Genomic DNA, 225,874 nt, shown 5'->3' on the forward strand with positions numbered 1-225,874 from the left:
GCGGAGGACCGGGTTCGAACCTGCAATAAACGACCCTTGCTGCTTGGCTTTGACTCTGGGCTCTGGTGGTTTGTTTTCGGGGGGTCTCTTGAATCGGAGCATATCATCTGGCACACAGTGTGTTCATAAATATTACACAAATACAATGAGCAAGACAAATCAGGGCCAGAGGTGGGATTCCACTTTGAGACCAAGATATTTCTATTATTCCCTATGTAGTCTTAAAGGTTAAAAGGTTTACCAGCTGGCCCACTCCATTGACTCAGACAGTTTGGGATCCGGTGCCTGATTCACTCCCAGCCTGTTGACAATATCCAGCCATCTTTGATGTCGCCTCCCTTATCCATTTTTCTGGTGTCCTTCCTCATTTTCCTGTCTTTGGATTCCAATTTCTTCCATCTCTGTTCTCTGGTATGGGTCTGACTTTCTTATTTAAAGGACTGTGGATACTATTTTTTCTTGGTTTGTTTTCTTCCTATACTATAGGCTGTGGTATTCTTGTATTTAAGGCCACCAATGTTGGATTGTCTTTTTGCATATTTTGTGAGCCCTTAGCAAGTTCCTACAGGAGTCCTTCTGCCAATCTGGCCTCCCTGAAAGGCCAGATGCTATGGCCTGGATGTCTCTGCAGAATTCATTTGACTCATTTTTGTGATTAATCCAGAGGGACTTTTATGCAACATTTATTTACATAATGATACAGAAAATTTAAGACTTCCTCCTTCTCCAAAATTGACAGTAATTTTTGAGGGAGGTGCTCTTTTACAACAGAATGGAGGAGAGAGAATTGGGACAATATCTAAGACAAAGATATCAAGAGGGGCAAAGTTAAATATCATTGGCTAGTTAAGAGGCATAGGCTGGCCATTTAATGAGCCACAGCTTCCAAATCTCTAAAATAAAGGAATTAGATAGTTTCTCAAGTCCTTTCCATTATGATTGTCTAGTATTTTGAATTTTAGAAAAAAGTCCTTTATAGAAATATTATTTTAAGAATAATTGCTAACTGTCACAGTTTGAACAATATCAGAACTTTGTGTTAATTTTTTCATAGTCCAAGTTGGATTTACATTTGTGCCTTTGACAAAATAAGTATTGGCTTTTTAGATTTTTTTAATTACCATGGGACTAGCATATTGACATGGTTCTCAGAGCAATCTTAGAGCACAGGGAACTGCTTGTAATTCTAGTAATCCCGCAGTAGGTTACTCACACTTTGGTATTTGGTTTGACATTTACTTTTCTTTTTCACTCAAATTGATTTAAATATCATTAGCCTCCCAAAATGCACCAAAGGGTAATTGCATTGACTATTTTGGCTCTGCCCAGCTATTACTTTGCAATTCATCTTTTACGGCAAAACTTCCCTTGTGAGCAGGCCAAGGAGGGCTGAGCTTGAAACTTGGTCACACCTTCTGAACAAGCGTAGAGTCTATTTTAAATGTAACTGAAGCAAATCAAAGGACAGGACAAAACACTTGCTAAATGGCAAATGGCTGTTAAAGGGCGGGCCTACACCGGCCGACTCCATCTTGTTCTGTGTTCTCCACCTTGAGTGACTATGTCCCCGACATGACCCCTTTTCCGGAAAATCACAGAAACCTCAGACCTCGCCTCCTCCCCTTGAGTAACCTCCCGCTCACCCGTTCAAACTTTCTGATCAAAACATGCCCAGCGACCTGCCTAACAGGACTCCGACCCTTCCCCAGCCAATCGGCTGAGGCCACGACCCTTCCCCAGCCAATCGGCTGAGGCCACAGCCATTACCTCACCAACTGCCCCTAGACCCCTATAAAACCTTTGTGCTTTTGAAACTCGCTCTCTCTCCCTGGTATCTCACCGCTGCGTCGGTGCAGGTAGGGGATTGAGCTCGAGCTAGCTCGAATAAAGGTTCTTTTGCTTTTGCATCGGACTCGGCTCCCTAGTGGTCTTTGGGGATCACGAATTCTGGGCATAACAGGCTGATTTGGAACTGCGTATGTGAGAGTGTATGTTAGGCGAGGTCTGAATGGAACTGTTGAATTGTGCTGTATTACAAAGGAAAAAAGGATAAACCAATTCCCATGAAGGCATCTTCGCTGAAAAATCTCCCTGATTGATTACACATCTCACAACATGGGTTAATTTGAAGATTCAAGTAACCCAAAGGCTTCTAAGAACCCATCAAAGAAGAGAGCAAGGACCTTTGGGACTGTGGGACTAACAGTCTCCAAATAAGATACTTTTCTTCCCAGGGGGTCAGAGCCTAGAAAAAAAGAAGAGAATAAGGCAGTCTCTGTCACCTAGGAATGTAAATATTTTGGGAAACCGGTTTTTTGAAATCTCCTTTTTCTAACTGAGATTCCAAATCTTGGGGAAGTTGGGTTTATATGGGAGGAATCTGACACCGTCATCTTATCCTTCTAAATATCTGTCATGATATTAACGTGGGTTCTGTTGAAACTGAAAAGGAGCACTACTACGGTGGTTCTAACCCTAAACTGAAGCAGTTTTCCTCGTGATTCTTCTGCTGAATTTGTGTTATGGATCTTACTTTGCTAATAAAGCAGCCAGTGCCCTGCCTTTAGGACAAAGGAAGAGTCAGCCAAGATGGGGCACGAGCAGACAAAAGAATAATAACAAGGCAACAAGGGGCGCCTGGGTGGCTCAGTCAGTTAAGCATCTGACTTTGCCTCCGGTCACGATCTCACTGCTTGTGAGTTCCAACTCTGTGTCGGGCTCCGTGCTGACAGCTCGGAGCCTGGAGCCTGCTTCGGATTCTGTCTCCATCTCTCTGCCCCTCCCCTGCTCGCTCTCTTTCTCTCTCTCAAATGTAAAAAAAAATAATGACAAAAATTTTAAAAACATCAAAAAAATTTTGAAAACTAAAATTAAAAAAGAAACACAAGGCAACCAAAGCAAAAATAAACAAGTGGGACTATATCAAAAACCCTGTACAACAAAGGAAACCAACAAAAACGAAAAGGCAACCTACCGAATGGGAGAAACTATTTGCATATCTGGTAAGGGGTTAATATCCAAAATATGTAAGGAACTCATGCAACTCACTGGGGGAAGAAAGCAATCTGATTTAAAAATAGGCAGAAAAACTGCATGTACATTTTCCCAAGGAAGACATACAAGTGGCCAACAGGCACATGAAGAGGTGCTCAGCATTACAAAACACCAGGGAAATGCAAGCCAAAACCATAAGGAGATACTACCTTACAGCTGTTAGAATGACTATTATCAAAAAGACAAAAAAATAACAAGTGTTGGCAAGGCTGTGGAGAAAAGGAAACCCTTTTATACTGTGGGTCATAATGTAAGTTGGTATAACCACGCAGAAGCAGCAGGAGGGATGCTCAAAAAATTAAAAATGGGGTGCCTGGGTGGCTCAGTCTGTTGAGTGTCCGAATCTTGATTTGGGCCCAGGTCATGATCCCAGGGTCATGACAAGGCCCCCTCCACCCACCCCCATCTGACTCCATGCTGAGTGTGGAGCCTGCTTGGAATTCTCTCCCCCTCTCTCTCCCTCCCTCCTTCTCTCTCTCTCTCTCTCTCCCCCTCTCGCCTGCTCATGCTCTCCTTTCTCTCTAAATAAATAAATAAATAAATAAATAAATAAATAAATAAATAAATAGAAATAGAACTCCCACACCATCCCACAGCCCCACTTCTGGATATTTATCTGAAAGAAACAAAAACATTACTTCAAAAAGATACCTCTGTGTTGATTGCAGCATTATTTACAATAGTCAAGATGTGGAAACAATCTAAGTGTGCCCTGACAGATTAATGGAATGGATTATTCAGCCAAGGAAAGGTAGGAAATCCTGCAACATAGATAGACCTTGAGGGCACTATGCTAAGTGAAATTGGTCAGAGGAAGACAAATACTATGTGATCTCCTTTTACCTGGAATATTTTGAAAAATGAACTGAAAGATACAGAGAATAAATTGGTAGTTGCCCAGAGGCCGGTGGGAAGGTGGGTGAAATGGGTGAAACTGATCAGAAGGTACAAACTTCCCCACAGAAGATAAACAAGTTCTAGGGATGTAATGTACAGCATAATGACTATATTAGCAACATTGTATATTTGAGAGTTGCTATGAGAGGAGATCTTGAAAGATCTCATAACACACAATAATTATGTGTGTAACACGATGGATGTTAATTAGACTTACTGTGCTGATCATTTCACAATATATACATATATCAAATCCTTATGTTGCACGTCTAAAACCAGTACAATGTTATAAGTCAACTGTATCTCAATTAAAAAAAAAAATTTTAGGGGTGCCTGGGTGGCTTAATTGGTCCTTACCAGTTTGGCTCAGATCATGATCTTGCAGTTCACGAGCCTGAGCCCTGTGTCAGGCTCGGAGCCTGGAGCCTGCTTCAGATTCTGTGTCTCCTCTCTCTCCGCCCCTCTCTTACTCATGCTCTCTCCTCTCTCTCTCTCTCTCTCTCTCCCTCTTTCTCTCTCTCAAAAATAAATAAATACGTTTTTTAATGTAAAAATATTTTTAGAGAATAAAAACTCAAATTCCTGTAGAGATCCCATTTTGTGAGGAGTTCATGTACTTTCCCTGTGTATTCCCCTCCCTTCTCAATCTTCCCTCTCTCCCTCCTCTAGAATTTCTTCCTTTTCTATAGGTCACTCTTTTCTTACCCAAGTCTTGAAACTTGACAACTCCAACCCTGGATTGGCAACACCGAGTATCTCAAGAAATGTTGGAGTATTCTCCCAGGAATACTGCTCTATTCAAATTAAAGTTTAAAAAGTGTATTTTCTCTCTTAAAAATCGGAAGCAGTCTCTCTCTGGTTTCCAGGTCTGTTTGTAAGGAACTTGGGAGTTTCCACCCCACTCTACCAACTGGAAAGCTGAGCAGACTGAAAAATTAACAACTCTTATTGGATCTGCTAGAGATGGAAGGACACAGGGCAAACCACCGCCCCCCAAGATTGGGGAGACAGACAGGAGAATACAGGGGGTCATGGTTTTCGGGAGCAGAAACTTGCCAGCGGAAAGTGCCCTGGGGACCAGTACCAGGGTAGGAAAACCTGAACTGAAATGGAGGAGTTGCTGGAGACTCAGTGCAGACAACACAGGAAAGTTAAAAACTCCAGGGGACCGAATCATAGGGGAGCCTCACAAAATATGAGATTTAACTCAAGCAGCGCGGTCGGGTTCCCATAGTAAATATCAGGGGAAAATCCCCTTGTGCTTCTTGCAAGGTGGAAAGGGAACAAAACCATTCTCAAATATGCAAGAGCACTCTGTTCTCCTTAACAAGACCTGCCCTGAGGGGGAAACTAGTTAACCAAAGCCTAACTTACTGGGATATCATCAGAGCTGAACACCCATGAGGGAAAGAAAATACCCAACTGCAGTCCACTCCAGACAATTCCCCCTAAGGGATAGGGGAATGAGGAGAAAAAAATCCAAAAACACTTGCAAAGTTTGAATTTAGCACAGGCTCAGTAAAAGACTGAGACCTAGGGGTGCCTGGGTGGCTCAGTCGGCTGAGCGTCCGACTTCGGCTCAAGTCATGATCTCGCGGTCCGTGAGTTCGAGCCCCACATGGGGCTCACTGCTGTCAGTGTAGAGCCTACTTCAGATCTTCTGTTCCCCTGTCTCTGCCCCTGCCCCACTCCTGCTCCCCTTCTCTCAAAAATAAACATTAAAAAAAAAGAAGAAATGACAAGCCAATTGAGACAGAACAAGCATCAGAACCAGACATGGCAGGGATGTTGGAAATATCAGATGGATAATTTAAAACAATGTGATTAGTATGCTAAGAGCTTTAATGGATAGAGTAGATGGCATGCGAGAACACGTGGGCAACATAAGCAGAGATGGAAATCCTAAAAAAGAAGTATTCCTAACTCATTCTAGGAGGCCAGCTATCAGGCCATGAAAAAATATGGTAGAATCTTCAGTGGATATGACTAAGGGAAAGAAGACAATCTGAAAAGGCCGTATGATGCTGGCTGCGTGATGCTCTGTAAAGGGCAAAACGATGGAGACAGGAGAAAGGTCAGTGGTTGACAGGGGTGAAGGAGGTGGGGAGGGAAGGGATGAGTAGGTAGAGCACACAAGGCTTCTGAGCAGTGAAAATTACCTTGAAACACACCATCATGATGGATATATGTCATTATACATTTGTCCAAATCTATAGAATGCTAAACACCAGCAGTTAACCCTCAGGTAAACTATCGACTGTGGGTAATTATGTGTCAATGTAAGTTCATCAGTTGTAAAACATATAACACTCTTGGGGCACCTGGGTGGCTCAGTCAGTTGAGCATCCGACTGGTTCACATCATGATCTCATGGCTCATGGGTTCAAGCCCCACATCAGGCTTTGATGGCAGCACAGAGCCTGCTCTGGATATTCTGTCTCCCTCTCTCTCTGACCCGCCCCCACACGCATGCGGGCACACTCTCTTTCTCTCAAAAAAAAAATAAACATTAAAAAAACTTTTTAAATATATCACTCTGGTGAAGGGTATTGGTAATAGAGGAGGGTGGGGGTGATGCAAGGTGATATGAGAAATCTCTACCTTTCCCACAATTTTGCCATGACCTAAAACTGCTCTAAAAACAAAAGTCTAAATCATTTTTTTTAAGCTTGACCATAAAATACTTTTTTAATGTTTTCAAACGGGGCATAGTGAGGGATTTGAGAAAGAAAATATAAGGAAGTTTCAGAAAACTAAACAAAGTTAATACACAACCACCATAAACGGATAGGAAATGGTTGAAATCTACAAACATATTGTAGAGTTGAGAGAAAAGGAACCACCAGATCAACATGCAGGTGAAGCAGAATGGGATGGTTGTTCACCAGAATCCACTCCCGCTTGTTTTCACAGGGATGAGTGGAGGCTGGTGTGCAGCCCAGGGAGCCACTGCATCTTGTGTGGCCCCTTGGAGGGGAGGGTGGTCATGTGACCACATTCTGGCCAATAGAAGGAAGTGTGCCGTTTCCAGACAAGCCTGTAACATCTGGCAAGCACACCTCTCCACATTCTTCCCACTTCCTGCTGGCTGCAATCTGAACTTGGAACACATAGAGACAAGGGAAATGGTTTAGATGATGGAGAGTAAGACAGAAGCAACCTGGGTCCCTGAGCCACCACATGGACAAAGATTCTTGCTGACCTAGAGCACCCATCCTGGACTGTGAGGTGAAAAAAGAAACTGACTTCTATCTTAACTGAGCCATTATATTTTGGGTCTCCTTGTTAAAACGACTTATTCTGATGCTAATAATTTAGGTGCTAGTCTTTAGAAGTTAAATCCAAAGCTGATCAACAATGGGACTTTTTGTCAACAACCTTATCTTGTTTTCTTAGTGGGGGGGCTCTATCTCCGTGTCACTGTTCCTGACTGTGGGCCCTCTGAAGACTGGAATCACGCCTCCCCTCTACTTAACCGTTGGCACAGAAGCACTGAGCACGCACCTCAACAGCAGTCATGTCAGGTAATGCTCCATAGTGATGACGGGGTGACAACTCTCATGAACCCTTGTGAAATAAGTCTACATGTCTTTGTCTCCCTGTCCATTTGCAAAACTGGCTGAAGTCAGCAGGAAGGGAACCTAGCGTCAAGGTCACTCGTTCTCTGTGCCCGCTGATAACCACGTATAACCGACACCCATGGTGCCCTTATTTTCCCTTCTTCCAGGATGCAGCAGCTGTCCTGTGGGATGCCACCTGACCAGTGGCAACTTCTTTCACCAAACCATTGTCCGTACTAACGTTCTATCATCCTGAAGCTCCCTTGTGTCTATGATGATCGGCTTACCACAGCGTCTCTTGGGTCTCACTCCTTCTGTGCTGCTAGAATCTTCTTTAGTGCTTTTATAAAAGGCCTTGGATGCTCAGCCATCAACCTCACTTCCACTGCCTGACCACAGCCCATCTCTCCCTAAGAGTAACTTCGAGGTAAGTGGTTACCTTAGGATGGATCAATTCTTATCATTTTTGCAGAATATTGTAGATAAGGTAATTAACTATAGGAAATGCTAGAGGTCCAAGTAGCAGACATACAATGCCAACTGTCTGTTCAAATCTATTTCTTAGTTGGCATGTGGCATGGAAGACAGCGCTGTTACAGTAAAGGATCAATCTTATTTCCTTGTGGTGTATTGGATTCAAACCATAGTAATAGTTCACATGTCCAGAAATTAGCCACCTGACAATCTCACTCATCTTGATCACAGCTCAAAGTCAGAATGTAAGGAAAGGGGCTTCTGGGTGACTACCATAGAGGAGGAGATGGGGGTTGAATGGAAAACAGAGATGACTCACAACCTGGGCACTGAAGGGCACGTGTTTTGCTCAGAGAAGAGCTCCCAAGCCCCTCCATCAATGCCTGTGTTCTTTTTAAATAATAGTTAAGATAACTGATTTCATTTGGATTCCCAGTCCACAAGTAACCAGAAACAAAAGCTGATCACAACAAATGATACCTCAGAGGCCGATAATGATGACAGAGACAAAAAAAAAAAAAAAAAAAAAAGCTATTAAAATGAGTACAACTAAGAAACCCATAGAGCCCAGGGGGCATTTAGTAAGTAGCTCACTCACCAACTAGCCTTTATCCCCTGAGGACAGCTCTGTATTTTTATAATTCAGTTCCACAAGTGATGCACCCAGTAGGTTTTTAAGCTTTGGTTTTAAAAACAACAGACTCTAGTTATCTGTAAATTTTAATGATGCTGAATTTCTCGCTACCAAGAAATGCCTTTAAATGAGATATTCTTAACTCATTAATAGAGATAAAGTCTCAGGATTAATTGGCCTGTGTTGTATATACTGCTTATCTAAATTAGACCGCCCATATCCTAAAATACACTCACTCCAGAGGAGGCCAGCACTGGGGAAGCATGAGTGTTCTCCTTGGTGACAAAAGAAGTAGTTACACGGGACGCCTGGGTTAAGCTCAGTGAGTTAAGCGTCCAGCTTCAGCTCAGGCCATCATCTCATGGTTTGTGAGTTCGAGCCCCGTGTCGGGCTCTGTGCTGACAGCTCAGAGCCTGAGCCTGTTTCAGATTTCGGGTCTCCCTGTCTCTCTGCCCCTCCCCTGCTTGCACTCTGTCTCTCTCTCTCAAAAATAAATAAACATTAAAAAAAAATTTTTTAAAGAAGCGGTTACATAACTTGCCCAGCCTGGAGGTGACCAGGACACTTGTAAGGCGCGTGCGCACTTTCTTGAGGATGGCCAGATGGCAACAAGCCCAAGATATGGCTGGGATACGAATCAGAGCCACCCTCGTGGCTTTTGCACTCACAAAGCTGAGTGTCTTCTTTGCAAAGTTACTGAAGGAGATAGTCCCCACCTAAAACACCCTTCCACTTCTACCCTTATCTATCACCTTCCTCTTCTCTTAAGGTCAAGTTCAAGGCCTACTCTTGCCCACAGTGCCCTCCCTTACCACATACGCCCTTCCTGGTCTCCTCTCTCTCCTCTGCAGTCTGCTCATATTACTATCCGAAACATTCGTTTGGTGCTTGCCGTAACTGTTTTATACCGTCAGCTCTCATTTCCTTGCAAACTGGTGAGTGAGGTCCTGGAGGCCACAGACTGTCTTAGAGGCCTTTGAATCTTCCATTGAAAAGAGCATGGGGCCTTGAACATGGCATACCTTCAATAAACACAGGAGTGTTCTGTTCCCTGAGCAAATGTTTATTGACTGCCTGCTATATGTCAGCTACACAAAATCCCTGTCCTTGTGGAGTTTGTAGTCTAGCGGGTAAAGACAGACAGTAAAACACGCTTAAAATGGACCGGATGCTAGTATTAACTGCTAACGAGAAATAACTATAACATGAAATCTGGGCGGTGGGGGAAGCTTTCAAATTTTAGATTGCGTGATCAGGGAGAAAGTAATCTTTGAATGAAGACCTGAAGAAGTTGGAGAGTGAGCCATGGAGACACCTGGGGGAAACACGTTTCAGACGGGCATCGGCAGACACTACTGTTGAACCTCTCAGTTTTCAAGTTGGGATATTTATTTTTTAAATAAATAAATGTACATTGATATCAACTTTAAAAATGTCCTGCCTATTATATGTAATATAGATTTTATATTGTATATAATAAGGGTAGAATTAACATACTATTATTAACTTTTCAAGTATATGCATTAAGATATACATGTACATATATATATATATATATATATACACACACACACACACACACACACACACGTATACATATAGTGATTTAATAAGACTGGTGTTAACAGCAACTCCTGTCGAATCCCCAGGAGCAGGACATTTTAAGCTGTAAGAACACGAGCCACATTAAACAAATCACTACTCATACCTTAGAGGATTAGACTGAGAGTCTTAAAATTTTTGTGCCCTTGGCCATATTGGCAGGTGATATCACTCCTTAGATTATCAGCCCCAGGCAGTTAGTTTACTTTGCCACAGAAGAAGCAAGATTGGCCCTAACGGATGGAAGAGCAGTCTCACTTGGGGCACGTTATCAGTGACGCTGTTAGCAAGCACTTCCATTATTAGCTCCTGCCAGAAATTGTAGTCAGGATACCTCCTTAGCTGCAAGATACACTGACAGCGTGAATTTTGCCCATCGTGAGGTTTGGTTTCCGGCTAGTCTGGAGTTGCCCAGAGGGGCTCAATCTGATTGGCTAAGCAGGTTATTGCCTAGCCAATCAAAATACAGTTAGGTAGTTTCCCCTTATCCATGGGAGATATATTACAGGACCCCCAGTGGATGCCTGACAGCATACATAGTACCAAACCATATATATATATACTGTGTTTTTTTCATATATATATATATATATATATATATATACATATATATACACACATATATATATATACATATATATACATATATATATGTGTGTGTGTGTCTGTGTATATATATATATACATATATATATATATATATATATATATATATGATAAAATTTAACTTAAAAATCAGGCACCGTAAGAGATTCACAACAATAAGAATAGGACATCTATAACAATATACTATAATAAACGTTACTCTGTCTCTCTCAAAATATTTTATTGTACTGCACTCACCCTTCTCTTGTGATGATGCGAGCTGATTAAATGTCTACTCAACGAAAGGAAGTGATGTAGGCATTGTGTTGTAGCGTTGGGTGACTATTGACCTTCTGACGCTATGTCCCGGGGAGGATCGTCTGCCTCCGGATATTGGTTAACGGCAGTAACTGAAACCACAGAAAGTGAAACCACAACCACAGATAAGGGGGGACTGCTACAGTCTAGACACCAGTTGAAGAAACTTTTCCCAGCCCGGCACTACAGCGGCCTCTGGCAAAATGAAGTGTGAACGTACTGTCCTGTTGTAACTTCTCTTTCCTTCTCCAATGGGCCAAACTATTCTCTTGCTTACTTTCCTTAAAGACCAGAGGTAGTAACCTCAAAGCTATTGTCAACACAGGATAGCATCAAGATTTTTGTCCTTTGGGAACAGCTGCATAAGATCACGTCTCCTCTCCATGTCCCTTCCCACCCAGAGCCCCTGAGCGGCCATAACGCTCAGCCTTGAGGGAAGGTCTTGCCTCTCCCTCCACCATCCTCTTTCACCGCTCCCCCCATCCCGCCCTTCTCTTCTGAAACTCCACAGCTGACTTTCGAGAGTTACTTTCTGCCAAGACTTTTTTTTTTTTTTTAAACATCTGGTGTCTGTGCCACTGCCAAGCTGGGATTGACTTACCGAACACAAGGACATTCGAAATCCACAGAGTCAGATCAATCTTTAATGAAAAACCAACAAACATTCAAAAGCTGCCACTAAGCAGCTACGGGTTGAAGGCAACTCCAGCTTAATTGGCATCCATAGCACCTTCACCTGCTGCCAAGTTCCAGAGAACTGGCTCCTAGAACTGCTCCGCCAAATTAGGCCAGTTCTCCATCGGGCTCGTGTTGCTATGTTGCTAATTAGGGCGATGCAGAGCATGCCTGTCCAAATGGGGTTTCATCTAGGCATAGATGCTCCCTGAAACTGGAAGGTTTCTAAATGCTCCCTAAAACTCACTGCCATTTTGTAACTTGCATTGATCAGTGGTGAGGAAATCACTAAACAGTCTCTGTTCTCACCAAATGGTGTAATATCAACTCCCTGATGGTTGGGCGACTCGATGAGTGGAGACATCTTTGGACTAAGAAGTATAATTTATATTGGTGGGGTAATATAAAAGGATTTATGAAATCTAAATCTTTTCAAAGATAGAAATATAAGGATTCTCTTTGTTAACCTTTCAACTCTCAGGATTTTTCTAATCAGCTGATTTTTGAAAGCAATTTTTCTCACCCCCAGCTATGCATTAGGTTGGGCATAGGGTGCTGGCACTCAACACAGATCAATCATTCAGAACCTCTGGAGATGGGGCCGACATTGGTCGTTGGCCTCCAAATCCCTTGATTGTAAACAGGAAGCTGGGCTGGAGAACTGCTGCTCCACAGGAATCGAGTTTGTTGTCTGAAACATTTATTTTAAACGAAGAATGGAGACAAAAAGTGTTGTGTGGGACTTCGAAAAGTCTGATGGTTATAATCCCTGCTTACCCCGTGGCTTTGGGTATATTCTCTCGTGGGGTACTTTTTACCTGCACGAGGAGTATTTTTCTCAGAGATGTCGAGAAAATGTGTAGGGGTGCTGTATTAGTTTTCTCAGGCTGCCACAACAAAGTACCATGGACTGGGTGCCTTAAAGAACCAGAAATCGATTTTCTTAACGTTCCGGAGGCTGGAAGTCCAAGATCAAGATCAACAGCGTTCTGTCTTCTAATGCCTCTCTCCTTAGCTTATTGATGGCCATCTTCTCTCTGTGTCTTCACATGGTCTTCCTGCTGTACATCGCTGTGTCCCAATGTCCTCTTCTCATAAAGGCACCAGTCATGTTGATTAGGGTCCACCCAACAACATAACCTCATCTTACCTTAACTACTCCTTTAAAAACCCTATTTCCAAATACAGTGAGCTTCTGAGACTAGAAGTTAGGACTTCGACGTATGAATTGGGGGAAGAAGTGACACAATTTAGCCCATAATAGGCACTTTTAAATAATAGTGGATTGTGAGGGGGGAGGTGAAAATTCCTTTTAACAAGTTTATTTTTAGGGGCACCTGGGTAGCTCAGTCAACCGCGTCAGGCTTCGGCTCAGGTGGTGATCTCTCGGTTTGTGAGTTCAAGCCCCCATCAGGCTCTGTGCGGACAGCTCGAAGCCTGGAGCCTGCTTCGAATTCTGTGTCTCCTCTCTCTCTGCCCCTCCCCCATTCGCACTCTGTCTCTCTCTCAAAGACAAAATAAAAACATTAAAAAAATTTTTTTAATTAAAGAAAACAAATTTATAAGTTTATTTTTAAAAAATCGAGAAAAAACTCAAAAGTTGCCTGGGCATGTGTAGTGTAAAGATCTTGAACCATGGCCCATCATGATGGGAAGATCATGCCAGAGGAAGGAAGTCTCAGGACCCACTGAAATCCCAGTGCTGGGGTATTGCAGGAGATGCCTTGTAAAGATGTAAAAGATCACCTACTCAATCTGAATTCTTCAATTGCCTCCATTGTTCAGAGTGCCCCAGACAGCCTTGGGTGCTGTATCTGCATGATGTAATAGACTTTCCCTTCCCAAGAGGTCTCTCGTTTCTTGGCCCTTCAAGTTGCTCATAAAATTTATGTTAGTATAAAAGGTATACGATGCATAAATCTTTGGTAGTCTTGAATTACAGATAACTTTTAGAAATAGTAAAAACTATTTTTTTAATAATCTGCTCCCTACATTTGTGGTTCCTGGGAAATACCACCTCGGTGGGTTTGACCTTAGACACTGAGTTTAACTTTTGTAAAATTCAATATTTCTAGAGAAGGGAAGACAAGGAAGAATATAGAAGCGAAACAGAGAGGTACGTGGCGTGTGTGTGTGTGTGTGTGTGTGTGTGTGTGTGTGTGGTGTGGGGGTGTGGGGGTGGGGTGGGGAGGTGCATAGATAAGGCAACACAGAACCAGAAAAAGCCAAATGTAGGCTATGGCACTCTTGTGGAGGATACCATCTACCAGGGTTGTGGACGTAGAAGACCCTCACTAGGCAGGAGATACTCTGATTCTGAGTTACTGTTTGAATAAATCTCTCTGTCCCTTTACTTCAACAAGGGCAAATGTAATCATCATTTGGGGCAGATTCAGTGCTCCAAATCAGTCATTGTACCAGTCCCTCAAGAAATTGTTTCTGAGAAACTAATCTGTGCAGAGTACTGTCCAGAGAGCTGTGGCCAACACACAAAGGTACAGCCTATACCCACTAATCTCAATGAGCTTAGAGTCTAGCTGAGCACACAATACAAACACAGGTTCAAAGGTAAGCAACAGCATGAAACTTAGAGAACAAGGCAAAGGCTATCGTAAGATGATGGTCTATAATTGCCCGCGTAAGGCTCTAAAGGAAAATTTCAATCATTTCAGATTGGAGGCTGCAGTAAGAGATGTGAATTCAGAACCATCCTCATAGGCTGGGCTCAGGGCAAAAGAGCCCAGAGAAATGGACAAGAGAAACTTCGAGAATGAAAGGCAAGGACAAAATGGACTAGCCATCATTGTTTGTTCCTCACTGGTTTGTTTTAGGATGCACTTATTAGATTTGGGTTTCAGTAGAAAAGCGCTGAACACATTTATAAAAAAAAAATGCAAGTCAATTTTCAGTCAATTTCTCAGTTTCTATCAGGTCTTTCAGCCTCGTCCCCACTCCAAACAACTAGGCAAATAAACACATGACCTGATGGGCCAGCTCACACTATGACCACTGTCAGTGGGAAACTAGATCTTGGCTACGGGCACGGTCATTTAAAAGGGGTCGGTTTGGTCCTCAATATAAACTGGTCATTACAGAACATGTGAGACCTGACCCTTCTTCAGGAACTTGCCCAGTGTGGCTAAAATTGGCCTCCCGATTTAGACATTGCTAAGGAGAGAAAACACACCGCGGGCTGAGAGACTTTCAAAAGTCTTTTCTTTCTCTAAAAGGAAACGAGGCCAAAATCAGCAACCAGAGTAGACTCAAGTTTATGAAAGCTATCTAGCTTCCACCTCAGGAATGTGAAGGGAACTCGGGTCTTTCTTAAGCAATGTCTTTTATCCAATTTGCTTTTAAAAAAACTTTTTTTTCAAAGCTGCTGCTGCGTTCAAATTACCATTCCTTTTCTGCTATTTTGTTTTTAAATTCTGTTGCTTTAAAATAAAAGCCAAGTATGTGGAATACCATAGGAGATGATTGTTTTCAACCAGGAAGATTTTTCTCACTTCTCTGTCCCAGGCTTCAACACAGGAGCACGGTACTGACCTGCTCTTTGGACCTTGGAATGTGTGAGCAATGGGGGGCATGATCTGCCTGCCCTTTGCCACTCAGAGAGCAGGGCACCCCTCCATTCAGTGGCTGGGCCAGCAAGCCATTGTGCAACCTATTCTCCCCCACCCGGATCCCATGCTATTGCTACACTGTCTTTTCCTTTGATGCGTAGGGAAGGTACCTCCTTCTAAATGGTAAATCCACTCTTGTAAGTAAACTGAAACATTTGCATTGGTTCTTGATTAGTGACCAACTAGGTTTCCTTGTTCTTAGCTCTGCTGGGTAGGCAGCAGAGGCGAATTATAGATGAACTTGAATTTGAGTAAGAATCCTCCCTCCCCAAATCTATACTTTGCCCTCCTCCTCTTCTTCCCTACCTCTTAGAAACACACATCCAGTTAGGGGCTAAGACCCTATTCTCTCCTTTCTAGAACCTCCACCTTCACCTAACTCTTATACCTCTCTGGCATTAAAGCCATCTTGAAAAAACCTGTGTCACACCACGTTCTTGATGGCAAACTCCTTTTGGCTTGCCAATCAGGAAGACCTAATGTGAGTGAATACAGATAACTCTGTGAACCAGCTAGACAACTCCAATATGTGGATTTGGTGGCATTTTTGCATATGCCCAGGGATCTTGGCACAGGCTGGTGTAATGGGGTTATTGTTATTCTACTCCAGCTCTTTGTTACCCTGTGGGAATACTGACCCAGTGTTATTGTAGGAGTTTTCAAGGGAAGCTCGAAGTCAGAGGAGTTGTATGTAAGATGTTCTAATTTTCCAAGGTTGGCTGAATTTTTTAAAGCATTGTGAAAGCCAAACAAAATATGTCTGAGGGTCATGTTCAACCTCTGGCTGCCAGTGTGAAATCTCTGCCATACTCATGGCTACCATCTTGAAAGGGATCAATACCTCCTGTTTGCATGAGAATTGACAGTTAATGGAAACATGGGGAACGTTCACTCCAAGGTCTACCTGGTTGCCTTCATACTTTAAAAATTCAAGACAGAGGTATGAGTGCTAGTGGTTAGCTAACTTAACTGTAGCTTGGTTTTGACTTTGCACTCAAAGTCCCTGTATGGCAGACAGCATGCTAACCACACACTGGGCACCAAATGGTGAATGTCATCTCTGCCTGGGTAGGGAGGAGGGGCTCAACGGGGCACGAGCCTCCAATTCCTTTCTTCTACCTCGGCTGCCAAAGCATGGGTGAGCTTAATAAAGGAGGTACCAGGCTAGACTAAAGCAGCCTAGACTTTTCTGATTGGGTGGATTTGGGGGAAAGTTCTGGGTGAGCTACATGGATTAACTCTCTTTCAGTCCAAACATTAGCGGGGATAATATACTGCAGGGAAATTATAGCAAATTGCTGTAGGCTCTCCTTGCCTTTCTAGACACTCTCATCTCTGGCCCTTCTCAGGTTTCTATATGCGCCCTATGCACACACGTGTGCTCTCTGGCTGTCCAATGCTACCTCTTGTCTCCCCCTTTATTCACACACCAACACACCAGGCCTTGTCTCAAAATGTCCACTGCTTCCTGCCCAACCCACTTTGCTCTAGTGATCCAGTTACAACAGAGGGAAGCTAGAAGCCATCTCAACCTGTAGAGCAACACTGTCTCATACAAATGTCACATGAGCCACAAATGTGAGCCTCAGATGTAATTTTACTGTTTTCTACTAGCCACATTTTAATAGGTAAAAAGAAACAGGCAAAAATAATTTTAATATATTTTATTTAATCCAGTATACCCCAAATATGATTTCAACATTTCATCAATATTTTTACAGTTGTTAATGAGAGATTTGATATTCTTTTTCTTTTTTTTTTTTAGACACAGGCTTTGAAATCTAGTGTGTATTTTATACTTACAGCACAATCTTAATGTGAACTGGCCACACTTCAAGTGTTTACCATCCATATGAGGATAGTGACTACAGTTTAGATAGCGCAGCTCTATATTTTGAAGGAAGAAATTTCCCTAATACGGTGATCAAATTTCCACCTCCAAGTCTTTGTCAATGGGACAAACAATGCAATTGCTTAAAATATCCTATACTGATGTGTCTGAATAAAAATTCAACATGTTTTGGGGTACCTGGGTGGTTCAGTTGGTTAAGCGTCCAACTCTTGATTTTTGGCTGCAGTCATGATCTCATGATTTGTGAGTTCAAGCCCCGAGGTGGACTCTGTGCTACAGCTTGCTTGGGATCCTCTCTCTCCCCCTCTCTCTCTGCCCCTCCCCTGCTCTCATGCACACGCACATGCACTCTCTCTCTCTTTCAAAATAAGTAAATGAACATTAAAAAAAAATTAAAAATGCTTTTAACAAACTAAAATGAGTAACTGACTCTTACAAAATAAAAGGCAATTAGGCTAAATGCAAAATTCTGTATTCAGACCCATAAAAGTAAAACATAAATATAAAATGAGGGAGATCAGCTTGGCAATTCATGTAAAACAAAAACAAAAACAAAAACGCTTGTTTTTAAGTTAATCACAGTCTCCTAAGAGCCATACCATGACAGGATTTTTTTTTTTTCATTGACACAATCAACATAGTAGCCTGGAACGCAGAAAATAATTGGTCAGATCTAAAGCTGGATTAAAAAGTGCATCAGCCATGCCAGTGTCCAGGGCTCCAAACTACATGCTCAATATCATAGAACATGTAAAAAGATGGAGAAAATGTCAGTTACCAGAATAATTCGTTGAACTTGATGCTTTCCAATCAGCTCATTGGCAGGAGCGCTAAGCTTTCTGAAAACATGTTTGAGTTACAAGTGAGGCTCGCTAACTAATGTTTAACGAGGTGGGTGCTATTAGCTACAGGACTTGTGTCCACTGGGTAGGGTGCTCATGATTGCACAAGAACTGAGCCCATGAGGGCAACAAAAAGGACCAAAGCTGCTGCTGCCCAACCTTCCCAGCCTTACTCCAAGTAACAGGCAAATATTCAAGGCACGTCCATTTGAAGGAGCATAAAACTATTAACCTGTCTAGAGTAGGTATAGTGTCCTTTTTAGGCCACATCTAGAGAAGTATGCTAAATTATAAAGACAACATTTTAGGATGAACTTTGACAAATTAGAGCTTCTGATGAGTGGTGAGGAAAGATAATATGGATGATAAGCAGTTGGTCAATTATCTCATGAGAATTTGAAGAACTAAAGATGTCTGACCTGTTCAAAGGATTCTCATAGGAAAGATGGAGTAGATTCATCCTATTTTCTAATTCCCTGGATACCAAGTGGGAGTCCAACAATTCACTTGATTTCTGACACTAACTACCACGAGTTAGCATCCAATCCCCCAAGACTGCCCTCAATTCAGATGCCAGTACAGGGTCCCTAGGTTACCCACATTTCTCCCTGCCTTGGCTAAAAATTCAAAAGCTCCCACAACGACTCCCCTCAGCTTTGATAATTAGCTAGAATAATTCATAGAACTTAGGAAAATGCTATACTTACTATTACCACCTCATTATAAAGGATAGAAATGAATAGCCAGATGAAAAGGTCCATAGGGCAAGCCTCTGAGAAGCCTCTGTCTCCCTGGATTTGGGGTGTGCCACCCTCCTAGCACATGGATGTGTTTGTCAACTTGGAATCTCAACAAACCCTGTCATTTATGAGTGTTTATAGAGGTTTCATTACATGGGCATGATTAATCATTGGCCATTGGTTATTGAACTCAATCTGCACCTCTCCCTCCCCTCCCCAGGGGTCAGGGTGGTGGAGCTAAATGCTCTAACCCGCTAATGATGGCTTGGCCTTTGGACCCCCATCCTGCAGCTAGCTAGAGTTCCCACCTAAGTCACCTTATTAACACAAACTCAGGTGTGATATAAAGAGGCTCATTATGAATAACAAAAACACTCCTATCACTCAGGAAATTCCAAGGGTTTTAGGAGCTCTGTGACAGGAGCCATGGATAAAAGTGAAATATATTTCTTACTATGCCACGCTGTGATGGTTAATTTTATACGTCAACTTGGCTGGGCCCAGATAGCTGGTTAAACATTATTGCTGGGGGTGTATGTGTGAGGGTATTTCAGGAGGAGATTAGCATTTGAATCAGTAGACTGAGTAAAAAAGAACCTCCGTCACCAATGTGCTCTGGCATTGGCCAATCCATTGAGGACCTCAATAGAACAAGAAGACAGAGGGAGGGCAAATTCTCACTCCCTCTTCTTGAGCTGAATGTTGCCTCCCTCCCTTGGGCATCAGAGCTCCTAGTTCTCGGGCCTTTGGACTCAGACTGTATCATAGCACTGGCTTTCCCCATTCTCCAGTTTGCAGACAGCAGCAGATTGTGGGATTTCTTGGCCTCCATAACTGCATGAGCAAATTCCTATAATAAATCTCTTAAACATGCATTGTTTCTGTTTCTAGAGAACACTGCCTAATATGCATACATAGCATCCCCAGCACGGATAACTTAATGGAAGTTGGAAGACAAGTTTTAATTAAATATCAGAAAGGACCTCCTTAAAATTAGAATTCTGTTAGTCAAAAGCTGGGTACTTTTGTCCCTTGGGTACTGAGACACTGAGCTCCCTCATCTTCAGACATACGTGGAGGTAGGCTAAATTTGTCAGTGTTGTAGAGATTTTTCTGTGTTTGATAGTTGAACCCAAACACCTTTAAGATATCCTTACCATCCCTGATAGTCTGAACTATTTTTTGAAAAATCAGAGGGTTCGGATTTACATTTTGAAGGAACAGTTCTTTTAAAATGTCAGAGTAGGTGTAAACCACATGGGGAAATTTCAGGTTTTTCAGGTACCTTGCCAAATGTCAAAATGATGCTGGTGTTTGTCCTCAACCCCAAGCAGGAAATTCATAGAGTCAGCATTTGAGCTCCACACCATTTTGCTATTGCTTCACTAGGCACAATCCCCACCCCCAACTTGGTAAACTCATGCACAGATTTCTCTCAAACAAGCAAAGAGTTAGGTCTGGGGGAAGGGTGAGGGACAGCCCAAGAAAATCTGACTAATAGGAAGAAGTGTTAAGAATCTTCCAGGAAATGCAAACCAATTGGCCAATGTTTTCTTTTGCCTTTGAAAAATCTCAAACTAATTTGGTCAGAAGGCATAATAGATGCTGTTTGTTTAGTCAACGACTCCTCTCCAAGAATGCACATAATTATGACCAGACAAACCAAAATTCAGGTTATCTTTGTTAAAAGGGAGGAGATTGTCTGATTGGCTACAGTTTAAGTGTTTGCCTTATTTGGGAAGACCCAGTTGGTTGTTTGTGATTGGTTACCCTTAGGTTTCAATTTCTTAACCCTGAGGCTTTTATAGGTTTAAGTTTTGGTTTGCTTAGTAAGCTGCTAAGGTATGAGAACAACCTCAGTCGCATGGTCCCCTTGTTTAATCAATTTAATACTTTCTACATTTATAACCAAATACCTTTGATTATTGGACCCGCAAGCTGCTCCAGGGCATCACTTTCCTTTAATCGGCTCTGTCTTCCGAATACAGTAGTGAAATTGCTTTCCAGGGGGCCAGCTAACAACAGCATTGCTACTCTGTGCTTCTAGCACCCGAAAGTACACATTAATATGTCAGCTTAGAAGCATGGCTTCTTGATGAAACAGAAGACCTCCATATTTCCAAACCCCATGGTCACTTCTGTGACTTCATCTCGCTCAACTTCTCAATAGCGTTTGACCTACCTCGTCACTCACTCCCTGTTGCCTGAGTTACTTTGTTTTCTAGGCTTCCTTAACAAAGGAGTGTGGCCCTCTTGCAGTAAATGTATTGTTGTCCCAACTCTTCACTGTTAATCTCCATGAAAGAATTACAGCTTTCTGCCCTAGTCACAATGAGCTTGAGCCTGGAAAGTAAGTGAACGAGAGAGGTGCCACATCCCGCCCCCTTGTTTAATGTGTGGGGTTCAGGAATTCCTAAATCACCTCCTCAATCTACAGCTGATATCTGAAATTAATTTTGGGGATTCCTTCCTTTGGGATTTCTATTAGGTCACAATTCTCTTGGGTGATGAAACCCTTAGAGACAACTGTAAGGATGAGGAAGTTAACATTTATTGAACACCTAATATGTGACAAGCCCTGTATTAGAAGTTGTATTGCTCTGTCATCACAATCCTAACATCATTCCCATTTTATAGATAGAAAAATGAAAGCTCCTGGAAGTTAGGTAAACTTATCTCTTAATCAATGGTCAAACATAAAAATTGGTTGCCGTGATTTGAACTGAGTCTGTATGTGCCCTAAGCCATAGTTCTTACCACTCTATTATGTTAGCTCCCTGTTTTGTCATAGACATTGAGTGAGAATGAAGAGGGGAGAGGGGCAAGAAAATAGCAGATGCCTTCATGGATGAACCCAGTGGACCCAGGATGTGGAAGGAAGCTGGTCACATTGCCTTAGAATCCTAGATGATTAGAACTGGAAAGGACTTGGGGCACCTGCGTGGCTCAGTCGGTTAAGCATCCGACTTCAGCTCAGGTCATGATCTTATAGTCCATGAGTTCAAGTCCCGCATCGGGCTCTGTGCTGACAGCTCAGAGCCTGGAGCCTGCTTCAGATTCTGTGTCTCCCTCTCTCTCTCTCTCTCTGCCCCTCCCCTGCTCATGCTCTGTCTCTCTCTGTCTCAAAAATAAATAAAAACATTAACAAAAAATTAAGAAAAAAAGAACTAGAAAGGACTTAAGATAGCATGTGAGCCAATCGGTCAATTTCACACGTAATGCAATAGAGGCTTAGAAAAAAAGATGTACCCTTTTCCAATGTGGAAGGATAATTATTTACATATTTCACTAGTAAGCTTTGGCTAGATTATACTATGATTACAAACAACTCTAGCCCCCAGATCTTAGTGGCTTACAATAAAGATTTATTTTGACCTCATGTTGCACATCAGCTGTGGGTTGGCTCTAGCCCACAGCTCTGCATCAGCTGCAAGTTGTCTGAGGGTCTTTTTAATAAGAATCAAGGCTGAAGGAGCAGGCTCTCTTTGGAACATACTATTCTCATGGCACCGGGAAAAAGTAAGGGGAGCTAATGGAAACATAGGGTTATCATACCATGTCTGCTCATCTTCTATTGACCAAATCAGGTCTCAGGCTAAGCCTGACATCAGTGGGACAGAATATATATATATATATATATATATATATATATATATATATATTTCACAAGGGAGAATGGCAAACCACAGCAATGTGTGCAGATGTCTAACACTTTTGTAGAGAGAATGAATAACCGGAAACAGTAACACAATCTACCACACATATTAATCTGAGTTTCATTCATACTGGATTTTGCCTTTCCTAGTGAAGATGGGAGCCCAGCTGTTGCATTTGCTTGTCTCAGAAGGGTTCGCGTTGCCAAGGTAAAGCGTAGCTTGCTGGTTTTGATTTTAGAAAACCTAAGCTACTTGAGATGTCTCAGGGTAGGGGAAGGTGAGGAGGCGAGGGCCTTGGAGAGAAAAGAGAGAAGCTGTAAGAACAAGGGAGAGATTTTATTCTTGAAGCTTGAAAAGGGAAGAGCATTTGGTGGCAGGGGGTCAGAAGAGGTGAATACCTGGTCTCAAAAGTTGTAAGAATCTTCTCTCTGTCTCTCCCTCTCTGTCTGCCGCTCCCCCACTCGAACTGTCTCTGTCTCTCTCAAATAAATAAACTTGAAAAATTATTTTAAAAAAATCTGTGAGAATCACTTGAACTCTGCTACATCATGCGGGCTGGGGATAAGAAGACCTCACAGGAACGCGTTTCTGAGGTGTTCTTGGGGACGCCGAGGATACGAGCCTCAGTGAGAAGCCCGGCTTGGTTCAGGCTCTGTTCTCCATGTGCTCAAAGAACAAAAGGCTTCTCCAAAGGTTCTGGATGGTATGGGACCTCAAGGACCTGCACAGCTCCCCAGGACGTAAGGTAGAGGGGAAGCATCAGGCCATCAAAGTGACTATCAACCTAGTGGGATGGGGAGCAGAATACATGTGATTTAAAGAAATACAATAAGTAAGACATTTCTTCCATCTCATAGTGTGGATAGAAGTCATTCATCAAGATCTCACAGCTCGTAAGGGGCCAAACAATACTTGGTACTTTCATTTAAACAAACGGCCATCACTCTCTGTGCCAGGCAGAGAGTACTGGTTTGTTGGGCCTGCCATAACAAAGTACCACAAACTGTGTGGTTTAAACAACAGAAATTTATGGTCCCTTAGTTTTGAAGTCCGCAAGTCCAAGATCAAAGCAGGGCCATGCTCCCTCTGAAGGCACTGGGGAAGGATCTATTCCAGGCCTCTCTCCTAGTTACTGGTAATTCCTTGGCTTGTGACAGCATAACTCCAATCTTCACGTGGATATTCTCTGTTTGTGGATCTGTGTCCAAATTTCCCCTTTTTATAAGGACGCCAATCATACTGGATTAGGGGCGCACTCTTGCCCTTAATGACCTCATTGTAACCAATCACATCTGCAAGGACCCAATTTCCAAATAAGGCCACATTCACAGGGGTCAGGACTTCAACATATAAATTTGAGAGAAACACAATTAAAACTGTAATAATTTCTGAGAGGCGCTGGGGTATAATGCCACTGACCCAGTCACAGACCCCGATCTCATGGGGTCAACCGTTCAAGAGAGGGCAGATGCTGAGCCTGTCAGTGTGAGTAGGAGGCAGATTCCAGTTCTTTCCATTTCAACTTCCTGCCGTTCAGTCATTTGTGGGCTAGTTTCTAATTAAATAAACATCAACAACACTCTTAAGAGCCTTTACCGACACCTGGCAGCCTCTGGTACTATACACACCCACATCATCCTCTCCCCTGAGGAAAAACTCAACAGCTTTCCTCCTGTGATGTGGCTTTGGCCAAGGAACACATCCCATAGGAACCCTCTCAGAACAATGAAGTTAACGTATTCCTTGTTTCCTCAAGCTAATTGAGCGGCTGGTGTCGTATTTCTAAAAGCAGAAGAAAGCCAGCAAACTCAGGTGCCCTAATTCCCCCAGAAGCCACCCTGGAAGTGGTCAAGGTGGCCAGAGAACTGGGGATTATGTCTTCACAACTTTTGGGAAGTCTGTCTTTTTTTTTTTTTTTTTTTTTTTTTTTTTTTTTTTTTTTAATTTTTTTTTCAACGTTTTTTATTTATTTTTGGGACAGAGAGAGACAGAGCATGAACGGGGGAGGGGCAGAGAGAGAGGGAGACACAGAATCGGAAACAGGCTCCAGGCTCCGAGCCATCAGCCCAGAGCCTGACGCGGGGCTCCAACTCACAGACCGCGAGATCATGACCTGGCTGAAGTCGGACGCTTAACCGACTGCGCCACCCAGGCGCCCCTTGGGAAGTCTGTCTTGATGTGAGGTATCACTTCTCGCACTCAAGCTCATCCCGTACCAAGCATATACACACACGAGGCTCCCCTGAATTACCCCCTCCAACTCTGTTTCATTGCCTTTCTCACCCATGTAAAGAGAGAAGCAACTTCCTTGTGCAGATCGAGCCACGTGTGGGACTTAAGAGTAAGTTTTTGAGAGCCTGAAATTGAGAACGTGCAGTTTGGACTACCTGGCGAAGGATGATCCCAATACATTTCATGAATGTTCTCCCACTTTGCATCTTTCCTGCACCAAATGATAATTTTTCTCATGCAATGAAAAGCTCCTGAGATCAGCTGATTTATGTAGAATCTGGAATTAGACGGCTGTCAAATGCCTTCAAACATGTTAAAGACCATGACCTTGTCTTCCATGTCAGCACTTTCTTTAAAAAAAAAAAAAAAAAAAAAAAAATTAAGGTGAAATGAGATGGGATGGTCATCCCATAGCTACAGCTCTGGCTGGACATCTCAAACACCCCCACCCTGTCTGTTGCCTCCTTTTCTCCATGGTAGATCTCTCTTCAGGGTTCTAGAGTCAGGAAAACTGTCTGGTTCACCAGAAAGTGCCCTTGGCCAAAGGCCTTCTGCATCGTGAATCCGGTAAGGTTGCCCTGCCGCTCTGGCCCAGACACTGGCACCGTCCCTGGGCTATGAGGCCTGGCCTCGGACAAAGGATGGGTCATCAGCATGGCTATTCCTTCCCCTCTACCTCCTTCCCATCAGGGATAGCAACAACTGTTCTCTATAGCCATGTGTCCTGCCTTTTCCATAGCCTGGCGATCTAATTAAATAATCACGGGATCTACCTTTCAAGGTTCTGACTCAATTTGGGAATGCTCAAGTTCAAAGAAAGGCGTATCAGAGAGGCATCACAGCATGGACTGAGATCTTAGGCGTGGAACTAGACGACCTAGGTCTGAATTCTTTCTCGGCCACTTGCTACCTACATTAAGTCAAGTGATCTTGACCTGTCCTCTTGATCTGTCCTCTTACTCCTATGAATATTTTATAATACTAATAATATTAATATTAATTAATAATCAGAAATATTACTAATAATACCACATATGACTTCAACTTGGCCTAAGTGGGTTTGGGACTGTGGGTTTCTTTCTTTTTTTTTTTTTAAGTTGGAGTTTTTGTGACTATTTTTCCATGTTTGGGTGAGTTTCAGAGGAAAGGGAAAGAGAAAAATGTGTTTATTCCTCCATCCAATAACTGGCAGATTTTCTGATGACAATCTTCAAATTATCCCAAAGTTCTAGTAGAGAAGCTATATTTCAACTTCTCCAGTCAGTAACATTCTGTCCCTTGAACTTACCCCTCTTCTCCATAAAGGAGCCAACATTTTAAGCCACTGAGAGCATTTGGACCTGAGCATGACACTCTACCTGGAGGCTGCAGGGCCGATGGGCCCTGTGTGGGGAGAGAAGAGGTTGATATGACCGCATGGTTCAGAGAAATGGACTGAAGGAATAAACATTAAAATGACAATAATAATGACAGTGGCCATTAATTGAGCACCTAGTACGCACCAGACTCCATACTAGGGACTTCAAATGTATTGCCTCATTTAACTCTCCCCATTTTACAGGTGACAATATTGAGGCCCAGAGAAGTTAATAAACTTATCTAACCAAGCAATGAAATGGCAGAGTTGGGATTAGAACCTATAAGGCCTCTACCTCTTGCTCATAGATTTTCTATTTCCCAGCTCCCCTGTGAGCAGGAGTGAAAGAATCTGTCTCATTTGACCCTCAGGGATCAAGACTGCAGCTTGGCTCCCTGCCTTGGAAAAGTAAGCCTCTCTCACTGTCCCTCTTCATGAAAGCTGGTCAATTATGTGTATTCTCAAGCAGGTTTCTAGAAGAGAAATAAGCATTTGCCATATTTTGACTGCCCAGCATCTGAACACCTACCTCGAGTTCTACATTCGTGTGAGCCTACATGGAAAGCAGCCAGGATATGGGCTTACAATGAAACTGCAGCCATGGTTCACCTTTGCCTAAGATTTTGAGTCTAGAGCAGTGATTCCTAGGATAATTTATAACCCATCCTGGGGGCACCACTGGCAGCATTCATGGTCCAGTGGCACTCATACAACCGTAGTTGTGACAGCAGCTCCCTACCCCGCCTGTACCCGATGTGTGGTGGTCTAGCCTGGGCGACCATCCACTTCCCTTGGTGCTTGCCAGACCCTCCCTATTAATTCTGTTAGCCACCCCATATTCTACCTATAAGTTCCTCTTCTGCTTCTAATAGCTAGAGTTTGTTGCTCACAAGTACGGCAGAGGCTTGAACAATTGCAGACACCCAATGAATAGGGCCGGCTTCATCCAGCTTAGGAGGAGATAAACCTTGCTCTGAGATTCCTCAGCTGTGATGCATCTCCCCTGGCCTCATCAAAAAACAAAAAAGGGGGCGGCCTGGGTGGCTCAGTCAGTTAAGCATCTGACTTCGGCTCAGGTCATGATCTCGCGGTCGGTGATTTCGAGCCCCGCGTCAGGCTCTGTGCTGATGGCTCAGAGCCTGGAGCCTGTTTTGGATTTGGTGTCTCCCTCTTTCTCTCTCCTCCCCCGCTTGTGCTCTGTCTCTCTTCTCAAAAATAAATAAATGTTTTAAAAAAATTTTTTTAATTGTCATCCTTTACACATTCTAAATTGCTTACCCTTTCACTGTGCTGAGCTGTTCTTTAGAAGAACTGCAATGAAGTAAGAATAGATTTTGAGCAAGAAGTCAAGGACATATAGGTGGGCCAAAGCCAGACCATCTCGCTCATTGTAGACTAAGAATCCTCTCTATTAGCATTTTGATTTTAATTTGTTGATATAATGTTTCTTTAGGTTATTTGCCACAGCTGCATCTTGGAACACGTTTAAGCAAAGTCCAGTTAGCCATGGCCACATGAGGAAGTTTGGAAGGAGCCACAACCTTCCTGGACCTGACCCCTGGGGAAGGAGTTGGGGAAATGGCCTGATGTGGTAGAGAAAACCTGATAAACCAGGACGAGGCCCAATACAGGCAAACAGCGTGTTTAGTGTTGGGACTGGCTATGACTGACACGAGGTATGGTTATCCTTTCCTCAGTCATGGGGGATTCCTGATTCCCAGCAGGCAGCTATTAGATAAGCAATGCAGCAGGAAGCATAGAACCAACCCTTGAGTGGAGAAGAGGGTGAAGTTCAGGACTCATGTGAAGAACAATACAGGGTCTAGCTTCTAAAGAGACTACAGAACCCCAGGTTTTACAAAAGAGTGATACAGAGAAAGAGAAAACAGGGCAAATACCAGTCGTCAGACCTGGGCACAAAGGAAAGCAGAGTCACCAGCAAAAATGGATTTGCAGCCCATGGCTAAGGTCATTACCAGGAGAAGGAAAGCTGTAGGGCCAGGCCCACAAATGGAAGCCTCATGTTCAAACAGAAAAAAGGACATTGCAAAGACTAAACAATCAACTTGTAATACATCTTGCCTCATTCAGTCTTTTCCTACAAAATTTTATCGTATTAGACATCTGGAAAAAGCCTACAGGATGAGTTGGTCTTCATCCCATCTAAAGACCAGTAAGAAAAGCAGAAGCACTCCAAAAGCGCCATTTTCTTCAATTTGTTTTAGGAAAAGTTTCCAAAATTTCCTTTTGTATCTGACTCTACTCTTTATTTTCTACTTTTGTTTTATGTCTGACTCAGAACCCTCAACTTTGATTAAAATTTGTTCAAGTATACTTATGTTATGTGTATACTTATCAGTAGCCTCAAAGATATTCCTTATTTGCTTCAAGTTCAAAATGATGTCACTTTATTCAACAGTGTAGAGTTTACATATTGTATTTTAGGTTTTGGGGATTCGAAAATAAGTAAAATACAGCCCCACCTTTGGGAAACTTACTGTATTGTATACAGCTGCCTTTTTTCAAGACAAATCAATCCCAATTCCTACAAACTTATTCGAAAATTTTAAAAGGAGAGGAAATTGGCATAGGATAATGGAAAGATAAGGGGAAATGATAAAAGAGATAAGAAAACATGCAGGGATGAGCCCCATCACTCCTATTTCTGGGATTGGCTACCTCCCGGCACGAAAGACAAGGGCTACCATGGTGGGACACCTACTGGTCCACAGCACTCATTTCACACACACAAGGAAAGCCAGTGTGATCTACTCCTTGACTGAGTGACACAGTTTGTGTGTAATAAACTATTGCCCATATGACTTTTGCCTCACTTAATGACAATAAGAGCACCAAAAATACACATACACACATGGAAAACTTCTCACTACACACACACATAGATATGGAAAGATTTATAAATATAAAATCAAAGGCAAAAAATTATGTATTCCTCTTCTATGTATCAAAAAGTATTCAGAAACAAAAGTTCAAGGCAAATGATCACCAGCAACATAATAAGAGCTCTTATACATAGAAGGGCTCTGATAATTTGGGAATAAAAAAAAAAACTAACACAATAGCTAAATTGACACAAAAGATTACTAGAAATTCACAAAAGAAAAAACACAAATAGTAAACACGTATGGGAAAAAAGTTCAACCTCTTTAGTAAATAAATTAATTAACATCATAACAAAATTATTCAAATGAGATGCCAACTTGCCTTTTTTAGGCTAATATTTATACAAATCTCAACATAAGCCAGAGTGTGGTGATGTGGACATTCTCAGATACTACTGTAAAAGAGCATATTGGTATAGCCTGATTGGAGTTCCACTTTCTCAGGCAAGTCATAACCACTCTGGATCCCAATTTCCTTGTCTGTGTAATGAAGGAGAAGATCTCAAAGAACTATTTACACTGAAATGGTTGGGATTTATTACACCAGTTCTTAAGCTCCAAGTCAACAGAACGTTCCAGGGTGTTCTGTGACTGAAATCTAGCAACAGCTGTCTTCAGTCAAGCTAGTGGAGAGAATGTCCAAAATGATACATTTTCCTCCAACATTTCTTTTATGAGACCCTGGGCCCTTGCCAGAGTAAAAGTAGAACAAAACCAAACAACAAGAGGCAAGCAAACATGAACATGAACCCCTTGAAACAGTCCATCTTACTTAGTTCGACAGTTTTATGGGTGTTGTTTTTGTTGATGATGTTGCTTATGGACATATGTGTTTATAATTTGGTGTTAAAAGATCATATGGCTATACTTTCTGCTGATAAGCTGTTCCTACTTGATATGATGGGATTAAACATAAATATTTTATGCCATTCCACAGGAGTGTCATGATTTCTTCAGGTCTTTTCACTTCAAGCACTCATTCCTGCCTTCAGTAGGTATTTATTACATGCGACTCATTGTTCTGAGCTGGGGACACAATCATGAGCAAAACAAAGTCCCCATTCTCACAGAGCTTACATTCTTGTGGGAGAAAACAGACCATAAACAATAGAAGATAAATATCTAACATGATAGATGGTGATAAATAAAACAGAAGAGAAATTCAGCAGGGTAAGTAGAATGTGGAAATGAGATTGCTGTCATCTACAGGATGGTCAAGGAGGGTCTCACTAATAAGGGGATATTTGAGCAGAGTCCCAGAAGACAAAGGATAAGACATGCACTTATTTAAGGGAAGAATATTCTAATTAGAGGAAAGAGCAAGGGCAAAGGCCCCTAAGGTGGGAGCATGCTTAGCATGTTCAAAGAACAGCAAGGAGGCCTGTTTGAGCAGAAGAGAGAGAGTAAGGATGATGCTACTGTGTGATGAGGGCTGACAGGTAGTAGGGAGTGGCTTTATAGGTAGGGTGACCATACATCTTACCTGCCTAAGACAGTCTTGTTTATGTCCATTTTGGGGGATGATTCATAGTAACTCTCCTTTTTACTCTCAAACTGTCCCTGTTTGTAGGACAAGTTGTACAGTCACTCTACTTATGGACCGTTGTAGGGGTTTGGGCTTTTGTTCTAAGCAAAGGGAGAGACCATTGGAGGGTTTAAAGCGAAGAAGCAGCATGTTCTGACTTTTATTTAAAAGGAACAGGGCTTTGGTAGAAAGAGAGAGATCAGCTAGAGACGCCTGCAGTTTAAGCCAGGCAAGAAATAATGGCAGCTTAGGCTGGGATGTTAGTAGTGATGAAATGGTGGAACTCTGAATATGTTTTAGAGCCTACAAAAGATTTCACTGGAGAGTGAGAGAAAGAACAGAGTCGTGATGACTCCAGAGGAATGTGTTTGGAACCCCTAATTTATTATATGTTTGGTTTCCACAGAACCTTCACACATCATGGGTTTCGACTGCTTGGAGTTTAGATCTTGGCACACTCACCGTTGACGTGAACAAAACATTTGTCACCAAAAATAGAAAATCTGGTAAATAGAGATTATGGTCTGGGAACCCAAAGACCTACCAAATGAGGAATAATATACTTCTGGCATCTTTCTAGAGTCTGGAATCATAACTGGTACAGGCCCTACAGACAGTTCAAGGCTGTCCCAAGCCGTTGCTGATTCATATGGGTGCTATGGCTCAATGGACAGGTGCTTTGTAAGCTCTCTGATTCCAGAGCAAACCACTCTTCAGCTGTGAGAGAAAATGCTGTTTGCTGAATCTGGTTAATTCCTTTTGACTGCATCTGTAATTCTACACAGCCATTCTCCAGCAAAAGAAAATACATAGAGTAGATGATTTCTGCTTTGTGCTGGGATCTCAGTGATGATGAGTCTGCCCTGCCATTTAGGGCTGAGGGAAGATCACTGAAGACTTGGTTAGGTATGATATATACCTGATCTAAATCCCAAAACTATGAAAAGTATTGAATAGTGCTGAATAATTCAGAAACTTACTTAATCTGGAACTTGGATGCCGCATTGATGGTATTTTCTGAGCACTTTCTATAGAACCCTGTAGTGCTATTATTTGATTTTCCATTTAGCCAATAAGATACATGGTAAACACAGTCCTACCAGAGTAGCCTAAGTTATTGACCACTGCTGCTTCTCTCTCCATTTATTTCTTTGTGTTATTTCCATGAGAGATGTTTTATAGATTTCTTCAAAAAGATTTTTCACATTTTAAAAAATTTATTTATTTATTTATTTATTTATTTATTTATTTATTTATTTATAAGAGTGAGACTGGGGGAGGGGCAGAGAGAGAGGGAGAGAGAATCTCATGCAGGCTCAGAACTCACAGCACAGAGCCTGATGTGGGGCTTGAACTCACGAACCACAAGATAGTGACCTGAACTGAAATCAAGGGTCAGACACTTAATAGGCTAAGCCACCCAGGCACCCCTTCACATTCCTTTTTAAGTATATTGTGAGTATTTTATGGTTTTATTGCTATTGTGAATGGATCTGTTTCCCATTAATTTTTTTAACAGATGATTGATGCGTGAAGAAAAGCAACTGAGTTTTGTACTTATTTTTTCTCTACATTTTACTGACCATAGTTACACGTTTCCTTTTTTTTTTTTCAGCTGATCTTCTTGGATTTTTTCTGAATGAAAATATGTCATTGGAAAATAATCATGTTTATGTCTTCCTTTCCAACTTATTATATGTATTCCATTTTCTCCCATATTTCTTTGACTATAGTCTCCATAACAAGGTTAGATGCTACAGTAATGGGGGTGCACATTCCTGCCTTGTTTCATTTATAGAATTTCTTTATTAATTCACTATTTAATACAATGGTTACTATTGGTTTCTGCTATATACTCATTGGCATATCAAAAAAGCTTCTTTCTATTTCTAGTATAGTAAGAATTTATTAGCATTAACTGTTTTTTCTTTAATTTTTTAATGTTTATTTATTTTTGAGAGAGCAGGGGAGGGGCAGAGAGAGAGGCAGAAGCAGGCTCCAGGCTCTGAGCTGTCAGCACAGAGCCCGACGCGAGGCTCAAATCCACAAACTGTAAGATCATGACCTGAGCTGAAGTTGAACGTTTAACCGACTGAGCCACCCAGGTGCCCCAGGGTTTTAGAGCACCAACGGATATCACTCCACCTGTTCTCCACCTTGAGTCTAGAACCAGTTCTGAACACAAGAATCAGACTGATGCAGATTAAAACACCAGCTTAACTGGCAAGATTAATCAGAGAATGTGGCATAGATATGTGGACTCAGGTGGCTCCCTAATTGTTCACCTAGAAATAAATTCACCCAGGCAAATGTGGGTGATGGTAAGCCTCCTCCACAGAAGCACAGCTGCCCTGGTAAATATAATACCACATGGAGGAAAGCATTGCAGAAAGGAACCTCTCTGGCAAGTAAGCCCATCTAAAACAGAAAGATCTGAAGGGGCAGAGGCAAGAGATCTGTCTTTTCTTCAACATTCACCAGACATCCCCATGGGAGGAAAATACAGAGAGAGGACAGACACAATGCTATTAGAAATTCCTTTATGGACAGATGAGGTCCACTGAATAGAGGTCTCCCTCGCAAAGATGGCTAGTCAATTTTGCCCAAAGATCATTAGGCATCAGTATTAGTTATCTACTGCAGCGTAACAAATTACCACCAAGTTAGCCACTTAACACAAGATACATTTACTGTCTCACAGTTTCTGTGAATCAGGAAATCTAGGCATGGCTTAGCTGAGTCCTCTATTAAGGGTCTATTACACATTCAAGGCGTTGGTCAGGGCTAGGGTCTCATGTGAAGCCTTAACTGAGGGAAAGATTTGCTTCCAAGCTCACTTACATGGCTGTTGGCAGGAATTGGGTCATTTGGGGACTGTTGAACTGTGACTGTTGAACAATTCCTAGCTGGCTCTTGGCCAGAGTTCCTTGCCACGTGGGCCTCCCCAACATGGCAACTTGCTTTATCAAAGCCAGCAAGGGAGTGAGTCTACTACTAAGGGGGAAGTCAGAATCTTATAATTTAGTCAAATAAATGACATCCCCCTCAATGCTGCTAAAGGGTTGTTAGAAGCAAGTCATTCAAGGGGAGGGGACACCAAGTGAACACCAGAAGGCAGGGATCAGTGGGGGGAGTCTGGGATGTTGCCTAGCAGAGGCACCTATGAATTAAGACACAACTAATATATTTCTTAATTTTGAACTGTCCTCAAATTCCTGAAAGGAAAGTTGCTTGAATCATGACACGTTATTCCTTTGACTTCTAGATTAGATTGCCAGTATTGTAGATAAGATATTTACATGTATATTTGTGATGTATTTGGTCTACAACTTTTGCCAATTTAGTGGGTTTGGAATCTGGATTTCTCATCCTTAACATTGTATATATACGTCTTCTGAAGTGTTTTCCTGGCCACATTTACCAGAAGTTTGTCTCTTTTGACATTTAAAAAAACCTGTCTGTATGGTTTTATCAATCTTAAATGTTTTTGTTGTCTAATTCTTTATTGGTTTATTTTTCTAACTTTATTTTGGTCATTTTTTATAACTTTTTGAGTTAAGTGTGCTAATTTTCCATTTTTCTTGTTTGATCACAAGATAATTTAAAGCTGTGAATTTTTCGTGAGTATGGCTTTGGATGTAGCAATACCTACAGATTCCGATGAGTGCTATTTCACTTTTATAATTTCTGAGTAGTCTGGATTTTAGATTTGATTTCCTTATTTACTCAAGAGGTATGATAAAAATAGTTTTGCTTCAATTTTTAAGTCACTAGACCGTCTTTGTTATCTTCTAATAGGCAATTGCCAGTTTATTATATTATAATCAAATAATATATCCTGGAATAGTACTAATTTTTGCATTTTATTTAGATTCTCTTTGTGGCTTAGTACGTGATCAACTTTTGCAAATATTCATTTGGAGATTTGGAAAAACTGTAAAGACCAAAATTTTATATGTCTACAATTAAGTTTATTATATATTCAAAACATTTATGGTCTTATTTCTTTTTAAACTACTTAATCTGTTTAACACTGGAAGAGTAATTTTAAAATCTACCACTAATTCTGAAATCTATTAAATTCTCATAAGCTTTCTAATAGTGTCATTGCATAAAATTAATATACGTTATATACAAATATACAAAAATATACATTTTTGCTATGTTAGTGTAAAAAGCTTTATGATTATGATGGGTTTTGTGTGTTTGTATCTTTTGTTATTTATAATTATCATATAGTCCCGTTTAGATCCTTTTGTTGTTAGTTTTACCTTGTGTGATAATCTTACCATTCTGCTGTATTTTTTATCATTCTAGTATACCTTTGCCCATCCCTTTATTTTAAACCTTCGTATGACTTACTTTTTAAGTCAATCTTATAACAGATATGCAGCTAAATCGTTTCTGAAACAATCTAAGAGTCTTTGTCTTGACAGATTTTAACCTATTCATGTTGACTGAGTGTACTTACTTAACGTTGCTAGAAATGTAGTACACATGTCTTGGACACACGAGGGTGGTGGGCTCGTATATTCCATAAGGGTTTTCTCCCTTGTTCCTATTATCTAGAGCTGATCCTGCAGAAAATGATCAGCTTTGTGCTGAATAAACATAGGACCTTGGTGAACTTCTTGGGGCAACAAAACTGGGTTGTTAACTGCCTCAACTTAGGTCGATTACTGGCATCGTATACTTAAATGAAATGGAGGCAAACAGTAGAGGTCTGAGAGCTGTTCTCTGCATTGCAAAAACTACATTGACAATATTTCGGTACTTTCAGCTCTTCTGCGGTGACGACGAACGTGGCAGCAATGTTGTCCCTCTAGCAATGCCCGTCCTATAGCAACGCGGTCCAGTACCTGTAGGGTACTGGAGTACAAAGGAATACTGAGAAAGCTGCATTTGTCAATTCTGTCTTTCCTTTAACATGGAGATAGCATCCTTGCTCAAGGGATAGTATCCTTGAAGTTAATCTCAACAAATCCCCAGGTCTCCAGAAAACTTTTGCATTCTTCATCACCCGAACTTCTTTAGTAATTGGACAGAAGTCCATGCTGTGCACTTTGGAAGCTCTGGTGTTTCCCTATGCTGTTAATATAAGAATTTAAACTAGAAGAAAGACAAGGTGACTGTATTGAAAGGAAATAGATGGATTGGATAACAGTCCTCTTTCGGTCTGCCTGGGGTATGCTAAATAAAATCAGAGAAAGAAAAAAATGGCATGGTGTTATCCCATGCCCAACTCTGCCCCTGTAAAAACTACTTGAAAGAAGCTTCTACAAATGTGGAATCCTAAGTAAGAAATGAGACAGCCTTGCAGTGTCTTTGGAAGAATAAAAGGTAAAGTTTGCTTTACTGTACAGTTACTAAGGGTGATAATGTAGGAAGGAAAGATGAGGAGTTTTAAAATGATATTTTTAAGTTCATACATAATTTCTCACTTTTGTAACTACATCCAGGCACTTAAGCAGGTGAGGTGTTAAACGATTTTATGTATATTCTACGACTGGACAAGTATATAAATACATGAGGACAGGATTCTCACTGTCAGAGGAAAAGGTTACAAATGAGAAAGGAGGGGTTTGGACTGGAACTAGAGGTAATATATACTTATGGTTTTTAATATGTGCACAGATAGGTAGAAATGGAAACAGAGGGGCACCTGGGTGGCTCATTCAGTTAAGCGTCCAACACTTGATTTCAGCTCAGGTCATGATCTCACGGTCCATGAGATCGAGCCCTGGGTCGGGCTCTGTGCTGAACATGGAGACTGTGTGGGATTCTCTCCCTCCTTCTCTATCTGCCCCTTTCCCACTTGTGTGTGTGCACATGCACTTTCTCTCTGTCTCTCCCTAAATAAATAAATATTAAAACAAAACAAAACATAAACAGATGTGTGTCCAAAATACATATATTTCTTATCTCTGCCCACCGTGAGAGCCCAAATGGAATGACACCCCAAAAGCAATGAGAACAATTAGCTACAAGATCTTAGATTCAAAAATAGATTCAAAATACCATTCTCCAAGGAAAGGAACAGACTTCCTTGAGTAACTGGCTAATTCCAGGGCTGGGGCAGCAGAAGGACAAAATGAGCCATATGTCAGAAAGTAAGAAAGTGCCCAAAGAATGGTAGGAACATGTCAAAAGGACACAGGAACCTCTTTGAAGGGGCACCCAATGGCCAAATCTGGGGGTAACTTGAACAAGAAAATAAACCACAATGGTGATGGATTATATAAATCATAGAAGAAAATAAGAATCATGAACCTATGCTGATATAAATAAACAATTTTACAATAAATAAATAAGGGAGAAGAGGAAGCTCTTCCTTATTGTGTAATTTCAAGTAATAAACAGAGAAGGAATGATAAAATTAAACACATCCTGGGACGCCTGTGTGGCTCAGTTGGTTAAGCGGCCGACTTCAGCTCAGGTCATGATCTCTCAGTTCATGGGTTGGAGCCCTGCGTTGGGCTCTGTGCTGACAGCTCAGAGCCTGGAGCCTGCTTCCAATTCTGTGTTTCCCTCTCTCTGCCCCCACCCCCACTCACACTCTGTCTCTCTCTGTCTCAAAAATAAATAAAAAAAATTAAAAAAAATTAAAAGCATCCCTGTGATAATAGCTTCAGGTAAGCATCATAAGGATGCTGAAAGTAGTGAGTATCAAGGTATCTCCTCATAAGATGGAAAAAATAGGGGAAAAGGAACCACACTGAAGGAGTCTGGCAGACATCCTCTTAACCAAGTAATCAAAGTGGACCTTACCAGTAATGGGACATATCAACATCCTGATATATGCATGAAAACGCACAACCTGAATCTAATCATGAGGGACCATCAGACTAACCCAAACTGAGGGATATTCTGCAAAATAACTAGCCTATCATCTTCAAAAGTGTCAAGGTCATGAAAGACAAAACAGAAAAAGTTGAGGAACCACTTCAGATTAAAGGAAACCAAGGAGAGGAAAACTAAATGCCAGGTGAGCTTCTTGATTGGATCCTGGACCAGGGAAAAGAACATGAATGGGACAACTGGCAAAATGGGAATGTCTGAAGATTAGGTAATGACATTGTGTCAGTGTTAATTGCCTGATCTTGATCACTGTGGCCATGTAAGATGTTGAATTTGGGGGGCTTTGGGTAAGGGATATATAGTACTTCGAAATAATTTCATTTCAAAATGAAAGTTAAAAAAAGAGAAAAAAGTCCTCCAGGCAATACTTTCCTGTAGACAATGTGTTCTTGCGACCTTGCCCTCTCCTTGTGGTTTTGAGCCCGGGAGTTTGTTGGGCTGTGATCCCCCCATACCTGATAGCACATATGACCGTAGTTGAGGCTTCCAGAAGCCGAGAGTCTAGACAAGGTGATACTACACCACAGACACGGTCACGGTCATAGCCATGGGGCAATTAAATGAACTCAGAAGTTCCTGTACTGGTGAAGCCACGGAGAAAAGGAAAGTTAGAAGCCTATAGAAAGGGACAAACAAAAGTCTTATCTTTTTTCCTCAGTGTATTTTCTTTTTGCTTTCTGGCCGCATTGAACTAAACCTAGGCGAGGTCCAGTCTCTTCAAAATACGGGCTGACATAAGAAGACGTGTTTCTCATACTAGATTCAGGCCTCTAGTGAAAGCTTCTGAGAATGGTGAGGGACAGGGGGTTGGGGAGGGACAGGCTATGGCTTACAGGCTCTCCTCCCCAACTTGGGGAAACTCTGCTGGCCAAAACCTGTAGCTGGACAGACAAACGCTCAAGTGCTCTCTGAAAGGAGCCCAAGAATCCAGCCTTCAGTAAGGAATGAAACTGACTCTGGTTCGCAGGCATCCTCAGGGAGCCTCCAAAGACCAGAAGGAGTCCTGACAGGGAGAGCCCAAGAGCCAAGCGTGGACCTCCTCTCTCCCCAGGCATCTTGCTGCCCGTGTCCACTTCTCCTGCAAGACTGCTTCTCTGCTGCAATTTAGAGGTTCCAGAAGTTTATTCTTTGTATTCGCATTCCTTGAACGCCTGGTCAACCCAGTTCATCTAAATGAAAATTATTTTAATTTAGACCCAATACTTGACATTTCTTTACAAAGGTTGTTTTGGCTGTGGGTTCAATTCACACTAACTCTGTTAGATTTATTCTAATCTCCTTGGCTACATGGAAAAATCCAGGGTGCACCAATTCCCCTCCGAATCATTGAGAGACTATAGGTACGATAATTCATGGTAGCTACTCTATAGGTAACACTAGGAATAGTTATGTTTTATCAGTGTGAAATAAGCAGCCACGGGTCCCCTTACACATTTCTTGCATTTTTAATATAACTAACGCTGCAAAGTGGGTCTGGTGGAAGGAATCCCTGCTGTATTCGTTTTCTGCTACAGATATGGAAAATCATTAGATTTGTGCGGGGGCAGGACATCCTCTCTTTCTGTTTAGCCCTTCAGACACTGTGTGTGCCTGGAATCTCAAACAGATGAGATGCCTCCCTAATGATCCAGGTGCTCCGACTGGAGGCTTCATACAACCTCTGAAGGAAAATATGCACGACTCCTGAGTGGTGCTAAGGGGATGCCATTTGCACCGACTTCTAAATTTTCCTGCAGGTGGGGAGTCAAAATGGCAATCGGTAAATTTAAATTTTAATTCGAACCCCTCTTCTACCCACTCTAAACTTCCTCTCGAGACAAGCCGCTTGGTCATCTGCATGCGTGACAAGTTCCCCACTCCTGCTGCCAGATGCTGCTTTGCTACTGAGTGAAAAATGTGTTTAAAATTAAACCTTTTTTTTTTCCTTAAAAAAAAAAATCCAAGACACTAAGATAGGGTACTTTTTCCCAAAAGGACTGGCACAAATGGAGAGTTTTTAATGAATACTGATAAGTCTGAGTGCGAAATGAAACATTAACAGCCATGTAAGCCAGTGACAGATGTTGCAACCCAATATAATGCAGCCTCAAATGCCACGGGCATCCCTCCCAATAGAATTAGAGAGCAGAGCTGCTCGTTAACATAGAAAACATCTCCCCTCTTTCTTCCACTTGGAAGGAGCCACTCGGTTTCTTCCATACCAGACTGGTTGTTTTAAACACTAGTTACAATGTATTGTCTTGGCATGGGCTCTCGGGGCAGGGGGAGCCTTACCGTTGAATTTTATTCATATAAATCTCATTACTGTTTAATTATTTTGCAGCAAAACCCAAATTTGAAGACAGCACTAAAATACACAAGCAATTCTAATTTATATTCTAAGATACAGCAAAATGACAGAAAGCCAGAGAAATAGCATTTTTAAAGTCTCGACCACCTAAACCAGGCAGCATTCATAGAAATGAGGCGAATGAGAGCTAAGAAGACACTGTAGGTAAATGCTTTGCTTGGTGTTCACCAATCCGTAGAAAGGTAAATACTTTTCTCGGTAGTCACCAATTGGTGGCAAAACCCGCCTTAGAACTGGAAGTTCTGGGAGCATCTGGGTGGCTCAGTGGGTTAAGCGTCCCACTCTCGATTTTGGCTCAGGTCATGATCTCATTGTTCATAAGTAGCTCTGCACTGACAATGTGGAGCCTGCTTGGGATTCTCTCTCTCTCTCTCTCTCTCTCTCTCTCTCTCTCTCTCTCTTTCTCTCTCTCTCTCTCTCTCCCTTTCTCTCTGCTCCCTCCCACTCGCTTCGCTCAAAATAAATATTTTGAGCACTTTCGCTCAAAATAAATAAATAAACTTAAAAAGAGGGAAAAAAAGAACTGGAAGTTCTGGAAAACTTGGCCAGAACAGAGAACAGAAGGGTAGGGGGCAGTGGAACAAGATGTTCTTTGCCATGGTGAGATCATAAAGTCCTCTGATAGTCCATAGTTTAGATGGGTTGATTCTATTTCTCATCTCTCCTGGCAATGTTACTTTAGAGAACTAACATTGTGAATCTGAATGTAACGATGTCAGATGTAAACCTCCTTTTTCACTGGAGCCATAATTTACACATATATCAAAAATATAAATAAAAAAATAAGGATCCTATGATTTAAAAAAAAAATACGACCTACTTTGGAGAATCTCAAAATGCAAGGACAGTACAAGTTAGGACAGGTTAGTGAGGAGGCCTATTTATCTGCAATCACAAAAGGAACTCTCTTAGACATTTTCTTGGTTGTTTTCTTACAATTGGCTATTTGAACTTGACTTGGGGAACCGTGGGTCTGGAGGCACAACGGGAAAGAGCACTGGAAAACCAGAGCATTCCAAAACACTGGAAAAGCAAAAGGGTAGACAAATTTGTATTTCAATGATTTCTAACTTGACTTTTAATATTATGCCATGCTATGTGTTTTCTTCATGGCATTTATCACAATCTGTAACCATTCAATTCATTTATTAGTCAGCTTATTACCCTCCTCTCAGATGCAAGCCTTGTTCAGTGCTCTAAAACCAGAGCTTCACCCAGAACCTGAGGTGTGGCACACAGGCACTCAGAGATGCCTTGTAACAAATAAATAAGTATGTGAACGAAGGAAATTCATAATCAATAAACCAGTACAGAATCAATAAGGAATCACTGAGTAAGTACATCAATAGAAAATAAGATTTGATTTTTAAAATTTAATGTTCTTTTATTGCAGGCATTCCTACCATATAAAGGCCAAGTGGCCTCTAATGTTCTGTAACTAAGTGACACCATCTTGAATGTCTCCCATAGATCATGGGACCTATGACATGGGTACACCCATCACCAACACAAGTCTTTAAGGACTGTTGGTTCTGTTTTCAGTCTTGTCTACTCTGGAATGATCCATAGGCTTCATAGGCTATTTTTTTTTTTCTGAAGCTTCTGTCAGAATGATAAAGGCTCCTAAGTTAACATTTTGGACTGAGTCACTGAGATACAAGCAAGAACATTTTATATACCTTCTTATTCTCAATTAGCTGAGGAAGCACTTCTTAAAAGTCTGTGGGGGAGAAATTACTCCTCAGAAGCCAGCTGGAAGTGAAGAGAAAGTTGTCTAAGAAAAGTATGGGTTGTCAGCAAAAGACAGAAGTTATATGACGGAAGTTTAAGTTTTTATGCTATTATTGTAACCTCTTTTTACAAGTAGGAACTTGAAAGGGATTTGAGTGAAGACATTGGGGCAGCTTGTGTAATGAGGGTGCCTGAGACACCAGTCACTCTGAGGCAAGTCCCAGACTATCCCCAGTTCTGATTTGGTCACTCTGAGCCACTTCCTAAAAGGCATCTGTAGCCTCCGCCGCCATCGAGAAGGCTACAGTCCTCTTGGCCCCGAAAAGCTGGAAGGTGCCAGAGTGTGTTCAGGCCCCTGGAAGGAGAGGCCACAGGAGGGTCTGTGTCAACACTGCAGGGAGCATTAGGGCTCTAAAGAAAAGAGAAGCATTCCGGGGGCTGATGCATTTGGGAATAAAGAGGAAAATTAGTGCAATGCCGGACCGTTCAGGCTAGAAAAGACTTTCATTTAATAAAAGAGTAGCTGGGACGCAGAGAAGTAAAGTGGCTTGTATAAGATGAAATCATGGTAGAAAAATAGTTGGCAGGCGGGATATAGATCTTAAGAGGATAGAAACATGGGCCGCCTGGTGGCTCAGTCAGTTAAGCATCTGACTTCAGCTCAGGTCATGATCTTGTGGTTCGTGGGTTCAAGCCCCCTGTGGGGTTCTGCACTGACAGCTCGGAGCCTGGAACCTGCTTCCGGATTCTCTGTCTCCCAGTCTCTCTCCACCCCTCCCCCACTTGTGCACACACACTCTTTCTCTCTCTCTCTCTCTCTCTCTCTCTCTGTCTTGAAAATAAATAAATAAACATTTAAAAAAATAATAGGATACAAACAGAAGGTCATGTTTGATTGTGAAACAGACTTGTCAAATCCTCCTGTCCAGTTGAGATTGTTCAGGAAGCCCTTAGCCTAAAAACTGTTCTCTTTCTGGAACAGACTATCCCTGTGCCGCTACAGCACAAACAGAAAGGAGACAAAAAGAAAATAACACTGCAGCAAGTACACAGGAGAAGTTCTGGCATGTGCACCGATCGGAGGGGGAGTAAATTATAGAAAGCTGTCTCTAGAGTATTCGAAATATAGTTAATGAACCCAAGGACATTCCATTCTAAACTTGATTCAACTGTGCTCAGATGCAGGGGAGTTTTTGCAGTTAGTAGGAACGCTCTGGTAATGTCAGTGAGAGCATTCTGACTCCAACCTGCGTGGAACAGAGAGGAGGTGTAGCAGTGACAGAAAACTGTGACAATCAAGAGGAAGGTCCAGATGGACGTGACATTGCCTTCAGCCACTGCAGGCTAAGGGTTTCACAGCAGTGCCCAGCGCCTAGGTCTGTCACCTGCACAGCCGTGGATCCCAGGGTGCTTTGATGAGCATTGGTTATGCACATATAGTGGCGAAGGGCGCTGCTAAATTGTGTAGACATCATTCCCTACCAGGCTTCTGTTGTTCTCAACTAATCCATTTAGAGGGTCCCTGATGTCTGAAAATTTTTGGTAAAGGTAAGAATTAAATTTTCTGGGTTTGTCAACATTAAATCTTACCAACTCACAAGACTGGGGGACCCAGGTGGGATATCCCAATGGAGAAGCACACCTCACAGGGATGTGTCTGAGGAAGGGCGATCCACCCTGAGCGTACTGCACATGACTCATGCTTCTCTGAGGCTCTAGAAAGAGTCAGAGAGGGGCCTCTGGGTGGCTCAGTTGGTTAAGCGTCTGACTCTTGATTTCGGCTAAGGTCATGATCTCATAGTTGGTGAGGCCAAGCCCTGAGTCGGGCTCAGTCTGACAGTGCAGAGCCTGCTTGGGATTCTCTCTCTCCCCCTCTCTGCCCCTCCCCTGCTTGTGTTCTTCTCTCTCTCTCTCTCTCTCTCTCTCTCTCTCTCACTCTCAAAAAATAAATACAATTTTTTAAAAAAAGGAGTCAGAGAAACCTGTCAGGGCAGAAATTTACATCCAGAAAAAGCACGAGTGTGGGGATTGGGCAGACTTGGGTCAGAACCCTAAGTTCTACAAAGAAGTGACTGTCCTGGCCTTTAAGTTCAATGACCTTCTCTTTCCTTATCTGTGTAATAGGAACAAGAAAGAGCCTAAATGTCCATCGACTGATGAATGGATAAAGAAGCTGTGGTTTATATATACAATGGAATACTACTTGGCAATGAGAAAGAATGAAATCTGGCCATTTGCAGCAATGTGGGTGGAACTGGAAGGTATTATGCTGAATGAAATAAGTCAGTCACAGAAGGACAGATATCATATGTTTTCACTCATATGTAGATCTTGAGAAACTTAACAGAAGACCATGGGGGAAGGGAAGGGGAAAAATAGATACAAACAGAGAGGGAGGGAGACAAAACACAAGAGACTCTTAATACAGAGAAGAACAAACAGAAGGTGGACGGAGGGGGGGTAGTTTGGAAATAGGAAAAATGGGTGATGGGCATTGAGGAGGTCACTTTTTGGGATGAGGACTGGGTATTGTATGTAAGCCAATTTGACAATAAATTATATTTAAAAAAAAGTAAAATTAGTCTTAGCATAGCACCTGGCCACATGGTAGGTAAAATTTACCATCCCAACCCTTAAAAAAAATTTTTTTTAACATTTATTCATTTTTGAGAGACACAGAAAGGCAGTGTGAGTGGGGGAGGGGCAGAGAGAGGGAGACACAGAATCCGAAGCAGGCTCCAGGCTCCAAACTGTCAGCACAGAGCCCGACACAGGGCTGGAACCCAGATCATGACCTGAGCTGAAGTCCGATGTTTAACCGCCTGAGCCACCCAGTCCACCCACTCCAAAACTCTTTCCATCTTGAAAAAGTGAACTTCTATACCCATAAATACATCCCCATTTCCCCCTTCCCCCAAACGTTTTAACTGAAAAAGGACAAATCAAAAAGTAAGAACTTCAACCACGACACTGAACAAGTACTAAGAATCAAGTTTATCTAATGAACTCAACTCCAGATTTAAAAAATATAGACATCAGAAGTTGTTCAACAATTAGCAGTTCGTGAAGGAACACGCGGTAAGTTAAAGTGTATGGGAAGATTGAGCTGGTAAAAGTCCATTTTAAAAACATTACAAGGGTCGGGGCGTCTGGGTGTTTCAGTAAGTTATGCGTCAGACTCTTGATTTCGGCTCAGGTCATGATCTCACGGTGGTGAGGTCGAGCCCTCAGTGGGCTCTGTGCTAAGTATGGAGCCTGCTTGGGATTCTCTCTCTCTCTCTCTCTCTCTCTCTCTCTCTCTCCCCCTCTCCTTCCCTCCCTCTGTCCCTCCCCTGCTTGCACACGTGCTCTTTCTCTCTCAAAATAAAGGAATAAACATTTTTTAAAACCCAAACATGACAAAAGTTTAAAAATCGCCATATTCTATTCAAACTGCCAATAGAAACGTATACCTTCATCACAAAGACAGTGTCCTTGCGGGGCAAACATGTCACAGGCTTATGTGACTGGGGTGAAAAAGAAAAGAGGAAAGTTGAGTACACAATAAAGCTGTGTTTTCCAGGCTTCTCTGTCGATAAGAATCATCCAAGATACTTGTTAAAACTACAAATTCTTGGGCTCCCTCCCAGACCCACTGAATCAGAATCTCCAAGTTGGATTCCAGATATAAAGTTTTAAAACAACAAACTTCTAGAGGGTAAGAGATCCATATCCAAGTACACATCCATCTTTGGCAAAAGCTGCCTGGTAACACTGATTACAATATAAAACAAGTAATCCAGTATGGTAGTTCCAATCTGTTCAACTCTGAAAGGTGAGCTCAAATGTTTATTCCAAGCACAGATGCTCAATTAGTTGCAAATGAGGCTAATTGCTAGGGGACACTGTTAGGGGCACTTGGACCAGAATCAGAGACATGGTGCCTGTAGGATTGGGGTAGAACTGAACTAAGGGCACAGGTCATAAATATAACACGGGAGAGCGGGAAGGGCTTATTCATACCCATGTCACAGGGCCTCTTCCAACTTCTAAAAGAAAAAGGTATAACTTTTCACAACATCATAGAACAGAGAACCAGTTTTTTTCTTTAAGTTTATTTATTTATTTTGAGAGAGAGAGCGTATAAGCACGAGCAGGGGAGGGGCAGAGAGAGAGAGGGAGAAAGAGGATCCCAAGCAGACTCCGCACTGTTGGCGTGGAGCCCAACACGGGGCTCGATCCCATGAACTTCGAGCTATGACCTGAGCCGAAATCAAGAGTCAGACGCTTAACGACTGAGCCACCCAGATGCCCTGAACATGGAACCAGGCTAATACACATGGCTCTATTTGTTCTTTGACAATGAAAACTTCACTAATTTTTCATCACAGTGGAAACTGAAAGCAAAGAAGAGCTATGTACTACCTTTTAGAGAGATCTGTCTATACCACCTGGAGCTTCTAGTCCCAAGAGCAGGACCTACTGCCAGCAACGAGGGTGATAATGTCTTAAATATCTCTATTTCAATTTACATCAGAGAAGAAAACTAAGAAATGCTTCTGTGCAAAGTCACTCAACGTTCTCAATTCGTTGAAAAGCGAGCTTTTCTTACATCTGCACATGTCCTCCACCTCTAATAGTTTAAGCATTGATTCATATGCAATTCACTTGGCCAGATTTTCCATTGCTTTTCCTTCCGTTGTTGAAGGATTAATAGATTGTGTCTAACCAAAGTCATTTAGAAGGCCATGGTGTGGGTGGAGGAGAATGTGGGGGCTGTATCAAAGCCATGCACTCCATGTTTAAAGAAATTCCATTACATCTAAATTCTGGACTAAAGCATGTGGCCTCAGATAAATCAGTGTGTTTCAATCCCCACTTCCTTCGGATCCGCATTACTGAAGCGTAGCACATCATTGTGAATGAATGTTATTCAAGTCACTGATGAAAAAGCACAAACAATTGTAAATCCCTTTTGCTATTGCAATGTTTCACAGATCTGCTGCTGTTGCTGCTGGATCGTGGTTCAACAGTAAAGGAAGAACTACTCAAGGTCAGAGGACGGTGGGTGAGGCAGGAAGAAAGGACTGGAAATACGGGAAGAATGGAATATGTCTATGAGGGTCCATAAGTTTTTAATAAGATTCAGTTCTCAAAACTGCCCAAACTTAACACACGTTTGCAATTCCTTAAAATACATATACTCGAATAAAAACTCTGCCAAATTTTTTTCAGCAAATACGTATTCTACAGAAAAAGTAGATTTTTAGAATGCTTCATCTATCCGATAGGGCGATCTTAGAAATTACTTCTGCTATAACTAAAGAATTAGAAGCACACATTTAAAGGCTACATTAACCTTTCAAACCTCCTGAAAGTGAGATTTGTACCCAGGGGAAAGAGAGAGGATAAGGGTATATATAACTCCACCTTAGTGCCAAAGAGAAATGCAATGACCGAAATAATTTTAAGCAGCAGGAAGTACATTATTTTCCCAAGCTTCCCAGTAGTCCTGATTATCCACTGGTCATTGTGTCAAAATAATAGAGACGGAAAGCCGTATTATTCACAGAGATAAAGCTACATATACCAATATTTTATCTGGATTCCACACAGCAAATGCCTAGGTATAGCAACATGCAGGAAAGTACTAGGGAGAAATGAACCTAAAGCAGTAACCCTAGAAATAAGGAGAAAAACTAAGCCAGTGCAAACAACGGCTCACAAATTAATCCCACGGCAATTGCTTAGAAAGCCTGCATTATAGAGACTTGCAGCTCCTCAGAGAGAGCCCCGGTGATTGGGAAAGGTGGCGAGGAGTCCAGTGACTCACAGGGTCCCTGAGGCTCAGAAGATAATATAATATATAACATATAATTAATATAATAATGATGATAATTCAGTGATGAATGTTTATCAAGCATTTACTACCTCCCTATTCTATGCTAAGGGCACGAAATACATCCCCTCGTATAATCCACACAATATCCAGTGAGGTACTTGCCATTATTATCCTCACTTTACAGACTAAGAAACTAGGTCTTGCGAGGTAAAGAAAGTTGCTCAAGGTCACACAGCTGGTTGGTAGCACTAATGTTCATGGTAGAACTTTCTGGAACTTCCTAACATTACAGAGTATCGGAGCTCTACCATTTTAAACTTTATGTTCCAGTCAAGCAGGAGTGTTGCCTCCCTGCTCAGAAAAGCTTGGTCCCATCTACCTATGCTGGCTGACTTCTACTCACCTCTCAATTTCAGGTCAAATGCATCCTCTTTGGGGAAGCTTCTGTTCCCTGGTATTCTCACGCTCCCTGACACTTCCCTGTTACAGAACTTAACTCTCGGTACCGTGAGTTCCTGATGACTTACGATTTCCCCCCTGGAAGACTACCCTCTTTGAAGGCATAAGTCTCATCTCTGCTACTCACTGTTGTACCACGGTGCTGAACGCAGTGTCTGATACACAGCAGCTGCTCAAAAACAGTTCTGGAATGGACAGGTCCTCTAAGTGTTCCATTTACTGCTGAGGAAATGAAAAGTCAGAAAGGTTATGTAGCAGGGGCGCCTGGGTGGCTCAGTCGGCTAAGAGTCTGACTCTTAATCTCGGCTCAGTCACGATCTCATGGTTCGTGAGTTTGAGCTCCGTGTCGGGCTCCGTGCTCAGTGCAAAGCCTGCTCGGAATTCTCTCTCCTTCTCTCTCTGCCTTTATCCCACTCGTGCTCTCTCTCTCTCTCAAAATAATTGAATAAATGAAGTTAAAAAACTTAAAAAATAAAAAAAAAAAATAAGAAAGGTTATGTAGCTCGCCCTGTGCCCCACAGGACACTGGAGCACACACAGAAAAGCCGGGTCCCTGGACTCCTGGGGTGGGGGGGGGGGTGGCTCTTTCCACTTTGCTGTTGCCATTTTCTTACCTAGAATGTCCCAGTGCTGCTTGTCACTATCTAAATCCTCCCGCCCCTCCTCAGGGGCCCTGCTCCTATCCCCTCCTTGCTCACACTGACTCAGAGGGTCTATCAAGGTCTAAAGCATTCACCAACCACCTTGTGCTAGAAATCCCACTGTGGTCTCCACTTGCTTTTGAAAGCTCTCCTACCCATAGCTAATACTCTTCGGGCCCCCCAGCTGCACCCCCACTTTGCTTGCAGCCTGCAATAGGGGTGCCAGCCAGTATTAATTTGATTTTCTTGCACCAGGCAACGTGCAGACAACCCTTCCTCTTTCCAAGGGGAGTGACAGCAAAACAACGAACTGAGCGTTCCCTACCCCAAGGTTGCTGGAGAAGGCAAAGTGGATTCCCCTTCCACATTCTTGCTGCAGAGCTAAAAGTGCTCATACATAATACCCAGTGATTCCAGTCCTAGTGGCCCAGTGTTTTCTGATACCTGTCTCCTCCCTGACCATATGTATTGGTTTAATGAGAGGCATCAACCAGCCCCGTTAGGAGCTATTCAAACCAGTTCATAGGATTACCTCCAGAAACACTGCAGGCTGGTCAAGGGATGAGAACAAATAATGCCGAGGTTTCAAAGCCACTACCGCATAGAATGCTGAGGGCCGGAAATCAAACACAAAGGAGAGAGAGGACGAGATTCAAGGAAGCCACCAAGCTGTCGCCCTGACCCTCAGGCAAGAGAAGTAAGGGGAAACCACAGACCGTTCCATATACACTGTCCCCAAGAGAAGAAAATATTAAAATATATTATCGAAGTGTAAAAAAATCTGGTTGCAGGAGGAAAATCTTGGCCCATTTTATTGCTCTGTTACACAGTAAATACATTCATTCATCATTTAGCCAGTGTATCTCTTTGAAATTCTATAAAATGCTGTCTACTTCATCTTGAAATATCTGTGCTTGGAGAAGAATGTGCAGTTTAAGCACAAAAGCTTTAAAATGCCACAGGAGTAATATCAAAAATCAGCTTAAGAACTTAATGCAACAAGACAAAAGACCAATAAATCCCAAGTATGAGTGCGCGTGTGCATTTTAATAAGAGAATTCTTGAGTACGGTATTATAGTTTTGCTTGCCAAACATAAGATACTTTCCAGTGTCCTATGTTCTAAATTGTAATAAAAGGTCTTGTTGTAAATTCTACAGTCAGGGGCAGGGGGGCATTTTAGATTAAAGAGTTTTATTAAGGAGGCTGATTTAGGATTGCTGGGAAAAGTTAACACTGATTTTCCAGCTCAAATGTAGGATTTGAAACAAGGCAGTTGAATCTTGCCTTTTACATTTTTTTTCCCCACAGCTTTTAGTTTTAGTTAAAAATGGTTATTACATGGGAAGCTCCCACAACTTTTATTTTTTACTTGATCAGAGACACAGTATTTATACTAGTATCCATCCACACGTTTTCCTTGAAGCGCCTAGGAATATTCACATGTATTTTTTTTTGGTGTTAGGAAAAACACCAACTTCTCTTCCAAACCTTCACTTCAAAAACACGAGTTCCCATTCAACATTTCAGCAGGTGACGAGAAAAGAGTGCGGTGTCTCCGCTTCTAGAGGCATCAGAGGGAGACTGTCATCAGACTTGCACGGTCAGGAGGCAGGCTGAAAGCAGGGCATTGGGCCAGGTGGCTCTTCAGGGATATGAGTTTGTTCTCCTGCATCCCCGCGTGGATGGGACAGAGTTAGAACAAAAACAGCTCTCTAGACAGCATGGCAGCTGCAACGTCCTAACAGATGGTAACGTTGTCCATGGACAGAGGAGAAAAATAGACAAAGGATTTTCTGCTTTCTGAAATCATGAGTAAACCATCTTCACTTTAGGATGAGATCAAGGTGAATTATTTACTCTCTACTTACTGTTATTGGAAACGCACACACACACACACACACACACACACACACACACACACAATTGAATTATGCTTACGATGCCTGCCTTCCATCCCTAGAAAAGTCAGGCAGGGGCAACTCAGCCACTGTAGGTACCCAGGACAAAATACTGGAAAGGTCACACTATTGAAGTTTTGCAGAGGCCCCTGAGGTATCAGTAAAGACAAAATGTTTGAAAGAGAATTTAAGTGTTACTCAGGAAAAAAGAGTAAGAGTAAGGTACAGCACCTCATGAGGTCACTCTGCAACTCCTTTCTTGAGTCTCAAAGTGTATCACCACTCTGTGTGTGTGTGTGTGTGTGTGTGTGTGTGTGTGTGTGTGTTTTGACAGAGAGCACGTTACTTTCTATCAATCCCCTTTGGGCTCATAAGCAAGCGTCTGTTTGCAGGAAAAGGAAAAGTGGCTCTTTAGCACCTTATATTGACAAAACAAGCCATTCAAAGCGTATCATTGATCAACTTCCTGATGGCTCAATATCAGAAGGTCAAAATCAGAGAAGGGAAGAAAACTGACTGGGGAAAAGCCAGCAATTGGCCAAAGTGCTAAGCGCTAAGTCATTATCTCTTCTGATCCCCAAAGGTGTGGAAGCAGGATCCCATTTGTTACCTCCTGGCATTTACTTTGAGACTCATTTAAATTTATCTCCAAAAGCACCTTGAACAGTCTCCAGTCCCTCTCCCTAATTTTATTACTGAGAAAGCTGAGCCCTAAGTAGGTTTGGGGTTTCCATGACTTTCTTACAGTCTTAATAGGAGATAACTAAGTAACAGAGCTCTCGGTTTGCGCAGGGTGGGGGCAAGAACCTATCTCCAGCCCTGTCCTGTGGTGGTGACGTCCATGTGCTCCTGTCCCTGTGCTAATGGTGATCAACACCGCCTTAGGAGTATGACATGTTGATCCTCCTAACAACCTGCATCCCTCTTCTACAGATCAGAAACTGAGGATCCGAGAGCTGAGGCCACTTACCAAAGTTACCTGGCTCATACGTGACTCTAAATTTTACTCCACTGCTTCTCTCTCTGCTATGTCCAATTTTTCAAACAGCTCCTACAGACATGCAAATCTTACAGAGAGAAAGAAAGAAAGAAAGAAAGAAAGAAAGAAAGAAAGAGAGAGAGAAAGAAAGAAAGAAAGAAAGAAAGAAAGAAAGAAAGAGGAAAGCTTCACATACCTACTCCTGACAAGTTACAATGAGGCTGACCCATCACGTGCACGCGCCCGCACGTGCGCACGCACACACACACACACGCACACACACACACACTTAACTGTGAAAACAATTGAACGGTACTTCGAATGCTTGTCTTAGATCAGTTTTCTGCATGAAGGCCAACATTTATTATTACAGTGCAAACTGAATTGAAATTGAAGTGAGATCCTTCAGAGAACTACATGATCCCACCCTGACTCGTGGACTATTGTTACTGCCATGTTGTTTCTTTAACTTTTCGGAATGTCTAAAACTCACACTCCTTAGTGGAAAAATGAGAGAAAGTTGCTATTGTTATTGCAGACTGCGGGCAAGTGTTCATCCTTGAACATTTCTATTAAGTCACGTTCATCTCTATGTCCCCAGGACTCCATGGTGGAAAATGGAAAATCTGATATATTGTACACCTCAAACTAATGTAACACTACATGGTAACTACACTGCAATTTAAAAAAAAGAAAGAAAGAAAATGAAAATCTGACCCCACACAAGCACCAAGCACTGGTCTTCACATTTGGAGCCTCTCTGTCCAACGCAGAGGATTAAAACAGCCAGGTGCAGTCCCTTTGAGACCTGCCCCCAGATGCTGTTTGGAGAGCAGCAGTAATTCCAAACCAGGGGATCTGGTCTCTGAGCTGTGCTCCAAGCAGATTTCTATCATGTAAATGGATGTTCACAGAAACAGATTGGTACATTAGCCAAAACTCAGGGGCATGCAAAATGTATTAGGTAATTTGTAGTCCAACAAGTTTCCTGTGGCAAAGGCAGAGAAACATTTCCAAAATAAATGCCATTTTAATTCTTAACCTAAAAAGAATCAGCATAACCCCTACTAGTTTTCCCCTTTGTAATTCTGCATGATCACTTCTAATGGAGCAGGACAATATAAAACTGTGACAACCTTCTGTCCCTGCCGATACCGGTTTAGCAAATGTGCAGCACTTCTTGGCATTACCATCGTGTCTCCCAAATGCACAAAAGTCCTTTGGATTCCCTGAAATTACATAAACCTAAAAATGTGGCATATTGTGTAGGCTCTGTTAGTATACTAGGGCTATGATATTAGTATACTAACCTATGATAACTATGTTAGTATCAGTAATAACTGCCATTGCTAAAAATGATCTTTTGTGGTTGTATGTATTTACTGCATTTAAAATACTCATGACAGGGGCGCCTGGGTGGCTCAGTCGGTTAAGCGTCCGACTGCAGCTCAGGTCATGATCTCACAGTCCGTGAGTTTGAGCCCCGCGTCGGGCTCTGGGCTGATGGCTCAGAGCCTGGAGCCTGCTTCCGATTCTGTGTCTCCCTCTCTCTGCCCCTCCCCCGTTCATGCTCTGTCTCTCTCTGTCTCAAAAATAAATAAATGTTAAAAAAAATAAATAAATAAAAATAAAATAAAATACTCATGACATTGCATTGTGGAAATAAAAGGGAAATGGAAAAAACTCTCATTACCTGCAGATATGATTGTGAGTAACTATAACTCTGGTTTTTTTTAATGGTGCAGTAAAATCAGTAGCATAATAAATAAATAAATAAATAAATAAATGACTAAAATCAGACAAAGACACCACCAAAAAACAAAATTACAAGGCAATATCCCTGATGCACATAGATGAAAAAATCCTCAATGAAATATTAGGAAGCCAAATTCAACAATATGTGAAAAGGATCATACAGGATGATCGAGTAGGCTTTATTCTAGAAATTCAAGGATGAATCAATATCTGCAAATAATCAACATGAAACACCACATTATCAAAACAAAGGATAAAAATCATGTAATTATCTCAATGGATACAGAAAGACTCCAGATAGCCAAAGCAATGCTAAGAAAAAAGAACACAACTGGAGGTATCATCTGTCTGATTTCAAACTATAATACAAAGCTATAGTAATCAAAACAGTGTGGTACTGTCGTAAAAACCGAAAGACATTTAGATCAATGGAACAAAACATAGGGCCCAGAAATCAACCCACGTGTATATTGTCAATTAATCTATGACGAAGGAGGCAAAAACAGTGGGAATAATGGATGGCCACACACAAAAGAATGAAACTGGACCATTACCTTACACCATATGCAAAATTAATTTCAAAATGGATCAAAGACTTGAATGTAAGAGCTGAAACCATAAAACTCCTGGAAGGAAACATAGGCAGTAAGCTCTTAGCAGTATTTTCATGGACCAGTTTCCTCAGGCAAGGCAACAAAAGCTAAAATAAACAAAGGAAATTACATCAAACTAAAAAAGCTTCTGCAGAGTGAAGGAAACAATCAACAAAACAAATAAGCAACGTACTGAATGCAAGAATATATTTGCAAATCATACATGCAATAAGAGGTTAATATCCAAAATATATAGATAATTTACACAAGTTTATATAGAGAGAGCCATAGAGACCATATATAAACTTATATATATTATATAAACTTATATAACAACCTGATTGAAAAACGGGCAGATGACTTGAATAGACAATCTTCCCAAGAAGACGTACAGATGACAAAGAGTCACATGAAGAGAGGCTCAACACCACTAACCATTAGGGAAATGCAAATCAAAACCACAATGAGATATCACCTCACACCCGTCAGGTAGGCTATTATTAAAAAAAGACAAAAAAAATAGAGGCTCCTGGGTGGCTCAGTCGGTTGAGCAACCAACTTCAGCTCACATCATGATCTCATAGCACATGAGTTCAAGCCCCGCATCGGGCTCTGTGCTGACAGCTAGGAGCCTGTAGCCTTTTTCAGATTCTGTGTTTCCCTCTCTTTCTGCCCCTCCCCTGCTCACACTCTCTGTCTCTCTTTTTCTCTCTCTTTCTCAAAATAAATAAACATTAAATTTTTTTTATATAAATCTTTTTAACGTTTACTTATTATTGAGAGACAGAAAGACACAGAGTGTGAGCAGGGGAGGGGGCAGAGAGTGGGGGAGACACAGAATCCGAAGCAGGCTCCAGGCTCTGAGCTGTCAGCACAGAGCCAGACGCAGGGCTCGAACTCACAAACTGCGAGATCATGACCTGAGCCCAAGTCGGTCGCCCAACCGACTGAGCCACCCAGGCGCCCCCAAAAAATTTTTTTAAAAAGACAAAAAATAACAAGTGTTGGCGAGGATGCAGAGAGAAGAGAATCTTTATAAACTGTTAGTGGGAACGCGAACTGGTGCAGTCACTATGGAAAACAGTATGGAAGTTATTTGATTCAAAAGATTAAAAATAGACCTACCCTATGATCCAGCTATTGCATTTCTGGATATTTATCCAAAGACAATGAAAACATCAATTTGAAGAGATACACGCACCTCTATGTTCATTGCTTTTATTATTTCATATACTGACAACGGCTCTCTGAAAAAAGTGGAAAAGGTTTCTTTAGGTGTCGGACAGAGCACTCCTTCCGGCAGTCCTGAATGGCATAACAGAGCCAGACTAGAGCCTCCGATAACCACCACACCCTGGGCAGCCCTAGAGCCTTTAAAAAGCAAAAGAGAGAGGGAGAGAGATTGAGAGAAAAGCAGTGCCTCCAATTGCCAGAGGCTCTTTGCCTGTAACCTGGTAAGACCACCTGCGTCCTGAGGAGGAGGTGAATGGACAGCTTGCTTAGCAGCTGAGTCCTCAGAAATTGAGTCTAAGTGGGTGGCATTAAGACTCTGAATCGTTAGCATATCTTTAGCTCATTGCCCCCTGGACAGCTCTGCAGAGGCTTTGTGTTGTGAGGAAGGAGGGAGGGGAGGTGGTGAACGTCTCAGAATAACAAACAAACAAAACCCTCCTTTAAGAGGGTTTCTTAAAACACGAAGGCCCTCCTTTGCATGGATTTATCAACCTGCTCAGGACTTGGGAATGTTCTGAGAGAACCACTCCTCCCTTGGTCTTTTTGCATCCTAGCTGCTAGCCTTTAATAAAATGGCCTCATTCAGAAAACGCAGGATAACATTTTTTATATTCAGCATTATTACAACCACATACATATTTTATGCAGCCAGGAAGAAAACACATCAAAATGCTACCAGCGGTTATATTAGATTTTTTCCCCAAATTTTCTTTAATATACATGCATTACTTTGTAATATAAAAGGGTCACAATAAATTTGGTGGGGGAGGACATTTTATTAGTGGTTCTGTCCCCATACACGGCCTACTGGAAAACACACAAGATATGCCGTTTGAATAATCCGTCGGGAGAGATGAGGACGGTCAGGCTTGTCAACAGCACTGAGCAGAATTCACAGAAGTTGCAAGGCTGTGTTGGTAGAGACGGCTGTCACCCTTCAACCATTTTCACTAGACTCTTTCTCTGTACAATTATTTTCCTGGCCATTCGTATGGGTCCAGCAGAAAGGTAAAGACACGAAGGACACACGACGTTGCTGCTTTAAGTGATGACAGCAAGCAAATTACTTCTTTTCCCTAAAATTCTGAACCGCCTAAGTGTTTACGCAAAGTGGATTTTTCATTCTTCAGCTTTTTTAAATTAGTATTCATTTGCACAACAGAAAAATATGCCTCTCGTTTCGACCAGATGGGGCAAGAATCAACTCAAGCCAAGTCGGTAAAATAAAAAAAAAAAAAGAAATCTGATTTAATTCTGACCACCCAAGGGTCCCCTCCGTGGGATAAAATGGACTGGCAAACCTTGTGTATTTATGTTAAATATTGTGACCTAGAAGTGGGGAAGCAGCTGTTTGGGGGAGGAAAGGAGAGAGAGATAAGCGGAAGCAAGGTTTATTAAACTTTCCTTATCGCGCCAGGGAGACCAGTGGAGGTCGCCGGCACTGGTGATGCTGAGCCAAGGTCAACTACAACAACCTTTTGACCAGTCTGCCTTTTCTCTGTCTGTTCTCTACTTTTCCTCTCCTCAGACTTTTCTCCCTCCACTGGCTCTTCTGCCTTGGGATGATTTCTCTCCACTTTGGCCTAGGCCAGGTGTCTGTGGTTGGTAGGTGTGTGGTTCCTTTGGTTCCCACCAAGAGGAGACTGGCCACAAACAATCCATGTTAAGAGCCACGCAGTGGAAAAATCTCTATGGTGACTGCTGGGATGTGGCAAGATCAGGTTTCTACTAGTCCAACCACAGAATGGTGCCCTGCAGGATTTAGGTCAGCACCTGGTTTTTATATGAAGATCCAACAACCCACGGGCTGCCCAAGGCCACAAAGCTAGCTTGTGGCAGAACAGACGGGGGAGCCCAAATGGCTCCCCGGCTCCTTCAGTTTCAAGTGGGAAGCAACTGAACATCATCCATGGGTGACTCTGAAAAATCTCAGGCACTCTGGTGGTTCGGCAGGTGCTTGGGTGCCTCACAGTGACTCTAGACGGCCTTTGCCCTCATCAAAGCCCCTCTGACATAGATAGGTCAGGGTATTACTTACCAGGGTGCTTGTTCAATGGAATGATGATAACCAAGAACTTACAGTAAGACGAAACCTTGTTAACAAAGAGGGAGTGGCAGATGGTATATTCCAAAAATGCTCACAACAGGATTTCCAGACCCTCAGGCTCTTCTAGGACCTTGCCATTCTCTCATCAAGAGGTGGAATCTATGTCCTCTCCTCCCTACCCAGGCGGGCCTTTGTGATGGCCTGGACCAATAGAGTGTCACAAGACTTCCAAGGGTGGGTCATAAAAGGCTAAAGGACTTCTGGCTGCCTCCCTTCCCCTCTCTCTCCATGCACCTTTGGAGCGCTGAGCTGCCATGTAAGAAGTCAGGCTATTCTCACTTTGAGAGGCAGAGAGAGAGAGAGAGAGAGAGAGAGAGAGAGAGAGATGTCTCTTGAGCAACCCCAGCTGTTACAGTCTTCCCAGTCCAGGCACCAGACACGCGAGTGAATCTTCAGATGATTGTATCCCCAGCCACTGCAACTGCACCCAACTGAACCCCAGTGAGTCTTGGAGGCAGGAACAATCAGGTGTGGAGAAGCAGGTGGGTTGGAGTGAAGGTTACCTTCACAGAGACGGTACAAATTGACTTGGGTCTTGAAGCATGACTAACAGCCCACCAGACAGTCAAGGGAAGAGGCTATCTGGGCAGGGGTAGCAGCAGGTGAGGTGTTGAGGCATCAAACAGTCACAGGAAGATGCAGGAAGTTCTGGGGATAGAAGTAAAGGACTCAGCTTATAAAGCCAAGGAAGGACATGGCAAAAAGAAACGGTGATCTGATTTTCACATGGGAAAGGTCATCCTGGCTGCAGTGGAGAGGGCAAGGTGGAGGTGACAACATCCATTAATGCTATGGAAATAGCTCAGGTGAGAGACAATGAAAGCCCCGAGTTAAGGCAGCAGCAGTTGAGATGGACAGAAGGTGGCAGCAGGGAAAGGGAAGTGACTCAGACAGGATTTGGTCCCCTGTCAGAGGGAAGAGGGAAGAAGTGTGAAGAGCATCCAGGTCTCTGGCTCAGATGGCTGATGGTGCTGCTCGCTGAGCTTTAGATTGCAAGTGGCCTCATGTCCCCCCCACGCACACTCCCATCTCTGTGCTCCCAGGGAGGATGCTCAGGGACCAGGAGGATGTGCAGGTCTGATCAGCAACAGAGGCACTTTTAAGTCCAGAAAATGAGCGAGCCTTGGAAGGGTAAATACTCTAGCTATAAAGAAAGAGCAAGGACAGGATCCTGAGGCATACCAGCCTTTGACAGATGGACAGAGGAAGCAGACCCTGGAAACGAGAATGGGAAGAAAGCAGAGAAACAGAAGACAAGTCCAGGGACCAAAGAGCTGAGAGCTCACCCCTCCCCAATGCAAAAATATCAGCTACGAGGGGTGCTCGTCTCTGGATGGAGTCCAGATGCTTCTGTGGGTCCTTTCACAGATCTTCATTGCACAACATTCAAAGAAATGCATGAGCCAGCCTGACACCCTGATCGCTGACATATCACTTAGGGGTAGTAATAACAATGCAATACCGTGTTACTTTTTTCCAGTTTACCCAATGACTGTAGTGGTTATGGTCAGAAGCTCACTTAATTCTTTAGGCATTCATCAGAAAGTTCAGTAAGAACACACTTGAAATTCAGGAAGCAGAGTGAGTGGCCTTTGGATGTCGCCCAATTGATACAGTAACCAGATCTGCAGGTATATCCAAATTCCTCATGGGCACACAGGACGAGTGAGCTTGCACATTTTTTAGAATAACTAAGGAATCCTGAGATCTGCCAGCACTTAATTAATATTGATGGGTCCCTTCCTAGAAATGTTGAGCTTTGAAAGCAACTTGGATGTCATCAACTCTGACCTCTCCAGACTTTGGGTGTATCATTAGATGGCAGGGGAGTTTTAATTCAACTGGAAGCAGACCAAGTAGGGGAAACTTGATTCTACACAGAGTTGACCTTCAGGTGTGTATAAATTATTGATGAGGACTTGCCTGATGAGTGTGGGGGTAAAGGTGGGTTGGCCACAGATGAATCATAGACTTTCTCTCGACTAGAGTGCCCGTGGCCAGGACTCTCATTTTCCAGATGAAGAAACAAAGGACTGAAGTGAAGCAACTTGCCCAAGGTCAAACCCAAGCTAGAGCCAGAACCAGGATGATTTCTGCAACTGAATCCCTTATAGTGTCCATTTCCTTCTGTGGAGCCATCTCCAGGCCATTCCTGGTTTTGTCTTATGTGTTTTATGTCAAATGTTGTAGAGATTGAAGGCAGAAGGTGTTGTTGACACACGTTTTCCCAACATCAGCAGCCACTTGCATTGGGGATTTTTTTTAAAGCTTTCCCAATGTCCCCCAAATGCAATTGTGGAATATGAAAACAAAATGCATACTGCGTATGGTCAATCTAATCCATCTGAGATATAAGGTGCTTACTGCTCTCTTAAGATAGGTTTGGAAAATTGACTGAAATTTTATCCGCAGAGAGAACATGTAATTGCTAACTGCTTCTCAAAATTGAATTATGTTTATTTCTCGAGATAAAGCATCACCCTGGGTTACTAGGAACTTGGCAATTACAGCCTAAGCTTGTTGGCTCCAAGCACAGTACTCCCTTGAGCAGGCAGCAGACAGGAATGCCAGTATCTGCTTGAATCCTGCACTCAGACCACAGTCCTGCTGCTCTCTTAGGGGTCCGTGAGACATCCTATTCACTTAGTCCTGCTGGCTTTTTTCAGGCTTTGTTCTCCTCTGCCTCTCTACAAAAAATGGCTCCCACTGAACCTCTCCTTTGTACAAGCCTTTCTTCTCTTGGCTTCCACGGCACCAAAGACAGCAAAGAGTTTCTCTCTCAAGAGCCAAATCTGATTAATTAGCGTTGCTTCCTGGAGCATGGTGCTGGCAAGGACTCTGAGGCAAATCTAAGCTCTGTGGAGAAAATCTTCATGATCTACTAGTGATGTATGCAGTGCGTAAAGCAAGAAAGAGTGGTGATGATTGGTAGATCTGCTATCTGCCATTGCTGAATGCTGTTCTCAGTTCTCTGCCTCCTTTCCTAATCTTGCGAATGCTGGTGCTTTCTAGGCCCTCGGGCTAGCATAGTGTCTGGTACATTACAGTATACACTATACACAATCAGAGATTGTGAGTTAATTTCTCCATATCAGTACTTTCTCCCTTATCACTCTCTCCTGTTGTTTCAACCACCACTGCCATATACCCAACTCTTCAATCTATATCTCTTGACCTGAATATACGCCTGCCTGATGGACAACCCTACCCAGATGGCACACCAGCATCTCATGTGCAAAATTTCTAAGACCAAATTACCTTCTCTCACCTGCATACCATTCCTTTCTTTTTTCTATACCTTATGCTCATTGGTGGCCATCTCACTTCCTTCCCTTTTCTTGCTTCCTTCAGGCATCCTCTGACTTTGGTCCCCGTCATCAGACAACTGCTGTCATCCCTTCTCTGGTCTGTTCATGCAGTCTCTCAGCCCTCCGACCTGTTGTATACACAGCTACCCGGTTGCATTTCCTAAACAAAAGTGCAGATCCTTCGATTCCTGTCTTTGTTTTGATTTCTCCAAAAGCCAACCCTGAGAGAGACTACAAAGAAGAAAATAGATGGAAGTGGAAATGATTACAGATGGTAACAACTGCTCTGAAGACCTCAGACAGGAAGGATCTAGATTGGCTGGGATGTAGGGGCATGAGGGGACCTCTATGGGCATGTGATTCTTCAGTTGAACCCAGGAGGCTAAGGAAGAGGCTGCCAGGGGAAGAAAGGTGAAGTGGAAGCTGTCTGTTCCACACTCACAGGGCAGGAAAGCCTGCCAAGGCTCTGTGGACAGTATTTGTCAGTACCTAGTACCTACTTACTAGACCTGGAGCAGAATCTTCACCCTGGGTCGTTCAGAAACAGGCTGGATGGTCAGCTCCCTCAGTGTGTCTATAGCAGCACCTCAGAGAGGCAGAGGAAATGGCAGCCTTTGAAACTGGTATCTTATGGAATGCGGGTGACAGCTAGGTGGTGCCTTTGGTGACTCTCGGGCGGGTTCTCATTGTTTGCGAGTGTCTCTAGGGCAACATGCACAATTTAAGAGTTCTGTGGTGTAGGAATAGCTGATTTTAGAGGATTAGGCCAAGTGGTGTTGATGTGCTTACTAGAGACATAAGTTCCCTGCTCATTACTGCAATTATTACTTCATTAAAACAAACAGCATTTGTATAGAGACAGAGCATCATAGACGCAAATGCAGGCAACATTAGAACGCGGCCAAGAACGAGGAACTACACATTCTCTAGGTGAAGGGGGCCAAATTCCCCACACACCTCTTTGGCCAACATGTAACTTGATAGAAACCCTTCATCTCCAGACAGAGGTTTTATGAGTAGCTTTCTATTTTACCATTTATATATTTTTAAAAAGCAATTGAAAGTCCCTCGTCATTCTGTCCAATGCTCCTGCGAAACCCACGAATAATCTCCACACTGAGGCTGGGCAGACGTTGTCAAGTGGACAGTGCCAGAGTTGAATTCTGAGTTTCCACATTTTCTCTTTTAACGTTTTCAGCATCTTCCAGAGTGTTGTCTGATATCTGCTTCCAGAGCCTTCAGGAGAAGAGATATACATTGCCAAGCCCGGTAGTTAATGTTTGGTTTTGTAGACAATCACACAGCCATCTGTTGGTTTGCCTCAGTGACTGAGAAAGCACTGTTTAACTGCTGTAGGGATCGAAATAGATGAGCTACACTGGGGCAATCCCATTCTGGGTCCAGTCCAGTGGCCACAGTTATCCTATTATGAAGATCTCAACGTGATCGCCTGTGGTTAGGTGCTCCCATCACTTCTGTGTCCAACATGAGAGCTGACCCAACAAAAATCCTGGCTTGCTCACTCTGTAGTCTCAGCTCTGACTGGCATAGGTAGGCAATCAACCAATTGCATTGAATGAATGAATGAATGAATGAGTGAGTGAATGAATGAATTTTGATCCTACAAAGATAAAAATTCTTCTATTATTGGGGGGCATGGGTGGCTCAGTCAGTGAAGCATCCGACTTCAGCTCAGGTCGTGATCTCACCACGCGTGGGTTCAAGCCCCGCGTCAGGCTCTGTGCTGACAGCTCAGAGCCTGGAGCCTGCTTTGGATTCTGTGTCTCCCTCTCTCTCTGCCCCTACCCCACTCACGCTCTCTGTCTCTCCAAATTAAATAAACATTAAAAAATTAAAAAAAAACTCTCCTATTATTATTTTTTTGGCTTGAAACAGTAGAAATTTATTCTCTCACAGTTCTGGAGGCCGGAAATCCAAAATCAAGGCATCAGCAGGGACAGGCTTTCCTTGACGGCTCTAGGGGAGGATCCTTCCTTGCCTCTTCTAGGCTCTGGTAGCTCTATCACTCCTTAACTTGTGGCTACATCACTCCTATCTTGGACATGGCCTTCTCCTTTGTGTTTCTGTTACAACGCCTATATTTTCAAAAGAAGGAAGAGTTTTCCCGTTCAAACCTGCACAAAATGTTCACGTGGGTGAACGGTGGGTTTGTGCCGAGTACTAGAGCTGGAATCAAGTGAGGCACTTGGGTCTTGTCTTTATGTGTCCATGTTGTACAAGAAAGGCTCTTTCGATATGCCTTCTTTCCTTCTGATAAGCCTTGAACTGCTTTTATTTCATCTCTTCCATCTGGTTCCACTTCTTCCATTGTGGCTTGCCTCTGGTCTTGAGTGGCAGAAGGCATCCTTCTGATCATTCTGTCCTAGGGAAAGCTTTCTGTCCTTGCTCTCTATAGAGGCTTAACGTTACACAGAATTAAATCAGGTGTAATATATGTACTAATTCTGCTAGACTTTCTTTTCTAAAATTTCAGTCATGTTCACCTATGGTTGTTTTGTTTTGTTTTGTTTTGTTTTGTTTTGTTTTTTTCACATTTGCTTCTTGCCATACAGTAAAATGCTGCTTTGCAGGAGAGGCAAGTTCTCAGGCCGGTCTAGGAAATGCCAGGTTAAGTAAACACAGCCAGCTTTCTTCACTGCAGGATTTGTCAGATGCTCTCGAGCACTGGGAATCTCCAAAGTTGGTCAGAGTCTCCAGATTTGTCATCAGTTGATGAGCCCCTGATGTATTTGATCCCAGAAAAACTTCTGGTGATGAACTTCTCTTGGGATTAGTGTTTCGGCCAAGGCACTTTGGGAAACCATAACATATAAGCTTCTTCATTGTCTTTCCTTCTTTCTTTTTTTTTTTTTTTTTAACTTTTTTTTAATGTTTATTTTTGAGAGAGGGAGAGAGACAGAGCATGAGTGGGGTAGGGGCAGAGAGAGAGGGAGACACAGAATCCGAAGCAGGCTCCAGGCTCTGAGCTGTCAGCACAGAGCCCTACATGGGGCTCGAACTCACAGACCATGAGATCATGACCTGAGCTGAAGTCAGATGCTTCACTGATTGAGCCACCCAGGCACCCCATGTTTTTCCATGTTTCCTTATCACGTCTTTTCTCCAACATGCCTTTAGGTATAAGATGATTTTCCTTTATCCAATTTTGGCTGTCTTTTAATCAAAACGTCTAATTTAAACAAATGGATATTAAGTACATTTGAAATTGAAGTCGCATTAAATACATTTAAGTTCTTGGCAGACAGAGAGAGGTTGAAATCTCGGGCCCCAGAGCACCCCAGGAGGCAGTGACAGCCCATGTTCTGCCTGCCTTGTGGGAGGGGAGGAGAACTCCCCTGTCCACTGCCGGCATTACCATAGGCTCTGGAAGGGCTCCTTTTCTGCACCCTTGCTCCATACCCAGCAGTGGTCAGAAAAGCGCTAGAAACTCATATCCCAGTAAAAGTTTTTCCAGGATCCTTATAATCCTAAACATGTGACTTCCCGGTATTCTTTGGGGCCTTGGAGTTTTCATTACTTTGCTTCAACAGCATTTCCTCTCATTTATAAAAATGCCAGATGGCACACGTTCATGTCTTAAATTGGAGTAAATTGGAATTAAAGTTGATTTTTGTTTTGGTAGGATGTCTTTGAGGTTGGTATGACCCCCTTGAGAAAATTGTCTATCTTGAGATCCCAGGAGTCCTCGAGGCACAAAGGTCAGTGGAAAATAAAATTCGTGTCCAAGAGGACCCACTGGCAGACTGTGCTCCGCCCCTCCCCCAGTCACCACCTCTGTCCTGATGCCTTGCAAGAGTCCCTGCCTCACACACCATATGACAAGTGGCAGTTCTGGCCGGGGGCCATGGAGGGGGGCCCGGAGATGAAAGGACGGGTGTCAGTCACAAGGGACTGCTTCTCCCCTACACAAACCACACCCAAGTGTGACACCGCTTTTGCACACTGTAGCCCCATGCCCTGGGGTTGTGACAGAGCCAGAGAAGCCAGCAGACTGCCAGCTGTCCTGACCCCGTGGCATTCACCCATCCTGAACAATGTTCACAAAGCGGTTTTCAGTAAATGAATTCCTTCTGGGTTTACTATGGAATTTCCTACCTTCACTGTGCTTACAGCAGGTTGCTTTGTCTCTTTATTCTGCAGGCTGTCTCAGGACGTAGGTGTACTTGAGAACTGTTTGGGGTCAGAGGCCTTCTTTCCATGTCTGACTTCCTCCTGAGAACAGAGATGTCTGGCATCTGTTCATCCATTGTGTGGCCTTTCCTTTTTCCCCCTGCATAAGCCTCGGGCACCTTCCTCCCCACATGTCCCCTATCTGCCTCCCTTTTCTCCAGCCCTAGGCTTGTCTTCTCCACCTCCCCCCGGTTTCCTTCCAGCCCACTCCGCTGTGACCAGCCAGGGAGGCTGAGGATCCCTCTGCCTCCGCTCCCAACCACAGCCACCAGGAACCTAATCATCTGTTCGTTCCCGCAGGCCTGTGAATGGGGCACTTGTCAGTCAAATTGAATTGAGGGCTATGCTTGCTTATAAAATCCAAAGTCTGTTCTGCCCGGGGCCTGAAGTTTAATACAGCACACTGAGGAAGCAAGACCAGAAGTCCCTGAGGTGGGGCCATCAGCCATCATTGGTGGAAGGAGCCTGGGCTTTGTGGACAGATTTGACTTTGAATCGAGACTCTGCATTCTGCTACTATGTGATTTTGGGCAAGTTGCTGGGCCTTTGGTTTTCTCCCCTCTGAAGGGGACTTCATAGGAATAGCTACCTTTCAGGCTACGGGTATAAAGTATGTAAAGTGCCTGGTACTGGGCTTAATAACTGAAATCCGTGGCTGTTTAGATTGGGCCTATGGAGCATAAAGATGGAAATGAAGTCCAAGTGCTGGCAAAAGGGCTTTCCCCCCACGGAGGCTCCGGCTCTCGCTATGCTTGAGCTGCACCAGCCAGCTGGACAGCATTGGAGCCAAGGGCTGATGAGGGTCGCCGGTGATGCCCACCTGGGCAAGCGCGAGGGCATCATCATGCAGACTCCAGTGTGGACGTCTCCTCCTCATCTGAAAAGACCCCGTGATGAATTTGTTTGTTGCCTGGTACGAAGCAAGTGTATTCCTCTGCCCTCCCTCCTGGTAATTGTCATATATAAGGAGGGGAGATGGCACCAGCAGGACCCCTGGGACTGGCTCTGGGAAGGAATAGGAATCATCCACGAAGCATGGCGGACTCCTGGTTACTCGGCTCGTGCTCTCTGGTTACTCGGTGCAGAGTGCTAAGTTCTCGTGCTCTCCGGCAGTCCTTCCTGGCCACCAGACGGCATCCAACACCTTCTAGAAGTGGGGTTGGTGAAGGTGGTGAAGGGGAAGGAAAATTTAAGGAACTACTCATTTATTTCCCTTTCTTTCTTGGAAATACAAGATGGTACTCACGATAGGAAGACAGCATGCTACCTTCTGTACACTATATGAAAACCTGTTACGATAGTAATCAAAACACTCGCTATTGTTTGTATCTGCCTTGTACCCATTTCCTGCCCACTCCCTTTAACTTAGTGACAGAAAATGCTCCGCAACGGAGAAGTGGGCATGGAACAGACTGGGCCATCTCTCGGGCCAGTTATCAGTCCATCAGCGTCCCCCCTCCCCGGAATTTTGAATGCTGACATCAGGGGAGAGATTCCCTCTTTCCTCTCTGCTCTCTGAGTCAGATGAGTTTTGGCCCACAGAGTGGGTGGCAACATTCCCCACAGTGTGGAAAAGTTACTCCTAGGACCAATCCCACCCCTGCCTTCCTGGTATTTGGTTGCATGAACCAGTTTATTTATTTTTTTCCTTTTATTTGTTTGATTAAGCTAGTGGAGTGGGGCTTCTCTCTTTTGTAACTTAATGAGTTCCTGACTTGCCCAAGTTCAAGTAAAAGAGCTATGGAATCTCCGAATGCAGGCGGTGACCTTGATCCCTGTTTGAAGACAGGATGCCTAGTATCGTGGACCAAGTCTGCTTGTTTAGAAGGAAAATGTTCTCGTTGCTAGAGCCCTTAAAAGTTAAATCTTTGGGGAATTCTGAAGAAGACCCGGCCAGAGGGACACTACCCGTGTCCTCAGACACTTCTATGCTGGATACCTTTGGGTGTCAGCTGCTTTGAGGTGCCATGTTGAAGTTGTGCCTCCACGTATTATTGGAAATTCACTAGCCTTTCGATTAGTGGGTATTAGCTATACATTCGGCCATTCTATGGGCTTTGGGCACCAGCCTACAGGAAGACTGGCTTGTGTGGGCCTGTCAATAGATGTTGCTCATCAGAGCCTGCCTGGCGGTGGATACCCAAAAATCAGGAGACCGGGTAGTCCCAACTCAAACAGTATCCGACTCTATGACTTTCAACAAGTGATGGCACCCCTCTGGGTCTCTGTTTCTTCACCTGTAAACAGAGGGCCCCAGACTGATAAAGTCCTTTTAACTCTAGTAGTCTATGATATTTTAATAGGATTTGTAAACTCAAGTCTTGGCATTTGGAGTGGAATCAGGGAGCAGAGACTTGGTATGTTGAACTCTTCCACCTGAGCAAACACTACACCCACAAAGTACAAATTCCCACCAGTAAGGAAACAATAGGACCACCCTAGAAGCGGGAGAGGTTAAGACGTCATCGGTCCAGAGAGCTTTCTCGGCAGCAAATAACACTATTGCTGCCAGATGACGGGATCACTGAAATCAATGAGAAATGGGAGCACAAAATAGACTTTTATATGTAACGTTAGAATCTCATCAGGGAACTAAATTAGCATGGTGGGTTAGATGTAGCCACTTTTTTTTTTTTTTTTTAAATACTATTCAGTCTCATTGCTGCATTTTGTGATGGAGGGGAAAATTGGTAAGAAAATTGGGAAGTGTTAGGAAGAGAGGTCATGTACACATGAAAGTCAACTTGGCTGGGTACAAAATTCTTCTAGATCCTTCTCCAAAGTGTTCTGACAGTGCTACAAAGAGGTCACAAGTCAGGCTGGTATTTGTTCCTGTTTGGGGGGTTAATTATTTCCTACCTGGATACTTGTAACATTTTTGTTTCTGTTTTTGTAATTTAAAAATGTCATTGGTATGTGTCTCATTGTGGGTCTTTTAAAATTGATTTTATCTGAAATATGTGAGCCTATTCAATCTATTTACTCTGGTCTCTTTCCAGCTTGGAAATGTTTTCTTCATTAAAGCTATTATCACTCTTCTGTTTCTGTTCTGATTTTTTCTTTAGTAATACTATCATTCTTAAATTGGATTTCTATTCTCTTTCTTAGTAGCTGTCTCTTTTTTCAGTAATTCTCTTCTCGTGTCATTTCTAATTCAATGTTCTTTTCCTATACATCCTAGTAGACCTCACAAGATTAACCTCCAAATCATTGATTCCATTTTCTACGCTGTCAGTTTTGCTTATTTCCACATCCACAATGGAGTTTAATTCTTCGACTGCATTTTTGGCCATACATTCTTATCTATCTCATCTCTCTTCATAGCTTATCTTGCTGAATTTTTTTAAGACCTGATTTTTTTTTAGAGATGTTTTAGATTTACAATAAAATTGAGGGGAGGTACAGAGATTTCCTCTATACCCCTTGCCTCCACAGCCACATGGCCTCTCTCATTATCCACATTGCTCACCAGAATAGTACGTTTTTTACCAAGGATGAAGCTATATGGACACATCATAATCCCCAAAGGTTAATAGTGTTTATCTTAGGGTTCACTCTTAGTGTTGTACATTCTATGGGTTTAGAACAAATGTGTAGTGACCTATATACCCATCATTATATTATCATACAGAGTATTTTCACTACCCTAAAAATCCTCTGTACTCTGCCTATGCATTTCCCACCCACCCCACCCTGACAACCATCGACCCTTTTACTGCCTCCATAACTGTGCCTTTTCCAGACTGTCATACAGTAGGTGGCCCTTTTAGATGGTCTTCTTTTGCTTGGTAATATACATTTAAGTTTCTGCCATGCCTTCTCATGGCTCAATAGCTCATTCCTTTTTAGTGCTGAATAACATTCTATTTTCTGTATGGACCACAGTTTATTTATCCATTCACCTACTGAAAGACACATTGGCTGCTTCCAAGTTTTGGCAATAGTGAATAAAGCTGCTGTTAAAATCTATGTGCCGACTTTTGTGTGGACATAGGTTTTTGACTCCTTTCGGTAGATACCAAGAAGCGTATGGTAAGAGTATTTTTAGTTTTGTAAGAAACCATCTTACTAGGGGCACCTGGGTGGCTCAGATGGTTAAGTGTTTGACTCTTGATTTCAGTTCAGGTCACAATCTCAGGGCTCATGGGATCCAGCCTTGCACCAGGCTCCATGCTGACGACACAGAGCCTGCTTGGGAATCTTTCTCTCCTCTCTCTCTTCCCCCCTCCACTCATATGTGCTGTCTCTCAAAGTAAATAAACAAACAAAGTAACAAACATTAACAAAAATAGAAACTTTCCTGCTGTTGTGTTAGAGACCAGTAGGTAATTCCTTATCTCTGGGAGACAATTGGGAATAAAAAGGGCTTCTGTACATCTAATGGATAGATACTCTGGAAATTTACTAATCTATACACTTAAATGTATTCACTTTTCAAAATGCATGCTATACCTTGCTCAAGGTTTACTACAAAAATTATTATATGGTAGAACCACCTAAGAAAGCAATGAGCTGTATAGGATAAACTCACATATTTCTCAACAAATTTTTCTAAACTAAAAGAGAAAAAGAATCATCATGCTAACTTTTCATCTGAATCCTTTCTCTGTATGTGGTTTTCTGTAAGTCATAATGACCTTGTCTTCTAGGGATCAAGGATCTTAAAATTTTCTCGTGTTTCCTACGGTAAACCTGGTGTAGAGGTTGCTCCTTTTCAGTCTTTAGAAATATCCCTTTCTCTTTATCACAAGCCACATTTTAGTTGTTGTTTCTGTTCACCTATCAGAACATTTACCATATTGTGTCAGCATATAAATTTGGGCTTTATTCTCATATACCCCAACACCTTACACTACAGAAAAAAGGTAGGGTTTTGTTTTTGGTTTTGTTTTTGTTTTCCCTAAAGTCCTGGCTCTTTTTAGCCCTAAGGAGGTGCCAACAGCTCTTTCACATTTCTAGAGCCTCTGAAGAAAATTGCCCCTGTACTTGGTGGTGTTTGGGAATTCTGGATCCATGCAGAAAGTGTTCAGAACTACTTAAGAGTGGGAGAGATTTAGGGGCACCTGAGTGGCTCAGTCGGTTGGGCGTCCAACTTTGGCTCAGGTCATGATCTCACGGTTCATGGGTTTGAGCCCTGCATGGGGCTTGCTGCTGTCAGCACAGAGCCCGCTTCAGATCCTCTGTCCCCCTCTCTCTCTGCACCTGCCCTGCTCACACTTTCTCAAAAATAAATTTAAAAAAATTTTTTTTAATTAAAAAAAAAAAAAAAAAGAGTGGGAGAGATGTAGAGCCTGGTGCTTGAATGGGCTTGCAGAAAGATCCAGCCCAGAGAGGGAGTGACTTCTACGTGACCTGTGGGAACTGAAGTTTCTGCAGGTGATAGAAACTGACAGCCTGCTGATGTGAAAAAGCCTTGGATCTGGGAGCCCATGAGCTTCACACCAGGCCGGCTAAGTGGGCAGTGCCGAGGCCTGTCTCAGACAGTAGCTCTGGTCGGGGGAGAAGGCCGGGCCTCTCCAGACAATGGGCTGCAGAAGAAGCTGCATCGAGGGCAGTGCCCAGAGTTCAAGGACAAAGGGCTTGTTCCCAGTTTGAAGGCCTGCATAAGCCACCTGGTTTTAAGCTTCTTGCTGGCTTTGGTAAGGGGAGCGTTCAGATTCAGGTTTTGTCGCATCAAGAATAATCAAGTAATGTGACTTTCGGTGCCCTTAGGTCATCCTGGTTACACAGAGAGTGTTCCCGGAAATCTTCAAAGTAGTCCTGCCAGGCAGGCATTAGTATTCCCATGTTACAGTGATGCAAACAGAGGCACAGAGTTGGGAATCATTTTCCCAAGGTCCACAGCCCATGGTGCAGAATCAGTATTCAAGTGCAGGACCACCAGACAGCGAGCTCTTAAACACCGTACATCATTATATCCAGGGTATGAGGGTTCTGTGAGTCTTTTTTATTTTTTTATTTTTTTAACATTTATTTATTGTTGAGAGACAGAGAGACGCAGAATGTGAGCAGGGAAGGGGCAGAGAGAGAGGGAGACACAGAATCTGAAGCAGGCTCCAGGCTCTGAGCTGTCAGCACAGAGCCCGACATGGGGCTCGAACCCACGAACTGCGAGATCATGACCTGAGCTGAAGTCAGATGCTTAACCAATGGAGCCAGCCAGGCACCCCGGTTCTTGAGTCTTCATCTTTTTATGTGTCTTCCTAGGAAATTTGGCAGGAAGTTATTTTGTAATACACTTCTTCTCCTAACCCTTGGCCTTTGGATTGTCCCTGTGAGTTGATGGAAAATGCTAATTTATAAGAAAGAGAAATGCTTACTTACTAATCTTAGGGGAGAGAAATTTTTAGATCTTACAAACTAGGGAGCAATACCCACCCCCCCCCCAAAAAAAAAAAAAAGAAAAGAAAGGGGGTCGGGGCACCTGGGTGGCTCTACTGGTAAAACATCTGACTTTGGCTCAGGTGATGATTCATAGCTCGTGAGTTCGAGTCCCATGTCAGGCTCTGTGCTGACAGCTCAGAGCCTGGAGCCTGCTTCAGATTCTGTCTCTCTCTCTCTCTCTCTCTCTCTCTCTCCCTGCCCCTCTCTTGCTCATGCTCTCTCTCTCTCTCTCAAAAATAAACATTAAAAATTTTAAAAAAAAGAAAGGAAGAAGAGGGAAGAGGAAGCAGGGTCAGAATCAGGGAAAAAAGGAGAAGTTACTGAACTGTTCAGAGCAGTAAGCCTTGAGAAAGACAGTAGGCAACAGCCCTTATGTCTCAAGGGACTCTGCAGTCGAAGATGACCAAAGAATTAACAGAAGAAAATCAGAACGACACCTAATGTCTTTGCTAAGAATTAATACATGGCTATATCAATCTCCAAGGCTTAAATGGAAACAATGTCAAAGTTGGCCTTTGTATATTCTATAATCCTGCCTACTCACCAAGTAAGACCCATACTAATAGTTAGTTATCAGGTTGTTGTTTTTAGTGAAGTGTAATTTTATAACAGACCCGAGTAGCCTTTATAACAAATATTCTATTGTCCTCTGCATTGTTTTAAGCAGTAGGTGAAATAAACACGTTGGACCATGGGTCCCCCCTCTACCCTCCGAAATGTGTGCTCCTTGAGAGCTCAGGTAAGGCATGAGGCAGAGAAGGAATATTCTCCATACGGGGTGACTTCCTAGCTTCCATTGCTCAGCTTCTAGCTCCAAAACAGCCATGGTTTTCCATGTGGAGAAACTGTTACCGTGAGTTTCGAGAGGGAAGAATGCAGGCTTTAAGTCCTAATTCTCTAGAGGATATCGAATGATCATAAGGAAAACCACGAAGTCAGTTCAGGTGCTGCCTCTATGTTTCAAAGAAAAAGAGAAGTGATGGAAAATTAAAGGTGGCTGGAGAACATGGTGGGGTCCATTTAGAACTCATCGTGCATAAATATTTAATAGTTTTCCTCACCGCTCAAGTGAGTCACTGTTTTCTTAATGCCAATCCTATCGCAGCCTGTTTCTAAGAGCGCTATCCAGGCAGTTTTGGAAATAGCAGATGAAACCGGCTGAAACACAGTCGCTTACACCAAACCCAAAGTGCCTGCAGTATCCGAGGCATCTGACTCCAGAGGCATGTGGCACAAACAGCCCAGACCGAAGGGACAAGGCACGCGGCAGCCAAGTGGTCTGTCACAGGCCTCCAAAGAGCTTGACATATTGTTCTCCTCCGAAAAAATGCATGCCACTTGTCATGAAATTCTGGATGTTCTACAGAGGATCATATGTATACAGTCACGTGTTTAAATATAATTTATGACCACACCAGTCATGAACAAGGGATGAATGAGCAAAGAATATAAATATACATGGAGTTCTGCCTGATTCCGTTTAAGCCTGTGGCAAAGTGGTATTCCCCCGTCCCAGCCTTTCCACCTTCTCTCTGACCAGTCACCACCTAATACAATTTAAGTCAATAATATGGGTTATGAAGTCTCCATTCATAACACAAATTGATTCTGTACTTTGAGATTCAAAGCTAAAGCAAAAGATGAGGTATGTAGCTATTTTTACCCAGGCACAGAATGTATGATTCAGTGGTAAAAATTCCCATGTGCCTTTTTTTTTTTTTTGTAAGCTAAGGTATAATTTGCCCCAAATCCACAAACCAAGACCTTAAGATTATTTAATTCTTAATTTTCCCCAATAGTGGGAATGAAAGATCAACATTGCTCTTTCTAAAAACAATTTGGCAATATAAATCAAGAGTCTAAAGAGCGTCTGTACTCATTGTCTGTACTCAGGGAAATAGGAAATAACCAGGGATGCAGGCAAAGGTTTAACTACAAAGATGCTTATCAAAGTGCATTAAAAATAGAGAAAATTTGGGGAAAAAACATCTAAGTGTCCCACAATAAGAACATAGTTAAAGCATCGTCTTTGTATGCAAGAATATTATGCAGCTATCAAAAAGCATGTGAGGAAAAAGTATATTATTAATGTACTTAAAATGAGAAGCTGTCATGAGTAAAAAAGTAAGATCGTATACCTTCTTTATACTATGATCCTGATAATAGAATGTTTATGCATAGAATACACACTGAAAAAAAGATGGTGAATTATATTGGTAGCTATTGCTGGGTACTGCTGATTCTATCTCCAACTTTATATCTTTCCGGATTTTCTACAATGTCTACAGCAACCTAGCGTTCGTTTTACAATCATAAAAAAATAATAATAAATACAAGTCAAAGGTATTGTAGCAGGTTCATAGGAAGAAGCTGCGACGCGCTCCGTATATGTAACTTTTAAAAAAGTAACACATTAGCCTCACTCGGGAACTCAAAGGCCCTCCCCAGTGAGGAAAATGCCCTACTGGGCTCTGGGAGCTTGGATGTGTAAACTCCTCAGGGTCTTCTCCCACACAAAGGAGACATTCTCCATAGACAAGAGGCTTACGGAATCCCTGTTAGTATTCAGATGCCTATCCCATAAAACATGACCTAGCAAGTCTCTTTCAGTCAGATCTGAAAGAGGGGCAGAGGGCCCCAGGTAACCTAATGCGTCCAGAACATGTCTGCAGCTCTGACAGGTGCAAACAACTCCACTTGTCTAAATATAAATTCACTTAGGCAGTTTGGGAACAGTCTTTCCCACTTTCTATTCTGATCAGGCAAAAGAATGTTCTCTTCTTGAGTTCTGACTCTTGATGCTGGTTATTTATATTTAGAGGCACTTTGCAACAATTTTTATCCAAAGAGAAGGAAAAGTTAGGACTCTAAGAAGAAAAGAAAAAAGAGATTTTTCTTCCAAAATCTTGGATGAAGATAGACCTGGGCTTGGCTGTTTTTGAAATGTGCTCGGTTGAGAAGGAGATAAGATATTAATGATATTTTCAAAAACTTTATGGATGAACAGCAAGCTGATGTTAACCCATGCATAAAGAAACACTGTCTCACATTTAAGCCAGAAAGAAGACTTATTTTCTAATCAGCACAGTGGAAATTCTTTGGGGGAACATATAGAACTCTGCTCCTTTGCCAATTCCTGCCATGCTCTCCCCCGTTACCCCTAAACTCTGACTCCCCCTTCAGGATTCTGTTCGATGCTCACTTCCTCAGCTGACCCTCCTCACTCCCATCCCACCTCCACAGCCACACATAAGCAGTCTTCCTCTTAGCTCCCAAAATACAGAAAATGAACCTTCCACACACATTTATTCTACATCAGTACTTATTAGCCTAAGAGCTTCTTGAAAGTAAGATCGTATTTCACTCGTTTCCCACTTCCAGCAGCCAGGTTTATAGTAGTTACTCAATAATGTGTTAAATGAATAAACAAATGTGTAAGACTGAAGCTGAGCCCAAGTGCAAGGAAGACAGCCACCAAATAGCCACGAATAGCCACCAAAAAGAAAGTTTATGGGAAAATGATAATTAGCTTTGCTTAGCTACTACTAGGATTTTGGTTTATTTTTGTGGGGAGAGTTGGCTTATTAAATGAAACTAAGGCCAGATTAAATGAAATTGAGTGCCAGATAGTCTAAAAGGAACTTGGTATGCGTTGACTAAAAGGTTGACACATTCTGTTTTTACTTTCTTTCTGCTATAAAATGACAGTGAGACAAGATTGTGACTAACGGCCAGTCCAGCTCTCAGCTTCTGGGGCACGGGAGTTGCTGAGTTCTGCTGGAACAGAACTTACTTCCCAGAACAGCCGACTTCCCAGCTCTGTTCTGATCTCGAAGGAGACCGTGCTCTTTTCAAACTCAAGGACGCCACACTCCTACCTACCAAGACTGTGGTGTGCCACAACTAAGTTTAGCCCCACTCTCCTGGTCTGAAATAGTCACCTAACCCACAGGGGAAATTATGACCCATGGTTTCCTAGATCCATGTAAGGAAGATGCTTCCAAACCTTAATGCTATAGGTTTGTATTTACTTGTCCCAACTCCTTCCCAGTTTGGTTCATATCGCCTTTTGCCTGCATTCATGTTGCAACACGGGTTGGCTCTTTATCTCTGCCCACTCCTCTAGCATGCTCGCTACCCTTGAGAAATGTAGCCAACACTTGGCTTAATAAATCCTCAACCTACTCATCAGCTAATAAAAGGGGTTGAGAGTTGGCAAAGGGAATATTCCATGGAAACTGTGTTTGCCAAACGCCTACCAACAGCTGATTTCAGAGGTGGTCCTCTATCATATATGTCCACTGAAAGAGAAGGAAGAAGCTAATAATTCCTCTTCAGATAGGCAGACTGTGTCTTGAGCTGAAGGCTTGTATTGGACTAATGCAACCCACCAGAGTTTTAGTTTTACATTTCTAGTAAAATTAGAATTTGCGCTCATCTCCCTTAAAGCAGAAGTTCCCAAATGCTGTGTTCAACAGAATGAATGTTCATAAAGCTAAATATATCCAATGTGAAGGAATAGCCTTTACTCTGAGATTGTTATTTTGTTTTTGTTGTTAAAGAGTATTTTTTAAAATAAAAGGACGGTAACACAAGACGGTAGGGTTTGTTTATGTTAATGTCTTGGCACTTTAAAAGGCTGACAACCCTCTATCAATTTCCAAACATCACGAAAACTAGAAAACTAGGATCCTCATCCCTGAAGTGGCTAGCTCAGAGCTGAGCGCCAAGGAGATGAATACATGACTATATAAATATATATTTAAATGAAACCATGTGAGAGGAAGGGTCTGGTCTCTTTTAGGGTCATCATTCTCTACAGACTTCAAGGTGTCTCACAGAGATCATGGAGGCCCTGTTGGTACAGGTAGTTGTAACAGATTCAAGCCAGGTAATTTCCTCTGAAATGTGCCTACCTATATACCTATATCTTCGGTACTCTGGCAGATGGCCCCAATAACAACTTTCTAAAACGATTTTACTGTATCCCTTTCACAGTTAACACCTGGACCCATGACTAACACAAAGCAAGCATCCGTAGTTACTTGTTTTCCACATGACCCTTACAGCTGAAGTGTCAATCCCAGAGCGCCTCTACCTAACACGGAGGCAAACACACTTCACATTCTCCTGGGGCTCCTCTGGGATCCGCACGTGATGGGGAAGTAAGGGACATCTGTGACCCCCCTGGCTCAAGCGTAAGATGAAGGCGGACCGCGGGACGGTGTGAATGCAACCGCAACTACCTCTGCAAATGTAGGCAGGCTTTGGCCCGCAGGGGCTTTGCCTAGGAAGAGGGAATTTGGCAAAGCCGCCTGCGACCCAGCCTTCTGGCTGTAACTGGACGCTCCTCTGTAGGAAAGTGCCTCTGCCCCCTGGCGCCCGTCCCCAGGCTTCTGATGAAAGAGTGACCCCACTGCCCCCTTCCCAGCCCCCGAACTGCAACACTATCACTCTGGGCGCGGGGCCCATCACGTGGCGAAGCGGTGCTATCCCGGACCGCGGCTCCACGGCCATTGGTCGACGGCTTGCGTCCCGAGCGCGCCCATTGGCTGTGGGGGGCGTTCACGTGAAAAGGGTTCCGGGATGGCTCCCCAAGTGGGGAGAGGTGCTGGAAAGTTAAAGGGAGCAGCGCGGCGGCTGGGAGCCTGAGTCCGGGGGACCGGCCGCAGGGACGAGGCGAGCGGGCTGCTCTCGCGCACGGACGGATGCGTCTGCCCGCCCAGGGCGCAGACCTGAGTCCCGGCCCCCCACTCCTGCCGTCGCCGCCTCTGCTCCTGCCACCTCGGCGCGGATGCTGCCGCGGGCTGGCGCATGTGTACTTCGGCACTTATGAGCTGTACTAGGTACGTCAGTCCCCAAGCCCTAGAGTCCCAGTGCAGGGCCGAGAAAGGGCTGCGAGGAGTGCGCAGTGGAGACCTTTGGTTCCTGCCACCTGCACTTGCACTGTCCAACTTGCAGTTGCACTACGGGGGTGGAACACTCTAGACGCGCTTGAGTGGAGAGAGCAACCCAGGGACCAGAGGTGGGATGGAGCCTGGCTGGATCCACGTGTTCCACAGAAGTGCGGGTCTGGCCGCAAGGAGTGGCCCGGGCTGGGACTCTTGTGCCGAGTTCGAACCTGGGACACGGCGCTTCCAGCCTGGGACCCGACAGTCCCGGAGAGTGTCCCCTAAATTGGGCAATTGGGGACTGGAGTACAAGAAAGGTCTCTTTTTTTCTCAGCGCCTCGGTTTCTCTGTAATATGCAAGGAAACACACTTGGGCCATCTCTCAGGTCGCCAAGTTGCGATGGGACACAGAGCCACCCCGGTCCCCGGTCCCCGGGCAGGGAATGTCCCGGGACGGCGGGGGAGAGTCTGCCGCGCGGGGACGCTCTCGCGGCGCCGCTCCGACCGGGGTTGCCCTGCCGCCCCGCCCTGGTGTGATAACTTGGGCTCCTCCCCCTCGTCGTCCTCCTCCCCCTATGGGTCATATCTCCGGGAACGGAGCGCAAGCCCTGCCTCCCGGACACACGACGCTCACGTAGTCCGGTGGTGGCGGCCTCTCCTGCCACCTCCCTGCGGACTCTCCGATGCAGCGAACCAGCTGGGAAGGGGGCTTCCCCGCGGTCCAAAAGGTGGGTGAGGGACAAGTCGAAGGAGGCTCCAGGAGTGCTTGGGGGCGGGGTGCAGGCCGGTTGGACCGAGGGGGGGCAGGGTCAGGATGGCTTTGACCTGTGGGATCTTCCAAGTCTGGAAGCTCTGGCCTGCCCCCTGCCCTGTTCATGCCCCGCTTTTGAACTCGGAGAAAGGGGTGTGGAAGGGACTTGCTGTAAAAGACAGGGTATAGGGTCCAGAAGGACATACTTGAAGAGTTGTGGCCTGTCGGGTGTTGTTTTCTGCTCTAAAGGAGAAAATTGAGGACAGGCTTGACTTGAATACTTGGGAGAGTTGCTGAAAGGTGTTGGAGCCTGTGGTCTGTGTGGCCGGGCCTCCTTGGGAGACCCAGGGTCAGGGAAAAGAGACGTTAGAGCTTTGAGCTGGGGTGGGGAGAAGAGGAAATGGTTCATTTGGCGAGGTTGTCCAGGAGCCAAGACTAAAGTGAAGACAGCCTGTGGACTCACCACAAGAGGAAAGTAGAGGTATTTAGGGAAAAGTGAGTGGGAAGAGAAGAGAAGTTAGTGGGCATTATTAGCAAACAAGAACGTCAGAGCCAGAAAGGACCTCAGAGGAGAAAGCTGAAGCCTGGACAGATTCAGTGATTTGCTCCAAGTGGGCAGCCAGGCATTCCCAGGCCAGTGCTGTTTCACATTGGGCATTGTCAGGTGGCAGGTGGAGTTTTCTTTCCTGTAATATGCAGCTGTGTGTGTGTATCTCAAAGATGCTTTAGATGATGGTTACAGGATAGAAGAGTTCAAGTGGCTGTTAAGGCTGTGAACAAGGGCCCCATGGTCTCAGTACAAAGGAAAATACGTCAACTGTATTCATATTATGTCAGCCAAACCTTTTGGGGGGGAGTAAAGTAATGGCAAAGGGGTAGATGGACATATCTTTTAAAAAAGTATAACCTAGTTGTGAATGCTTACCTAAGGTAGTTTCAGTGTTCCTGGTGGGTCCTTGGTCATCTGATTTTTCTGCCTTTTCTTATCAGAGTATGAAAATGGAGGACAAATATCTTGGCCTCAATCCCCAAAAAAGTTTATTCCTATAAAAGGCACAGCCAAAAAGTCAGTAGCTCGGCTGTCTGAAACTGTGAAGGTCATGTGGTTATTTTCTACCAGTCTATAGTTTTCACAGGAAAAACCACCATGACATCTAACCTGACCAGCCGTCCTGAGAAGGTGTGTTTTTTGGCACTCGTGGAACAGGGAAAGTGTTTCTGCAGAACTCTCCCTGTTTTCTCCAATTTTCACGGAGAGCTGGGATTTGCCATCTTTTGACCAGGAACCCTGAAATCTACCCTTGCCCATGGCCCAGTCTCTCGTGGCGCAAAATTGGTCTCTTGGGCATCTATGTGGAACCCAAGTGTTTGAGACTCGGAGTAACAGCCACTCGTATTCTCATGATCTTGTCCCGTAGCAAACTGGTATCCAGTCCTCTGTCATGCTCTACTGGTTCAAATATGTGTCTATGTCTTCTCCTGCTGGCTTTTTCCCTGGCCAAGCTTGGTGACTTATATTCCCTGGTCTGGGGAGAAAGGGGCTGAGCAGCCAGGGAGAGTGTCAGGCAGGGGCCTGAGATGCAGCCTGATGTGCACTGTGATGGCACCTGCTCGTTTTTATGTCATTTGAGGATAAAGCACCTTCCAGATGCCTTCCTTTCAGAGACTTAGGAAACTTACCTCGTACATCTCCACTGCTAGGAGGACTTGTGGGTGATGGACAGCCTTGTCACAGTCCATCGGGGAATTCCTGAGTAGAGGGTCAGGAGAGCTTCCATGAAACCAGAGTTTGGTACACTGCTTCTTAGAGAATGGTCTGGGTCATAAAAGCTGGGATCCACCTGTGAGGATAGGCAAGCGGCCAACAGTCAGATCGTATCCATATGTATGGGGCCACAGGGATTAATGTCCTCCCCTCCAGTTATGGTGACCCTAAAATAGTGAAGGGGACCCTGGGCAGTGATTGCTTGTGCAGTGTCCCTGAGGCAGTAGCCCTTGGGTGGCCAGGTAATTAACTTTATTTTTGCCTTTGATGGAAGAACGTTGCAAAACCAATTAGGCTGTAGAAAATGCCAGTGGAATTGTTTAATTAGAGCTGGCTCTGACCAGGATGTCACCTTCCCACCCCCATTTCCACTAGTGCTTAACAGCTTGGTGATAGAAGGGAGCTCAGGGGCAAATTTACACCCACTGGGTCCAAACAGGAAAACTTTACCAAGCTCTTCAACTAAGTCTTTGTAATCTTTAGGATTAGAAATTGAGAGTGACTTTAGTTTAAGTGTGCAGATCCTTTAACTGATCTGCTTGTTTTAGAATTCTGTTTCTACGGTATCCTGAGTTTCCCAACCTTTTTCTAATGAACTGTGCGGCAAAGCACGTAGGAGGTTGGTTTGCAGGCTTGAAGAGATCTAGAGAAGAAGATAGAGAACTTACAGTTGACCTTGTGCCGACTCAGGCAAGGAGGAAGGACTGTAGTGGACTGAGGGCAACTCCACCCCCCTTGGGTCACACCCAGGTTGTCCAGGGTGGGCAGAGTGGGAGGGGCTGGGATGCAAGAGTGGGATGCTCACTTTGGGGGTATTTTCTTTTTTTTTTTTTTTTTTTTTTTAACGTTTATTTATTTTTGAGACAGAGAGAGGCAGAGCATGAACGGGGGAGGGGCTGAGAGAGAGGGAGACACAGAATCGGAAGCAGGTTTTTGGGGGTATTTTCAATCCACATTTAATTAAAAAAAAAAAAACTACCCGTGTTAACATTAAAGCTGAAAGTACAATTCCAGTGCAGTCTAACCAATGCAATCTGTCAGTGCAGAGCCCGATATGTGGCTTGATCTCATGAACTGTGAGACCATGACCTGAGCCAAAATCAAGCACGTCCAGCTCAACCCACTGAGGCACCCAGGAGCCCCTAGGGGTTTCTTTTGACGTTGAACTCATTAGCCAACCCACAGACCCTCTGTAAACCTATCTTGCCTATTTCAGTCAGAACTTTTCCTTTCCAGGACAATTGCATGGATAAAACAGATAATAGAAAGCAAATTTGCTCCTAAAATGTTCACTCATTGGTTTTGTTAGAGGGGAAACAGTAAGACAAGTATCGTTTAAAATGTTATATTTAGGGGCGCCTGGGTGGCTCAGTTGGTTAAGCGTCCGACTTCGGCTCAGGTCACCATCTCGCGGTATGTGAGTTCGAGCCCCGCGTCGGGCTCTGTGCTGACTGCTCAGAGCCTGGAGCCTGTTTCAGATTCTGTGTCTCCCTCTCTCTCTGACCCTCCCCCATTCATGCTCTGTCTCTCTCTGTCTCAAAAATAAATAAATGTTAAAAAAAAAATTAAAAAAAATAAATAAATAAAATAAAATGTATGTTTAGATAACTACATTGCAGCTATAATTTATTGTTTTTGCTTTGAATGTGTATGTTTCTCCAGTCAGTCATCACTAAATGGTTCCTGCATCCTAGGGGAAGGGTTATATTTCTTTTGGAAAATGGGATCAAACCCAGTACGTCTTTGTTCTTATTTTTCTTTGTATATTTGATCAAATATACCATCACCCTGAAGCCCCCCACCAGTGGGCAGGAACCAGGGCAGGCCTGAGAGCAAGCAGCCCAATCCCAGCACATACCTTCCCCTTTGCCATGGCGAGGGGAGAGAAGTTTGGGAAGGAATCCACACCCTGTGTTCTGCAGTTCACAGACCAGATTTTAATCCTGGTTTCATCACTGACTTCTTCATTAGCCCATTGTAACCATCAAATCAATATAAATTTGCCATGGTAAGTCGAATGATAAAAATTGCTTGACTTTAGCGAGGCCGTAGTGTTTGATAGGATAGGTTTTTGGCCAATCTTAAATATTTGAGGCATTTTTTAGATTCATTTTACCCCTTGATGTGATTTTGGAAAATACAAGAAACACAAAACAGGAAAACAGAGTTCCTGAAATCACATCACCTGGATATTCTAAGGGTTTTAAATCTATCTCTAGTCTTTTTTTCTGCGCATATACCTAATATTTTTCTCCCACAAATCTAGTCTATGTACAATTTTATCTTCTCTGTTTTTTACATTGACAGTATATTATTATCCATTTTTTCTATGCCAGTTATATCTTTTTTTTCCAAATAATAGTTTTAATGATGATATAAAATTTTATCACTGGATGTGGTGGTATACTTGATTTAACCAGATACCTGTTATCGCTCGTTTAGGTTATTTTCATTTTCTCACGTTTTCCTCCCTAGGATGCTGCATTGACCATTTTAGTACATTAACCCCCATGCATTTTTCATTAACTCTTTAAAATGAATACCTGTATGCGATATTAGAACCAAAAATGATCGGGACGCCTGGGTGGCTCAGTCGGTTAAGCGTCTGACTTAGGCTCAGGTCATGATCTCACGGTTCCTGGGTTTCCAGCCCCACATCCAGCTCTGTGCTGACAGCTCAGAGGCTGGAGCCTGCTTCGGATTCTGTGTCTTCCTCTCTCTCTGCCTTTCCCCCTCTCACATGCTCTCTCACTCTCTCTCTTTCTCTCAAAATGTATAAAACGAATATCTCAAAACGAATAAATGTTAAAAAAAGAACCAAAAATGAGAAGAATATTTAGAAAGGTTGTGCTGACTTACACTAATACATGTGCTTATATTATCTTTTTTTTTCTTTTTTAAAAATTTTTTTTTCAACGTTTTTTATTTATTTCTGGGACAGAGAGAGACAGAGCATGAACGGGGGAGGGGCAGAGAGAGAGGGAGACACAGAATCGGAAACAGGCTCCAGGCTCCGAGCCATCAGCCCAGAGCCCGACGCGGGGCTCGAACTCACGGACCGCGAGATCGTGACCTGGCTGAAGTCGGACACTTAACCGACTGCACCACCCAGGCGCCCCTATATTATCTTTAAAATGTCTTTACTAACTCAGTAGTCAATAACAGGCATTGTTTTCTAATCTAAATTCTTTAAGTTGGACATTTTGTATATTTATGGGCCAATTTTAATTTTTTTCAGGAATCTTCTATTCATGTTCTTTGCTCATTTTTCTGTGTTGACTATTTTACTTTGTTATTGTTTTGTAGGAACTCTTTGTATATGAAGGTATTAACTCTTTGCTGCCATGCTTTTTATAAAATGTTTTCCCAGTTTGTCTTTAATCATTTGGTTTTATTTTTTCTCACTTCTAGAAAAATATAGTTTTTAGGAAGTCAGATTTAACCTGATCTTGTAGCATGATTCTCTTTGCCTTTTATTCTTATAGAGACTATTTTCCACTACAGAAAAAAACAAATATTCACCTATATGAAAGGCTGAAAACAACTGAATTGTTGGCATTTTTTAAAAGAAAAATATGCTGGAATATAAAAATCTAGGAGCACGTGGATGGCTCAGTTGGTTAAGTGACCAACTCTCAATTTCGGCTTCGGCTCAGGTCATGATCTTACAGTTTGTGAGTTCAAGCCCCACATCAGGCTCTATGCTGACAGCCAGGAGCCTGCTTGGGATTCTCTCTCCCCCTCTCTCTGCCCCTCCCTCACGTGTGCACCCACACACTCTCTCAAAATAAATAAACATTTTAAAAAATATTTAAATAAGTAAATAAAAATAAAAACCTACTGTACAGCTTTGTGTCTGTCTTCCCCATTGAATCCCAGTGTCTAGCATAATATCTGGCATATAGGTACTACCAATATTCGTGGCATGAGTTCATTTATTTTTATCCTATTAAAGCCGTCTTCACCAAAGTGTGTTCCTCAGAACATGTGTTCCGCAAGCTGTTCCACAAAAAAAGGATTCCTTAGATAAGTTTGGGAACTCTTGCAGACCGCCTGTTCTTTTCAGTATTCCCCAAAGCGCTCTGGCATGTGAGGCCCCCCAAGAAATTCCGACAGAAAAACCTGTGAAAATAGTTTGTTTTTTCATTTGTTTTGACCCCAGTCCTCTTTTTCACCCCACTTTACAGTCTTAATGTCCCCTGAACCCAAGGTCATGCTGGATCACACTTGAGTTAATACGGAACCACAGCGGAGGGGGGGTGGGGGGTGGGAGGGGGGGGAGAGGGGCTGGGCCAGAGCTGAAGGCAGACATTGTTCGCCAGTCCCGGTTCGAATGAGGAGTTTAACTTCTGTCTGATCTCACGGCCGTTTCTTTCTTTCCCCTTTTGCCAGGGTTCTAACCTGTTCCTCTAACCCAATGATGGCTGTGGACATAGAGTGCAGGTACAGCTGCATGGCCCCTTCCTTGCGCAGAGAGAGGTTCGCCTTCAAGGCTTCGCCAAAGCCAAGCAAACCACTGAGGCCTTGCATTCAGCTGAGCAGCAAGGATGAAGCCGGCGGAGTGGTGGCCCCCACCGTGCAGGAGAAAAAGGTGAAAAAGCGGGTGTCCTTCGCAGACAACCAAGGGCTGGCCCTGACAATGGTCAAAGTGTTCTCGGAATTCGATGACCCGTTAGATATTCCGTTTAACATCACTGAGCTCCTAGACAACATTGTGAGTCTGACGACAGCAGAGAGCGAGAGCTTTGTTCTGGATTTTTCACAGCCTTCCGCAGATTACTTAGACTTTAGAAATCGGCTTCAGACCGACCACGTATGCCTTGAAAACTGTGTGCTGAAAGACAGAGCGATTGCTGGCACAGTGAAAGTGCAGAACCTGGCGTTTGAGAAGACGGTGAAAATACGGATGACATTTGACACTTGGAAAAGCTTCACAGACTTTCCCTGTTGGTATGTGAAGGACACTTACGCTGGTTCAGACAGGGACACGTTCTCCTTTGACATTAGCTTACCTGAGAAGGTTCAGTCTTACGAGAGAATAGAGTTTGCTGTGTGCTTTGAGTGCCGCGGACAGACTTACTGGGACAGCAACAAAGGCAAAAACTATAGAATCATCCGGGCTGAACTGAAGTCCTCTCAGGGAACAGCCGAGCCACAGAACGGACCAGATTTTGGAATATCCTTTGACCAGTTTGGAAGCCCTCGGTGTTCCTACGGTCTGTTTCCAGAGTGGCCTAGTTATTTAGGATACGAAAAGCTAGGGCCCTACTACTAGTGACTGTGCGTGACAGAGCGTGGCTGAGTGGGTCCAGGGAAGTCTAGCTGCAGTCACAGGCAGGCGGAGACGGAGCCAGAGAGCAGCTGAACTGCCATTAGGCACAGTTTTTGAAAAAGAAAGGATCCTACTCACTTTTTTTCTGAAGCCAGCAAAACCCAGCCAGGGTTAGATCTCACAACTGGTTTCGCACGCCAGGGTAGATGCAGGGTGCTGGTCTGCTCGGCACCTGCGGCGGCCTCGGCCTCAAGGGTCGGAGCAGGAGACCAGTGCGGGAAGGGCCTGGGCGGGAACCAGCCTTGCGGGCAGTGCTGGAGAAGCTGGAGGGCAGTGGCTTTGAAATGATGCAACCAGGAGCGTGATCCGGCTGCCTGGAGGGGCCGCGCCTCCCTCCCCGGGATGTGGAAAATCAGTCACCTGAAAGTCACTCCGTGCCCAGTCACCTCCCATTGGACCCTTGCGGCTCATCTTTGTGCCCTGTCTGCCCAGCCGGGTCGCCCCCCCCCACTCCCCACCCCTTGCTGCTGCTGTTCCGGATCTCCACGTACTTCACGCTTTATCTCTGTGCTCTTTTTTTTTTTTTTTTTGCATTTTATTTTCGTCCACAGCTCATCTGATGCAGAGGAAAAGATAAGCAAGGCAAATTAGCCTGTGCCGAAGACAGGCATTTCCTCTTTCTGACCCCACAGAGCGTCCAGCAGAGAACGATGCCCCAGTTAGCAGAAGTAACCGGCTCCAGTGCTGGGTTACAGACTGTGACAGGCAGGACAGTCTGGGCGGGACGCGGGTAGCATGTCCGCTTGGCGTTTGGGGGAGCTTTCGAAGTACTCGCTCCTGAGTCACCAGACGGCTCCGTTACAGGATTTGTTTGAACTCGCTCGCCGGTTTGCAGGCACCCCATTCTTCACAAAGGGATTTGAGACTCTCCTTTCCTCGAGAGCCCTCCTTCCTGCCGTGTTCAGGACATTGTAATTTGCAGATCCCATCTATCCTCAAAGCCTTCAGTGAGTGTTTGGTCTAATGCTGACCGTGATCTGCGACACCCAGGCCTCTTTCTGAGCACGCAGGGACTGTGACCTGGGGCTTCTTATTTATGGAGTGCAAGTGCATAAAGGGATCAGGGAGAAAAACCTCACCAAGTTCTCATATTTTATTTTCCATGTTTGGCGACTCTGAAATATCAGAGGTTACTTGTTCTTAACCATATTGGACTAATGCATTAAAAGTTGTCGGTTCATACTGATGTGAGACTCCTGGGACTTTCATTGACAGATGGATCCCCAGAGCCTGTGAGTTTTCTTGGGCAAGACTGGCTTGTACTTGGGGGTGTTTAAAAAATATTTTTACATATGTATTTGAAGAAGGTTGGGTTTTTTTTTTCTGTTTTGCTTTTGTTTTTGGAGCTTAGTTAAATGGCTGTCTCGTTTTCCTTTTGCCTGATCTGCGTAAAGTGAGGCAGGAAGAGGGGTGCACAGCTGCCTGGACACGGAGGCACAGCTACTGGCATCGGCAAGCGAGGAGTCGTCTTTGGCTTGCGTGTTCCAGACCGATTAGAAAAAAACCTACTGGCTTCTGTGGCTTTGTCCATTGGTGCCAGGCAGGTATGGAGGGTCCAGGCTCCTAGAGTTTTGTGGTTGGGTTTTTTTTTTTTTTGTTTTTTTCTTTCTGTTTTGAACTGTAACATATTTCGACTTTTTAAATGTTCTTAAGCGGTGTGGTGGTTGATGTTAGTTCTCGTTCCTAAAACTGGCTGTTACTAGTCTGCGACCTAGTGCTTTATTGCTTATGCCTCTCCCAGGTGGGTAGGACTCGGGGATTGCGTAATACAATATATGGGACAGTCACATTTTTGTCTTGTGCTGAACTTGGGCAGAACTGTGTTTTATTCTAAGCATATCTTACATCAGGCACACAGACGGCACTTTTGTTGTTACGGATCTGGCGACCAGCACGATTGATAGTGCAAATCAAAGTCGAATGGAAGCAAAACTGATTTCATAGAGGTCGGGAATATATTTTGTTTTAAGAAGTCCTGGGCCACCTCCGTCCAGTCAAGAAAGGTACAGGGTGCACTGTCATTTACATGTTACCAGACTAAAGGGAACGAGATCACTCTCTATGCAAAAGAAAAATGCCTCAGGTGGCTCCCGTTCGTTTTTTCAGTAATGGTGATCTTCAGATAATCCGGGGTCAAATTTGAAATATGGTAATTCAGTGATCAGTATCTCTTAAAACAGCCATAAACCCTCCCCCCACCATTCTTTCCTGGCAGCTCACCCCAGCTTTGTTGCTGGGGGCACTGGTTGCAACCCCCCCCCCAGCCAGTACACCTGGGATGCTCAGCCTCCCAGGCAAGTCGTCACCTGCTTGCAAAGACCCTCCCCTGGCGAGAGAATGCAGTTCCCTGTCAGTCATTTCGCTGAGCGAGGGGCCTCTGAACAGTTGCACTGTCTTTATTCAGTCGTCAGTCCATCTCCCTTTGGCCCAGTTCTGTCCCAGGATATCCACAGATGGCCCCGGGACCTGCTTCAACAGAACCTCTCCTTCTTTCAGAGCTCACCATCAGTAAATAGGTCCACACACAGTGACAAGTTTCTTAGTTGGAGACGTCATTGCAGCCTGACTTGGGGGTTTGACCCTCAGACAGCTGTCGGTTATGGTGACCAACGTCCCCCAGCCCCAGTGCCCTTCCCAAGGTTGTCCCCAAAGGACCAGCCTCCCGCCCAGAAATGGAGAACCAGCTCCGTTTCATTTCCTATTTATTTCCCAAATACCCTGGGAAGCATTGGCAAATTAGGTGCAATAAATAAGCTGGACTATAGAAAGATACGTAATAAATAAGCTTTCAGTGTTTCTTGGAAGGTATGGAGCATTTGAATGGGTTTCTTTTCTCTTTCTTTTTTTAAGTATTCTTATGGTAGGGGAACTGGTGAGAAATAAGGGGAGTTTACGTAGTTCTCCAGAAATTAAAACCATTTCAGAGTCAAGGTAGAATTTATTTTTCCTCTAAGATTTAATTTTAACTGTGGCAAAACATTACTCTTTTCCACGTTTTTTTAAAGGTGTAAATTGTGAACTGCTAAAAGAATGTTTTTGTGGTTTTGATCCTTGCATATAATTTGCATTTTAAAAACAAGCATTGCTTGTAGTCACTTGGATGTTAAATGGGTTGTATATTATGTTTATAAACCAAAAAAGTGTCAGCTCATTTTTTAAAAGTGCCCTGTTTTCTGGGCTCTTCCCTCTCTGTGAAGTGAACGAAAACCTTGCGTGTTGTCCACCTGTTTCCTCCTGTAAAATTCCTCCCCTGGATGCGTGGCCCTCTGCTCTGGGAGGCGCCCATCACTGATACTGGGAATAAAAAGTCATGAGCATAATGGGACCTTACAGGGTCCTGGAAGACCTTCTGGCAGGTTCTGTGCACTTCCTGACCGGGAAGTTCGGCTGTGGTTACACACGCCTTTGCCTTGCCATGGTCGTCAAGCTCGTTGGCCCAAGTTGTAAAGCCGTGAATGTTTTTGCAGTTTGGGTGATCTGATCCCAGAGACCTCTGGACCCGTGAGGACCCCCAGGAGGGCAGCTGCGATGACTGTGGCTCACTTTTACTCCAGCGTGAATGTAAAACGGAAGGCTTGTCTTCATTCGATGCCTAAAAGTGCCTTGTTGTGAAACGTCTGCATGTTTTAAAAAAATAAATATTTTTGTACACAAAGTTAAAGGGGGGATGCACTTTAAAATCACAAGAATGGGTGTCTTTTGTGTGGTGTAAGAGAGTAGGTTGTCTGTATCTCAAATGTGAAAATATAATAAAGGTAGAAAAAACAAAACTGAAACTGTTCTATTTTAAAACTGACTCTATTCTGGGAGTCAGAGGCTGAGAATGTTTTTTATGATTTTCTTTTCTTTCTTTCTTTCTTTCTTTCTTCCTTCCTTCCTTCCTTCCTTCCTTCCTTCCTCTTCCTTCCTTCCTTCTTTTCTTTCTTTCTTTCTTTCTTTCTTTCTTTCTTTCTTTCTTTCTTTCAAGTTCTATGCCCAACGTGGGTCTTGAACTCACAACCCCAAGAGCGAGAGTCGCAAGCTCTACCGACTGAGCCAGCCAGGCACCCCTGGGGAGAATTATTTTCAATCTGTATGTTTCGACATACAGAATATAGGTTTCCAGAGGGATGGACTGCAATCAGTGGCTGAGTTGAAAAGCTGTGAGACACACAGGAAGGGTGGTAAGGGTGGTAATTGCTTTTGAAGTTGTCACAGCAGTAAAGCTGGTCATAGTGACAGAAATAAGTGCTAGGGAAGAAGCACAGGGCCAGTGTTGTTCGGAACCCATTTTTACTGATCTGAGGGCATGTCTCCTACCCTCTCATTTGCTCTTGAAGCATATTTTTGGTTTCACTGGTTTTTTTTTTAACGTGTGGGGTTTTTTTGTTTGTTTTGTTTTGTTTTGAGACCGAGAGCACACAGGGCAGGGGCAGAGAGAGAGGGAGACACAGGATCTGAAGCGGGCTCTGCACTGACAGCAGAGAGCCCAATATGGGGGGGTCGAACTCACAAACTACGAGATCATGACCTGAGCCGAAGTTGGATGCTTAACCAACTGAGCCATCCAGGCGCCCCTCTGGTTTACTGTTTTTAAAGGTGGAAAAACTGTAAATGCCCATGGTAGCTTGTAACTACTTACTCAAACTATAACCAGCAAAACGGACCAGCTCCTGGTGGGACCTCTTCTCCTTTGGGTGTCAGACATTCACCCTAAGTAAGATTTCCAGGGACGTTTTGGGGTGCCTGGGTGGCTCAGTTGGTTAAGCGTCTGACTTCAGCTCAGGTCATGATCTCACAGCTTGTGAGTTCAAGCCCCACGTCGGGCTCTGTGCTGACGGCTTAGAGCCTGGAGCTGCTTTGGATTCTGGGTGTGTGCGTCTCTCTCTCTGCCCCTCCCTGCTCGCATTCTGTCTCTCTCTCAAAAATAAATGATAAAACATTAAAAAATATATATTTCTAGGGACATTTTATTTCAAAGTTCAGAAGATGGGACAGAGGGAGAGGCAAATTGTTGCCAGATGTTTCCTGTAACTCGGGCTGTGCCGCACTGCAGAAGGCAGTGGGGTTCTGCAGTGGGGAGGTAGAGCCTGTTAAACCTCAGCACCTAGTAAATAAACGCAAAAAAGGACCTACACACAACTGCCTTCCTCAAGGCTGCCAGGCACTGCCCACAATTGGCCTTCGCAGAAATGGGCAGGGGGAGGAAAGTAACAGTGGTTTCTATGAATGTCTATTTGAGATTCAGTACGGTTTGCATAATCCTTAAAGAAGTCTAACTTAGGAGACAGACAGCTCCGAGATGGCTGGAGGAAATTAACAACAACAGAACAAAACACTCTTCTAGGGCAGCGTCCCCAGAATAGCAAACACCCAGTCCTGAATTACTCTCAACATTTACTGCTTATCTATCATGTGCAAGGCGGTGCTAGATGCTGCTTCTACCCAAACCCTGTAAGAGACATTCATGTTCAAGGTGAATCCTCTCATAGCCAGGAAAAGCCGTGGGTTATGCTGTCAGTGTAAGGATTCGAGAAGCCTGGGCTCTGGCCTTGACTCTGCTGTCCCCCTGTCATGTGCTCTCCTGAAGGGGCTCTGAGTGTTTCCAGCAGGGATAAGGTTAAGGATAACGATACTGAGTACTTAGGAGCCAGCCAACACGTTCTTTTGAAAAATGCTCCTAAATATAAACTTGTGAGAAATACCATGTATCCTGCCTACATTCTTCATAAGAATCACAGGAACGAATAGCATTCCAGACAACAGCTTGGACTTCATAACACCCGTGTTCAAGCTGAAGAGACACCAGCTCGTTTTCATGGGTAAAAGGTATGAAGGCCCTGGGTGTGTTTCCTAAAGTCACATACCCAGTCAGTGGTAACACCATGGACGACCACGTGGGTCTTTTATTCTTTTTCCAAGAATTCTCCCCGTAACACTAGAATCACTCTCACAGAACTGAGACTAGAGGTCATTCTGAAAAGAAGTCCCTCAGATTGGAGAGATGCAGAAAACCGGGGAGGAGTGAACACGTCTTTAGATGCAAATGGCATGTCCCTCCCAAAGGCTTCCTCAGCACCCACGAGGCCCACAGGCCACGAGCAAGCATAAATGCAAACAGCACGTGATTTGGGTATCCAAGGGCCCAAGTGGGTGTGATCGGGGGCAAGAAACCACCAAAGGGTCCTGTGGCTACGGAGGCGCTGTCGCTGACGGGCAGGACTGGCGGCCTCAGCATTGACTTCCACGGGAGTGGAAGCCATGTGGTAGCACAGCAAGGCTCTAACCCTCCTTCCCCTCCCTTTGCCATGAGGAGCCTTGACGAGGAGAGAGAGAGGGAATCTCCATGGCGGTCTATGTCCACATGGGATTCTCTGGTAGGTGACATGTTCAGTTGGCGTCATTCACAAACTTACCGATGTGTCTCCGTAGCATCGGGCCCTCCGCTGGACTCGAACTTGGCAGCAGTAAGATGAGAAGGCATGACGGTCATTTTCCTTGGGGTCGAAAACATTAACAATGATCCAGGATCCTGGCCCTTCACCGCCAACTGCAAGACGAGAAGGTTAGAGCAGGGGCTGGCCACCTTTTTCTGGAATTGGCCAGGGAGTGACGATTTTAGGCGTTTTGGGCTGCATTCAGCCTCTATCACATATTCTTCCAAAACAAAAACAAAAAACGAAACTTTACAAATGTAAGAGCCATTCTGAGCTGCGGGCCTGTACAGTAATACGGAATCAGGCCAAGGACTAGACTCGAACTGCTGGCTGTAGTTTGCTGGCCCTGATAGAAAAGCCTCCGAGGGAGAGTGAGGCTTCAGAGTGGACACACAGACCCAGGGCTGAGGCCTGGAGTCCACTTCTCCATGTGTTCACTTAGAGACCATATAGTTTATGGCCCAAATGGGAATGCTTTTAAGAAGGAGCAGAGTTGGGGTGCCTGGGTGGCTCAGTCAGTTAAGTGTCTGACTTTGGCTCAGATCACGATCTCACAGCTTGTGAGTTCGAGCCCCGTGTTGGGCTCTTTGCTGACAGCTCGGAGCCTGAAGCCTGCTTCAGATTCTGTGTCTCCCTCTCTCTCTGCCCCTCCCCTGCTCACACCCTTTCTCTCTCAAAAAATAAATAAGCATTAAAAAAAAAAAAAAAGGAGCAGAGGTGTTATGAATTATCATGGAGCACTCAGCGTGAGTGGGGAGCAAGCCCTGGCAAACCCTGGAGTGAGCCCTGACAGTGCTCACCTGGCCTGGGCCTGGAGATCTTCTCAGACCTTTGGGGAGCTCAGAAAACCCAGCCGTGGGCTCAAATCAGTTCTGGCTGGATAGTGCTTTTTTTTTTTTTTTTTTTTTTGGATGGGTTACAACGGAGTGGTGATTTTGTCTGTGGTTTAGATGTGTTTTTGTTGGTTGGGTTTTCTGTTTCCTAATTGTAGCGCTGAGGGCCAAAAGCCCTCTGGAAACTCCAGTCAATCCAAAGAGGAAAGGGGTTATTCACGGTTTGGACTTATGTCTTACTACCTCTCTCTCCCCTCCCCGTGGTCCCCACCAAATAGGGCATGACAGACTCCCTGAGAAACTTGTTTACCGTGACAGAGACAGAGACTGAATCTAGCAGTCATGCAAGCCCTGGTCCCCAGAAAGTAACACGGAAGTGCTCCTGGGAATTTTGCCAATGACATGATCTCAGCTCATCTTTCTCTGGCCCATAAAGTTCAAGAGGCCTTAAGAAGCACAGAAATGAAGGAGGTGGAAATTCATCTCCAAAGCATCCTGGGCCTCCCGTCCTGCTGGCCCACATGATCTTTCTTTTAAATCTGTCACCTCCTCCTGTTGGTGTTGACCTTTAGCCAGAACTGAAGGAAGGTCTGCTGAGAAAACCCTCATGTTAGTGCTGTGGGGACTTGGAAAGGTTTCTACGAAGCCCCAATATACCCAAAGGGAACTAGTGGGGGGGGGGGCGGTGAGGCTTTCCAGGGTTCACCCCTCTTTCAGAAAAGGAGGGACACCACACATCACAACCTGTGCTGTTACAGTTGATGAGAAAGAGAAATGACTTACTTCTTCCACCGGGGCCACCTCCAGGACCACCTAGTTAATTGCCCTTTGGGAGACACCTTGGTCCCATTTGAAGGTGGAGCTAGCTAGGTGACATTTCACTCATCCTACTATCATACCATGTTATTAAAAAAGTATTTTATTATTAATCATTTGCCATTAATCCATGATCGAAACACTGAAACACCCCCCCAAATATTTTCGTAAATTCTTTGTGCACACTGTTTTGCACATTTGCTCATGTGACAAAGCATTTGTTCATTTGAATTCTCCAGTAGCTTTTCCATCAGCTGATCAATCACCTCCCCACCTTGAATCCTCATGCTTTATATTACTCATGCATAATTATTATACACACACACACACACACACACACACACACTGAAAAGAAAAATCAAAGAAAAAATATTTTCTGTCCAAAAATGCCTTTCGCACCAGCTCATTTCTCTGCTCTCACAAGGGGAGTTTCTGCCCCAAAGCTTCAGGAGAGGCGTTCTTGGTTCTGGCCAGGACTGAGGGCAGCACTGAATGAATTCCACTGCCTGCAGTAGCCAGATCAAGAAAGGAAGGCATTTGACACAAGGCGTTGGTTCTTCTCCTCCTCCCAGCATCCCTCACTCCTCATCTGCTCAGTGTCCCTGCTATCTCCCCAGACAGGGAATGCGGAGAGACTCCAGCCCTGAGGAACAGCCACCTCAGTCAGGAGCCCTGGCGCTTTTCAAATGTATGACGAAGGATTGAAATCTGTTCTTGAGCCGAATATTATGGGAATGCAATTTACAAAATAGATGGAAAAGGAGCTGCCCAAGGTGGAAATTGCGAGAAGCAGGGAACCATGCCCATTTCCCATCCCTGGACTCCTAGGACACTTCCTAAGAGCCCCGTGGCCCAGAAATAAAGGGTGAGAACCTTTTCCTGAGAGCACAGAAGTTATAAGCCTCCTGCTTCCTATGCTAGTGAATGTAGTTCAAGGATATCCTGTAAAAGAAAACAAAAGCAAGCTGACAAACAAAATTTCTATGGGACCAAAACACAAAAATTTAACCCCACATTCTGCAAAAGGGCTTGGTTATGTTTTGGTTATGCTATCAGAGATAATTATTATCTTCCTTCACACACACAAAAATCACTGGCTTGTTCACAAGAACCTCATTGGAGTTGCCTTTTCTTGTAGGTATGTGTCTCACATTTACATACAAAAATTAAACTTCCTGACAAGGCAACTTCTACTCCATACTAACAACAATACACAAAACAAAATTACTGAGTGCTTCTTTATTTTTTCTTTAAAAAAATTTTTTTTAACACTTATTCATTTTTGAGAGACAGAGAGAGACAGAGCATGAGCAGGGGAGGGGCAGAGAGAGACGGAGCACAGAATCCGAAGCAGGCTCCAGGCTCTGAGCTATCAGCACAGAGTGACACAGGGCTCGAACTCACTGACCATGAGATCATGACCTGAGCTGAAGTTGGACACTTAACCGAGTCACCCAGGCGCCCCCAAAATTACTGAGCACTTCTGTGGGCAAGGCTGCAGTTGGGGCCAAGTGCTCTGGGGAATCTAGAAAGAAAAAGACAGAACGTTGTCACCAAGTCCCTCCCATGGTGATGTTAGCCTTTTCTTCTCCTAAATGGCATATGTTTTTACTACATTTACTTGCATCAAACTAAGCCCAGACAGAAAGCACTAAAGTTTCTTTTTTTAAAAAATTAAATTTGTTATTTTGAGATCATTGTAGATTCACATGCAATTTTAAGAACTAATGAGAGCCAGGGTACTGTTTACCAAAATTCCCCCAATGGTAACATCTGGTATAAGTATAATACAACGTCACAATCAGGATGCCGACATTGATGTGGTCAAGACGTAGAACATTTCTTCAATCACGAAGGCCTCTTATGTCGTCCTTTTATAGGCACACCGCCTTGCTCCCTCTTCTCCCCATCCGCTCCCCCACCCCCATCCCGCTGGGGCCTTGACCTCTGGCAACCACAAATCTGGCGTCCATCATTTATAATTTTGTACTTTTGAGAATGTTATAAAAATGGAATCATATGGTATGTAACCTCTGGGGATTGGCTTCCACTCTACATACTTCCCAGAAGATCCATCCCAACTTGTTCCATGTATCAGTTTGTTACTTTTTATTGCTGAGTATTCCATGGTACAGACATTCCAGTTTGCTGAACAATTAGTATATTGAAGAGCACTGAGTTGCTTCTGGTTTAGGGCGATTCCAAATAAACCTGTTAGGAACATTCATGTGCATATTTTTTACGTGAACATAAGTTTTTGTTTATCTGGGGTGATGGCCCAAGAGTGTGAAATTGCAGGGTGATATGGTAGCACCATGTTTCGTCTTGTACGAAACTGACAAACGGTTCTCCAGAGTGGCTGTACCATTTTGCAATCCCACCAGCAATGTACACAATTTTTCCACATCCTCATCATCTTATGGGGGCATCACAATTTTTTATTTTAGCCATTCTGAGAGGCGTATAGTGCTAACTCATTGTGCTTTTAGTCCGCACTGCCCTAATGGCTAATTAAGGTGGATGCCCTTTCGTAGATGGCTCTGTTCCCATCTATGTACCTTCTATGGTGAAATGTCCATTAATATCTTTTGCCCTTTTTCTAATTGGATTGTTCAGAGACTTTTGTTTGTTTCTTAACTGTTGAGTGTTGAGAATTCTTTGTATATTCCAGATATAAGCCCTTTGTCAGATGTGTAGCTTGAACATATCTTCTCTTCATCAATAGCTTCCCTTTGCATCCTTTTCACATGGACTTTCTCAGAGCAAAAAAAAAAAAAACTTTTTATCAGTTATGGGATGCTTTTATGTCAAGTCTGAGAATTCTCTGCCTAGCCCTAAATCCCAAAGACTTTCCCCCATATTTTCTTCTAAAAGTTTTATAGTTTCACATTTTAAATTTAAATATATGATTCATTTTGAGTTAATTTTTGTATAAGGTGAGAGGCTTGGGTGCAGGCTCATTCTTCTCGTCACAGAAATCCACTTGCTTCAGCACCTTTTGTGGACAAGTTCCTCCCTGCACGGGATTGCTCTTGTATCTTGGCCCAAAGGCAGTTGGGTGTGTTTGCGGGGGTTCTCTATTCTGTTCCACTGGGGTACGTGCCTGTGCCTCTGGCAATACCACACAGCCTTAGTGACTGTGGCTTTACAGTAAGACCTAATATCAGGTGGAGTGATTCTTGCCTCTTTACTCTTCTTTTTCACAATTGTTTTAGCAATTCTAGGGATTGTCTTTTCATACAAAGTTTAGAAGAATCTACAGCAGCAGCTGTAGGTAGCGTTCTGCTGTTCTTTCCTGTAATTGCAAGCACGTGCGCGCGCACACACACACACACACACACACACACACACACACACACTGAGAAAGAGAGGTCTGTATTTTAGTATCCAGAGAAAGGTCTTTGCAGTGTTATCATAGACTGCACTTTTCACTCTTAGCTTTCCTTGTCGCTTTGCCACCTTTGCGCTGTGGTTCAGGATGTGGCCATGAATCACAGTATTTCATAATGCCCGAGTGAAAAAACAGTAGGACCACAGACGGTTAGAGATCGTGATGTCCAACCTCCAATTTTACGGATGCAGACAATGAGGCCGGAGAGGTTAGGAGACTTGGGGAAAGTTGAACAGAGAGTTGAAGGCAGAAGCGCCGACTCTGAACTTGAAGTAGCACAATTCACAGCAGGGCCATTTGACCATCTAGGTAAGGGTCATTCCTGCCTGAATCCTACCAGCCTATATATCAGAGGCAGGGAGGGAGGCAAGGAGGGCTTTACCTCGGCCTCTGACTCCCTTAATCAGCTCAGGAGTTTATAGATTTCAGTTCCTATCTAAAATGTAGACAATGGAAGTGACCAGAATACTACAGAAAAATAGACATGCATCTTAACTCAATGTTATGGTGAACAATCTAGCTGGAAGAAAAAACAAAACAAAACAAAAAACCTTGAGCCATCAACTCCTAACCAGCCACTAACTGCAAGTCACTGTGGGTGGGTGATTGCCCAAGTGTACCATCCTGCCCCTTGCCCTCAAGGAGCTTACAATCAGCTTGGAAGGGCCAGCAAATACTTATTGCCCAAGTGACAGGAAATGTGAGCTCATCATTAGGTAACCATCATCCTGACTATCAGAACACATTTATTTTTCCGGTGCTCATTTCAACAGATGTCATCCTTGAGGATGCTTGGTATATAACCTCTTGGTGAGAACTACTGAAAAGTCAATTGTTTGTTTTTGTTCTTCTTTCATTAGAAATGAGGCATGTCTAGACCAGTTGAAATGCATTCTGCTGATTTAGCAACGTTAAAATCAGTGTCAACAGCCCTATTCCTGCTGCTATAGGCCAAATGCACCACACGATCACAACACGACCTCCTCCCACCCACCTGGCCATAATTACAGTTCCGAAGCAGACTTAGAGACACATATGACCCCTTCATGTCAGTATTCGTACCATACAGGTAGATGGGTTGTCTCACAGTTAACTCTTAAGGTGCATCAGTGAACCAAGAAATAACTATGGCAGATTGTTGCAATTGAGCCTTCGATAGTTTTTCTTCTAATTAAGAACACAAATTTGGCTCCCTTCCTCTTCTTTCTAATTTAGTCCAACAGTCATGGGGCAGGTGCAAGCAGGGGGTAACAGGGCCTGGGCAAGGATGGTATTGCAATAAGGTGACAGGGGCAGCTGGTGACGGCTAGTAATGGCAACGTTTACAAGGACAGTGTCAGAGCATGGCAGAGAGGCAGCCTCACATAGCTGGGGGAGTGGCTGAATACAGGGGAATTGAGCAGGTGAACATACTAAGGACAGTATGGGCCCTAGAGAAACAGAAGGAAACACAGATGTAAAGGTAGGTGTGCATACATACATATGTGGGTATGTGTGCATGTATATATAAAAATACAGTAAAACCTTGGTTTGTGACCATAATTTGTTCCAGAAACATGCTTGTAGTCCAAAGCACTTGTACATCAAGGTGAATTTCAAGAACCACTGGCTCAGTTGTGATCATGTGACCTTTGGTGTCACATACTACCCGTACTGCAAGACATCGCTCGTTTATCAAGTTGAGATTTATTAGAGATGTTTTCTCGTCTTGAGGAACACTTACAGAGCAAGTTACTCGCAGTCCAGGGTTTTACTGTACGTGTATTCCTGAGTTCTGTCTGCTGAGACGGCCTATGAGAAACAACACTCCAGTAGCAAAGGGCACACTTAGCACCCAGATCTTGCCTTCTAAATATCACTCTCCAGGAAAAGGAATTGAGGTCTCGTGGAGAACCAGCTGACTCAGAGCTGGGGCAGGGAAACTACAAAGTCAGCCGGGAGCAACTTGTTGCAGAGAAAGTGCTTGAGAATGATGGACACAAGTCAAAAGGACACAGAAGCCAGGTCCATGGGACTTCTGGTGTCAAAAACTGGGTCAATCTGGGGGCACCTGGGGGGCTCAGTCAGTTAAGCATCCGACTTCGGCTCAGGCCATGATCTTGCAGTCCGTGGGTTCGAGCCCTGCGCCAGGCTCTGTGCCAACAGCTCAGCTCGGAGCCCGGAGCCTGCTTCAGATTCTGTGTCTCCCTCTCTCTGCTCCTCCCCTGCTCACACTCCGTCTCTCTCTCTGTCTCTCTCTCTCAAAAAATAAACAAGCATTAAGAAAAAAATTTAAAAACTGGGTCAACCTGAGCGTCAAAATAATTAATGACAATAATAGATTATAACCCATTGAATAATAGATTATAGTGAATAATAACTCATTTGTTTGTAAGCAAATGAATGAACTTAAGAATGGGAGATGAGAAAGTTCTTGCTTCCAGTAGAATGCCAACTAATAAATGTGTAAGAAATGATACAATTAGACATTTTTTTCAGTTGGCAAACACCACGGTGATAATAAATCAGGCAAGGAAGTAGAGGGGGTGCTGAAACTAGCAGCTGAAAGTAGAATGAATCATTACAATTCTTGTTCATTACAAAAGAAAAAATAAGTTTAAGTGGAAAAATGGGGCAGACGCTTTCTTCATCAGGTGATCAAAGCTACCACTGGGACACAAAGTTAATGGGACAAAGTGACATCAGGGGCCACTTCCTAGGGGGCCATAAGAACACAATATCACTTTTGTGATGTTCTTGCTCAAAGTGCATAATGTGGGACTAGTCACAAGGAAGCACGGGGCAAACCGAAGTTCAGGGTCATAAAGGTCAAGGATCAGACAGGCATTCCAGGTATAGAGAGACTAGATCACGTGATCGAGAATTGGACTCCACCTGCAAGCACATCATGGGTGAAAGGGTCTCGGGTGAAAGGTGTACAGTTCTTTGTTCTACTCTTGTAACTTTTCTGTAAATTTGAACTTGTTTTAAAATTCATCGTTTTAAATTTTTTTTTAACTTATTTATTTTTGAGAGACGGAGGGAGACAGAACGTGAGCAGGGGAGGGGCAGAGAGAGAGGGAGACACAGAATCCAAAGCAGGCTCCAGGCTCCGAGCTGTCAGCACAGAGCCCGAGGCGGGGCTCGAACTCACAAGCTGTGAGATCATGACCTGAGCCAAAGTCGGACTCTTAACCAACTGAGCCACCCAGGCGCCCCTAAAATTCATCGTTTTTAAATGAAGACAGCTTCTTAATAATTTATACATTGTAAAGATGACATCAGTGACAATAACACTATGCCAGTCTGCAGAGTCAGGGGGAGGAGACTGAGCTGTATTGCAGGCCAGACTCCTCACTAAGAACACTGCGCCTCAGCCTGTGCACTCCGGAAAGCTTCATTCACTAGCTCCACGGAGGAAGCAGTGCACTGAGTTACATTCTGGACCAACCCCCTCCTGTCACCAGGGACAGACATTTAGAGCAGCACCAGTGTCAATGACAGCGAAACATGGATTTAAACTTCACAGAGCTGTTAAGTTGGACTTCTCTTCTGTGAGTGTCAGAGTTAAAAATAATCAGAGTCAGTGTCCAGTTCAGAACTTACTCCTCAAGACATTTGGGATGAAGTGATCGGCACTGGCCTGAGCCAGAGAGGCCGTGAGTGTCCGCCCAGTAACCTCATGGACTTGTTCTGGTTTCCATCTGTTGGCATCCCAATAATCCTCAAAGAAGGGGAATGTCTCTCCACACTCCGTTGGTTTGTCATTGATTCTTCACCAAATGAACACTGATTAGACGCTTGCCATGGAGAAGAAAAGTACTGACTGAAGAAGCATGTTTAAGTGAGCTAGTGAAGGGAAAATGTTTCATGCAACTTTAAGAAAACCCTCCTTGGAGGGCGCCTGGCTGACTCAGTTGGTAGAGCATGTGACCCTTGATCTCGGGGTTGTGATTTCAAGGCCCACGTTGGTTGTAAGAGATTACTTAAAAATAAAAACTTAAGGGGCACCTGAGTGGCTCAGTCGGTTGAGCATCTGACTTCAGCTCAGGTCATGATCTCACAGTTCGTGGGTTCGAGCCCCACATCAGGCTCTGTGTTGACTGCTTGCTCAGAGCCTGGAGCCTGCTTTAGATTCTGTGTCTCCTTCTCTCTCTGCCCCTCCCCCACTCACGCTTTGTCTCACTCTGTTTCTCAAAAATAAATAAATGTAAAAAAAAATTTTTTAATAAAACCTTTAAAAAAAAAATAAAAAAGAGAAAAGAAAACACCCCTTGTACCTAAAAGAGATGTTTCTTGAAGATATCATGCTTAGACTTTATGTCTAGCAAACTGAAAAACAAACATCTGCCCTTCCTTGATTTTAAAAGCTCTTGGTTGTCTATTTCTTTTTTACAAAAAAATTTTTTTAACATTTATTTACTTTTGAGAAATGGAGAGAGACAGTGCGTGAGTGGGGGAGGGGCAGAGAGAGAGGGAGGCACAGAATCCGAAGCAGGCTCCAGGCTCCGAGCTGTCAGCGCAGAGCCCGACGCGGGGCTCAAACTCACAAACCTGAGCTGAAGTCAGACGCCCTTCTGACAGAGCCACCCAGGCGCCCCAGTTATCTATTTCTTAATAATTGTCTTATTTCAACAAAATCCTTGTTGCCATGTCCCTCTCACAGTTTTGTTTTTTTTGTTTGTTTTGTTTTTCTTTTTGCAGACAGAGAGAAAGAGAGAGAGAGCAATCAGGGCAGAGGAGCAGAAGGAGAGGAAGAGAGAGAATGTTAAGCAGGTGCCACACTCAGCGCAGAACCAGACTCGGGGCTCGATCCCACAACCCTGGGATCATGACCTGAGCAGAAATCAAGAGTCAGACATTCAACCGACTGAGCCACCCAGGCGCCCCACCCCCTCACAGTTCTTCACGCTAGCTTTACATTTTGCCTTTTTGGTGGATTCTACTTGCTCATTCCAAGCTAGCATGAGCCCTTTTTTTCTTTAACTTCTTGTATTGACACACCAATTCCTACTGCTCTGCTTCTGTTGCCAAGCACTTACGCTGCCAGGGTAAACAAGATCACCTGATTTGCACACTGCAGTTTAGAGCAGGAGGGACTCAGGATCCAGCTTGGGGGTGGGACACCAAGCTGGTCAGATGGCCTTTGAGGCCATCCAAGTCCACCCGTGGGACAAATGATCAAAGGACCCAGCAGGATCTTCAGCGCCTGGCCAGCATTGTCAGCACCTGCTGCACACTCAGGAAGAACATAAACACCAGCACTACCTTGACCCAGTGAATCAATTGTCCTGGCTGCCCTAGTTCATCTGTGGCACCCAGAGGGGACACCAAACACGGGGATGTCTGCCCAGGGCTGGGTGTTCCCTCCGAGCCAGCATTGTTTGTCCTGGATCTCCAGAAACTGTTTCATCAGCACTGCTAAGTGCTACAGCGTGTGCGTGCAGCACGCATGTGGACGGAGACCTGGAGGGGGCAGAGGGGATTTTCCGAGATAAGGGGGAACCATGACAAAGAGATCGTGTTGTGGCACGTGTGGCAGCTGCCCGGGGAGTCAGAGCCCTAGGGGTGGAGCTATATCTGAGGTACCATTTCCTTTCGAAACTTAAAAACCACGACACTGCTTGATGTAGGTTCTCCATCATCTGGCTTCTGCCCACCTCCACAGCCTCCACAGCAGGATCCACTGCCTCCCGCTGACTCACCGTCCACGGATGCCAAGTTGCTCGGCAGTCCCCACATAACCCACGCTATCTCCTACCTCTAGGCATTGCTCATAAAATTCCTTCTGCCCTGTTGACTAAAGGCCCAGTCCTTGGCTTGTAGAGACACTCAGGCATGGCTGTTGAGCCGAGCTCATGAGACCTCAGGCCCCTTTTGCTTATGTGAACTACACAAGCTGCTTCGGTTTCCTCGCTGCCGATTCTTTAAGGCCTCTTCTTGATCTATTTCCCATGGAGGACAGACCTGACATGTCTCAGCAGTAGATTAATCCCATCTCAGAGACATGGATGCTGATCAGAATTTTAACCTGGAGAAAAGAGCCGTTGGTGTTAGATTTAGCCAACACCACAACATAGCCCGTACAAATATCTCAGCTAATGAAAGGAATCGCCTCATCCAAACTAAAAGATGTCCAGGGTGTGACGATGTCTATTTCTGGACTAGCAAAGCACTAATCATCATGATTCCTAGTTGCTATGGTAATTTCCTCTGTTGACTTGATTCCCATGGGTGAGGATACCTAAACCCTGCCATTCTCCATCGTTAAGGCAACCTTATAAACTATCATCCAAACTAGAACACTCTTAAAGGTCAGAAGGACTGATATTAATAATTACTCCTACAACATGTATAAATAGGACAGTTTCTGGACAATTGGGATAGATCGCCACACTACCCCTCAGGCTTTATGGTGTCCCACACAAACAGGCCCTCAACAAGTGAATCCCAAGTGAGTGTACTTTGGTTTTTTTCTGCCCAGTTTCAGTTTATGGTCCTTAAGGGCAGGGGTGACGTCTAATGCTTCTTCTAGATTACTCATAATGTTAGATATATAATAGCTGCTCAAAAAATACCTATTGATTCACTTCAGGTGAAGTGTTCTTCCCAAGTGCAAATTTCCTATGAGTAACTGTTTAAATGTAAGAATAGAACTTTACTGAGAAGTTAGAGCTAGAATATTTGGGTAGGTGTTTAGCATAGTTAAAATAGTGTCAACTATGAATAAAAATTCTTCCAAAATACTGTACACATCGAAGAAAACCCAAGTCAATGATGAGACCTGAAATGCTTCCCTAAGACAAAATCCTGCTATCTTTTGCTAAGCCAGAACAAGATAAAGTTCATGGGCTTTTACTAATCTTAGTACTTTGTAAAGTGTGAGAAGAAGGACAAGAGGAGTTTGGAGATTATTTTGTTTAGTAAAAAAGTCATAAAATGAATAATTTTAGGCAACATCAGCTTTGATAATGATAACTGAACACAATAATAGTAGAAAGAAAGACTCAGACAATTAACACAAGATGGAATGTTGGACCACCTGTGACTCCTATTGTCTCATTTTACAGATGAGAAAAACTAAGACCCAGAGAAGTTAAATGACATCCAGTTACCCGTTGCCATTCTGGGAAACTCTGGCTGGGACAATTTAACAGCATTTAACTAGCCATCAGTGATTACTACAAGAGTCCTGAGAAAACTTAAATCTTCATTCTAAGGCATGAAGATTTTCTCCCTTTAGATAAGGAAGGAGAAATTTTTGCCAAGTTTTTGCCAAAATTTTTTCAAAAGTTTTGCCAAGATGAGGGCCTTCTCTTATTCTTTGCTGACTCTACTCCCAACCACGTTTTAAATTAGCAAATGTGGATCAGTTCTTGAAAACAACAGGAGTGTGTGGGAATGCAAGCTGGTGCAGCCACTCTGGAAAACAGTATGGAGGTTCCTCAAAAAAACTAAAAATAGAACTACCCTACGACCCAGCAATTGCACTACTAGGTATTTATCCAAGGGATACATGTGTGCTGTTTTGAAGGGACACATGCACCCCCATGTTAATAGCAGCACTATCAACAATAGCCAAAGTATGGAAAGAGCCCAAATGTCCACTGATGGATGAATGGATAAAGAAGATGTGGTATATACATACAATGGAGCATTACTCGGCAATCAAAAAGAATGAAATCTTGCCATTTGCAACTACATGGATGGAACTGGAGGGTATTATGCTGAGTGAAATTAGTCAGTCAGAGAAAGACAAATATCCTACGACTTCACTCATACGAGGACTTTAAGAGACAAAACAGATGAACATAAGGGAAGGGAAACAAAAATAATATAAAAACAGGGAGGGGGACAAAACAGAAGAGACTCATAAATACGGAGAACAAACTGAGGGTTCCGGGAAGGGTTGTGGGAGGGGGGATGGGCTAAATGGGTAAGGGGCATTAAGGAATCTATTCCTGAAATCATTGGTGCACTATACGCTAACTAATTTGGATGTAAAATAAAACAAAAGCAAAAACAAAAAACAAAAACAAAAAAACCCAGGAGTGTAAAGAGAGAGAAAACAAATAGAAGTCATAAGCAAAAGTGGTGACATCTGGCCCCCCCATGAGTGAAAGTCTGCCCTTTGCCATCTTCGGCACACAGATGGTAAAATGCCAACATTTGATTTAGATATCCCCAGAATGACCTGGAGAGTTCAGTCTCCGAGTAAATTGAGGACATTAAGTTTATGACAAGTCAGAGAGTTCCATTTAAATACTGTTATAGTTTTAGCAGTGACCAGAAACGTCACCTTTGTAAGGTCAGTTTATTTTTCCAAGACTCTCATAATATTTCAAGGTTCTTCACTGACACAAAATTATGAGAGGCAACACTTTGGCATCTATCATTCGTGTAAACCACAGAAAGGTTGGATTCATTTCCTAAAGTTACACAGTGAATCAAAAGGACAGTACAGTATATGCTTACAGCCTCCTACTAAAGCCATTTCTGGGAAAATGAAGAATGTGAAGGCCTCTACGGGCTGTGGTCCAAGCTGTCATTCCCCAAAAAACTGTTCCAACATTATGAGTCTGAACTGTGTACCTCCTTCCATCCCACTTTTTTTTTCCCTCCAAACAGGAAGCTTTGCCCAGCATGGTTATTGGAAATAGGAAAAGAGCTAGGTGTAGATGGGGGAAGGGAGAGGTGGACCTCGGAGGTTCCAGAAACTGACAAGAGTCTGGTGCCAAGAAGGCATTTTGGTCAGGACTTCAATTCTTTCATTTATCTAATAAAAATTTTCAGATTGATGAATTCCTCAAAGAACAGGTCCCGCATCCACCCTACCTTGCTGTGAGTCTAGGGTGGGGCAAAGTGACTAAAAGGTAGGCATGGAAATGGAGCTCCCCAAGGGAATTAGAAACGTAAACAACCTTTTCCTCCCACCTGGAACAGGTCAAGCAGGTAGATTCCTTCGTAGGTAGGAAAGTTTAACCACCCAACCCCCGAGCGCAGGCCACCAAGATAGATGACCATCGTATCTTTGAGCTTGTTCCCTCTGTAGGAATTAAAGCCCTAGAAACAAAGAGTGGCCTAGCCAGATCAAGGTACCCCTAAGTAATGACACTCTGTCAGGCCAGTAGCACTGATTGGGCAAGGAGGCTTTAGCTGGGGTCAGAGACTGAAGGACACCAGGTTAAGATCGTGGTTTGGTTATTTGTGTTTAGTTTTTGGAAGATATCTGGGGAGTAAAGACATCAATGACGCTTACTATGGATACTGTTAAGTTCGAGCAAGATTTGGACAAGAGGCTTCTTTCTAGCTCCTGGCCCCCAAAAGAAACCATAGAATTAGTCTGTTAAGCAGCTTTGGAAAAGATATCACTGTTTATCCAGATTGATGAGGAAGTAGAGGTAACTACACAGTGAATTTCCTAGCATCACACCAGGATGCTGGCAACAATGAAGTCTATAGTCAGAATCCTTGACTCTGAGATTAAAGCATATCTTCTACAGCTACAGGGATTCCCTCCCTTTGGGGTTCCTGGCACTGCAGGGGTCATTGGACCTAGATATTATCCCTATTGAAGTGGGAGACAAGAGAATCAGAAAGGTAAATATTTATGTATTTATAGGACCATGAACTATGCTACCATGTTTTGTCTGCAGGAAAGGAGAGGTAAAACCTGTAACTACTTTATGTTTATAAGAAAAGAGGCTTTAAAGTCAGGCAGATCCAGATTTTAGTCCCTCTTCCACACACGTTCAGCTGTGTGACTGAGAGAAAAATCCCTTGATCTCTTTAGGTCTCACTAGTTCATTTGCATAATGAGGATAATAATTACACCGAATTTAAAGGTTCTGGGGAGGGCTAAATGAGATCTGTCTATGGAACACTTAGCATGGTGCCTTGCAAAGAACACATAAGCTATCACCATTATTTTGGCTTCTGCGTGGTCGTTGGCCATGGCCAATCAGCTCCACTCAAAGTCACCTCAAAAGCTGCCCCATGTCCAAGAGGACCCTCTTCTATGCTTTTGGAGGCCAGTGTCCTATGGGGAACCTATGAGCCCCTCAGCAGAGCTGGTACAGGGATCCCAGCCTGGATATATGTCTCTCATTTGCATAGGGGTCCACATCACTCCAGCCAAGCCTTAGCACTCTCTACGCTTCAACTTTCTTCTCTCCAAAATGAAGATGATTCTGCTCTTGGCAATAGAATAGGAGGCTCTCCTATTCCTCTCAGACCAATCCCCCTGCAGATAACAGCCATAAGCTCTGTATAAAATATCAAAGACAACTACCAGAAAGCATCAGAGAATGGTCGAGAGCAGGCAAAAGTGAGAAGAGCCACTTGGAAGAAGGCAAAGGCACTTGGGGAGTTCCTACCTATTTCGAGACTTTTTCCCAAGCTCCTGCTCCTCACCCACAGGATACCTAAAACTTAGATAGAAGCTGGCAGTTTTAATAGCTTGATGCACCCTCGGTAGCTAGAAAATGAAAAGGGGAAGGATAGGCCCAGAAAGAAGACATCCAGCAAGGGGAGACCCAAATTCTGCATCGAAATTTTCCCCAGATCTCTGACTGACCCCTGAACTATGCAAACGTGGGGGTAAATTCCAAACAGCCCATGGCTAAAAGAGCTGAACACAGATTTCAGCCTCTGTTCACCACAAGAGTTTGGAGTTTGAGGCCAGACAAGTTAATTAATTGACTGTTAAAAAAAAAATATGTGTATATATATATATATATATATATATATATATATGTATGTATATATATATCTTTGGAGGAATATAAGAGAATCCAGACTTTATATAATGCATTATCATTATGTCTGTCATATAACCTAAAATTACATGATATATGAAGAATCTGAAAAACATGGCACTTTTCTAAAAAGAAAAAAAATGTAATCAATCAATGAAGAACCTTCAGAGGATATAGACATTAGCAGAAATGGGTTTTAAAGCATCTATTATAACTATACTCAAAGACACACAAAAAATATACTCATAATAAATGAACAAAGAAGCAATCTTAGCAGAAAAAAAGAAACTAAAAAAAAAAAAACAAGAGAAATCTTAGAACTAAAACACTCAATATCTGAACAAAAAATTATGTACTTGGCATATTAGACAAAAGAGAATACTGAGTCAGTGTACTTGAAAATAGAGGAGTAGAAATTATTCAATTTTTATAAAAAGGGGAAAACGTTGGAAAAAAGATGACTTATGGCATAATATCAAAAGGCATAATATATGAGTGATTGGAGTCCCAGAAGGAAAGAAGAATGAGAATGGGCCAGGAAAAAAACGTTTGAAGAAACAATGACTGAAGATCTTCCAAGTTCAGTGCAAGGCAATAATTTATAAATTTCAAAAAGTCAGCAAAGCCCAAGTCTGATGTATACAAAGAAAATCACATCTAGGCACACTATAGTCAAATTACTAAAAACCAAAGACAAATGGAAAATCTTTCAAGCAGCTAGCGGAGTAGATCTTATAAAGGAGAGCAACAATGTCCATTCTCACTGACTTTGCACCAGAAAAAGTGGAGGACAGAAGACAGTAGAATAATATCTTCTACAAGTGTAAAAACAAACAAACAAAACAAAACAAAACAACTGCCAACTCAGGGTTCTACATCCAGTAAAAAAAATATTCTTCAAGAATGAAGGAAATAAATATGTCTTTAGTTAGATAAAAACATTTTCAGACAAAAACTAAATAAGTGATCACCTGCAGATCTAAACTATAAAATACATAGTAAGTTCTTTAAAATGATGAAAAAGCTATAACAACTTGGATTTTCAAAGAGCTATGAAGAACATGAAAAATGACAAACATAGGAGTGCCTGGGTGGCTCAGTCGGTTAAGCATTTGACTCTTGATTTTGGCTCAAGTCATGATCTTACGGTTCATGTCATTGGGGCCCACATTGGGCAATGCTGCTTGGGATTCTCTCTCTCCCTCTCTCTCTGCCCCTCCCCCATTTGCGCTCGCGCGCTCTCTCTCTGTCTCAAAAAAATAAATTTTTAAATTGTAAACTTAAAATATTTTCCCACTTAATTTCACAAATGGTACATATTTAATTTCTTAAATTTGTAAATGGATATATATGAATATGTGTAATGTGGTGACAACTGTATCATAAAAGTGAGGTAAAGGGACCTGTCAGGTGTAAAGTTTTTATATTTTATGTGAAGTAGTATAAAAGTACCTCTAGCAGACAATGAAAGTTAAAGGTATGCATTTTAATCCTTAGAACAACCATCAAAAGCTAATTCAAAGAAGCATAACTAAAAAGCCAACAGACAGGAGCACCTGGGTGGCCTAGTCAATTGAGCATCTGACTCTTGATTTCAATTCAGGTCATGATTCCAGGGTCATGGGATAGAGCCCTGAGTCAGACTCCATGCTGAATGTGGAGCCTGCTTAAGATTCTTTCTCTCTCTCTCTCCCTCTGCCTCTCTCCCCACTCACTCTCTCTCCCTTTCTCTAAAATAAAAAAATAAAAAATAAATCTTTAAAAAGCCTATAATTAATTAATTAATTAAAAAATAAAAAGCCAATAGACAAATTAAAAGAAACTCCTAAAATGTTCAATTAAAAAGACAATAGGGGCGCCTGGGTGTCTCAGTCGGTTAAGCATCTGACTTCGGCTCAGGTCATGATCTCATGGTTTGTGAGTTGGAGCCCTGCGTCAGGCTCTGTGCTGACAGCTCAGAGCCTGGAGCCTGCTTCAGATTCTGTGTCTCCTTCTCTCTGCCCCTCCCCAACTTGTGCTCTGTCTCTCTCTGTCTCTCAAAAAATAAATAAATGTAAAAAAATATATTTTTTAAAGTTAAAGAAAAGCCAATCAACAAATTAAAAGAAACTTCTAAAATGTTTAATAAACTCAAAAAGAATGAAGGAAATGAGGAACAAAGGAACCAAAAGTATATGGGACCAACAGAAAGCAAATAGAAAAATAATAGGCCTAAATCCAACCAAAATAATAACTCTATTAAATATTAATAAGCCAAACATTCCAATTAAAAGGCAGAGATTTTGTTAATGGATAAAAGAGCATGACCTAAATACATAGTGTCTACAAGAGAGGCACAGAAAATTTAAAGACATGGGGCACCTGGCTGGCTCAGTCAATAGAGCATGTGACTCTTGATCTCAGGGTCCTGAGTTCAAGCCCCACATTGGACATAGAGCTTATTTTATTTATATTTTTATATTTAATAAAATACATAATTTTATAATATATTTAAATGATATATATTTAAATGACATATATATATATATATATATATATATATATATATATATATATATATATAAATAAAGACATACAGGTTGAAAGTGAAAGGAAAGGAAAAAAATGGAAATCGATATACCATGCAAACAGTAAGCATTATAACACTGAGTGGCAGTAACATCAGATGAAGTTGACTCCATAATGATTAAAGTGACAATTTATCAGGAAGATATAATAATTGTATGTGTGTGCATACTTGAAAGTATATATAACATATATTCCAAATATATATAAATAAATATATAAAATGAGGACGTTGCATATGACATTTTATTTTCCTACATGAGAAGGTGGTAGGAAGTCCTGGTGGCAGGTGGAGGTGAGGGAGGCACTGTATTTAGGTAAGTACTAGTGAGGCATCCCACCTCCCCACACAGGAAAAAACGTGGCTCCTTTTCAATAACTTTATGAATAAGACAGCCCTATGTTTTTAGCCACTCTTTGGTATAATTTCCACAACAACCTGAGCATCATTTGGAAATGCTTCACTGAAGCAGGTGAACAATTGTATGTATTGATGACTAATAGTAATATGAGCTTGAAATCAACAGACTTTCTTGCTCTGAGCCTGCCATCGTGCCACATGCTGCCTTCAAAGAGCTTAAAATATATTTGGGGAAGGAAGTCAGAAAGACAAAAACAAGCCTAACAATACAAACTGAAGTTTCAAATAATCGGTGCAGATACAAAGTCACTCTGGTAGGAGGGCATTTAAAAATGGGTAGGATTTGGTAAGGGATTCCAGGGGTGGGTGTGTTGTGAGCAAACGTTCAAAGGCAACGATCTGGTTTCCCAGGAGACAAAGAGCATGGCAGACTGGCTGGAAAGGAGCTTCAGATAACAATCCTGCCCTCCAGATGATTGGAGCCCATCGAGACCTAAGGTTATTGTTGGCTCAGTCTTTCACCATTTAAAAAACAATGTACACGTTTGGATTAAAGCTATGCAAACAATGACCAGGGACTGTAGGCCAGATGTACCCTACAGGAGGTGGGAAGAAAGCAAAAATCGCTCTTCACTTCATGCACGGAAGATATGTTTTTTATGCCAAGCAGAGCCCCCAAAATGGTGTGAAAAGCCAAGGTCTCCGTGGTTGGTGTGATGGATTTTCCAGTCAGGGCATGGCAGAGGCGCTCTTTCCTTCTCTTTGAAACAAAGGAGAATGATTTGCTCCTGAGCAGCAACAGGCAGGAGATAAAGATTTAGTGTCGATTTAAGGAAATGAAGGAATGATGTCACCCTGCCCCATTCTACGAAGTTCCTTCTCTTTACTTGATGTTCCCTCACCATTTTTGTAGAGTCTCTACTTCTCCAAGAGATGGCTGCTTATCTCACATCTTGGATTTTTCTCCTCATTCTTCTGCATATGGGTGTCTCACTACCACTTGATGATGAGCTCCCCAAAGTCGGGAGCGACTTCCTTTTCCCTTTCAGGTGCCCTAAGGTCCAGGATAAGCAGTGCCATGAATGGGTGGGTAGTTAACGTCCACGGAAACAATCTGGAAGAGAGCTGCTTCCATGGCTCAGGCCTCCTCGCGTGGCTTGACTGGGCGTGGGCTGACCTAACCAATGCTCCAACAGGGGCTCTGAAAGAGGTGTCCTCTTGATAAACTGGCCCCTGCCGTGTTGTTCAATGTCTGTAACTCTGAGAGCATAACTGATTCCTCCTATCCCACGACACGAATTCCATGGTGCGAGAGAAGAAGCCTAGCCTCGAGCCAGACCCAGCTTTGTTAAAAGGACAGAATAGGGCCACGGGGATGCTAGGTGAAAATATTAGCATGTAAAATGCACGCACTGTGGAAGAAAAGGGAAGTAAACAAAATCTGTGCACTTAACCAGGCAACTTTCTTTTTTTTATTGTGTTTATTTATTTTTAAGTTTTTACTTAAATTCCAGTTAGTTAACACACAGTGTTATATCAGTTTCAGGGGCACAATATAGTGATTCAACACTTCCATACATCACTCTGTGCTCACTGTGCCCCAAGGGCACTCCTTAATCCCCATCACCTATTTAATCCATCCTCCTACCTGACTCCCCTCTGGTAACCATCAGTTTGTTTCTTAATTTCTCTCTTTCTCTCTTAGTTTTTTTCCCCTTGGCTTGTCTGTTTTGTTTCTTAAATTCCACAGATGAGTGAAATCATATGGTATTTTGTTTTTCTCTGACTTATTTCACTTAGCATTATAGTCTCTAGCTCCATCCATGTTTTTTGCAAATGGCAAGATTTCATTCATTCTTATGCCTGAATAATATTCCATTGTACATACATACACATCTTCTTTATCCATTCATCAATATTAGTTGATGGACACTTGGGCTGCTTCCATAATTCGGCTATTGTAAATAATGCTATAAACATAGGGGTGCATGTATCCCTTTGAACTAGTGGTTTTTTTGGGGGGGTGAATACCCAGTAATGTGATTGCTGGAACATAAGGTACTTCTACTTTTTAAAAAATTTTTTAAATATTGATTTATTTTTGGGAGAAAGAGTGTAAGCAGGGGAGGGGCAGAGAGGGAGACACAGAATCTGAAGCGGGCTCCAGGCTCCGAGCTCTGAGCTGTCAGCACAGAGCCTGACACGGGGCTCGAACCCATGAAGCGTGGGATCATGACCTGGGCCAAAGTAGGACACTCAACCAACTGAACGACCCAGGTGCCCCAAGGTACTTCCACTTTTAACTTTTTGAGGAACCTCCATGCCGTTTTCCCCAGCGGCTGCACCAGTTTGCATTCCCACCAACAGTGCACAAGTGTTCTTTTTCTCCGCGTTCTCACCAACACCTGTTGTTTCTCGGGTTGTTGATCATGCAACTTTCAAAAGGCCATTTCTAACCCAGCACTGAAACACACAAGCTGCAAATAGTTCCCGAGTGTCTGTATACACAAAGCACCAAACCACAGGCTAGCGTGGGAAGGTGCTCACCACGTAAAGCAGGCGTTGGTGACATGGCAGACTGAGAGGGTTTTAACAAAAGGTTTTCTTTTTTTAATGCATAAATGAGCTCCCAAGAAAGAAAGTGAAATTCTCATTTTCCCAAAATGCAGAGGTTTTACAATGTTTTAAAGACAAAAACAAGAACAAAACCCAGAAACCACGCTGGCCGATACCGTGCCTTCTCCAAGGTAGGTTGGAAGAAAGAGCTTTATATAACACGATGATCCAGGGTAATGCTTCTCAAGTTCTAGTGTGTCCATGAATCACCTGGGATCTCGTTAAGATGAACATTCCGGTTCTATAGGTCTGGGAGGGACTAAAGTTCTGTGTTTCTAACAACCTCCAAGACGCTGCTGATGTTGCTGGTTCAGGGACCACACGTTGGATCTTGGCAGCATCGGGTTATAAAGTAAATATTTCACTTGTGCATTCAACCTCAACAAGTCCTGATAGAGATATGAAGCCAGGAACTAAAATCCTTGTCTTAAGCTAGGACCCTAACAGAGCTGCCTCCCCGGGTAAATGACAGACTGGAAAAATCTACCCGTTTGACTGAAGATATTACGAGGAAGTTTTTCTATTTCCATCTGGACGCTGGGTAGGGAAATACAGTCTCCCCTGAAACTGTATCTTGCCTGGATGAAGGATTCAAATTTACCTGTGTGGTCTAGAAAAGGCTAAGTTCAGGAATTAATATAAAAGCCTGGTCCTAGGCCAGCGATACCCAGAGTCCTTGGCAGAAACAGAGGCAACCATTAGAAGTTGCCTCAAAACCCATGCCATGAGAGCCTTCCACACACACACAATCTGCTAGAAAACAAATAAACAATTACAAATACGTAAGGAGAGGGACACCTGGGTGGCTCAGTTGGTTAAGCGGCTGACTTCGGCTCAGGTTGTGATCTCACGGTCCGTGAGTTCGAGCCCCGCATCGGGCCCTGTGCTGACAGCTCAGAGCCTGGAGCCTGTTTCAGATTCTGTGTCTCCCTCTCTCTTTGCCCCTCCCCCGTTCATGCTCTGTCTCTCTCTGTCTCAAAAATAAATAAACATTAAAAAAAAAAAAAAACAAATACATAAGGAGACAACCTGCTATTTGCAAGAATGAGAAGGCAAAACAAAATCAAGAATTAGACTTTATTCAGTAGAATGGCAATATGAAATAGAATATAAAAGAAATATTAAAATGATTAAATACATACCCCCCAAAGGCAAAAACCCCAAGTAAAGACAAGGTGTTATGGGGAAAAACATATTTGAAAAATTTTTTTCTAAAAATGAACAAATGTCATTGTAAGATTGAAATGCAATGTACAACTTAACTGCAAATTAGCAAAACTGAAGAAAGAATATGTGGGTGGTAAAACAGACCCTTGTCATTTGTAATTGCAAAATAGATATGCACAAGTTATCCGTTATGAAGCCAGAGGGAAAAGGGCTAGAAAATATTAAGAAGCATCAAGAGAAATAGAAAATGGAAAAGTAGGACCAACATTTAGTGGGGGGTTAAGTTTTGAGAAATTGAGTGAGTGATCATATTTGAGTGATCATATTTGAAGATACGGAGGCATTAGTCCCAGACAGAACAGAGAATAATAAATATACACCAACACGACCCAAAGCTATAGAACACACACACAGGGACACACACTTAAAAACAAAAACAAAACAAAACAAAAACCTTAAAAGCTGCCACAGGAAAAAAGTAAGAAAGAGAGGAAAAGGAAAAAACAAAGAGAAGGAGAAGGAGGGAGGGGTGAGGGGAAAAAAAGGGAAGAGGAGGGGAGCAGAGAGGAGAGGAGGGGGAAAACAATGGGAGAAAAGGACATACTACACAGAGGACAAGTGTTGCGATAAAAGGCTTCCCAATAACTGCAAGAGACCCTAGAAGGCAATTCAATAGTATTTCCAAATACGGAGGGGAAAGTAATTTTAATCTGGAATCTATGCAAGGCTAAACGACTAAACATGCATAGAGATGAAATAAGCCGTATTCAGACCAAGAGAGTATACTGTTCATAGACCCTCAATGAAAAAGGTGGACTTTGGGGCACCTGGGTGGTCAGTCAGTTAGGCATCGACGCTTGGTTTCGGCTTGGGTCCTTGTCTCACGGTCTGTGGGTTCATGGGACCTTGGGCTCTGTGCTAACAGCAGGGAGCCTGCTTGGGATTCTATCTCCCTCTCTCTTTGCCCCTTCCCCACTCTCTCTCTCCCTCCCTCTCTCAAAATAAACAACCATGAAAAAAAGAAGAAAAAAAGGGTGGACTTTAAGAAGGAAATTGAACCCAAATGGAAGAAATAAGGTGCAAACAGCCCTGAGATCTGAACCAACGACAGCAAAACAGTAGGGGCGCAAGACAAAAGGAACCAGAAGGCATTTCCAGTGACAGAAATTGTTGAAATGCACCCAACAAAGACAAAAGCTGGTGCTCTGTCCCCTTACCCTGCTCTATTCTTTTTCACAGTACTGTTCACTACCTGACATCACACACTTTGTTTTGTTTCTTGACTTTCTCCCACCAGAATGTAAATTGCACGAGGCTCCCCAGCCAGGCATATAACTGGTGCTCTTGTATTTATGGAACACAAGAAAGGGAACCAGGTTGTGCAGAAGGGCTTCCAAGTGGGTGGAGTCTAGGCTTCCTTCTCTGGGGAACAGGCAGCATGAGCTAGAGACATAACTAACATTGATGAACATCCTCAGGTCCTGGGCTACACAAGACTCCTCTCCTTTTACGTAGGCTGGGCAAGAACGAAACCCATATGCTAGGGAGAAAAATGGATTGGTCTTTCAATCTGGCTTCAGACACAAGCTGAGCATTTTTTTTCCTCTCAGTTTATTGTTTATAGACATTACTGCCTGTTTCCAAGGGAGATGTGGGCTGCGATCCTATGTGCAACGTGATGTCATAGCCAGCTGAGGCAGAAGAGAGACGATTCCTGTCTGCGTGCTTGGGTAAAGCTTGCACACTCAGAACGTATATACACTCAATACCACTTAATGAGCTAGTAATTCCAGTTTTCTGACACCTACCGAGGTAGACCCCAGGCCACAGAAACCCTGAAATTCCGGTTCCAACAATGAATCACTGGAAATCAGAAGGCCCCATCTGGAGGTCACGGCCGGCCCCCCTCCTTGCCAACACGCTCCCTCATCTTTTGCATTCTCCGCTGCACAATGAAGACACCCTCCTTAGGCCCCCTCAGGTCCACCGGCTGCCGTGGACTCTGCAGTTCTGACCCGCCAGCGCCCACCCCGCCCCCACCAACCACCCTCCTGCCAGGTCTAGATACACACTACCCAGATTGCTTGTTCTAATGAAAGGTGTTGGACACAGTGTTCTCATTCAAAGTCCTGATGGCGTGAGGGTAACCCTGTAAACACAGAACTGAGGGCAAAGGACAAGAACCACTTCCCTTCCTCGCCTCCAGCGAACACAAGAACGGAGAAGGCATGTTTGAGAATGGGCTGGGTAGCTGGCGAGCCATGCAGAAAGTTCACTAGTGAGACGCCTATAGCAGGCTAAAATGATGAGGAATAATCCCGATTGAGAAGCACCCGCGGTGTAGCCCCGCACCGCTGCCCCCACCACGCGGGCCGCCCTGCCATCTGCACGCGCTTCCTTCCTGGGGTTGAAACAAGGTCCAAACCAAACAAACTAAACCTTCCTCTCCTCTTCTCTTTACCACCTTCCTTCGCTGTTTTTCCCTGTCCCCGAAGGCTTGCCACACAACCTCTTCTTCCAGATGTTGGAATTGATCTCCTGAAGGCCGCTGATGGCAGCCCATCTCACCGTCCTTTCTTAGACCTTTAGGTGTAGGGCAGGCTTCTCTCCTAGATAGTAAGCTCCATGAGCACAGAGAGCACATGTTTGTCTTTCTTGCTAATCCAAAGCTTCGTACATAGTAGATGCTCAATAATTGCTAGGAGGAAGGGAGGGAAAGAGGGAATAGTTTGGGAAAGGATGTCAACGCATACTGTATTCTTAAGAAAGAGCCACTCTCTGAGCCTAGGGAGTGCCGGAGAAATTTGAAAGGGTCAGATTTCACACCCACTTTGCAGTAGGACAACAATGTGGTTTCAATTCTGTTCTCTCACTGCCCTAGGTGGGTTCAGCTGGCTGAGTGTATACCCTCATTCCTCTCTCACTAAGTAGATTTGTCTAAGAGGTCCTGCTGTCACTGTAGGCCTCTTGTCTATAATTCACCAGCCCTCTAAAGCAGGTCATAGCAGATCCTACCACATTCAGAGAGGCGGGGAGTGCTAGCTTGAACTTCTCATAAGTTCTCCAGAAAGCGGCAAATTGTCAAACATGTACTGTTTCCTCACCATGGAGGAGAATGAGTGGGAAACCGTAAGCAGAAGACACAGACTTGGGTTCCAATGAGCTTTTGCTCTCATTCTGACAAGATTAAAACCACAAGATAATTTATGAACCATACAGATGACTTTTAATTAGCCCAATACTTACTTCAGACAGGAGAGAGCATTGTTGAGAGGAGAGGTAGAAAGAACTTCCTGGAGTGGGGTGGGGTTGCACGTTTGTCCTCGGGCACTGTAGACTAAGGTAGCAATTTCCTGAGAAACTTGGGTCTCAGGTCTGTCTGTGGCATTACATAAAGCCACTAGCTGGGCTCTTTCAGGGATACCTTAGAAGGTTCTAAGGGAGGGAAGGAAGTGACCGACGCTACAGACTTTCTATGTCTCTTAAAACTTTTTCGAACGTTTATTTATATTTGAAAGAGAGAAACAGAGTGCGAACGGGGGAGGCGCGGAGACAGAGGGAGACACAGAATCTGAAGCAGGCTCCAGGTTCCGAGCTCCAAGCTGTCAGCACAGAGCCCAACGGGGGACTCAAACTCACGAACCATGAGATCATGACCTTAGCAGAAGTCAGAAGCTTAACCCACCAAGCCACCCAGGCACCCCTTTCAAGGACCCACAGGATGGGGCTGGAGTCAGGGGGAGGGGCACCTGCCTTGCTGGTAAGTGGAAAAGCAAGGCCCCCAGTATGCTCCTTCCTAGCTGTCCCACTTATGATTTGGAGCCCAGGGCTCCTGGCACACAAGAGACAAACGGCCATCCATGTTGTCCGTGACAGTTTCCATTTAAAAGTGAACGCCCACTTCAGTAGCACTGATGGCCACCCTACACCTGCAGCCTGGAGTGGGGTTTACACAACACACACCGAGAAGGGCTGACATGTGCGGGTGCCTCTGGAGATAGTGGCGGTTATATTTAGGCCTGAGCTCAAGTTAAACATGGGAGCTCCTGCAATATTCATGAAGACAGTGCAAGAACAAACACAAGTGCAGGGCCAGTGAAAATAAAAGAGCAAAGTGCAGGACTCGAAAGAATAAATATGCACATATCTCTGGCTCATATCCCGAGATAGGATAGAGCAGGTGGAGCTAGTCACTGTGGCAAGGTCGCGGAGGTGGGGTTGACTGTAGAGGAGCTTTTCCCATTGCCAAGTGCCCATTGTGATTGGAATGAACCACCCAGAACGTGCCTTCATTAACCATTAACCATCCGCTCTCCAGTTGCTATACTTATTGACAGCAGCCCATGCTCAAGAAAAGGCCAGGAAACCTTGGAGAAGTCACATCATGTCCACGTGATTTAGTTTCTTAACAATAAGAACCGGGGAACTGAGTCACATAACCCCGAAAATCCCTCCAGCTTTAGGATTTTTCTACCTCACCTTGCTCGCTGCCTGGGAGACAAGGCTGAGAGACACCTTCTTCGTTTTCGAAACACTGTAGACATAGCGATCTGTTATCTTCACCACGTCCTCTAAGAGATCAGTTGGGCAAAAAGCACACCTTTTTCCCCCCAGACCTCAAGGTGATCTACCTGAAGGTTTAAGAGCTAAACTGCTAGAGGAAAATTGCACACTGTCCAGCAGCAGCACACCACGCTGGAGGCCCACACGGCACCTCTGAGCAGGTTAGAAAAGGAGCTCCCTCCAGGTAGGCTCACCTCCCCGTACCCCAGCCCCCCCAACGCCCCGGGTGTCGCTTCTGTCCAGGGAGGGGAGGGGCAGAGAGAGAGGGAGACAGAGAAACCCAAGCAGGTTCTGCATTGTTGGCACAGAGCCTGACACGGGGCTCGAACCCACGAACCGTGAGATCATGACCTGAGCCAGAACCAAGAGTCTGACGCTTAACAGACGGAGCAACCCGGGCACCCCAACATGGTATCACTTTCATCTATACCCTAGGACTCTTCTGCTTCCTGATTCATGTACCAGGCTTCCTCTCAGAGGTACATAGTTAGTGTGGGCACACACAAAATTACAAAATAGTACAGTGTTTTTATTCACTACTCTAAACTGTTAACCCCTTGAAAGCAGGAAGGACAGAGTTGATCTGTGCAAAATGCTTCACATGCGTAGGGGGTATTCATATGTTGTTGAATAAATGAAAGAAGTGAAGGATGAAAAATGATGCGACTGTGGTTTTGAATCGTGGATTTCTTTGAAATCTGATGAAAGCCGGAGATGTTTTCCCACCAAAAAGCACAGGTGCAAACACACAAAATTTTGCATCCAGTTTGGGAGACATCACCAACCTCCAGCAGGAAAAGTTTTAGATTTTAAGCCAAGATGAAAAAGTATGAGTCTTTAAAAAAAAAAAAAAAAAGTGGATAAAGGAACTTGGAACTAGCAGTCACCAAGAACCTAGGGATTTGACTTATAATCTTCTTTATCCTTTGCAACAACCCTTTAAAATAGACATTACTATCTCCATTCCACAGATGCGGAAACTGAAGTTTAAATAGCTTTTCCACTGTGAAATATCAGACCAATATTCATTCCAAGTCTTTTTCACTCCCAAATTCATATTCTTTCTGCTCTATCATTCTGCCTCCAAATATTACATGGTCAATTCCACTTATTGTGTTTTGCTGGAGGAGGCCTTCTAAAGAACTATCATCCAAACCTAGTAAAAAATATATTTTAAGTATTGTCATATATTTGGATTAGACAACTTTATAAATGATTTTTATTGAGTTCTAGAGAAATCTATAAAAATGATTTTTTCCCCACATTTATTTCTTTCTGAGAGACGGAGAGACAGAGTGTGAGCAGGGGAGGGGCAAGAGGGAGACACAGAATCTGAAGCAGGCTCCAGGCTCTGAGCTGTCAGCACAGAGCCGACGTGGGGCTCGAACTCACGAACCACAAGATCATGACCTGAGCTGAAGTCAGCTGCTCAACCGACTGAGCCACCCAGGCGCCCCTATAAAAATAATTTTTAAATGTATCTTGCATATCATATTTTGCTTAGGTTTTCAGACTAACAGTTAAAATGAAACCAACATAAAGGTGCCTGCCTGGCTCAGTCAAGAGAGCACACAACCCTTGATCTCGGGGTCATGAGTTTGACCCCGACGTTGGGTGTAGAGATTACTAAAAACTCAATAAATAAATACAAACTTTAAAAAAATGACAGCCATACATCAACTAAACAGACCCCCCTCCTAGGCACAGAATGTCGTGCTGTCCCTCACCATCTGAGGACAAAGAAAAGCAGAAGACAGTGTTCTGACTTTAGGGTGTACTGGCTCAGTCTCACACCATGGTTATGAATACATACCTGAAGGTCAGAAAAGCCAGGGTCTGAGCCAGGGTCTGAGCCAGGCTTTGCTACTAGGGAAGAGAACTTGGACAAGCCATTTCACTTCAAAGTCTCAACTGCCTCGCTTATGCATAAGGAAAATTAGGGTTTGTTGGAGGGAATTAATGAATAATGCATTTACAATTCTTAGCGTAATGCCTGGCATGTGAGAAATGCATACTATATGTTAGCTATTATTTTTCTTCCCCACCATCTTTGTCTACGTCCACATCATTCTACAATGAGCTGACATGAGCAGAATGAGGGCCTGATAGGTCCTCAGAAAATTCGACATAAATTTACCACATGACTGAGAAATTCCTCTCCTTGTTGTCTACCCAAAAGAAATGAACACACACTCCACGTAAATACCTACATGCGAAGGTTCATAGCAGCATGACTTCTAATAGCCAATAAGTGGAAGCCACACAGAGGTCCATTAACGGGATAAACAACCTGGCCTATCATACCATGGAATTCTACTTGGTGGTAAGAAGCCAACTATTGATACATGTGACAACATGGATGAGCCCAAAAATACATATGCCGAGTGGAAGAAACCACACCTACAGAAATACATATTGTATGATTATTTATATAAAATTGTGAAAAATTCAATTCAATAGTGTGGCTCAGTCTTTGCTGAGGGCAGGAGGGAGGGGAAGGAGGGAACACAACCAACTTTGGGGGATGATGAATATGCTGTGTTGTGATGATGGCTTTATGGGTATACACATGTCAAGACGTCCAGGTGTGTATCTTAGATATGTGCAGTTTATCACATGCCAATTATACCTCAATAAAGCTATACTTAAAATGTTTTAGGGCGCCTGAGTGGTTCAGTCGGTTAATTGTCCGACTTCAGCTCAGGTCATAATTTCATGGTTCATGAGTTTGAGCCTCCTCTCAGGCTTGCTGCTATCAGCACAGAGCCCGCTTCAAATCCTCTGTCCCTCTCTCTGCACCTCCCCTGCTTGCTCTCTCTCTTTCTCTTTCTCTCTCTCTCAAAAATAAAACATTAAAAAGATAAATAGAACTACCCTACAACCCAACAATTGCACTACTAGGCATTTATCCAAGGGATACAGGTGTTCTGTTTCAAAGGGACACACACACCCCCATGTTTATAGCAGCACTATCAGCAATAGCCAAAGTATGGAAAGAGCCCAAATGTCCATCGATGGATGAATGGATAAAGAAGATGTGGTATGTGTGTATATATATATATATATATATATATATATATATATATATACACACACACACACACACACATACATACATACATACAGTGGAGTATTACCCAGCAATCAAAAAGAATGAAATCTTGCCATTTGCAATGAAGCGGATGGAACTAGAGGGTATTATCCTAAGTGAAATTAGTCAGAGAAAGACAAATGTCATATGACTTCACTCATATGAAGACTTTAAGACACAGAACATATGAACACAGGGAAGGGAAGCAAAAATAATATAACAACAGGGAGGGGGACAAAACAGAAGAGACTCTTAAATATGGAGAACAGACAGTTACTGGAGGGGTTGTAGGAGGGGGGATGGGCAAATGGGTAAGGGCCACTAAGGAATCTACTCCTGAAATCATTGTTGCACTATATGCTAACAAACTTGGATGTAAATTTTAAAAATTAAATACATACATACATACACACATACATATTTTGAAACCCTCTACAATGGCTTTCATTGCTTTCATAATAAAACCCTGTCTAAGATGTATTATGTATTGCTTATTTATCTTTCTCTTTTCTTTCTTTCTTTCTTTCTTTCTTTCTTTCTTTCTTTCTTTTTTTTTTATCTCCCTTCTTAGTTACTAAATGGTAAATCTCTTCTGGGAAGAGGTCATGTTTGTTTGGTTCACCATTGGATCCTCTGTACCTAATACAGGGCCTGGTACAAAGGCAAATTGTTGATGAATGAATGATCATTCCAGGTAAAAGAGCAGTACAGAAAATATGATATAGACTACACTATACCATACCAGAGGAGGGAGAAAGAGCAGAAATTGAGTTGTCACAAAAGGCTTCATAAGGAGGGATGGCACAAAGTGCCCAGAGGGCTGGGGTAAATAGGAAGAGAGACAAAGAGGGGAGCTGCAGAGGGAGCCACAGGGAGAGCAAAGGCAAAGGTGTGATGGGGCCAGGAGTTTGTTAGGGACTTAGGTGGGAAAAGGAAGGCCTATCTCGATTGTGAAGAGTCTTCATTCCCATTGCAAGGCAGTATTTAGGACAGGCAGGATGGACCGCTGGCCGAGACCGAAGGCAAGAATGCTAGCCAGGGACTTATATGGAGAATGGCCACAGGAGGCAAGTGATGGACATTTCCAGGACAAAGATTACAGGACTTTGGATGTGCTTAGCATCCTTCTCCAGCAATCCTGAAGGTACCACCAAAGTCAAGCTTCTGGAGCAAGCCTCTTGACCAGCCCCATGCGACTACTCCTCCTCTCTCTTCATCCTCACCCTCGCAGTGACAATCCAACAGTGACACTGTCCAAGAGCTTCTCCTGGGACCACCCCCAGGCAAGAAAAAGGCAATTGCCTTAGGGCACTTGGCTCTGATTCATGGCGTGTGGAAAAGGCCAATTCCCAGGCACCTCGGTGGCTCAGTAGGTTGAGTGTCAGACTTCAGTTCAGGTCATGATGTCATGGTTTGTGAGTTCGAGCCCCTCATTGTGTTCTCTGCTGTCAGTATGGAGCCCACATTGGATCCTCTGTCCCCCCCTCTCTCTGTCCCTCCCTGGCTTGCACATGTTCTCTCTCTCTCAAAAAAATAAATACTTTATGGCACAAAAACAGACAATCAGATCAATGGAACCAAATAGAGACCCACAAATGTGGGTCCCAGAAATGGACCCACAAACGTATGGCCAACTAATCTTTGACCAAGCAGGAAAGAATATCCAATGGAATACAGACAGTCTCTTCAGCAAGTGGTGCTGGGAAAACTGGACAGCGACATGCAGAAGAATGAACCTGGACCACTTTCTTACACCATGCACAGAAATAAACTCAAAATGGATGAAAGACCTCAATGTAAGACAGGAAGCCATCAAAATCCTCGAGGAGAAAGCAGGCAAAAACCTCTTTGATCTTGCCCGCAGCAACTTATTACTCAACATGTCTCTGGAGGCGAGGGAAACAAAAGCGAAAATGAACTATTGGGACCTCATCAAAATAAAAAGCTTCTGCACAGCCAAGGAAACAATCAGCAAAACTAAAAGGCAACCGACAGAATGGGAGAAGATATTTGCAAACAATATAACAGATAAAGGATTAGTATCCAAAATATAGAAAGAACTTATCAAACTCAACACCCAAAAAACAAATAATCCAGTGAAGAAATGGGCAAAAGACATGAATAGACACTTCTCCAAAGAAGGCATCCAGATGGCCAACTGACACATGAAAAAATGCTCAACATCACTCATCATCAGGGAAATACAAATCAAAACCACAATGAGACACTACCTCACACCTGTCAGAATGGCTAACATTAACAACTCAGGCAACAACAGATGTTGGTGAGGATGCAGAGAAAGAGGATCTCTTTTGCACTGCTGGTGGGAATGTTGGCTGGTGCAGCCACTCTGGAAAACAGTGTGGAGGTTCCTCAAAAAAACTTAAAATAGAACTACCTTACGACCCAGCAATTGCACTACTAGGCATTTATCCACGGGATACAGTTGTGCTGTTTCAAAGGGGCACATGCACCCCAATGGTTTACAGCAGCACTATCAACAATAGCCCAAATATGGAAAGAGCCCAAATGTCCATCGATGGATGAATGGATAAAGAAGATGTGGTATGCATATATATATATATATATATATATATATATATATATATATATGCGCGCAATGGAGTATTACTCGGCAATCAAAAAGAATGAAATCTTGCCATTTGCAACTACGTGGATGGAACTGGAGGGTATTATGCTAAGTGAAATTCATCAGTCAGAGAAAGACAAATATCCTACGACTTCACTCATATGAGATCTTTAAGACACAGAACAGATGAACATAAGGGAAGGGAAGCCAAAATAATAAGGGCACCTGTTGGGATGAGCACTGGGTGTTGTATGGAAACCAATTTGACAATAAATTTCATACTAAAAGAAAAAACAGGGAGGGGGACACAACAGAAGAGACTCATAAATATGGAGAACAAACTGAGGGTTACTGGAGGGGTTGTGGGAGGGGGGATGGGCTAAATGGGTAAGGGGCACTAAGGAATCTACTCCTGAAATCATTGCTGCACTATATGCTAACTAATGTGGATGTAAATTTAAAAAATAAAACAAATAAATAGATACTTTAAAAAGCTTATTTCCTTAATTAAGTATAGGTATCTTTAGACATCCTTGTTCTGATGCCTGGCTCTTCCCCCACCTTCTAAAGGCCTGTGAGCTGGGGCGAGATATGCAATCCAACTCTCTCTAAACTCGACAGGAAGCACTTAAAGGGCCTGGCTTTGTTTTGAACAGAGAAGAGAGAAAGCAAAGCAACTGAAAAGCCACTGTTTACTTTTCATACAATGCTAAAGCCAAACAGAAAGTGTTTGCTGTCTGCTGAATGCCCAGGAATGGAGACTTGAATCTGAACCTCATGAATGGGGCAGTAAGTGTTCTATCTGCCTCAGAGCCTCAGCACTACATTTAGATAGTGCTGGAAGTTTACCAAGCACTTTCACAGACTTTATCTCATTTGATCCCCAGGTGGACCCCATGGTGAAGGTGGGGATTATTATGATTTCCACATCACACATGCCCCAGTGCCCTGGAGCTAGGAGGCAGGGGCCCAATGGACATTTCTTTAATGAGATCACTAAGGTTAAGTGACTTGCCTGTGGTCACAGAGCTGGGTTAATCAATGTTCTCTCCTTGTCCCCATAGAGGATCCTTAAACACAGAGCAAACTATAACTACTATAAAAGTCTATACCAATGGTTTGGGTATCCCTCGGTCACAGGTCCCGTATTTACAACACTTGACTCCTCGCCACCACACAGGATGATGATGGTAAGAGGTACCAATTATTAAGCATCCGTAATGTGCCTTCACTCAGCACCTCACTCATTTAATCTTTACAACAATCCAAAGAGCAGGTTATATTATCCTCCTTTCACCCGATGATGGTGAATTAACTTTCTCAAAGTCACTAGCTGTTCCAACAGCCAGTAGAAAGGAATCAGGATTCAAATCAGACCTTCTGGCTCCAACGCCTGTTCTTTTTTTCATTGTGCTATGATGGCTTTTAACCTGGGAATTATTTTTGGGTCTGTCCTACCCCCCACCACTCTACTCCAGTATACGACTGCACCCCGGTCCCCACCACCACTGCAACGACTCTCATAATATATACACACACCAGCCATAAGGGGGTTACGCATTTTTTTGTAGAATAGGAAAAAATCTCCTGAATCTTAGTATTTGGTTGAGTCTTTAAATCTCGCAAAGCACTTCAGGAGGTCCTGTCCTCTTCATAAAGACAGCCATTGTTAAACATTAGGGAAGGGCCAGTCTTGTAAGAGATGAAATACCTAGTAATCCCCAAAGCAATGAACCCCAGCAGGAACTCACATTGTAAAACAGAGCAAATAACGAGAAACACATTTATGTTCCCCAACCAGCATAAAGAGAAAAGAGAAAAGGAGATGTGGTCTTTGTTCCGAGCAGTTGGGTGGCTGGAAACTCACCATCCATCAAAAACACTGGACAGAAAGAATGAGCAAAGGCAAGCTCTCCCTTGTGTTCAGAGCAAGAGCAAACAGGTAGGGCAAATGGTTGGCAGGTTTTTGCCTCATCAAAGAGGTTCACAGATTGAAAAGTTTTGAGACTCGGTGCTTCCAAGGGACTGCGGAGAGAGGAATTGCTAGCTAAAACATCAATCCTTAACTCTTGTAGGGAGGCCTCTGGGATGTTGCGTAAGTCAGCCCTGAGAATAGGAATGAGATGATTTGCTGGCTGTCGGGATTCGTTGTGAGAGTCCACAATGATCTTCAATGTCTGTAATGCAATGGAATATTATTTTAGGAACTGGGGCTTGTCAAGAAGCACCCCAGCTCATTTTTCTACTTTCCTCAATGCTCTGTCTGCCATTTACAATATTTTCCAGCGAAGCTTTTAGGTTGCTAATAATGACTACTGTCGTTATTCTTAAACAATTACTTTAGAACAATTGTTAATAATTGTTGAAGCTAGGGGCGCCTGGGTGGCTCAGTTGGTTAAGAGTCCGACTTCGGCCTAGGTCACGATCTCACGGTTCCAGAGTTCAAGCCCTGCATCGGGCTCTGTGCTGACAGCTCAGAGCCTGGAGCCTGTTTCAGATTCTGTGTCTCCTTCTCTCTCTCTCTCTCTGCCCCTCCCCTGCTCATGCTCTGTCTCTGTGTCTCAAAAATAAACATTAAAAAAATTTATTAAAAAAAATTGTTCAAGCTAGCTAATTGACATGTGGGGAGCCATAATAAAAAAAAGAAGGGGGGTATTTTTCTGCATATAAATGATAAAAAGTATTAGCATCCTCCCTTAAAACTCAGATCTACCTGTCTCTTTGAAAAAACTCATTATTTTTCAAGTCTTAAGCTGTTTTACAAACATTATTTATATGGATACTGTGCCTTTTCATTTTGTAGTCTCTCAGCATCTGTATATCCACACCTTACACTCAGCAAACGTCTTCTTCTAGATAAAGCTCTCTAGAACATTCAGGGATTTATGTTCTGTTTCCTTAAATGTGTGTTTTGCTCTCTTGGTCAGATGTGATATTTTCCTGACCCCTGGTGATTAATCCAGATTAACCCAGCTCTGTTCTCTGAAGGACTGGTACTGGGAAACTTATCATAGCTGCTCAGTACCCCCTTGGTTTCTCTGTGAATGACTTCAAAGAACAGATGACACCACAGGTCTTCAGAACTAACAGGGGCCATTGTCACAGAGCTTCATTGTTACACATGCGCGGTGTGGTCCACCATCCTTATTGCTGAGATGAGGCAAATCTAAAGTACCATGAAATGTCGTTTGCCCAGTCACCACAAGCTATAGAAGTCTTCAAGTTCTGGATGATCCAATCCTACCGTGTATCTGATCCAGGTCATGAGTGTCTGCTCTGCTGATGCACGCTTGCCCAAGTTGAAACGAAACTAGTGGGGAATAAATAAGTTTCCAAACCAAAACGAAGAAGTAAATTATGCTAATGACCTTGAGAAACGGAAGACATTTTGTGAAATCATAAACCACATCTTGTGCTTTTCAATTGGCCCACATGCTGGTTGCATGCATATCCAGCTATGATTCTTGCCAAAAAACAACTGCCACGCGAAACGTCACTGTACCATCAAATTAAGAGGCAATGTCACAAATCTATGTAACGCAGAACTGCTGTCATTGGCAACATACGCTCATTTTTTCATAATAATGCTAGGATTACAGTAAGATTCCATCATGTACTCAGTGTCCAGAGCAAGCCACTCTGGCCTTCACTGTGCTTAACTCCCCTCAAAAAATACGTGCACACTTGTATGCCCATTATCTGTTTATCTAATTGTCATGGGTTGAATTTTATGCCCTAAAAATGCATATATTGAACTCCTAGCCCCCACTACCTCATTTGTGTCCCTATTTGGAAATAGGGTTGTTGATGATGCAATTACTTAAGATGAGCTCATGCTGAAATAGGGTGGGACCTGACCTGATATGACTGGTGTCCTCATAAAAAGGAGAAATTTGGAGATAGGCATACTCACCGAGAAAATACCACGTGATATGAAGGAAGACATGGGGGAGGGGAGTGCATCTACAAGCCAAAAAATGTTAAACACTGCCAGAAAATACCCAGAAGCTAGGAGAGAGGCATGGGATGGGTCTCCCCCATCAAAGCCCTCGGAACGAACCCACCTTGCTGACACGTTGAACTTGGACTTCTAGCCTCCAGAACTGTGAGAAAATAAGTTTCTGTGGCTTAAGCCACCAGGTTGGTGTTACCTTGTTATGGTAGCCTTAGCAAACTAATACCAAATATATCCATAAATATATAAATCACCAGGTCTCAAGAACTCATGGCACCATCGGCTCGGGGCTGCTATAAGGTATCCTCAGAAGTTGATAAACAGGGGAGGACTGAAGGAAAAATTGCTCATTTGGTGCCAAACAATCATCACTTAGGCTCCATATCTGTTTATCTATGGCAAGAGTAAATGTCAGTTCAAGTAATTACTCACAGCATCACCTGCTTAACCAATTAAACAGTTTCTGGACATCAATAAGATTTTTTTCTTGTTCCAGCCCAGACTCAGTGAACCTGACCACTGCTCCTAGGTACAGTGGTGTGGACAGAAACACTGTGAACAGCATGAGAGCCAGTATCCTTCCAATCGCTCTACTTTAATGGTCTTCATAGCATTGTGGGAATCTCGTAATCAATACACAGACACGCACTTCAATATAAGTGCAGAAAGCTCTTTCCAACATCAGAAACTGATGCTTTTGCTTACTGGGTCCTTTTAGAGGTCTTTAAGAATGCCTGTCTCTTTAAAACTTGTGTATGGGTTCTGAAATACCATTGTAAATCCAGCGATCTGCATTTGACTCTCAAATGTACACTTAACATTTTGGGGAACTGGAGAGTTTGTTCCTAAGTGCTGTCATATGCAAACCAGACACTTACTTTCCCTTGGGATTCTTTTGGAAAATCTCATAACATTAGACCTTGACCTAAGAACCAGTGTCAAATTTGTTGTCCCTGATGGATTCATTTATAGAAAGGCAAAGTTCAAACTTGAGCATTTGGCACTCGAATGCAAAATGAGAGGAACTTTTTTATTTAAGCCCAAGATCACAAAACACTGGCAAGAACTCTAACTTTCTTGTGCGTATCGATGTAGAGATGATGGAGAAGTGTCAATGGGAAGATACAATTCATGTTCGGGGTATTCTAGAACAAGAGCAGATTGGCGGTGGTGGTATGGTAAACTTGCATATGAGGAGAATAGGGGAACATACATGCGTAAATAGAAATATTTTTTAATGTTTATTTTATTTTGTGAGAGAGAGAGGGACAGAGAATGAGACAGACAGAGCGTGAGTGGGCAAGGGGCAGAGAGAGGAGATACAGAATCGGAAGCAGGCTGCAGGCTCTGAGCTGTCAGCACAGAGCCCGACGTGGGTCTTGACCCCACGGATCGCGAGATCATGACGTGAGCCAAAGTTGGATGCTTAACTGACTGAGCCACCACCCAGGCACCCCTAAACATTTATCATTTAAAGAAGATCATTTATGTTTGCCAAAATCTGAACGTGAATGAAATCTTTGGCTCCCTAAATGCTGAGTGTTAGAAAACAATATTGCACATTATTTTTTAAAAAGTAGAAAACACAGAAAACAAAAAGCACCCTTAACTGCACCACTCAGAAGCTGGCATATATGTTTTCTGTGGTACTTTCATCCCGCTCTCAGATTTCAGTTATACTGTGAAGTTAGTTTTCTTATCTCTGTCTTTCTTCCCACCTCCCATTACTTTGGACTCATTTTCTTATTTCACTCCTTTCTTTTCTAAAGCACAATCCATAACTGATGAGAATAGTCATAGCTAGGGAAGGACTGGGCCTAAGGTGAGAGAGAGAGCTCCTTCTCATTTCTTCTCTGTCGCACAATTTAAATTTTTGAACAATGGGCCTGGATTACTTTTCAGTTTAGAAAAGGAATACATCTAAAACATCCTTTCCATTGGCCGTGTAATTCCCTCATATGGATGTACTTAAACATATTTAGATATTTCCCCTCGTTGGCTGTGCCAATTTTTCCCCGTTATTTTACTATCATATGTAATGCTATAGTGAGTACCCTTGTACAGGCTCATTGTCATCACTGGGATTTCTTTTGGCTGGATTTCTAGAACTGGAATTATTGGATCGATGAATGAGAACTTCTAAAGGCTTTTACACATTTGTGCAAACTGTTGTCTACAATACGGCACCCTTGTGCCCTCGCGCCAGCAAAACACCCTGAAGCTCCCCTCATCCCTCCTCCCACTGCCCCACCGCCCACCTCACCCCTCCTCCCGCTGCCCCACCGCCCACCTGTTCTGACAAAATACAAGAAGGAGGCTGAAGCAGTCAGGTTTCTAGATAATTGGGGCAAGTGAGCGTCCTGGGCCCTCGCATTAGCTTTGCTTAGTCAGGTGGGGTTGTCATTACTCACTCTTCAGTGTGTGCGGGGGTCTGTGTCGCACACGCACACACGGGAATGTGATGTACACGGTGGGACTGATGCCAGTTCAACAGCATCCAAGCTGTGATTTCACCCTGCTGCCAGTCATTCTTCATTGGAAGGCAGCACGCCCTCCTTTCTGTCAGTCATGTCGGGAGACGTTCTCACGGGGTGATTTCGGGGAAGCTCTCTCATCGCTCCCGTTCACGTCATGCTTCTCTGGATCTTACTCGCACTCCCATCAGCAAAACGCACCTGATCCATCTCACCACGCCTCTGATTTCTTGAGCAAAGAGCCAAGTGGACTCTCCTACGTAATCCCCCTATTCTTCCTAAAGGTGTAAAACAAACAACCAAAACCCAAGGGGTTGCTGGCTACCCAAACTCTGTCATCTTGTGTTGCTAGCAAAGAAGGGGTGGGGAGAACAACAAAGGTGTGGGCTCTTGGTAAGACTGAGATGGTGACCAGGAGAAGGAAAAAAGCGCATCTTCCAGAGCTCCAAAGTAGAAGCCCGAGTCGTCACCAGGGTCCGTGGGACTCGTCTGTTTCTTCCTGAATTCTACAGCCGCTGGGGGACCAGAGAAGCCCCTGTGGCACATGGAACATACACGGAACAGCTTTCGTCAGAAAAGAAAGATGAATCTACAGTTCCCCTGTGGATCCAGCCTCCGCAGGAGGACTCCATGTGCCAGAGATGAGAAAACCCCGGAATACCCCGAAATACCCCTGGATCGACTTCATTCTCTCCATGAGTTTTGCAGGCAGTAAGGGAGCACAAGTCAGGGAAACTCAGCAGAGAAGAACAATGAAAATGATGTAGGAATTATATTTATTCCCATTGGTCGTTTGAGGAAACTGAGACTCAGCAATGTCAAATAACCAATGTCACACAGTCAGAAAGCGGTGGGGCGGCAGTTCAATCTCAATTCTGGCTCACTCTAGAGTGTGGGCCGCTTCGCCTCACTACGTGTGTAGACCCCGTGGGTGAAGAAACATGTCATTTTGGACGTTGGCGCAGAAGACAGAGGGAACGCCTGGTGACACACCCGCATGACCTGGTCAGGGAACGTGCTCAGGCTGCTCGCGGAGATGTTCACCTGAACGCATCCCCGACAGAGCACTCTCGCACACTAAGATCCAAAGGGAACGAAGTGAGTGTCCGCTATGAGGCTGCTTTCCTGAAATTACCCATGAGAACATCTCTTGGCTCAGCTGATGGAAGAGAAGGTGTGCTGCTTTCAAATAAAGGATGACAGGGGTGCCTGGGTGGCTCCGTCTGTTATGCATCTGACTCTTGATTTCCACTCAGGTCATGAGCCCAGGGTCATGGGATCGAGGCCTTCGTCGGGCTCTGTGCTGAGCGTGGAGCCTGCTTAAGATCCTCTCTGTCCCTCTCTCTCTCTCTCTCTCTCTCTCTCTCTCTTCCCCTTTCTCTCTAAAAAAAAATTTTTTAATTAAAACAATAAAATGTTAAAATATTAAAGGATGACAGGCAGCAAGATGAGACCACAACTTCCATTTGTTGAATTGGCACTGGCCCCATCTCACCCACTACCCACAAACGTGTGCACGTTTGATTCAATGTCAAGCAGAAAGATTCAATGTCAAGCAGAAAGATTCAATGTCAAGCTCCCAGCAGTTTACACAGACTTCCACTTCCGTCACATGTCAAATTTCCTTTCCACACCAGCTGTGGTTTGCCAGTCCCCAGTCCTGATCCCTTTCCTCTTTTGCTTCTTATAAAAGAAGGATGTCGAAAGCTTTAGCAGAACGGGTGCGATCGGGCTAATGAGTTACAACAAGTGCAAATTAAGCAACATTAATTCGTTCAGTGTTTAATAATAATTGAAGTGAGAAATTAAGTCATCGAATGGCCATTTGGCCTGACTTACTTTCAGATCACACTTTGTTTCATTTTACTTACACAGGCTCAGACACAGAACAAATGCATGCCCTGGGATAAATGCAGAGAAGAGAAGGTGTCATCTGAGATGAGCACTGCTCTCTTCAGGGTCAGAAAGCCTCTGGGGAGCACTGACCCCGCCCACCCTGCTGAGTTCACAGCCTCTCCTGGCCAGGGGAGCCGGTGGGCGGTGGGGGGGGTCGGCGGGCGATGACAGTCTCATTAGCAGTCTCAAGAGACCACATACCATGGAGTGAGTCAGAAAGGCAGAAACGTACCTCTGCATACCTGTGTGAGTACTAGCCATTCCTCCCAGCCTGCCAGGAACAGGGTGACCAACTTATGCCAGTGTGCCTGGGACCTTCCCAGTGTAGCACCGAAAATCTCACAGCCTGGGTGATTCCTCAGTCCCAGGCAAACTGGGATGGTTTGCCATCCTAGCCAGGATGTGAGGAGGAACAAAGGGTCCCCAGGTATCATATGTACCAGCCTCTGTCTCTCTGTCTCTCTCTCCAAAAGTAGAGCGACCTACAACCCTCATGGGGCCTGCAGCCCAACTAGCTTCATGGGGTGGTCACTTATGTCAACTAGGACAGAGTGCAGATGTCTTCATTTATCCATTTAAATTTCGTGTGACTTCTCTGAACTGAGATACGCATATGTATGAGGGTGTACATATGGGTGCATTAACAAAGATACAGAAGCAATACATCATCGCTGTAGAAAAATTAAACACTTAAGATGAGACAAGAAGGGGATCAAAAGTATTTATAATCTTACTGCCTAGCGGTAACCATTTTGAGAATTTTTATGTGTGCCCTTATAGATTATAACGTAGGTATATAGATAGGTATAAACAATAGTAAGCCCACTCCTGAAAAATATAATAACAAAAAATGATGCTCTGAAGCTCCTGTTCACTCAACAGTATGGGTATCTATCCATGTTAATGAGTATACTTTTGCAACATCATTTTAAATGGCCACATAATATTCCATAATATGTACATACCACAGATCATTCAACAAATTGTTTAGGTAGGACATTGAGGCTGTTTTTAATTTTTCATTGTTATAAACAGTGCTGAAACCAATACGTTTGTTGCAATGTCATTGAACCCATCTGATCTTATTTTTTTTAGAATTAATTCTTAAAAGTGGAATTGCTGGGTCAAAGAGATTGCATTGTTTTTAAGTACAATGTTGTACATTGTAAACCTGTCTTCCAAGGAAGCGAATGCACCAGGAGTGTACGAGAATAACTATTTCCTTCTTCTTTGAAGAGCCTAGGTTTGAGTACTGCATGGTCTCTAAGAAGTACCTTAGCGACTGAAATCAGTGCAAGAAGTGTCAGACCGTTTACAGAGCAATTATTGAATTTTTTGAACTAGAAAGAATCCTAGAGATCATCCGTTCCCACCCCTTCATTTTCCAGGCAAGAAAACTGACAACCAGGGAGGAAAACTGCTTGCCCAGGATCATTGGCACCCAGTGAACAGGCCCCTGAACATTCCCCTGGGGCTCACTTAGAGGGACTAGTAGGTGGAGCCCTCAGTGTGTGGCTTCCTTTTCTTTAATTGGAAGGGTTGGAAGTCATTCAATGAAGCATGACCAAGTAACAGTCCTCTCTACTTGCTTTGAAGAGTTCTACTGCCCTATATCGATCTCAAATAATCTAGCCCAGCCCCCTTTTCACCCTCTGAACTTCTTTGCAAGCCCACTATCCCTATGTTTTGGCATTTGTGAAAAACGCCCCAACAACACAGATAAACATATTTGGATTTGGAAGAGGACTAGAGTTATTTCCCTACTACTAGGGATAAAGTTAGGCTTTGCTCTGCTTTTCCTGTCATTGCTCCTTGTTGTTTGAGAGATTATTTGTCTTCTGTATATACACACACTTAGCAAAAAAAAAAAACCCAAAACTATTTTGATCAAATAAAATTCTGTTAAATTTAAGTCCTCAGCGTCAAAGACTGCTGTTGATAGAAGTTAGAATTCTCCAGCTGTTCTGTATTCCACAGACCTCCACTAAACAGTGGAAGACTGTTCTTTTACGCAAACCATTCCCAACAGCTAGACTTTGTTATGAATTAGTGTCAGGCATTCCTGTCCAACTCTTGACTCATTCTTTTTTATTTTTATTGACTCATCATTTAACATGAATCTAAATCAGAGGTCAGCAAATCTTTTTCTGTAAAGGGCCAGGTAGTAAATATTTCAGGCTTTAGGGGTCATACGGTCTCTATCACAACCACTCAACCTTGCCACAGTAGCACTAAAGCAGACACAATACATACATGATTACAGCTGTGTTCCAATAAAACCTTACTTACCAAAACGGGCAGTGGGAAGGATTTGGTCCTCAAGCTGTCATTTTTGAGCCCAGATTTAAATCATCTAGCCCAGATTGCTGGGCCTCCCCTCACCATCAAGGTTTCTGATTCACTAGATCTTGGGAATGGGCCCAAGAATTCGAATTTACAAGTCTCTAAGTATGTTGATTGCTGGTTGGAGGCCACGCTTTGAGAACTTTTGCTCTAGGACAGTCCCTTAAAGCCTGGAGTGCTCAATGAATTATTAAGCTCACGCAAATCATCACCATTTTCTTCTGAGTGACTTCATCCCTTGTATGTGCCTCTCTTCTCGTGCCTCTTTGGAAAGTAAGCACGATTGGCTTTTGTATCAGTCAGGCTACCAAGGTAAACTCAATGGAATCCCCTCTAGTTGGTTCATGAAGGAAGGATGTATTAAGGTATGTTGTAGTGCTCACAGACTCATTGGAAAAGCTGGAGTAATACATTCTCGGGTCAGCTTCCAGGAGCAGCTCCCAGAACAACATTGCAGAGAGGGCATGTACCCACCATCCCTCCTGATTCCTTTCACAGCTTGAGTCCCGGCCAAAGTCTTGTGCCAGGTGCAAGGGAGGCCGAGAAAATACAGATTTTGGGATACTGTATTGGGAAGGCTAGCAAAAGGGGAACCAAAAAAACAGAGAGCAGCATTCAGAAGATTTTGGGTAGCCACTACTCATACTGTCCCATTACTGAGGAAAAAAAAAAAAAGTACCATGAGCAACAGAAAGTTATAAGGCCATAAAGCTCCAGCTCGCTGGGATTTGTTTCAAAATAATGGGGTTGGGCTGGACAGAGGGGTGGTATAGATGAGGCAGTTTCGATAATAAGTGGATGATTATGGAGCCAGGTACATGGAGGGTACACGGAGGTTCATTGTTCTGTGCTTTCTTTGGTAGCAAATGTCTAACAATTTTTTATAGTAAAAAAATTTTAAGAGGCATGAAAGGCAGGAAGAGAATGGAATTAAGCAGTGATGTTTGAAGTCTCAGTGCTATGCTCTCTCCAAGAAGCATGTATGTTGTAACAAAACCTTTGGATGAGAGTTATTTTCAAGGTACCGTCATTGTTTTAACAGCATTCTCCAAGGAAAACAATAAGTGCTTTTTTCACTAAAGTAGGTCAGGATAAAGCATTATTACCACAGTCATTGTGTTTGCTTCACCCAGACAAATACACCAGGACCACTTGTTACATTCAACGGAACTAAAAAGCTCAGAATGACTGGGCTAGTATATTGGGTCCCCAGCAACTGAAAACGCAGGACCCAGTCAAATCTGTGTTTGAGATAAACAGCAAATACACTTTTTAGTACATGTGTGCCCCCTGTAATATTTGAATATTATATTATTAGTATACTATTAGTATAGTATTAGTATACTATAGTATGAATATTATACTATATATTAGTATGAGCCTTATACTAAACAGGCTCATACTAAATACGTATTTGTTGTTTACTGGAAATTCCAGTTTAAGTGGGTAGCCCATATTTTACCTGGCAACTCTTACTCCTAAGACTTACAAAATTTAGGAGATTCCCTCCTCCCCACTTTTCTCCAACCCGTGCCATACACCTTACCTCATCCCAAACTAACCAGCCTGGACTCCTGTAATTATGACCCTCTGGGCGTTTCACCAATAACTTTCCTTATGTTCCTACAATGGCCTTCTTTGCAACCCCAGAAAGGTTCAAGCTGGACTGTCGGCTTAACCCTTGAAGAGAAGGGTAAGGAGAGAAGCCATTTGCCCACATGTTCCCAAGCAAGTACCTCCTCACTAAGATAAGAGCCAGACCTGGCTGGCCCACAAGTGCCTCGAAATATGTTTCCAATGCGGCTGAGATTAAGACCCCTGAGGTGGGCGGGTCAGCCCCGCCACTGCCTCCTCTGTACATCTGGATGCGCTCCACAGAATCTGGACTCTAAAGGAAACAAAGAAAGAGTGATTTCATGCTGGAAGGCGGGAGATATCTCCTCATCCAGCCTAACTCTGTCTCAGTTTGTCACTGCTGGCTCCAGGTGGTTAACGCCCAGAGGATCAGGTTTTTGCAGCAGGAAAGGCACTTTTCTGTCTTGTCCCACCTTGGTCAATTGGCAGTTCGTTAGCATCTCCCCTGGAAACGAGCCAGAGGAAGGAAGTGATAAAATATCATGAGTCAACATGTTACTTGCCAGAAGTTCTGGTAAAAGGAGTAAGAGTGTTTAAAGGAAGAGAAATACAGAAATGCGTATTCTTACAGAAATTTTCTTGTACAAAACAACAGTTATCGGAGATTGTGGGCTTTTCTATTCTGCCCCTCCAAACCAGTGACAAATCAAGAGTCAAGTCTCACAGCTGACCTGTCCTGATGGAGGTTTCTCCAGACGGGGACTAACTTCCCTTCCCTGCAATCGGAGGAAATATCTACCATTCATGACTCCTACTTGGAGGTTAAATGAATTTTAGAGTTTTAATGGGGGGAAATACTGTGATTTTTAAAGCTGGCTGCAGACCAGACTAGGAGGAAGGCGGAATTCTTCATGAGATTAGAACCACTCTTCTTCATAAAAACAGTATGAATGGGTATGTTTGGTTGCAAACGAGTAAGTACTTGTAGTTTGAGCTTATGAGAAGCCTCAACAAAGAATTACAGTCTTTGCTTCGTATAGAACAGGATGATATTGATGATGATTAATATGATGATGATGACGATGACGATGTAGCATTTTGCTGAGGTGGGGAAGACAGGGTTTTCGTGGGTCATAGAAAGAGAGAGAGGGGTGAAGAAATGGGTAGCAGAGGGGTGTAGGAGATCCAAGCAAACACATCAGCAGGCAGAGAAGGATGGCTAGAGAGAAACTGCCCATGCCAGCGATGGCTGAGGGATTGTAGGACAGTGATAGCTAGCATCCACTTTCAAAAAAGTCATTTATTAATGGATAATTTCAAGCATACACAGAAGTAAATAGATGAGTATAATGAACTTCCACGTACCATCCTCACTTCAACAATGAACTCACAGCCAATCTTATCTCCCCGAAAATGCCCCCAGCCACTCATTCCCTCCCCTATTCATTATTCTGAAGGAAATTCCAGGCATTGTATTTCATTGGCAAACGCTTTAGTACAGCAGTCCATTTTAAGCAGTAGCCTATCCTGGGCTATGCCACTGTCTCCCTAAGTTAGCCAATATCTGCATCGAAAGCTTGTATAAAGGAAAGACACTCTCCTGTGTGTCTCCTTTATTCTCGATACACTACCCCAGCACAGCTGTACTTTGGGCACCAGATGTGTAGTAGTTTTCCCACCCGAAGGAATTCTGCAACAGCAGCTGGGTGTCCTACAAGTTAACCCGATTCCGACACCATCCACCTGGAGGTAGCGTCAGATCCCACAGGCTAAGGGCTCAGCCCCACAAAACTCCATCCCCCCCCTACCTGGCCGTGCAGATGCCAGTCACAAGTCTGGGTTGTCATGGCTATATATCACAACAACCACCCTCCACCCCGCTTTAGGTTCAACTGATTTGCTAGAATGACTCAGAGAACTCAGGTAAACAGTTGCCTTACTAGATTGCTGGTTTATGATAAAAGGCTATAACTCATGAATAGGCAGATGGAAGACTTGCACAGAGTTAGCTACGCGAGAGTCCTCGGAGAGGGCTCCAAGTTTCCATGCCCTCTGTGGACATCTTACCCTCCTAGCACCTCCACTCCTTCGCCAACCTGAAGGCTGTCTGAATCCTGCCCTTTGGATTTCTATGGAGGCTTCATTATGCAGGCATGATTTATTAAGTCATTGGCCATTGGTGATTGAACTCAATTTCTAGTCTCTTTCCCTGCCCTCTGGGGTGGGAATAGAAAGTTCTAACCCTCTAATTACACGGTTAGTTCCCCTGGCCACCAGGTCCCCATCCTTAGGGTCTGTCCAAAATTACCTCATTGGGCTGACTAGGAGAACATGAACCTGTAGAAACCTGTAGGAAGATGAGGAAAAGAGTGATGGACTTCCCATAATATATGTATGCGTGGTGACCCAAGCCACTCTCTCAGGACATTAAATGCAAGTTCACACCAGAAGGCACCCGGAGACTCATAGGGCATGGCCATTCAGGTGGCCGGCTACTGGGCTATGTGGTCATTTGAACTTTAGCAAGTTCCTCTTTTTTTGCGAGCTAATTCTATATGCATTTCACATGAGAGTACCAATCAACATTTTGCATTATGCAAGTAGCCTAAAGAAACCAGAACCTTTTACAGCTTTTTCTCTTTAGAACAAAGCACTGCTTAGGAAAAATAAAAATAAGCGATAGCTTAACTCCCATTAGTGTTTCCAAAACAAAATGGTCACAGGCACTCAAACGTCCAAGTCCATTTTCTAAACTAAGAGGTTAACCTTGCCCTCCAGAATCTCACTGCCTTCTCTCGAAACTTGGGATCCTCCTGGACTGTTCCGCCCTTTTACCAAAAGTCTGTTGTCAGCAGGTCTTAAAAAGAACTTTTTTTAATGTCACTTCTTTCCCAAATTAAAATTCCGTAATAAATCTTTTTTTTCCCCTCCCTGTGAGTTTCTCTGATAACCATGAAGAGCTTTCCTTTCAAAGCCCTGTCTTTTTACCTCCTCTGTTTAAATCTCCACCTGTCACTTGCCTTCCAGGTAAGACAACACCCTTTTAGAGCTCATAATCTTGCCAGTTTAGTCTGTATGTTTTTTTTAATCCTCCATAAAATTTTTGCTTGCTCAGCACTAAAAGGGATCCTCTCTTCTGAGAATTGAGGTTTGTGTGCTTATTACTGATCTGATAATGCCCCTGTAGCCTCTGGAGGACAAGGGCCCCACAAAAAAAAAGATATTCTTCTTACAGCCCTAGTTCTGAGACTTGAGCACACATCAGAATCCTTGGAGTGCTTGTCAGAACAAAGATCTTGGGGGTCAAATTCAGCAGGTCTGGGGGGAGCCTGAGAATGTGCATTTAGATGCAAAGATGTAAGTGACCTAGGCTCTGGCCTCTAGAATACTGCAGTCATGGAAAAATCCCTTCTTTTATGTGCATAGCACTTCAGAATTTGAAAATTGCTCTCATACTTAATTTTTCCTTTTTTAACCTAAACCTCACCACAATGCTAGGAAGGAAACAGCTCCTGGATTTAGGGTCAGAAAACCTGCATTTGAATTCCAGCTCTACCAATTATTAGCTCTGTGACTTTGGACAAGTTTCTTAAACTCTCAAAGGCTGAGCAGTTGCAAAATAGGAACAAAAACCTCCCAGGTAGATAATAGGATGTATTTGTGAAAATACTTTGCAAGCTGCGAAGTGCTATATGGACACATAATTTTAGAAAAGAAGACAGCCTGGGGTCAGTGTCAGAAAGACCGCCAGAGTATCATGCGAACAGAGAGGAAGAAGTGGGGGACTCAGTTGGCATGAGGAGGGCTTCAAGAAAAAGACCAAGTTTTCACAGGGCCCTAAAAGTTTTCAACAGGCAGGAAATTGAATGGGGAGGGTTTTCAGAGTGAACGGCACATAGGCAAGAAAAATGATTAATGATACAGTTGGTAAAGGAGCTTAAAGCCACATTACAGAAAATTTTGAACACCAGGAAAGAGAGTTTGAGCATGATTCAGTAGGTAATGGGAAGCCAATGAAATGTTCTGACCAGCAACTCAAAATGCTTAGGAGATAACAAACACTGGTCTGTGTACAGGGGAGACAGCAGAGGCAGGGAGACCTGTTAAGAGTATTTTCCTTAACAATGAAAGACCTAAATGTAAGCCATCAAGATCCTCAAGGAGAAAGCAGGCAAAAACTTCTTTGACCTTGGCCACAGCAACTTATTACTCAACACGTCTCCAGAGGCAAGGGAAACAAAAGCAAAAATGAACTATTGGGACCTCATCAAAATAAAAAGCTTCTGCACAGCCAAGGAAACAATCAGCAAAACTAAAAGGCAACCGACGGAATGGGAGAAGATATTTGCAAATGACATACCAGATAAAGGGTTAGTATCCAAAATCTAGAAAGAACTTATCAAACTCGACACCCAAAAAACAAATAATCCAGTGAAGAAATGGGCAAAAGACATGAATAGATACTTCTCCAAAGAAGACATCCAGATGGCTAATGAACACATGAAAAAATGCTCAACATCACTCATCATCAGGGAAATACAAAGCAAAACCACCATGAGAGACCACCTCACCCCTGTCAGAATGGCTAACATTAACAACTCAGGCAACAACAGATGTTGGCGAGAATGCAGAGAAAGAGGATCTCTTTTGCACTGCTGGTGGGAATGCAAACTGGTGCAGCCACTCTGGAAAACAGTATGGAGGGTCCTCAAAAAAACAGAACTACCCTATGACCCAGCAATTGCAATAGTAGGTATTTATCCACGGGATACAGGTGTGCTGTTTCGAAGGGACACATGCACCCCCATGTTTATGGCAGCACTATCAACAATAGCCAAAGTATGGAAAGAGCTCAAATGTCCATTGATGGATGAATGGATAAAGAAGATGTGGTAACTATACAATGGAGTATTACTCGGCAATCAAAAAGAATGAAATCTTGCCATTTGCAACTACGTGGATAGAACTAGAGGATATTATGTTAAGCAAAATTAGCCAGAGAAAGACAAATATCATATGACCTCACTCATATGAGGACTTTGAGAGACAAAACAGATGAACATGAGGAAAGGGAAGCAAAAATAATATAAAAACAGGGAGGGGGACAAAACATAAGAGACTCTTAAATATGGAGAACAAACAGGGGGGGCTACTGGAGGGATTGTGGGAGGGGGGATGGGCCTTACAATAAATCCCAATCTTCTGCATCATCAATATCTCCCCACAGAGAGCCCCTTAAAAGTGCTGGGTAGGGGCACCTGAGTGGCTCAGTCAGTTGAGCGTCTGACTTCAGCTCAGGGCGTGATCTCATGGCTCGTGAGTTCGAGCCCCACGTCGGGTTCTGTGCTGACAGCTCAGAGCCTGAAGCCTCCTTCTGATTCTGTGTCTCCCTCTCTCTCTGCCCTTCCCCTCTAGTGTTCTGTCTCTCTCTCTCTAAAAATAAATAAACGTTAAAAAAAAAATTTTTTAAAAAAAGTGCTGAGTAGCTTTGTGTTGGCCTTAGCCCTGCCTTCTGGAGCATTAGAGAACATATGTTCCTTCATCTGGCAGCCCTGTTGACCTCAGCCAGGTTTCTCTTCTGGTTGCTAAACATGCCTGCGTTTTTCAGCCATTTCTCATTTCTTTTCTGCCCTTCTAGTTACCCTTCTCTGGATATAATTTTGTTTCTCCCATATTCAGAAAGATAAGTACAAGGCCTTACCAGAGACACTTGGATCATTTAAACAAACAAACTCTCTTGATGGATGGATAAAAAATTTAATTCTTTGACCCTGCCTCTTTTCCTTACTAGGTAACTTTATCAGGGACGCTTTATCAGATAATTTTATCAAGGTCATGTTCAAGGTTCAAATGGGTTCTCACTTTCTGTGGTGTCACACTTTAGAGCGTTGGTCATATTTAAATCCTTCATCTCATTCTGACTTGGGTTTGCTCTGATTTATAGTTGAACCTTTTATGTTATATATTTTCCCTTTTAGAGAATTTTAGGGATGCCAGCCTTAAAATTTACATACCCTCTGTTGTACCCTGAAACGTGTGTCACATGACTTGCTTGTACTTCCTTCTTAAAATTATCTTGTGTCCTTTTCATGGTAATGATACTTAACCTTTGGACAATCATTACATGGTTGCTCCTCATTTCCATTTTCCAGAGCCTAAAGGGTTAACATATCCATGGCTGAGGTGTGCACACCTTCGAGATCATTTGTGGGTTCACTTAGTGCACTAGAAAGTCCCTTTAGCGGCAACACAACAGAAAGGCACTACTCATAAATTCCCACCTCTCCTAATAATAGGGTCAGTGCTATTCCAAGTTAAGATCTTGTGGACCTATGTTGTATGAACAACTCCCATCCCTTAATGTTTATGTAAAAGTTCTCAGGCGTTCAAAATACCTTTAGACATTTCATTCTTATCGTACAGAAACCTCCTCAGTATCTTCTCCTCGGCCCCCAAACCCTGAACACATTTGCCAGTATGCATCTCCCTCTCTTCCTCAAACTACATAACATGTGTAGCTGAGGAAAAATAAGGACAGATTGGATTTTCACTTTGTGTGGAAACACATTTCACTTTGCTTACTGAAGTGAAAGGTCTCTCTGCGCTTAGCTGATGAAACATGATGCTTTGATTTGATAAAGATTTTTCTTTCACGTTGCTTGGTCTATAGGCATACTCAGATTCATTTGGAAAACAATTTTTATTGACTGTGACTCATTAGAAAGAATGTCATGTGCTGGTATTTCATCACGGAGCGGGGAATCTTTCCCTTATAGGGCCTTTGGCTCTGACATGACTCAGGGAAGGAAGAATGGGCTGCTTCCATGGGAAACCTGCCAATGCAGCCGGGACCACATGAGAGTGTGTAAATGTATGATACCCTGGCGCCCTTTTGCGTTACCTGTTGTGGTGCTAGAGGAGACAGTTTTGCTCTTGTGGCTCTGAAGATTAAGAACACAAGGAAATGCTCATTTTTCCCTTAGAAGAACTGAAATGAGCCAAGAGGACTACACCCTCGATTAATTAAAGCTTCAAGAATTAAAAAAAAGATGGTGGTAGGGGGAAATTACAGGGAGTACTCATGTATTGAGGGCACTATAAGAATATGAGGGCACTATAAGAATAAAGTAGTGTTTATTCAATCACACAATTTTATTAGGTATTATGGGGCTTTGAAGCTTTCACAAAGTGAATTATTAACAAATGAAAGACCCTAAAACAAAAGTTTGGCTGGACCAGATATAGGTTCATTCCAGTCTTTCCAGTCCTGATTGTATCAGAGGGAGCACGGCTGAAACATGTTTAAGCTTATTTGAGAAATGAGAGGCTTTCTAACGCCACAGATTTTTCACTCTCGAAGAATATAATTATTCGGTGACATTTTTAAAAGCCTGATACCAGTGTTTTCAAAATAAAAATTGAATGTGGAATCGTTAAGGTCTTGTGATTTTTAAAATGAAAGTGGAACTGGAAACCCAAAAGAAAATTATCAAACTTCTTCTACTTGCTATTTTGTCAATGGCTAGTTTCACTGATTTCTGCCACGCTATTTTCTATCATGCCCACCAGTACTGGGGGCTGGGGGGCGCTCCTCCTGACTAAACATCCCCATGTATACCTTTTCTCATGCTTACCCTTCTTGGAAATATTCAGGACCACGAGTGGAGACATTTTAATATGAGGGTGGACAATGCCCTTCAATGGAAAAGCACTCTCAGTTTAAATAATATATAGTGCCTTGCAGCTTTGGGATGATTTGGCAGATTAATGCTACTTTAAGATGGTGAAGATACAGCCTTCAGCAAAGATAAATAATGTTGACTCACTGTTCTTCCCAAACCAAGGACAAAGCTGTGCTAAAGTTTATGGCCGAGAAGACAACCAATATCCAAATCAACTGACAGCAAAAGCCAGAAGAAGGATTATTCATTTGTTCCCGGAGGAAGGTGGTAGATACAGATGAAAAACCCCAAAGGCGAGCAGAGTAGAAGGTGGAAGTAAATGAAAGGAAATCACGCAGTGAAGGTATAGTGAGAAACAAGGCAACAAAATGGTGTTGAACTTCAGAAGAGGCGAAAAAAAAAAAAAAAAAAAGATGAATCCCCTGCAGTTTGATTTCCGCGAAAAGACTTAAGGCTGAGGAGGTTCTCCAAATGCTGGGTCAAGGTTTTCAATTCACCTGAGAATGCTCTGTGCTAACCTCAACCTTCAGCTTCTCTCTATGGCACTACTTTTGCTGGCAGATTGTTCTGTTCCCTCAGTGCGCTGGCTCCGACTGAAGGGGAGGGCACACATCAAGGACCAGGGAAGAACTGATTGGAAAAGACTGGAGATTTATATCGAGTGCTGATTCATGAGCGCTTCAGAGATTAAAAACGAAGAAGCAAATGGAGTAGTGGTTGTTTGGGGCTGGAGGGGATGGAGGGACAGAGAGGTGACAGCTACAAAATATTCGGTTTCTTCTCGAGGTGATGAAAGTGTCCTCATACCAACTGTAGGGATGGTTGCACAGATCTATGAACATACATTGCAAATGAGTGACTGGTATGGCATGTGGGTTACATATCAGTAAAGCTGGTGTGGGTTTTTCTTTAAGCCTACAAGAAATTAGAAAGAAGGGTCAATCTGGTGTGAAAATCAACCTTCACACAGCAATCTCACAGGGCTAGGAGGCAAAGACTAGGTATCAATGATCCTGATAAGGGAAGGCATTTTCAAATACCAAGTAAAGAACCACAGGGAAACTCAAAATCATTATATTCTATCCTTCACGCCTCTTAGGGGAATCGTGTGACTCTCTCTTTCTCTAGCTACCACCTTTTCCAAAGTTGAATTACCTGGCCCTGTTGGAACTCACAACCTACGGGTGTGATAAATGTGTTATAGTTCAAGCACGTGAAAGGAAGGTATCAGCCACAGAATGAATCACATGGGAACATTTTCCATGTATCTCTGCAGAGTTAGGACCAATTAAAGGAGCCAATTATCCTGTCCTATCCAGAGAAAGCATTTCTCAGGTGAATGAATTGGGAACTGAAAACTGGAAATGGGCTTTTATTACTTTACATAATTAGGACACCATTTACAGGACTTGTACTTCTTGGGTGTCCCCCAAAACTCCTCACATAAGGCTGGCATTACTAGAAGCTTAACAAATACTTTCTGCTTTTAATTATATTGAATTCCAAAGAGGAAGCTTAGGCATTTTATGATGAGTGTGCATTCTATTTCCAAATGTAATAACTAGAATATAAACCCTAGAAAAGGAAAAGTATTTATCAAATACCAAAGCTCCTTTGAGACATGACTGTGTCAAGTTTGCAGGTTCTCTTTAGTTTTATTAAAATGGTTAGGAAAAACTGACCTCACAGATGTCTATACCCATGCAATCTTCAGCTTAGAATAATGCCCTGTACTACACTGTGTAAACACCAGAACTTTCCCGGTGAGTCCAATAATCTTAGCAGCATCTCCCTTTCCAAACATGTCAAGAAAGATATGTTGCTTTGGGTTACAGACACTGGGAAGATCAACAGACCAAAACATGCAGAACTGAGTAGAGGGAGGACTGAGTCTGGTCATCCTGAAGTCTCTGGAGAGCTGCAGAGTGACGGAGCCGATTACAATGCCCCTAAAAGGTTCTCTCACCACTCCCTGACCACCACCACAGCATCCCTGCTCACCCCATCACACGTGGTCTGCCACAATGGCAAGGAAAAGAGGGGCTTACAATGAAGCCAGCCCCAAGATAGAAACATATTTCACGGAGCCACGGTTAAATTTGTGAAAACAATATTACACTGTATGTTAATGAACTAGAATGTAAATACAAATTTGAAAAAAGAACAACAAAAAAGGATATGATATTAACATCAGAAAAAAAAAACATTGGGGCGCCTGGTTGGCTCAGTCGGTTAAGCGGCCGACTTCGGCTCAGGTCATGATCTCGCGGTCCGTGAGTTCGAGCCCCGCGTCGGGCTCTGTGCTGACCGCTCAGAGCCTGGAGCCTGTTTCAGATTCTGTGTCTCCCTCTCTCTCTGACCCTCCCCCGTTCATGCTCTGTCTCTCTCTGTCTCAAAAATAAATAAAAACGTTAAAAAAAAAATTTAAAGAAAAAAAACCATATATTTCTATAAAAAAAGGAAAAGGTAGCTTTGACCTATATACATGAGAGACTGGAGCCAGAGCCCTTCGGATCCCAAGTATTCTCTTCCTGGGTGCATTTGCAAGGACGAAGTGCATTGGTTACGGGGGTTCATTGGTCCTTGTGAGCAATGAGGTCTCGTGGGAGGATTCACTATGAATGCTCTGTGGGTGAATAAGTGGTTGGGGAAAGAGTCAGCCAGTTTCTTCATTTCTATCTGTACTGGTAGTTCTCTTAGTTCTGAGCACCATCAATGTCCCACCAAATATAACAAGCCATCTTTACTGTACTTTATTAACTACACCATTTGAGTAAAACCACGACTGTTCTCTGCCCTCCCACCCTGAGTATAACAAGTCATTATGATTGCGTGACTTGTTTTTACTTCTGAAAGCGCCTTCGTACATGTTTGATCTTCATAACTGAGACAGGCTGGCACAGTAACCTTGATTTACCTAGCATTCTCAGGGAAGACTAACTGAGAATAAACAAAAGTTTGTCCCTTTGTGTTACCACCATCAAAAATAAATCTTGGGGTGCCTGGGGGGCTCAGTCAGTTGAGCGTCTGACTTCAGCTCGGGTCATGATCTCGTAGTTCATGGGTTCGAGCCCTGCATTGGGCTCTGTGCTGACAGCTCAGAGCCTGTAGCCTGCTTCAGATTCTGTGTCTCCCTCTCTCTCTGCCCCTCCCCTGTTCTCTCTCTCTCTCTTTCTCTCTCTCTCTCTCTCAAAACAAAAAAAATCTTAACTAGTCTGAATAAAATTTTTCAAAAATGTACTTAAAGTAATGTACATTAAAATAAGAATAATAAGACTTAGTTTTTAAATTTTTTGCCTACCACATTAACAGAACTTTTTATTAAGTTATAATACCCAGGTTTTTAGAGGATGTAAGGGAAAGGATCCTTGTAGACATTGCTAATGAGATTGTAAATTTTGACATTTTGGGGAGGTTATTTGATAATTTGGATCCAAAACTTTGTATATGTTCAACTCACTGACCCCACAATTCTTTTATTCTTTTTAATAATAGTTGATTGCCTACCAAATGCTAAATACGCAAGGTACACTGACGAATAACACAGACCAGCTTCTTGCTCTCAGGAAGCTTATGTTCTCATGAAAAGAGAGAAAAACAATGAATAAACACACAGGTGAATAGAGAAGATCAATTCAGACAGCTATAAATTCTAAGAAGGAAATTAAATCATCAGTATGACACAGGAGGGACAAGGTTGCTTCTGGTGATGTCAAGAAAGACCCCTGTGGCAGAGACGTCAATGCCCTCACAATATCCAGCCTCCGACTTACCCTTAATAAAAGAGCCCTAACTAAAAAAAATAAAACACCTTTCCTGGCCTTCTGGAAGAGTAGGATAGCATGTGAGATGTTATGAAAGTCACTATGTAGGGCTTCCAGAAATGTTTCTTCAGAAGAGAAACTGTCAGGTGAATCACATATGATAAGATTTCATAGATACCTGGAAAAAAACCTGAATTTCAAAAGAGGCAAATTAATGGTAAGGAGAAAAGCAATTCTGGCTTAGCTTTGGCTCTGAAAATATATACCCTCTGCTTCCTCTACTTTTTTTAGCTATAAAGCTTTAAGTGAGACTGTGGACACTTCTTGCTTGGGAAAGGAGACTGTTGGTGGAGGAAAGTTCTATAATATATAGGGGGTATAACACTGTGCTAAAATGTATTAAAAATTGTATGATACTTGATAGAAGCAAAATGAAAGAATATTCAGCTGAGTGTCAACCTGGCTTCCAGTACTGATGCTGCTCTAACAAGCTGTGTATTCTTGGGTATCAACCACATAACATTATGGATTCTAGCCTCAATTTAAAATGGAGAAACTGGACTAAGTCATCGGTAAAGCTTCATCTACCTTCTGTAAGGCCTTGTTCACATTTCTTCCACAATTAACAGTGCAAATGCGCACACGTGCATACACACACATACACACACACACACACACACAGGTTAAAGGTTAAATCTCATTATGATCTTTATAAAATGAACAGGTCCATAGGAAAAAAAATTATTATAAAATAATGGACTACTTATACCCATAAAACTTAATACAGATTTGAGGATGGTGAAAGAATGTGTCTATGCTCTTGGGGTATAACATATATATTTTATATGTGCTGTAGTCCCCGCTTATCTGTGGGGGGATACATTCCAAGACCCCCCAGTGGATGCCTAAAACCACAGATAGTACTGAACCCTATATATACTATGTTTTTTCCTATATAAACATATGTACCGGGGGGCTTGGGTGGTTCAGTTGGTTAAGTGTATGACTTCGGTTCAGGTCATGATCTCACAGTTCGTGGGTTCGAGCCCCACATCAGGCTCTGTGCTGATAGCTCAGAGTCTAGAGCCTGCTTCAAATTCTGTGTCTCCCTTGCTTTCTGCCCTTTCCCCACTTGCACTCTGTTTCTCTCTCTCAAATATGAATAAACGTTAAAAAAATTTTTTTAAACATATGTACCTATCGGGGCGCCTGGGTGGCGCAGTCGGTTAAGCGTCCGACTTCAGCCAGGTCACGATCTCGCGGTCCGTGAGTTCGAGCCCCGCGTCAGGCTCTGGGCTGATGGCCCGGAGCCTGGAGCCTGTTTCCGATTCTGTGTCTCCCTCTCTCTCTGCCCCTCCCCCGTTCATGCTGTGTCTCTCTCTGTCCCAAAAATAAATAAAAAACGTTGAAAAAAAATTTAAAAAAAAAAAAAATAAACATATGTACCTATCAAGTTTAATTTATAAATTAGGAGATTTGACAACAATAACTGATAATAAAATAGAACGATTATAACAATAAATTGTTATAAAAGTTATGCGAATGTGCCTCTCTCTCTAAATATCTTATTACACCATGCTCGCTCTTTTTCTCCTTGTGTTATTAAGAGGATAAAATACGCACATGATGAGATGAAAGGAGGTGAATTACACAGGCATTGTGACATAGCGTTAGGCTACTATTGACCTTCCAATATTCATTAGAAGAAGGATTATCTGCTTCCCAATTGCAGTTGACTAAAGGTAATCAAAATGGCAGAAAGCAAAACCGCAGAAAGGGGAGACCACTGTATAAATAATGTGCCTTGTAGCTAAATCAATAATACGGGCTTATATTTGTACAATGCTTTAGTGTTTGCAAAGCAATTTTATGTCCTATCACTTTCAGTTTTGAGCCACACAGCTACTTTAAGAAATAGGCAGGGCGATACAAATTATGTCCTTTTTACAAATAAATAGATGTGACACTTCAAAGTGTCAAATGACTTGCCCCAGTTTACAGAGCAACGGGCTGACCTCGGACCTTCTCCCAGTCACTGGCATTCATTCCCATCAGCCACACTGCCAGGCCACGGGGATGACAGTAACCTTCAGTGGCTCCCTCACCCCCTCACTTCACCTTTCTGTTCTGCTCATTCCACAGCTCAGCTAAAATCACTGAGAACCCCAGAACAGCGAGGCAATGCGACTGCCAAACTTTCATAAAATAGAGGCTCTCACAAGGATATTCAACCAGCCACTCCTCTGTCAACCCACAGAACCAGCACATTTTAGTCTCCGCAGTGGGGACCGCATGACTCCTTTTTTCTTTTCTCTTAAACTTTAAACAAGAAAATGAAATACACACTATATATTAACCTGTTCATTTACAAATGATGATGCACACAAAAAAATGATGACTCATATCATATATCCCTCATTCTTAACTGAACCCATCTTAAATAACAAAATGGCTTACATCTACACAAAATCATTTGAGTTCTTTCTATCTTTAATGTGTCACCGACTTTTGGGGCGCCTGGGTGGCTCAGTCAGTTAAGCATCCAACTTCGGCTCAGGTCATCTCACAGTTCATGGGTTCGAGCCCCACGACGGGCTCTGTACAGACAGCTCAGAGCGTGGAGCCTGCTTCAGATTCTGTGTCTCCCTCTCTCTATGCCCCTCCCCCACTCACGCTCTGTCTCTCTCTCTCAAAACATTAAAAAAAAAAAATCTAATGTGTCACCGACTTTCAATATGCCTAACAGTCCAAACACAATGTGAACACTAAATCACATCATTATAAGTGCTGGTGTGTTCAAACAACATCAGGCATAAATCCTGTCTAAGAACCACAACTGGTTGCCAACATAGTAAATATTCATTTTAATCCAATTAACTAAAGTTAAGCATAAATATATGAAGATTGTAAAAGGATGGACCCAATGCCACAGTCTTGTTATCACTTTTATTTGTCATCTCATTTAAATGGATAAACCACGGCTCCTTCTGAGTTCTCCTGGCGGGAGTTACTTCTCATGGCCTTAATACCTGGAGCTCTCTCCATGAGCAAATTTCTTTCTCATTTTAACTCTAGAAATGTTCGGGAACATTAATTATGGATCTATTGTGCATAGCGTGACCTAAGAATATCTTAAAAAGAAATAGTCCTTGACTCCGCCCTTTATCACACTTGACATTCACGGTATGAAAGAGTCCCCTCGCTCTACCAGAGGCCTTCTCACCACCTCCACTGCCAAGTGCAGCCTCTGGGTATTTGCAGGAGTCTCCTAACTGCTCCCCCTGCTTCTGCCCCTGACTCCCTGCCATCAGTATTTAATGCAGCCCAAAACCGATCATGTTACCGCTGTGGCTCAGAACCTCCCAGGACCTCATGTCTCACACTGAAGAAGGCCCAAATCCTTACCATCACTCCCCAAAACCCTACAGGATCCACCCTGTTGGTTTCTGTGACCTCAATTTCTATTCTTCTACCTGCCGATCACTCCATTTTAGCCACCCTGGCTTCTTTGCCATTCTTGGAACACATCAGGCATGTTCCTGTCTCAGAACCTTCGCCTTGGCCAGTGCCTCTGCCAGAAGCAATTTACGCCCAGACTGACCTTGGCACATTGTCTCACCTCTTTCAATTCTCTGCTCCAATGCCGCGTCTCAATAAGGTCTCCCCCTATCACCCTATTTAAAATTGCCGCATAAAAGAGAGAGAGGCAAATCAGGAAGCAGACTCTTAACTATAGAGAAGAGACTGATGGTTAGCAAAGCGTAGGCAGATGGGGGAATGGGGAAAATGAGCGACAGGGATCAAGGAGGGCTCTGGTGGGGATGAGCACCGGATGTTGTAAGGAAGTGCTGAATCACTGTATTGTACACCTGAAACTAATATTACACTGGATGGATGGGAATTTAAATTAAAACATTACAAATTTTGCTGCATATACCCCCACCCTCCCCAGTGCTCTCTGCAATTAGAAGTTATGAGGAGAAGAACAATCCAGAGCTGGGAAACGCATAAAAAAAGAAGAAATAAGTGGTTAACAAGCACAAGAGGAAAGAGTGTGTAACTTCACGAATAATTGAAGAAATACATGTCAAACCAATAAGACCATTTTTCAACTATTATGTTCGCAAAGGTTTTTAAAATTATAATACTCAATGCTGGCAGAGGAACCCAGAAAAATGTACGTTTAGACACCGCCCTTTAGAAAATAGAGCCCTTTTGGAAAATTATTCGGCAAATGTGTCAAAAGCCTTAAAATATTCAGGAATTAATTTGCATAATTTTACCCTAAATGCGGAAAAAGCTTTATGAGCAAAGATTTTATTACAGCTGTATTTACAAAAGCAAATTTTGGAAGCATCCTAAATGACCCACGATAAGAAAATGATTAAGTAAACTATACATGGCTCATCAACTCGATTCCCTTGTTAATGACTCATTAATACTTTAACAACATGGAAAAGTCCTAATGAGATGGTATATAACCCCCACCCCAGTAGATTAGGGAAAAAAGATGGGAAGGAGGCAAGTGAAATATACACAGAACCCAGGACAGAGCTGTGCTGGGCCTGACCCCATCTGTCTAATGCCAAACCCTCAAAGACTGATAATGTGTTCTGCTCTCCTGCATCTGAGGTTTGTAGTTTCAATGCCTAAAAACCTTACTATTTCCAAACTCTTATTCACTGTCTCCAGGCACCCTGAGCACGTAGGTACACAGGCACCAGTTCCAAGGCTCCACTGTTGCCAAGGGACACATTATGAATTAGGCCCCAGAGTCACCTCACTCCAAATACTGAAAGTATAAATACAAACAAAAATATAAGAACAGAAGGGTCAAAGAGACAATAAATGTATTTGTAGAAAAGTAAAGCTGAATCCTATGAAAGAGTAAATTGAAATCAGGACTGACTGGGCATATAATGCCGTATTTTGATGGGCATAATTTGGCCCCCAGAACTGCCTTATTATGGAGTCTGACACACAGACAGTTCAGTCACAGGCTATTGTAAATATGCTACAAAACGCCCTCACCACTACAATTTCTATTATCTTTGACACCATCTAATCCCATGGCATTGCTTTTACACAGTAAGATCATTGGATCCACTCTGAAAAGTTCTGGCAGAATAAATCACAAGTTGGATAAACTTGATATGTGAACATGAAAATGGGAGCTCACGATTACACCAGGTAGCATACCGGGCCTTAGAATTTTCTATACCACCTGACGTTGTTTACTCATCTAACACAGACATATTTTCTTTCATTTCAAAAAGATCTGTTAACTATTGTGCTTTGTCTTAAAGTGCTTTGCTGGAGGCAACGGAGGACTGAGCACTTGGCCGCTTTTCCGAAGAAAGTTCTTGTAGTCCATAGCTCTTACCTGGTTCCAACAGCAATTCTCTGACACCAAGTGGGTGTCCAGGATTCAGTCTAGTTCTGACACTAACCACCTGGAGTAAGCATGAGATCTTATGAGTGAAGGATTCAGTCTCACGAGATTGCCCCACTTCAGACACCAGCACAAGGGGAGTCCCTGGGCCACGCACACTGTGCTCAGCTGACTGCAAATATTAAATCATCATTTTGTACACCTGAAACTAAAATGTTATGTGTCAATTACACATCTGTTTAAAAAAATTCCAAAAAGAAAAAATTGAGGGTTTCCAAGGCTCCCCTTAGGTTCGATAATTTGCTAGAACAACTCCCAGAAGCCAGCAAAGAAGCTATATTTACAATGACAGTTTTATGATAAGGTATACAACTCAAGAAATGAACAAAATGAAAGAAACACACAAGGCAAGGTGTGGGAGGCGTGCAGGGCACAGAGTTTCCTTCCATGCCTTCTCAGCGGCTCTACCCTCCCAGGATCTCAATGAGTCCACCAACCTAGAAGCATCTCAGAACTTCACTGATCAAGAGTTTTTATCAAAGATTCCTTATATAAGCATGATTTATGGCATCAATGGCCATTAGTGATTGAGCTCAATCTCCAGGCCCTCTCCTCTCCCTGCTGGTGGGGCATAAGGCTTGGTCTTCCTGGTGTGGCCAGCTCTTCCCCTGAAACTAAGGGTCTACCAGGAGTCATGTCATTGGCACCAACTCAGATTTGGCCAGAAGGGAGGTTGTTATGAATAATATAAGATACTCCCATCACTTAGAAAATTCCAGAAGGTGGGGTGCCTTAGTGGTCAGTCAGCTAAGTGTCCAACTCTTGATTCCGGCTCAAGTCATGGTCTCAGGGTCATGAGTCCCATGTCGGACTCCACACTGACAGTGCAGAGCCTGCTTGGGATTCTCTCTCTCCCTCTCTCTCTGCCCCTCCGCCACTCATATGTGTGTGCTTTCTCTCTCTCAAAATAAATAAATAAAAAAAATTCCAAAAGGTTTTGCAGTTCTCTGCCAGGAACCTGGGACAAAGACCAAATATAGTTTTTATTATACCACACTTCCGAAGTGTGTTTTCTAGGTAAATCTCTTTACTTCCATTTTCTAAAATGTACTGTGAAGTTAACATATTTAATTTCCTTGACAACCATAACCCAGGTTTCTATAACTCTGGATGTACCACAGTGCTGAACACAGTTCTTTGTGCAAAGAATGTATTTCAACAGGTGTGCACTTTCCCAGAAGACTAAGGGCTGTAGAAGAGTTAGACCAGTTAGATTAAGAACAGAAGGTTACTGGGGTGTGTGGGTGGCTCAGTCGGTTAAGCATCTGACCTCAGCTCAGGTCATGACCTCATGGTTCGTGAGTTTGAGCCCCGTATCGGGCTCTGTGCTGACAGCTTGGAGCCTGGAGCCTGCTTTGGATTCTGTGTCTCCCTTGCTCTCTGCCCCTCCCTCCCCCGCTCATTCTCTCCCTCTCTCTCTCTCTCTCTCTCTCTCTCTCTCTCTCTCTCTCTCAAAAATAAATAAACATTAAAAGTTTTTTTTAAAAAACTAGAAGGTGACTTTTCCCAAACTAGTGGTGTTTTTCTGGATTCTTTGGATAGCAAGAGACAGACACCTGACTTGAATTTGCTTAGAGGAGATTTATTGGGGGTGGGGGGGGAGGGGTAGCTCACAGAATAACAAGAAGAGCTCTTTCTTCAACCATGATCACAAAGACAGAAAACCAAGAAACTTCTGAGACTCCAGACATGAGAACCATGACAACACATTAGGTCTCTGTCTCTTTGTCCCTCACTGCCTCTCTCTCTGCTCCCCTCCTCTTATGTATTTTTTACTTTTCTATGCTAGCTTCCTTCTTTCCTGTTGCTGATTTGCTTCTTCTCAGATGCTGCAGCAGCAGCTTTGTGACTGGAGGGGGAAAGGGTCTTGCCACCACCCCATCTTAGGACTTTGATTAGAAATACCCAAGGCCTAGGGCGCCTGGGTGGCTCAGTGGGTTAAGCATCTGACTTCAGCTCAGGTCATGATCTGAGGTTTGTGAGTTCAAGCCCCGCCTTGAGCTCTGTGCTGACAGCTCGGAGCCTGGAGCCTCCTTCAGGTTCTGTGTCTCCCTCTCTCTCTGCCCCTCCCCTGCGCATGCTCTGTTTCCCTCTGTTTCTCTCTCTCTCTCTCTCTCTCTCTCTCTCTCTCTCTCTCTCTCTCAGAAATAAACGCTAAAAAAAAAAAATTAAAAAAAAAAAAAAGAAAGAAATATCCAAGGCTTGCACTTAGATTCTTACTCCTTGATCAATCATTATAGTCAGGCAGATGGAGGAAGAGGAGTCACGCGAGCAGAAAACAATTAAAATGTGTAACATGTATTGAAATTTACTATATGCCAGGCATCTAACCCTGTACTTAGCAAACACTGATAAAACATTTGGTATGTGCCCTGTTTTGGGTACATTATAAATATTAACCATTTACTCCTCACAACAACCCTTAGGCAGATGTTACATTATTCCCATTGTATCGTGAAAAGTTAAGAATCTTGTCCAAGACCACATGGCTAGTAAGCAGTAGAGCTGGAATGTGAACCCAGGCAGTCTGGTTCCTGAGTTTGTGCTTTCAACCACACCGCTAGACAGTCTCCCCACTTTACATCGTTTAACCTACACGTGAGGTAAATGGTATAATTATCACCATTTCACAAAGGGAGACACAGGGTATGTCCATCAAGTGGTAGGGTCAGGATTCAAAACCACAGAGTGTGAGTGCAAAGCCTATGTTCATTTTTTTTTTTTATGCTTATTTTGGAGAGAGAGAGAGAGAGAGAGAGAGAGAGAGAGAGAGAGAATATGCAGGGGAGAGGCAGAGAAAGAGGGGGACAGAAGATCCAAAGCAGGCTTCTTGCTGACAGCAGAGAGCTGGATGTGGGGCTCGAACCCATGAACCACGAGATCGTGACCTGAGCCGAAGTCAGACACTTAACCAACTGAGCCACCCAGGCTCCCCAAAGCCCACGCTTTTAATCACCGTGCTGTGTTGCAGAGTTGGGGGATGAGGGGTGTGGTGCCTTAAAGAAGAGGGAGAGGTATAAGAAGACATTGCATCCATTACATTCAGTACAGCGTGCCAAGCCAGTCATGCTTAGAAATCCTTACTCGCCCAGGGGTGTCTGGGTGGCCCAATCAGTTGAGTGTCTGACTTCTACCTGGGTCATGATCTTGTGGTTCCTGAGTTCAGAGCCCCCACACTGGGACTCACTGCTGTCAGCACAGAGCCCACTTCAGATCCTCTGTCTCTCTCTCTCCCTGTCCTTCCCCTGCTTGTGCTCTCTCTCTCAAAAATAAACATTTAAAGAAAAAAAAAAAAAAAAAAGAAAGAAATCCTTACTAGCCCCAACCTAACCTGGAGAGCCAGTCATGCTCAGCAGTAGAAAGCTGTGATCAGCGCCAAGTTGAGGTCAAGGTCAAAGAAGAGAAAGCCAACAGAGCCATGGGAGAAAATCAGGCCTAGAATAAGGGTCTGAGGAAACCTCCTACAAAGAGAGAGTGAGCTGGGACACTGACACTTCTCTGGGAGGGTGCATACGAAAGAGTACAGAAGGTTACATTCAAGAAACAGCTGGAATTCTTTTAGAGTTCCTACAGCACGGGTTATGTCCTTGCCCCCAGAAAGTCACAGGACTGTGTCAACTTAGATTTCCTCAGAAATGCCTTCACTGAGCTATGATTTAATGTCATGCTTTCAGCTTTTATCAAGAGTTCAGTTAAGTGATGTCCATTTGAGGAACATTTTGTGGTCTTCAGAAAACCTGCAACTGAATACACTGTTCTTACCTTAACAATGAGCATAACATTCTGACCACAATTTGGAATCAGAGAAATCTTTGTCTTTCCTGGCAAACGTGTGCTTATTTTTATCAGACAATAGGAGTTATACAACATTACCTGTCTCCCTTTTTGCATGGGCCCCTGTGAACCAGAAGTTAAATTTTGTGCTTCCTTTTTCCATTATTATCCTAGATTCTTGGATGTCTCCTAATGAATTCTGATGGCCCTTTTTGCCTTGAACCATTTTGGTGTGTGTGTGTGTGTGTGTGCACTTTACTTTTTCATTGTGAAGTAGAGTATACATACAAAGGAGTGTACAAAACAAAAACACACAGCGTAACAATTATCTCAAGATAAATACCCATAAATACCCATATAACCACCACGCAGGTCAATAAACGGGAACTGCCAGCACCCCAAAATCCCTTTCATCCTCCTCCCAAACACCATGCATCCCATCTCTCCACCCACCCCTCATTCTCCTCCTTCTTCTTCTGATTGCTTCGCTTCTCTTTATACTCCTATTAACAGTATATCCCTCAATACTATGGTCTGGTGCTGCACTTTTTCTTTTAACCTTACCTGAATGGAATCAGGCATTCTGCGGTCTTCTGTGACTAGCTAATTTCACTCAATATTACAAATGAGTATATTTATAATCCCTGCTATTGTTTATATTTGCAGTTCATTCATTTTCGTATCTGTAGAGTCTGCCATCATATGACTAGATCACAATTTATCCATTTTCCTATGATAGGCATTATGATTTTTTATTTTCCTTGATTGCTAATGTGGCTGAGAACCTTTTCATATGCTTATGACTCATTTGAAAATCCTTTTTTTGAACCATCATTTTGAACCAAGGACATGGATTCTCACACGGAGCCTCTGGAAGGAACTCAGCCCTGCCCACTCCTTGAGTTTAGCCCAGCAACACCCATCTTTGGGTCCTTTGCCTTGTAGAACTGTGAGGTAATAAATTTGGGTTGCGTTAAGCCACTAGGTGTGTGGTAATTTGTTACAGCAGCAACGGGAAATTAATAAACAAGGAAAGGGAAGATGACTGCTTAGATCATTAAGATCATTTATATCAAAACAAATGAAATAAAGTAATGATATTTTTGCTTCATTAAGGTGTTACAGCACTGCCTATTCCTATCACTTAAAATAGAAAAATGATCTTTAAAATTGAAGTATAATGTATATGCAGTGATACGTACAGGTCTTAAACATATTATTTGATGAGTTGTGACAAATGTATACATCTGTGTAACCAACATTCAAATCAAGTTACAGAATATTTCATTCTTCCAGAAGTGCCTTAAGCCCCTCTCCCATCATTTCTCAGCGCCTCCCTGCCCCCACCATCTAGGAAACCACTGATCTGACCTCTCTTCCTATAGGTTAGCTTTGCCTCTTCCAGGACTTCAAATAAAAGAATCATACAATATGGGGGCGCCTGGGTGGCTCAGTCAGTTAAGTGTCTGACTCTTGATTTCAGCTCAAGTCATGATCTCACGGTTTGTGGGATCGAGCCTTGCATTAGGCTCTGCGTTGGCAGTGTTGAGCCTGCTTGGGATTCCCTCTTCCTCTTCTCTCTGACCTTCCCCCAAGCTTTCACTCTCTGTCTCTCAAAAAATAAAAAAATAAAAAATAAAAATAAATCATACATTATCTACTCTGCTGTGTTTGGTAAGAACACTGAGTTTGAAGTTAAGGACTGCAACACAAATTCTGGGTCTTCTACTCACCAATTCTTTGAACTCAACCAAGTATCAGCCTTTCAGAGGCTAAGTTTCCATTTAGAATATAAACTGCCAGGGTGCCTGGGTGGCTCAGTGGGTTAAGCGTCCAACTTTGGCTCAGGTCATGATCTCATGATTTGTGGGTTAGAGCCCCGCATTGGGCTCTGGACTGACAGCTCAGAGCCTGGACCCAACTTCAGATACTGTGTCTCCCTCTCCCTGTCCTTCTCCTGCTCACACTTTGTCTCTCTCTCAGGAATAAATAAACATTTTTAAAAAATAGAATATAAACTGCAAAAATATATATATATTTATATATATATATTTATATATATTATATATATATTTTATATTATATATATTATAAACATATATTATATATATTATATTATATAAATATATAAATATATATTATATATATTATATAAATATATAAATATATTTTATATTTAATATATATTTATATTTTATATATATATTTTATATATATGTATATATGTATATATACATATACATATAAACTGCTCACCTCAGAGCTGCTGTCAAGATCACAGGAGATCATCTGATAAAAGTACCTTGTCATTTCTTAAATGGTCTACACTTGTAAATACTTATTTCCAACTCAAAACAGAAATTGGGTGTTAACAATCTTTGGGTAATGGGATAATAACTGATTTTTAAATTTTCTTAATATTTTTCTATATTTCTCAAGTTTGTACATTAATACATATTCCTTTTAAAATAAAAACGTTATGGGATGCCTGGGTGGCTCAGTCTGTTAAGCGTCCGACTTCAGCTCAGGTCATGATATTGTGGTTTGTGGGTTCAAGCCCCACATCGGGCCCTGTGCTGACAGCTCAGAGCCTGGAGCCTCCTTTGGATTCTGTGTCTCCGGCTCTTTCTGCCCCTCCCCTACTCGTGCTCTGTCTCTCAAAAATGAATAAAACGTTAAAAATATTAAATAAAATAAAAATGTCATTTTATTTAATTTTAAATTTATTTATTTATTTTGAGAGAGAGCACATATGAGCAGGGGAGGGGAGGAAAGACAAGGAGAGAGAAAGTCTCAAGCAGGATCTGCGTTGCCAGCACGGAGCCCAATGAGGGGATCAATCCCATGAACTGTCCTGACCCAAGTCGAAATCAAGAGTCAGATGCTCAACCAACTGAGCAAAAAAAAAAAAAAGTCATTTTAAAATAAATTAGCACAGGAATGTTTATCAACTCTGATTTCATGCCACACATTCTTTTTAAAATTCTGATTTAATTAATAATTCCAATCTTCAAATATGTATTGGTATAAATCATGGTAGAGTTTTAGTCATTCCTACACAAGAAGCAGCAGAAAGTAAGCTAATAAGGATAACACACTACTATTTTCTCATTTTATACATCTAAGGAATGCCTAACACAGCATAAAATACAATGCTGCTGTGATGCTGTACTTAAGAATAAGCCACATCATTCAGTATAGCATGTCACACTGTTCAGATACAAAATCCTACCTCTAAATCCTTCCCATTGCCATTGTGAAGAGAGGAAGAAAGCAAAGAAACGGAGAGACACAAACATTGAAGAAAGTGTAATAGGGAACTGTATTTGAAATCACAAGAATTGCCCCATAGAACAAGCTTTAGGTTTCAGAATTGCACAGATCAGGGTAGTAGCTTCCACAAATTGCGACCAAAACAATAGTGGCTAACACTGATGAAGCATTTACTATTCGCTAGGCACTATTTTAAGCACATTATAAACACGGATTCTTTTTATTTCTCACTATAGTCCTACGAGATGAGGGCTATTGTGCCCCCACTTAAGAGGGGGAAGGCCACTTATTTAGTGGCCGACATAGCATGGTATCAGAGCCCATGTTCTCAATCATAACTCTATACTCACTTTCTAATGATGGCTGGAAAATGACTGCATTTAAAGTTTGAATTGTAGGGGCACCTGGGTGGCTCAGTCAATTGAGGCTCCGACTTTGGCTCAGGTCATGATCTCATGGTCGGTGAGTTCAAGCCCTCCGTCAGGCTCTGTGCTGACACCTCAGAGCCTGGAGCCTGCTTTGGATTCTGTCTCCCTCTCTCTCTGCCCCTCCCCCACTCATGCTCTGTTCTGTCTCTCAAAAATGAATAAACGTTAAAAAAAATAATAATAAAAGTAACAAATAAAAAATTAAGTTTGAATTGTAAATAATTCCAGCCAAAAAAGACTAAAAATTGTCATGAATTAGTACATGACCTTTGAGAAAAAGAAGTGATCAAGTACGCACTCATGGAGAATGTGTAACCACATGAGACATTTAAGAAGATCAAAATATACAAACTTAGGACAACAGAGGAAGTGCTTCTAGGCAGGATCAGGAGGGAGACATGTCCCCCCAGTCGTGCTTGTTTATTTTTTTATTTTATTTTATTTTATTTTATTTTATTTTATTTTATTTTATTTTATTATTTTACGTTGTTTTTAATTTCTTTTAAGTTTATGTGTTTATTTTGAGCCAGAGAGAGACAGAGAGAGAGGAAGAAAGAGAATCTCAAGCAGACATCTCTGCTGACAGTGCAGAGCCTAACGTGGGGCTAGTACCCATGAACTGCAGAATCATGGCCTGAGCAGAAATCAAAAGTCAGATGCTTAACCAACTGAGCCACCCAGGTGCCCCTCCCCAAGTCATACCTCTTAAAATTATCCAATTTTAAGAAGTTCCCTACTGGGGAAGTAATATAGTTAATATCAGAGCTAGTGTCTAGTCTCTCTACTTGAAGTAAAAATTTAGCAAATAATAGGTAGTTCACTCCATAGTCCAAATTTTGTTCCTCCCAATCCTTTCTGTTATCATTTTAAAGTCCCGGGTAAAGAATCTACTTCCAAGTCTTATTGAAGTTCTGTATCAGCACCAGGTGAATCAGCCCAGACAAAAAATGAGCCTACTTAACGAATTGTACCCTAGGGGTGCCTGAGTGGCTCAGTTAGTTAAGCATCGGACTCCTGATTTCAGCTCAGGTCATGGTCTCATGGTTGTGAAATCGAGCCCCACCTAGGGGCTTTGCACTGAGCATGGAGCCTGCTTAAGATTCTCTCTCTTTCCTGCTCAGCCCCTCTCCCCCACTCCTGTGCGTGCTCTCTTTCTCTAAAATAAAAAGTAACAATAATAATAATAATAACAATAATAGCAAATTATGCCTTAAAGCTTATTTCCACCTGAGTCTGCAACTACCAGTCACTTTTGCAACTTTATCTCTATGGTCCCACAAGAGGAGAATAAGAAAGATACTATTATAATCTTCCTTCAGTAAAGAATAAAGAGGCTCAGAGATGTGAAAGGTTATACCTAAGTCCACGCAGCTCGTAAGTTCTAAACGTGAGTCAAGAATCCAGTCTTCTCCATTCCCTTCTCTAACCCTGACCCATTTTAGTGACAACCTCCCAGATTTATTAACAAGTAATAAACCTGACTGATTTGGCCTACCTCTCTGGTGAGTTATCAGTGAGCAGTGAAATGTACCAAAAGTGGACTGAGATAGGAAGGTGGAGCTTCTAGAACAGACTTAGAAAATGGAATAGTCACCTTACAATAAATGCCACGTTTTAGCACTTAGAACGTACCAGGTAGTGTCCAAAATGCTTTATAGATATTACCTCATCTATCCTCCAAAATATCCCTGTGGGGGGTACATTATTAGCTCTATTTTACAGATAAAGGATCTGAAGGTTAGACAGGTTAACTGACCAAGGGATTCTAACCAGGGTTAGAATCCTGTATGACCGAGAGCTGTGTTTTCCCAGCCAAGTAAGTCAACAGAGACAGGAACTCCAAGCCTGCCCTGGGCACAGCGACTGACCTTAGCCTCCCCGAGCACGGTTCTCCACTCTCCCTCCCTCCTTACCTGCTGGCTCTGAACAATGAGGCTCTTTCTCTGTCTGAGTCGTTCTGGTACAGGAAATCCCATCAGGCCTCTGGGAGGCTAGTGTTCTTCTGGTGCTTTTGTGATATTCCCCTCCCTCAGTTCAGAAGGATCTGAACAAGCCAAAAAGAAGTTTACTCCCCTTGTGGGAATGTTTACTAGGATTCACAGTGGAACAAAAAAATTAAGAAAAATAATGCTTTAATGCAAAAAACTTTAAAAGTCAAGATCAATGTCCCAAAAAGTCCTTTTTAAATGAAGACGAAAGATCCAATCCTACACTTACTTGCACCACTCACTCCACCTCACCCCTGCCCCTTGGAGCCCTGTTGGATACTGTCTGTATTGAAATTCTTGACATTTAGTTCACCATGGATTTTTTTTTTTTTGCATTGATATTTATTTTTTTAAATATGGCACTAAAACGTTATTTATGTTCATGATGGATGAGTTTTAGGTTTTGTTTTTGGAGTCCCCTTAAATTTTATGCTCAAGGCTTCACCGGCCTCAGCTTATCCTTGGTCCTGGACTGAGCACATAAAAGCTGGAATCACAGGTGGAGGGCCTTGTTTCCCAGTTTACAGTTTTCCCACATCTTTCCTTGTGTCCTCCTCATGTCAGCTATCCTCTGTGTCAGCCCCACCAAATAAGTGACCACCGTGTGTACTCAAGGTCATAGCTGAGCCATGGGGGAGAAGGAGAAAACAGTCTTCTCCACCTTTGCTCCAGAGCTATGGGAGTTTGGCTGTGTTTCTTTCTCCTTCTTAAAGGACACTTTTTATACCATCAGCTGAGTAATTTGCCAGGAGGGAAATTCCTGTCTTTGACACTCTCAAATCAGTGTTGACATGTAATTTTAATTATTGAATTCCTATCACTGTTTCTCTAAGGCAGTGGTTCTCAGTCTTTAAAAACAAATCCTTATGCCCAGGCTGTTCCCCAGATCCATTAAGTCAGTATCTCCAGGGGCAAGAGCCTGGCATTCATAATCTTTAAAGCTTCCGAGGTGATTCTAGTGTGTGGGCAAGGTTGAGAATGACAGCTCTCACGAAAGGCTCACTTTTCATTTTCCTCCCCTAGATGGTTTTTCCTGTGGTCCATCCCAGGGACAGTATCAGGGCTCCAGGATCTGAGGGAGCTGGATTTAATTCCTGGCTTTCCCACCTGCTAGCTGTATGACCTCGGACAAGATACTTTTGTTTCCTCAACTATGCCAGGGAGATGATAACAGAATCTACCACTTGAACTTGGCTGAAGGAATCATGCGGAGGCATCTGAAACACCTAGCATAGTGTCTGGTGTGCGTGTGTGTACAAGCCCTCATGCAACCACACATTCAGTGTGAGCTACTACTATTATTAGTTACGAATCCATTCTGCAAAGAGACAAGAAGACCAGTGAATAGACAAAGGTAGAACCACTCTGTTAGAATCCAGGGGTGAGAGGAGACTCAGACCCCACTCTTTTTCAGTGTGTTCTGTAGAGCCCCTGCGAATTCTGGGAAATAATTCAAAGACCACTAGTGTGGCATGTAATGACATTTTGAACCCAATTTTACTCTGTTTGGGGTGGCTTTTTCTGCCTCAGAACTGCTCTGGCCCATTTCTAATCTTATTTCCAGTGGCAGGCGTCCGCCGGCTGAGCTCAGGGGCTGTTCTGCGGCCACAGGACCCAACGGAGCAGGGCTGCTCCACCCACGTTGCCTCTGTGGCCTCAGGCTTACCAGGGGAGGAAGCAGCTGCTCAGTGACGCTGCTCTAAATTCCCAGTCCCCTGGCTGGATGAATGTCTGTTTGGTTTTCAGGTGTGTGATGGTGGCCAGGAGGGTTGAACGAGTTTCCTGTTCAAGAGTAGAGGAGTATTTAAATGCCCTGCGCAGGAAGACCCTTAAGGCATCCTGGCTTGGCAAGGACGGCTCCCTTCGGGAAAGACTAGCTCGCCTGTTTTCCCATTTGAGAACAGCTGTGCTCTATTTGTTTCTTAGGCAGTGTTGATTGTTTGAACCCAACCAGTCAAAAACCCTGGCCCGGTTCAGAGACCTCCACCAGCCTTGGGCTGATTCAGAGAGGGTGAGGCAGCAGGTACAGATCGGGACCAGCATAACTGAGGTTGGCTCGGCCTCAGAAATCATCTGTGCCACAAGATTGGCTATATTTCCTTTTCCATTAGGGAGCCCCATCTGGGCCCTGCTCGTTTGCGTGCCTTCCACTGCTCCCTTTCATTTCTTCCAAATCAATATAATGTCTTTGTTCTTGTTTCCATAAAGGAGTACCCCTCGTACCAAGTTAGTTATGGAATACACTACTCGATAGCAAGAGTGTTTCGTTTCTCCCTCCCCCAAGCCCCTTTCCAGACTTGTTTGGGAAGAAAGTTGATATTTCATACCATAGTGTGTTTAAAGTGTTTTCTCTGACTGTTCTTTAGAGTGGCTGTTTGAGTTAGACTTGGAGTAGTTGGGCTCCTCGATTCCAAGTAACTGAAACCAACTGGTGTTGGCTTGAGCCAGAGACGGGAATTTATTACAGGATAAAGAAACACCTCACGGAAGCAAAGACAGGAGGGGGGCTAGGCTTCCGGAAGAAACTGGAAATGGAAAGCTGCCAGAACATGTCTGCCATGTCTCATCTCTGAAGCCTTGCGTCTCTGCTGCTTTTTGTCTCTTTGCTGACCGGCTTTTACTGCCTCTGTGGACAAGGAGAAATGCTGCTGTCACAGAGCTCAGAGCTTATTACTTCCATGTGAAAGGTGCCCAAAATGACTCGTGGCTTCCAGTATCGACTCAAGAGAGTGTGATTGGTCAGATTCCATCAGCGACGGTCAGTGGACAGAGAACACAGAGGCTGTCTTCTCAACCAAGGCTCCCGGATACAGCTGCTGACTAGGGTCATTTGTGGGAGATTTTTTTTTTTTTTTTTAAATACAGACCCAGGCTCTGCTTTGGAATCTGTAGGAGTAGGTCCCGGGACTCTGCATTAAAAATTCCTTAAGCAATTCTGATGATAAATTAGATTGAGAGCCAAGGAGACAAAACTCTTTGGTACCCATTAATCTTTCTACTAAGGTCTAACAAAAGACTGCCTTTTAAGCTATCTACTGTTTGTTGGAGGCTATTACTATAAGGCTGGAGTGAGCAATTCATTTCAGTGCGAATATACGTGAGTGGGATGAGGAACTCCCTACCCCACAGAGCACTTGTTGTAGAACCAGTCGAGTGGAAATCTGAGAAGCCAGCTCAGAGTTGGATCTAATATCACTGCTCTTAAAGGCTTCATGGTCAGGACTTTTAGACAACATTTCAAGAACAGTTCTTACCAGGTGAAATCTGGTTCGGTGTTACCCAAGCAGATGATGCAGGTTCTGTGGGTCAGGGTGAGAGTCCAGAACAGGTTTAAAATCTAGGTCTTCACGCTGGGGGAAAAAACAGAACTCCATTGGGAAAATACAATCTTAAGAGAATTGGGTTATGTTTTGGTTCCCATGTTTTCATTTCTTACAACATGCTGTTTCTGCTGCTTGATAAACAGTTACCTCTTCTCTTTTTAATGTCTATTGCCTTGTTCTTGAAGACTTAACTTGTGTTTCCACTTAGAGGAAGTCTTCTCTGACTCCCTAGTCTATTCATCTTTTCTTCTGCTCAATATCCTCCATGTACCATGATCGTATCATGGATTGTAATCATGTTACTTTCCCATCACCTCCACTTGATGATGGGTAGTTGGCACTTTGGTAACTAAATCTGCTTGTTTGGGGGTTGGTATGAACTCTCCTTCTGCTGAATTGATGTAGTGATGTGTCTGCCAACCTGGCCCCTGGCTTCCCTTCTGTCCCTGTAACAGTCAGAGCCACCATTCTGAACTCCATCCCAGGTTCTGGGATCGCTCATTCCTTAATCATAGAAAATGAAGGAGCCCTAGACTTGTGGCCCTGCCTCCAGTATGCCATGGTTATTAGGACACCCTTCAGCATCGTGATACACTTTGAAGATGTTTTATTTGTGTTTTACTCTAGGATAGTCTAGCTAAATCAGCCATAATTCACTAGGCATGATTCAGATATTAGCTCATTTAACTCCTACAACAAGCCTACAAAGAAAGCTTTATAGGGAAAACTGGGAGGAAAAAGATGAAGTAACCTGCCCAGGCCACAGCACCAATGTCAGAACCAGGATCAAAACCCAGATCTGATTCCAAACCCTTACACTCTTAAACACCAGGCTGCACAGTTAGGCCCCTTTTGAAACCTACTTCACATGGTCAGCTACTTAGTTAGCTAGTTAGTTACTTTATGTAGTTAGCTATCTTTCCCTGTTTATGCCTTCCTTTCTGAATTAGAATGAAATATTCAATAAGTATTAGCTGGTTGAAAATACATAACTGTGGATGATACATCACTGATCTGAACTTCAAAACGTGTCTAACATTCTCCTATCCGTTATCAAGTACAGAATTTTCTAGAAGTGTCTACCTAAAACCTTCCACCAGAATGTGAGCCTATGCTTATTTGCATCGCTTCTACTCAACATGGCTGAGGAGAAGATTTCTCCACTGCTGTCCATGGAACCACCAAACTCCAAGGAAGCCCTACTTCTACGGTGCTCTTTTAGGTGTGGCCCCTGCATGACAGGGTCTGAGAATGTGTAAGGACTGTATGAGGACAGGGTGACGGGGCCAACCACAGCTCTCAGAATATTCATAACCGAGTCATCAAAGAGTCACACAGTCCAAGCCTGAAACTGGGCAGTTAGGCGACAGCACTGCATAGTTTCCCCAAACACACCATCTCCATATCTGAGAGCTCACACGGGAACACATTCATCACTCGCCTTACAGGAGGGATGTTTAAGACACAAGAGTTCTAGGGGATATCAGAAATAGTTTGCATGAATTATAAATGAAGAAGTAGAAAGAAAATTCAAAATTTAAATCAGAATTATGTTACCCTCTCCATGCTCAGTACAGTTCAAAGGCTAGAAACCTAGAGAGATGCACTTAGACATAAAGTACACCTGAAACTAATCTCGTATCGTATGGTAACTGGGATTTAAATAAAAACTTGAAAAAAAAAAAAAATAGAGGCAAAGCCCACCTATTCCGACAAATGAGATGAAACGTCAATGGCTAGGAGTCGGTAGCCAACTCTTCTCTTTCCAGAGGCTACAGCAAACTAGTCCAGGGCCTTGTAGAGATGACAGGTGCACCAGGCAGATATATGGCCCTATACTTGGGAGCAAGAGAGGGAAAGGCTGATTCAAGCAAGCTCAGGCGTCACCTCCTGAAAGCATAACATTTTCCTCCAGCTTCATTAGCAAACTTTTCATTCTAGATGCAAAGGGTAATCACATCTCGGGCTCCTCCAAGGGCAGAACGCCAAACCACACTGCAGTGTGACAAATGAGGTCTCCCCAGAAGCGTAAAGAACAGGGAATTGGCAGCTTTGCCACAGATTCTGAATGTGAGTGATGAGCAGGTGACAGAAGTATAGGCTGGAGGGTGGGGCTGGGGGGACAACCACGTTTTATTTCTTAATGTGTTAACTTTAAGATGCTGGCGACTCTCATGAAATATCCAGCAAGCTGGTACAGAAGAACTTCGGGAACTCAGAAGAGGGGTCAGGGCAATCGATTTTAGGAACTTCTTGCAGCGAAGTGATAAAATCTTGTGCGTCTCAGGGAGACAGTAAAGCAAGGTGAGGAGCAAGGACACAAGCTTAGGGAAATATCCCCCGGCTGAGGCATTCTGGTTATACAGCCTCCAATTGCTTCCTCTTCTTTGTACAGAGATTCCTCTTAGCCTTGAGAAATTCCTAATGCTTATCTTATTCTATTCCCTTCTACCTTGAGCAGAAGTAGTAAATTTTCTCCCCAAACCTGACAGTCAAATAGAGCCTTGGAACAAATGACTTTAGTCAGCAAGGCCATAAAAAATGTTGTAGTAGAGTGCAGTCTTTGAATGGATTAATAACCTTTCTCAAAAAATAAAGAACCTTTTTCTCAAGAGACAGCGTATGATTCTTATTGCATTTGGTCTATACAACTTGAGCAAAAAATCACATACGAGAATGTTTTAAATTGTTAAGTTGAAACTTCACTACATCTAATTTTTTATTTCTTATTTTAGTAGGTTTCACGTCCAGTGCAGAGCCCAATGTGGAGCTTGAACTCACGACCCTGAGATCAAGAGTCAGACACTTAACCTCCTGAGACACCCTGGAGCCCCTACTACATCTTATTTTGAAATGCTCCCCTCCCTTCCCTTCTCCCCAAACACCACTTGACACAACACAAAGAAGCTGCCTGCATAAGGAATGCAGGATCTAACACAAGTGTTAGGACTTGAGGTTTGTTTATTATATCATACCTGTCTTTCCTGAACTTCTTGAGTCATCATTAAGTTACTGTTTGTAGTTCCCACATTTTTCTCGCTATATACAGAGCACGAACAAAAGTCATGGGCATTGTTCCCTGTGGGGCCCCTTATACGTTTTAAGCAAGCTAGCAGAAGTACGGTGTAATCGCTCAAACACTCAACAGAGAAAGTGACTGGGTCTCAGCTGTCTGCACTGAAAACTGTTTCATAACATTCTACCTAGTATGTGTGCAATTTCAACACAGCTCAGGGCTGAATAAGCACTAGACTGAGGTGGGAAGAACGCTAACCCAGGTGTTCTTGACATTATCTGATAAAGGGAACTCAAAAGGCTTGGTGTTGGCTGGTTGATGGATAAGCTTTATGACATTAATGAGGCTGGGGCACGATAGTTTGTTTTACACCCCCCTACAAAAGATTAAACGAGTTTTCTCGGTGCTCACCAAGAAAGTCCTAAATAAGAGCTTTTATCAAACGTAGACTCAAGAAAACCCACAGTATCACTCATGGAAAACATTTTACAACACACAGAAATAAGGGCAGAACTTTTCAACACTCTGGACCAGAGGCCTTCATACGGGGTTTGTTTAACCCTATGAGGGGTACCTTAAAACCTTTAAAGGGGTCCTTGAGCAAGGGTAATTTTAAAGTTTTTCTTGTAAATAATTATTTTGAAGGAGAGAGAGACAGATAGAGAAAGAATCCCAAGCAGGCTCCATGCTGCCAGCACAGAGACTGACATGGAGTTCTATCTCATGAACCCTGAGATCACGACCTGAGCCCAAATTAAGAGTTGGACGCTTAACAGACTGAGGCACCCTGGCACCTCAAGGGTAATTTTAAAGGAAATTTCCTCCATACATACCCTTCCCTCAAACTGAGCAATCTGAAAGACAACCACACTGAATCCACAATATTCCTTCCATCCAAAGGCACATCAGTCATCTCTCCAACCTGTACTAAGAAGATTGTACTGCCCTGAGGCATTAAGATCTACAGAGCACAGTGTGTTGTTAGTCTTTGGGGCTTCCTGATTCTCCTTGTTCTGTATTTCTGTTAAGGGAGATTTAGAGAGGGGGCATCTGGGGAATCGTAAGAATGCTCAAGTTTTGGGCATGTGGTAAAGTGTAGTACAGTGGAAGGGATGAGGGTTTTGTTTAACAAACTGGCCACTTCATCTTCAGATTCCTGTGAAGTACATCCCTCCTGACGGAAGCCACACCAGCAAAGCAGGAAATACCGGCGAGAAATACTAAATGCTAGGGGCGCCTGGGTGGCTCAGTCGGTTAAGCCTCCAACTCCTGATTTCAGCTCAGGTCACGATCTCATGGTTCGTGAGCCACGTTGGGCTCTGGGCTGGCAGCGTGGAGCCTGCTTGGGATTCTTTCTCTTCTCTCTCTCTTTGCCCCTCTTTTGCTTACACTCTTTCTCTCTCACAAATAAACTCAGAAAAAAAAGAAAGAAATACCGAATGCTACATCTTTTCTCATAAGTAATTTTTCCTGCTATTTAAAACTCATCTTAGAGTGCCTGGGTGGCTCAGTTGGTTAAGCGTCCAACTCTTGATTTTGGTGGCTCAGGTCATCATTTTAGTTTGTGGGATCAAGCCCTCAGTCGGGCTCTGTGCTGACAGTGCGGAGCCTGCTTGGGATTCGCTCCCTCTCTGTCCCTCCCCTGCTTGCGTGCGTGCACTCGCATGTTCTCTCAAAATAAATAAACTTTAAAAATAAATAAAAATAAAAATAAAATAAAATACTCATCTTTGGAACCATCACTGACCGGAAAGAAAACTACCTTTGAGCAGTCAAAACAAAAACAGTTTAGTAATGCTGATCATTTATTTTTTTAAGGAGGAGAACTTTCTTTTCCTTTTTTTTAAAGTTTATTCATTTTGAGAGAGAGAGAACAGGTGTGTGCAGGGGAGGGGCAGACAAAGAGGGAGAGAGAGAGTCCCAACCAAGCAGGCTCCACGCTGCCAGCAAAGCCCAATGCTGGGCTCAAACCCACAAACCATGAGACCATGACCCAAGCCGAAATCAAGAGCAGAACACTCAACCAATTGAGCGGTTCAGTTGCCCCAATGCTGACCATTTTAATTCTAACTTAAAATATAACTACCAAAATTTTCATGATGCACTGAATAAAATTTGCAAACAACTTTCCATGCATATCATGAAATATTTATTCCAAATACAGCCAAATCTTAATTTAATCTCATGAGATGATAAATATTTCCTACCACCTACTAACAGAAAATAGATTCTGGCTGCCACACCAGTTAGTTTTTAGCAACCTGTATAACATTTTATAGGAAAAGTCTGATCCCATCTAATTAATTTAATGTTATTTTTGATTCTTAATTCTACCAAGAATTGAGTGAACCAATTCTTTAGTTCACTATAAGCACACAGCTTTATTGAAAGAATATTTTGCCTTATAAACCTACTTGCTTCTTAAATAACATAATCTTAGCTTACAGATGACTTGTTACAAGTTAAATACTGAGAAAGAGTACATTGATTTATCTTGCTTCTTTAAAAATTATGTTAAATCTGTGTGATTTTAGACCTTGACTGCTTTTAGTCATCTCTTACAAAAAGTGTTCTATCATGTGCTTAATGCTTTTTTATAACATTCTTCAAAATTCACTAACACAACACTGAAATTTTCAAGTCAGACTTTTTCAGACAGAAAGAAAGTCTGATTTAGTTATTTGATTTATTGATGATACAGTGGATATTTGACTTGGTTTCATTAAATGGTGGACATTTACCATAAATTGATTAAATGTGCAGCTCCAAGGTTTTCATGAATTACATATTTAATGAAACATATATTATGATGAAAATATATTTAAAACACTAATTTATCAAAAGAATATATCTGAAAGGTGTTTTGAAAGTAACAGATTGGATTTCCCAATTGGATTAAATATATTGAATTAAATAAAGCTTTTTTGGGCCGCTTGGGTGGCTCAGTCAGTTAAGCGTTGACTTTGGCTCAGGTCATGATCTTACTGTTCGTGCGTTCGAGCACCACATCGGACTCTGTGCTGACAGCTCGAAGCCTGGAGCCTGCTTCGGATTCTGGCTCTCCCTCTCTCTACCCACTCACTCTCACCACCCCCCTCTCTCAAAAATAAACAATAAATAATAAATAAATAAATAAATAAATAAAGCTTTTCTAAGTGAAAGAGTAACAGATACAAGTAGCAATCTTTGATAGTCTTGATAAAGCCCTTTGAGTTTATGTCCCTAAATTTGAGAATGAACAATTCTAAATAACAAACTCTTCTAAAAATGAAGAATTCTTCTAAAAAATGAAGAATAAACTAATCATGCTGTCGGCTGAAGGATGACTAAAACCACAATGTGATTTTGGGGATGGAATTTAAAGAATTGAGTAAAGTGATTTTTAAAGCTACTTCTATTCCCATCCCTTGATTTAGGGGCAGTTTTCAATCAACCTTTACACAGAAATGAAAGACAGAAATGGAATTAATGCTGATCTGTCTTTCATTCTCAAAATGCCACATTTATCCAAGGACACATAAACTAATCTGAAAAATAATCTCATTAAAAGAGGACTTCCAAAAACTTTACATCTCATTTAATAAGTATCAAATTTTTAAATATACTTATATTTTTATTGCATAAAATTATTTAAATAACTCAACATAGAAATTTAGCACAGCTTTAAGGATCACAAGAAAAAATTTAAATGTATATACTTGCTTTTGTTGCAAAGACATGGATAGCATAATTGATAGGACTTTTGAGCGTACAAATATACAGTAAAATTTTAAGGCAACCAACTCCAGGAAAATGAAAATCTGATCTAATGGGATTGGCCCCTATCCTCCAAGCCAGCCCCCTATTCTCAAACATTCTAAGCTTCTCTAGGGAAGGCATGTACTGGTGGTGGTGGGTAGAAAGTGATCACCTCGTGATCAGTTCGGACTTTGTTTCGTGATTGGTCTTACCATTACTTTTGCCCTGTGTGACAATACAGACTAAAACATACAGGGCTTGTTTTTTTGTTTTTGTGTTTTTTGGTTGTTTTTTTTTTTTTTGCCATAATGATTATAATAATATGACCTCACATTTTCATAATTCAATTTTTTTTAAGTTTTTTTATTTTTGACAGAGACAGAGTGCGAGCATGAGCTGGGGAGGGGCAGAGAGAGAGGGAGACACAGAATCCGAAGCAGGCTCCAGGCTCCAAGCCGTCAGCAAAGAGCCTGACGCAGGGCTTGAACTCATGAACCGTGAGATCATGACCTAGGCCGAAGTCGGATGCTTAACCGCCACCCAGGTGCCCCTAATAATTCAATTTTTTAAGTCCCATCTAGTAGGATTTTTCTGTGTTACATTAGGATAAAATATTGTGAGGGAACTGCAATGAAAATATAAGTCCAAGAAAAAGGAAAGATTAAAAATTGTAAAAATTGTAAAATGTAAAATGTCTTGTGTATTTTCTATAGTGATTGATGGTATTAAATTTCTATGCTATTTAGACTCAACTGGATATATTTGAAAGAGTAATGAACATTTTGTTTTAAAATGTCAATATGTATACTATGCTGGAAATTATATCCTTTTGCCAATATTTAAACTTAGGGACAGCTTTAAATATGCAGTGTTAACAGTTTCCTTTTAAAACTAGTTTATAACAAAGTAGGAAGTATTTGTGCATAAAAGTTCGAAAATCACTGCTCCAGACAAAGGAAAAGTAAGCAATGATCTTTTCAAAGCCAAAGATAGTTGGAGCAGATTTTTCATCAGAAGTGTATAGAGCAAACTGGGAAGGAGAGCTTAACATTTGTTTGCTTTTCCTGGCACCTAGAGGGAAAGCCAAGCATAGACAGGGATTACATATTACTGCTATAGAGTCAAAGTCTCTAAAAACCTATTTATGGCACATAGTAGCAAGGAAGGGAACAGCCCATAGCTATAACTCTGCCCATGCAGCAACTCTTTTATCAGAGAGTAGTCAAGACTTAATTTCTCCACCCTTTGCAATTTCAGAAAAAGGTACTGATCTCATGGAATATATTTCGCTGCCATTAACTCTTTTTAACTGAGCATCCTTTATGTGTTAGGTCCTAGGGATACAACATGCAAGAACGTGAACTTGAAGAATTTACAACCTCATCAGAAGAACAGAAAAAACACAGAGGTAAATAGGAACCTGTGCGATGACTACAAGGAAAGTGTTAACAAATAGCGGGACTTACTGCCAAAAGTCAGGGTAGTCTGGGAAGGAGAAGGCTGGGATCACAGCAGGTGTTAAAAAAAAAAAAAACAAACTAGAAGCAAGAGAACAAGATTGATGAGCTAATTTGCTGGGGACTGAAGCAGGCTGGTGTAGGGGTGATGCAGGTATGATGGTGAGTGGAATAGTGATTAGTCCAGAGCAGGCAGCTGCTGTGAAAGTTGGAAGGTAGGTGGAAACCAGACTGTGGAGGGGCCTAAATGCCTGTGGAGGCCTATGTTTTACCCTATGAGAAATGGGCAGGTTTCTGAGATCAATGTGCAACATTTTAGGAAGCTTCTCTAATGACAGTAGTAGTGTGTAGGAAGAGACAGCAAGAGAGAAGAGTCAGTTAAATTTTAGCAACAGTCTGGGTAGCCAGGATGAAAACAGACTGGGGTTAAGGATCCTGTGACTGAAAAATAATCAAAGGACATACTGCTAAGTGGGGAGGGGAAACCACAAGGAATTCCAAGGCTTCAAGCCTACGTGACTGGGATAATCATGGGCCTACTGACAACAATAAATCCAAAAGGAACACAGGTTTATGTTCAATGGAACAGGGTCCGCAAGCAAGGATGGACGTGTGGAGGGGAAGGCTCAATCTCTGACTTCTGCCATCACCAGCTATATAGACCATATGCTTTGTCCTGTTCTGTTCTCTCGTTCAATAGGGGACAAAAGGATTCATGTTCTAAATTTGTTATTGATCGCACTATAGGACTCCAAAATGACTTTTCAGTATTCACCCTAAAGAAATCCAGACAAATTTTCACTCCCTTAGAAGTACAAAAGCAGATGGAGCTTAAAGCCTCCGAAACATCAGCCTTTTACTCAAGTCTTAATACAGGCTCCATTAAAAACAATTACCTCCACCTCTCACCCCTCGACAGCCTCATTATAGACCTCACTTTGAGAACACAGTGAAAAAAACTTAAATATAAATCTTTTTCCTTCCCCACTGACCCCCAGCCCCAACAAGCCTTGAAAGCTTGTTACCTTTAAAGTTAACAGTATTTCATGCATTCCGTTCAAAATGAACATCGAATTATTTCCTGACATGTAACATTTAAGTACAACCAGACATTGAAAATGGCTAGTTTAAATTGCAGCAAGATGTTCCGACTACCTGGGACAACCTATCTGTTCTTGGAATATCAAATGAGCAAAGGTCTCTAAGGAGTGGTGGCATAGCAGAGGGGCAAAGTGCAAAGACCCAAGTGGGACTGCCTAACTTGGAAATTCCCACTGCTTAATCTTTGCCAAGGTAACCTCTCTGTACCTCAACCTTTCCATCTGTAAAATGGAGATGATAATGCCTAGCCTGCAGGATCCTTATAAAGAGGGATTTAAAGTGCTTTCACAGTGTTCAACAGTAGGTGCAATTCTCATTGTGCCTTAACATCCAGCTCTAAAGCTAGTTCATTTCTTATTTACTGATGGAACTCCTATGTTTCTTTAGATCAAGGAGGTAGGGGTAGGCAAACTTTTTCTGCAAAGGGCGAGGCAGTAATATTTTCAGCCTTCCTGACCAGATGGCCTCTATTCTAACCACTCAACTCTGCTACTGCAACACAAAAGCAGCCAGAGACCATATGCAAATAAATGAGCATAACAGCTATGTTCCAATAAGACTTTACAGAAACAGAAATTTAATTTCACATTATTTTCACATTACAAAGTAGTATTATTCTTTTGATTTTTTTCAACCATTTAAAAATGCGAAAGCCATCCTTAGTTCATAGGCCATACAAAAACAGGCAGCAGGCTGGGTTTGACCCATGGTGGTAGTTTGCCAACCCCTGCTCTGGACTAAGAAGCTTATGGGGTTTGGAAGGTTTGTGGGGGCAGGGAGATTTCAAATACAGGTTCGTGGTGCAGAATAATGAGGGAACTTCTAACTATAAGAGGAAAAAAAAGCCCTATTTAATGCTGCCATTCGTTTATTAACACTGGACTCAGCTATTACTTGGATCCCACATGGCTGGGATCAAACATGTAGGGAGTCACAGTCCCTGCTCTCAAAGAGTCTGTGCTTCTCCATAGCAGTTTAGAAACCGAAAGTCTGCCTTCAAAATACAACACATTCTATCGGGCATGGAGTTCACATGTAAAGTAGCTTCTTCGTGACACCGCCTGCAGCCCACACCAAACAGCAGTTACCTGTATGTCTTCCTCTCAGTAATTTCACTACCTGTTCTTTCCCTCTCCCCCCCAGATTACTGTTTTGCACAACCAGTTTGGGGGTAACATTCACGGTGATATACTACAAAGAGCAAGGGAAGTGGTCTTATCTTTAAAAAAATGACCATTTAATCTGGTCTTCAAGGATACATCTTCCTTTTAATACATAATGCGTTAGTGACTCCTACGGTTTTTCATTTCAATCCAGGGAGAAATTTGTCCCCAGGAGGCAGATTAAACATCTATCATTAGGCAACAAAAAGACACTTCAGACGTATTTTATCCAAAAGAACACAAAACAAATAAAACACAAAGTATGGTGTTTTGGTATCTATCTCAGTTGGTTCTTAAGACTGTGGATTTGAAATAATACAGCAGGAACCAGCATTGTCATTACGTCCTAACAAGTGAAAATCAGAAAGCAAAGAACTAAACATACCTAGTGATTAAGGAAAAAACAAAGGGTTGTTTGTAACTAATAATGATTAATAAATATTAATATAATTATAGTACATAGTATACATTACGATGTTATTAATAATTAAAATGACAAAAATATTTCTAATATTGATGATTTTCTGGACTACTAAATGGCATTCATCTCTTAGACATCTTCCTTGCAAGAATGAGCAATACTGTATACCCTCAAAGACAACAGAGCACAACAAAAATCAAACAGCAGAAAGCAGTACTCCTGATGTTAAGATTGTCTCATCAGAACAGGAATGATCAGTCTCAGCAAAATCCAAAAAAAAAAAAGTCCATTTGGCAGAAGGAGTATCAAATTGGTGGGGAGGGCAACAAAGGTTAGGAAGAGAGTGGTGTCAACAAGATGGGAAGGCTGGGAGGAGCCCAAGGCTCACCTCCTCCACAAAAACCATTAAGAAACAACTAACTACAAGCTGACAAAAATAGGGAAAGCTAGGTTTCCCTACAACAGGGAAAACTCTGAACTACCAAGCAGCAGCAAAAACCCTGCAGAGCTAGAAGACCAAGGAAGGCCGCACAGAAAAGCACAGGCAGCATTTAGCTGTGTCACCTCCTCTCCCAGCCCCCAGTGGCAGGCAGGTGCCAGGAGGGATTCCCTCAGAGATTTCACCCCATGAGAAGAGGGAGAAGAGAACCCCAGGACGCCTCCCTGCCGTAGATGTTTGCAGCCTTTACGACAGATGACCCTGCGGTCTTTGCCAACGCCGATTCCAGCTGTTGCACTTCCTCTGGCCTCCGAGCTGGTGCTGCGGTTGCCGTGAGACCTGCCCCCAGGGGCCCCCACTGCAGCCGCCCACCAGTCTCTGAGATCGGGGCGCCACAGCACCCTGCCATGTGCAGGACCAGAGCTGCCACTGCTCTGTGCCCCACCCCGGGTCACAACTTTGTCCCCATTACGGGGGCACCTGCTGTTGCTCCATACCCTACCCTCAAAATCCCAAGTCACGCTTTGACTGCCATTACTGGGGCCATGCTGCCACTGCTGTGAGACCTGCCCTCCCCGCCCCGCCCCTCCCACCCTCCAAGTCCCAGGTCACGGCTCTGACACCATCTTAGGAGCTAAGCTCCCGCTCTTCTGCAACCTTCCCCCTGGGTCCCAACATGTGGCTTCAGTGGGCCTCCACCAGCGATGTGCTACTGCCATCCCAGGACTGCCCCCCCCCGGGACCAGAGATGGGACGTTAACCCACCACCCCCAGGCTGTGCTGGGACTGCACTCTCCTCCTTGGACCCCAAGCCACCCAAGCCATCCCTGCACCCTATGATCCCAGGGCCTGTGCGGCTGTATCTCCCTCCCCACCCCTGACCTGAGTCGCTGAGAGGAGCCCAAGACTCAAACCCTGGTTTCACTGGAGATCTGCACATATCTGCACCTTAGACACCAGTGCCACTATGAATGCACCTGTGTCCCAGGACCCCACCCCACTACTGCTCTGAGCGCCAATATGCCAGTCAAGTCCCCAGAAGTATCCTCTCGGCTAGAAACTTCTCCCACAGGCAAAAGGAGAACTGGAGGACCTCAGCAGCCTTTGCCTCTGAGGATCCCAACAGCCCTAGCCACCACTGCCACCCGCAGGACCTCTGCAGTCTTGGACATGAAGACTGCCTTGATCTGTGCAAACATTGACCTCAGCTAACAAATAGGGCTGTGTGAGTTAGCCACTGTGTTTTCCCAGCAACCAAAGACCCTGCATCCCATCACAGCCACCTTCAGGTAAAAGTCTTTCCCATCAAAGCCAGGCCAAAGAAAAAGCTGGAAGACATGACTACTCCCTCAAATGCACAGACATCAATGTAAAGCCAACAGAAACATGAAAAAGCATGGAAACATGATACCATCAAAGAACACAGTAATTTTCCTGTAACTGAGCCCCCCAAAATAAAGATCTGTGAGTTTCCTGAAAAAGAATTCAAAATAATCATTTTAAGGAAGCTGAGAACGAGTCAAAAGAACACAAATAGGTAACTCAATGAACTCAGGAAAACAACGCATGAACATAAACAAGTTCAAGACAGGGGGAATCATAAAAAAGAACCAAACAGAAATTCTGGAGCTGAAGAATTCAGTAGTCCCTCCTTACCCACGATTTTCCTTTCCACAGTTTCAATTATCTGTGGTTAACCGCAGTCTGAAAATATTCAATCAAAAATTCCAGAAATAAATAATCCCTAAGTTTTAAATTGCGCTCTATTCCAAACAGTATGATGAAATCTCAAGCTGTCCTGCTCCATCCTGTCTGGGATGTGAATCATCCCTCTGTCCAGCATACCCACACTGTATATGCTACCCCCCACTAGTCACTTAGTAACCATGTGCATTACAGATGGACTGTGGCGGTATTGCAGTGCTGGTGTTTAAGTAACCCCCCAAATTACTCAGTAATAGCCCAAAGGGGTAAGAGTAGGGATACCGGCAATTCAGAGAAGCCAAAGAAAAGCCATAAAGCACTTCCTTTTAAGTGAAAAGGTGAAAGTTTCTGACTTAGGAAGGAAAGAAAAAAAATCATATGCTGAGGCTAAGATCTACAGTAAAAATGAATCTTCCATCTGTAAAATTGTGAAGAAGGAAAAAGAAATGGGTGCTAGTTTTGCTGTTTCACCTCAAAGTGCAAAAGTTAAAGCCACAGTGTGTGGTAAGCGCTTAGTTAGGATGGAGCAGGCACCAGACTTATGGGTGGAGGACACGAACAGAAAATATGTTTTGACTGATGGCCACACGTTACGCCAGAAAGCACCGAGGCTGTAGAAAGACTTCAGAAGAACTGAAGGACCCCCACAGTCTTTGCCTCTGAGGATCTCAGCAGCCTTAGCCACCACTGCCACCTGCAGGACCTCTGCAGTCACAACAGTGGGAGCTTGGCCCCTCCAACGACGGGCGATCCTCTAAAACAAGTGACACCAAGCACTTTACTGCAAGTAACTGATGATTATTACAGAGATTCAGTAATAGGTTTGTACTAAAAAATATAAAAATTACTGGAGAGGCTGTGACGACCAGTGAAGAATCTGCTGCTATATTTCTGGCAGAGTTGAAGCAGTTGGTTAAAGAGAAAGGATCCCATCCAAAGCAAGTCTTCAACTGCAATGAAGCCAGGCTCTTCTGGAAGAAGACGTCCAATAGCACGTACAGTGCCTTCCTAAAAGCACAAGAAGGGTCCCAGGGCATAAAACATAGAACGGCAGGTTAACTCTGTACTATGTACATGGCAACACTGCAAGGCGGATGATAAAGGCAGGCGCAGCGTGCAGAGAACCCATGCACTCTCAAAAATGAAAACAGAAATTATCTGCCTGTGTTCTGGCAACACAATCAGAAAGCATAGGTGACAGCCATCCTTTTTCGGGAGTGGTTCCACCAGTGCCGGTGCTGGCTTCATCTCAAAAGTGAAAAAGATACTTGGAAGAGGAAGGGTTGGAACCTAAAGTCCTGTTAATAGTAGACCACGTACTTGGCCATCCTGAATTGGTTTGCTAGGAAAATGAAATGTTGAGGTTGCATTTTAACCACCAAGTGCAACCTCACTGCTTCAGCCCCTCGGCCAGGGCATCATTTGCTTTAAGCCACGTACACCTGCCTGGTATTTGACTGCATTCAACCATCAATTGATGCAGACCCTAATCTGGATATGATGCAGGGCTGGAAATCACTCACTACTGCTGATGCAGTAACATTTCATCAAAACTGCAATGGATGAATTAAAACCAGAAACTGTAAATGCCTGCTAGAACTTACCAAGTGAGATAGTGGATAATTTTTTTTTTAAGTTTATGTATTTATTTTGAGAGACAGGAGAAAGAGAGAATGCTAAGCAGGCTCCACACTGCCAGCACAGAGCCCGATGCAGGGCTGGAACTCACGCATGAACCATGAGATCACGACCTGAGCCGAAATCAAGAGTCTTACGCTTAACCGACTGAGCCACCTAGGCACTCCTGGGGATAATTTTAAAGGCTTCCCAGGGACTGATGGGGAAGTTAGGAAAATCATTCACACAGCAAGACAAGGTGTTGTAGGAGGAACTACCCACATTCTTGATGAAGTGGAAGAATATACTGAAGGCCATCAAGGAGTGTTAACAAATGAGGAATTACAAGAAATTCTGGAATCATCTATAGAAGAGGAAGAGGAAGTGAGAAGAGAAGCTAGTAAAAACTATATAAAAGGGGCCAGCCAGATGCCCGAGGCTGGATACTCCCCTTGCATACTTTTGGCTTCTGTAATCTTGTTTGCCTCCTGTATCTACCAACTGCCTGGATAGTACCACTGGTAAGTGCCCCCCTCCCCTTTTTCTTTTGTCTCTCAAACCCCTACCATCCCAGCCACAAAAGGAGGCCGATGCCAAGGTTCAGGGCTCGGCCCTTGGAGGTGACTCCACTGGGCCAGCACTGGTGCACAATAAACAGTCTTTTCCTGATTCCCTGAGTGCATGTGGCTTGTCTCTTCCTGGGCGCCAAGTATTTGCTGTAACAGAAGAGGAAACTCAAGCAGAACCAGCAATGTAGACATTCCCAAAATTTGCTGAAGTGTACAGAACTGCACGGACATTAAAGGACAAAATTACGGAATACAATCCTCAGATGGAACACAGCATTAATGTCACCCATATGATCACTGAAGTATTACAACCTCTACAGCAATACTTTGATGACTTACAAAGACCACGCTTTCTGATTACAATGTTCTTCTAAAAGATTTTAGCAAAAAAAAAAACAAAAAAAACAAAAACAAAAAACAAAACCCTTCAACTATCAAAGATCCCCAACCATCGACCTTGTCTGCTCCTGACATCCAACCACTAACATTGTCATGGCTCAATGATCCAGGATCACCCCAAGCAGATGATCCTCCTTCTGACATACTTCCAGAAAGTCAACAATATCTTAACACTAGATCATAGTGCTTATGTCATTCACGTCACTTCATCTCATCATGTAGGTATTGTGTCATCTCACATCATCACAAGAAGAAAGTTGAGTGCAGTACAGGAAGATATTTTGAGAGAGAGAGACCACATTCACATAACTTTTATTATAGTATAAATATAGTAGAAAGTAGAACTGTTCTACTTTATTATTAGTGATTGTTGTTAATCTCTTACTGCGCCTAACTTACAAATTAAACTTCATTATAGGTAAGTGTGCATAAGAAAAAACATTGTATAGGGCTCCTGGGTGGCTCAGTCAGTTACACCTCTGACTCTTGGTTTTGGCTCAGGTCATGATCTCACGGTTTGTTTGAACCCCACATTGGGCTCTGTGCTGATACCACGGAGCCTGCTTGGGATTCTGTCTCCCTCTCTTCTCTGCCCTTTTCCCACTCGTTCTCTCTCAAAATAAACAAACATTTAAAAAAAACACAGTATATATAGGATTCAGTACTATCTGTGGTATCAGATATTCACTGGACGTTTTAAAATGCATCCCCAATGGATAAAGGGGGTGGCGGGTACTCCTGAGCAATGAAATGAAAAATGCAATAGACAGCTTCAACAGCAGGCTCAATAAGGCAGGGAAAAAAATCTTGAGAACTTTAAGACAGATCTCTTGATAATGTCCAGTCAGAGGATAAAAAAAATGAGCAAGAAAAGAGTGGAGAGACAACAGCACAGACCCAGTGTGTGGAAAGATGGTGGCAGAACCTGGGCAGGGTGGGAGGCTCACCCACAGAAAGGAAGGCAGCAAGGAGCACCACTGCTGGGGAGAGAAGACACTTGGAGCTCCTGGTTCAGGCTGCCTACACTCCTCCTGCAGTGCAGATGACACAGCCCACGGAGGGCCAGCCACCTTGGCGATCCTGCACCCAGGTGGCACCCCTGAGTACGGCATTCTGCCACTTCCTGGACCACCATGGGCCAGATGCCCTCCCTTCCAGGCCCCTGAGCTTGGGATGAGGACATGCCGGTCTGGGCCGCAGGGAGGCGCAGGAGCCCTTGGCGCGCAGACCGGTGTGAGCACTGTGCTAGGTAGGGGCAAGGTGCGCAGAGTTACCTCACTGGGGCTTCTCTCATGTGGGTCTCACTGTCCCCACCCCTAACTCCTTTGCTGGAGCTGAGCCCTGAGGGCTTTTGAGGGGTGTGCCCTCCTTCCCTGCCCTCAACCTCGATGGTGTGTGCAGATCACCCCTCTGTTTACAGTCCACACCCAGCACCCTGCTCTGGGCCCACGGGACTGGAGGACTGCGACTTTAACGCTCTTGTAAGAGTCTAAGACTTGGAAAAAGGGACCTGGATTTGCTACCAGACAGTAGAAGGTTTTGGTTCAGCCATTAAATTTAGCTTCACAACTTAGCAAGTAGGATTGTTAACGCCTGCCTCCCTAGGTTTAAATAAAAGTGCCCCCCCCTTTTAAAAAACATCCCTCATATAAATACATTTTTTAAAAAGAGAAAGTTTACTCAAACTACAAGATATCAACTGAAACAATATTTGCTTTATAGGAGTCCCAGAAGGAGAAAAAAAGAAAAGGGACAGAAAACTTATTTAATGGCTGAAAACCTCCCAAATCTAGGAAGATATAGTCATCCAGGTACATGGAATTCAAAGATCCCCAAATAGATTCAACCCAAAGAAATCTTTGCTGAGACACATTATAATCAAAATCTCAAAAATCAAAGAAAGAGAGAAAATTGTGAAAACAGCAAAAGAAAAAAAGCCCGATAAGTCCATCAGCAGATTTCTCATCAGAAACCCTGTAGGCCAGAGAGTGTGGGATGATATATTCTAAGTGCTCAAATAAAAAACTGTCAACTGTAGGGGCACTTGGGTGGCTCAGTCAGTTGAGTGTCTGACTTAGGCTCTGGTCATGATCTTGCAGTTCTACAGTTCGACCCCCACGTCAGGCTTGCTGCTGTCAGCGCACAGCTTGCTGTGGATCCTCTATCCCTCTTTGTCTGCCCCTGTCCTGCTTGTGTTCTCTCTCTCTCAAAAATAAATAAACATTAAAAAAAAAAAAGAAAAAGAAAAAACTGTCAACAGTCAACCAAGAATACTTTATGTAGCAAAGCTGTCCTTCAGAAATGAAGGAGAGATACAGACTTCCCCAAACAAAAACAGAGAGAATTTATCACCATTGGACCTGCCTTACAAGAAATGCTAGCGAAATGCTTAACTTTTGAAGTTCAGTCGTTATCAGCTTGCTAAAACAAGACTGGAATAACTATGAGATGTACCATGAAAGTCGCATGGTAATCACAAAGTAAAAGACTGTAACAGATACACAAATGATAAAAAGAAAGCATGCCCTACAAAAATTCATCAACTCACAAAGAAAGAGAGGAAGGAAAAAAAGGAACTACAAACCAATCAGAAAGCAATTAACAAAATGGAGATGGTAAGTCCTTACCAATAATTACTCTAAAAGTAAATGGTTTAAATTCTCCAATTAAAAGACACAGAATGGCTTAATGGATATAAAAAACAAGACCTAACTATACGCTGCCAAAAAAGACTCACTTAAGCTTTCAGGGCACCTTCAGGAGCTAAAACTGAAGGGATAGAAAAAGATATTCCATGCAAATGGAAAACAAAAGAGAATATAAGTAGCTATACTTGTATCAGACAAAATAGACTTTAACTCAAAAGCTGTAACAAGAGACAAGGAAGGTCATCATATAATGATAAAAAGGGGCAATTCATCAAGCATATTTCACAATTATAAATATATACGTACCTAATATTGAACACCTAAATATATTAAACAATTATTAACAGATCTTAAGGCAAAAATAGACAGCAATCCAATAGTAGACTACTTTAATACCCCACTTTTAACAATGGACAGATCATCCAGACAAAATCAATAAGGAAATAATGGACTTGAGTGATACTTTACACCAAATAGACCTAATAGACATATACAGAATATTTCAACCAAAAGCAGCAGAAAACACATTCTTCTCAAACACACACAGAACGCTCTCTAGGATAGACCATGTGTTAGGTCACAAAACAAGTTTCAACTAATTTAAGAAGGCTGAAATCATATCAACCATCTTTCTGACCACAATAGTATGAAACTACAAATCAAAGACAGGAAGAAAGCTGGAAAAGTTCACAAATATGTGGAAATTAAATAACACACTTCTGAGCAACCAATGGATCAAAGAAGAAATCAACAGAGAACTCAAAAAATATACTGAAACAAATGGTACATATATAATGGATTATTATTCGGTCATAAAGAAAAAAGGAAATACTACCATTTGCAACAGTGTGCATGAAACTAGACAGCTAAGTGAAATAAGCCAGATGGAAAAAACAAATACTGTATGGTATCACTGACTCACATGTAGAATCTTCAAAAACAAAAAAAGCACCGATTTCATAGAAATATAACAGAATGGTGGTTGCCAAGGGCTAGGGATGAAAGAAATGGGGTAATATATGCCAAAGGGTAGAAATTTTCAGTTATAAGAAGTTCTGAGGAATTAATGTACAGCATGCTGACTATGGTTAAATCAATATTGTGTACTTCAAAGTTTCTGAGAGTCGGGGTAGAGCGCCTGAATGGCTCAGTCACATGAGAGTCTGACTTCGGCTCAGGTTATGATCTCACAGTTCAGGAGTTCGAGCCTCGTGTCGGGCTCTATGTTGACAGCTCAGGGCCTGGAGCCTGCTTCGGATTCTGTGTCTCCCTCTCTCTTTGCACCCCCCCCCCCCCCGCCCCCCGCTCATGCTCTGTTTCTCTCTCTCTCTCAAAAATGAGTAAACATTTAAAAAAAAATTTTTTTTTTAAGTTTCTGAGCGTAGACCTTAAACATTCTCACCAAAAACAACAAAAAGTTCACTATATGAGGTGATGTGATCTTGGTAATCATTCCACAATGTTTATCAAATCATCACACCTACACTTTACATATATACACTTATATTTGCCAATTATTCCTCAATAGTTTTAAAAAATGAGAAAAGTAAAGCATCACCAAATAAAATATCAGACTAAGCCCAAGGGATATTGAGAGTTTATAGTGCTAAAGGTCTTAAAAAGAAATACAAGTTTGCCAGTACTTGGGTTATTTTACAAAAAAAGAAAAATTGACAAAGAAATTAGAAGTCTGACTTAAAAACAAACAGGGGCGCCTGGGTGGCTCAGTCAGTTAACCGTCCGACTCTTGATTTCGGCTCAGGTCATACCTCACAGTTTGTGAGTTTGAGCCCCTATGTCATTCTCTCCCTCCCTCTGCACCTCCCCTGCTCATGTTCTCTCTCTCCAAATAAATAAAGCTTAAAAAAATTTAAAAACAAACAAAACAAGAGAGTAATGTTTCTTTGCCATTCTCAGATTTCCCAATTGCAATTTCAGCTGTTGATGAGCAACAGAAGCTGGCAAAAGATAATTATGGTTTTGCTATGACATGAAATTTGAATTCTACAGTAAGGTGGCTATGTGGAAAAAAATCACCTAAAATATGTGCCAGTGGACCTCCTGGCATTCACACCTCAATAGTGATTTGCTATTGTCTACTACTCTGCCCTGGCCCTGTAACTCAGCAAGGTACGAAGGAAATTCTTGGAAATTTTCAGTAATTCTTTATGGTATGTTATATGGCACTACTTGGGATTCACAAAAATCTCAGCATATATCCACTTCATCCTCAAAGTTTACAGCATAAATCTAAAACATCTACATTTCCTTCTTTTACTATAACCCATATCAGTGTGTCTAAGGACATCATATTCCCTTATGCCTTGTTATCCACTTGTTATTCTAACTACTACTCAAAGGCAGAATTCTCATTCCTTCTATAGTTTTCTGGAGACAATTCTCAGACTGAGAAAAATGCCTCCTTTTTTCCAATCACCAGTATTGGAAGCCTCTACAAAAGTCATTTAATTAATATGTAAATCATTAAAATAAAGTGGCATCATAATTACTAATAGAAAGTAAAAGAAAAGAAGTAAATTGTTCCATGAAAGCTATAGGGGGAAATTCAATTCAGAAAACATTTTTAGCTTCGAGATAAAAGTTGCTTTTTCAACCCCATGAACACACTTACGTTTTTAGAATTAGTTAAGAATTAACAGTGGTACTCACTATGTAAAATCAACTTTTAATAAAAACATAAGATGTTAAAAACCATTATTTGACTTTATTAACCTTACTCATAGTGTTGAATACAAATGCAAAATTAAGTGGTGACCCTTATTTTTAGTCTATTTCAAAGCATGGTCTTTTAGATTTAAGAATTAGGGTAGATATAAGTCACAAGAGGGAGGGGAACCAAAAAACCAAGTTAAGAAAAACCCACTGATATGTTTATATGTTACAAAGTTTGAGGTACAGCCCTTAAACTCTTTGAAATGGTATTTTCCTCTGACTTTCCATTAATCTCACCAGTAACTGAACTTTTAAGAAGGCCCTATAATCTAACACACAAGTCTTCCAATTATAAACTGAAAAGAAATGTGGGCAGGTATGTGTACCAAGTACCTTATGAAATTCACTATGCACAGGTGAACTTCACATATAGATTTCAAAAATCAAAAGGACTATGATATTCTTAAAACCCAAAGGCTAGATAAGGCCTTCCAATCTTTTCTGCACTGTAAGAAATGACTTGATCTAATGATGTTAATGTAGAAATACATTATATATTTTAACATCAGTAAGATAGGACATTCAAGGGAAGAGCCAATAAAGCGTTCGCATTTTAAAACCAAAAGGGACACATCTTGGACACCTTAAATTACAAAATTCACTTCTAAGCAGGAACTGTTACTGTGTAACAAATACTGCTCATATTAAAAGTGCTGGTGACAAAAAAATTCAATACGCCCTCTCCACAGAATCTGTTCACATACATTTATATATAACTGTAACTGTAGTAAGAGTTTAAATGTTTAAGGTGCTCAAATTTTGCACTGCATGACTAATTCAATAAGTATTCATCTGCTACCTCTTTGTAGCAACTCCAGTTAGAGTGAATGATCCATGGGCAAAGGGCAAAAATGTTGTTATTTTCTAGAATGTGGCATTTGTGGAGCTGGAGCGCCCTCTATTGGCAACGAGGAAGACACACTCATTAGCTGTCCTGCATGCATTTTCTCATTAATTCGGAGTTCACATCCATCTTGAAGCATTCGAACTGCTATTCGGGCAATGTTCTTAGAGTCGTCAAGACCACTGTGAGGCCTCCCATCATAATCCATTCCTAGCTTTTCAAGCATTATTGTTAATTTGGTTTGGCTTCTAGGAACCTGAAAAATAAATAGCTTAGTAAATAATTCTTTAGTATTCTATAAATCACTGTGAAAAATAAGAAATTGAAAATTAACAGTAATAGTTAAAGTTAGGCAAAGGGCAAATACTCTTGGTTAAATGGAGCAAATAATTCAAACCTTCAGAGCTTAAAAAAATGAAGTTATAGATGAAAATACATATAAACAGAATCCTCAAGACATCTAAAGAATCTAGTTTTGTAATCTGACAAATCATTTATGAAAGGAAATGTATTGTTTTATTTATTTATTTATTTATTCACTCATTCATTCATTCATTCATTCATTCCCTGGGGAGGGGGGCGGAGGTGGAGAAATGTATTGTTTTAGACATCTAAGTTAAAGCTCTACCATTTGAACTCAAACATTCTTTTGTATGGTATTTTACTGTAATGTGTTATTTTAATTGATAGACTCCTTCAGTGGATACACTGAAAAAAATCTAGCCTTTCTATGACTAAAGACAACAAAGATCAGGGCGGCTGGGTAGCTCAGCCAGTTGAGTGTCTGACTTGGTTTTGGCTCAGGTCATGATTTTGTGGTTTTATGAGTTTGAGCCCCACATGGAGCTCTGTGTTGGCCACACGGAGCCTGCTTGGGATTCTCTCTCTCCCTCTCCCCCACTCACGTTGTCTCCGTCTCTCTCAAAAATAAACTTAAAAAAACAATGATGAAGATCAAGAATGAAAGACATTATCATGTGATACTTTTCAACTTACTTAAATATAAATATTTAAATTTATTTAAATACTTGATAAATATAAAAATCTCACACCCCAAATTTCAATATGCCCCTCCACTTTTGAGAAGCACCATTCTACCTTCTGTATATCACTACTGGGAAGATCTGTTAAGTTTTACATTGTGTAGTCTATATAGCTATGTCACCTAAACATCTTGGGGCTTCAGCTTCTTTATCTGTAAAATAAGAGTAGGGGCACCTGGGTGGCTCAGTCAGGCACCTGACTCTTGATTTCACTCAGGTCAGTCAGGATCTCACAATCGTGAGATCAAACCCCGGGTTGGGCTAGGTGATGAGCGTGGAGCCTGTTTGTGATTCTTGCTCCCTCTCTCTGCCCCTCCCCCACTCACGTGTGTGCTCTCTCTCCCTCAAAAATAAACTTTAAAAAATAAAATAAGACTAACAGTTATCCTGTTTACTCACTGGGTTATTAGGAGAATCACAAAGTAAATGATATAAAAGAACCATGATAAACATCATTAATTATCCTTAGCTGGAATTATCACCTTCTGGTCCTTTCACTAAATATCACCTAGAAAATGTGCTTCCAAAAATAATTTTTCCAACACACTGAACAACTTAGGTGAAATGGACTATCCCTAGACACACAACCCACCAAGACTGAATTGTTAAGGAACAGAAAATCTGAACAGACCTACAATAAGTAAGGAGGATGACAGAATTGGTAATCAAAAACCTCCCAACCAAGAGAAGCCCAGGACCAGATGGCTTCACTGGTGGATTCTAAAAAACATTTAAAGAAGTATTAACACTGATCCTTCTCTAACTCTTGCAAAAAACCGAAGAGGGAACACTTCCTAAATCACTTGATGAGGTTAGCATTATCCTGATATGGAGGCCAAAGACACTACAAGAAAACTACAGATCAGTATCCCTTATAAATACTGATGCAAAAATCCTCAACAATACCAGCAAACCAAATTGAGCAGCATATTAAATGGATTATACACCATGAACAAGTGGGATTTAGTCTTAGAAAGCAAGGATGGTTCAACATACAAAAATCAACCAATGTAAAAAAACCACACTAACAGAATGAAGGGAAAAAAGAAACACATGATCATCTCAATTGATGCAGAAAAAGCATTTGTTAAAATTAAACACCCTTTCATGATGAAAACTCTCAACAAAGTAGGAAGAGAAGAAATCTACCTCAAAATAACAAAGTCCATATATAAAAAATTTACAGTGAACATTATATTCAATGGTGAAAAGACCGAAAGCTCTCCCTCTAAGATCAGGAACAAGATAAGGATGCCCACTTTCCCCATTCAAAACAGTATCAGAAGTTCTAACCAGAATAAGTAGGCAAAAAAAAAAAAAATAAAAGGCATCTCCACTGGAAAGGAAAAAGTTATCTATGTTTGCAAGTGTCGTGATCTTTTATTTAGAAAATTCTGAAGATTCCACCAAAAAACTGTCAGAACTAATAAGCAAAGACAGCAAAGTCACAGGATACAAAACCAGCACACAAAAAATCAGTTGCATGGAGCCCAGGGGGCCCAGACAGTTAGATGTCTGACTCAGGATTTCAGTCATTATCTCACGGTTCGTGAGTTCGAGTCCTGCATAGGGCTCTGCGCTGTCAGCTTGGGATTCTCTCTCTCCCTCTCCCTCTCCCCTGCTCATGCCTGCACGTGCTCTCTCTCTCTCTCTCTCTCTCAAAATAAATAAACTTAAAAAATCAGTTGTATTTCTATACAATAATGAACAATCCAAAAAGGATATTAAGAAAAAAATTCCATTTCAGAGCAAAAAATAAATAAAAAAGTTTAACCAAAGAAGTGAAAGACTTGTATATTGAAAATTACAAAATGTTGCTGAAAGAAATTAAAGACAACATACATTAAATGGGGAGACATGTTCATAAATTGAAAGATTTAATATTGCTAAATAATCAGAAATACTTAACACGATCTACAGATTCAGTATAGTCACTAGCAAAATATTAACTCAAAATGGATCAAAGACTAAACCTAAGAAAGAGTCAGAACTACAAAATTCTAAGAAAACCTAAGGGAAAAGTTACATGACATTGGATTTGGCAATGGTTTCTTGGATATGACACCCAAAAGCAGAGGCAACAAAAGAAAAACTCGATAAACTGGACTTCATAAAAATTTAAAACTTTCGTATATAAAAGGACACACTACCAATAGCAAAAGACAACCCACAGAATGGAAGAAAATATTTGGAAATCATAGATCTGAAAAAGGATTAATATCCAGAATATACAAATAATTCCTAAAACTCAACAATAAAAAAAAAAATTACATGATTTCAAAATGGGCAAAAAGACTTATACAGACATTTCTCCAAAGACATACAACTGGCCAATAAGCACATGAAAAACTGCTCAACATCACTAATCATTCTGAATATACAAATCAAAACCACAGTGAGATACCACTTCATACCCATTACATAGCCATCATTTAAAAATATAAAAAGAGGGGTGCCTGGGTGGCTCATTTGGTTAAGTGTCAGACTTTGGCTCAGGTCATGATCTCAGGGTTTGTGAGTTCGAGCCCTCTGTCGGGCTCTGTGTTGTCAGCATAGTGCGCACTTTGGATCCTCTGCCCCCACCCCCCACTCCACCCTCCACCCTCCACCCCCCACTCTCTAGCCCTCTCCCAATGGAGCATGCACACTCTCTCTATATCCCCTGCCTCAGAACATAAAAAACATAAAAAAGAGAAAAAAAGAAAATGGAAAATAAGTGCTGGCAAGGATACAGAAAAACTGAAACCCCTGTGCATGGCTGGTGACAATGTAAAATGGGGCAGCCACTATGGAAAACCATTTGGGAGGTCCTCAAAAAATTAAACATAGAATTTCTGTATGATCTAATTCCACTTCTAGGTATATGCCCAAAGAACTGAAAGCGGGGACTCCGTTATTTGCACCTGCATGTTCACTGGAGCATTATTCACAATGGCCGGAAGGTGGAGGCAACCCAACTGTCTATCAACAGATGAATGGATAAACAAAATGTGGTCTAAAAATATAATGAAATATTATTCAGCCTTCAAAAGGAAAGAACTTCTCAAACAACTTCTCAAACAATGGAATTATCACGTAGCTTTACAAAGGAAGGAAATTCTGACACCTACCACAGCACACACGAACCTTGAAGACATTACACTCAGTGCAATATGCCCGTCACAAAAAAAACAAATACCGGAAGATTCCCTCATATGAGGTACCTAGAGCGGTACAATTCACAGAGAAAGTGGCATGGTGGCTGCCAGGGGCTGGAGGAAGGGGCAACAGGGAGTCACTGTTTAAAAAGTATAGAGTTTCTGTTTTGGAAGATGAAAAAGTTCTGCAAATGGATGGTGGTGATGGCTGCATGACAATATGAATGTCCACCCTTCACTAAACTGTACAGTTAAAATGGTCAGAATGGTGCATATTGTTATGCTATGCCTATTTTACCACAAAATAAATCAGAGGTAACATGAAAAATCAGGGATTGTGCCAAAAAAAATTATCAGCTCTATTAAACAAGGGCCAATTCACTCAATCCTGTCTAAAACTGAAGAGCTGTGTGAGAACCTGGGTAAAGAGCACATAAACCTCACGCATTCTCTGGCCTGGCAAGAAGTTCTCAGCACGGTGACTGACTTGGAAGGTGAATGGCAGGAAAGTGGTAGGCCAGAAATTGCTGACTGGTTTGCAGAAGAGCTGCAGAAACTAGCCTAGACATTTTCATCACATAAACTAATTCAACAAGATAAGACCCTGGAGAAAACCCTTAACTTCAAGTGGTAAGATTCTTGGATTTCAAGGAAAAGTGAATCTTTGGGAAAATCATATTGCAAAAAAACTGCCAATGTTCACACTTTTGCTTAGGCTTGACAGTGAGAAAAGCTATTAGCAAGTCTCAAGACTTAATGTAAGCCATCTGGACAAATTGTAGAAAATTAGACAGTATTTTTCCTCCCTTTCAACACCAGAGGGTGACTAGGTAAAAAACCCTTTCTTAGAATCTTCTGCTCAGCCACAGAACTTCACTTTGAAAAGAGCTTTGTAATGTACAGTCTGTACACTAGAGAAGAGATTTACTGATCTGCCTTTAGAATAGTCGTGGATTTAGGGGCGCCTGGGTGGCTCAGTTGGTTAAGCGTCTAACTCTTGATTTTGGCTCAGGTCGTGATCTTGCAGTTTGTGAGACTGAACCTCTGAGTCGGGCTCTGTGCTGACAGTGAGGAGCCTGCTTGGGATTCTCTCTCTCCCTCTCTCTCTGTCCCTCCCCTGCTTGTGCTCTCTCTAAATAAATTTAAAAAGAAAAAAAGAATAGCTGTGGATTTCTGCCAAAGAAGAGGGTCCAGTCATTCACAGAAAAGCAACGAATATTTCACTGCAGCTTTCAACCTTTTATATGTGTGAGTAATAAACCTCTTCTTATTTAACAATATGAAGAGCGAGCGCAGAAGCTGTCTCATTTCAGTGGAATACGAAATCCATGCAAGCTTGTCTCAAATCCTAACCAGAACTGAGTATTTGTACAGGAAAAAGAAAGACAAAAACAAAAGAACGAAAACAAACAGCTATCACCTTACCAATGTGCTTCATCCTTTTATTTCAAAAATGACATTTAATGTGTATAAAGAACTAGAAAAGAAATTAAAAACTAACATGTCTGCATATTTTTGAGTTAAACCTACACTTGAGTCTGATCATGCCACGCAGAAATAAGCTTTTTTATTTTCCAAAATCTTGTATAAAATTGTGTCTGTAGGCTGTATTTGTATCCGTATTGTTTCAGCCTACTCATAGAAAACTCAAACCCACTTTAAGTTTCAGCCAGTTATTAAACAGAAAAGTATTATGTTTGCCTTATGAATTTTTTAATTTATGAAAAGGAAAGAGATTAATTTCAAATTTAGAGATCTATCTATCTCCACTCCTAAGAAAGGCTGGATAAAGAGTAATTTTTGGTTTTAAAAGAAAAAAAAAAGAATACTTGTTTTTTTTGTTTTTTTTTTAAGTTTATTTACTTTGAGAGAGAGGGAGAAAGAGCACACATGCGGGGGAGGGACAGAGAGAGAGAGAGGGAGAATCCCAAGCAGGCTCTGCACTGTCCGCGAAGAGTCTGAGTCAGGGCTTGAACTCATAAACCATGAGATCATGACCTGAGCTGAAACCAAGAGTCAGACACTTAACCAACTGAGCCACCCAGGTGCCCCTGGAAAAAAGAATACTTTGTACTTGCCAAAGACCATACATTGTTAGACTCCTATATAGTAAAAATTTGTGCTAAGACTTTTAGGCCTGCTTGGATATGGGGGGGGGGGGGGGGGGGGACGGCAGAGAAGGAAACATTTTAAAAAGATAAATGTTAAGTTTCCTCAACTTACACTAATTGGCATCACAGTCAATAAATTTATGAACAGAAGAAATCCACATAGAAAAGAGCAGCCTAATAAACTGGTCAACATATACAGATTCACAAAGAAATATTACTCTGTACTCAAAAGAGCACTGGTTGGGTGCCTAGATGGCTCAGTTGCTTAAGCATCTGATTCTTGATTTCAGCTGAGACCATGATCTCACAGTTATGAGTTCGAGCCCAGCGTTCGGCTCTGTAGTGACAGCACAGAGCCTGCTTGGGACCCTCTCTCCCTCTGTCTCTGCCCCTTCCCCTGCCTCAAAATTAATAAATAAACTTTAAAAAATGTATTAAAAAGAAAAGAGTGGGGAGCCTGGGTGGTTCACTCGGTTGGTCCTCTGACTTAAGCTCAGGTCATAATCTCACAGCATATGAGTTCAAGCCCCGCATCAGGCTCTGTGCTGACAGCGCAGAGCCTGGAACCTATTTCAGATTCTGTGTGTGTCTCTCTCTCTGCCCCTCTCCCACTCTGTCTCTATTTCTCAAAGATAAACTTAAAAAAAAAAAAAAAAGAGCACTGGCAATGTTATTGCCTTAATATATCTGCAACTTTCTGAACACTCTAATGTATTGTGAACAATAGATATTTTTATGCAGACTTAAAAATTATGTTATGGCTTAATTAATTATTAAATTATTAATAATTATCCTTGGAATAAATAAAGGTTTGACAAAGATGTCCTAATATAAGAATGCATTGTCACCTGAGGTACAGCAAAAAAAAAAAAAAAAAAAAAAAAAGGGCCCAAGACCCTACAGATTTACATAAAACACAGAGCATAGAGACACATTTGAATTATCACATTAGCAAAATGCAGACAGTGGGAAAACCTACACGACAAATGGTTGTTTCTTAAAAATAAAATAAAACAATTGTTAGAGAGAAAAACAGGTGGAAAAGGAATTTAATTAGAGATTAAAAAATTTAAGAGACATGTCAACCAACTATAAATGTGTGGACCTTATTCTGATTCAAAACACAAAAAGTAGAAGAAAAAAATAAGGTGAAGAAGACTAAGAGGTACCAACTCCCAAGCATAAAGGAAGTCACAGGGATGAAATGCACGGCACGGGGACCAGTCAATACCACTGTAATAAGCCTGTATGCTAGCAGATGGTAACACGGATCATGGTGAGCAGGGGGTGATGTACTGAACTATCCGATCACTATGTTGTACACCTGAAACTAATATAACATCGATATCGACTATGTTTCGACTATGTTTAAAAAGCTAATTAAATTTAAAAAGAAAACTATGATATTTATGACTATTTGAGAACATTAAGGAATTCCTGTTGGTTTTTCTGTGTGATAATGGTATGGTGGTTATGCTTTTCAAAAGAATTCCTTATTTTTTGGAATTACATAACAACATGTTTACAGATCAAATGAAAATAAAGTTTGAGATCTGCTTCAATAGAGTAAGGAAAGGGGTAAGCAGGCGAAGATACAGATGAAACAAGGTTGGCCATGAGATTATAACTATTCAAACTGGGTAACGAGGGTTCATTATACCTGTCAACTTTTGTATACATTTGTAATTTTCCATAAAAAAAGTTTTTTTGAAAAATCATAAAATGAGTGAAAAGCTAAATTCACAAAGAAGTAAAAAAACACCAAATATAATCAAAGGACTAGTATCCAAAATAAATATCTATACGCAACCACAATTTATAATCTACAGTTACAGAAGAACTACCCAATTTTTAATGTTTATTTTTGAGAGGGCGTGCAGGTGAGTGGGGGAGAGGAAGAGAGAGAGAGGGAGACACAGAATCTGAAGCAGGCTCCAGGCTCCAAGCTGTCAGCACAGAGCAGAATGTGGGGCTTGAACCCACAAATCACGAGATCATGACCTGAAGTCGGATGCTCAACCGACTCAGCCACTCAGGCGCCCCAGATTACTCAATTTTTTTAAATGGGAAGATTTAAACAGGAACTTTACAAAATAAATTCAAATGGCTAATAATCATAGGAAAACAAGCTCAACCTAAGAAGCAATTAAACAAATGCATATTAGGACCTTAATGAGATGGCATCCCACATCCACCAGATTTGTAAACACTTAAAATGTCTGGCAACACCAGATGCTGGCAAAGACGTGGAGCAATTATGAACTCATCTACTCTTCTGGGGAGAGTGCAAATTGGTACAACCCCCTCAGAAAACTATTTTTGCATTACCTAACATCAACGATGCACATATCCTACAACAAGCAATCCTACTCGTAGGTTTAGACCCTAGAGAAATGAGCGCAAAGAAGCCCCAGAAGACATGCGTAAGAATGTTTATAGCACCACTGTTCATAAAAACCCCAAATGACCAGTCAAATAGAGCAGATAAACAAACTCCTGATATTCATACAATGAAATTCTACATGGCAATAAAGTTAACAACAGCTACATACATGACATCGATGAATCTCAAACATAATGCCGGGGAAAAAAGCAAAATGAACAATACAGCCAGCACGATGCTAAAACATGTTCAAAAACAGGCAAAAGTATAACGGATGTACATATAAACAGTAAAACTGTAAGGAAAAACAAGAAAATGATTTCCATGAAAGTATGGACTGTGGGGTAGGGGGCTCTGGGAAGAAGAAAAGGGGTTGAGTGAGCGGAAGTTACAAGGGATTTCACTTTAAAAAAAACTCCACTCTTCTGTATGTACACTTCTCAGCTTTAAAAAATGTCAAAACCACAAAAAATGTTTTTAAGGGAAAGCGCCTTTTCTCATGAAACTAGGATGTGCTTCATCAAAATGAGGTTGTAAAGGAAGAAAGAAGACAGCACAAGGTCTTACATGTGATAGAGAAGCAAAGAAAAAGAAAAATCTCCTAGGATGATTTTAGAAAAAGCCTGAAAAACAAAAAGTTCAAATTAGAACAGGATTAAAAGTTCCAGGCAGGTAATCTCCAAGGAAAAAGGAGAGAAGGAGAGAAGGAGAGAAGGAGAGAAGGAGAGAAGGAGAGAAGGAGAGAGGGAGAGAGGGAGAGAGGGAGAGAGGGAGAGAGGGAGGGAGGGAGGGAGGGAGGGAGGGAGAGAGGGAGAGAGAGAGAGAAAACGAACACTGGAGGGCACCTGAGTGTTCTGAGTACTGGGGAGCAGTCTACAGTTTGAATGGAAAGTAATAGGATAACGACTGAAGGAGGCACTTGTTAAATCTGGGGAGAAGTTGTGAAGTCTCTAGTGTTACAAGAACAGAAGCACCTAGGAATAATTTGATTACAAAGATAATGTAACTAATTAGGAAGACACACAGAGGGGAAGGACATGCAGGTACTGTGGCTTTTTCACAGAGCTAAATCTTCATCTTCCATTGCAGGAACTCAAGAGATACCTCAAACCGAAAATTCAACAAATAGCATTAACCTATCATTTAAAAGTATGAAGGTAAATATTGGAAGAAAGAGCTACAAAAAGTTGAAATTGTCTGCCTTAGGAGAATAGGAACCAGTGCCGGTAAGGGCCAGAGTGGATGACTGCCACTTGTCATAAGCCTTGTAATACTACTTTTAAAAATTTACACTACACCTATGCATTAACTCTGATAAAATTAAAATTCAGTGGGGAGCATTTGTTCCACAAATAATTCACACATTAAATACCCCTATAGTTTCAAACCTCTGTTACTGAAGAGCATGTATATACAATTAACCTATTCAAATAATGGTAATAGATTTAAAGAAAAACAGCTCAACTTTCTAAATTCATAAGATCATGATCATATTCATGTTTAGATAGTAAGTAACATAGGTATATTGCCTTTTCCTGTGAAAAGCACCTAGTAAATCACAATGTGATGTACATGCAAAATGTAATAAGTTTATCAAGAGCAATATAATCAATAAAATGAAAATTTTTACCTTGTAAAAGTTCCCATATGACTTTCGAATATTGATCCACTTTTTAGCAAAAGGAGGATATTTGAGCCTGCTTAGCCGGCACTGAATATTCAGGAACTTACTCATATCCCACGAACTTGTAAAATAAAAACAGGGGTGAAAAACAATGAAATGAATACCATACTGTTCTTACAAGTAAAATCATTCTATTTGTTTTTGATTTACACATCCCCTTTCTTGCTGATATTCACATATATCAAACTTACAAAATTAACCTCTCTACCTCCAAAATACTGCTTCAAAAATAAACTTTAAAAAAACAAAGAAAAGTACAAGTCAGGTATATTAAATTTTTCTCACAAACTGACTAATTCTTACTAGGCTCATCATGACCATTTTCATGGTTCTGATTACTTGGGCAGACTTCTATGTTGCTAATTATTTTTTCATAAGCCAAAAATAATTCTGCTAAGCTTACTTTTAATGGCAAGTTTATCATATTAGGAAGTTCTTTGAGGGTGTGCTTTGAAACAAAACAAATGAACAAAATATTTCAAAGAGAAGAAAGTAGCTATTCAGGGGTTAGAATACAATTTGTTGTGTTACAGCATATGTTTCTACAACACTAATCAACTTATGTAGTTAAGTAGGAAAATACTGATTGTACAATATGGACGTTGTGTTGGTTTGTACATGGTTTTTCCTAGGAAAAAAGGAATCGGGACAATAGCTGTAGAAATTATAACCTTCAGCAGGAAAGAAAAAACTCTCAACTCAGCTGCTGTACTGCCAACAGTACTTTCAAGTATATTATTAAAAAATTAAAAACGAGTGCTTGTCCCCAGGATCCTATTGCTTCTGTGCATTTGTAATATCCTCTGAGGCAACTTCCACTTAATGTGAACTGCTTGCCTGCGTGGTCCAAATTATTTCTGGAGGTATGAGCTATGTCCCAGAATGTGAGGTTTTTACAGAATCACACATACTGTGTTATGACAAAAACACCTATATACTTTGGCAGGCACATTGCTCATTCACATTCAAAATCAACAGATTTCTGAAGAGGTCCATCAACATTTTCCCAAATTTCTACTTTTAAACACAATTATAATGTGACTATACTCAGTGCTTTTTTCCTATGTTAAGGGTCACTAAACCCTTTATGTAAGTGACATCTCCGTTTTAGTGTGCAATCTGTCCACAGTTTGAAACAGAAGTCGATTAGGACTTTCTTCTTCAATCTTAATAGCACTATCCTTTAGGAGCTGCCTTGGCACAATGCCTGTAATCCTTGTTTTAATCTTTCTGATCTTCCCTCTAAATTTTTCATCTAACAAATGCTTTTTGAGCACACAAAATTTTGAGTTCAGACTACAGTAAGCATTATGGAAGATTATATCAAGTAGCCCAAGTCCTTACCCTGAAAGGATTTTTAATCACCTTGCACACGTAAGTCTTACATAAATAAAGTTTAAGTCTATCAGAATATTTAGATGCCAACACAAATGGTACATATATAAAGCCTATGAGATATCCAAAAAACCAAAAATCAGTATGAGTTGAAGTATGCATAGTAAAACAGAAGGGCTTAATAAAGTAGTAAAGGAAGAGAGCCTTCTAGTAGAAGAAAAGCATGAAAAAGTGCACAAGGGACACACCATATGGTTCATGGGCCAGCATGACCACAGTGGAAAAGAATGGCAGGTGGATTAGGATACACAGGCTTCAGGTCTGGCTTGAAAGCCAGACTGAAGCTTTGGGACTTCTTTGAGCAAGGAAGTGTCATGATAAAAAGGTCATTTTAGTTTTACACATTAACACTTATCCTTCCCTAGTCTTCTAGTCCTGGATTAGACTGTTACCATTGCTTTCCCTCCTCTCTTTGGTCCCTAGGATTCAAAGTTTAAGTAGAGATAAGAATGTGAGAAAAATATGGTCTCTTGTGGGAGACCCCAGAACTATCAGTAAATAATACTTTTTGTGGTTATTCTGAACATTAAATGAACATGAACATCTTTTATCTTTAAAAAGGAAATTACAAAAGATAATTTTGCTAAATACTCACCCATCTGTCAATATGCAATATTTATACTTTGTTCCTAACTCCTTCGATTTCATCCAGTCAATTACTTTTTTTAGTACCTGAGGGAAGGTATCAGCTCTGTCTACCTGATCCTGAGGATATAAAAGTAAAATATATAAAAGTCAGAGTAGCTACATGGAGTCCTACAAATACTCAGACACAAACGTTGAAGAGAAAGGAACAGTAAGAGAAAGTCTCATCTATGGTATTTTAAACTCTACGTGACTTCCTTGGCTGAGATCCACCTAACGTTGCATTTTTAAGATAATTAAAGATTGTTTACAATCCTCCCCAAATGAAGATTTAAGATCATCCCCAGTGGTTCTCCTTTTTTTAAGGCCTCAACCTAGTGGCTGACTAATTCTCCGGAGTGGAGAAAAGGGAAATCTCCCAGCTACAAGCCACAGCCCTCCAACACGGTCTCCCTATCTCAAAGCTCAGATCTTTCTACAACAGACAACACACCGCTGCCAGACTGAGCTTCCTCAGTTGATCGTCACATCACTTCCGTACTTAAAATCCTGCAAACGTTCCCCAAGGCTTTCAGGATAAAAAGACACACAAGACTCTTCATGACCTGGCCTCCCTCGCCTACCACTGTAGCTGTATTTTCTACCACTTTAGCTGCATTTTTGACCACTTTCTTACTAGCTCATGCACACCTGACCATCCCCAACTACTGACAGTCCTACCATGCACACGTGAAATGCCCAGCCATTCTTTCCTGCCTATTGACCTATCATGATTCAGCCCAAGTTCACTAACTTGAGGAAGTCTGGCACAGGACAGCCCTCCATTCCCTCTGTCATAAGATGCCCATACTACCCTGATAAAACAACGACTTGCTCATTAGTCTTAACAATATTGTCACCACTCACTGGTTTAGTCTGTCTGTCCTCCTGAATACAGACTGTCGAGTGACCTGAGGAGACTGACTTAACTATCTCTGTGTCCCAGGTACCTTGGCAAATACTACAGGAAGCACTCAAATACTTGTTGAGTGAATGAGTAAATGAATAAGGGAACTAACTAAACAAAGGCCCTAACACATTACAACACAATAAAAAGATCAGAGACCTAATAAAACATTAACCTATATAGAAGGTCAGGTTATAAACAGATATATTTTAAAACTTCCAAGTCCAGCATGGTAACAATTATTCTACCAATGATCAAAAAAATTAAACCTTTAGATTCATCATTGCCAGTCCTTAAGAGGAAAGGCTAGAAAGATTTTACCAGGTATAAAATTTGCTTTCCTACTTTTTTCATATTATAATATGGAAAATCTTTATCAAGTAAGTACGTTGTTTATAATAATAATTTTTTAAACTATGAAATACAACCCTAATTTCAGAACCTCTTTCAAACTCTAGAAAAAAGAACATAGAATTAGAACCTGAGTAATTCCAGTTAGGTTGATGCAGAAATCAGAAAGTTGGGTGTTAATCTCCGGTCTCACATACTGCTGAAATGTATCTTCCTACAAGGAAAGGAGAGCAAGTTAAAGTATTTTCTATGACTTCAGATACATGACACAAGGTACATGAAATATTAAGCCACAGGAGACTATAATTTTATAGGTGCTTATGACATAACCCTTTCTAGAATTTTAACCATTTCAGGATAATTCTCTACTCCCAAAGCACTCTAATTTTGACTATGCTTCATAGTTTAAATTTTTTTAAGATAAAACAAGTATCTGAAAGCAAGCCTTCAAACCAGTTTACACATTATCTTGAGAAGCAAAATGTTGATAATTTTGTTTGTACTATTTGAAACTGTAAAGCTTAATAATGCAACCTCAACTTCAAGATGCTACCAGCTTTTTAAATAATAGTAAACTCTTTGAAAAAAATGCCAATCTTTAGTTATAATAAATTAGTTCTAGATTACTGCTCTCTCATTTACTCTTGAATAGTCTTTATTTTTATGTTGATTCCATTAAACTGAAATCTAATAATCAAAATTGAACTACATGAGATGTAGTAGTTTAAAGAGCAAGAATACTATATTTTTGTAGCCATTTTTATCCTCTTTGAGAAGCTCTCATGCTTGCCTTCTCATCTGCTCCCAACAAGTCTGTGAGCTCATAAGGCCGGTACTGTTACCATTAAGCTCAGACCTCCAAGCGCTTTCTCCTCTAGCCCAACACTGCCTCCCTAAACAAGAACATGCTAAGTCACTTTTAAAACTTAAGGATAATTTTGAAGCCTAAAGGCAGCAATCGCTAATACTAGGTAGATACAGAGAAAAAGACTTTTTGTGTGTGACAGAAGACTCAAAAAATTAAGAAAAATGTTCCATTTCCTAATAAATTCTTTCTTCACATTAGTACATTAAGCCAATGAGTTGTAAAGGTTAACTCTTGTCAAAGAGCAACATTCAACAACAGCAAAGAATGTCTGAACTTTAAAAGTTAGATGCTCTTTACTTACCAAATGCATTGCAGAAAGAAAAAGTCCACTTAACTGAATTTCTCAGATAAATGAAGGCTCTATCCTTTTAAGTATCAATATTTTCATAATTTTCAATGAAAATCTTTCAAAAATATGCTGCAACTTCCCTTCTCAATACAAGCAGGTAGTATCAAATATACCATTAATAAAAAACTTCATTCACTTCTATCAGAATGATTACCAGAGAATTATGCACTCGATGAGCAAATATTTAGCAACCACTTAAGCAGATTACATAGTAAGTTATCAAATGATCAGGGGAATTAAAAATTAAAGTAGAGCAGATAAGCAGGATCAGAAAAATTGGGTGTGGGGGATGGTTTCAGCTAGACTATTAAATAGATCATCACCTTTATGCAGAAGGTGAGAACCAAGGAAGGACTGGAAAGAAGAGAGGGAGTGTAGGAGGGAGGAATAAACAGCAAGACTTCTGGAAGAAAGGAATTAGAACTAAAGCCCTGGAGGTGAGGGGGTGGAACATGCCTGGTATCTCTGAGAAACAGCAAGCAGGTCAATATGGCATGATCAGAGGTGGTGAGAGGCCAGATCATGTTAAGGAATATGGCTTTTTTCTGAGTTAAAAGAAGAGCCACTGAAGGGAAGATGGGAAAGAGCCAAAGAAGGAAAATGGCTTCTATTTTATAAGGATCACTCCGCACACTATGTTGAGACTTGCTTTAGGAGACAAGGACAGAAACAGAGACCAGTTCGATGGTGAACGCAGTAAATCCAGACAAGAAATTATTGGGGCTCAGACTAGAGTCACAGGAATGCAGTTAAGTGGCTGGGTTCTAGATGAATTTTGAAGGCAGAGCAAACCGGAGTTGGTCTGGATGTGTGATGGGAAGAAACAGAGGAGTCCAGGATGATTCCAAGGTTTCTGAACTGAGTAAATAAGAATTGCCATCACTCAAGCTAGGGAAAGCTGAACACACAACAGGTGGAGAGTAAATTCACTTTGGGACATGTTAAGAGGTCTGTTTAAATGTCCAAGCAGAGATATTAAATAAGCTGCCTGGATTTGGGATTGATGTCCAGGTTGAAAATAAACAGTTGGGAGTCATTAGCATACAGACAATTTCTGAAAGCTTTGAAAGTAGATGGGATTAGGGGAGAGGATCTGTAGGGAGAACAGGACCTAGCATTGAACCCTGGGGCATCCAATATTAGGAGCTATGAAGAAAAGAAGGAACCAGCAAGGGAAACTGGAAGGGAGCCCAATGAGGATGGAGACGAATTAAGAGAATGAGGTGTACTGGCAGTCACCTGCAGCAAATACTTCAAGGACAGAGTGGTCAATTATACCAGCATTTAGAATGAGAGTCAGAGATGACACTAACAAATGATGCTAGTGGAGGGATAGGATTGAAGACCTAACTTAAACCCACAGTGGTGGGAGTTTAAGAGAGAATGGGAGGAAACAGCAGTACCTAACTTTCTCAAAGATACTTACCAGAAAAGAACAAAGAAATGGGGTAGCTGGCAGGGAAGTGGAATCAAGTAAAAGCTTTTTATGGTGTGAAAAATAACATGTCCGTATGTGGCGGGAACAATACAGTAAAAAGCAGTAAGTCATTAATGTCTCAATGAGGGAAGAGAAAGGCTAGAGCAGTAAATTTGAGTAAGAAAGATAAAGTGGAATCTAGTGAGTTATGCAAGATTATTACAGTCGTAGCAGTCATTTTTCCTTTTAATTTACGGACTTCCATCTTCCTTGGGCAAGGAAATTATATAAACAGGCTGATTATAACTAAAAGAGATTCTGAATAACACTAAGAAAAAAATGTATGCATTTTTATACACAAGCCTTTTATACTTGCTCCCAACGTTTTGGTGGCTACTGGCAATGGAAGAGAAGTAACTTTTAGACAGATGAGATGTTATGATATGTTTGCTCAGATTTTACAAGGCAAATAGTAGTGTTTTGGAGAACTCCTTCCGACTTCCAGAACGAATAGGACAGTGACAACCAATAGTACAGAGCCAATATATTATATGGCTCAAAGCCAAGGTTACGAGTGCCATATGTCCCTAAACTTTTCACCAGAAAGACGGCCAGTTCTAAGTTGAAAGGCAATTTCTGTAATTTGCCATTTTTAGAGATCAGAGCCTATAGGAGTCCACAGCTGTGGTTCTTAATCCTGACTGCATGTCAACTGAGAAGCTTTAAAAACATGCTGATGTCAGGGGCCCCACCACAGAACAACTAAATGAGAATCTCTGGGATGAGGGCCAGGCATTTTTTTTTTTTTTTTTAACTCCCTAAGAGATTCTGATGTCCAGCCAGATATGTGTTCTAACCAAACAAAAAAAACAATGTAATTTTAGCTCCTGGAAAAGGAGAGAAGTAGCCTCTGAAATTATTTCATTACAGCTTTTCTATTAATCAAGCTGATACATAGTACACAACAAGAGCCAAGAGCCCACTTTTAAATTCTAATTCTAGCTTTAAAATAGCAAATGAGGGGCGCCTGGGTGGCTCAGTCGGTTGAGCGAACGACTTCGGCTCAGAGCATGATGTCGCAGTCCGTGAGTTCGAGCCCCACATCGGGCTCTGTGCTGACAGTTCAGAGCCTGGAGCCTGTTTCAGATTCTGTGTCTCCCTCTCTCTGACCCTCCCCCGTTCATGCTCTGTCTCTCTCTGTCTCAAAAATAAATAAACGTTAAAAAAAAAAATTTAAAAAAATTAGTACATAAAATGAGATCCCTGCTCTACTAGAGAACACCAGAATAGCTGCAGCTAAAAATGAAAAATCAAAATGTAACAATTCACTTACTATTTCTAAGGTATGGGTATTCAGTAAAACCACAGGAAATTCAATTATTTCATGTATAAACTCAGGTGGGTTACCCTCTTCACAAGTGGCTTCAAAATCAATGATACAAATGTAGTCATAGTAACTGTCAGCACAATTGCCCTCTTTCAACATCAGCTTCTGTTTCTTGTAATAGTTTTTCAGCCTTTTCTTTAGCACATCCTTTACTCCTCTAAGGAAAGAAAAAAAAAATTAACTCTTAGATGAGTTTTACAATCAAAAATCTGAACTCTTACCTGCTGGCAAAGGACTGAACTGGCAGTCACAGCATAATTTAGCAAATATTAACTAGAATAAATGTAAAGAAAGCAAGACTTAAGGCTAAGTTAGCAAAGAATTAAAATCAAATGTAACACAGAATATTTTCCTTCAGAAGTAACTTTTCATTTTTGTAGTACATAAAAGCATTTCTCCTATACCGGTATTTCAAGCCATACACCTTGTTAGCATACACTGCCTATATAGCCATACTGCCTTATACCAAAATGATATACATAATACAACAACTGAAATTAATGTTGAACTATTCTACAGGCCAAACACAAATTTCAGAGTAAGAAAATTCAGGTAAATGGAATATTTATGTTATCTTTTTGGTTTTTATAGGTTAGACAACTAAAATACCCATATGAATAAGAAAGCATTATGAGCCTTGCATATAAAGTTGAATGTCTACTAGCTAGGAAAACTCATTTGGAAGATACCCTAGTGTAAACCATGTCCAGAAGAACAGCCATACTCAATAGGTTCTTAATTGGAAGGTTTCTTAATCTACCATGGATAGAATTTTACTTAGAAGATTACAGATATTTTCAAAATATATGTTCTACAAATAGTGGGTGGAGAAAAAATTGTACTAAGTAGATAACAATCACTGGTAATGGTGGTCATGTACCTCAAACAGTATGTACTTCACTTCTAAAAATTAAAAGTCATGACTAGTGCTCAGACTTCCTTCAGTGTTACTTGTTTGAGTCCTATTAATGGTTTACAAATACAAAATGGCAGTAAAAATAAAAGGACCTAAACTGTAGCCAGTGTGCAATGACAACTAAGGTATTTTCGACACATCACTAATAACTATTAAAAAAAAAATTTTAGGGGCACCCGGGGGCCCTCAGTCAGTTGAGTCTCTGACTTCGGCTCAGGTCATCATCTCACAGTTCATGGGTTCCAGCCCCATGTCGGGCTCTGTGCTGACAGCTCAGAGCCTAGAGCCAGCTTCGGATTCTGGGTCTCTCTCTCTCTCTGTCCCTTCCCCGCTTACACTCTGTCTCTGTCTCTCAAAAATAAATACGTTAAAATTCTTTTTTTAATTTAACCTTTTACTTTCCTTCCCAAACTACCACTGAAAAAGAATCCTATTCATGAGAATATTGATAATTAACCAGTTTGTTGTTTTAAGACAGAATGTTTTAATATGTTTATTTGTTTTAGATTTTCTAAATTACCAAAATGGGAGCACCTGAGTATATCTTGATCTCGGCTCAGATCATGATCTCACAGTTCGTGGATTCATGCCCTGCGTCTGGCTCTGTACTGATGGTGCAGAGCCTGATTGGGATCCTCTCTCTTCTTCTCTCTCTGCCCCTCCCCAACTCATGCTCTATCTCACTCTCAAAAAAATAAATTAACTTTAAAACAGAGGATAAATATTGCTTATAAGAAAAAAAAGATAATGAGGACCCAGAAACAATAACCATTTTCACCTACTGCATGCAGTCCATTCTTTTCTTGATGCTGACAATTAACTATCAAAATTCTGCATTCCAAAGGTCATTCATTCCTACTCCAAGCTCCAAGTCAACAGAAAGTGATTTGTTTTGCAAAAATTTACTAAACACAGAGTGTATACACTTCACAGAAGATACACACACACACACACACACACACACACAGTTGGCTAAGCTGCATTGTTTTCTCATTCAATATCCAGTTCAATATAATGCATGCTATCATTCTGCATATTTTTAAAAGCTAAAACAGAAAAAAACATATTTCCTGATAGGTGAATAATTTTTTTAAATTACTTGGTTTCAAAGAAACCCTCTTTATAAAAATAACACAAGTGGACAAAATAAAAAAAAAAAATATGTGCATATATATATATATATATATATATATATATATATATCCAATCTCAGTAAGATGTAATTAACCATCAACCAAGTGAGCAACTAAAAAAATTTTAAATATATTTAGTACAATAAAATAGCTACTTCTGTACATTGCTGGTAGGTAGACTGTCAAAATACTCACGGTTGTTGACTCAGCACTCTTAGCCTACTGGCCAAGACACTGCCATAAATAATCAAAGGTGCACATAAAGATTCACTTACAAGAATGAAAATTGTAGCTACTATGTGAATTGTTAATAATGGTTATCTCTTTATGGTAGGATTACAGATGATTGGCTAATTCTTCAGTGTATTCAAGATTTTCTAGGATAAGCATATACTACTTCTGTATTTTTAAAAAGTTATCGTTAATTACCTGGTTTCAAGCTTGAATTCTGAAAGCTTAGCTCTGAGTTCTTCCTTACTCATTCTATTAATGCATCCATTCGTAATAGCAATCTCTTTGTAAACTGGGTCACTGAAATCACTTGCACTGGAGGTAATGAACTTAGATCCTTTGGTTTCTTGGCCATCAAATCTACATTGTTGCTTTTTCTACCAAAAAAAATATATATACATATAGATAAGCTTATAATTAATACAAACATCTTAAAGATTCAAACTCCTGAGGCCTATTCATTACTACATGTTCAACGAAAAGTGCATAGAAAGAAGACATGTTTCCAATACGATTTACCCTGCTCTCTTCTGAGTCATGAGATTTCTTAAAGGAAATGAAGCTAAATAAAAATAGCACCAGTGCTGGGAGCACTTCACTACAGAGCCCCAGCTGACCATTTACTAGCAGCATGACCTTGAATACTTACTAGCCTCTGATCTTCAGTTTCCTTATCTATAAAATAAAGAATAATAACTATTCCAAGTCGCATTTGGTATTTGGTAATGGTAAACAGTATTTAAACAAGGTTATTATAAAGATTAAATGAGATTATGTGTATCGGGCTCCCAACACCATGCCACCTACCATACCACCATGGCTATTAATGGGAACTTTATTACCATCATAGACTACAGAACAGACCTTTTCACAAACATTCTAAAATTTCTAAACAAACCAATTTTTAAAAGAACTTTTACAACATTGTGCATGTATAAGTCAGTGACATCCTCAGAATTTTTTAACCTCACTTCATTTCACTAAGTTAACAGAATTGACCAATATAAAAACAAAAGGGACTATACAGAAACCTAGTTCATAATCTCTTAGAACCCCAAGCAAAGAAGGAAATGTATTCAGCTTCAAAACACACAATTTCCCAAACCCACATATATACCAATTATTCTGAAGAACTACAGTTAGTGTATCATAAATCTTTCCTCTCCTTAAGTCAAACTCTGTGTTAAGAAAAAACTGAACCCAAATGTAATCACTCCACAGGTAGTTCAAAGTTATTAATATGCCAAGTTTCAAAGTTCCATTTATAAGTTAACAATTTTCCACATGCAATGTTACAAATATTAGGTATGCTCCAGAATTTTCAAGAAGACTTTGGTACTGGGGTGCCTGAATGGCTCAGTCAGTTGAGCATCTGAGTTCAACTCAGGTCATGATCTCATGGTTCGTGGGTTCAAGCCCTGCGGTGGTTTCCCCCCACTCCTGTCCCACCCTGCACTCTCTCTCTCAAAAATGAATAAACGTTAAAAAAAAAAAAAAAACCCACTAACAAGAAAATAAACTTAATTAAAAAAAAAAAAACTTTGGTACTTAGCATTAATCCATATTAGTCTGTTAATTTAGTCATAATTTACTACATTGTCCCCATAAGAACTAATTACAGGTTAAGAGGGAATAACCATGGACAGGCCAAATTCCCTGACTTAGCACTAATCCTAAACGTTCAGGGACTATTTCTCGCTCAAAGCTCTCAAATGTGTGTTTAATACAACACACATTTACTAGAAATGTAATGCTAGGTACTATGCTAGAGCACTCAAGAATTATTCCTATGTCTTCAGAGGAAGAGATCAGAAATCCCAATGTGTAAATTGTCCATTTACTGAAGAATAACTATATTGAAATTCCTTGTTGACAAATGGTTAAAAAACTTTACTAAAGCTATGGAAATAATTAGTTTTCAATAATACATTAAATTTACAATACCTGGCTACTTTATTGCTAGAATTTAATCAGGATAATTTATCCTTTGTCTTTAAACTTGCGGTGAATTTTAAACTCCATCTTCAGTCGGGTTAAAATTTAGGTCAACAATGAGTAACAGTTTGTCTACCAAAACAGATGGCTCAGTCAATTTAAGCAAATTTATTCTTTGGCTAAGTCCTCTCTCTGATTCACTTGCTTAATTCTTACCTAAAACTGCAGCTACAAAAATTACCCAAAATAACACTAAGGTCTCTTAAATCTGCTGTAAATCATGATTTCTGTAAAGGAAGATCTGCTTCCTCTCCCAGGTCCAACTCCAGCTCTTTCAATGAAGCTCAGGGCACGTGAAGGTCTGGTTCTCAGTGATCAGTGTCTGCTCCCAAATTTAAGGTCTACACTAATGGTTTCTGAAGAAGGTTGCTCAAGTCAACCCACTAAGGAGTAAAAAGAAAATATTAAAAACCCGCATGTACTATAAATCTAGTAAAATGCATAATTATTTTACTAAACAATAGATTGACAATGACATCCTCCCCAATGTCTATGTCCACCTGTCACAGGTCACATAAAGTACCAGACATATAATGAGAAAAGTGTGGGCAGATTCCATATTATGGAGAGGAATATTCATTTTCACAGTATTGTGACCTTCTGCAGTTTTTCTGTATTCAAATAAATGACTGTACAATTTATATGATCTCAAATAAGAGAACATATACACTATGGGAAGTGACTATGAAAAACTTTTTATACCAAAAAGAGGCTTACTGTCTTACCACGCTTTTGAACTTAAAGTTGAGTTACATATTTTCTTTTGCAAGACAGGTATTCCAAAATTGCTGTCATTTTCTGTGATGAGAAAGGGATTAATAGCTTGAAACTTAAAAGGTTTTCCTTTCAACACAACTTGTTATTTCAACATGAAAGAAAAGGTTTTAACAGTGAGATAAAAAGATAACTGCTTATCAAAAGAAACTTTTCTCTGTAGCAAGAATATTTTGAAAATAGTTATTTTGGAAATGTTTTCATATATGATTGCCAAAAAAACTGCATTACCTACGAAACAAACAGCCTCCACAACTACACGCTAAAAAAAAAAAAAAAACAAAAAAACAAAAAACAAAACCTTAGAAGTATAATTTAGCCTGATTAAAATTCTTCCAAAAGAAGAGTTCTGATGAAAGGTGTACCTACTTGGTTAAAAATGTGAAAATGTAATACCTATCAGTTTACAAAAACATTGGGGCGCCTGGGTGGCGCAGTCGGTTAAGCGTCCGACTTCAGCCAGGTCACGATCTCGCGGTCCGTGAGTTCGAGCCCCGCGTCAGGCTCTGGGCTGATGGCTCGGAGCCTGGAGCCTGTTTCCGATTCTGTGTCTCCCTCTCTCTCTGACCCTCCCCCGTTCATGCTCTGTCTCTCTCTGTCCCAAAAATAAATAAAAAACGTTGAAAAAAAAAAAAAAAAAAAAAAAACAAAAACAACTGACATTAGGAATAATGAAAATGGATTTAGCAATGTTCCAACAAAATACTTTGCTTGCCTGAGACAGGAAAACAAAACAAAACTGTTAAGGTGGCTCAGTCGGTTTAAGTGGCCAACTTCCACTCAGACCATGATCTCACAGTTCGTGAGTTCGAGCCCCGCATCGGGCTGTGTGCTGACAGCTCAGAGCCTGGAGCCTGCTTCGGATTCCGTGTCTCCCTCTCTCTCTTCTCCTCCTCTGCTCATGCTCTGTCTCTCTCTCTCAAAAATAAATAAACATTAAAAAAAAATAGTATCAACAATAAGTTTTTAACAACTATGAGTCACTAAAATTTGGAACACAGACCTAAGTCTTATGTTGCTATATCTCAAAGTTTGAAGACTTTCAAAATATACTGAAGTACATCCAATTATTTTGAAGCCAACTTACATGACGATGTTATTGACAGCATCTCAGCCTGAAGAGGGAGGTGGGTGGAAAAGAGGTTCGTTAGAGAGAGGCAGCATCCAAGGCCTTTCGGAGTGTGTATCTTAAGGAGAATGGGACAGCTATGCAAAAAACCCAAAAGAAGGTCGTGCAGAACAAAGGGAGCATCAGAGATCCTTAAGAAGAAAGACTATCCACCATAAAAGAACCCATGAAGCTAAGGGCTGTGACAGCAAAAGGGAAGAAGTCAGCAACGGAGGCAGGAGCCGGGTCCTGCCGGGCAGCCAACTGAAGACTAAGCTGGGGAAAAACACATCAGATTCATGTCACTGAAAGATCATTCTAGCTGCTATTTGGAGAACTGGCTGTTGATGGAAGAGTTAAGAGCAAGGAAGCCTCGTGCAAGTACCCACTCTATGAAGTGCTCAACATACGTTACTCAAATGAAATGGGCCAACTTCAGCATTAGGATTATTTACAATCTGCAGCGCTAGTTACCAATAATGTATACCTGCCAAATGAGATGAACAAGGAAGTTTTGAGACCGCCTTTACAGTTCTGCTCCGTACGGGGTTCTACCAGTGAGCTGTCAAAATCACTACGAAAAGCGGCCGTGTAGAATATCTATATAAAATGGTAGCAAATGGGCAAAAAGCTCCGATAATAGGCGCAATCACCCTCCGTTAAGGCTGGGGGGCGGGGGGCGGGTAATGGACTTCGGGTCCTAGAAATGACACGCCTAGAGCGTATGGTGCGAGTTTTAAAAACATAACCTACCTAAAAGGGCTAGACAGAATGACTACAGCAACAGCGTGTCCTGAGTATTTAGAGCAGAATTCCCCCCCAGAACTTCTAAAACCACAGTTCACACACTTCTCGTCTTGACTATTTCCTCACATCACATTGCCAGAGAATAAATTCGGGCGACAGGGGGGCTGGAGACAACCAACCCGAGGAAAGGCGCCGGGGATGGGAACAGGGGGAGCGGCCGGGGTTGGGAGTCGAAAGGCTGACGTTTCTGCGGAACAGCCTAGAAGGCAGGGGCGCGGGAGTCCGGAAGGGCCGGGCACCGACGAACGGGCGCGGCGGACTCACCTCAGGATTCGGGTTCCGCGGCTCCTCCCCACACTCGGACCGGGGCGACTCCAGCCGCGCGGGAGCCACGGCCTCGCTGCCAGGCTGTTTGCTCCGCTCATGCTCCATGCCGGCTGTCACGTAAGGAGAGAGCTGCCGGAGCCCGACACTCGCTCACTCTCACTCGGCCAAGCCCGAAAGCCTCGCCTTTCTCCGTTGAAAAATTACCGGGCTCGCGTTCCCGCGGCGGCGGCCACACAAACTCGAGCGGACACCTCCCACTTCCGGGAGCGTGTGGCGTCCACACGCCGCGCAGGCGCAGTAGGCGGGCGCGCGCGGAACGCTAGCGCCTCTGCCGATGGGGGAGGGAGGAAAAAGGCGAGCGAGGCGCGCGCGGGAGGCTACTAGTGAGACGTCGCTCCGCGGCGAGGTGTCCCGTTGCCGTTACACCAGTCTACACCAGTCACTAAAGAATACCGCCAGGATACAAGATCCCGTCACCGTATTTCCTGAGAAGAAAAACGAGAGGTACCAGGGGGAGCGGTAAACTTCCACCGTGGCAAATAACATTTGTAAAATAATTTCCGTTTTCCGTGAGGAGTGTAAGACGTCTGCTTCTGGACCAGAGAAAATGGGTCTGGACTTACTAAAGACTGAAGGAAATATATAAACAACTGTTTTCAGACATTGGGCAATAGGAAATTCTGGACCGTTGTGCCTGAGAGAAGAGAAACAAGATCGACTCTATATCACCCTGGCTTTCTGCCTAAAGGCAGTTTTCAAGTTGAGGCGCAGGGAAGGGGAACTCAAAAAAAGACCTAAGATCTCACTGAGAAGACAGGTCTTATTGAGTTGAAAAGACAGGGATCGGAGTTAAGGGGATTTGGGGAGGCCAAGCTGGTTGGAATTGATGAGGAGTTCCTGGAGAAAGAGCTTCGGAATACACATGGCATACCCTTGAATCTTTAGCTGAATAAAAATCAGCGGGTATGTGGTGTGAACCTCCACAAGGCCCACAAAGAGTAATTGCGGGGAACAGTTAAGTCAGACAATTCTCAGAGTTCACACTGGAAGAGGACTCGTTTGAGTTCCCCACTGCCGTTGACTACATGGAATATGCTCCTGAGACCCAGAGGTGTCATGTCTCAGTTGTGAGGTCAACTCCTGAGACCCTGGGGTCTAGAGAAAAAGCTATTGTCGATTCTTCAAAAGCTTAAAACCCTGAAAGGATCAAACTTGCTCAGCAACTAACCTGACTGCCTGCCAGAACAAAGGCTAATTCTCTCTAAAAGACTACAACGCAACTCAGGACTCAACAACATTAGGTTGAAAATATCAGGCATCTACCAGTTAAAAATTAATAGACCTGCCAAGTAATTAGGAGAATATATGAGACAGGCAACAGAAACATATCCAGAAAGGATACAAATGGTGGCATTGACAAAAACTTCAAACATCTATTCTAAATGTACTCAATATGTTCAGTGATTTAAAGGAAAAAGATGATGGGAGAGAAATGAGGCTTTTTAAAAAGAAGCAAATAGAATTTCTGGTGAGGCTTTTTAAAAAGCAAATAGAATTTCTGGAGATGAAAAATATGTGAAATTAAAAAAAATCTCTTGGCAGAGGCACCTGGGTCAGTCAAGTGTCCTTTGACTCTTGATTTCAGCTCAGGTCATGATCTCACGTTTCATGGGTTCAAGCCCTGTGTCAGGCTCTGTGCTGAGAGTGTGGAGCCTGCTTGGGATTTTCTCCCTCTCTCTCTGTCCCTCTCCCGCTTGCACAAGCATGTGCCGTCTCTCTCCCTCAAAAATAAATAAATAAATAAATCTCTAGAGAGGATGGATACCACATTTGGAACTGTAGAAAAAAGAAGTAACATACCAGTGGTAGCAATCCAAAATGACATGCTCAGAGAAAATAGGAAAAAAAAAAAATTTCCAGAGCCTCTTGTGACCTATGGGACAATATAAAGAGGCTATATATGCATTTAGAAGACTTTCACTGCCTCCATTTTGACCTTCAAACTTTCTAAGTTCTTTCCAGTTTACTTTTAACTTAGGCAGAAAACACTGAGGGCAGAGTATTCCCGGATGGGACCTGTAACTACCCCCTCAAGGAATAAGGACCGCCCTGAGCCAGCAAGACCCCACCACCCATGATTGACCTCCAGACAAAAATCAATTTGACCTTCACTGCCCACCTGGATATACTCACTGACCTGTGTCTCACATTTTCTATATATAAACCCTATAGGTATTTTCAGCACTTTGGAGACAGTCTTTGAGATGCTAGTCCACAGTCTTCCTGGTGTCGGTCTCACTGAAACAAATTTCTCTCATGTTTCACCACCACTAGTTTCTCTGCCTTTGGATTTTGTCAGCTTAAAAGTAGCTAGAGAAAAAAAGGCACAGAGCACAGTAAGAATTTTTATGGCCTTCTCATTAGAAACTCCGCAAGCCAAAAGAAATGAAATAACTTTAAAGTACAAAAACAAAACCAACTGTCAGCTTGGAATTCTATACTCAGCAGGGCGAAACAAAGACTTTCCAGATAAACAAGCCCAGGAAAACCACATCCTGAAGTAGAGTCATCCTAGCTGACCTGCAGACCTGTGAGGAAGAAAAATAATTGCTTATTGTAAGCCACTGGGGTGGTTTTATGATAGGAAAAGATAGGCTTCAGTCGGCAGAGGCTAGGTTCTGAGGTCCCTGGGTGGGGAAAAACATTTATTTTTTGGAACAATGCTGGGAGTGTCTGACTGCAGCAAACCCCCTCGGGCATGAGGTTCCTCTTAAGAATGTAACAGACACCACCTACTCTCCCCCTCAGATTTCCCTCAGGAATTCGACAAAAGACATAACTAAAAATAAGTAGTAGGGGCGCCTGGGTGGCTCAGTCCATTGGGCTTCCAACTTCAGCTCAGGTCGTGATCTTATGGTTCCTGAGTTTGAGCCCCGCGTCGGATTCTGTGTCTCCCTCTACCCCTCACCCGCTAATGATCTGTCTCTCAAAAAAAAAAAAAAAAGTATATTAAAAAAAAATTATAAAAAAATAAAAAGAAGTAGTAGCCTATAAAATGTATGACCCACAAGAAATGATATGGCCATAGACCACCCCTCATACAATAGTAACGAGCCAATTTAGAATGGACAACCCAGCACCTAGAGTTATCAAGCCAGTAGGGTAGGATCTGAGAAGGAACTAAGGGTAAGGGAAGGCTGGGCGGGGGGGCATCCAGAACCTTATAAAACAAGGACCCTTGCCTATAGTCCGTGGACATTCACTTTCGAATGTCCCCTCTCTGTAAAGAGAGTTTTCATACTGTTCTTACTTTCTGAGCTTGTACTCTAATCAACTTTTGCCTGCTGCTCATTCTGTGTCCACCTCTTCATTCTTCGAAGCAGTGAAGACATATAATTCCCTACTGGAGAAAGGGACATAATTGGAAATCTCCTACAGATCTGTTACTTCTGCTATCACCTGCTTCCTCCTTAGTGGACTGTATGTTTTCCCTCATAACTACAGATTTACCTTTGTGTTTATAAGGTTTATATGCTCAGAAATTAAAAGGATTTCTAAGATACGACGGAACTGATAATCTCTGTTTGCCAGATTTATTCATTTTCTCCTTAGATTATGACTTTGAGTCCTGACACACAACTGCAGAGAAATTGATGAGAATCCTAATCTCATCTCCCTGTCACCTAGAAGATGCTGTTTCTCTCAAAGAAAAAAAGGACCCAGTGAACACTATCAGGATCAACATTACATGACATTAATAAGCACTAGTTACAAACTGTTGCACTTGAACTTTTTGATCTAGGTGTGTCAACTGTTAAGAAAGATTCACTATCAAGAAGTGATAATTTACCTACACTGCAAATGACGGGCTTACACTTAGTACTGTTGCCTGTATCTATGGGAATAAGATACCAAAACCATTCTTTCATTCAACAACTATTTACTGAGAAATTTTTATGTGTCAGGAATAAGCATTGAACAAAATAACAAAAACCCTTTGCCCTGGCGGAATTTATATTGGAAAAGTGCAATTAGACAATAAACAAAAGATGGGGGTGTCGGGGTGGCTCAGTGGGTAAAGGGTCCAACTTCCGCTCAGGTCATGATCTCACAGTTCATGGATTCGAGCCCCACATCAGGCTCTGTGCTGACAGCTTGGAGCCTGGAGCCTGGAGCCTGCTTCAGATTCTGGGTCTCCCTCTCTCTCTGCCCCTCCCCTGTTCATTCTCTGTCTCTCTCTCAAAAAACGAATAAAAATTTTAAAAAAGACAATGAAAGAAATGAATAATATGTTCACACTGTGGAGAAAAACTAAGCAGGTAAGGGGAATGGGGCGTGCCTCTGGGTGAGGGTTTGAAATCGAGTGGTTATAGGAGGTCTCTCTGATTATGTGCTATTTGAGCAAAGACCTGAAGGAGGTAAGGGAGTGAACTGTGAGGATATTGGGTAAGAGAATTTCAGGCAGAGCAAGCAACAAGTAAAAAAGCCCTGAGCTGAGAATGTGCCCGGATTATTCAGGAAATACCAGTGTCCGATACTTTCCTTTGATTATATGATATCTGCGTGTAGGAGACACAAATGTTTTTCAATGTTGACTTTGTTGTTACTTTTCACATACCAGTAAGGGAGAAATATCAATGATCCTAGAGCCTTCTGCCTAAGAAAATATGTGCCCTGGTTGGACAGCTAAAGAAGAAAGCCTCCCTGAACATTTAAGATATGGCACAAGCCTAAAAGAGTTTTAGAATTGGTTATTCTCTTGTTAACCCCAATAAAAATATACCCGCCTTTCATTTTGGTACAGTGTCCCTGGATTAGCCCACTGTCAGCGATAGATCTGTGTATAGGTATTATTAGATACTGGAATTTGTAGATTTTCCTAGGCTGAACTACATACATGAGGTTTGCGGAATTGAATTTGTTTCTAAGTCATTTGCCCATTGCCTCCTGGTGCCACAAGTTGTATGTTTTGTTCTGTATGTTTACCTTTGTATCTGAGCACGCTGCTCTGCTCCATTGGTCTGTGGTGGCTGTTCTCATACCTTTTCCGTGCTGTTTTTGTTGCTTGGCTCTGCAACATGTCTGCAACAATATTTTCTAAAAACACCTCCTCTTTACAGTTCTTTTTCAAGACTGACTTAGCTATTTATGCATTTTTGGTCTTTCACATACATTTTGGGACAAATTTATTAGTCCTCAAAAATCCAACAAAAATCCTTGATTAAAATTGAATTTACCAGATTAATTTGAAGAGAATGAACATATTAATATTAAGTCATCCTATTCAAAAATATAACTATTCAGATAATTTTATATGTCTTTAAAATTTTATGATTTTGTCCGTAAAAGTCTTGTACATTGTTGGTTAAATTGATTCCTAGCTATATTATGACTTTTGTTGCTGTTATAAATGGTATAATATTTTTAAGTTTAGATTGGTTATTTGGGGTGAAAAAAATACTATTGATTTTTATAATTCCTAAACTTGCTTATGAACTTTAATATTTTTTTATTCTGTTGGGTTTTTTTCTAAGTTGAATGACTATTTCTACAAATAATGTTTTAGTTTTACCCTTCCTACCCTTAGACCACTTTTACCTTTTTCTTTCTTATTGCATTGGCCAGGAACCTTGAAAATTTCTTAATAGTAATGGTACTGATGAGGGAGCATAAAGCAAGCTGACAGCCAGCAACCACCCCCCCCCCCCCCCCCCCCCCCCGTGGGATGTGTGAGAGCTTCTTTTTGCCCAAGGACAAAAGAAAGGGAAAGAAAACAAATGGTTAAACAAATTACAAGAAAATTAGTAAATTTACAAGAAAAGGACAATCTTATCAATAGCGTAATCTCCAGGAACTCCCTACTGTCTTAATGTTAATGCTTTGCTAGAGGGAAAAACAACTCTAGCTTGACAACAGCTAGGCCTCCAGGATCCTGGGAGTCTTCTTTAGCATGTGGAAATCCCTTTAAGAAACTTCCTCTTGACTTTACCTCCCCAACTGCATAGCGTATAACCAGTCACTCTTCACAGCCCTCCCGCCCCCCTCCCGCCGTGCAGCTCATTCTGCCTATGGGTCCTGTCCCTGTGCTTTAATAAAAATCACCTTTTTGCACCAAAGACTTCTTCAGGGATTCTTTCTTGGCCAACATCTCTGAACCTCCATCACTCCAAAACCCCATCACTTACTTCTACATTTTCTATATTTTTGCTGCCACCTTCTGGGAAAAGATCTGATATTACAAATCTCTAACTTGTCCTCCAGCTGTATCCGCCCAGCCATTTTTATCTATTTATTGTCTTTTCCCTCCAACTATTTTATTTAGTCAAAGAATAACACAGGGACCTTCAGTAAATTTGCTTCAGGAATTTAGTCACCCGAGGAAGGCAGTCATTAAACTATTGTTAAGAAACAAAGACAAAAACTGAAGTTAAAAGACAGAGCAGAGAGGAAAAAGCCCAGACATTCTGGAGTGACCGTTGTACACAATATTTGGGGTATGTGGTTAGCCATCAGCTTGAATGAGACAATGGTGGGGGGGGGGGGGGATCAAAGAAAACAATTTCAGTGGCTTGTGGACTTTTGGAAAACCTTGAGAACTTAACTAGGGAGCCTGTACCATGCTGTCATGCCTGCCAGTGTGTTTGTGGCACCTTGTCAAGGCCAGATCTTCACCATGTCCCTCATCAGAATTTCTCCTTTTTCAAAACTCACATTCCCACTTTGAAATTATTTCTTATTCTTGTTCATATTGCTAATATCTTCCTGTAACTCCTTACGTATATTCATCATGCATATTTTACGTTTTGGGGTCATCTGTTCTAATAATTTTGATTCAGTTGGTATGTGTGATTCAACCTGTTGTGCATTTTATGATCTCTTTGTCCCACTTCAGGTGCCAGGTTATTTTGGCTTGTGAGCTCATGTGCCCGTGGGAGCGTCTGGTAATATGAATTGGGGAGGAGGCATGTGTGACCCTCCAGATGGATTTAAGAAGGAAGTTACTGAGCCCCAATCACTGCAAAATGAATGCTAATCACTCCCATTTATTGACACTCCACCAGGTAACTACTCTAAAAGTTCCGTCTTTAATCTGTTGGGAAGAAGTATCTTTGACAAATCAACTCCCTAGTTCATAATCCATCAGCTCTGGGATTTGGGATGCAAGGAAAGGGTGAAGAAGCAAATGTCTGAAGCGAGCTGGACAGCCTGTTTTTCTTTTCATCAACTCCTCTCCCCTGACACTCACCCTAATGCTTCTACCCTGATGTAAGACATGGGAAGGCTTAGGAGGTTGCTGCCCGTGTCCACTAAGCCTTCTCATGGCCGCTCCCAGCTGCCCATGACCCCGGGCTGAGCCTGCCCCAACCCACCCCCAAATAAACACACGTACCTCCCACACCATTTCGAAACTACCTTCAGACTCCCAAGGGGTTTCTCCTTTTGTTGTAGTGGTGGTTGTTCATTTCTCAAATCCATGCTTTTTTCCTAATTCTAGAATTTCTCTAGGGTTCATGGGAAAGAAAGGAAGCTAATGAGTTCCGAAGCTATTTCATTATTTCTATAATAGTAAGATATATGGTGTATTCATTTCCTAGGGCTATCATAACAAAGTATCCCTGACTGGGAGGCTTAAATAGAAATTTATTTTTTTATAATTCTGAAGGCTAGAAGTCCAAGATCAAGGTGTATGCAAGGTTGGTCTTCCGAGGCCTCTCTCCTTGGCTTATAGCTGCCATCTTCTCCCTATGTCTTCTCATGGTCTTTCCTCTAACTGTGTCCACATTTCTTCTTCTTATAAGGACACCAAATATGTAGGACAAGGGCCCAGCCTAATAAGTTTCTTTTAATGTAATTACCTGTGTAAAGACCTCTGTCTTCTAATACAGTTACATTTTGAGATACAGCAGTTAGGACCTCAACACATGAATTTGGAGGGTACACAACTCAGCCCATAATATATGGCATTTACATTCTATTTGGAGCTATTTTGGAGCATTCCCATTTGACTTAGCTTGTTTCTCATGTTTTGACTTTCTCTCTCACCACCTCAGGTTCTCTGGTCCATTATATTAAGTCTCTTGCCAATATCTTAAGTTGGTTTCCCTAACAAAACCCCCTGTGATGGTAACTCTGGCTACCTTCTCCATGCTTGCTCTGAGTTCTGGGAGATGCCTTAGAGATTATACAACAGGTAGATCAGTGCTATGGCAAATTAATGACCACCAAGTCTTGTGGGCACTAATCCTCCCTGGCACCCCTACCACGTTTCTCTCCCTATCTTGCCTTTCCTGTCCATGACTCCTACTGCGAACCTCTGCTCTCACCTCCAACCTCCAATCTACTTTCTGCTTATGTTCACCTCCTGCTTCACAAAGGAAATAGTAACCTTCTAAAGAAAACCATTTTAGCTTTCCACCCCCAAATCTTCACCTATGCATACCTGATCTTGTTTTTGTTTAAAATGTTGGTATTTTAGGGGCACCTGAGTGCCTCAGTCGATTAAGCGTCTGACTTTGGCTCAGGTTGTGATCTCACGGTTCGTGAGTTCGAGCCCCACGTCAGGCTCTGTGCTGACAGCTGGGAACCTGAAGTCTCCTTCCCTCTCTGCCCCTCCCCTGCTCACAATCTGTCTCTCTCTCTCTCGCTCTCAAAAATAAATAAAACATTTTAAAAAACTTAAAAAAATAAAATTTTGATATTTTGTTCATCATAGATCTTTTGCATTATTTTTTATTTATTATACAAAATAATGTTTATCTTAATTACTGAGTTTTTGGTGCTTCCTCAAATTTTGTGAGTGAGTGCCTCGTTTACTTCACCCTAGTCCTGCCCCGGATCCATCCATCCATTCTTCCTTCCCTCCTTCAATTTTTGAGTGAATACCACCACCGGTTTTCTGAATTCCCCTCCTCTCCTACCTTCTCAGGAAGCTTGAATTTTGTACTATCCATTCTCTCTCCTGTATTTTCCATGTTTTCCTTGCAAGTGGACCTTTCCCTTCTGTACGTAAATGGGCTCAACTCAAAATTTTCCAACTTAAAAAAACCAAACAAAACATTTTCCTCAACCTCAGAACCCCTACGGCTGCTGTCTTCTCTCTCTGTTTTCCCCTTTGGAGCTAAACTTCTTAGAAGAAATGTCTCTCTTTCCACACCATCCACTCACTATACAATCTGCATTAGTTTGGATTCCACCCTTACAGTCCAGGGCCTTTACTTCTCCATTGAGCTCGCCAGTTAACTCCATGTGGTTAACTTAAACCCAGTAAGCTCCTTTCAGAGCTCATCCTACATGACCTTTCAACAGCATCCGGCATTGTTGGCCATTATTTATTTACTGAAACACTTTCTTACTTTGTCTGTATGACAACACGTTTGCCTGGCTTCCTTCCTTTCTCTCTGAGAAAGATTAAGAAGGAATGGTCCTTCTTAATCTCAGTGGTCAGTCCCCCCTCTTGTACTCAGTTGTTTAAAGCAGGAGTTCTGTCATGGCTGCATCCTAGACCCTCTTCTTTTCTCTTATTCCTCTCTCAGTGTAGACTTTCACCCTAGGTGTTCTTATCCATTCCTCTAGCTTTATTTACCATCCATTTGCCAATGATTCCCAAACTTACATTTCTACCCAAGGTCTTAATTCTGAGCACCAAATCCACATAACTAATTGCTTATTCACAAACACCTCAAACATTTCCAAAAGTGAACTCATCATCTTCCCACCAAAACCTAACACTTGTCTGTGGTTTCTTTTCTCAGTAAATGGTTCTACCATCCACACAGTTGATGAGACCAGGAACATGGGATTCACTTTTGGTTTTTCCTCTTCTTCACCTTCCTTAATCAATACGGCTGCAAAGCTCAGAATGACCTGGGTTGTTCTTATCTCTCCAGGTTTAGCATGAAATACCTTCTGTGTCTTTCCATACTTCTTTCAGTACCTCAGCATTCTATGCTGGTTCTCATCTCAGGCATTTTCCAGCTAATTTCTCTCATTCTTCAGATTAGAATTTAAATTTCACTTCTCCAGAATGTTTCCCTCAGGTTCCCAGATTTTGTTCGTTTCTGCCCTCTATGACTTCTGCTTCCTTCCTTGGCATGTTTGTTAGAATAAAGATTTGACCGTGTGAGGAAAAGACCTTACGTAGCAGTAGCTTAAATGGTATGGGATTTTACTTCTCTCAGAAGTCCTCGTTGGGATCTGTGGTGCAATATGTCAAGGCCCAGAGTCATTTTACCGAGTTGCTCCACAGTTCAGAGTATGTTGACCTCATCCCCCTGTTACAGGCAACTTGGCATTCCGTGTGCATCCCAGCTGGCGGAAAAGGGGGGCATTGAAAGGGAGAATGTGCGTTTCCTGTTAAAGTCACACCTGTTAAGTCCTGCATACGACTTATGCTTAGATCCCATCTGTTGACACTTAGTCACATCACCGCATGCTAGTCACACAATAGACCGGTGAAAATATTGCCTTGGGTTCTGTGAAGAGTTAGCCACGGAGAGTCGGAAGTACATTGTTGAAAGAGGGCAGATCAAATATTCGGTCGACTGGCAGTCTCTGCCACAATCCCGGTGAACGCACATATCCACACCCACCCTTCTTCCTGCACGCGAAGCGCACTCATCTTTTCTCCAGTGGAGACCACGCCCCCCGCCCCCAGATCCCATTCAGCAGCCAGGGCCTCCAGCTCAACCCTTAGTGTTTCTGGCTGATGTGCAGTCCCTTCCATCAGGCTCGGACGGGGCTCTTGCTCTTGCTCCCACCACTTACAACCCAAAAGGTAAGTTATGTGCTCTGACCATACCTGACATAAATAGTGGGGGTAAGACCGGGATAACTGGAATAAGAACGCTTCTTTGGGGAAAAAAGAAGAAGAACGGAAAACCTAGACAGTCACTGGGCCATGCAAATGACCAATACTGGCTGAACAAGGAACTCAAGAGACTCTGGGCCCAGATTGGTTAAACTCGTGGCAAACACTGCTTCCGCTCTTAGGGGGATTGGGAAGATTTATCTCTCTCATCTTTACCTTCTGTGGCTCCCATCTGATAATATGCATTTTCCTTATTTGTTTGACAGAACGCCTTGGCCGTGTAAAACACTTGAAAGTTTAAATTATCTGATTCAGGGGCATCTGGGTGGCTCAGTGGGTTAAGCATCCCACTCTTGATTTTGGCGAATGTCATACTCTCACCGTTGGTGAGATCGAGCCCTGTGTTGGGTTCTATGCTGACAGCACGGAGCCTGCTTGGGATTCTCTCTCTCATCTCTCTGTGCTCGTCCCCTGCTGCATACACACATTCTCTCTCTAACTCTCTCTCAAAATAAATAAATAAACATTAAAAAAACTTTTTTAATTCAAATAATTTTATTCAGTTTAGATATATATGCATGCATATATATGGTACATCATATATAAAGTAAATTACACTTTACCTATAAATTACTTATATATAATATATATTCTTACATATAGTTATAAAGCTTATTGGGTGACATAATTACTTTACATATTTTATTAACTACATATAATTTTATATATACATATATTTTACATTTATAGATATGCATGTACACACGTATATACATATATAATTTGTACCTTAATTTCTTGTTCCCTCCTCTTCTCGCATAGTATCATGTAATTGCTTAGAAACGTTTGTGTGGGGATGCCTGGGTGGCCGAGGGGGTTCAGTGTCCAACTCTCAATTTTGGTTTTGGTCATGATCTCACAGTTCCTGAGACAGAGCCCTGTGTTGGTATCCGTGTGCTAACAGTGCGGAGCCTCCTTGGGATTCCCTCTCTCCTTCTCTCTCTGCCCATCCCCCGCTCATGCTGGGCACATATGCGCACGCGCCCTCTCTCTCTCTCTCTCTCTCTCTCTCTCGCGCGCGCGCGCGCGCGCGCTCTCTCTCTCTCTCAAAATGAATAAATAAACTTAAAAAAGAGACGGAGAAACATTTATGTGACCTGGAATAAGTCATGTCATGTCTCATTTTGAGCAAAACAAATAGGTCTTCTGCTCAACCTGCAGCGTAGACATGATGACCCAGTGACGGGAGGTATGTGCAAATTTTGACCATTTTGTTAAATAGATCACCCATGAAAGTTAATTTTGCACATTTTTATATGTCTTTGTTTACATAGGCATGCCTAAACCTGCATGTTAAAGATGTCAGACTTATTTTGAAATTGAGCAGAAGGAAATCAATTTGGGTTTTTGGTATATAAAATAAAATAGATTTACTATGACAAAGAACTTCAGATATTTACTTACCATTTGAACTATAAATGATTCCTTTGAGGGTTATTGTAACTCAACTGAGTCAGATTAAGAAATAAGAAAAATATAGTAAACATTAGAAATAAATTGTATTCTAAAAACACATTATAATGTATATTTGTACTTTTGTTAAGCTTCCTAATATCCTTAGATTGTAAGATTGATCCTCAGGAATTCATCAAACTATTTAGAAAATTATGGATTTTCTCTGATTACAAAAACTATGTGTGTTCAGTTGGGAAAATTAAGAAAATAGAGACATGCATCCCATTGAGATGGTAATAACAATAGCACCAAATATCTTCCCTTGATCCTGACCCCCAGGCTGTACAAGAAGTTAGTTTCTTAAAATGCCACCAGAGGGCGATCAATCCAAAAATTACTCTATCCTATTATAAATAGGCTTTCATGCTGTGGAGATGCCAACAGGTTTTCAACTTCAGTTTGGGAAGACAGAAAAAAAGAAAGAAAGAAAGAAAGAAGAAAGAAAGAAAGAAAGAAAGAAAGAAAGAAAGAAAGAAAGAAAGAAAGAAAGAAAGAGAAAGAAAGAAAGAAAGAAAGAAAGAAAGAAAGAAAGAAAGAAAGAAAGAAAGAAAAGGAATTGAAATGTCTTAGCTTGGTAGAAAATGTATCTGAAAAGGTGTTTAAATTTTTTTTTTTAATTTTCATCACTACCTTTTCTGGAATCGAATTATACATTTCTGAATATAGCAAACATTTATTGAGTGCTCATGTTATGATAGGTGCAGTTGATAAAACTTGGTCTTCATGTTTTACTATTAATATTTTCTCTGGGTAAAAAGGGATACATAAACAAATGGATTAGTATCCAATATGTTGTGTACCACACAAAATATTGAATGCAGCAAAGGACAGGATTAATTCTGCTAAAGGCAAATATGGGAGAAGAATGTTTCACAGAACTGAACCTTTGAAAATGAATAGACACACTGAATTTCCAGGTTAGAGGGGTGGATTGAACATGTGCATTTAATTTTCTTCCCTCTTGAACAAACATTAAAAATAGGAAGTGTTTTGTTTTCAGACCTAAACCCACAAGCATTATGCAAGCAGGAGATGAAACAATAGCAAAAAATTTTGGAAGCTGAAGAACCTGTGGAACATTGGTAAGGGATTTGACAGACCTGAGAAAACAAAATCCCAAGCTGTCAATGGGAAAGTTGAGAAACCAACTATACTTACACAGCAAA

At 42.2% G+C, this 225,874-nt stretch overlaps 2 protein-coding genes and 2 long non-coding RNA genes across 8 annotated transcripts; 1 reads left to right on the plus strand and 3 right to left on the minus strand.

Annotated features, from left to right (window-relative positions):
- Positions 1–22,829: 22,829 nt before the first annotated feature.
- Positions 22,830–25,088, minus strand: LOC132693186 (uncharacterized). The gene is made up of 2 exons (XR_009616637.1): positions 24,900–25,088; positions 22,830–23,296 (listed from the first exon to the last, which is right to left on the minus strand). It is a non-coding gene; the product is annotated as an uncharacterized LOC132693186 (long non-coding RNA).
- A 51,377-nt stretch (positions 25,089–76,465) lies between these two features.
- On the plus strand, positions 76,466–85,764 carry PPP1R3B (protein phosphatase 1 regulatory subunit 3B). Of its 2 annotated transcripts, none has more exons than XM_060653139.3 (2): positions 76,466–76,685; positions 83,639–85,764. In XM_060653139.3, exons 1-2 carry the CDS (start codon positions 76,654–76,656, stop codon positions 84,519–84,521), a joined length of 915 nt encoding a protein of 304 aa, XP_060509122.1. In that variant the 5' UTR covers positions 76,466–76,653; the 3' UTR covers positions 84,522–85,764. The 2 variants fall into 2 exon arrangements, with proteins under 2 accessions (XP_060509122.1, XP_060509123.1); XM_060653140.3 differs by lacking the exon at positions 76,466–76,685 and adding an exon at positions 76,718–77,458.
- LOC144616104 (uncharacterized) lies at positions 79,143–183,515 on the minus strand. Of its 2 annotated transcripts, none has more exons than XR_013555017.2 (6): positions 179,538–183,515; positions 167,355–167,488; positions 165,582–165,677; positions 162,253–162,383; positions 90,974–91,107; positions 79,143–79,322 (listed from the first exon to the last, which is right to left on the minus strand). It is a non-coding gene; the product is annotated as an uncharacterized LOC144616104 (long non-coding RNA). The 2 variants fall into 2 exon arrangements; XR_013555018.2 differs by lacking the exon at positions 179,538–183,515 and adding an exon at positions 168,626–170,776.
- A 3,112-nt stretch (positions 183,516–186,627) lies between these two features.
- On the minus strand, positions 186,628–212,643 carry ERI1 (exoribonuclease 1). Of its 3 annotated transcripts, none has more exons than XM_060653137.2 (7): positions 212,384–212,643; positions 207,634–207,812; positions 205,102–205,312; positions 201,265–201,348; positions 199,848–199,957; positions 197,804–197,918; positions 186,628–187,755 (listed from the first exon to the last, which is right to left on the minus strand). In XM_060653137.2, the coding sequence occupies exons 1-7, from the start codon at positions 212,489–212,491 to the stop codon at positions 187,513–187,515; spliced, it is 1,050 nt and encodes a 349-aa protein (XP_060509120.1). In that variant the 5' UTR covers positions 212,492–212,643; the 3' UTR covers positions 186,628–187,512. The 3 variants fall into 3 exon arrangements, with proteins under 3 accessions (XP_060509120.1, XP_060509121.1, XP_078301534.1); XM_060653138.2 differs by lacking the exon at positions 212,384–212,643 and adding an exon at positions 211,292–211,310; XM_078445408.2 differs by lacking the exon at positions 212,384–212,643 and adding an exon at positions 209,587–209,807.
- Between the last annotated feature and the right edge of the window lie 13,231 nt (positions 212,644–225,874).

The sequence above is a fragment of the Panthera onca genome, chromosome B1 (genome assembly GCF_046562875.1).
Source record: "Panthera onca isolate mPanOnc1 chromosome B1, mPanOnc1 haplotype 2, whole genome shotgun sequence".
Classification (NCBI taxonomy): domain Eukaryota; kingdom Metazoa; phylum Chordata; class Mammalia; order Carnivora; family Felidae; genus Panthera; species Panthera onca.

Coding starts and splice junctions, on each gene's coding strand:
- PPP1R3B (XM_060653139.3), top strand. CDS start 76,654: ATGTGTACTTCGGCACTTATGAGCTGTACTAG. Junction 76,686..83,638: donor GCACTTATGAGCTGTACTAG/GTACGTCAGTCC, acceptor CCCTTTTGCCAG/GGTTCTAACCTGTTCCTCTA.
- ERI1 (XM_060653137.2), bottom strand. CDS start 212,491: ATGGAGCATGAGCGGAGCAAACAGCCTGGCAGCGAGGCCGTGGCTCCC. Junction 199,958..201,264: donor ACCTAACTGGAATTACTCAG/GTTCTAATTCTA, acceptor TTATATCCTCAG/GATCAGGTAGACAGAGCTGA. Junction 197,919..199,847: donor TATTGCATATTGACAGATGG/GTGAGTATTTAG, acceptor TTATTTTACAAG/TTCGTGGGATATGAGTAAGT.